This window comes from Balaenoptera physalus (genome assembly GCF_965194825.1).
Source record: "Balaenoptera physalus genome assembly, chromosome: 7".
NCBI classification, from domain to species: Eukaryota; Metazoa; Chordata; class Mammalia; order Artiodactyla; family Balaenopteridae; genus Balaenoptera; species Balaenoptera physalus.
Genome location: NC_138886.1, coordinates 100,056,497 through 100,344,854, shown reverse-complemented (window position 1 = coordinate 100,344,854; position 288,358 = coordinate 100,056,497). Strand labels below are relative to the sequence as shown.

Here is a 288,358-nt window from a genome sequence, read left to right as displayed (position 1 = left end):
AAAAGGTACACATTTCCAGTTATAAAATAAATATGCCATGGGGATATAATGTACAGCACGATAGCTATAGTTTAAAATATTGTAAAAAGAAGGCATAATCTTCTCAGCAGAAATATTTACTTCATAACTGAACAAAAAAGGGGATAAATCTCAAAGCAGTGTCCACATTTCTTCTAGCTCATATCATGATACCCAAACTCCTCCTCCCACCAAGTGCTGTAAATCCTTTAAAGTGAAAAACAGAGAGGAGCTGGCATTAAAAGAACAGACCCGTTAGAAAAAGGAAGGTGCAAGTGAGAACAGAAAGACAGAAACATGAAATTCCCCGTGTTCTTCTTCTTCTAAAGATCATGGCCAGTTCTCCCCAAAAGCATCTGTCCTTGGTGCTGCCCAACAGGTGAGTCCAGCCCAAAGGCCTGTCCTCACCCGTCCTGACAGGATTAGACACAAGGGCAGGAACCAGTCAGTTTCCCTGGATGAGCCTATTGTTGACCATTTTACTATCTGCTCCCACAAGTTTACTCTGAGCCAAAAGATCAAAGACAGCAAATAATCATGTTACCAGGCACAATTTTTTATAATAACAAATAAAATACTTCCCCAGTGAAAAATTTGATCATACCAAGTAAGATTCAGTGCCTACTTAAAATGACCAACCTTGGACTCTGTTTAACCTCGCTCTGCCTCACGGTCCTCATTTATAAAATAGGAAATAATAATAATAATAGCTTACCTCATAGAATTGTTACATAAGGTAAGCAAATTGAAATACCTTATATGTTTAGAACAATACCTGGGATATTTTAAGCAACATATCAGGATTCGTTTTTATATATGCAATTATATCTGCCCCCAAATTAGAAGGCCCTCATGTTGGCCTTCGCATTTCTCTTACATGCTTACAGAAATCTAGAGAGTCTATTTGTTCATTGATTCATGCATTTGCATTTATACAGGCTGATATAAGACACAGTTCCAGGGAACTGAAACCCTCATTCTGATGAAAAAGAAGAAGAACTTATAAGGATGGTTTTATAAAGCACAGGACTGAAGGCTTAGGGAAGGCTGCTCTGAGATTTGACTACTAAGCCCATATCTGAGGGATAAGGAGGCTTTAATCAACACAGAGGAGTGGATGGATGGCAATCGGTAGAGAATTTTAAACAGAAAAGTCAGCAGAGCATAGTCCTTGTACAGGAAGGGGCAGGGAGTGACTGACGACTGGAAGGTGGCCCATAAGACTGATACCAGCTGAGGAATCTGGAGAGGCACAAAATCTGGCCCCAGAGCACAATGAAACTGGTGGCCCATTGGCCACAAACAGCTCGCGGAGGTGCCTCTGAGTTAGGGCATGTATACATATTCCTAACAGGTAAGAGCTTAGCTAAACTGGGTGTTGGCTGTAAGATTTGATGAAAGAGAAAATCTGAGAAAGTAAGGGCTTTGCTAAATAGAAAAAAGAAATTGTGTATCTATTCCAAATCCTGCCCATCAGGCACCAGGCAGCAAGCCAGCATTCTTATATCTGTTTGTACAGTGCACATGTTATCATTACACTGGTAAATTAAGTGATATGTTTGCCTTATTTCAAATCACTAAGTTTTATATTAGAGTGATATATTCATACCGCTTTGCTTATCAAACCAGAAAATTCATCACGCAAAGTCCATTTTTTCACAGCACATCTAAATCCTTTTCTCTAGGCAACAAGCCTGGTCCATGTTAATGCAATTCCTTTAGACATCAGTGCCAAGCCAGAAAATCAGAGCATGCCTTCAGGGGACACCGAGAACATGATGGTAATGGCTTTCTAAGATTACTTGTTTTTCACAAAATTGAAAAACTTGATACAAAAATGTGTGTTATAGGACACTAAAGATGTTTATCTAAAATTGAGCACAATAGTAGCCTATTTATCCTGTATGAAAGCCCAGGTTCTTTCCTTAAACAACTCTTGAATAAAAAGAAAATGAGGGTTTAAATTTAATATCAGATCCTAACATTAAATGTATTATAAGTGTTGACACAGAGAATTGACTCTATTCCACAACTGTCTCCAGGTACAGGAATATAAATTCAAGGCAACATGCATTGGTAAGTTGGCATTTGATGTTTCTGAATTTTCCATATTTTCATTTTTCTTGAACTAATTTTCCAATATATCAAATTATTCTTTTAATTAAAATATATAACCTAGATTAGAAATAATTGCTTATGAGTTATGATTTTATCTTCAGAATAAGTCAACCCAGAACCCAATAGAAAAAATGCTTTTATCCAAAACAGTTCTTTATTTTTTGCTTATTCACTAAAAAAAATTAATTAGGTATTAATTCTCATGGAGCTTTCATTAGAGTGAGAAACATACCTAAAACATTAGTACAAAAAAAAAAATCCTAAACATTAGTAAGCAGTCATCTTCCCCAGTATATTTCTTTTGTCAGTGTGAATGAGATAAGAGTCCTAGGCAGGAAAGCAAGGAGAATGTTTTGTGTAAATTTAAATGCTGATATAGTTTTAAATGGTACAAATGTCTTCAGAAACACATGAAAAATTGAAGGGCAGGGCGACACAAGACATGTAAATTTCATTATATGCCTTATATTTATATCAAGGGGTTGATAGAAATATATTTAGAGTTTGGGCTTTTGATTATTTGGATTTTGAGAGATTAGGAAGGAACACAAAGGAATAAAGAAATGTTCTTTTTTTTTCTGTGATCCTCATGAAGTTTCTTAATATGGAATCATTGAAATGTCTGCAGTTTCTATTAAATAGATAACAGAGAAAGAGAAGGAGAGCGAGAATGATGTTAGATAGGTAGATAGATAGATACATAGATACATAGATGATGGACACATAGAGATTCCCTTTGGATATACATAGTCATCTCCTTTGGAGATACAAAAGGAAAATCCCTGGGCCAATGCCACCTTGAGCCAAGGTCAACATTCTGTTGGCCTTTGTCATTCTCCTACCAATAGACTGACCAACACAAGGCAATGCAAAAGGGGCAAGGGGGTCATCTCTGGTGTCCCTGAGAAGCTGTTCACAGCAAAGCCTCTAATTACCATGACTCACAGATGGAAGAAGTTTACACTGACCCTCCAAGTTTTCTTACTGGTGTGTTGCTATAGTTTTGTCTTCTTTCGGGTGACCTAATTCCCTTTTTTCTCAGCCAGTGGTTCCCGCCCCCCCCCACTTAAAGGGAATGCAGCAGTGACAGGTATCCTCTATATCCCTGGATCCTCCCTGGACCTCACAGCCCAGAGGTCCAGTGGGTGGGGAGGTGGCCTCAGTCCTAGTCCACAAGCATCTTCTCCAGTGATGCAGGCAGTCATGGACCACAGCATCGCCTTTCTCCAGGCTCGCCATGACCCGGCCTCCAGGAAGCCAGAGTCCCCTTGCAACCAATGCCATCAACTGCTTAGGTCATGACATTGTCTACCTTTCTGGTAGAGGAGGCGATCTCCCCCGGGCCTGGGAACCAATCATCCGAGCTTCTGTACTGGTCAGGGGCCAACAGGTGCCTCTGTGCCACCTTACCAAAGCATTTTCTTTCTCCTAACACGTCCCTACTCTTGTGCTTATTTAGATGTGAATTTACTTTTGAAGAGTATATTGTTCTGTGCATGTTTTTGGAAAAGCACCGTGCTATACATAAACCTCATTAAAAAAATATTTTTAGGGCTTCCCTGGTGGCACAGTGGTTGAGAATCTGCCTGCCAATGCAGGGAACACGGGTTCGAGCCCTGGTATGGGAAGATCCCACATGCCGCGGAGCAACTGGGCCCGTGAGCCACAACTACTGAGCCTGCGCGTCTGGAGCCTGTGCTCCGCAACAAGAGAGGCCACGATAGTGAGAGGCCCGCGCACCGCGATGAAGGGTGGCCCCCACTTGCAGCAACTAGAGAAAGCCCTCGCACAGAAATGAAGACCCAACACAGCCAAAAATAAATAAATAAATAAATAAAATTTAAAAAAAAAATTTTTTTAGGTTGTGTTTTTAGGATTAATTCGCATCTTATTTCATACTCTTAGTTATTCCTTCAGCGTTGCTCATCAGTGCCAAGCCAGAGTGCACGGTGCCCACCTGGGCTTCCCTTCTGGCCAGTTCAATGGCTGTGACTATTCTCTTAACTTCTCTGTACCTCTTGTGTCTTTCCCTATATGGGAAGATTTGTAATATATTGCTTTTAATGAGCTAAAACATATATGAATGTATTATATATATCATAATACATATACGTATTATAATATTACATATGTGAAGATACACATATATATACTAATAATATACATATTATAAATACATGTATTAGAACAGTGCCCAGTATATATTAAGCACTGTGTACTTACTAGCTATTATCATTTCTTCTTTATTCTCTACAGACCCTATTTTACTTACTTATTCTACTATTGAAAAATCCTAAGTTGGCCCAAGTCTTCCCTACAAAAGAAAATAGTGTGTTGAAAATCTTTGCCAGGTCTTCTGTGGGCCCTGGGCCATAACAGCTGCACCTCTATGCTTAGTTGTGAGATTTTTGGGTAGTGGGGTTGATAAATACACATATATCCTGACCAGGTGTAACAACTTCCTGTCCAGGGAGGCTGGACCAGTTAGCAATTTCACGAGTCATGTGTGACTGCCCTTATTGCCCCACATTCTTACCGATATTTAACATGATTTGACATTACACTTTTATTTCCATTAGGATGGAGAGAATTATTTGTAAGTTAGATCATTTTTATATGCTTATTTTTCTCTTGAGTGTCCCCATCTATAATATGCCTATTTGTATATTTTCTTAATTTTTCTATTGGATTTTCTGGCTGATTTGTAGGAATTCTTTGTATTAACCACTTACTAGTTTTAGTTACTGAGCAAGTCCTCTCGACCTGACACCTTTGAGTTTATCGTGCCTTTCACTAAATAGGAGCTACAGTTCTAATATAGTCAAATCTAATTATATTTTTTATTCTGGTTTGTGCTTCGGGGTCTTGATTAGTGAATCTTTCCCCACACAATATCACAAAGTTATTTTACCACATTTTTCTTTACTTTTTGTTCAGTTTTATGTTTACATTAAAGGTTGCAATTAATTTAAAATTTATATTTGTACATGGCTTGAGATTGAAATCTATTGAAAGCTTCTACCAACTAGTAACATTGTTTCTCTCTAAAATATTTTCTTTTAAAATTTTTTCTAGGGAATTACCTGACGGTCCAGTGTTTAAGACTCCATGCTCTCACTGCCAAGGGCCCAGGTTCAATCCCTGGTCAAGGAACTAAAATCCCACAAGCTGCGCAGCACGGCCAAAGAGAAAAGAAAAAAATTTTTTTTCTAAAGAGTTAATTTTGCATGTGTGGAAATTTAATCCTATTATTATTGCTTTACTTTACTAAAAATGAACATGCTTTACTTCCCTGCTGAAAACTCTTCAATTGCTAACAGTATTAGTTACGATTAAAATCCATACCATCTACATTGAACTTCAAGGTCCGCATGATATAACTTGTGAGTCACTCTCTGGTCTTGTCTTCTACCATGTTTCTTATTGACATGATATTCAAGTCTGATATCTGGTAAATATTTAATAAACACCTCATTTAAAGATAAATAAAGGTGATGCTAAGCTTTTCCTGCAGATTCAATCATTTTTGATCTCATGGACGTGTCAGTTGAAAATAAAAAGTGTGTCCTGATGTCCATGTACTAGTGTTGGACTTATTTTGGTTTAGCTCAAAATGTACATCTGGTCTGACACTTTAGTCTTGGTGCCTCCAGTGCACAATCATGTTAAGGAACAGAGATCCCAGGAAAGTGTACCTCTTGCATAATAAGGATCGTGATCATCTAGGTCAGACACCATCTCTCCAGGACAGGCATACTTTCACACTTTTAATCTAACCTTGTCCTGTCTGTTCCAAATGACCTAGTGACTTAAGCTTTTGTATACATCAACTAACATTGCTTGATGGCATCTGCCTCTGCAATCACCCCACCACCTCTCCTTGCTCCCCTCCCCAAGGTTTTCATGATGATAATGTGACTTTGGGTACCACTGCCTACATGGAGAGAAAATTTCTGATAAGAGAATATTAATATACTGTCTACCTGATGGTTTGCTTTTTTGATGTAAATTATGAAATTGGTATTATGGTCGCTACCCTGCTCTCTTTAGTTCCATTCACATTCAACTGTGAAAATTTGATAAATTCTGGGTATAATGAAAAAAATAAATGTCCTGACCAATAAACCAGTGTGCTTGGTGAGGAGTGCCCTCCATACCACCCACAGGAGCCTTCCTTGAAGAAACACATTTTTTTCTCCTTGATATTTCTGCTTTATCTTTTCTCTTGGTCACTTGCTGGAATGATCCTTCCTTGCAGTCCTGATATCCTCCTCTGTCTGAACTTATGTTTCCTGGGCTTAAACCCAATGGTTTTCCTTCAAGATCAGAAACATTTGAATGAACATTCAAAGCACGTATTATTTTTGTTATAGTTTAAATTTTATATGATGCATTGTCTTGGTTACTTCAGGATGTAATTGTTTGAGTAGTTCAAAAGGGGTTTCTGTTGGTGACACACATTAACATGTCATAGGAATGACTAAAATGTCTACATTATGAATAGGAGGAAATTCAAATAGATGAAAATGGATAACATAATGTTTACATCTCGAGAGAAAGTTATAGTAAGTATGCATATCAAAAAAATAATATCTTTGAAAATATTCAAGTCAAGGCTCACCAGATACATAAAACTTTCCAATTTTTGTAGGTGATAGAGTTGAACATACCTAGATTTGCAAGTTTAGAAACCAAGGTTTGTGATGTCAATTTTTAACAATTATCATCTTTTCACTGTATGAGTGTGTGAATTTCACCCAAATAGGTCTAGAGTCTCTGTTTTCTTGGGATGGGAAGAACATCAAGAATGTCACAAGAGAAAGAGAAGAGAAACATTGGGAAACATCCAGCTCTTACTCTATGGAACACAGAGGAAGAGTCCAGAGAGAATTCCCTGGTTCTTCCTTCCCAGGCAACACGAAGCTCAGCTCAGCAATAGAGTCTTATAGGCCCTTCATCAAATGAGCACCATCCCAACTTCACTAAGTTCTTTTCACTTTAGTTTTAGTTAGCCAGTTTTCATTTTTCCTTCCTAACAGCATTTTACAGAACACTTGATTTGTCACTGCCTCCTTGATCTTGATTCTGGAGACTTTGGAATAGAAAGAGAGCTAGAGAATGGAAATATATTCATAAGATTACTGAATAAGATGAAAGGTTAAGACTATCTTTTTATTAATATATTCTTATTCATCAGAATGCATTCATATAATATTCTTTCTATTGAAGAACATACTCAAGGATACATATATATATATGCAAAAGAATATGTTCTTTAAGAATATATTCCTAATGTATACATTATTTGTGAATAGACTTATAATAAGCATTCAGCAGTGAGAAGAATATATTCATAGGAAAACTCTATTAAGAAGAAATGATCTATTTCACCAGCACATTCATATGGACAGACTTTTCTTATGTCCCATCAGCTTGCCTCTCTCTTTTTTAGCTTCCAGCTACAATCACAGCGAGCTGGTGCAAATAAACTAGACATTCTTTAACATGTTCATATGAAGAAAATATGAAAATGAGTGAAAAGAAACACATTCTGCAAATGAGTCATTCAACAGATTGACCATTCAATGGACTGGCTTTGCCTTTTAGCCCAGGTATGAGCATGTGAGACCTGCTTCTGCAGGACGTGCCATGGCAGGGACAGATAACCCCAGAGCAGAAACTGGGGACAGTTGGCCAGATGGGGAAATGGCAAAGTCTCAGTGGTCTGAACTCAGCAAGAGGGAAAGGCAAGCTGAGTCAGTAGGGAACTGTGGTTGGCACCATCCAGAAATATTCCCAAACCCAAGAACAAGCAACAAAATATGGTGAAGCCCTGGATGCTGGAAGCTACCAGGGCACCCAGTGACTAGGATATGTCCCAGGGGACATCCCAGGACATAGTGACACTGGAGGCCCCTCCTCATGTCCACAACCCTGGTAACATATGGAAGATTCATATTCCTGCTTTAAATACACACATGAGTGTGGGGGGAAGGGAAACTGCCTTGAGTCTGAACATTACCTCACTGCCTAGAGCACTTTGTAATCAGAGCAGACCAGAGATGGATTGGATTGTCCATTTAGTTACTAACTTTGATTGGACTGTCCAAAGTTACTAACTTTGGGTTTTCTGCTTACCTAATGCATGGAGGCTAAGATGACAAATCAATATTTGACAAATAAAGCAATATGAGTTCTTTTAGTGACCCCACTACACAAGCTCATCTGTATACCTTTCTGATGCCACTAAGATGCCACATATTCCTCTAAACATGAGAAAAGATTCTTAAAGTAGAGCCTGAATTACTGTTTTCCATGGAGGTTCATTGTTTAACTTTATAATTGCCCTGTTTCCTTCCAAGTCCAGGCTAAATCAATTTGAGATGATTTAATTATATTAAATGGTTTCCATTCATATTATCTGCTGAGCTGGAAGTAAATAAGTCTTTTCTATCCCACAGGTAGTCATAAAAAAGCAGAAACATTTTTTAAAAATTATTGACCTTGATATTTTCTTTTTTGTTTGTTTGCTTTGCCAGGATGCTTCCTGGAATTTGAAAAGAAAGTTTTCAAGAAGTGTCATTTATCTTTATGGTAATATAATTAAACTGTGAAGATGTTTTGAAAAAACATATAAAAACATGCAAAAATAATTAAGTAGATATCATGTACTCCCATGCTACACTTTCCTACAACTATCAACATGTCAGCTCTTTGAGGAAATGTGCACATTATCACGCAACTGTTAAGCAATTTGTGGTTCAACCTAAGATCAATGCTTTATTGAAAAATATAATTGTACATCAACATTATCATTTTCACTACAAATTGGTTCCATGCTTGTAAAGTATGGTTGATATATGACAGTAATAAAAGTGATCAGTAATATATGGTGACAAGACTGATTCTGTGTGTATCTGTCCCTTGTCAAATCAACCAATAGTAACTCTTTACTACTTTTTTGCACCCCCTATTCTTTTTTGTTCAAGTGTATAACCAACCACATCCTACTTAAATCTGAATTCCTAAATATATTCACTTTAACTTACACTGAGTTAGATTTGTTTGAAATTTATTCTTATGTATGTTCACGTTTTATAATTGCCATGTTATTTTTAACAAATATAAATCATCAGACTTGTTATGCAGCATGAAATAGTCTACATAAAAAAATATCTTAACCCCAGGAATATTTACTTTTACATCACCCATAGAAATGGTTACTAAGTTTCTGATCAAAAATCTAAAACTATCATCTTCCTCATTATTCCATAATTTAGAATATGCATCAATATTTATACCAGCTGCATAAAGCAATGTATAGTCACACGCACTTAACATCTGTTTAAAACAAGCCATTTCAATTGAAAATAAAAATTCATCTAGGTATATGGGTGGCACTAATAAAAGAACAAAATTTATTTTCCTTGCCTTGAATTTCTAAAAAAATATATTAAAAGCTTAAAGCATATCCTGAAGTTTAATTGGAACTTCTTTAGATGAAACAACTGTGCTACAAACAGAAAGTGTATACTGCTGTTCAGATCTCAAAAGGCATCTGTGTGTAGATTTTCTCTTGGCCATTTCAATATTTATACACCACATATGCTGCATTGATGTGAAAGGAATGCTCCTTATCTTCTTGCCTGAAACACTTAAACACATCTGTTGGGTTCTTCACAAGTATATTTTTACTCATTGATTGATGAATATAGCCATTTTCATTTACCTGTAACTGTCAAGACTCACAACCAGTGTTTATATCAAGAGAATGCACCAACTTAGAAAGTAATTCTATCTAAAAAGAAGTACTTTATCTCTGTATTTATGAAATTCCCTTTGTTACAGGTTTTTTTTTTTTTTTTTTTTATGGTTGTGTTGGGTCTTCGTTTCTGTGCGAGGGCTTTCTCTAGTTGCTGCAAGCGGGGGCCACCCTTCATCGCGGTGCGCGGGCCTCTCACTATCGCGGCCTCTTTTGTTGCGGACCACAGGCTCCAGATGCGCAGGCTCAGTAATTGTGGCTCACGGGCCCAGTTGCTCCGCGGCATGTGGGATCTTCCCAGACCAGGGCTCGAACCCGCGTCCCCTGCATTGGCAGGCAGATTCTCAACCACTGTGCCACCAGGGAAGCCCCAGGATTTTTTTTAAAAGGTAAAATTATTTTTCTCATAGGAATACAAAGTGAACACGTGGTAGAGATTTATTTAGCTCATTAATTAATAAGGGAGCCAGCAAAATGTAATAAGCAATTTGAAAAAGAATCCAAAGAGCGGACAATATAAAGAATATTAAGAATGCTAAAAGGAATTTGCTTAATAGATGTAAAACTGGCTGAGGAAAATCAATTGCATTTCCACTGGACAATTCATTTGTGTGTCTATGAACAAGAATCATTTGCATTGCTATAAGTTATCTACAGCCCACAGAATGCATAATAGCTCAAAAGAATGAAAGAAGGCAGAAACTCCAATGGAGGTGCCGTCAGGACAGCCAATTCAAAGCCATTTACAATTTTCCTGACACCTTGCTCTTGTAACTATTAATCATCATGTTAGCGTAAACAAATTACATTGTTTGGCTGCTTAAAGAGCTGATTCAATTCCTAAGAAAAATATCACTCAAATAAATATGTCTTTTAAACAGCCCTGTCAGAAATTCAAATATAAATTTCTTTTAAAGAAATGCACATTCACTCATACAGCTCAATAGCAAAAATTCTCAAACAGTCTTATTAAAAAATGGGCAGATGACCTGAATAGAAAATTTTCCAAAGGAGACATATAAATGGTCAATGGGTACATGAAAAGAGCTCAATATGATGGGACATCAGGGAAATGCAAATCAAAACCACAGTGAGATGTAACCTCACACCTGTTAGAATGGCTGTTATCAAAAAGACGAGATAATAAGTATTGGTGAGGATGTGGAGAAAAGAGAACCCTTGTGCACTGTTGGCGGGAATGTCAATAGGTACCAGCAACTATGGAAAATAGTTTGGAGGTTTCTCAAAGATTAAAAATAGAACTACCATTTGATCTAGCAATTCTACTTCTGGGTACTTGTTCAAAAAGAAAAAAAATGAAAACACTAACTCAAAAAGATATTGGCACCCCTGTGTTAATTGCAGTTTTATTCACAATAGCCAAGTAACCTAAGTGTTCATCAATGGATGAATGGACAAAGGAAATATCTTATAAATCTATTAAATGGAACATTATTCAGCCTTAAAAAAAAGTGAAATCTTGCTATGTGTGACAGCATGAATAGACCTTGAATGCATTATGCTAAGTGAAGTAAGTCTGCATTATGCTAAGTGAAGTAAGAAAAAGTCAAATGCTCTCACTTATATTTGGAATCTAAAAAAAAAAAAGAGAGAGAGAGAAAGAGCTCAAAGATAGAGGACAGATTTGGCAGTTGCCACAGGTATTCTGATTTCAGCAGCTTTTTGTCCATCAATGCCACAAAGGAACTTTCCTCCGTGTAGCATCCAACACTGGAGGGAAAGTGCACAGGTTGGAAATATATTGGGGTTACATTAGAGTAACAAGGAGGGGTAGAAGAAAAAACTCTCAGGTACTTATTTTCTAAAGTCCGTTTGTTATCAAGATCATAGACATTGGAGATCATCTAAATTACATCATGTCATCATCAGTGATTTGGCAGACTAACTTCCAACAGACCTGGTCCGGATATCTTGGGAAATCTGTCTCATCAGATGGCATCTGCTTCAATTCTGAGAAATCTTTATTTTCAGGTCACCAGGTGATGTACAGTCAGAGATTGGTGCTTTCTTTAGTTGTGTCATGTGAATCCAAGAGTTTGTTCCCTGGAGTTTGGCAGCAAAAGGGTTGGTTAGCAGTACCTGATAGGGGCCTTTCCAGCAAGAGGTTGAAGAGAGTCCTTCTGGAGGTCTCTTTTTCAACGGACAAAATCACCAGGTACAAGGTATGATGCTTAAGTACTTCATCTTCCGAAAGCACACAGTGAAAAGATTGTTCTACCAAAGCATGGTTATTTTTAGTAGAAGCAATTAGGCCTTTACAATACTGGAGTATCTCTTCTTTTATCGACTATGGGTCAAAAGAAGCAGGAGCCAAGTGCATCAAGTGCCCTGTGACTATGTCAAAGGGTAAGAGTTTATGAGTTCCAAAATGGGTAGATCAGGTAGATCTGAGATTTAGAAGGCCCAACAACATTGCTTTTGGCCAAGGTATTTGGAAGGCCTTCACAATTTTGCCAGTTGAGTCTTAATAATGCCACTAGTGTGTTCAACTAAACCAGAGGATTGAGGATGGTAAGCACAGGGAAAGTGTTGTAAAACGAGCCAAACAGCACAGACTTGTTGAAGCAACTGGCCAGTGAAATGAGTTCCTTGACTACTATGACGTTTGAGAGGAGTTTCCCAGGCAGGGATAATCTTTTCCAAAAGGACTTTGGCCACAGAAGATGCAGTGGCCTGTCTGCAACGGAAGGTTGCAATTTAGTGTGAAAACTTACAGACATGGATATGTATATCCATGAGAGAGAAGAAATTGTATGAAATCCATTTGCCAGATTCCTAGTGGTCTAACGGTCCATTAGGCAGTTTAAAATATCTGGGAGCAGTATGAACAGGTTTCCCTGGTTTGAATTTCAGACAAATGGGACAACTGAGATAGGCACTGGTTAATGTTTCCCCACCAATATTGATTCATGAATGCTATCATTTTGTCAGTAGACCAATGGTTTAATGTATGTACAGTGGTGAGGAATGGGAATATTAAATTCTCTGGTAGGACTAGCTTGTTATTTGGTCAGAACCAGAGCTTTCTTTTTTTATCAAACAGTTGTTGAATTTCCAATATTGCTTTTCCTTTTCTGAGGCCAACTAGGCTTCTATAGCCAGTTTTTTTAAGTTATCATTTGGGGAAATATCCCTTTGGACCATGACAGAGCTTTGGCTGCTGTCAGTTCCTTTAAGGGCAGAAATCCTTGCAGAAATGTCAGCAAGGTGATTTTCCTTAGCTTCCAGAGAGTCAAGTTTAGAATGCTCCAGAATCTTAATAGTAGCTAAAATGGCAGGTAAAAATATTACATCCAATAATTCCTGAACATAAGGACCATTTTAAATTTAATTTCCACTATAAATAAGGAAGCCACGTTGCTTCCACAACATTCCAAAATCATGAGCTATTCCAAAAGCATATATACTAAACTATCAGTATAAATATTGGCAGTTTTGCCCTTGGCTAAAGTGCAGGCCCATAGAAGTGTATAATTCAGCCTGTTGGACTGAAGGCGTTGTAGGTAAATATGCTGCCTCAACAACCTTAAAAGAAGTTGCAGTAGCATACCCAGCTCATTTGCCATTGTCACATTTTAAATAAGAACCATCAGTGAACTATGAGAAGTCAGCATTACTGAAAAGAATTTCCTGCAGATCCTGATGAGTCAGGTGGTGATCCACCAGGATTATGCAGTGGTGCAGGATGCAGGGGAGATTAGTAGTGTTATGGTTATTACAACATAAAAGAGTTAATGAGGAACAGTTAACAAGAGGAATTCATAGGAGGTGAGGTACCTGACTGAGAAATGTTGAGTGTGCTAAGAATTCAGGAAGGCTTCTGCCTGAGGTACAAACGTGGTTGAAAGGGATCCCACAATGATTTTCTCAGTGGCCTTGACCAAAAGGGCAGCGACAGTAATGACTCTAAGGCAAGGGGTATCCCCATGTACAAGTCCAGTTGCTGGCTATAATATCCTGGGGGTTGATGGCGGCCCGCATGTTTTTGGGTGAGTATCCCAAGGACATTTCCTTCTTTTTCATACACACAAAGGAAAAGGAAATGTGATAATTGGAATGCCCAAGGGCACGTGGGTTCATCAAACTCTCCTTTGAGGCCTTAAAGTCAATGTCATCTGATTTTTCCAGATAAAATTGGGCCAGGGTTGTTATTCTTTAGCAAAATATACAGAGATTTGGCCATAAGAGAGAATTTGGAATCCAATTTCAGCAAGCATCACCTAACCTGAGAAAACCGCATGTTTGGGTTTTAGGAAACTTAGGACACAGTGAAGCCTATCTGGATCTAGGTGTAGCCCTTGTTCTGATATCAGATGCCCTAAATATCAAAACTGGATTTGGGCAAACTGTAATTTTTCCTTGGTGACGTTATGTCCCTTTAAGGCTAAACATTTTTAGCAAGTGGATACTGTCTTCCTGTGAGGAGACTTGAGAAGGAGAGCAAAGAAGCAAATCATCCTATGTTGCAACAAAGTAGAATCTCTAGGGAACTTTGTATCATCCAGATCAGCCTTCAGGGCTTGTGAGAAATAAGGACTCTCAGTAAAACCCTGAGGCATTAATGTCCAGGAAAATTGTTTTTCTTCCCGGAGTGAAGGCAGAAAGGTATTGGCTAGCTTCATCAACTGGAATACTAAAGAATAAAATGCCTAAATCAGTTACAGTAAAGAACTGGCTTCCAGTGGGAATAGATGTTAGTAGCAGATGAAAGTTAGGAGCAGCAGGGTGTCATGGGACAACAATGTTGTTTATTGTGCAGAGGTCCTGGACAAACCTCTACCCTTGGCACTTAGGTTTTCTCACCAGTAAAATGGGAGTGTCACAGGGACTAGTACAAAGTAAAATGAGACCTTAAGCCTTGTAATCTTCTATTATTAGCTTCCTCCCTTGAAGGACTTCTTTACTTAAGAGTATTGATTAATTCTAGGAAGAAATTTTTAAGGGGTCTATTTAAATTTGGATGGGAGGTGCACTGGGGAATTTGCCAACCTCAATTGGAGATTTTCATTCTAAGGAAAATGGTAGCTGATTCAATAGGGACAAATGATCAGTGTTTCCAGAATCAGCTCTAGTACCATCAGAGACAGAAAAAATAAAAGATGTCAAAGGATCATTTAAGTCACCTGGTTGGTTACTTAGATGACTACTATCAATTTCTAGAATTATTTACCCCCTTTGGGAGAAAGAAATTTTGGCATGATACTTCTCTAAGAAGTGTCAGCCTAATAAATAAGTACAGGCAGAGGAACAAAGGAGAAAAGGGCATGTATCTCTCAAAGGGCCTAAACAAAAGGCAATAGGTTCAGAGACAGGAACCTCTTGAGGTTCATTAGAGATCCCCACCATTTGAACTGTTTTAGTACTCTGAGTCAGGGGCTGTTTTAGAGTACAGGGGTTGAGCCCCGAGACTGTGGCTCCAATGTCAATTAGAACTGGAAGAGATTCATCCGAATCTGGAGAAATATTTCTCCAAACTGATTAAGAGGAAGGATTGGAAGAGACTCTATAGTTCCTTGGAGCCCCTCCATTGAGAATTGGGAGTACATTGGAAAGGCTCGTTAGAGGGCCGAAGGCACATAAAGCACTTGAATTTGTGACAATCTCTTTACCAATGTCCTTTGCAACAATAACAGAAACTGGGAGGGTTTTGATTTGTTTAGGAGCCTTCATTTGCTAGAATTGAAGATTAAGAATCTTAGCAGTGTTTTTTTTGTTGTTGTGTTTGTTTTTAGGTGACTCATCTAGACTGTGAAAACTGATTTGCCAGATTAACTAAATCTTCAGTGGATATGGTTTCCCATTCCATCATGGTCCTTTTTACAAGAAGGGGGAGGTCCAAGTTCAGCTCATTAATAAACATAGAGTTAAAAGCTACCTGGCTGGAATCAATGTCTGAAGGAAGACCAGAATTTTCCTTAAAAACAATCTGAAGTCAATTATAATGGTCATGAACAGGTTCATCAGATTTTTGTGTGCGAGCCTGAATTTTGTTCTAGCTATCAGGCTTTGGAAAAACCCTGGGAATTTCCTGATGAAACTGCCTGGCACTGCCCAAGCCTGATCATGTAACCAGGCTGGTCTCCCGATTGTAAATAATTCTAGAGACCTTTCAGAATGTTCCCAGTGATCAGTTTCACTGAATACTGGGCCTGACCTTCACTGACAAGCATATGAACCAGCTGATATAAGTCAGAGAAACCAGGTCAATAAGTGTGAATGACTATATTAAATTCCTCAGCAAGTCTGCGAGGATCTTTGGTTACTTTGGGAAAATCTTTGACTCTGGCTCACAGTTCAGCTTTTTACTCCAGGAAATATAAGAAACGAAGGGTTTAGCCTCTGGGTCCTCAGAAGGCTTTATGTTAAAGGGAGAGGTTCTGATAAGTTCAGAGGAAAAGGGAGTGGGGAGAGTTTCAGAGAAAAAGGGAAGTTTGATAAAAGAATTAGTATGAGGGAACTGAGTGTGTAGATGAGGTGGCAGCAGCATAGAAGGATTAAAGTAAGTTTAGGGATTTCAAAAGTCCCTCATAATGGCCACTGATATTCTAAATTGCCTTTGGTCAGGTCAGTCCATTTAGTAAGAAATGAACATGAAGAAGGACAATGGTTTTCAAACACAGAAACTGGTCATGGTCCCTGAAGGGGGGCGGGCACCCTCAAAATATTTATATAACTAGAATCCAGCTTCTCAGAAGTCTTTCTCTACAGTAAGAGAATAATTTTTAAATAGCCTATACAGCTCAAATAGGCCAAATAGCCTTGAGGCCTAAAACCAGTTAGTTTTCAGGGAACAGTCTGATCCCAGAGGAGCCAGGCTGAAACTGCTCAGCACGGTTCTAATAAAACAGCCCTTATTCCAAAGGGAATTTGGCCTAAGGCTGAAAGGGCACAGTTCAATGAAATAGCCCCTGTTCCCAAAGGAATGGGTTGAAGACAAGCCAGCTCCCAGAGGAAAAGCCCCTGTTCCAAAAGGAATGCGCCAAAGGCTAGCAAGGTCCAATTGGAACAATCTGATTTCAAAATCAGGTCAAAGTGTCAAATGAATACTCACATATAGAACAAAGCCTTAACCAGAGAGGAAAAAACTTTAAAATACATCCCGAATAAAACCTGAAAAGCTTCAAGATGCAATGAGGGCCAAAGCTTGGATCCGGGAGAAAGATTTACCTTCAAACCCCAGGGTTGGCAAGAAAAACAGTGAGCAACAAAGGGCTCAATGTGGGTACTGCACCTGTTTGCTCACCAGCCTTGGAGAGTTTGGGGGTCTTCTCTGTATTCCTGTATGGGCCACGAAAATGTTGACCTACAGATGTCCAGTTATTTTTCCAGAAAAAAATTAGGTTTACTCGGGATCAACAAAGAATTGCAATTTAGGATTAGTAACCATGGCAAGCCATGTGAAAGTCTCCCAGCAAAAATGAAGAGGAGAACTCTTTTATAGAGGGGAAAAGGAAGTTGGGAGGGCCGTAGTAAACAGAGTGCATTGGAGGAATTGAGAGTTGAATGTATGGTTGCTTTTCATTGGCTGAGTTATGACAGTCTCTCATTGGCTGAGCTCTTGCAGGGCAAAAAGAGGAAGTATTTCTTCTTCCTCTTGGGCTCTGCTATCCTTGTAGGGTGTGAGAGCTCCCCTTTCTGGTCTCCGACTCTATTTTAATTGAGGTTTCTGTTTATTAACTTTTTACAACATTTTACCTGGAAATTTTGATTTTTCCCACTCTCAAGAGTCTCCATTCTTCTGTCTGACTTTGAGTCTGTGCCAAATGCAAGTGATGGCGGCTGACCTCCTTGCTCTAGCAAGCACTGAATAAATAGCCTTTGGTTGTTCTCATTGGGATGATGGATCTTAGAGGAGTTTAGGACCTGTTTGTGTGTCTGTTTCTCTTTACCAGATGGCTTGCTCCTTTGCTGTCTGGGGACATGTCTAATTTACCTTGGCATTGTTAATGCTCAGCACATGCCAAAGCAGTGAGAAATAAATTTTGCTGAGCAATTGAATACACACATTACTGAGAATCCAGAACTCTGCATTCTTAAGTCTTTCGATTCCTAAGAGTAAAGAAACAATTGCCGTTGGCCTGTTTTACCTAACTGAGGTAAAGCAGGTAAAAAGAAGAAGGAAGTAGAGAAGTAAAACATTTGTTCTGGGGATGGATTTGAAGCCAAATCCAGCCTCTGTACCCCGACACTGAATTAATTCTCGGGGACAGAGTTTTGGGTGAAGTAAAAAAGAATAGCTTTATTGCTTTGCCAGGCAAAGGGGGCCGCAGCAGGTTACTGCCCCCAAAACTGTGTGTCCCAACCTGCAGGGGGTAGTGAGGAGTTTTATGGTAATGGCTCAAAGAGGGTGTGATCAGCTTGTGGATATTCCTCTGACTGGTTGGTGGTGAGGTAAATGGGAGTCAGCGTTATCAACCTGGTTCCAACCTGTCTGGGGTCTACATGCTTGTGGGCAGCAAACTGTTAACTTCTCCCACCTGGTGTGGGTTTCAGTATCTGCAAAACAGCCCAAAGATACTGTTATGTATATCCCTAGGGGGAACCAGGACCCTGCCCTAAGACTGCACTATTGTTTCTCTTGACTGTTCCTCCCTGGTCTCTGCATCCCCCACTACCCCCGCACCTTCCCTAATTAGTAATTGTTTGAATCTGCTCCTTGGAACTCAGGGAAGGTCATGGAGGCTGAATGAAGCCTATTTCCTGTAATCAAGAAATGGGGGACATAGAAAGGCTTTTGTGCCCAGGAGCCCTACAGGGTCCTGCTCAGTATCAGAATGGATAGGAGGGGGCGATTAATGCAACTGTGAATTTTGCTAGTTGGACTATGGATGTAGCAGGTCCAGGTTTTATAAACCCGTTTGGGGTTCTCTGTGAAGCAGGCAATAGAGATTTGTATACAGGCCTTGGAACAGGCTGGCACACTTGGGAGCCTCAAGCTTAAGCTTCCTTAGCCTCCAGGTGAACCTGTCTCTGCACCTGTTGATGGCAAAGGTGAGTTGTAAAACTGTAGCATGTCCCTCACAGCCGACAGCTTCAGTGTTAGGAGCTGTTAAAACTTTTCACTTGAGTTAAACTTAGTTTAACTCAACTGAGGCATATTAAAACTGTTAAGACTTTATTTCAGCAAAAATCAATTTGAATCCAGCAGCATCCAGTCTAGCAGATAGAAAGGAGCTCCTAGGAGCTGTACAAAGTGAAAGACTTTTCTAGGCAGAAGGAAGTGGAAACAAGGAAGTTATAATAGGCAAAAAAAAAAAAAAAAAAAATCAGGTTTGTTATAGTAAAGTGTAAGGGGATGGCAGAGGGTCATCAGGCAGATTACCCCTAGTGCTGACTAGGCAGTTCCTGACTGACTGGTTTAAGATTCCATTTCTGGGAGAGTTGAAACTGTAATTAAGTTAAGTCTTGGTTTGGTGAGATGGGGCTTAGCACAAACGACTCCATTTTGAGTCTGTTGTGTTTTTTTTTTTTTTTTTTTAATTTATTTATTTATTTTTATTTTTTTATGGCTGTGTTGGGTCTTCGTTTCTGTGCGAGGGCTTTCTCTAGTTGCGGCAAGTGGGGGCCACTCTTCATCGCGGTGCGCGGGCCTCTCACTGTCACGGCCTCTCTTGTCGCGGAGCGCAGGCTCCAGACGCTCAGGCTCAGTAATTGTGGCTCACAGGCCTAGTTGCTCCGCAGCATATGGGATCTTCCCAGACCAGGGCTCGAACCCGTGTCCCCTGCATTGGCAGGCAGATTCTCAACCATTGCGCCACCAGGGAAGCCCGAGTCTGTTGTGTTTTTAACAGAACACTGAGCAGCAATCCGGGATCCTGCTTGAAAAAATCTCTTAGGGGACAAGAGGTGCAGCCATACCATGAGCAGATGGCATTAAACAATTTGTTGAGCTCACTGGATTCCATTTCCAATGCTATATTTAAAGTCCCAGAGCTCTTTTTATTTTTCATTTTTATTTTTTATAATCTGGAAGGCTCATTATACTTTACAAAATGTCTTGCCAGGCAACATTCAGAACTGTCCTTGTGTTATCTCAAATACAGACTATTCTCCTGTGGTCTGGAGAGGAATATTAGAATAGAAAAAGGCATTAGGGAAATTAAATTAAGCTCCTGTAAATCTCAATTCCTAACTTATAATTTTTCTAGCCACTCTTTTCATTGCTTCTTCACTGTTTATAATGACAATTCCAGAGCTCAGCTGCAAGGTTGTCACTGCTTTGGGAGAGTTTTGATTTTTTTTCTTTGCATCAACTGGGTTGTTTAATTACATAGGTAAAGCTCACAAACACAATTCTTATGATAAAGACATGCACATGAAGCAAGGACATATAAGAAAGATTTTTGGGCTTCCCTGGAGGCACGGTGGTTGAGAATCTGCCTGCTAATGCAGGGGACACGGGTTCGAGCCCTGGTCTGGGAAGATCCCACATGCCGCGGAGCAGCTGGGCCCGTGAGCCACAGCTACTGAGCCTGCGCGTCTGGAGCCTGTGCTCCGCAACAAGGGAGGCCGCGATAATGAGAGGCCCACGCACTGCGATGAAGAGTGGCCCCCGCTTGCCACAACTAGAGAAAGCCCTCGCACAGAAACGAAGACCCAACACAGCCATAAATAAATAAATAAATACTTAAAAAAAAATTAAAAGAAAGAGAGATTTTTAAATACCTTGTTTTGCTTAGGGTTTACCTCTATCCATAATTGCTCAAGGAATAGTTATGAAAAATACAGTCTAGGGAGCTTGTAGAAATTAAGTTTACCTGTTTCTGCACTTAACTTCTTAGCTGCAAAGTCTGAGATAAGGTTTCCTTTATTTCATATTTTTTGCATTAGGCTTTTCACATGAAATTTTTTCACAATGACATGTAAAAAAAAAATAAATTAGAACTGCTATGCTTATAATGAAGAGAAATCCCCCAAGCTCATAAATTTCTACTCTCAGTTCTTCCAGCCAGATGTACCCATTATGGTAAAAATTTGTGCTTCATTGGAAAATTAGGTGTTGTTTAGAGTACATTCTTCCAGGTTATGCGACTAATTCTGTGCTTGCTCTGATCCTTTTATAGCCTCTCAACTACTTAACATTTGGGAAAGTTTTTAATAGCAATGTTAAATTATTTTCGTCTATAGACATGCAAATAAACTTTTTAAGGTGGGCATTCAATTGACCGACCCACTGTGGTGAAGGGGAACAAAATATACCACCCAAAACATACCTCTTTGGCATAAGGTTTATCTTGAGCTCATGTTTGTTTGTTTTTTTTAAACTGCAGACACCGGAAAAGCTCTGAAAACTGGTAAAAGTTACCCTTTTGTAAGAGACATTTACATTTACAAGGGAAATCTCCATTTGTAAGGGAAGAGGAGGATGACTAAATCTCTAGAAACTCTTATCACTGAAGAAGGCTAGGACTTAAATCTGCATAACAGGACTTCGCTGGTGGCGCAGTGGTTAAGAATCCACCTGCCAATGCAGGGGACAGGGGTTCGAGCCCTGGTTTGGGAAGATCCCACATGCCACGGAGCAACTAAGCCCGTGCTCCACAACTACTGAGCCTGCGCTCTAGAGCCTGCAAGCCACAACTACTAAGCCTGCCTGCCACAACTACTGAAGCCTGCGTGCCTAGAGCCCGTGCTCCGCAACAAGAGAAGCCACCACAATGAGAAGTCCGTGCATCGCAACCAAGAGTAGCCCTCGCTCGCCGCAACTAGAGAAAAGCCCACACGCGGCAACGAATACTCAATGCAGTCCAAAATAAAAATTAATTAATTTAAAACAAACAAAAAAATCTGCATAACAACCATGCCCTCATTTACTGTGCCTTGCCTGATAACCTCCCATAACTGGCCTCCCCCGCCCTCCAACGTCTTTCTTTCTTTTTTCTTTAGCTGAAGATGGTATTTTAGGAGGTAACTTGGGCCATTTGGGGGAGTTACTGTTTTTCTGAGTATGAAAGGAGGTATAGAGGAGGTATACATGTCATTAAACTTCTGTTTGTTTTTCTCCTGTTAATCTGTCTTTTTTTTTGTCGGTGGGGAGTTTAGTTAAGAACCTAGAAGGGTAGAGGGAAAATTATTTTTCTCCCCTAAAGTGAAAAAGCCAGTTTTACCTCCAGTAAAAAATTTATTTCAATATTCCTGATGTATGAATATGTCTATTTTGGGATTCTCCTTTGAACCAGTTGTAACATTTTCCTACTTTACTCATTAATACTAAGTTAAATAAAATATTTAACACATATTTATGTTATATCTTCACTAGATATATGATTTTATCTTTTCACCTTGTTTTGAAAATCGTCTTTAAACCCATTTTATAACATATATAGCTTAGGTCTTCTAGTGATTACAAATGCAGCTTAAAATAATTTGGTTCTTTTACTATTTCTTAATTTTTTTTTCGTTAGACAACTTTGAAACTTCTCTCCTAAAATTTGAGACTTATTTTCTCTTTAGTTATTACTCAGAATTAGCCAAACTCAAGGACACAATCTTCATGTCTGCCAAGTCTGTCTGTTGCCCTTCCAGGGCCCAAGAGTGGGCTTGTCTAACACTCGAAAATGAATTGTCTGAGGAGACACACATGCTGACAAAGCAAGAGACTTTATTGGGAAGGGGTGCCCGGGTGGAGAGCAGCAGGATAAGGGAACCCAGGAGAACTGCTGTGCCACATGGCTTGCAGTCTCGGATTTTATGGTAATGGGGTTAGATTCTGGGTTGTCTCTGGCCAATTCTGATTCAGGGTCTTTCCTGGTGGTGCATGCATCACTCAGCCAAGATGGATTCCAGTGAGGAGGATTCTGGCAGGTTGGTAGGACATATGGACTAGAGTCTCCGCTCTCCTTTTGACCTTTCCCGAATTCTTCTGGCTGGTGGTAGCTTGTTAGTTCCACATTCCTTACCAGGACCTCCTGTTGTAAGATAACTCATGCAAGTGGTTACTATCTTGCCTGGCCAGGGGGGGCAGTTTTGGTCAGTGCTTCCCCTAACATATCCAAGGCTTTAGACACCCTCACTTCAGAGCAAGCCCAGGACCACCCTCACTTTGTTACCAAATGCAAGTTCGTGTGCCTGATGCACAGTGAGGCCAAACAAATGGAAATGTCAGAGTTTGGAGCAGAGAAAGGTTATTGCAGGACCAAGCAAGGAGAACGGGTGGCTCATGCTCAAAAACACTAAACTCCTCAATGGTTTTCAGGGGGAAGTTTTTATAGGTGAAATTTGGGGTAAGAACTGCAAGGTGTGTGTGACTTTCTTCTGATTGGTTGGTGGTGAGTAAAGAGGCTGGTGGTCTAGGATCTTCTGTTGAGCCTGAAATTGCCATCCTCCACCTGCTCAGTTTCAACTTCAGACCAGCTTGTTACAAATTTGGGGGTCCCCATGATCACCTTCTGGTTTGAAAACTCACTAGCATGATTCACAGAACTTAGAAAAGCTCTATACTAATGAATAAAGTTTTAAGCATAGTAGAAAATAGAAATTAAAATCAGCCAAGGGAAGAGCTATGCACAGGGCAGCAATCTGAGAGGTGTCCAAATGCAGAGCTTTCCAGAATGCCATGACTCCATAACTCCCATGAAGTCATGGATGACAACACTCCCTCCCAGCCACAATGGTGACAATACACACAGACTATCGCCAACCAGGGAAGTTCTCCCAATCTTTGAGTCCAGAGTTTCTATTGAGGCTTCATTACATAGGCATAATTGATTTATTCATTGCCCATCTTGTTGAACTAAATCTTCACCCCCTTTCCCCTCCCTGGAGGTCATGCTTTATCACAGGGCCCAAGGGACCCACCCTAAATCACCTTGTTAGGAAAAACCATCAAGTGTAGCTCAGGAGGCCACCATGAATAACAAAAATGCTCCCATCACTCAGTGAATTATTAGAGTAGAAGTTAGTTGAGAACAAAGGCCATACCTCTCTTTGAGAAAAGCCATATTCCTTATTACACATTTATACTGTTTATTTTTATAATTTTAAGTAATAAACGTATCTGTTTTTCTCATCTCTAGACCTCTGAAATCCCAGAAGGTGAGATGAGAAAGAACACAAGTGCCCTTATAATCCCTTCTTCCTCTTTCCCCCCGCCACACATTTCAACTTCTTTCAACTATATCTTAGACTTTACTTAAAGTCTTTAAAATCTATTTTATTATATAAGAATAGGGTAATTATTTTTTTCTGATCCAAACCAAGTTATTAGTGTTACAACTGCATGTAAACATTCTCTGCTATAGAGCCTCATCAAATACTCCTATGTTAATCTAAGGTCATGATTCCTGGCTACTCAGAGAAAAATGGTTCTAGCACCAAGGTAAATTAGATTTTCTCATTTTCTACTACTTACTCAAAATTACACTTCATTTTAATTTGCATCACATTTGCACCACTGTTTTCTTTTTCAGATTTTTTTTCTCTAGAGTTTCTAATTATTATTCTTTTTCTCTTTTTGACAAAGATTACTATGACTTCAACACATCATCAAAATTATTCTGCCTCTCAATCCCATTTTTTATTATATATCATCCACTTAATTTTTAAAGATGCTTTTTCCAGGGAGGGCCCATCTAATCTTCACGTATCTTTGTTGTTTTGAAATTTTATGAGGATGTTGAGATTTCAAAAACCACAACAATAAGATGTGGGAAATTTTTCATTCATTCTTCTGAGAGGAGATAGGGAAGGGTAGGGTGTTATTTGTAGTTAGTCATTTCTCAGTACGCAAAAAGAGTGGGAATTCCTCAACTATAACTGGTATCTAGAGTACCAGTCTTAGATAGGTTCAACACTGTCACCTCTGTTGACTGAAACAAAAACACACAACATGAGAGCTGTGAGTTTCAGTTTTACTTGGGAACTTACTGAAGACTACAGCCTTGGGGGACAGCCTCTCATATAGCTCTGAGGAACTGCTCCAAAAAGGTAGAGGGAGAAATCAGCATACACGTGATTTTGGAGAAGGGGTATGTGCAATCAAGCACACATCTCTGTAGAAGGATGCTGCTAGTCACAAGGCACAGGTATCTTAGTTAATGATTTTAGTGTTTTCCTAAGTATGGGAAGGTGCAAGAAATTGGGTTCATAAAATTTTCTCCTGAAAATATCTAACTATCTGAAGACCTGTTCTGCCAGTTTTCCTAGAACAGTGTGCCTCATTCCTGATCTTCACCCTGAACTCCTTTTAGGGTGTGTTGAAGGTCAGCAACTCCAGTAATGACTCAATCCTTGTTGAGCTGGATGGTGAGTATCACTCCTTAGTTGGTACCTCTTAAATCGATATCAAATTTTCCAGATTTGGCCTTTTATTGTTTTTGTTGACAGTGAGAGAACCTGGGCAATTGACTCAACTTTATCCTCCAGCTCAACTAGTAAATTCATGTTTAAAAATATTTTCCAAGTGCAATTTTAATTTCTAACTATTTTCATTTTCTTAATATCTTGTTTGGGAAAGTATTTTATATATGCAATATTTCTTTGAATCGCTTTGAAAATACTAATTCGAATTTTTAATAACACAATTCTTTCTGTTTCCTGAATTATTGATCTTTCCTTAGGGAATTAGTTTTTTATTTTCCCTACCTTTGTATTTCTCTTTCATCTTTTCTGCATATATCTAGTAATCTCTGGTTGTACCATTATTTATTTATTAATTTATCTTTAAAATATTTTGCTGCAGTGTTTTTCTTTTTTATAAATTTATTTATTTTATTTATTTTATTTTTGGCTGCATTGGGTCTTCATTGCTACGCACAGGCTCTCTCAAGTTGCGGTAAGTGGGGGCTACTCTTCGTTGTGGTGTGCGGGCTTCTCATTGCGGTGGCTTCTCTTGTTGCAGAGCACAGGCTCTAGGTGCACAGTCTTCAGTAGTTGTGGCTCTCAGGCTCTAGAGCGCAGGCTCAGTAGTTGTGGCACACGGGCTTAGTTGCTCCGCGGCATGTGGGATCTTCCAAGGGCAGGGCTCGAACCTATGTCCCCTGCATTGGCAGGCAGATTCTTAATCACTGCACCACCAGGGAAGCCCTATTTATTTTTAATCAAGGATTAGAAATCAAACTGAGAAGAGAAGAAATGAAGTTACATTTGCCCAGCACATCACAAGATTGATATGCAGAACAGGGCTTATGCAGATAATGGGGAGACATGGTCCCCAAGTCCCCCACGAGAGTTGCCACTGAATAATTATAAGTGAGGTGGCACAGGTTTCCTTTGCTGTTCTGAAGGGAGAATTTTTCCCAAGAATCTTTTATCCAAGTTATAAGTCTTCCTGGAAACCCTGTTGATAGAGGCTGGACATAGCAATAATAAGGCTTGCCTTAACTTCTCTAACTGAGGTACCAACTCTTTGGAAATACTACACCTGAAAACCAAGACTATTTACCCAGCCCATCTTACTGTCTACATTAATGTGCCTTCATTATTCCACTGTCTTCATCAACGTAGTTCCAAGAAACCCTTGACCAGGATGATAAACGTTGCAATGAATTTTATGTTGAATTCTAAGAACTTCTTGAATGACTCACTGATCCACTACAGCCATCCTGCAAATTCTGGATGGATATATCCCACTAGGTCACCTCCATCACCATGTTGCTCTTTTTTTTTTTTTTTTTAATGGGAATTATGTATTTATTTATTTATTTATTTATGGCTGTGTTGGGTCTTCGTTTCTGTGCGAGAGCTTTTCTCTAGTTGCGGCAAGTGGGGGCCACTCTTCATCGCGGTGCACAGGCCTCTCACTATCGCGGCCTCTCTTGTTGCGGAGCACAGGCTCCAGACGCGCAGGCTCAGTAGTTGTGGCTCACGGGCCTAGTTGCTCCGTGGCATGTGGGATCTTCCCAGACCAGGGCTCGAACCCGCGTCCCCTGCATTGGCAGGCAGATTCTCAACCACTGCGCCACCAGGGAAGCCCCTTCACCATGTTGCTCTTTATGCTGCAGAAACTCAACTGCTGAGCCCCAATTACACGATCACCACTGTAAAAGGTAAACTCCTCTTTGAATACATTTTCACAGAAATATGTTCATGGTAGAATGAGAAGACATACATAGGTGTTCATTCTAGCATTTTCCACCATATTATTCAGTGATGGGCCCAGAGTTTGTGAATTTGCCATAAGTTAAATTTTACTTGGATTTTAAAAAGATAAACTTATGTTTAAAGATACCAACTAGTATTTTTCTAAACATAAATTTCCAAGTTTACAATTTCCAAACCCTAGATATTAAAAAGTGAGCCCACAACTTTTACGCAGTTCCATCTCATTGATTCATCCTGGAGGCTCTTGGACTTATAGGTACCTTCTCTACTTTTCTGCACCTTGCCCTCTGCTTGAGAATAACCAGTGTGGATGACAGCAATGAGTTTCTGTGCCCTCTGGCCAGTGGGGAGCTCTGTCAGGAGAATAAAGAGAGGTGGAGAGAGGTCTAGGTGTCATTTTCCTAGTTCTCTCTCTGTGTGGTTGTCTCAGGCTGTGTCCCAAGATAGAAGGTCACTGTTGTTCTCAGGTCGCCTGTTCTATGCACTCTTCCTCTTTCCAGATTCTGATAATCTCTCCCCATGTGCCTTCTGACTAGGGGTCATGGCAGCTTTACTGCTTCCAGCCTTGGGTCCCTGTACTGTCCTCAGTGGCTTCCCTGAAGCCTGCCCACACTTTGTAATTAGATTCTTTGTAAATAAACACTCCTTGAAGAATCTTCCTGGTGTGTGTCATCTGTTTCCTGTTGCACACCTGACTAATACAGGAGCTTAGTTTGAAATAAAAAATATTGTTTATCTGCACTGCGAGAAAGTCATGCCACTGGGACTAGCTGGGTAATGTTTATAATTTATTTATTAAATAATTATGATGTTTTTACTCTACATAATGTTAAATAATATCTATATTTTTATGTTTATTCAACTTTGGTGTATGTATCAATGCTAGACTAATGAATTTATTATTACATGATAAAATGATGATTCCCTAAGTATCTTAATATTGAAACAAAGGTCTAATCACTTGTACTATGCCTGCTGAATCACAGAATGAATTGTTGCCTTTTTGTGATTTTATTCACCTCACTGTCATAAAATTTCCATACTTAGGATCTGGGATTCTGAACTGCCTAACAAATGTAAGATCAAAGCTAATTCTTACGGTGCTCCTTACCATCATATGATGCTCTACAGGGATCAGATCTCTGCTGACCACCCCAAATTGAACGACAAACCTCAGTTCGCATCCCAGGACACTCTGTCCAGCCCTTACTTTATCCTGCTTAATTTTTCCTCAAAGCATTTATAGCTATCTGACATGTTATACATTTGTTTATTTAAATTTATATCATTCCCCTTACTGCAATATAAGCCTCATAAGGTGAGAGGTTTTGTTTTGTTCCTAGCTCTATCCCCAATGCTCACTACAGTTCCTATTGGTTACTGCTTCGAAAGTACCTGTTCAATAAACGAATAATGGATGTGGCTTTGGTGCTAAGGAATGAGATCTGGAGAGATACATAGATAGATAGATAGATAGATAGATAGATAGATAGATAGATAATTTTATTGTTATCAGCAAAGAAATGGTGATTGAAAGTTCAGCTATAAATCTGGTGACTCAAAGTATCTGTGAAGGCTGAAGACAGAAAACAGAGGAGAAAGAAGGCTGTAGGTGTCCTGAAAAAGGGAGACCAGAAAAGAAGAGGAAATCTGGAGAGAGTGCTGTCAAAGAAAATGATGTCATGAAATGAAAATTTTGAGAAGGATGAAATTGACATCTAATTATTAAATGCAGCAGAAACACCACGTAAAGTCAAAGAAACATCCATTGGATGTGGCACTGCCACAGTGAATGTTGACTTAGCACAGTTCCAGGGGAGTTGCAAGATTCTTACACTTTATCTCAAATTCCCCTCCCTTACCACTGCATAGGGTAAGAGTTGTTGTGTGAATGGGGAAGGGCTGATCTAGATCTACCTCCTGTTCCATGTGTGGGCAAACAAGAAGGTGTTCCAAGTCTGTGCACAGGTGAACAGGCAATAAGCTGGGTCACTTTGAATTCTTCCCATGCCATGGCTGGTGGTTTTGAGTACCAGTGGGACCTGGAGGCAGGAGAATGAGTGAGTCAGAGGAAAAGCACATGTGAAGGGCAGACCCACAGCCACTGGCAAAGAGATAGCAAGAAATAAACGTTTATTGTTGTAAGCCCTGAGGTTTGTGAGTGGTTTATTGTGACAGCAAAGCTGATTAGTACACCTTAATATGCCATATTCTCTTACTTTAATAACTATTCAAAAGCAGAAAAGAAAGCACCTAGCCAAGTAAAAGCCAGGTTAATAGGGTTCATTGCTAAGGTCCTAATGGTCAGCAGGAACCCTGATATGATACCTTATCAATTACTATTGAATATTCTATGATCTATATATTATAGTCTATAATAGGATTTATGGAAGACCCAGCACTCTGCAGAGGTATGATTTTAAATTATTGAAAATATAGACTTCCACTCAATTACAATAAGACTGACTGGTTAACAGTAAAATCAGCAAAGGGCAGGCTTGCTCCTCACCCCTCATTCTTCCTTCAAACTCACTCTGCAAGTTCCTATCAAAATGAACTTAGCCAACTATCTCATGCCAGCTCCAAGTAGCTGATTTTTACTGGATAAAATTAGAAAAGCTGAGTGACATCACTGTAATTAATTCACAACCATCTTAAATGAGCACTCAGAAGTGCCCAGCAATCCTACTACATTGCTCTAGTAAGCTCTGTCTCTTATTAATATAGAATACACTTTGATATATTGTCTAATTTTTTCAACTATCCCAACCTAAAGTCACTTTTACCTACATGAGCTGTCCTTGGTTCACACTTCACTGAGAAAAGACTTTGTCATATTTTCAGTAGCACAATAACACATCTATGTGTGCCTTTACCTTCCTCTCCCTTTTTCCAACTTTTATAAAAAGAAACATTTCATCTCAGTCAAAGGACAGTCCTAACATGTCCCACCATGGAGTGCAGGACCCTCATCTCTCCTGCCTTTTCAGGGAATATGTCCCATTGAATGCTTCAGTGACAGAGGGGCGAGCACCTCCTATGTGCCATGCACATTCTAGGACCTCAAAGCAACAGTAAGCCAGACACTTGAGGCCAAAGAAGAATGATGTGAGTCTTGGACTGGAGTAACTCAGTAGATAGCAGTGGTGTTGACTGGTGTAGAAAATATTGAGGAAGTCAGGACAGGGGAAAGAGGAAGCCAAGAGTTCCATTTGGATGTTTTTATATTTTAAGTTATCTTTTTGACTTACAAGTGAACACACTTGTCTGGAGAAGTTCAAACTGAATTTATTGAGAGGCAGTGGAATTACCCACGGAGAGAGTATAGCTACATGAGAAGATTCACAAGTGGCACTGAGGGCCTCTGACACTCAGCAGTTACATGAAGGGGACTCAGCAAAGAAAACTTAGAAGGAGCAGCAAGACTCTAATATGAAAACCAGAATCTGGTGAGCAAGTTATTCTGGACTTGCTGAATCCAGATGATGTGAGTATTATCACTTAGAGTTTAGCATCTCTGTTGGCCTAACCCAGATTTCAGATGACTGGTAATAATATTATTCAAGTGTTTCCTAAAATCTCATCAATCCAGATTGCATCCAACAGGCATACTATAAATAATTTATAAGAATTGCTGGGCTTGCCTGGTGGTGCAGTGGTTGAAAATCTGCCTGCCAATGCAGGGGACACGGGTTCAAGCCCTGGTCTGGGAAGATCCCACATGCCACGGAGCAACTAGGCCCGTGAGCCACAACTACTGAGCCTGCGCGTCTGGAGCCTGTGCTCCGCAACAAGAGAGGCCGCGATAGTGAGAGGCCCGTGCACCGCGATGAAGAGTGGCCCCCGCTTGCCGCAACTAGAGAAAACCCTCGCACAAAAACAAAGACTCAACACAACCAAAATAAAAAATAAAAAATATAAAAATAAATAAATTAATTTAAAAAAAAAAAGAAGAATTGCTAATATTTGAGAGCTTAATTAGAAATTACAGTCCTTTGTAACTCACATTCCAGGAGCAGAGAAAGTATTTAAGATGTTGGAATACAAATCATTCATTAAAAAGTAAAGTAAGCCAAACTGTAATTAACACAACCAATTGAATGCATTCCATGACTCATGACCCAGTCCAATAGCTAACCGGGGCAGTTATGCTATTTAGAAATGTATATGTTATCTCTACTTCTAAATCTGAGTTTATTGTTTAGATACTGCTTTCCCTGACCCAAATAATGCAAATTTTATAGTGTCCTGTAAGTAGAGAATAGCACTAAATAGAAACTATAAATAATCTGCTTATTAATTAATAAATTCCAAAAAATTCTGAAGCCTGACTAATAAGGAAATACTTTAAATTTTATTATATGTCCATAGAAAATGAGTATATCAACAATGAAAAATGTATTTTATTTATTGCATCAAAGAAGTTATTGCAGAAGGAGAGGAAAGGCCAAAATGACATAGCAGGAAGACTGTGAGCTTATCTCCTCCCATAGACACATCAAAACTACAACTACTTACAGAGAAACTATCAATGAGAACAACCTGAAGACTAGCAGAAAGAAATGATATAAAGAAGAAACTACAATGAAATAGGTAAGAGGGGAAAGCACTCAAGCTGAACAGAAAAAAGAATTTTTAAAAACATTATGACAGGCTAAGAGACTTCTGAGACAACACTGAGTATACTAATAGTCACATTACAGGGGTCCCAGAAGGAGAAAAGAGAGAGAAAGGGGCAGAGAATATTTTTGAAGACATATTAGCTGAAAACATCACTAACTAAACCAACATCCGGGTCCAGTAAGCACAGAGAATCTGAAACATGATCAACCGAAAGAGGACCACACCAAGACACATTTTAATTAAAATGGCAAAAATTAAAGACAGAGACTATTAAAAGCAGTGATGGAACACAACACTGTAAATCAACTATACTTCAATAAAAATATTTTAAAAATTAAAAAAAAAAAGCGGTATGGGAAAAGCAACTAGCTACATACAAGGGAACTCCCATAAGACTATCAGCTGACTTTTTAGCAAAAACTCTGCAGGCCAGAAGGGAGCAGCCCAATATATTTAAAGTGATGAAAGGAAAAAACCTACAACTAAGAATACTCTATCTGGAAAGGTTATCATTCAGATTTGAGGGAGAGATCAAGAGTTTTACCACCAAGCAAAAACTAAAAAGCACCATGAAACCAGATTTACAAGAAATGTTAAAGGGACTTCTCTAAATGGAAAAGAAAAGGCCACAACTAGAAATATGAAAGTTACAAAGGAAAAATCTAATTGATAAAGGCAATTATACAGTAAAGGTAGTAGATTAGCCACTTATAAAGCTAAAAAGACAAAAGTAGTAAAATCATCTATATCCACAATAAATATTTCAGGGATGCACAAAACAAAAAGATGTCAAATATGATGTCAAATACATTAAATGTTGGGAGGGAGGGGTAGTAAAAATGCAGGGCTGTTAAAATGAATTCCAACTTAAGAGATCAGTAGATTAAAATAATCACATGTGTACATATGTAGATTGCTATATATAAACCTCATGGTAATGACACACTAAAAATCTATAATAGATACATACACAAAAATGAGACAGGAATCAAACATAATACTAAGGATAGTCATCAAATCACAAGGGAGGAGAGCAAAAGAAGAAGAAAAGAACAAAAAAGACTACAAAACAATCCCAAAATAGTTATTAAAATGGCAGTAAGTACATACCTCTCAATAATTACTTTAAATGTAAATAGACTACGTGCTCCAGTCAAAAGACATTGTGGCTGAATGGCTACAAAAACAAGACCCATATATATGCTGCCTACAAGAGACTAAATTCAGCCCTAAAGACACACACAGACACACACAGACTGAAAGTGAAAGGATGGAAAAAGGTATTCTACACAAAAAGAAAAAAGAAAGCCAGGGTAGCAATACTTATATCAGACAAAATAGACTTTAAAACAAAGACTGTAGCAAGACACAAAGAAGGAATAAAGGGATCAATCCAAGAAGATACAACAATTGAAAAAATATATACACCCAACATAAGAGCACCTAAATACATAAAGCAAATAAATAACATACAAAAAGGTAGAAAGTGACAGTAACACGATAATAATAAGGACTTTAACACCCCACTTACATCAATGGATAGATTGGCCAGACAGAAAATCAATAAGGAAGCATTGGCCTCAAATGATGTGTTAGACCAAATGGACTTAATAGATAGAAGTAGAACTTCCATAGAAAAGCAGCAGAATATACACATTCTTTTCAAGTACACGTGGAACATTCTCCAGGATAGGTCACATGCTAGGTCACAAAACAAGTCTCAGTAAATTTAACAAGACTGAAATCATATCAAACATGTTTTCGGACCACAAAGCTATGAGTCTAGAAATCAATTATGAGAAAAAAGAAAGCTGTTAAAAAAAACACAAACACGTGGAGGCTAAACAATATGTTGCTAAACAACCACTGGGTCACTGAAGAAATAAAAGAAAAAAGCAGCAAATACCTGGAGGAAGATGAAAACAAAAACAGGACAGTCCAAAACCTATGGGACACAGCAAAAGGAGTTGTAAGAAGAAAGTTTATAGTGATACCAGCCCACCTCAGGAAATGAGAAAAATCTCAAATAAACAGCCTAACCTTACTCATGAAGGAACTAGAAAAGGAAGAAACAAAACCCATAATTAGTAGAAGGAAAGAAATAATAAATATCAGAGCGTAATAGACTAAAAAAAATAGAAGATAATGCAACTAAGATCTGAAAAGATAAACAAAATTGATAAACCTTTAGCCAGACTCATCAAAAAAAAAAAAGGATAAACCCTAATAAGTAAAATCAGTGGGAGAAGCAGCTCTAAAGCTGGTAAAGCTTTTTGTTGTCTTACCTCAAGCCAATCCATGCCCCAAGTTCCTTGATGGAACGGGGCCACTGGCTTTGGTCTGCCCATTATCAGCTCTGCCTGCATGTCTCTGGGTTTGAGTGTTGCTGGCTTACACAGCTTTCAGGTGTTCTCACCTGCCTTTCTGATCAGGTGGGTCCAGGAGACACTCTCCACAGCAAGTGGGGCTGTATAAGTTATACTTATACTGTGAGTATAAGTATACTCACAGTATAAGTATATATATGGCTGTATAAGTTCCCTTCCCTGGGCAGGATGGAAAAAGGCCACTCCAGGCCTCTCCCATTTGGGGGAGCCAAGAGCTACCCTCAGCCTTGACTATAAATTAATCTCCCTTCTGGTTATAGCCATGGAACCCTCCACGCCTAGTACTGGCTTTATTCTGGGACTGATCAACACGGCCTGCCCACTTCTTGGCTTTTGCATTGCTGGTTACACAGCTTCCAGAGGCTTTCACCAGCCCTCTGGCCAGATGGGGCCAGGAGACACTCTCCCTAGTGGATGGGGCTATGACTCAACTCCTTGCTGGGTGATGGGCAAACCAGGCTCCAGGGCTGGCAAAATTCTTCCTTCGAGGACCTGAAGCAGGCAGTTCTGCACCCCAATGAGTTCTCTGGTCAGAGTCTGCCACCAAGTTGGTTCTGCAGATTAGCAAAGCCACTTGTTGGGATTATTACTTAGGCACTGCAGGTATGGACTCAGTCGGCCAAGACCCACGTGCTGGTTGTTGTAAGCCCCTGCCCCCTTTCTCTGATCATAGCCAGATTCCCAGTGGTTGAGCTCTGCAAATCCCCTACAATCCCCATGGGGGTGAGACCACAGTAGGGACTCCCACAAAGCAACCCACAGTGCTGGGTGTGCTGGTTGACCCCCCCTGGACTCTTTTGCCACTAGAGGAACAATAGGCTCAGGGTAGACCTCTCTGTGTGAGGCTGCCCTGTCCTGTGGGAGGGGCAATGCAGTCAGTGTTCCTCTTAACTTTCTAACACAGTCGGTCTTGGTCTCTGTGGTACAGGGGGTGCTTCAGCCTCATTCCAGTGTTCTAGGATTCTCTCAGTCATATCTTGTTCATGAATAGTTGTTAGTTGTTCTTCTTGCAAAGGGGAGTGAAGTCAGAAAGAACCTATATCTCCCTCTTGGTGACGTCACTCCTGGCAGTTATTAAAGATAATTTGCGGAAAGGAGAAAACCATGACTCTCATAAACATATAAAATAAACATACATTAAAGATTTTGTTTAAATACCGTATGCTAAAGTACATATATGGAATCTAAAAACACGGTACTGATGAAGCTAGTGGCAGGGCAGGAATAAAGATGCAGATATAGAGAATGGACTTGAAGACAGCAGGGGAAGGGGAAGCTGGAACGAAGTGAGAGAGTAGCATTGACATATATACACTACCAAATGTCAAATGGATGGCTAGTGGGAAGCAGCTGCATAGCACAGGGAGATCAGCTCGATGCTTTGTGATGACCTAGAGGGATGGGATAGGGAGGGTGGGAGGGAGGCTAGAGGGAGGGGATACGGGGATATATGTATACATATAGCTGATTCACTTTGTTGTACAGCAGAAACTAACACAACATTGTAAAGCAATTATACTCCAATGAAGATATTTTTTAAAAAAGATTTTGTTTAACTTATTAATTAAATGAAAGAACCAAGCAGAATGCACAAATGGAGGCAAAACAGTTTTTTCATAGGAGGGCTGTCCTTCCAGACATTTCATTTGCATGTCTATAGGCAAGAATTATTCTACATTGGTGACAGTTACCTACAACTTGCAGAGCTGTACAATAGCTCCTGCAGAGTCAGCATCAGATTACCCAGAAAGTTGTCCTATGCAGGCAATGCACACTTTTCCACCGAGGCACACACTTTCCCTACACAGCCCACATCTCAGAAATGCTCACGAGTGAACCTAATTAGGATGTCATGTGGAATCTGCTGCCCTCTGTACTGCCTCTCCTCCTGTATCCCTTGTCTGAGGTATCAGCAGGTGGCCAGTGCAGCAGTGAACAGGTGTGATACTGAGTGGGTCTTGTCTGCCTGCCCGCCAGGCTTTAAAGATGACAGGCTGGTGCCTTCAGGGTATGAAGTCTTCCACAGAGACCCTCCAAAATCTGTGAGAAGCTCCTGGGGTCCCTTCAGATGACAGATGTTTGAACAATTCCAGATGGCACATCAGAAGCGCTTCTGCTTTTAGTTCTGGTCACTGTTATGGAAGGAAATTCTAATTCCTGTAGATATCAGTCTCTCGAAGGAAGGCTCCATGCAGTTTCTCCCAGCATAACATCCTCATGGTGAATAAAGAAAACTACAGACTGGACTTCAGTGTGCAGAGAGTATTAGCAGCAATGCACCAGTACATATGCATAGCACAGCTATAAAATGCAGATGATGATGTATGAAATAGTCACATGCATGCAGACCATATGAGGCCCTCACAATGAGCTCTTTCATTCCCCAGGGTTTTATCACAGATGTCTAGGTCATGTGTTCAGAAGACATACTATAGGATTTTTAAAAAAATCAGAATAATTAACACATATGTTCTGGGGGTGAAGGGGGGGGCACTAGTGTTAAAATTGTGCTTTACTTAGTCTCTTCAGTACTGAGTTGCTAATCATTCTGCAGATGTGAAAACCAAGAAGTAGAGGAGATGCATGAGAGCATGCCTTTGTCTGGATACCTACAGTTTTTCTGGAAGAAAATAAAATTATATGTTCGACTGATGACTAGGAAAGTATCAGAAAGCCTTCCAACAGAAAAGTTTTATTCTAAATAAGCAGTGCTTTATGACCAGGAAGTTGATCACACAAAACCTATGTTTAAATGATTTTAAACTCATTATATAAATAAGCCCAAGTCAATAATAATATTGAGGTCTAGAAATGTAAAGTGACCATTCCTTTCCTTTGTGACCATTCAGGGTCACAGCCACATGGACACAATTCGGTTTGCAAGAGAAAATGCTTATTATGAACCATATGTTACAGACCAAATTTAAAATGTAAATTCCCTACCAGTAATTGTGAGACACGGAGTTGGAGGGAAGGGAAACAAAGCAGCTTCCACCTGTTTATGAGAAAAAAAGAACGAATTGTCACAATTTGGAAAACAAAGAGCAGGAAATATGTTTATACCGTGGATGGTCAGCTTTGCATTACCAAGCACCTGCCCTGCTCTGCCTCTCCTTCTCTGGCTTGGACAACCAATGGTCTATCAGAAAAGATGCAGATAAACCTCAGCTCCAGAAGGGGGACCTCTTTCTCTCTTTCACGGGGGCATGAACTTTCCAAATCATCAGCAGCATAAAGATTCTGAAAAATCTTTGCAGAACAGATGACAGTAAGAAAAAAATGCCAGGTATTTTGAAAAATTGGATGAACAAAGATGGAAATAATCATTGGAGGTTCTCAGGCTTCTTGGTCTGCTTTCTGGTTCTCTTCCCGCATTTCTGTCCATACTGCTGTGCTACATTTACCATCATTTCAAGTGGTTTCCATGTCTCTTTAGTGACATTATTGTCACGTGGGTTCTCAGTAGCTTGGTGAACAAAAGGATCCCTCCAAATCATGCTCTGGAATCCCCACATTGGACACCCCAGGAGTCTTCCAACTTCCTGGAATCTTTACAGCCAAAGACCTGGACTAATATGTTTATGAATGCACACAATTATTATTATTTTTTAAAACCACACTTCCTGTGATGCCTTGAATTCAAGCTATGCCTCACTGTATTTTGTCTGCATACTTCTCTCAGCCAGAAAGTGTCGATTCATTCTACTTCCTACAATGAATTATAATTGCCTCTTTCTGTTTCTATGTATAGTTCTTTACGAATTGAACTTCCACTAAATACAAATTATTAAGATATATGCTCGAGGGTATAAAATAATGAGTCGTATTGCAGGCCCTGCTCACCCACCTCTAAAAATATTCTTGAAGAGTACATGCATCGTTGATAGAGTAAACCAGGAGTAACTCTAATATATCATTTGTGCTAGATCAGATGTCAGCTGATATTAAATAATAAGGTGATGTTAAATGCCAAAAGTATAACAAAATTAAACCTAACAGAGGAAATGTATTTTTCCTATGAATTAGGAAAATATCACTTTTTTCAATGTTAGTAGCAGAGCACTTTTGTCACAATCACAAACTGTCAGAAACCAGGAGAACCAGAGCAGCTTGTGGGAACACTGCAGGAGGACCACTGACCTAGTCCAACCACAAAACACACTGGAATGCATGTTTTCTAAATGACAGAGTGAGGACTTTGGCAAACTGCTCTCCCATGAAAAAACAACAAAATGACAGTGAGACATTTAAATTTAACTATTTTTGAGATCTGAAAATTAACCAAGCCACAGAACAAACTGAAAACCACCTGTCCAAAAGAAACTACTGAACCTTGGTATGATAATGGTATTCGGAGTGTTTTAATTCCCATCCTCCCCCCAACCCACCCCCAGCTCAGTGGCATGATAGTCACTGACAGTCTCACAGCCAATGGAGAGGATTGACCTATTTTGGAACTTCATTTAAAACATCCCCAATGGCACAGTCAAAATCTTTCCTAAATGTCCAGCTTTCTGGAAAATCTCTAGTTCCAGGCTTTTGTGACTATTTGATTAAACTCAGAGCTCAGATCAAAAGGGAGAGGGAAGCAAGGAAGGATATGCCCTATCCCCAGTGTATTTCTGAAACCATAACAATCTTTTGGGGACATTGCAGCTGTTTAAGTCTATTATTTCAGTTGAGGCAAACAAGAGCTTAGCTGGCATTTTTAAAGGAATTTCTGGAAAAGAAGATAACCGTAAGAACTATTAAAATCTTCATATATTCCTGAGTATCTAAAAAGCTGGGTACAGGTGCAATAATTTGTGCATGCCCAATAAAGACCTGGGAAAGGAGAAGAAACCAGTCACTCAACCTTGAGGCCCTGCACAAGCAGGAAGTGAAAGCTAAGGCTGCCTTATAAACTGCTTGAAGTTTGAAGGCAAGCCTTCTCACATACAGTCCCTTGTCAAAGAGTGGAAGACATACAAATGAGGAGTTTGAGGAAATCTTGTAGATCTTTGGCTGACCAATAAATTATACTAACCAGCAGTGGCCCCTAGGAATATTGGCCTAAAAGTAAAAACAAAAGTTTAAAAAAAGTGAGACGAGAACTCAGTGGCCACACACTGCAGGGAGTATAGAATCTGTATAATTAGTCCAGAAAAGTACCTAGATAAATAAGCATCAGTGAGAGAAACAACAACAATAACAACAGAAACCTTGCAATAATAAGAAATTCAGGGAAGAGTAAAGAATTTGATACCAGATTTGTTACAATATAGTATCTGTAAGGTTCAGTTTTCAATAAAAGATTATGAGACATGCAAAGAAACTGGAAAATAATCAACCACAGAAAATCTCCTGATATGACCTAGTTGTTGGAATTAGTAGACAAAAATATTCAGTCAGCTATTATAAATACATGCAAAGAATGTAAACCAAGCAAACCACATCTAAAGAATTGAAGGAAAGTATGATAATAGTGTCTCACCAAACTGAGAAATCAATAAGGACATAGAAATTATAAATAAGAACTAATAGAAATTCTCACTACAATTAAAAACTCACCAAAAAAATTTAATAATGGATTTGAACTGGAAGAAGAAAGAATAATTAAATTTGAAGATAAGTGAGATTATCCAATCTAAGGAGCTGAAAGAAGAAAAAATGAATAAAAATAAACAGAGCCTCAGAGAGATGTGGGATACTGTTAAGTATACCAACATATGCATAATAAGAATTCCAGCAAGAGAAAAGAAAGAAAAAGGTACAGAAAAAAATTTATTGAAGATATATTGGCTAAAAACTCATCAAATTTTATTAAAACAATCAAAATCTACACATCCAAAAAGCTTAACAAACTCCAAGTATAATAACCTCAAAAAGATTTACACATCTACATAGAATAGTCAAATTTATTTGCTCATAATTGCTTATTGAAGCTTTTTTATGATAGCTGACTTAATGTCTTTGTCAGATAATTCTAACATGTCTGCCACCTTGGTCTTGGGATCCATTGATTGTTTTCTCTCATTCAGTTTGGGATCTTCTTTCATTCTTGATAGGATGAATGATTTTCTACTGAAACTGAATATTTGGGGTATAAATATAATACCTCATAAATATAATGAGAATGTGCATCTTCTTTAAACCTCCTATTTTAGCTAGCTTATTTTCACACTGGTCATATAGAGGAAGTGGGGAATACCAGCTTAGTTCTGGCAGGTGGGGTACAAGTGCTTCCACTCAGCCTCCTTTGATCTCCCATGAGGGGTTCTTTTTACTCCTAGGCAGGGGTGGGGTTTTGACTCCACACTAGGGTCTCTACGATACCTCCCTGGCTGGGACAGGTAGAAGTATCTTGTGATTTCTCTCTCTATGGCCTCCAACAACACTGCTGGGAGTGGGGAGTGGTCTTGTTTTCACAGGCAGGTAGGGAAAGTCCTGACTATCCACCAGACCTCTTTTGCCATCACCCCTGTAGGGGCACCATACTACTACTGGGTAGGGGTGAAAATCCAGCCTCCCATGTGCTTTCCATGATACCAACAGGTGGGGATGAATGTCGGGACTGCTTAATGAACCTTCTCTGACACTACACTGGTGGGGAGCATGGATTGGGGTAATTCATTATAGCTTTGTGAGGGTAGAAGTCTAGGATCCCCATGTGATATTTTGTAGCATGTTTGAGGATGGGACTACAGATTTTTCTGTGGTGTTGTCTGGAGTAGAGCAGTTCTTGTCTAAAAGCTTTCTGTCTTGTAGGCTGCCCATCCTGTGTCCTTTGGCTAGAGAGAATAGGCTTTCACTGGGATGTGTGTGTTTTAATTATCGTAAAAAAAAAGCACAACATAAAATTTCCTATCATAACCATTTTTAAGTGTAGCATTCAGATTGAGTAGTATTAAGTATACTCACCTTGCTGTGAAACGGATCTCCAGAACTTTTATATCTTATAAAACTGAAACTCTATACCCATCAAAAAACTCCCTATTTCCCCCTTTCCCCAGCCCATGGTAATCACCATTATAATTTCTGTTTCTATGAATTTAAATAATTTTGACACTTCATATACACAGAAGCATACAGCTGTCATCTTTTTGTGATTGGTTTATATCACTTAGCATAATGTTTTCAAGATTCATCCATGCTGTAACACATGACAAAAATTTTCAATGATACTGAGTTTTTGAAAAGATCAACAAGTTTTTAGCTACATTATGTAAGAAAAAAATAGAGAAGACTCAAATAAATACAATCAGAAATTAAAAAGGGAACATTACAACAAATGCCACAGAAATAAAAAGAAATGTAAGAGAATATTATGAAAAGTTGTATGCTAACAAATTGGATAACCAAGAAGCAATGGAAAAATTCCTAGAAACTCACAATTTATCAAGACTGAATCATGAAGTACTAGAAATTCTACACAAATCAACAACTAGTAAGGAGATTAAATCAGTAATCAAAGACCTCTTAACAAAGAAAAGCTAAGGACCAGATGGCTTCACTGGAGAATTCCACCAAACAATTAAAGAAGAATTACCACTAATCCTCTTGAAACTCTTTCAAATAAATTGAACGGGAGGGAGCACTTCCAAGCTCAATCCATGAGGCCAGTATTACCATGATACCAAAGCCAGATAAAGAAACTACAAGAAAAGAACATTACAGACCAATAGCCCTGATGAATTTTGATGCAAAAACCCTCAACAAAATACTAGCAACCTGAATTCAACAGTAGGTTCAAAGGATATACACCTTGACCAGGGAAGGTTTATTCCTGGAATACGAGGATGATTCAACATATGAAAATCAATCAGTATAATATACCACGTTATCAGAATGAAGGACAAAAACCACATGATCATCTCAGTTGTTGCAGAAAAAGCATTGACAAGATTCAACATTCTTTCCTTGGGTACAGCCTTCAACAAGCCATCACCTAAACCTGTCTTTTATATTTTCTTTGTCTGGCTTTGCTATCACAAATGTGCTTCTTTATCCTGAAATATTTTGTGTTACATTGGAGGAATTGTTCCTTGAGTAAGTGAAGAACTTGAGTCCACCAGGACTTAGACATTTTGTGAAAAGATTTTTGACTGCTGATGTCTGGCATCCTCTTCCTGCCTGGGACACTTTATCTAAGAGGAAAGGACCACACAGCTCCAAACACTCTGTAACACCCCACTGCTCAGGTGGGAAGGAAGAATCAGATACAAAGGATAGCTTTTGTATAAATGTCTCATGTGTCTCTGCTCCCTGAACCCTTTAATCCCTTTGAAAAAGGGTTGCTGGATAGTTGGAGATGCCAGTGGCCAGCAGTCTGCCCCTAAATACAAAGGGCTCAATCCAGAATACTAAGATAATTTTCTCCCACCCATGCTCCTTTGGCTCTTTAGTGGTCTTCTAAAGCAGAGTGTCTCTTTTTTAACCATGCCCTTACCCTCTTCCCTAACAATGTAAGAACCTAGAACAAACTAAGTTGAACGGTATGCAATTACCATGTTATTAATATTAAGTTTATCTGAATATTAATAGATTCACCATCTTATTGACGTTATTCATTCTTTTTAAAAGTTCTACAAGAACATTATTATTATTGTTATTATTATTTTGTATATTCAGTTCTTATTCTGATTTATTCACATATTTAACTCTGTGCACCTCATTCCTTCTTGCATCTCAGACCCTACAGTTCCTAGGAACGCTTTCTTTGTGCTTGTTTTACATCTTTTGGTGCCATCCAGTATGGTAACCATTAGCTGCATGTGGTTAGTTAAATTTAAAGTAATTAACATTAAACAAAATTAAAATTTACTTCCTAAGTCAGAGTGTTATTGAATGAATCGGGTCCTGCGGCTCGCTGCTTACAAAATCAAACTCAAAAACGTTGGTAGAAAGGAAAGTTGTCTTTAATCAGAATGCCGGCAATCTGGGGAGACGGCAGACTCTGTCTCCAAAAAACCACCTCCGAAGAGTCTGCTCAGCCATGAAAGTTTTAACGGAGAGAAGGGAAGTAATCTCAATTAATTACTTAGATAGAGGGTCAGAGCCCTAGCCATCCCCCACTGCATGCAGGCTCGTGGACTTCTTGTGATCTTCCTCTAGATGCTACCTTGTTCACACAGTTTGGTCACACAGTCTGTTCCTGAGATTACTGAAGGGGAACCTAGGGAAGAGATGTGGTCATCTGTTAATTACTTATTCGTCCTTCCTACTTCTTTTGATCTACAGAAAGAACCAACAAGATAGGCAAGGTCTTGTGTGATTAAAAGATTTGAAAGGAGTGCTCCTGCGGGAGAAAAGTAGAGCGTGGGGGTGACTGGTTAAAAGTTAGTTACAATATAGCTTTGCTAAAGTGGCAAGGAAAGGGGCTCCCTGCTGAGGGCGGTTTCCAGTGAAGAGCTGCTTACAAGAGTAGCGGTATTTCACATGCTCAGTGTGGCTGGTAACTACTTCTCTATCCTCGTAGAAATTTCTACTGAGCAGCACAATTAATTAAAATTTCATTAATGAGGCTCTTAATGGGACAGACTTGCTCATTTTTTGTTTATCCAAAATATCTTGACTTTGCCCTCCTTTTTCAAAATCTTCTGAGTATAGAATTCTAGGTTGAATGCCTGCATTTGCATACAAGAGAAAGGTTGGTACTTTAGTAATCATGCAGCTTAAACTCTGATCCTGGTGTGCAGGCCCCAAATGTGGGGGGCAATCAGGGCCTGGCCCTCAGGTGTCCCTGCTCCTGTAACTGTGAGTTTCTCCTGATGTGGAGGACCACATCACTCTCTCTTTTTTTTTTTTTAATTGGGGTAGAGTTGCTTTACAATGTTGTGTTAGTTTCTGTTGTACAATGAAGTGAATCAGCTGTATGTATACATATATCCCCTCCCTCTTGGACCTCCCTCCCACTCTCCCCCCATCCCATCCATCTAGGTCAGCACAGAGCACTGAGCTGAGCTCCCTGTGCTATACAGCAGGTTCCCACTAGCTATCTGTTTTATACATGGCAGTGCACATATGCTAATCCCAATCTCCCAATTCATCCCACCCCCCTCACCGTGTCCACAGGTTCATTCCCTACATCTGTGTCTTTATTCCTGTCCTGCAACTAGGTTCATCTGTACCATTTTTCTAGATTCCACATACATGCATTCATATATATTTATTTTTCTCTTTCTGACTTACTTCACTCTGTATGACAGACTCTAGGACCATCCACGTCTCTACAAATGACCCAATTTTGTTCCTCTTTATGGCTGAGTAATAGTGCATTGTATTACTTCTATTACTTCTCTATGCTCATAGGGATAATGGCCCAAATGTTTCCAGCATGGAGATAAAATTGCAATTAACTAGTTACTTTCTTTTTTTCAATGAATGTGTATTTTTTATAATTAATTAATTAATTAATTTTTGGCTGCGTTGGGTCTTCATTGCTGTGTGTGGGCTTTCTCTAGTTTCAGCGAGCAGGGGCTACTCTTTGTTGCGGTGGCTTCCCTTTGTTGCAGAGCATGGGCTCTAGGTGCGCGGGCTTTAGTAGCTGTGGCATGCGGGCTCAGTTGTTGTGGCTCGTGGGCTCTAGAGCGCAGTCTCAGTAGTTGTGGCGCACAGGCTTAGTGGCTCCATGGCATGTGGGATCTTCCTGGACCAGGGATTGAAGCCATGTCCCCTGCACTGGTGGATTCTTAACCACTGCACCACCAGGGAAGTCCCACTAGTTACTTTCAGTGGATGCAGTTTCCCCATGGGGCTTAAAATATTTGAATCCACGGCTCATATTGAAAAAATAGCCAAATAATCATTTTAAATTCCATTTCAGCTTACTTGATATATATGAGATCCCCAAAGTATCAATTGACTCAACCAAAGCAGTAAATTATAATAGCATATACTATGGGTGAGGGGCTGTGCTAAGCCCTTCATATAGGTTGGTTAATTTAACTTTTTGTTAGAAAAATCTATGTGCATCATTAACTTTAAACTGGGAATATCACTTTGAATAGATTACCTTAAAATATTCTTTCCACCCTTGTCTTTAAAGTGACTTAGCAATCCTACCTTTCAGCAGTACGCATGAGAAACATTCTCATATTGTTTCTATTTCAGTTTCTAATACTTTACTAAATGAAAAGATAACTCCTTGAGGGTAGTTAATTTCTTGTCTTAGGACAGAGTAAAGCAAGATGTTATGGAACAGCATGTTGTGAACAGAAAGCAAGGATCCTTTAAAAAAAAAAAAAGTCTGGAAGAATTCTGGAAGAATGATGGAGTCAGGTGACTCCATTTGACTCAATTTGATGAGACAAGAGAGAATACCAATTATCATACTAATTATAGATCTTTGAACAAGTTGAGACTGTAAAGATCCATTTAATGAAAACTTGATATGATGGAGATAAAATATAGTTGTTATTAAAAATTATTGTAGAAATAATTCTAATTAGAATTAGATTACCAATCAGTGAATTTTCTGCTTAATTTAGTTTATCTCTGTATTTAAGGAATTGTTATAGGCTTATGTATAGAAGTAGGAAAGGCTGAATAAATGAAATTATGATGAGTTTTTTAAAAAAGTAATTTATTACCCCCAAACAGAGGTTCTGAAAATCACATAAAATAACCAAATAGCTATCAGGTCAAACAGCATGGCAAAATAATGAATTCACAGTCTATTCATAAGACACTGGAAGATACAGCCAGTACACGTCCTGGCCAAGAATCCTTGGCTGGCAGCTGAAACCTTGCACCCTGGCTGGTCTGAGAGATGTATTTTTATTCTAGGTGAAGCAAATTGTTAAATCCCCTAGAAGGTATGAGCATAAATATTGCTATAACCTCAGCAAAGTAGAAACACTGAAAACAATACAAATGAATATAAACCACATTGCCAATGGTTTTGTAATAGGTTGGGCATAAGTGTTACAAAAATTTTTGTAATCACATTCATAATTTGAGTGTTCTTTTTTCTGATTTTAAAGTTAATTTAAAAATTTAGGAGAAACTGACATATTAAACATTCTAAGTAATAAAATGTTTAAGGTAATTTGATGATGGTTTTAGTCAGCCTGATTTTATTTATAAAGCTAATTTTTTAAAGTAATTTTGTTTATAAAGCTAATATTTATAAGCTAATTTGTATATTGTGGAAGTATATAAAATGTTCAGAAAAATTCTATTTGGTAGATTCATATGTGCTTAAAATTTTGAGCAGTAAAGAAAACATGGGTATTTCTCTATACACATTAAACATTCTAGGAAACATTCAAAGAATAAATCTGGCACCGGTAGGTAGAAAGTCTTGCGTGTGTGTGTGTGTGTGTGTGTGTGTTTGTGTGTCAGTGTGAGTGTGTTCCTAGGCAGAACAGTTTGAATTTCATATTTTTAAACATATAAATCATATCTTCAAAGATTGAAACAAAAGATAAATCTAGCCACGGTTTATATTTACTTGCTGCAGAAAATGGGAGCAAGTCAACTGTTGGAAATGTCAGGACCTGCATTCCACTGTGTCTATCAGGAATTAATTATCTGTGTGACACTCATCTAAGCAATGAAAGCCCTTGTGCTGCAGGTGTCTGATCTGTAAAGAGGCGATAATTATAAACATTTTACCTCATTGGTTGCTTTTAAGAATTAAAGTCAAAGATTAGTTATGCAAAGTGCTACATTCAGTTATAGATGTTCTATGTTAAGAAATTTCTTAAATGTTAGGTAGTTTATAAAATTTCATTTTTCAAATCTAAAGGGCAAGTTTAGACCTGAGAGCATGTGTATTTACAAAGTCAGTGATAAACTCTGGATCCAGCATCTCATCCTTTTGTAATAGAGAAGAACAAATCGGACTCCATATTATATCTGTTCCTTTTACTTTAACCTATGTGCCCTGTTGCCTGTGCTTAGTCATGTTGGCTCTGCACATTTTGTAAAAGAATGTTGCCTATAGCGTGAAATATACAGGATAGCCTGTATTCTCAAGGCTTTGACCTTTAAAAGTATAACACTTCTCCATTTATATAGAGATAAAAAGTTGCAGAAGAGAGGATAACATTTGTCTTGTTAGCTGTTTATAGGAACATCATGACCTGACCTACATGCACAGCTGCAGGAACAAAGGATTCCAACACCAAGAAGTCTGCAACAACTAACCATGCCCCTCCCTCACCTTGTCTTTAAAAATGCTTTGCTGAAACCCTTCAGGGAGTTGTGGGTTTTGGGGCACCAGCCACCCATCTCCTTGCATGACCCTGCAATAAACGGTTATCTACTCCAAAACTTCAGTTTGTTTGGCCTCACTGTGCATCGGGCACACAAACTTGCATTTGGTAACACTTTTAACACAGACAATAATACAATAAAGTGAATATACGTCATTTTTCAGTCATAATCAAAGGATGGCAAATGTATTGCATTACTAGTAATTCTGAAACAGAGGTTTCATAGGAAGTAGCAGCTTATTTTCCCAGCAATGTGATTGATCTATATATGATAAATTCAGCCACACATCTTAGGCACACACACCTATCTTCCTAAAACACCACCCATACTTGTACTAAACTTACACCACATATTAGTGGCTGATGTTCTGATGAAACTTTCAGCAGTAACTAGCAAGAGCTGCACCTGTGAGAACATGTAGAGCAAAACAAGGCTCAGGTAACCGAACTTAACTACTGATAAATGGTTGTTACCCTGGACGAAGCAACTTAGACTGGCTTAGAAGGCCTGTGAAGGGAGAGGAAAGGATTGGATGGCAGGATATTTAATGCTCCTGCCAACAGACAATCTCTGTGATTCTGAGAATATATGAATTGTTTTTTGTTTTTGATAAAAATTTGATTTTTTTTCTGAACTTAAATTTGCTAAACCATTGTTTATGAATACTTTCATCCTTTCAAAAAGTGATAATAGTCATATGTAGGTTTAGGTTGTTCATAGATCTATCATTAATAATATTTTTTTTCAGCTGAAGTAGTAAGTTATTTTCAATGTGCACAAAATCTGTTAATATCCCCCAACCTATAAATGTGCCCATGGGCACCTGTGAGGCTGTGGGTATACATAAACACCAAATCCATTTCCCCCACCACTTTGTGTGCAGACCATTTTATGTCTATCACTTTCTTTTTCATTCTTTCTTCCATGTTGCCACTCACCATAAGACACACTTAAAAAGGGAAAGAGACAGCCAGGATCTATTGAAGGTACAGAGGGACTCAAACATTTTTGTACGTGGATTGCAAAACAGTAGATTAAGTAACCCAATAAACATGCTTTTATTTAACATATGTCCATTTCATCTCCTTTGTTTAAAGAATGGCTTGATAATGCAACTGCATAGTCAGACTTAACACTAGATGGAAAGTGCTTCAATCATATTTGTCTTCTTTCAAGGCAAGGACCATGAGCATCATATTTTATTTTAAAAAATCCATTGAAAGCTATTATCCATCAAATGTTGTACAAGAAAGAAACTGAAAAACAATTCCAGAAGCAGTGTTTATTTAGACAAACAATAGAAATTCCCCAATGTTTTTCTACATTACTAAATAATACTGGGGAGGTAGTGGGGGGAAGGGTTCACTTCATAAGGAAGTAAACAGAAATTCCTAAATTCTAGCCCCAATAATGAGTGTTAATTATATGCTATTTTCCTTTTCTATTTGAAAATAAAACTTGAGGAATTATTATGTTTGAACTTTTATTTCATAGAAGGATGCTATTTGCTGGAATCTGTATATATAATTAGTGCTCTAGAAACCCAACTGTCTGGGGAAAATCATGTTTAACTAGTTATGAGTATATAGTAAACATTCAACAAATAACTTAGTGATTGTTAAATTATTGTTCTCTGGCAAAGGTTTAAATATCTATATTGATAGGTATTTTAAGCTGTAGTAGTAGTCAGTAAATATCCATTACTTTGTGTTTCACTTTTCGTATGATAAGTTAAATACCACCATAAATAATATTAACAGATCACGGTATTCCCTATATATACAGTAGAGATAAAGTAATATACACACCACTACAGAATGTATACATTTGCACATTTTTTAATATTTTAAGGGAGAAACAATATAATTTCATAATTCAAATTTCATTCAACTTTTCTTAAAATATTTTCCTAATTTAATTCAAAAATGTTATTTTATTAATAAATAAGCAGGAAAAATTTACAAATCAGTCAGGGAAAGTGGATGATGCATCACTGAAGTTTGGTAAAAATATTGTAAAGTTTTCCCTTTAGAAAAGAGAGCATGGTGCAGTGGATTTCACTATCTATAAATCTGTAAAATTTCAGGTACCAAAGTGGTGCATTCTTTTGGAACATAAGGTGATCACTTGTTAAAGCTGCAGTGATTTAATGATGTTTACACTCAGCTATGCGTTTAATGGAGCCTATAATTTTTGTGTTGAATCCTTCCCCAAACTGCACATTCCTTTGGGAAAAAAACTACATATATGTAGTTTTTCATTTACCAAGGTAGGTCCTTTATATATTGCTATAGTGACATCCTAAACTTTTTTCATCATTTATTTAAAGAAACCTGAATATAGATACAATATTATCTACCATGGATTATACCATCCATGGTAGATGGACTTTAAAGGGGTCCCCATGATCTCAGCCTGCTGGTTCAGGTCCTTATATAATCCCTCCCCTTGAGTATGGGTGAGACCTGTGACTTGCTTTTAACCAACAGAATATGGCACATGGTATGGGATGTCATTCCCACGATCACATTACATTACACAAGACTCCCTCTTGCTAGCAGACTTGCTCTAGAGTCCCTCTCTCTCCTCTGTTAGCTTTGAAGAAGCAAGCTTCCATCAATCCTCCAGCAGTAAGGAATGGAATGCTATCAGTAATCATGGGAGCAAGAAGGCAAATCCCTCCCTAGCTGAGTTTCCAAGTGAAAACAGCCCTGGCAGACACTTGATTGCAACCTTGCAGAAGTCTCAGTGAACCCATGCCCAGATCTTGACACACAGAAACTGTGAGATAATAAATGTGTGCAGTGTTAAGTCAGTAAATTTGTGGTAGTTTGTTACACTGTGTAGAAAATTAATACAAAACCATAAGAAAATTTTTTTTGAGAAAAGACAATATAAAGGATCTCTTTTCCCATTCTTTAAAAAGAACACAGAAAAGTAGGTATACACTCAAATGTAATAGCAAGGCAAAATGCATATAAATCCAGATAGTCTTATTGTGGTCAAAGTACCTGGCAGCCACGTGGCAGGTGGGATATAGAGAAGGCAGTGCATTTTTAATATAACTGGCTTTTCAGCACAAATGGTGACTCCATGCAATTATCTAATGACCACTGCCACAAAAGTAGTTATTGGATCAATCCCCAGAGTTAATATGAATTTTTTGCTCTCCTAGTATTCAAATATACCCTACTTAAAATGAACTAGTTGATTTTAGGTGCTCTGTTGGAAACGTATCTCAAGATCCTAGAATCTTGACTGGAATGACAAATTTAGTTCAAATCATATAACCTGTATCTTCCCTTAACATAAGCATCCTTCTGCTGATATTCCAAGTAGTAACAAGGTGAGAGGATAACTCAGGGAATGTTTTGCCTAGATCGGCTCAAAATTTAGAAAGGAAAATGAAGATATTTGGTTCAAAATGTGACTTCTTCCCTAATAAATGGCCAGAGAGTCACAGGAAATCAAAGGGTTGCTCACATAACCTTCAGAAAAAAACATCACAGGACTACAAAGAAAAGTGAAGTGACTTAATCACCTCATATATAAAGGAAATAAATTTAGGATTATATTTCATTCAGATGTGGATGGAGGATACATTTCCAATGTTAAACATGGAGTTTATATATGGGCACAAGTTTAGTTAGAAAATATACATTTTTTGTGAGCTCATTAGGTGATCGTTATTACAATTTACAAAGAGTATAATGACAAATTACAAAGAAAGATAAGCAAATTATCACAGATTGAAATCATTTACACATTTTTCTACCTATGAATTCTCTGTTCCGTATCTGAACTTACTAGCAGAATTTCATAGCTGACATTCAACACTCATTTCATCACTAAAATGCATCAAAACTGATTTAAAAGAGACAAATAGTAAAAACAATCAGCCAAAAAAATGTTTTTCAGGTTTCTAATGCATTTTTGGCCACTGGGCTCTGGTTCACAGGAATATGGGAATGCAGCTGAAGGCCATCCGAGAAGCACTTCCTGGTTTATAAATGTCAGTAGGTGATTGGTAAAGGAAGCATAATGTAGGTTTCCATGTAACACAAAACATCAGAGTCCAACTTTGACTTTCATAAACCTCCGTGTTGAATTTTTAAGAGTAGGGCCACAGCTCAAATTCTTACTCTCACTTAAAACCCAAAGTAATTATGCAAAATTCATTTCAATTTTAGAGATAAAGTCAGAACAGTCAGAAACTGCCATACAGTGATTAATGAGCACACCTAAGTCACTGTTACGTAAGTAGATCAAGAAGGAGCACTGAGCAGGGCCTCCAGGGACCATGCGTGAGCAAGTTGATGGCGCTGCACACCTACCGTCTGTCCCAGGAGGCCAAGAGGGGGGCTTCATCCACTGCGAGCCTGTGGCTTAACAAGACGGTCACACCATCATAGTAATAAGTAAACGACCACTGCTGATCAGAAGAAATACTCTTTCTGGCTTTCACTGACTGTACTTTGCATGTTGAGCTCACTTTTCAGAGCAGTCTCAGCATTGTCTCCAGTTTTTGGAATATTCGACTCATTTTTTTCATATAGCCATCTCTGTTGATAAATGCGTACAGCAATGGCAGTGATGCAGAGCAAGATAAATATCACAACTGCTATCACACCTAGAGAGAAAGGAAAACACAAAGTCAAATTATAAACTGTAAATGTCAGCCTAGCTAGAATCTACCCTAGCATCATTTATCATCAGAAAATTTGAAACCAAGTGGTATTATAACATTAAGTGTACTTCTAAGTCCATGCAAACTTTAGACACAGAGGTTTTATGCCTTCATCCTAAAGACATATCATGATTGGATTTCAATTAATGCTTTCACACTAAAATGCAGAAACACAATGAGGTCTCTTAGATTATGCTTACACTTCATGCTAATTGAGCAAGCAGGTTTTTATTATTTTAAAAGTATAGAGTGAGTAGCCCCACCACAGAGTGATTAAATGCTTATGTGTATTTTAATGAAAATTCGATTAAATTTTAATGCTGATACACTTGAACTACAGTAATGTGGTGTGTATCCCATCTATCTCTATGAGACCAACAGAGTCTTAAGTGATTGCTGCCTCTGGGGGGTCCACACCCTTGTGTGATGCCCCTGTGACCTGCTTCTAACCGAAACAATACGACAAAGGTGATGGGCTGTACCTGATTATTTGTACATGATTACATGATTATGTTATATAAGCTTGTAGCATCTGTCTTGCTAGAGTCTCTTTCTTCCTGCTGGCTATGAGGTGGCAAGAGCCATGGTGGGAAACCCCACATGACAAGGAACTGCAGATGGCTTCCAAGTGCTAAGGAAAGACTCTGTCCAGGAGCCAGCAAAAATTCAGAAGCTCTCAGTCTTACCTCTGCAAGACACTGAATGTAGCCAACAACCATGCAACTGAGGAAGTGGCTCCTTCCCCAGTGAAACCTTCAGATGAGACCCCAGCCCAAGACCCCAGATGAGACACCTTGATTTTCAGCATTGTGAGACCCTAAGCAGAGGACCTAGTTGAGATGTGCCCAAACTCCTGACTCACAGAAACTGAAGGATAATACATGTGGATTGTGTTAAGCTGCTAAATAGGTGGTAATTTGTCATGCAGCAACAGATAACTAATATACCATTTTATAAGAAATTGTAGACATATTAATAACATTCAGTTATCTGGAAAGTAAAAGGAAAACATTTCTCTTATTGGAAATGTACTGAAGACATTAGGTTTGCCAGCGGTTCTCAACCTTGGCTGCATAGCAGACAATAACTCAGAATCTTTTGGTGGGAGGCCTAGGTATCAGCATTATTTTAAAAGCTCCTCAGATTATTTTAATGCACCATCAGGGTTGAGACTGTCAAGCTAAGCCATAGGAATGTTTACTCAAGCCATATCACATTAGTGAAGAAGGAATCCATTCTGAAACAAATAGATAAACAGAAGCATTCACTAGTGAATATAGTTTTAAGATGATGGACACAGGCATTAAATAATATCTCCATTTAACAAATGTAAGCCAACATATGTTACTGCTTAGTTGTATAAATCAAAATTTGTATTGCAAAATGAGGGTTCTTCATTATACTCTGGGACAGACATAAGCAAGTGTAACAGAGCCCAACAAACTCAAAGCTTGGTTGGGTATAACTGGCCACAGAGATTCCTGGGCACATGATATCAGGAACCCAGACCCCTTCTTACCTCTTTTTGGAAAAGTACACTGAAGATCTATATACTCAGTAACTGACAAACCACCCAGCAACCAGCCACCACACAGATGGAAGGCAGGTTCAAGTGAATTGTGTGCCTAGTAAAATGAGCCATTCTGTTCCTAAGACCTTCTGTGCCCTCATTCTCCATCCCATGTATCAGGAACCAAGTAGGATTTCTCAGGAGAATGACACTACATCTTGCCAACGATATTCAGCAAGAGCAAAAAAACCCTAAGGACCACATCTTTGTTCTATCATCAATTTGACTATTATCTCTGGTCTTGCTAATAAAAGGGAACAAACTATGATAATTTGTGAAAGTTTGAACTTGGATTCCTACTTTGTAAATGTTAATCACATTTAAGTTGATTTATTTTCACTTAGCTTTGGCATTATAGTGAAGTCTTCTCATTAAAAATAAATTAGAATGATTTAGGATTAAGGTTTAATTTAAATTTTAACACAAAAGTTATTCCTTTTAGATATGCATTCTAAATAACATTTATGGTTCTTATTTGTTCTTGGAGTTATAAAATGGAGGTCATATTCCTCACTCATTACAAAAATAAAAGTAGTTGAGACAAAACTGGAAATGTTAAAATTCTTACATAGATTTGGTCAGCACTTTAAAATGTCTGAATACTTTCCTAATTATCTGGAGAATACTGGTGTCTGGATGGATACAGACAAAATGAACAGATCCAATCCGAGCAGGTGTGTAGCCGGCCTGAACAGTGGACCCCCAGTCCTATCACCCAGATCTAGCAGTAATTACCTCACTTTGAGGTAGCAAGGAATGGAGAGCAGTTTACTTCTACTCACCAAGCAGAGTTTGCAACTTACTCACATTTCAATAACCTAATTAAACAAATTAAAACGTTCTTTGAATGATAAGGAGGGAGAATTGAATATTAATTTTTTTAGTCAGACCTGGATAAATTTTGCTTCAAAGGATATATTAGAAGATATTTAAGATGCGATTACTTTTACTTCTTCAAATATATATATATATATATACACATATATACATATAGATGAATGGATTTATTTGATGGATATCTCTATCTATCTAATCTATCTCTCCATCCTAAGATAAGCTTGATGCCAGACACAGTTTTATATCTTTATGTTCAGGAAAATGACAATTTGCATAGTTTAGGTGCTTCTCCCAATATATGTTTTATTTTTAATCTTATTTTTAAATGTTTTGGGCTAAGGGACTGAGAGGTCCATGGCTATTTTAAATCAAAGAAGTAAAAGTAAATGCACCTTAAATATGTATATATCCTGAGAGATACTAATGACTATATTCAAACGAAAATTCTCTTATTATTCTGTAGTTTGGCAACCATCCTTTAAAAAGTGTTTCAGTGGAGCGATCGATTCCTTCTCCTAAGTATCTCCAAAGGAGCTGAATTCGGTACAATCACGTCAAGAACATGAGCAATTGTATGTGGCCTGCCACTGCCATTGACCTCACAATCAGCACGGATTCTCACGGATATTTTTTGGACTTTGCTAACAGTGACAACAACGCCAAGGACGAGGTCATTCGCGGCCTCGTTACCTCCGATGACCGCGGAGTCACTTCTGTCCGCATTAACTAAGGGCTCTCCCTCATCTGTTGCTCCAGAACGACCTACAGTAGAAAAAGGAAGAATGACAGAGGAGAGTGGAAAGGAGAACTTTTGAGAAATCCACATTTGAAAGAAGAGCAGACAACGCAGTGACAGAAATGAACTTGAAACGAAGAACCGAGAATGGAAAGACCAGGGAATGGGAAGGTGTACGAACAGAGGACTTTTGGAAACCTCTGGAATGAAGACTGGGTGGAAGACCGCGGGCGCAGAGTGACCGCGGGCGGAGGGCCACGCACCTGCGCCGCCTGCGAGCGGTCGGGTCGCCTCCCGCGCTGGAGCTCCGGGCCCCGCCCCCTCCGCGCAGCGGGACGCGGCGGCCACGTGTCCGCGGACAGTGACCCGGGCGGGCCCGCCCGGGCGCAGCGCCGCCTTCAGCGGGGCGGCGGGACCGAAGCGCACTGCCGAGAGGCAGCCGGTGAAGCCGTGCGCGCCAGCCCGCAGCGTGTCGCGGTCCGCGCCGGGAGGCCCTGCGGGCAAAGAAGTAGGACACACCGTTAGGGCTCAGGAGCGACTGGCGGGGACGCAGGAATAGCCTGCATCTGCGCAGCAGTGATGAACTGAACTTCCCTCCGAGCCCTTCGTTTTTAGGAAAGAGCCAGAGTCGGTACCTGCCGCCTTGGTTGATGCCCTGCGGGTGCGCACTCCCCGTGAGAGTCACGTGAAGCTCCTTCGGATGCAGTCACGGGGCACTGACGAATGAAATCCTCCGCCAATGCATTTTTCAAAATAGTTTTAACAGGATTTGTGGCCGGTAATCTAGGTCTCCTGGGTTGGGGGACAGCAGCGTTCTGGGAATCCCTTCTGCAGTTCCCTCACAATTAACACTTTATTCAGGCTGACTGTTCTGACCCCCACAGAGAGGGCCTCTCCGTAACTGCACGTGCTGCCCTGGGAACGCCGCCCCACACTTCCTTTCCCCTTCTTCACAAAGGTGGTCTCTGTCCCGGGTCCATAAATCAAGGCTTCTGCCCCCATCAACCCCCTCCTGATCCCCGCCCTCATCCCCAACTGACAGAAGTTGGTTAAAGACCGAAGAAGAGCAGCGACTGACCCAGGAGAGAACATCAATCCGTTCATTTCAGTTATGATTACATCCTGCAGTGCGCTTGCTCTGTGGGCACGAAATCTGACCAAAGGCCCTTAGCTGTAGACTTCAAGTTTAAATGTGTCAGTCTGGGAAGCTTCCATGTCCCCCAGAGAGGCAACCACATCAGTATGAGGCAACTTTGGCATCTGCTGTCAAACTCCCTCTCACTTCACCTTGTGTAGAAAGGCTCGTTGCCTCTTCTTTTTCAAACAATCATAAACAGCTGCCAAGAATTTACCAAATGATTCCCATAGGCTGGGCATTGTGCTAAGCGATTTATAGACTTTTGAATAGTGGCATTTGAACTCTGAAGCCAGGGGTGTGTAACCACACTTCCAGCTAGCCTTGCCTGGTGCATCAGTTGCAGAAGGTCACTCTCCTTGGATCATCCCTCTCTCATGCAACATGTGGAAAGCCCTTGGTGGGCAGTGTGTTTTATTCTTGCCTTCCCCTGCACTTAGCTTACTGTCTGTTACATAGGATGCATGCAATATATATTTTACAATCAAAGAATAAATTTAGTCCCATTACCACCCTTCTGTGGACAGTTTGGGTACTGGAATTTTTAAAAATGTGTCACTCTCAAGGTGTGACCTGAGAAATTCAGAGGACCGACCTTGTGATAAAAGATTACTTGCACTGGCTCCAGCTAAAAATGTACGTCCATAGTTGGCTGCCATCTTATGCCACTGAGTTTTACAGAATGTCATGGTAACTAAACACATCCTCATTGTCGCTAAAGTTAAACAACATACCCTGAAGCTTCTATTCGAAGGGTAGCAGAATATGCCACCCCTAAATATGCCATTTTGGCATAAGGATTATTTTCTTGAAAAACAGCAGGTACAAGGACACTGACATCCGCTTTCTGTTCCTGAAAGCAGGAGATAAAACTGTTATGCGAAAGCTGCCCTTTTTGTACCAGGAGGAAAAATACATTTTTATGACCAGAGATGAGGAGACCAGCCCAGAGAAATCTGTACATACAAACCTTGTTAAAATAACCCCTATCTTCCTTTCATCTCCTCATACATTTTAGTTACTTTTTCACAATCACCACTCTCTGTTCAACCTCATATATAAACACTTGGGCCTATCCGCTTTTTGGGTCTTCATTTTCCTGTAGGGACTCCCATGTACATTTAAAAATCTGTATGCTTTTCCCCTGTTAATCTGTCTTATGTCAATTTAATTCTCAGGTCCAGCCATAGACCCTAAGAGAGGAGAGGTCAAGTGTTGCCTCCTATACAAACTCATGGGGTAGATTTCCTGACTCTTATTACAGGTCTCACCGTTTTTCCTATTAAACTTCATCTCACTATTTCAGTCTATAATTCTGGAAAACCAAATATTCTGTATCCTTATTTCTTCTGGCTTGGAAAAGAGCTGTACCTTCAAGAAAAATGGCCTAACTTTGAGATTTTCAGCAAATGTATTGGGAGTTACTTGGGCTTACAAAATTCTGTTCATGATTTTAAAGTTGCAAAAGTAAATGTTTGCTATGGAAAAGACCTCTAAGAACAACTAAAATTGGGGGCATGCATTTGCATTGTTATAATCATAATAGACATCTGTCTGACACATATAGCTACCTTGGCCAAGTTGATTATACGAGACATCAAAGAGCTTTATGCACGTGGAATTTCAGGTAGCTCCTTAAGTACACTGAAGTAAAATGAGCTAGGCACAACCCAACTAAAGGATTATCAATTAAAAGGGTACTTTAAAGATGACTTTACTTTTTAAATTTTGCATTCAGATATTATCTATTTCTTAAAGAAAGGCACCCTTGCTTATGTATACTTGAGACAATGTCAAGAAGAAATAAAATGGGAGACACTGCAATAGTAACACAGGACTTTTGCAAGGCTAACATCTGAAAAAAAAATTACAGGTAAAATAAAAGTTTTAGCTGTTGGACAAACACTAGCTTTCCTGTTCCTGGTCAAAGTCTGACCTGAGCACTACTAGGCAAGGGTAACAGAAGGAATCTCAGGCAGACATTTATCATAATGAATTAGGCCAATTTTGTGGAATTTATTTTTTAAAGATAACCTAACTTCATGTCTTTAGTGTTGTTACTAAGGAAAGAAACATCAGTAGCATATCATATCACATTATATTTTCCTGTATTTCAAGACTCTGTACTTAATATTTATACATATATGTGGATTTGTGAGTGTGAATGTGTATGGGTGGATTTATACGTACCTGGATAGCCTATCATTAATCATGTAGCTGTAACTATGTTATGCATGTACATGTGGGTATAAATATATGTAAAGGTTTGGTGCTTATAGTTTCCTGTCAATTTTCCATCCTGAGGTCATGGTTTTGGTTCATTTTTTGATTGGAGTAATTCTCTAGTATTTTCTTAAGATGGGAAGCTTGATTAGTATTTAATCTCAATCTTTCCTTGTTATGCAAAATATCTTTTTTTAACCTTGTCAGATAAGTTATATATTAGATGCGTGAGTTGCAACCATTCTTCTTAGCAGTATAACTATATCATTCTCTCATTTTTATTCTATTGCTGCAAATGAGAAGTTGGATGCTGATGTCAATATCATTATTTTCCATTGTAGTAACTTCTGTCTACAAAGTCTGGAAGATTTTTCTCTATGGTTTTGTAATTCACGGATTTTCCCAGAATTTCCCCAGATGTGTGTCTTTTCTCATCAGAATCAATGAGTCCTTTCTATCTGCAACTCAGGTTGTCCTTTAGCTCAGAGAAATTTTTTTAATACATAAGTATTGTCTTTGCTTCTAGTTCTCTTTCTGGATCTCTATTTATTCATATTAGGTTTTCTAGATCTAACTTCCAAATCTGTTTTATTTTTCCCTCCTAATTTCTACGTCTTAATCATTTTGCTCTGTGGCTTGAGACATTTCATCTACATGATACTCCGTGCCACTATTTAAGGATAACCAGTGATGATTCTCTCCTTTAGATCACCCAGTGAAATTTTGAAAAATCATATTTATTTTAATTCCCAGAGTTGGTGCTTGTGTCTGTGTGTGTGCCTTTATTAAAATCTCTTTGAGTGCCAAGTTTCATCCTAGTTGTCTTCTGTCTTCTTCAATAGCTCTATTTTGATGCAAGAAATTTTATTTGTTGCTTTTTCTTCTTTCTCTACCCTTACTCTTGCTTTTAGATTCCCTTAGTGGTGGCATCATTATTTCCTTATTTATTTATTGGGACTGCTTATTGGGACTCCATGGTTAAGGATGTTATACGATACACAGTCCTGACAACTGTGGACAGTGCAGCTTCTCTGCCCTATAGTCAGCAGCAGACCTGCATTCAGACTATCTGACTTCTTATAAAGCATAGGAAGAGGTCTCTCACCCTCAGCCTCCCCATGGTAGGAAGGATGTGGCCCGATAATCCATCCCTTTCTCAGCTCCAGGAGGAGCAGAGAGGATGGGGACGGTAATGTGGAGCAATGTTGACCTTCCCTTTGGAAGTCTTGAGTTCTCTGCAAGGCAAACTTTCCCCAGGATCCACGGTCTTCGCACACCACCCTAAGACTCTGCTCTGTACTCCTCCTCCAGTCCAGAGGGCAAACTCCTACCCCAGCTCTCTCATTCACACTTTCCTGCCTCCTCTTGCCTGCTGGGCTGGCCCTATAGTTCCTAGGTTCAGGGGCACAAACAAGTTGCATTGGGAGTAGAGGCAAGTCTTATGGTCCAAGCTGCATTTCCCAGAAACAGGTCCACACAAAGCCAGCATCCGAATTAACAGAACTGTGCTTAGAAAGACAATGAGTGCAAATCTATCTTCCCTGTTAGCTGACTCCTGAAATTCCATCATTAAGTTCCTTCCTTTTGGCTCAAAAATTTTCTTCCCTTTAAAGTGTAAAGAGAAAAAAAAGGTGGGGGAAGAACCTTAGGAGAATACTTAGTGCATTATTAGAAATTTACACGTCAGGATGAAAATGTCTGATAAACCTCTAGCTTGAGAACACAGGCATCAACAGAAAGTAAGGGGAAATCAGGTGCAGTTTCATGCTAGGAAAGAAGGGGAAGGGAAAGTGGTTTGAGCGTGAATGTGAAGAAAAGTCATGTTTAGGAAAAAGTGAGCTAAGGGCTGAGGATAAAGTTCACTTCTACTGTAATTTCGAGTAGAACCCCTTAAATCACTTTGGATAAAAACAGATTTAATATATTTTTTCTCTTAAAAAATGTCTATGGTATGAAATCTTGAGAGCACCATCAAATTTCCAACAATTCAGGACATAGACATTCTCAACTGTCTCAGGTATTGGGTAGTGTTGCCTTTAAAATATATTGCCAAGGCCATGCATTCCAACACACGAGATGATTTCTGGTTTTGTGAGGAACAAGCATGTTAACAAAAGGTTCACAAGGAAAAGGAAGGAACAAAGAATTAAAATGTGTGTGAAGAGCTTTCTGCTACCCACGATGAGCAGTGTTTCTGAAAGGCACCGGCGGTAAACAGTGGAACAGCAAAAGGAGCATTTCCAAGATTCCCTGAGGCTCTCATCCGCAAACAAGAATCAGGAAACAAAGTGAATTGTCCATGGAATTGCAGGAAGCAATGAAGAGCATCAGAAAGGGTAAATACGTAGATAACTGAAGTGAATATCGACTGTTTAAAACAACAGCAATAATAATGTCTTGTGGAAAAAATAATATGTAAAATACATGACAACAATGGCAAAAGGGGTGGAAGAGGAAGTAAAATGGAAAAAAAATAAGGTTTTTCCATAGTTTGGGAAGTGTACATTCAAAGTAGTATATAATAAATCAAGGATGAATAATTAATCTTAAGAGTAACTGATAAAAAAATACAAAGAGGTACAACTATAAAGCTAATACAGGAGATTAACAGTCCCAAACTGGAAGCAATCCAGCTGCCCATCAACATAAGAATAAACAAACTGTGGTATACTCATGCAATAAAAGACTATCCAGCAAAGAGAGCAAGTGAACTACTATTACATGCAACAACACGGATGAATGTTAAAAACATTTTAGTGAATGAAATTGGCTAGACTGAATATAAATATCAACCTGCTATTTATTTTGGAGTTGATGAAACCAGAGTGAACTTCCTTTATGCTAGCTAAATAAATGACCTAATTAGAAAATCATGCTAGACAGAATTTTTCAGTCTTGTCTTTCCAACAATTCAGGGTTGGAGGGACCTGATTTTCAGAGTCAGAAAGAAGTGAATTATTCCCCCTTCCCTGCACCCCACCCCACCCCACCAAACTATCCCTGGCACTTGCAACCAATACCTGGGAAGAAATCAGGGGTGATTTGGGACCCTAAGCACTTTAACAAGCACTCCCAGCAGGTATTTACTGGAAGAACATTCTTTAGTAAATCATATCAACTCTTCCTATAATGACATTTCAATAGTCTCTGCCACCCTTTCACATGACAAGGAAATAATGTCAGAATCTACATGTTTGCTGCTTTTAGCTCATCAGCTCTTTTTAAAATTGTGACTAGGCTTGTCCAGCCTTCTCTTGATGTGCCCTCAATCCATCTCAGAGGTCCTTAACCCTGGGCCTTTCCAGTTCTCCCCCTCTATTTCCCATCAAACCCTGTTCTTGAATAAACTCATTCACACTAGAGAATAAATGTCCAGTTATGACTCAGTGTTCTAACTCTCCCAGGTACATGTGCAGAAAAGGCATTAGCAAAAGAAATAAATCTCTAATGGATTTTTTTCCTTATTTTTGAGATTCATTTCAGATGCCATAAAATTCACCCTTTTAAAGTGTACAATTCAGTGGGTTTTTTTTACAGAGTTGTAAAACCTTTCCCAGCATGTAATTGCTGAATCTATCACCCCAAAAGAAACCCCGTATACATTAGTGGTCACTCCCCACTCCAACCTCCCTCCCAGTCCCTGGAAAACCTAAACTACTTTCTGTTTCTATGAATTTGCCTATTCTGGACATTCATATAAAAGAAATCATACATTATGTGGTCTTTTGTGTTTATCTTCTTTCATTTAGCATAATGTTTTCAAGGTTCATCCACGTGGTCCCATGTATGAGTACTTCATTACTTTTTATGGCTAATATTTCATTGTACACCACTTGTGTTTACCTAATCCTTAGTTGACAGACACTGGGGTTGTTCCCAATTTTTGGTTATTATTAATAATACTGCTCTGAAAATTTGTGTACACCTTTTGTGTATGGATATATATTTTCAATTCTCTTGGGTATATACCTAGGAGTGGAATTTCTGGGTCACCTGGTAACTATGTTTAACGTTTTAAGGAACTGCCAAACTGTTTTTCCACAGCAGCTGCACAATTTTACATTCTCACCAGCAATGGACAAGAGTTCCAATTTCTCCATATCCTCTATGACACTTGTTACTGTCTGTCTTTTTGATCATAGCCATCCTATTGGTTGTGAAATGGTATCTTGTGGTTTTGATTTGCATTTCCCTGGTGACAAATGATTTTGAACATCTTTTCATGTTCGTATTTGTATATCTTCTTTGAAGGATGTCTAGTCAGATCCTTTGGCCATTTTTAAATTGGGTTATGTCTTTTTACTGTTTAGTTATAAGAATTCTTTATGTATTCTGTTTATCAGATACAGGACTGGCAAATATTTTTCCTCATTTTTGTGGGTTGTCTTTTCACTTTCTTGAGAGTGTCCTTTGAATTACAAAAGTTTTTAATTTTGATGAGATCCAGTATATTTTTCTTTGCTGCTTGCGCTTTTGAGAATCCATGATCTAACCCAAGGCTTTTAAGAAAACTTCTCTAAAAAAACCGTTGCCTAATCCAAGGTATATGATGTTAGGTAGGGGTCCAACCTGATTTTTTAAACTTGTGGATATCCAATTGGGCCAGCACCATTTGTTGAAGAGATTATTTTTTCTCCATTGAATGGTCCTGGCACCAATGTTAAAAGTCAACTGACCATGAATATATAGTTTTACTTCTTGACTCTCAATCTAGCCCACTGACCAATATGTCTATCTTATGCCAATACCACACAGTCTTTACTACTGTAGCTTTGTACTAATTTTTGAAATCATGAAGGGTGAGACCTCCAACTTTATTCTTCTTTTCAAGATTGTCTTGCATGTCCATATGAATTTTGGGTTCAACTTGTCAATTTTTGCAAAAAAAAGGCCATTTGGATTTTGATAGAAATTGTGTTGATTCTGTAGAAAAACTTGGGTATCACTGCCATCTTAGCAATGTTGAGTCTTTCAGTCCATGAACACAGATACCTTTCCATTTACGTAAGTCTTACATAATTCCTTCCAACAATGTTTTGTTGTTTTCGGCGTACATGTCTTGCACTTCTTTTGTTAAAGTTATTCCAAAGCATTTGATTCTTTTTGATACTATTGTAAATAGAATATTTATTCTATTATTTCATTCTTCATTTTATTCTTGTATTGTTCGTTGCTAGTATATAGAAATATAGTAAATTTTTGTGTGTTGGTCTTGTATCTTTGCCAAAACTGTTTATTAACTCTAATAGCTTTTTTCATGGATTCCCTATGAGATCGTGTCCTTGACCAATAGAGATAATTTTACTTCTTCCTTTTTTATCTGGATACTTTTTACTCTTTTCCTTGCCTAACAGCCCTCCTTCAAACCTGCACTACAGTCTTAAACAAAAGTGGTAAGAGTGGACGTCGTCATCTCATTACTGATCTTAGGGGAAGACTTCCATTATTTCACCATTAAGTGTGATAATAGCTGTGGGGTTTTTGCAGATGCCCTTTTCCATGTGAGGAAGTTCCTTTCATTCCTAATTTGTTCAATGTTTTCATTATGAAAGCATGCTGGATTTTTTTCAAATGCTTTTTCTGGGTCTATTGAGGTGATCATGTGGTTTTTGTCCTTTAGTCTATTAATATGGTGCATTACATTGATTTTTATCTGTTGAGCCAACCTTAAATTCCTGGGATAAATCTTACTTGGTCATGGCATATAATAATTTTTATACATTACTGCATTAGATTTGCTAATATTTTGTTGAGGAGTTTTGCATTTACATTCATATTCCTGAAATTTTATAAACTCCTTGTGTCTTTCTATGTGAATTTCTTCTAAATGAGATAAATTCTTAGGCAGAGCATAGGAAAGACTAATATATGTCACTTAAGTCAATGGAGTTTTTAATATCTAAACTCTAGTCTCTCTATGCAGATCTCAGCAGGTAATTTCCATGAATGATTTATTACCCAATTATCATATATGGAGCTCTTTTTCAACATACAATCCTTCAGTGGATTTTCTTTCCCCCACAGATAATTGGCCTACTAAGGTTTACTCACATGACTATATTGATGTGAATTGTATTCTCCCCCAGGAAGAGATAGGAAGACATATCTTTAGTCTGTACACTTCAAAAACAGATTTTTGTTTTGCTTTGATATTTTGGGTTTGTTATTTTTGTTGTTTTTTTCTAAATGCACAAAAAACAAAATGAATAGAATATCAAATATACAAAGGTCTTTAGAGAAACAAAATTTAGCAAAAATGCTAGGGCGCCTTACTTGGTATTTTAAAGCTCTCATACTTTGGGAGTATAAATCCTATCAGAGTTAAAACTACATAGAACACTAGAAATCTAAAGATTTACATTAAAGTAGGATTATACTAAAATTATTTTATAGTAATTGGGAAAACTTAACCTGATTGGTCATCACTAATAAGATCATTGAAGAATGGAAAGAACAAGAGCATGTTAATTAGAAGATGATGCTGAACCATTTTTCCATAGCACACTAGGGTAAATAATAATAATGACTAACTAGATTAGTTAATCATTAGAACACTGTTTTATTGTCTATATCTTGTATTATTCCACAAGTGCTTTGAGGGCAGGTACAGTAGTATATTTTGCTATGATGCATTTGAAATGTCCAATGAAATATAAGTGCGTATTAGGGACCACCAAACATTTCTGAATGAATGGATAAGTCAATGAGTCAAAATAGCTAACAAGAAATAAGTACTTGATGACTTGTCATAGTTTGGGACTACTTTATTTGGGAAATTAATAGCTCCTTATTAGCCAATCTGTTGGTCTACTTTACTATAAGTTAGTGAAAGGCAGTTCTGCTTACACTCGCCAAATCTGAACGCAAAACTGTAGTCCTCTTATACTCAGTAACTGATTTGAGAGTGGCAGCAGAACAGAAGCCATCCTAAAATAAAGTTGTCCAAAACATTAAACTTTTTATTAGCCTTTGATCAAGATATATACCTCTAGTTACAGATGAAATGAATATTTATAATTTTATTAGATTCAATTGCTTCAGGCTATAAACTTCATTGCTGAGTTTCAACTTTAATTTTTGTGGCCTGAGAGAGATGTTTTTGAATATATCATCCTTGAATAAAAACATTAACACCTTCAGTCCCATGCTACTGTCCTCTATATATTAACTTATAGGAAAATAAAAATTTATATAACAAAATTTATTATTCTACTTTTTTATTAAAACAATCTCCTTCATATAATGCAGTTCAGTGATTAAGTCGATTTCTGTAATCTATTGCCTATTTCTTTATAGATCATACGTTTGAAGCCAAATTGTTCTTAAAAATATTCCTTTGTCAGTTTCACACTTACTGATGGCAACTTTCTATTCATACTTTGGGTGACAGACATTTCTGAATATGCCTCATCTCTCCTGTCAGATGCTGGAGTCACTGAGGGCATGAAGTTGTGTGTGGTCTGTGTTTGTTTTGTTTATTGACCATATCTGTCCTCTGGGCTGGGAAAAGGAGAACACACGGACTTCTGTCTGGCAGTGGAGGAGGGATCAGATCTGAGGGCACACAGAACCAGAATTCCACACACAGCTGCACCCACTCGACAAAAATTCAGCTCTGCAGCTTGCACACCCCTTGGGCGATCAATTACTCACTGCTCAGACCAAGGATCCGTCGGGCCAGAGAGTAGAGCTCAATATCAGATAAAAAAGAGAGCAAATTCTTCTCCGTTTGGATATTAAAAACAATTATAACTATTGGGCTGACAGCCAAGGATAGGGTTCTATCTCACTGTTCTCTAAAGCTCAGCGTGGTCTTTGAACTTTTAGGAATTTCATAATCTCTATTTAAACATATACTGTTATTCTCAGGGACAAAAGTTGAAGGAGCAGTATTCCTTTGAATTGTTTTTCCAATTCGTTTTTGTTTTTTGGGGGGTTTGTTTTTTTGTTTGTTTGTTTTTCCAATTCTTTTAAGATTATGCCACAATTTTAAATAGAATAAAAAAATCTACTAATATCATGAAAACAGGGATGTCAGAAATGCCTGAGAAACATCGAGACCACCCATTGGAGACTGGAATACTCACCTTTACAATGGGCTGTGGTAGGTATAAACATCTCCCAGCACTCAGTGGGAAACAAATGTTCTCATTGTTATTTCTGTGGTAACCGTACCATTACTATCCCACATGTGGGAAGCGCGACTAGAACAATGAACCACAGGAAAGGACCTTCAGCACAAGCTACCACTCTGTCAATACATCGTCAAGGCCAGATTCTCTATCTACCTTTAAGGCATGATTACAATGCAGGACCACCACCGCTTCAGCCTGAAGTTGTTATTCACCGTACCATGCTAAAACTATATTCTTACCAGTGAAGGGGCACGGGCTTAATGTGCCTTTTTAACAGTTGGGCTGCTTTAACAGTTAGGCTGCAGCGTCTAAATGTTACACTTTTGTTATTACCATTTACAAGAGCACCTTTGGAGAGCACTGGCATTCATAACATTTCCTCTGTCTGAAAAATAAGAAGTCATCATTTCATTGCCCATCATCTGTTTGAAAGACGTGATAGCTTTACTAGTTACTGTGATTCTCGACATATTTTGAACATCCATTCATGTGCCTTTTCTAACATTCTCAAGTTGGTGATGTAATATATATCTGTGGGGTAGAAGAAATGACCGAAAGAATCAATGTATAAATGGCTGAACACCTAATAAGTTTCCATCGATTATTTAGGACAAAGCATAGCCATATGAGTATCAAGTACCAGAGGAGGAATAATAAACATGCCACAAGAGGATTTCCCCTAGATATCATTTAAATAGCAATAAAACATACAGTTTATATATAATCAAAAATAAAAGAAATGACTTTCAATATCTGTTTTTATTTCAATGTAATTCTTGGTGACAAGGGGAAAAAAAAGGCGTCAAGAGTTTGCTGTCTAATAACTGGCAGCCATAAAGGATGTCTGTAGGATATTTAGGCTGTGATTTTCCAAGAGTAGCTGGGAGCAATGAACACATTTCACCTCAGCCCACAGGCAAGGCAGGGCCCAGACCACAGCCCAAAGCTTGTTTGCTAACAGAAAATAAGCAGCCTTTTCTCTTCCTTCTTAAACATAAATCTAGATTTATCATTAAAATGATTTCTGCATTTGACCCCTGATTACTACAGAATTTGTGTACTTATATCTGCTTTGATTTTTTTCTTTCCTGAATTGTTAGAAAAATGCAGTTTCATTATGCTTGATTGCCAAGTGAGAGGGTAAGTGTGGAGGCATTTTTCAAGGAACGCCCTTGTTCAACTCGCAAGCAGCACTTACTCGTGATTATATGCGCACTCAGACAAGAGTACAAGCTTCTACCTTGACTGTCACTCACTGGGAAATCATGCATATATCAAGGAGCTTCTTTCAGCATGATGCATGCTTCCCGTGTTTGCAAACTAACACTTCCAATCCCAGGCACTGGGCGGTGGGGGGAGGGGGCTCTCTTTCTTCCACTTACCTAAAATTGTCCCCAACGTGAGGGATTTGACAGCATTGAATTGTGTCCCTGAAGACAGGATGACTTGTCTCCTTGCATTCTGGTTAACCTATTAAATGTTCCACATGATATAAACATCAAAATGTCAAGCAATTTTGATGATAAGAGGATGGGAATCAAAGGAAGACCAAGAAAAATGATAAAAAAAATAAGCTATATGTTCCTGCTATCACAAAGGTTAAAGGAGAAAAGTGTATTATAAACAATTCTTGTAACACCTCAAATTCAACTCCACCTCATTGCCCATCCCGTTCCCCTACATTTGTCTTTATGATTTAAGTATCTATAATTGGTACAATCCACAAAGAAATGCAAGAGCTACTTTGAACCTCAAAGTTTTTACTTATTTAGAGGAAATTTGTAACATGAGCAGAAAAATGTATTATTCATACAGATTCAGTATAAAAGATTATTCTTCAAAACCCAGTGACAATGTGTGACTTAAAGACTCCGATGTTTTTCTAAATATATTCCCACTTTAAGCAAGATCTTGCTTTTTCCCTTGTGTTTAAATTTCTGTAGCATTTGTTCTTTTGTAACCCAATGGGAATAGGTTCCCACTGAAATACCTCCAGTAGTCACTATGATAAACTAGGCAATATTTCCCAACCAAATAAAGTAAAACCAATGAGGACAGTTTGGCATTTTAAATGGTCAAATATTAATAATAATTTTGACAGTCTCTTGCTAAACAAACAGACATTGCAAAACAAAACAAAACACCTTGACCTAGCAAGACTTATGGAAGAAGAGTGCCAGGTGTGCATTTCTTTTACTAGGATTTATTATCAAATTTTTGCTTTAGGTCATACATTCTGAGCATCACAATTTTGATTACTGTTGCTGTTGTTGAATTTACAACCTTACCTCGACAAAGACCACTGCTGCTTCTCTGTTAATCTTCACCTGGTGAAGCTGTCCATCAGCCAGGTTTTTAAAACCAAAGTTAAAAACATCAGGTTCTCGGTGTCTGTTTAGCTTATAGCTGATTTGCAAACTTCCTAAAGAAGAGAAAAATGACATTTTAAACTGAAATAGAATTTTATAAAAACCGCCAATGCAGGTTCTAAGGCACATTTAAAAAAAAATTAATATAACTTGAATCTATGGAGCATTTACTTGAGTGCACAATAGTCACCTTTCCTGGACTAGTAATCATTTATGTGATGTTCTGGGGCCAAATTCAGAATTCAATTACACAGTCCTAAAAGTCAAGACCAAATGGTCTTTTTCCAAGTTCTTCCATTTTCCTTAACCAGAGGAAAAAGTCTAAGTTAAGCATATGAAAATGCCAAGCTAGGCTTGAAGTTAATTATTCATGTGGTATTCATATTATTAAATGGTAAAACCTCAAGCAAGATTATATTAACATTCAGTTTCTATATGCATAACTTCTTTTAATGTGACTTATGTTAATGCATTTTAATGTATCACTGACATTCACATATATATACATATTTTTTTGCACAACCAGAAATGTTTTCTAAGGTTTCTGCCATAATCAAGAAGCAGCAAAAAGACAGAAGTGAGTGATTTGCTACAATATCCAAATCTTCCAATCCACACACTGCTCTCCTTCATAGATGCACCCTCTACCTGGTAACTCTGGTACCACCTGTAATGGATCCTATCAGTTAGCGATCATAGAAATCTTTTCCAGAAGTTTTCTCCCTTTATTCTCCATGAGAAAAGGTTAAAGCTTGGTTTTGCTCTCTAACTTGGAAAGTCTTGGTTCTGTTCTCTTACTGGTGACCATGGGTTAGGTAACTCTCTTCCCACTTTTCTTTGTATGCAGATAGGGCATAACTGACTTCCCAAACACTGATGGGTAAAGAACAATCATATTTATCTGATGCTCATGGAAATTGGCTTTTATATGGTTTAATGCACTTCTTTACTTCCCTTCCAAGAAGGAGGAAATATTTTCCATGCATAAAATACCTTCTTTCAAAATGAACTGTGACACTAATTTATTCACATGCAGAAGGAAAGACTCCCTACCAATAACAAGAAGCACAGTTGAACATCAGATACATGAAATGATCAGACATTTATAGAAGAAAGCCATCTTAATTTAATCACTGAAATGGTAACGCTAGTGAGAAACATTTGGGGTTATCATGGAAACAAATCAACCCTAATAACATGGGTGTCACAGGGATGCACTTGTGTTTTCTTCTTTGTAGTTTAGCACCCCCCTCCTTATGGTCCTGATTTCTCCTAAGTCGGTCTTCTTGTTCGTCTGGTAAAGATACTCACCATTCGGGGCAAGGATAACTGAAAGGTATTCCTCATAGAAGGAGCTCACATAGAGCAGTAAGCTGGGCATCTCTGTGGTCCGGAAGCTCAGTGTGGCCATTTCTCCCATCAATGTCAGATCCTCATGAAATAAAGCCACAAAGGAGCTAGAGTTCTTACTGAAGGTGTCATTGTAATGTTGAAAATCGTAAATCACTGAGGAGCCAGCTCCAAAATAGGCAGAAATTTCTGGAATGACATGCATTTTTGGTTATATTAGCAATATGTAAGTGCACGTGTCTTGTTTTATGTATATTTCTGTATATTTAAAGAATATCTCTAATCCTTATATATCTCAAAAGAGAAAATAATAATGGTATGCTTTGCTGTTTTTTAATTTAAAAATTTAAGATGAAAAACAATAAAGTATAAATAAAAAGCTAATCTCTCCATATTCCCGTAACCCAAAACTGAGTAACAATATTTTATTATTACCTCCAAAAGTCTTCATCGTAGGTTTACAGAAAAGTAAATGTCCAGTGTAAACATATAGTTAAAAGGTTATTGCTCTCCTCAAAGTGTTGCATTGATGACCCTCTGAGAAACCCAGAGGGGATGACATCAGATCTAACAGAAGCAGTCAACGGCCTTCACAAGAATAGAATCATACCTCCTGCCAAGTGAAATGGAGGCATTTGGGACAGAAACAATTCTATTTCAGCTAATTACAGAGAACTGCCTTATCTTTTCTTTACAGTGTCAAATGCCAGAAACGTCTTCATAGAGTTCAAATGTTCCATCCTTTCCCACACTCACCATTCTCACAGAATGGCCCATCATACGCAGAGAAGGTGCAGTCACACTCGATCCCTCTGCGTTTTTCTCTACACCTCCCTCCATTGCGACACAGGTGTCCGTAGCTACTACAGTGTCCCAGACACCCTGGCTCCACTCCTGGCGTCACTGTGGCTCTTTCTTCCAGATCCAGGGCCAGCGCGTTCAACCTCAGAGACCGAATGCATCCCAGGAAGCCTCTCTGTCTGCTTGCTGTTCCACCTACAAGGGAAACACTGCAAATGCAAACACGTTCCTGGGTGTCTTCTTCGGGATTTCATCTCCACTTTGAACTGAGGCCATACAACGAAAATTCATCTGTCCAAGGTTTTATGAACAAATATAATTCTGCAAACGTTGGCTGTGGTCAAAAGTTAAGAATCATCAAATGGCACTGAATAAACCATTAATGAAAATATTTTTTAAGTTGAACTTGGTAAATATTTGTTCTAAAAATACTTCTTCAAGTTATATTTAGAAAGACTTTTTTTACATTTGTTTCTTTCTTAAAGAACAAAATAAACACCATTGATGCTTTTTAAAGTTTAACTTTACAAACAATGACATGCATAATAAAGGTTACATAGTTGAAAATCTGCGATGTAATATATATTATAAATTTGTAATACATAAATTTGTGTATGTATTTAATATAATATATATTACAAATTTGTATATATATTTGTATAGTATATGTATTACACATATATAAAATACTAATTCTTACTTAGAAGAGCTCTCACTAATAAAGTTGTGAAAAGGAATTGAGGCGAGAACAAAGAAAAAGAAGGCAGAAGGGGTAAAACCAAAATTTAGGACCTCAGGCCTTTCATACTCCATCCTGGCGGCTCTGAGGTCAGGTGGTATAACATTAACCAAATAATATATATCTCCCTATATTTCTATCATTTCTCATGTGAGCATAATAAATATGGGAGCACAGGAGTCACTTGGAGTGTTTGCTAAAAACAGATTTTGGATTTATTCCAAAAGATTCTGATTCAGTGGGCTTGGGGAAGGTACCCTAAATCTGAATTTTCAACTAACTCCTCAGGCTTTAGAAACATTACCATAGTGGAAACACTAGTTCTAGGTAGATTTCCATCCAACCTTTGTTCCTAGAAATTCCGCTAATTAATCCTCGGGATTATAAATCAGAAAATAGAGTTGTTTAATTTGATTTGCAGTTTGATAATTTAAAATGAAGCCTCAACTCAGTAAGAACTAACTGTGCTTGAAGCTGTTTTATGGTGCCATGGGCTGTATACACACACACACACACACACACACACACACACACACAGACACACACACACACACACACACTTAAATTCACTGAATAGCATTAGTTCCTGGACACGGCAGAAGGTATCACCTGGCAAAGCAGACTGTGTGCTAATTTGTGATTTATATCAATGTTTAATTGGACTGTGTCCTTATTTACTTTAAAATATGTGAGAAAAGACCAAGTGAGAGCTACTTCATTAATCTGCTTAGTTTCCAAATTAGAATAGAGTTATCTAAAAAGTAATGTAGCAAAACTCATTTCTCCCTTTGGGAAAAACAAACAATAATAAAGAATAAGCAGGTAAGTTAGATGGAAGACTCCCACTGCCCAGAGCTTTAATCTTTAAAGAATGGACAGCAGAATAATGAGCCAGCTCTGGGTCTAAACAAGGCATTTGCAATAAGAGAGCAGCAGAGGGGGTGCAGGACTGAGAGGAACCAGGTGCTGGGCTGGGGAAAGCCCTGCTGTGCCCAGTCACAGGAGGCGGCCTCAGCCTACCTGGGCTCCTATGGCCTGTTTCTGAGGGGACTCTGGAGGATTTTGTCCCAATTACAGGGCTGGTTCTCTAACTATACTGAGAAGTGAAGTGAGAGAAATGGATAAAAATGGCTAATTGTTTTATAAATAGTATGGATAAGAAGTAATTGAAACAAACATGAATCGTCTATGATATTGAGTGCAAGCTTGGGAATCAGTCCAACATGAGTTTGGATTTTCCTTCCAGTTGGGTTTCTATGGTTAAAAGTCCCTTGATGTCTCTGAGCCTCCATGATCTCATCTGCAAATTGGGTACAATAATCTATAGCAGAGATATTTATATTACATGAGCTCTTGGTGCATAGTGTCTGTGTGGCTGAACCACACTGACTCCCTTTTGTCAGCTCCATTTGAGGCCCGCAGTCCCACCCCCTCCTCTTTCTGGGTGACTGAGCTTTAGCTTACTCACAAGGAATGCATCCCAGCCAGATAAGTTCCTTATCAACCTTTACCCTTGCCTTCACCTGATAGGAAAACTGGAAGAGTGCCTTTTGCTGATGCAGGTGGTCATGAGACCCCCTTGGGGAGAAAAAAAATCCCGATTCCTGACCATGGTGCTTCTCACTCGGTAGTCAGATTCTATTTTTAGTTTTGGCCCCTTTAAATCCCCCAGGAGCCTTTTCCATGGCACGAAGTGCAGCTGTGAATGTCTCTGGCTCATCGGCCCCTGGATGTAAGTTACCCACAATAAACTTCCTAATTGCACTTTATGGAGTTGCCTGCTTCGATTTTCAGTCCCAAAGTTCCTTCTCAGTTCAGAGGATTTTATTCAATATCTCTGCCTCCCACCAGGGCTGATAGTAGTCGTTGTGGCAATTGCTATTATCACTACTGTTGTAGCTGTGATTTTCTCTCGGTCCACCTCTGCACTCAACAGCACAGCTCAGTTACAAGCCGCTAGCAGCACTCACCCACGAAGAGCTGGCTGTTGAGCTGCAAGCGGGCGTGCCCATCAGCTGGGGCAGTTTGGGTCTCCCTAGGGAGCTGATCCACTTGAAGGGATGCTTCTTTAACGTTCCGTTCTGCCCTCACATGGTGCCATCTATTGTCGTTAAAGGGAGTGGGGGACTGCACCGTGACCTCACAAGGCCCATTCCCCACATCAAAGGAAAAGGTCACTTCTGCAGGGGCTGGAAATAAAGATATGAGAGTTGGTCAAGTTCATTCACAGGGGAGAAAATTTGGTCTTGAGTAGACATGACATCCTCCTTATGAAAGAAGACCATGATATTGATGCAGACAAATGTCACTCTGAGTTGGTAAAAAAAAAGCAAAAGCAAAAGGCAAAGCTGACTTTAACATATTTCTTCTTAGAGTTTACGATTCATCTTTTTCTTTTTTTTTTAGAGAATTTTTTTTTTTAATTTCAGCTATACTGAGGTGTAATTAACATATAAAATTGTAAGTTATTTAAAGTGTACATCATCGTGATTTGTTATATGTATACACTGTGAAAGGATTCCCCCATATAGTAAATGCATCCATCACCTCACATATTTATCTTTTTTTTTTTAGCATCTTTATTGGAGTATAATTACTTTACAATGCTGTGTTAGTTTCTGCTTTATAACAAAGTGAATCAGTTATACATATACATATGTTCCCATATCTCTTCCCTCTTGCGTCTCCCTCCCTCCCACCCTCCCTATCCCAACCCTCTAGGTGGTCACAAAGCACCGAGCTGATCTCCCTGTGCTATGCGGCTGCTTCCCACTAGCTATCTATTTTACATTTGGTAGTGTATATATGTCCATGCCACTCTCTCACCCTGTCACATCTTACCCCTCCCCCTCCCCATATCCTCAAGTCCATTCTCTAGTAGATCTGTGTCTTTATTCCCGTCTTGCCACTAGGTTCTTCATGACTTTTTTTTTTTTCCTTAGATTCCATATATATGTGTTAGTATACTGTATTTGTTTTTCCTCTTTCTGACTTACTTCACTCTGTATGACAGACTCTAACTCCATCCACCTACTATTCATCTTGCTAAGCCCTAAGCAATAGAGATATTTACCTATAGAAATAAAACTAACATTTTATCTGACTTCATAGGTATAAGTGAGTTTATTTAAAGGTGGTTTAAATCTTAATATAGTTTTAAAAGCACTATGTGAAATTCACATAGTAAGAAATTAAGCTTTGCCTGCATACATAAACAATATGACTAGTCAATTAAATCACATAATTTTGTGATTTAGTCAGCAGTTATTTGACCAGTTTGGTTTAATATCCTGATTGCACATAGAATTAAGACAACAAGGAATTGTATAGACTGTTGTATGTTTCGTGAATCACTGTTTTACTTTCTATTAAAAATAATTATTTAAAATCATAGAATTTTAGCATTTAATCAAGAAATACAACTGACAAAGGAAGCATGGCAATACATCAGAAATTACGTTACTAACGAGGTTATTGTTAATAACTGAGTACCCCATGGCTTTGCCCAGGGTGGGCAACTCACCTCGCAGCTCTAGCCTGATGAAGTCTGTGATCCCCAGGTTCTCTACAAACACCCCCGAAAAAGCTGTGGTCTTAAAAAAGAAAGACACATCACCGCTAAGCTCTCCTCGGAACGTAGGGAAATGAAGGTATGAAGTCTCAGTATTGAAGGAAGCTGAATTCCAAAATGAATCTGTTTACAAAAAGAAAAAAAAAAGACAGTGAAAATAACAATGAAACAAAACAAACAACAATTACTTTTTATATTTCTAGGATTTTTACCATTCAGTGCATTATTTATCTTTAAAAGCCTTCATTTTGTGGTTCTTCTGAACATGTAGCCATGACATGAATGTCCAAACAGTGATTCTTTTGAGGATTAAGAACCTGGACGTGGTTGCAACTGAGTGGAGGGACAATCACTTTGGAAATGACCCGTGTGTTTTTAAAAACAATATTATTTTTTGAATTATCATCAAGTAAAATTGACTTTTTAGGGACATACAGTTATATAACTTTTAATACATTCATGGATTTGTATAGCCATCATTAAAATCAGAATAAAAGACAGTTCCATCACCCTAAAAACCTCCCTCTTGCTATTTCCTTATAGTCACAACCTCCAACCACCCTTAAGCCCTGGCAATCATGAACTAGTCTCTGTCCCTATAGCTTTGCCTTTTCCAAATAGCATATAAATAGAGTCATGCAGTATGCAACCCTTTGAGATCGGCTTCTTTCATTCAACATAAAGCCTTTGAGATTCATTCGAGCTGTTGCATGTCAATATCTATTCCTTTCTACTGCTCTGTAATATTCCATCATATGGATCTGCCACAGTTTATTTGTCCACACTCAAGAACACTAGGGTTCTTTCCAGATTTGGTCAGTTACACATAGAACTGCTATAAACATTTGTGTAAAGGTTTTTGTGTGGACATATGTTTTCATTTTTCTAGGGTAAATTCCCAGGGGTATAATCCCTGGATCATATGGTAAATATATGTTTAATTTTACAAAATACTGCCAAACTGTTTTCCAGAGTGGCTGTACCATTTTTAATTCCCATTAACAATGTATAAGAGATACAGTTGTTTCATATCTTCACCAGCATTTGATATTGTGAGTATATATTTCTTTTATTTTAGCAATTCAAATTGGTGTGTAGTAGTATCTCGTTGTGGTTTTAATTTGCCCTCCCTAATAGGTAATGATGTTGAACATCTTTTCATGTGCTTATTTGCCACTCTTATATACTCTTTGGTGAAGTGTGTTTTCAACTTGGGGAGAACTGACATCTTTCCTATATTGAGTCTTGCAATCCATGAACACAGTATATCTCTCCTTTTAGTTAGATTCTTTGATTCCTTTATTCAGTATTTAGTCATTTTTTGATGAGTTACAGATCTTATACATGTTTTTGTTACCTAAGTATTACATTCTTTCGAGCTATTGAAAATGACTTTGTCTTGTAAATTTTGGTTTCCATTTATACATTGCTAGCATATATGACTGATTTGTCTGCTGTTGACCTTGTATCCTGTGATCTTGTTGAGCTCACTTATAAGACCTAGTAGGGTTTTTGTTTTTGTTTTTGTTGGGGGGGGAGGGGGTACATTCCTTGAGATTTTCTATGTAGGCAATTGTATGTATATACGTGTGAATAGAGTTTTCTTTCTTGCTTTCCAGCCTGTATGCACTTTTCTTTCTTACATTATTGCCATGGCTAGGACTTCCCATATGATCAAAGTTGTTGAATAGACATAGTGAGATTGGATATCCTTATTTTGTTCCCATCCTTAGGGGGAAAGCATTCAGTTTTTCACCAATTATTATGATGTTAGCTGTTTTGTATAGATACTGTCCTATTAAACTTAAGAATTTTCCTTTTATACCTAGTTTGCTAAGAATTTTATTATAAATGCTATTATGATGTAAATTATCATGTTGAATTTGTAATCATAATAATTCAAATTATAATGTTCATATTAATTGATACAGAAAAAGCATCTGGAGTGATTTTTCTTCCTTAAACTGTTAATGTGGTAGATCACACTGATCATCTTCCAAATACTGAATCAGCCTTGCATCATGGGATAAACTGCAGTTGGTGGTGTGCATTTTTAAAAATATTCCTGGATTATTTGTTAATGTTTTGTTGAGGATTTTTGCATCTATGTTGGTAATAACATTATCAGCAGTTATCATTTTTTTGCACTTTCTTTGTCTAGCTTGGATATCAAAGCAATGCTCTCCTTAAAATGTTGGAAAGAATTTCCTCTTTTATTTTCTTTTTTTAAAAATAAATTTATTTATTTATTTTTGGCTGTGTTGGGTCTTCGTTTCTGTGCGAGGGCTTTCTCTAGTTGCGGCAAGCAGGGGCCACTCTTCATTGCGGTGCACAGGCCTCTCACTGTCGTGGCCTCTCTTGTTGCGCAGCACAGGCTCCAGACACGCAGGCTCAGTAGTTGTGGCTCACGGGCCTAGTTGCTCCACGGCATGTGGGATCTTCCCAAACCAGGGCTCGAACCCGTGTCTCCTGCATTGGCAGGCAGATTCTCAACCACTGCGCCACCAGGGAAGCCCCTCCTCTTTTATTTTCTGAAAGAGATTGTGTAGATATGGTATTATTTCTTTCGTAGAATTCATCAGTGAAACAATCTTGGTCTGGATTTCTTTTTCAGAAGGTTTTTAACTACAAATTCAATTCCATTAATACTATTAAGTCTATCCCAGTTGTCTGGTTTATCTTAAGAAAGTTTTGGCTGTTAGCAGTTTTTAAGGAATTGGTCCACTTCATCTATGTTGTAGAATTAATACACGTAGAGTTGTTTGTAGTGTAGTTTTACTATACTGTTGATGTCTGTGGGGTCTGTAGTGTTATCCCAACTCTCATTTCTCATATAGATAATTTTTATCTTCTCTTTTCTTTGGATAGTTTTGTTAGAGGTTTATCAATTTTACTAATATTTTAAAAGAATCATTTTTTTTTGGTTTCTATAGATCTCTATATACTCTGATTTTAATTTAATTGATTTCTATTCTGTATTATTTCCTTCTTTCTGCTTGCTTTAGGTTTATTTTTCTCTTCTGTTTCCAGTTGTTTTTTTTTTTTGGTGAAGCCTTACATTATTGAATTGAGATCTTTTTTCTTTCATAATATAAGCATTTATTGCTATCAATATCCCTCTAAGCACTGTTATAACTGCATACTACCAATTTTGATATGCTGTATTTTAATTTTCATTCAGTTCAATATATTTTATCATATCTATTGAGACCTTGTCCTTGACTCAGGTATTATTTGACAGTTTGGTGTTTAATTTCTAAGTGTTTCGAGACTTTCTCACTATCTTTTTTATTTATTTCTAATTTAATTCAATTATGTCAAATCTTGCATTTTTTAAGATTTAAATTGTTTAATATTGGCTAAAGTTTGTTTTATGACACAAAATATGCTGTATCTGGGTTAAAGATTCATGTGCATGTGAAAAGAATGTGTATTCTACTGTTGGTAGAGTATTCTATAAATGTCAATTAGATTCATTTGTTTTCTGGTGACATTCAGGTCTTCTATATCCTTGCTGATTTTCCCTCTATTAGTTCCATAAGTTAATGAGAGAGCAGTATTGGACTTTTTAATGATAATTATGAATTTCTCTATTTCACCTTTCCACCCTGTCAGTTTTTGCTTTATGTATTTTGAAGTTCAGTTATTAGCATACACATTTAAGATTCTTCGGTTTTCTTGGTCCTTTTTTATATGTATTAATTTTCTTTGCTTGCAAGCAAAAATTTTAATATAGAAACTCCAGATTTCTTTAAATTCGTGTTTGTGTAGTATATCTTTCTCCATCATATTCTTTTATTATGTCATTATATTTGAATTGAATTTCTTATAGACAGCCTTTAGTTGAGTCATAACAATCTGTCTTTTAATTGGTTTACTTAGACCACTTACATTAAATACAAATGTTGATATGTTAGTTCTATCATTTTATTATTTTTTCCTATTTGTTCTATTTTTTTGTTCTTCTGTTTTCCTTTTTCTGTCTCCTTTTGGGTTATTTAAACATCTTTCAGTATTCTATTTGTATAGCAGTTTCTTAATTGGTTCTTTTAAGGATTACAATATATATACTTACCTTTCTTAGTATGCTTAGAATCTATGTTTTAACCACTTCAAGTGATTTGTAAAAACCTTGACAACAATTTTGTCCTTTTACCTACTCCTGTTTATGTTGTTGTTGCCATGTGTATTATATCTACATAAAATTAAAACCCTGTGACCCTGTGAAATAATGTTGTATTTTTTGCTTTCAATGCTCAGATATATTTAAAATAACTCAATAGGAGAATGATCTATTAAATTTACCCAGTTATTTACCATTTCTAATGTCGAGTTTTTTATTCCCAAAGTTCAAAATTTCCTTCTGATATCATTTCCTTTCTATCTAAAAAAAACTTCCTTTAGAAATTCTTTTAAAGGATGTCTTCAGGCGATGAATGCTTTCAGTTTTCTTTCATTTGAAATTTTTTAAAATTTTACCTTCATTCCTGAAGTATATTTTTGCTTAACATAGAATTCTGGACTGACAATTCTTTACTTTCAGCACTTGAGAAATGTTTTGCCACTTCCTTCTGACCTCTATATTTCTGATGAGAAACTTACTGTCATTTGAATTGGTGTTTCGCTATAGGCAATGCATCATTATTCTCTCTAGCTGATTTCAAAAAATTTCTCATTGTCTTTAGTTTTCACAGCAGTTTGTTTATATGTCTAGATGTGAATTTCTTTGAGTTTATACTGTTTCAGGTTCATTCAACTTCTCAAGTCTCTCTTTTGCCAAACTTAAAAAGTTTTCAGCCATTATTTTTTCAAATATTTTTTCAGCACCAGCACTCTTTCCTCTCTTCTTCTGGAAATTCAATTACATGAATGTTATATATTTTATTATTAACCCACAGGTCCCTGAGGCCCTGTTCATTTTTTTTTTCAACCTTTTTTCTTTCTCTTGTTCAGATTGGATACTTTCTATTTATCTATCCTCAGTGTCATTGACTGTTTCATCTCAAATCTGCTATTTAACCCATCCAGTGCATCTTTCATTTCCATCACCGTACTTCTTATTTCTAAAGTTTCCATTTAGCTCTCCTCTATATATCCTATTTCTTTGCTGAAACTTTCTCTTTTTCTATTTGTTTCAAAAGCATTTATTATTACTTGTTAGAGTTTTTGTGTAATAGCTGTTTTAGTTTCTTTATCATATAATTCTAACCTCTGTGTCACTGGTATCTGTTGATTACCTTTGCTTATGCAAACTTGGATTTTTCTGGTTCTTTGTATGCTAAGTAATTTTGGACTATTTCCTAGATCTTTAAAATATTATGTTAACAAACTCTGGACTTTGCTTAAATTCAAAGTGCATGTTGATATTTTTCTTATCTTGCAGGCAGCTGTCCTGGTTAGGATCTGGCCACACATTCCAACCTGCCCTCCGTGCATGGTCCATGGCTCCTATGGCTGTCCAGTTTTCAAAGCTTTTGCAGTACTATTCAGCTCTGCCTCACTTTTGCACCACTCAGTGGCCAGTCTGAGCCCTGGATGGTAGCCTCTTCAGTTCTCAACTTTGGTCTATAATTAGGACCAGATCCAGGCACGTGTAGCTCTGAGGTGAACCCAGGACTTCATAGACAACTTGTGGCATCACTCTCTGGAACTCTTCCCTCTCTGTGCTCTTCCAGATACTTTCCAGTTCCCTGCAGCTCCCTTTTCAATCATACAACCAGAAAACTAGGGCTCTATTCAGCCTGCTTTATTGTGCTTTCCTATTCATTCCTGCACCTGTACATATGTCCATTGCCTAGTGATGGGTGAACAGAGAAAGAAAACAAAAGTAACATGAGTCTGCCACTGTTGTAGAGTCAGGGCTCTCCTGTCCAGAGCAGAAGATGCCTTTCCTCGGAGTTCTGGCTCTTGTGCGTTTCTGAGGCAGCTTCTACCACTATTGCCATGGGGCTGCCTGGGAACTGGAACCTCAGAAAACAGAGAGAAGGGGAGAAATGAGACTACTGTGCTCTCTCACAGTTAGGAGTTCCCTGTCCCCTCCTCCAACCAGGACTAGAGGATTTCTCCTGGGACTCTCTCCATCTGGGACCCAGCGGCTGAGAGATACTGGAGGAAAAAATAAATGGTGAATTTTGCTTTCTCTTCCCTGCTGCTATTTGCTTTCCAGAGTCCTGAGATAACTGCTTCATGCATTCTGTCCAGGTTTTATGGGTGAGTTCAGTGAGAGAGATGGGGTGGGTTGTACTTGCTTCACCTTCCCCAGAAAGAGAACTGTGGTTTGCATATTTATGTTATGAGTGAGAAAAATAACTATACTATCATTGAGTCAAGGCACGTTCATATGCTGTCTACATTTGGACTATCTGCATCTCAGTATTTTTATTATCTGAAATAGGACCCTCTTTTTTTTCCAATAGCAAGGTTCAGAAATGCCAGGGTTCCCTCACATGGCAACACCTCCTATGGGGCCCCAGGGAGGGTTGTGGTTCCACAGGCCCCACTGTGGTCCTGCCTGGCTCAGAGGGCAACATGGCCACTGTGGCCTTTGTGGACATTGTACTTTGGCCTCTCCTCTGAGATGAGTGCCAGTACAGAGTTTGGGGCAGAGGGCTGACATGACCTGATTTTATTCCCTCTGGGTCTTGTATGGAGTATCAGCTAAGTGGGCAGAGACAGTAGCAGGTAGGCCAGTTATGGGGCCACAGCAACAATCCAGGTACAGGTGGTAATGGAGATAAATTCTGGATCCATTTTTGCAGTTAGAACCAATAAGATTTGCTGATGAATTAGATGTGGGTTATGATAGAAAAGAGAAGTTATGAGTGACTGTAATGTTTTCAGTCTAAGAAGCAACAGGAAGAACAGAGTTGCTATGCATTGATTTGAGGAAGGTTGGTGTGGAAATGCTTTCTTTTTCTTTTCTCATTTTTTTGACAAGTTGGGTTTGAAATGCCAATTGGAATGAAGAAGTACGGAATAGCCAGTTGGATGCAGGAGTCGGGAGTTCAGGAAGACTGGGTATAGGTATAGGCGTGGAGGTCATTGATGCCCATGCCATATTTAAAGCCATGAGATGATGGGAGAAGATCACCAATGGACAGCAGAGAGGAGAGAGGGTGGAGGATAGAGCCCTGGGGAACCCCAACGTTATCCCGCTGGCGAGGTGAGGGAAGGTTGGGGAGAGGAGGGTAGGAAAATTTTGTGGTATGCTGGCCACCACGTAAAGAAAGTGAATTAAAGAAGTTTGAATCATGGGAGGAATCCAAAGTTGCTGACAGGTCAACTCAGATGATATCAGAGAACAAGAATTGGATTTAGAAATGTTGAGTTCTCATTGGTGACCTGGAAAAAGCAGTTTCTGGGGAGCAATGGACGAGATGGAGGAGAAGACCTGATATTCAAGAGAGAGTAGAAGGATGAAAATTAAAGATAGAACTCACATATTTTATTTCAGTTATTTTGGGGGCATGAAGGATACGCAAGAAATCCAGATGCAGTTGGAGGGGTAAGTGGAGTTAGGAGCATCGAGGCTTCCTGTGTAAAAATTCAGAATTGCCAGAAGGCATTAATGACTAGATACACTTGATGGGTTCTGTCCTCTCATTTTCTCATTATCTTACCAATTTCAGGCATCTCAGCATACAGCAAAGTGCCTTATACTTAGTAGGTACATATTAGATGTTTGCTGAACAAGTGATATGATATTTCAGATGATTCCATGAATCTTTGCAGCACAGTCTCATGTAAATGTCATATAAAAGATACCTCTACATAATCCAGAGGTAATATGTTTTTTCTCAATTACATTAACAATATACACTTATTTTATAAAGTTAATACATTCCTAATGAAGTACAGATTATCAGTATAGACAGTGTTTTTATGAACCCAGGCAGTTCGATTTCTCTTAAAACATTGAAATGTATTAGCAGGGATGAAGACAGTTCCCCTTGCTACTACTTACTGTCTCCCGAGCAGAGCAGAGGCCCCAATGTATAAGCCACTTCAGAATGTGGTCGCCCTGTGTCTCTCATCACAACCTGAGTGACCGGCAAGTGCTTCTTATGGGAAAGGACTACTGTGTTGCTGGTCCTAGAAAACAAATACAACCACCTTAACATTATTCTGAATAATGTACAGAAAAGTAATAGTCTTTGATTGCAGTTCAAGGGGTATTAAGCTAAATTTGTAAATACCTAACAGTAGGGAAATCAAACATCTCATCTGAACACTTACAAACATACTAATATATTGAATGAGGTCTTCTGAGGACCAGAGACTTTTGTTCATCTACGTGACCATAGAGAAGAAAGCAGGCAGGTCCAAAATTATGGTCATGGATACAGGCATGAGATTACATTTCAGTGCGATTAGCAGCTCATTGCTCTTTCCAATTCAGCCACTGTGTAATAATTAAATGCAGAATTTACAGAAGCAAGAGCAATCTTCCTTCATTAAAAGAAAAAAAAAAAAAGACAAAAAACAAAACCACCTGACTGACAAGACTTAGGTTTTCAATTCTTGGACTATTGTTTTTGCTAAAGTTTCAGAAATTCCTACTGTGGTTATGAGGCATTTCCTTATTTGTTGAAGCCGTAAATTTAAAAACAAAATCAAAACAAAATACTGATTCAAAACCATGATGAAGATATGATACAATATATTCTTAAAATTAATAAATGGGCTAATGCATGGGAAAGTGCTTTGCCAAAGATTGTCACCATCCATTCATTCGACAAACACTTATTATGCATCTTCTATTTGCCAGGCCCTGTGTGTTGGGGATGTGAACATAAAACCCACCATCAATGCCCCCCAGTGGATGTTATAAATAATAACAATAACAATACTAATAATATCATCATGTAAGTGACTATTTGGGGACATATTAATATCTATGGTTTAATACAATAGGACTGGAACAGGAGCCAGAGAACCTGGCTGGTAAGTTGGCTGTACCACCACCATCCTCTCTGGACAAAGTAGGAAGATTTTTCTATACCTTGGAAGCTGTTCATATTTTTCATTGTACACGTCAATTACATACATGCTTCTGATTTATGAACAAATACTAGTTTGTCTAATTTATTGTTCTGTGTAGAACCTAGTAAGTTTTAATTCCAAATAATTACAAAGCCACCACTCACTCCTGTATGTACAAGTTGAAACATTTGAAACTGCCACTTTTGCAGGTCAAAAAATCAGCTGTTTCACACGGTTCAACCTGACAGCTTTCCTGCAAAAAAATCTTCCTAACTTAATAGTTAATCATTCCAATTCTGCTAGGCATCAAAATATTCTTTTAAGTTAGAAAATGTAAAATTATTAAGATTTTTATTTTGTTTAAAAATTTGAACAAAGTGACTGGCAGTGCATATGGTAAGATATGAAAAATATGAAATAAAGCCCTAACATTTAAGAAACAATTTTTAAAAATCAGATTGTGTCAAAAAATCAGACTGAATTAAACAACATGGCTTTATCTGGTGAAGCCCCTGCAACTCCTGCTGTTAGAAGTACACAGGTTTCATCCCAAGCACATAACACCTGACTTTGTTGGGAACAGTATTCACAAGCTAGAAGGTGCCACTGGATTATGGGGAGGGGGTCAGTCTGGAAACTTATTTTGTTATAAACACAGGGAGAGCACACCAAATCAATTCCTGGTATTAAATATCAGTAAACATTACGAATAGTATTTTAATTCCCGTGATTGCTATTTTGGTAGAACATCTTAGAGGAAAAATGCAAGTGCGTAAGTTCTTCATTGAGGATCTCTGAATTTTAAGGAACCTTTCAAAAGCTACACTTTCTATATCGCAAAAAGCTACATTTTAATTCTGTTTTTAACATTGACAATGCATTCACAGCCCTGAAAAAAACTTTAAAAAAATCATAATGCATGTAGTGTGCATTAAGGCAGATAGCATCATAAAGTCTTTTTGTCCTTTTGTTGTTTGCAAAGTACCTTCCTGAATCTGAGAAAATTTTAAACTCTTCTTATTTAAAAATTCTTTATTAGTACAGGTCATTCCCACTGTCCATGCTTTATGCAAGATATTATATGCCATGTTCACCAGACTCATTCAAAACTGCCTAATTTTTAGTTATATCTGTTTTCTTCTTGCTTCTCAATTTTTTCCAAAATTTGTAAAGATTGCATGAATATCTAGGTATGAAAATTTCTCACAAACAGTTTTAAACATTCAGTAACAGAACTTCCAAATCCACCTTTTTTGGTTTTAGTTTCTAATGCTCTAGAAATTCTTCTGGGTTTTTTTGTTTGTTTGTTTGTTTTTCAGTAGACTTTTTTGAGATATAATGGAGCTTCGACTACTTTGAGTTGTTGGGAAAGGCACAGGGGAGAAGCACTGGGTCAACTTTAAGTTTTATAATTGCTGGGGAGAAAAAGGGACTGGTGACAGCATAATTTTCATCACCCAGAATTACACATTTTGAAAGCTCCCAGGCTCTCTTTTGGGGTTAGCTGTTCTACTGGCTCATCCCTTTGGCAAACTCTAATTACTGCGGCATCATAAGACTTATTCACGTCTTGTAGGGCTGGTCTCCCCACATTGTTTCCATTTTCAGAATCGTCTTAGCTATTCATGTACCATTCTTTTCCAAATAAATTTTAGAACCAGTTTGTCACTACCCCCAAAATAAACAAATGTTTAGCATTTGTTTGGAATTAAATGGAATCAAGAAAATTATTTGGAGGAGAGATGCTTAGTTTTCCTATTCATGGCAGTGGTGTGATGTCTCCACTTATTTAGGTCTTCTTGTATTTTCATAATAAAGTTTTATGATGTCTTTTTTATAAAAGTCTTGCATATTCCAAGGTACTATACCCTTTTGTTCCTTTTGCTAGTGGTTTTTATATTTTCTTATAGTAACACATTTTTGATAAGAATCCAGTTATTCTAAGGTTCAGTAAGTAGCCTTACCAAACTCTCATTAATTTCAATAATATTTCTGTATGTTCTTAGGTTTTCTTTGTTGACAACCATATTTTCTATGAGTAATGTATCTTTATTTCCTTGTTTCCAGTCTTTCCAATTGTGGTTTTGAATTGCCTCATGTATATTTTTTTATCTTTCTATTATTCATTTCTCACCTAATTGCATTGTAATCAGAGAAACTGCCCATAGGATAACAACTACTGTAAAATTTTTTGAGTTTTGCTTTATGGAATATTGGGAAAATCAGTTTGCAAAAACGCAGTACACGTGCTTGAGAAAATTATGTATTCTACAATTTTATGTTCCCAACAAATCAAGTTGTTAATTTCATTTGAAAATATTCTATCTTACTAATTTTTGTTCATTTGATTACCAATTACAAACAGATGTACATTTAAACTTCTTCTTATCATGGTTGATTTGTAAATTTCTTCATTCAGTTTTGTCAATTTTCTTCTGTATACATTCTGAGTCATTTTTATTAGAAACATACAAGTTTATTAGCATTGTTGGTTTTTTATAGTGAAATTAAGCAATATCTTATAGTAATAGTGACCTTTGTCCACATTAAACCTTAAAACTTTACTTATTTTTTCGTATATTTGCCTGGTAATTTTTTTTTTTTTTGGCATTTTGCTTTCAATATGCCTAGGTTTACAAACAAGATATATTTGTTTTCAATTCAATATGACATCTGGATTTAAATGGTTATTTTTGTCACATTTATTGTGCATGATTACTCACACAGTTTTTATCTTGTACTTGTTGCTTTCTCTTTTTTTAAAGTCTCACTTTCTATCTTCTTTTGTATTAACTAAGTTTTTAAAATCCCATTTTTTCTTTCTTCCCTCTACTGATTGGAATATTACATGCTTTGTTTCTATTCTTTAGAGGCTACACAAATTTTAAGACATAAACTTTAAGCAATTTAATTCTAATAAATATTTACAAAACAAGTTTTAAATTTCAATAATATTTTTATTTCTAAACATTCTTTTAGTTCTTTTGTAAACCACAATCATCTCTGTTAACAGGATCTGACTGCTTTCTCGTGTTTCAAATTCATACATATAGTTACATGTTATCAGTGTCTAGTATTTTCTTCTTTTAGTTTTTAACCTCTGAGTTTACAATTTTTTTTCCTTAATATTTCCTCCTGCCTCTGGGACCTTCCTTATAAGATCACTTTCTTTCATTCTGAAAACCATTCTTAAAAATCCCTCTTGTGGAGTCTGCTAGTGGTAAATTTCTTCAGTGTCTGTTTGTCTGGATTTTAATTTTATTCCACTTTTTAAAATATCAGCTGGGTAAACACTGGGAGTTTGACAGTTATTTCACTTCCGCCCTGTGAGGGGTGTGCCCCACCCTCTGTGGGCTGGGTCCTGGGCTGCTCAGGGGAGGTCTGCTGGCTGGGTGTCCTTCCTTTAAGAGTCTTGCTTTCATCTCTGCTCCTTTTAACATTCTCTTTGGTGTTCTTTGATTTCACCATGGTGTGTCTAGATATGGATCTACTTTTATTTATCCTGCTTGGTATTCTAATGTTTTCTCAAATCTGGACATTTTTCTGCTCTTTGAATATTGCCTCTTCTTAATTATCTCAAATCTTCTCTTCTGAAACTTTAATCAGACACATTTTCAATCTTCTCCACATGACTCCTCCATGTCACTGCTTTTCTCGATCCCATTTTGCTTCTCTCTGTTCTATCTGTTCTGTGTCATTTATTTACACATATTTTCCATTTCACCAATTTTCTGATCACTTGTGTCTAATATCTGATCCAACAAATCTTAAATTGGGTAAATATTATCATTGGCTAATATTCTTTTGCAAATCACAATCATCTTTGTTAATAGGATCTGATCACTTTCTCATGTTTCAATTCCAGTTTTGATTTTTCAAGCAGCTCCCATATTTATTTTATCTTATGTTTTGAATGCATCCATGATCTGAGACTTTTAGGCATCTCATCTACACTTTGCAGTTTCTTCTGCCTCCCACATCTGTCCTCTGGTGTTGTATAACCCTGGATTGTGAGCTCATGTTTGGTGGCATTTTATCTGTGGGAATCCTTTGAGGTCTGTGTGAAGGGGGAGGGCAGGCCTCCAGTGAGAATCTCATGTAATCCTATGATGAGCCAGTGGTGCTGCCAACCTGTGGCTGTGTTAACTTAATTTGAGGACCATCCAAGTTATATAAATTTGGGCTCCAAATCTGTGTGAGGGCAAGTCTGTAGACATGAGTTTTCAGGGAGCTAGTTTTTTCTACCCAGAGTGCCTACTGGAAGATTTGTCCTTGTCTACCTTTTCTTTGGGTTTGCAGCCTTCTGAGACCTCCAGTTGCATGGAGAGTTTTGTATTCTGTATATCCCCTTTCATGGACTCAAGGCCTTGTCTGGTTTCCCCTGTGTGGCCATTTAAGAAAACGAAACTGGAAATTAGGAAGGTCAGCAAACAGCCCTGGGTCAGCCAAGGGGTGGTCATCTTATTAACTGGTTTAACTTAACTTTAAGAAGTCAGATATTTCACTTTCAGTGAATGGGAAACATTAATTCCTATTTTGTCTTACTAGAAAAATAAAATGGACATGATTAGTTACTCACAAGTAAACAAAAATAGCTACCTAATATTTTAGGCTTCAGATTAATGATATCATACACATCAAAGCTTATACTTTTAACTTGCTAGGGAATACTTTAATTTTTTTCTCTTTATTATGCTGTTGTGTCCAATGTCTGCCTAAGGTACATAGTTTAAGCAATAAAAAAATTACAGTTTGCACAGGGAAATTATATGGAAATCACCATTCATTCCGGTCAGCATCACAGTTGCAGTAATATTGAGAATCAATGCAGTTCCCCTCTAATCCACAAGTACATTTTTGAGCATCAGGCAGAGAACCTCCCCAGTAAGTGTGTGTTTCATTGGTTCTTCCAACCCACCAGCTCACTGGGGTTCCATCTGAAAGACAAGTATGAGAAAGGTGACACCTACTTTGCCCCCCACTACCTGCCTCCCCAATATAGTTCCTTTACTTCCCTCTATTTAAAACATAGAGAGACTATTTTAGAAGTAAGCATATTTTAGCTCTGCAATAGGATCATTTTTAAGAGGACTCCCAACTGTTTAAAAAAATATATTTTAATGCCAAAACTTACGTTGTCACCAAATTTTTTTCTTTTATCAGAAAATGAGCACGTAGTCCCTAACTCATTCAGGCACGATATTTACAAACTTCTCTTGAGGACTCCACTTACATAATTTCTTTGGAAATAACATTCAAGAAAGAATTGTCATCAAAATAAAAACCACAGTAATTTACACACTGAATCTAAAATCTGAGATCCTAAAATGCCATTAAAACGTTTACTGTTATTATGCAAAATATGGATTTCTTTCACTTTATTTATTAGCTAAAAACACTGGCATGTGTTTAAGACATGTACTTCCTAGCATGTCCTAAAAGTTTCTTGGAGACGTGCTTCTTCTTACACTGAATGGGTTGCTCTGTGTTTGGAAACTAAAGAAATGGCACTGATAAGCCTTCTTCATGCCTGAGGTGTCTTCGGCTTGAGCAAGTCCGAGACAACTACACCCAGTTCTTCAGCACATTCCCCTCCTCAGTGCAACGTATAATTAAGTGACAGGGCCAGAGGCTGCCTCCGCTCTGCAGGACTGCTCATTTACGCTAAAGATGCTGCTGAAGCCCCAGTGTGGGATTACAGTACACCTGGGGCAGGATGATCAGGAAAGAGGGCGCACACGGGAGGGTGGAGGGGAAAGAGTCCCTAGTAAACAGAGAATCAGGGCAGGAGGGGAAACGGAAGTGACATCAATTCTGCAAAGATGCCCTTCCATTTTCATGTGCTCTTTCAATCTCTTAAATTGTCCCCATCACGCCCCCACTAAGAATCTGAAACAACTTCTCCCTAACTTACAATCACCACTGCTCATTACGGCTCCCGGTTCAATGAGACTTCTGCTTCTGCTGACAACCTCTCAGCTGGTAAACACATGGACTGCATTCATTACCACGCACTGCAGGCCCAGTGGGTGCCATGTGTGCCAAGAAATCAATATCAACCATCTTTTTTTTTTAATGTGTTGAAAACTTATCTTTAGGGGGTGGAATATCTTTTTAGTGTATTATTTAATAGGTACGTAATAGATATTTTTCAAAATTCCATCTTAAAAATGTAATTATTCAACATCCTCTTTCATCAATTTGAAGAGCAGAGAAATCATTATATGCCAATGTGTTACTGTGTGTTTAGATTTTTCTCTCTAAAGTGAAAACCATTAAGTGTTTTTAAAGGTACAAAATGCATGTGGCTCCATTCAAGATTCCTTTGAGTAACTTAAAGAATTTGCATAAGAAATAATTAGGCATAATATGAAGAAGAATTAGAGGCTGAAATGAAAAGGAATAGGAGAGATATCAATGACCAGGGTGCACGGCTCCACTTCCTCAATTATTTTAGCCCATAGTTCACTATCCTTCTCTCCAGCCACAGCTACAATCCTCAATGGCCTTAAGCATTCATAGTATGGTAACCAAATGGTTTCCTAGAGTCAACACTTACTGTCATACAACTTCCTCTTTAGCCACCTGTAATCATATCCCCTGAAACTACATGTAACACAGAGACCTTAAAGATGCTGAAGGAAAAATGTTTCAGAACCCTAGCAAGATCCTAGGCCCTCTGCCCCTCCCTGGCCCTGTTGGAAAACAAAACCTACACAAGAGCTGCTGCACTGAGGCCCCAGACTTGCTATATCTCCTCTCAAGATTACCACCACCTCAGTCTCCTGATAACTTCTGAGAATTCGAACAGTGGAAAATTCTTGAGAGAAAACTGAATTTTGACTGACATTCCCCAACCTACCCTAGAAAATTCCTGAGCTACTTGTTCCCCACACTGCAGTCCCCTTGTACTGTTTTCACACTGCAACCTTCTAATGAGGGACCCAGGCTTTGCTGTTTTCACTCCTTCCGCACAAGAGTAGAATCAAAGCTCTGCACACCCATTTGTGTCTATTGATAATACCGAGCAAATTAGTGCAACAATTTTAAGGTGTATTGGGCTACACTATTTGCCTGCCTCAACTCAACCTTAATTAAGCACCTCTGGAAATATATAGGTCTGTAGTGAATTTGTTTAAATTAAGTTTGTACTAACAATCCTCCAGTAGCAGCATATAAGAAATACAAATAACTTGAGCATGTATAGTTAATGAAGTTCCTTATTTTGTTTTTTTTAGCAGGTGTTTATTAAGTTTATAAGTCTTTTCTCTTTCCATCTTTCCCCCCAGCCCCAATTAAATACTTGTTGAAATATTTGTTTTTGTTGCTGCTGTTGCTGTTTTATATATTTATTAACATATCGAAGGGCTAACAATTGAACAACCACATGCAAATCAATAGGCAGACACTGGCCCTCCAGGCGGGAATCCTTTGCTGATCTGGGTCGTGTCCAGGTTCTGGAATAGACCATCTGCTAGTTTGTATGAGTTTGCTCCATGACTCACTGGGTGGTTTTGTTTTATGACTTTGTTAGTGGTTGGTTCCAACACTACTCTGTCTTTGCCTTGTTTTCCCTGGTTAGACAACCCATAACAATAATTTACTCTCCTGGAGGCAGCTTTCTCATTCTTCTGGGGACATACAATTTTAGCTCGGTGATCTATTTGGCATCAATCAACTAACAGTAAGTACTAAACCCACTAGCACTAACTAAAAATTCAATAAACTGGAGAGATGCAAATAAGTAGCATTTACTTCATGCCATTTATAGACGTGGTGCAATTAAGTTCTGGCAAGGTCATTTCTTAGCTCTGAAGACTCAAAAAAGAGAAAATGATTTCCTGAGTCCCATAGCTGCTGAGTGGCAGGGACTTGTCTAAGTCCTAAGAGCTTGAACTCAGAGGACCTGCCTACTGCCCCCTACTCATTCCACTCCCCAGATGCCTAACCAGAGAAGGGGCAGGTCAGCCTCCAGAAAACCGAGCAGTTTCATGAAGGCAGTGAGGTTGCACATTCCAACAAAATGGGATTTTTCAAAGGAAGAAAATATAAAACTAAAAATAAGAATTTTCAAAAGACGAAAAGATATGAGAAATAAACTATTAGCACTTAACGTTGTGTGAAAGAGCCGTTGATACCAACATTGTTCCCTAATTAACAATTAGCCCAGACACTAATTGCATTGTCTATGAAAAAGAATATCATGGGATAATCACCTCCAGATAACTAAGCCATGTTGTTGTTAGCGATCCTTCCCAAGATAAAACAGAATTAAGACGTCCCTGCCCTTCGTGGCAGATGAGCACCGAGCATTCCAGGGGCCTCCGTAGGAGGCTTTGACTGCTCAGTTGCCCAGTTGAGTCCAGGGAGAAACTTCAGATCATTCCTGGCTTTGAGCAAAGACCTTGGTCTTTGCTCCAAAGAAGAGTATCCCTGTCACTTCAGATGTGATCCGGGCACTATGGGCACAGATTCTCATGCATCTCTGGCAGGCCATTGTGACCTGTGGGGACAACAGCCCACAATGTCTGATTACTCTGATTACTCACCATGGGGAGTTGAAAGCCTTGACTTCTTGCAGTGGAAAGTCAGCTTCTGTTGGCAGTGGTCCGCATCGTCAATTACGGCCTGGAGCTGGTCCATGCTGGCTGTGTACTTGAAAAACACAGGATGGGGGCTTTCTCCATTCGAGCTTTTGACACTAACCAAGTGGGAGCCATTGTGCTGCACTGAGGTCCATGCAGTGTCTGGTGGGCAGAAGAGAGGTTGGGAGGGAGAAAGGAGACTGTGATGAGAATGGAATCATTAAACATAAATATGGAAATCAGAAGCATCTTTTATCTGAATTAAGGTTTTTATTTTTGGAGCAATCAGGTCTCTTTGACATCGGAATCAGCGAGTGGAATTCTTAAAATGTTAACAGTAGGGATTCTCTTTATTGAAATCTGCATTACCATTACTATAGTCAACATTGTCAGGGGGTCAATTTTTTAAATTCTGTATTATAACACTCAAAGTTATAAACAGAACTTTTTGGCTTTTATTTTTGTCTTTCCATTACTGTAAGAGGAAAGCGAAAGATTATCGCGTATATACTTACGTTTTTAACAAGCATATTCCTCATCTCACTGAGCATCTTTTCCTCTGATAATCAAAGAAATGTGTAAAAGACACATTTGAGGAACAAGCAGCCCACAAAACCATTATTTTGATCATGCAAAATAATGGAAAATAAGTATTTTTGACAAAAATTGACTAATAGTGTGTCAGCAACTTGTTCAATGGCCAGCACTAAAAGACACAGTGCCTTGGGGTATCTAATATAACAATTCCTAGCAGTAACCATAGCTACATGAATGCCTGCTGGAAAATTCTGGCATATTTCTGTTACATTGATTACCTATATTTTTCAAAGAGATTTAGAAAACAATGCACACTCCACAATATTTATAACAGAAGAAAAACACCTTGACTTCTTTTATCTTCCCCAAAATAACCTCCCACCATGAATGTATAGAAGCTCCCACAGTATAAAAGGCCCATGGCTCAGTGGCTAAAAGGCTGAGTTCAAGCTGCCTTAATTCAACCATATTTATAATGTCATGTCATATAACTTCCTCTGTAATATGTATTTGATAAAATGATCAGTATCCATACAAACTTGCCATATTACAAGGGCAGGAAACAGTCTTGTGGAGTTTATTTTTTATTAGTTTTTAATAGCTAATACATGAGCAAGGTTCAAAAATCAAAACAATGCTGAATGGAACTCAGTGAGGGGTCCCCTGCTCCTTTCCTGCCCTGAGAGTTTGGGTCTGGGAAAAACCTACAGCCATGCTGGTGTTTGCAAACCCTTAACACATCAAATACATCCAGAGATCCAGGGAAAAGAACGCTAAGGGCCATGGAAAAACCTCCAATTCAAAGCCTATGGAAAAGAACATCACAAAATATGCAAAAACTAGCAAGAAAAGGAACAAACTGTGAGTCAGCATGACTAATGCAGTTTTATATTCAATTAGGAAAAAAGACTTAACAGATCACCTGCCTCTCTGCTCACTAAAGGGCGCTGTGAGTGTTCCTATGGCAACTTGAAATCCATAGATTATGTTTCTCCCTTAATCATGTTTTCACTAGACATTTTATATTTCAACATTTTCCTGGAAAATTACTTAAATGCGTCTGGCATTATTTTTGGTAATTACCTACTCCCATTCACCCTCAGGGTTTCTTCCATCAAATGAAATGAGGGTACAGGGAGCCATGCAGAAGACTGTGTTAGGCTTAGGAGTTCATCAGTTCCCATGCCACTGTGTCATTTATTTTCATGGCTTAGGGCACAAAGAAAAATGATGTGCCTGAATAGTTCATACAGGCTAGTGGTCAGTATGATAAATTTATGGTCTTGCATGGCTAAGGTGTAATAATAGAAATCTTTTGAAGTGGAGAGAAGGGAAAGGTTGAAAAGAACCTCAAAACTGCCCTTCTGAAAAAATACTTTAAATGGTTGCCCTTTCTAGAAATATTATTTAAAAGACCCCAACAAAGACACATTGTTTCCCTAATATTCCACAACATATTATTTCAAAACTATGAGTAGAAAGGAACCTTTTGACATGACACGTAATCTTAGCCTTTAAGCACGAGGAGACAGACTAAGGAATTTAAGTGACCAGCATGATGGAAAAATACTTAGCTGTTATTCACGGTAGTCTGAAGCATAATTTTGGATCTGAGGTAATTAATTTTAATAGTGGTCAAATTTAAACAGGAATTTTGAACTATTGTTGAATTAGACCCTATCAGAACGTGTTCATCCAACTCACTGGAGCCTTTCCTCTGCACAGGAGCAGGGTGACCACTGGTGGCACCTGGTTGACCGTTTGCTCGGACAAATGAACCTGCAGCCAAGTTAACTTGATGGTTTGGTTTTGTAAGCAGGATATAAATAATGACATTGACTTACCATATCATATGACATCCTCCTCCTTCTGTTTGTTTTGCCAACTTAGATCCACTTTGCAACTGGCAACACTTCCTACACTTTATAATAGACCTCTGAACTATACAAGGAGTCTTTCATAGCAAAACAAGTGGTTGGATGGAAAAAGAACCAGATCTTTATTCCACAGATTCAGGTAAACACACATTGAAAGCATATCTGCTATGCTTATTTCAATATCTCCCTGAGAAAAAAAGACTTCACGAAAAATATGATGCCTTTATACTTTGTGGGACCATCGCTCATGATCTGGAAATTGACCTCGAGGAAAGTAAAGGCAAAAATCCCTTCTCCCACAGATGCCTGAAATGAAGTCCAATTTGTGTCCGAACACCACCTCTTTGGAAATGAAGCCAGCTGCCTCTGTTTCTTCTGATGGGAAGAGGGTACACATTCTGAGAAGACTGGGAAGGCAGTATGCCAAATGATTAACTTGTCACATCTATCTCCAGATAAAGCTGGTCAAGAAGATGCACTCAGGATGATAAATAAGGACAGACTGATGTAAACACTAGCAGCCATTCCTGGATCCACAAAAATAATCTGAATATTACAATAGAGACCCACAACAGCCTTCTCAGAATTTCTCCCCCTGTGTTACTATCCAGAGAGAAACACTGTTATAACCTTTTATCCAGCCCAACCCTCTGGCCACACAGATAAGGGAAATGGAAGTCTAGAAAAATTCACTTGCCCAACTTCACAAAACTATGTAACTTTGCCACACATTTCTAAGCAACCCAACGTGAGTCGCTGAGCTTTCTGAGTAGGTAAAGTTTTCAAAGAGTGCTGAGATCTGTAACCTTCCCAGAGTGCCTTACCCATCTGAGCCCTCTACTATATTTCCAATGAAAAAACTCCAGAAGAAAATAGAACTGGATCCTGGGCATTTATGTGCCCATAGTGCTGGGAATGGCCAACTGCGCTGCTCTGAATGTCCAATGGGTGCCCTGAGGAAGACAATGGTCAGCTCTCACCTGGCCCTGCCCTAGATCTCAGAGGCCCTGGGCCCTGCCATGTCATCTGTTTGTCAAAGCCAAGGATGACTGGTGTGTGTGTTTTATTGAAGGGGAGAGACGACAGCTCTAAGCAGACAGTCTCCAGGCCCTGGGAGGGTCCGGAGGTGGCACTCATCCCAGCCCCACACCTGTGGGCCCTCTTGATCACTATTTGTATGAAGACCCTCATAAGGGCTGCCACAGATCTGGGGCCTTGAGGCTTTTCATGATTTATTTTAATATTCTGAACACAAGAAAATGCTATAAGATACAACTGGATATCCTCAAGGGAATGCAGCTACTTCACAGCCTTCTCCCCTAGGATTTCAGAGGATGATCTTTTCATTTACTAGGTCACACTGAATACAATTTTGTGTGTCTGCTCATTCATAAGGGTAGGCATCTGCTATTTAACATGAACTGACACTTACTCAACACGACATATATTGTCCTGAGGCAACATGTATGTGTGCTTGGCCCCGTGCCTGAAACCTCCCAAGAGCTCAGTTACTGGGAGATATTATTAGTGCTTTCCCTTGTTTATCAGCCTACCACACAGCACAAGAGCAAAGAAATTTCCTCAGAGAGTACATTATATATGCACTTATAAAATTAGATATGGACAGAGTACAGGGTCATGGTCAATAAGAGATATGGGTTACAATCGATGGTCTTGGAAAAGTCAAAAAAATCCTCTGAGCCTCCAATTCCATATTTGGTAAATGGGGAAAGTGGACCAGGCAGCATCTAAAGACTGAACGCTATTGTCTAGCCGCCTTTGGATGCTAAGGCAATGAACCAAGCATGCTGCTGGCCTAACTGCTCTCTGAACATCTATATGTTTATTGTTCATCAAGACCATTCACTTTGTTCACCCATAAGGCCAGGGCAGACTGTGTGGCTGACAGAAAAGCAGGAAAATAAACTTTCCTGAAGCATTTGTCCTTTTTCCCTTCGGGCACAGTGACAGGACCTGCTCTAGAAACTCTGCATTGCCAACCACGCTAGACTGCCTGTTTTAGGAACTACCTTTACAAGCTGCAGGAGGCCGGCCAGAAAATGTACCCCCAGTGGGGGCAGGAAGGGTTCTTTCTAGGCAAAAGCCAGGATAAAAGAGATGCAGGTTCATGGTGTATGAATCAATACCCATTCTATAGAGGGCTTTTAAAAAAATGACATGAGTTATGTGTAAAGCAGTTGGGCTGACTGCCCTTTGCTAAACCACAGTGCTGGAGGCCTGACACAATTTTTGACACAGGGAAAAGGATGTTTAAGGAACACAATTGTGTATATTTTAACCCCAAACTCCTGATTTATCCCCTCCTCTTCCCCTTTGGTAACCATAAGTTTGTTTTCTATGTCTGCGGGTCTATTTCTGTTTTGTACATAAGTTCATTTGTATCATTTTTTTTAGATTCAACATTTACGCTCTACTATATATAAAATAGATAACCAACAAGGACCTACTATATAGTACAGGGAACTATACTCAATATTTTGTAATAACCTATAAGGGAAAAAAAATCTGAAAAAATAGATACATATGTATGTATTACTAAATCACTTTGCTGTACACCTGAAACTAACACAACATTGTAAATCAACTATGCCTCAATTAAAAAAAAAAGAAAAGAAACACAATTGCTTGGTTTGCATAAAGGCAAGTGACTCAGCAATAATAATGAGTAAAAAAATCTGGATTATTAACTTGTTGAGTCAATAAATCAAGATCCGAAGGCGCAATGGGCAGGGATGCCATAGACCCAGTCCTCAGCTTGTTCATCAAGCCTCCAGGTGATTTTTATGGACTGGACGTTGAATCACTGCTCTGACTGCAACCTATCTTCTTTCTGTGATGATCATTCTCACAATGCAAGGTCTGAGAAGCAGTTTCTGAACCTCACAACTATGAAAATAGCAAACAACTACCCTGGGTTTAGGGTGGGCACAAACAGTTCTATCTCTCTCAGTGAGCAGAGCCATTGGCCTTCCTCATCTTGCCATCAAAGAAGTTATGTTTTGTTTCTTCTGTTTAGAAAGGGAATAGGTCCGTCAACAAATTGCACAAGCAGTCCATTCAAAATAGCTTACTATTTTGTCTTGTTTTGGTTGTCTCTGTACTAAAGGTACTAAAAAATACATGCAGAGTGTGTCCTAGTACTACATTTTTGAAGGCTGTTACCAAGGATATAATTTTTTTTTTTCATTCTGAAATCTGATTTTTTTTTTTAGGCAAGTTTAAGTTTATTTATTTATTTATTTAACATCTTTATTGGAGTATAATTGCTTTACAATGGTGTGTTAGTTTCTGCTGTATAACAAAGTGAATCAGGAATACATATACATATGTCCCCATATCTCTTCCCTCTTGCATCTCCCTCCCACCCTTCCTATCCCACCCCTCTAGGTGGTCACAAAGCACCGAGCTGATCTCCCTGTGCTGTGCGGCTGCTTCCCACTAGCTATCTATTTTACATTTGGTAGTGTATATATGTTCATGCCAATTTCTCACTTCGTCCCAGCTTCCCCTTCCCCCTCCCTGTGTCCTCAAGTCCATGCTCTACATCTGCATCTTTATTCCAAGGATATAATTTTAACCATTGGTTTACAATTCTGTTTTTTGTATATTTTTCCAAGTGTTAGTACTTGTTTTTTAATAATTAGAGGGTGTTTAATTGTCCACAGGCATCACAGCATCATGGAGAAGGCAAATTTTTCATAGTGGACATATTTCCAGGTTGGAAGAACAGAATCAGGACCCTAAGATCTTCCTCTACCAATAAGCAGATTTGTCAGGGGGCACCTCATATGACCCCTGGGCAGTAAGGACCATTTAGATGTAACTTTGGTTCATTCCTTGGATTTTCCCCAGGAAAAATCTGGCTTTAAAAAAATTTTCATTAAATATTTTGTTGTCTAGCTGCTGGAGGTAGTCACTGGTCTTTGGACTGGCCTGTGTGTTTCTCTGTCTTCAGCACATTGCTTTCCTTACGGTGTTGAGTTTAATAAAAATCCTTGGTATTTCATCGTATTTGGAAATTGTCACTGAAGTAGTTAACTCCTGCTCTCCATCTTGGGTATGTGTGTGTGTTAATGATCCACTTGATGTTCCATCTCAGTCATAGTTATGGAACCCTTACGACATTGATCTTTTCACATAGAACAAGAATATACTAATTTCAGGAGTTTTACATGAGAGCTAGGCAACTATAAACTTCTCTAAAAACCTTTAATTACTCAAAATGCATTGTGATACAATAATCTCTATGTAATGTTTGTTCATTTGCAATGTAATATGAAGATATATAGTTATTAAGTATGCTTTAATAATAGACATTTACACATCAATATAAATCCTTAAATGATTAGCAATAATTTTCATGAATCCCTACACAAACACATACACACACATACACACCTTACAGCTCTTAAAACTTTCCAAGATTACGTTAGAGAGTTTAGAAGATATTTAATTTAGAGAATTAATGTCTCATACTTTATCTTAATAGATGTGAACCATTCCTGTTGCATTTGTGGATGCATCAGAGCCACAGGGATTCAGTGATGGATCATTAAACCTCACCCACAGCAACCTACATAAATAGGAACAACAGGCTAATTGCTTGGACCGTGAAATGAGTAGCGGCACCAAAATTTTACATCTGCATCGGTTTTATTTCTCCATTCTGTGATGCCCTTTGTTCCCTTTCCATTTTAATTTTTTGGACGATAGAGTAGCCTGTGCCTGCTAAAACCAAAGATCCTCAGCTACACGACAGTGCTTTCTAAACCCGTGTGCACATAAGCATCTCTAGAGAAGCTTAATAATAATACAGCCTCTCCTGGGATACTGCCCCGCAGAATCTGGCTGTGGAAAGCAGAGCTTCCCCTTGGGGAACAAACACGTAGGGACCTGGAGAAGCTCCATCCTGCTGGATAGTGACAGTAAAGCAAACAGAAGCCCTCTGGTCAGGTTAAATTAATTTGTAAAGTCACACTCCAAATTATATTTTTAAAAGGTTGTATTGCCAAGGATGTTATAACCACCCAGTAGGCTTTAAGAAGATACATTACACTTGTTTTATAACCAACAGATCTCCACTATCTAACTAAATGACCAATAGGCAACCCAAACCTCACCTATTCACAACTGGAATCCTGGTCTTCCCTTACAAACATGGTCCTTCCCAAGAATTCTCCGTCTCTGTGAATAATACCTGCACCTTCTTTCCAGGGCTCGGATCCAAATACAGGAGCCCTGCTTGATGCCTCTCTTTCTCTCCATCGGTTAGTCCACGGGCTCTAACTCAACATGTCTCTCCTCCTCCTCCTCTGCTCCCAGCCTGCTACCCACCACCACCATCCTGGCTCAATTACTAGAGCAACGTCCTAACTAGTCTCCTTGCTTCCTCTTGGTGCACCGTGATGGTTAAAGGCCCAAACAGCACAGCTGGTGTGAATCCTGGACCAGCCCCTTTCCAGCCACGTGACTTGAGGAAAGGCCACCTCCTAGTCCTTCCACCTGAGTCTGTCCCACATGCCAGCTCCCCAAGGCTGCAGGCCTCCGGCACTTGCCTCCTCCCTCCCCTTGAAAGCTCCACCTCAGGTTTTCTCAGGGTCGCTTCTTTGATGTGGTTGGCACAAATGTCACTTTCCAACTGAGTCCTTTCTTGATCCCTCTATTTAAAACTGTAACCCATCCTTCTACAGTCTGTGACCCTGTTCCCTGCTTTGTTCTTCTTCACAACACCTGCTACCTTCCAACATGCCAAGTATTTGATTCCCTTCTGTCAATGATCTGGCTCCCCACCCCAGAAAGCACCCCCCACCAGGGGAGGGAAGTGTTCAGATCCATTCCCTGCTGTGGCCACAGCCGTGCCTGACTCGGGGTAGGCGCTGAGTACACATGTGTTCGATGTTGTCAGAAGCTTTTTTGCAACTCTTCAGTTTTGTGCCTTTACTTGGACGTTTCTTCAGGTCACCCGGGGAAGGAAATGATTCACATCCTCAGCAGACAGTTTTCAAGGCCATCGTGTGTCTAAACCGACCAGGAGGGTTAATCAGTAGATTTCGCCTTTTCCCTCCCTTATTTAGAGGTTCTTTCTCATCTCTAATGTAAGAAAAACCTGCTTGTATATCATCAGGTATTATTCTAAGTTACCTGAAATCAAAAGCTGGGCATCTGTTTTTACTGGCTCTTTGCATTTTGATGGTAACTACTCTTGTCTCTGGTGGTAGGGGCCAAGGTTCGCTCTGAAAAGGTAACAGCAATTGCAGGGAATCAAAATACATCAGCTATGGTATCAAATTAGCATTAAAACAAAACACCTTTGAGATAGTTACACATTCCAAAGGGGCTTTATAAATATGCACAACTAAAGCTTCATGGGGAAGCCTAGACCGTGTGTTCACTAGCATGACTAAAATATCTTTCTTTTATTACAACCATAAACTGCAGAAGATCGGGCCCTCATCTCTCGGTTATTCCTCTTCGCAGCAAATACCTTTCCTTATAAACTTGACCTCAGCCTGCCAATAGTTAACTATTAACAAAATAGCTTCAGTCATTGAAACTTCATTCATTTTGGAATGTGCCAGTTGGGATTATTTCCACCTTTCTAGAATCTTGGAATTTTTCAGTGTGTATGGAACTCTGCTCATAGAATTAACCCAAGATAAAATGTATGAAAATCTTTAACATGCCCTAGACTATTCTGTGATAATTAAGAACTTAATTGATAAAGGGAAATGTTTTATTGGGATGCTAGCAACTTTATTTAGCTTTCTTTGTTCTTGGCATTCGCTTGAGCCATGGTAATGAAAGAAAATCAAAGCAGGAATTGAAATCACTTGAAGGCCTGTTATAAACCACTGGAGTGCAGTATATCTAGAATGATCCCCTGGGCTGTTTCCTAACATATTTCACTGATCACACATTTTTCAGTAAAGGTAAGCCAATGTATTTAACTCTGTCATCACACTGCAATATTTTGGTCAGTATTTATGATAAAATGTTTACCCCAAAGCCCAAAAGAGCCATACTCACACCTAGTGCAATGCCCTGCAAGTTCTTGCATTTTCTGTACCAACTTTGGGGGTAGTTTTGGGACTGGAAGATATATTTGACTGAATTCAGATCTAATCATATGATTAATCACTGCCAAAATGCTCAGATTTTGTTTCATGTATGAAATGGTAGGTAAAAAAACCACACCAGGATTGTAAGCTACTCACAAAGCATCATCATAAATTTACCCATAAATAATTCCCTCCTTGTGAGAATTGCAACCCTGTAAGGGTGACATGTAGCCATAATAACAGAAGAACAAAATTATAACTAAGTTATAGTTGCCTTAGAACCATCTATAGTTGATTTTTTTCTGATCATTAGCTCAGAATTTGCAGAGTCAAATTCTGTGGTTGTTGAAGTACCTGTTAGGTCTACACTGCTAGAGTAACAGAAAGTTTTCTTGGAGGTTTGTCCTCTTTTTATTGGTAAAATGTTATGCGAGCATGGAGGAAAAGTTATGGGTACAGACACACATAGATACAGGTACAGAAGAGGTATAAAGAATTTGTATCAATTCCATCAGGGCAGCTGTCATTCATTAAAGTGGATGCTTTGGTCCTTTGTGGTCCTATGCTTTAGGCGGAGATGTTAAATTAAAAAGTTTCAAAGAATTAAAGGCATCATAAACAATATGTCATAAACAAGTCCTTTAACATATAATTAGGTTTCTAAGGAAAATAAAATATTATTTATACAGTTGCACAAGAATAATATTATTACTTGAAGTATATACAGTTTAGAAACATTTATTATCTCCTAGATAAACTCATGTGATTACAGATTCAAAAGAATACAAATGGATGTTTTCATAAATTTGAAAAGTGAATATTCTCCTAAGTCTTTGGCATTTATTGACATGAACTAAGAAATAAAGTTTATCCTTTTTTGTTTCAGATTAATAAGCAAAGAGTTATTGTTAATTTTGCACAAAGAAAGAACATAACGTTTAATTGCCACCTCTTAACTATTTTAGAACATTATGTTTAATACTTCTGAGCAATCATATTACAATTACAGTCAAAATGCACATCTACATAAAGCTGCCAGTAGGTAAACTCTACTTTCCCCATCTGGGTTTTTCATGCACAGCAAGTATTTACATGAGTTTAACTGTCATAAAAAAGGCTTATTAGCATACCTGTCATGTTGCAATATACAAGGGATGGTCCCAGCGGGCCACTTCCGTCTGAGTCGATATAGTAGAGCCCTGAAGAGCTTCCTCTGTGCCTGTGGGCTTCACATGACTGCTCGTAGAGAGCTGCAAAGAACACGGGTCTCAGACAGGAGCTACAGTGGGATGGATCCCTCCATGTTGTGAATTAAGTGATACTTTCCCCAGTGACACTCATTCTGCATTGCTCTCAGGGACGTTTTCTTTAGAGGAGTGTTTCCCTGTTTCAGTCAGATAGAGTGAAGATTCTGCAGCACGGAGTGAAAGATTTTAGGAGGTATCACTGTGGGACATGTGGATCTGAATCCTGTATGTTCTAGAAACACAGGATTCTTTTCAAAATTGTGGTAACTGGATTTACTGTTGTCTAATTCTTTTTTGTTTCATAATACCTAAGCACCTGAAGTGCATTGGCTTAATCTCCCTAAATCATCCGCTTTTATCTAAATAATCATGTTATTTTATAAATTACTCTAATTATACCCTTTGTTTACTTAAAACAATTTACATGTGAAATGCATTTTTTTCAATGAGATGAATTTCACAAATCAGCAACTCTTCTTCATTCAGTTTTTAAAGTTTGCTTTAAAAAGAAACATCCTTAAATGCTTTGCAAATAATTCAAGAAAATTGAAATTCAAAGAAATATATATAATATCTATGAAATATCTCTTTATAGTTTTAATTTATCTTAATTCATAATTGAATTTTCTACATGTACAATAAATGTTTCGCTGTGTACAAGGCAAGTGATTAGCATCTGCAAATGATGGACTCAGTTAATACTCAGAAGACATTTAAATGAGTGATCAACCAAGTAACATCTCCAGTGTGCATCACTCGCTGCCTTGACAGGAAAAACCCTTTGAAAACCCGAAAAGCCGCTAATGGCTGCTGGGACAGAAGTGCAGCACTGATTCTGGCAGAGTGATGGATTGGATCTTTAAGCCAGCTCTAACGATCAGATTTGGCATCCACACAGACAGACTCAGGTGGTGGTTAGGCAAGATCCACAAAATGGAGCGATCCGAGTAGGATATGGCTTTATGCCATGCTACAATGACTGGATTATCTACACTTCTAACTTTGCCTATTTCAAATAATCAACAAAAACCCAGGGAGAGATCGAGGGGTTGTTTTTCTCTCATCTCAAAGAAAAAGAACATGAAGGGAATGCTTTTTGTCCAGAGGTTTTACAAAGGTAAACATCCTTTTGTTAAACATGGCCAAGTGTCAAATGTATCAGATTGTCCCAAATCAATGTCACGGCTACTACCATCTACACTGATGGACACAGAGACAATATGGATTGCTTTTCCACCATGCATGCATTTTGGCTGCTCATGTTTACATTTCTATAAATACATATGCTCATGACCACCTAGAAAAGTGTCCAGAGGGATACACGAAAATTGATAGCAGTGTTTGTGTTTGGGTTGGGGCTGGAATTGCCTAGGAAACAAGAGTAGAGGAGGAATGCCTAGGAGAAAGCTTGCTTTAAACACGAATGTACACATGTATTAATTGTGCACTTAGACCCAAAAATAATGGTCTCGTGATCATTTGTTTTGATTTGGCAATATCTCATCTTCATGTAGCTTACCAGTTAGATGATCCCAATAAAGTCAATTCAGTTATTAGACCAAATCATGGGGCACAAATGAAACACCCTACATATATATAACAGATATATATATATATGTTAGTTTTAAAATCAGTGTTGTTTAGAACGATGTTTAGATCACAGTTACTGATAGCATTTTAGCCATATTTCTTACTCATTAATATTCAGCAGATATCTGCTTCATAGAAGACACCTTGCTAAGTGTGATGGAGGACACTCTAAGGAAGAGATCGCCCCATTCCTAACTGTGACTTGGCCAAGTCACTTAGCCTCAAGTTTCCCAGATGTCCAGCTCTTTTCAAATGAAGAGTTACCCTGGGAAATTCTCACCTGGCACTAGTACAGTAAATAGAGTTGCAGGTGGAATTGCTCTGGTTGAACTTATGGGATGTTTAGGGCATAAGTCACCTCCCTTTGTCTTCTAAGATGCTTTGAGCTCCTCTGTGGAACCTTCAGGGCTGAGGACCCAGGGCTCTCATCCCAACACCGATGCCTGCCTCGCTGGGATTCACTTGCCATAAAGACAAATTTATGCCAGTCCAAACTCTTGCTTTTCTCCCATATGTGGAAATAAAATTAAATAATTCACAGGGAAGAGTTTTTAAAAGTGCAATGTATTCTCCCAGTAGGAGGGACTGAACATGGTGAGATCTGTGAATTTTCATATCATGCTCTCTCTCTCTAAAGACCCAGAGAGAGGGGTGCTACCAGAGAAGGGATTCAGAAATATCAGCAGTGACACACAAATAGGGAAAAACTAAAAGAAAAACATATACAAGAGCCAATAATTAGAAGACCAAGGGCATTTCAGAGGCTCTGTCATAAGCTAATAGATTAGCGGTCAATAAAGTTTTGTTAGCTTTAAAGTTGAAAGAATAATTCTTCAGAAAAGAGACTGGTGTTCTAGACAGAAGAAACAACACTGAGAGGAGATGGAGAATGTGACCTTGGGTAAACAACCTAGCCTCTCTCGTTCCTCAGGTGTAAAATGTAGATAAAAATACATTTACCTCCTAGAGTTGTTTTGAGGATTAAAGGAGTTGAAACATGCAGAGAACTAGAATCGTGCAAGTACATGGTAAGTTCCAGTAAGTTCCATCATCATCATCATCACCACCACCATCATCATCAGAGAACATCAAGATTGCAACGGACCTGAGCATTTGCCTGGCTTGTCACTGATGCCTAGAAGCCCTACCGTGTTAGCTCCCATCCTGCACTTCTTCTGAGACTTTTCTTGTTAAATTTTATAAATATCGAGAATCTACTAACTCATGCTTTTTACTTAGGTAGACAGGGCTTGAGAACTAAAATTGGATTCTGCTCGAGGAAGAGAACAAGATATAATATCATGAGATCTAGATTTAACTTATCCTTTGACTATATTTTATTTTCCTATACTTATTTTCCTTTGCCTACTATTTTTTTCTATCCTATGATATATGTATTTCTGTTAGCTGCCTTATCATCAATAGGAAATAAATTTGATTAAAAATAAACCAGACAGGGCTTCCCTGGTGGTGCAGTGGTTGAGAATCTGCCTGCCAACGCAGGGGACACGGGTTCGAGCCCTGGTCTGGGAAGATCCCACATGCCGCGAAGCAGCTGGGCCCGTGAGCCACAACTACTGAGCCTGCGCGTCTGGAGCCTGTGCTCTGAAACAAGAGAGGCCGCGATAGTGAGAGGCCCCCGCACTGCGATGAAGAGTGGCCCCCGCTTGCCACAACTAGAGAAAGCCCTCGCACAGAAACGAAGACCCAACACAGCCATAAATAAATAAATAAATAAATACTTTAAAAAAATAAAAATAAAAAAATAAACCAGACAAAAATTAGTGTCTAAAATAATTATTTTTTGTTGTTGCTTTCTAGCACATGGTTACACACACACACATATACACAAAATAATGGAAAGAAAAATAGAACTACATGGCAATCAGAACAGAAAGGAGAATGAATGAAGTGTGAGGCTTACAGGAATGGCAGGTTGCACCGGTGTAACCAGTGTGTGCGCAGTTGCAGGAGAAGGTGTCCCAGGACTGGGAACATTCACCCCCATGTTCACAATAGCTGGGCAAACACCTAGAAGAAGACAGACACAGCACTATTTCCCACACTTGGTCATGATAAATGTGTATCTTAATATTAATATGTTGTAATGAAAGACAGATAAAAACAGTGACTTGACCAGAAAAATTTCAACATGAACAAAAATTGTTGTGTCTGTCATCAAGGTTTCCAAATGTAATATCAATCATAGACTAAAAAATCCATTAGATGCTACCAACTGTCATGTATTTGTGACAGACAAATTTTCTACACATCTCATTACATCAGAAAATGTGTTTGCTTTTTCAAAAATAAGGCAAGATTAATTTCATACATGACAGGGATATAAATTGCTTGCAATGGCCATAGACAGCACATTTCCCATCCCTGCTTCCATGTCCTTGCAGTGTGACCTATAGATACTTCCATCAAAAAGTGTAGCTTACTTCACCTTGAATCTGGGTTGGGCATATGACCTGCTTGGATCAATGAGGCATTAGCAAACTAACACAGCAGAGGCTAGAAAAGTGCTTGGGCAGTGGGCTTGCTCTTTTACTGAGTTTTGAACCCTGAAAGCACAACCACATGAAGAAACCTGGGCTTTTTCAGGTTGTCTAGTCACCCCTGTAGGTTCAAACCACAGGACAAGTGACTGAGGGGATTATAAGTCAACCAGCTGCCAGCTGATCCCCCAGGCAACCACAGATGCATGAGAGAGAGCCCAGCAGCAAATACAGAATTGTGAGATAAACAAACAGTTGTTGTTTTCAGCTAGTAAGTTTTAAAGATAATTTATTGCACAGCCAAAGCTAACTGATATATGTATACCACATTGTAATATGTTACCATGTTGACTTAGTACATAAGGAAACATTTTAAAGAGAAGGAAGGAAGTCAGGAAAAAGAAGAAACTCTTTATCCATATAGCATCACAGTGCCAGGGGTTCTGAATGTCATGTACTTTAGATCAGACTGATGATGCCTCTAGGAATTAGATTTAGAGATCACTTAAGACTAAGGGATTTATTGTTATTTTTTCCCCCACTTAATTGAATAAACCACAAAATCACTCAGGTAAACCAAATAACCACTTATATCTCATGGACATTGTTACATCTCACTTTTTGAAACTGAAAGTGAGAGTTTAATGTTTGTTTATAAGATTAAAATTTTTAATTGCAAGAATGTTACTTAATTTTTTCATTATCAAAAATAAGTGCTATTCTCAACAAAATAATAGCAAATTGAATCTAAAAATGTATAAAAAATATACACAACATAACTGGGTGGAATTTATTCCAGGTATGCAAATCTGCTCCAAAATTTGAAAAAAATAATTTGAAAATTATTATAACCTATCACATAAACAGGCTAAAGAAGAAAAACCATTTGGTCACCTAAATAGATGCAGAAGAAGTATTTGACAAAATCTAACACTGATTCACGATAAAATAAAAATAAAACCAACCAAACAAAAAACCTTGGCAAACTAGTAATAGAGAGGAACTTCCTCAACTTGATTAAACAAACAAACAAACAAACAAAACCTCCAAAACCCTACAGCAACATTATATTTAATGGTGAGAAACTAGATGCTTTCCTCTAAGTATGGGAACAAAGCAAAGATTTGCCCTCACCACTCTTATTCAAACATCATACTGGAAGTCTTAGCTAATGCAATAAGACAAGAAAAGGAATAAAAGGTACAAAGATTGGGAAAGAAGAAATAAAACCATCTTTGTTCACAGATGACATGACTGTCTATGTGGAAAATCTCAAATAATCAACAAAAAACTTCTGAAACTAATAAGTGATGATAGCAAAGCTGCAGGATTCTTTCTTATAAATGAACAATGAACAATTGAAATTTAAAATGAAAAACACAACACATTAGCATTATGCAAAAAAATAGAATACTTAGACATAAATCTAACAAAACATATACAAGATCTATATGAGAAAAGTTACAAAATTCTGATGAAGTATAACAAAGAAAATCTAAATAAGTGGAGATATTCCATGTTCATGGATAGTAAGACTCAAAATTGGCAAGATTTCAGTTATTCCCAATTTGATCTATAGATTCAAGGGAATCTCAGTCAAAATCCCTGCAGGTAATTTTGTGGATATCAACAAACTGATCCTAAAGTTTATATGAAAAGGCAAAACACCCAACAAAATACTGAAGAAGAAAAAAGTCAAAGGACTAATAACACTACCCAACTTCAAGACTTACAAAGCTACAGAAATCAAGACAGTGCAGCACTGGCAAAAGAACAAATAGATTAATGGCACAGACTAGAAAGCCCAGAAACAGATTCACACAAAAATAATCAACTCATCTTTAACAAAGAAGCAAAGGCAACTCCCTGGAGAAAGGACAGTCTTTTCAACAAATAACTGCTGGAACAACTGGGTCTCCACATGCACAAAAAATAATAATAAAAACACAGACTTTACATCTTTCTCAAAAATGAACTCAAACTAGATCTTAGAATTTTAAAATGTAAAATGCAAAGCAGTTAAACTCTCAGAATATAACATAGGAGAAGATCTAGGTGACCTTGGTTTGGCAATGACTTTTCAGATACAGTCCACAAAAGAAAAAAATGATAATTTGGACTTCAGTAAAATTAAAAACTTCTTTTCTATGAATGACACTAAGAGAATGAAAAGATTAGCTATAGACTAATGGGTAACTTTTGCAAAACACGTATCTAACAAAGGATTGGTATCTAAAATATAGGAAGAACTCTTAAATTCAACAATAAGGACATAACCAATTAAAACCCAGGGCAAAAGATCTGAACAGACACCTGGCCAAAGAAGGTATCAAGATTGCAAATAAAAATATAAAAAGCTTCCCAGCATCATATGTCAGTAGAGAAATGCAAATTAAAGCAATGAGATAACACTATAGACCTATTAGGATAGCAAACATCCAAAACACTGACAACACCAAATACTGGCAGGGATGAGGAACAACAGAAACTCTCATTGATTGTTGATGGGAATGCAAAATGGAAGACAGTTTGGCAGTATCTCACAAAACTAAACATCTTCTTACTAAATGATCCAGCAATTGTACTCCTTGGTATTTACTCCGATGAGTTGAAAACTTACTTCCACACAAAAATCTGCACGTAAATGTTTACAGCAGCTTTGTTAATTGCCAAAACCTGGAAGTAACCAAGATGTCCTTCAGTAGGTGAATGGATGAACTTGTGGTACAGAATATTATTTAGCACTAAAAACAAATGAGCCACAAAGGACATGGAAGAACCTTAAATGCATATTACAAAATGAAAGGCTACGTAGAGCACGATTCCAACTATATGACATCCTGGAAATGGCAAAACTACGAAGAGAGTAAAAAGATCAGTGATTTCCAGGCCAGGGGTTGGGGGAAGGGAGGGGGATTGAGTAGGTGAAGCATGGGAGATTTTTAGGGCTGTGAAACTATTCTGTACGATACTGTAATGGTGAAGACATAACATTATGCATTTGTAAAACCCCATAGAACTGTTTAACACAAAGAGTGAACTTGTAAACTATGGACTTTGGTTAATAAGAATGTATCAATATCGGTTCATCAATTGTAATAAATGTACAACACTTATGCAAGATGTTAATACAGAAACTGTGTGAGAGGAGACTGGGAAGAGAGGAGATAAAGGGGAACTCTCTATACTTTCTGCAAACCTAAAACTGCTCTAAAAAATAAAGAGTGTATTGGGCTTTCCTGGTGGCGCAGTGGTTGAGAATCTGCCTGCCAATGCAGGCGACACGGGTTCGAGCCCTGGTCTGGGAAGATCCCACGTGCCGCGGAGCAGCTGGGCCCGTGAGCCACAATTACTGAGCCTGCGCGTCTGGAGCTTGCGCTCTGCAACAAGAGAGGCCGCAACAGTGAGAGGCCCGCGCACCGCGATGAAGAGTGGCCCCCGCTCGCCGCAACTAGAGAAAGCCCTCGCACAGAAACGAAGACCCAACACAGTCATAAATAAATAAATAAACAAATACTTAAAAAAAAAAAAACCCCACCAGTTCCCAAAATATTAAAAAAAAAATAAAGTGTATTAATTAAAAAATGTTCATTGTGAGGGACTTAATACAGGCAAGTATATAAAACTAAAATGTATTCAAAATCTCACCTTAGAGAAAGAAAATATGTGTGTGTGTATAGATTTATAAATTTATACATAATTTTATATAAATGTTATATTATTTTTCTATTATTGCCATAACAAACTACCACAAAGTGTATTAAGAAAAAGAGAGATTCACACCAATGAAAAGATCTCTGCTTAGAAAACAGGACAGAATGAACATGTAGAAATACCCAGAGAGCAACAAACACCCCTATTTCATCCCAGTCGGCTCCCCAACAGCCACTTATCTGCAAATCAGATAAGGTAAAACAAACATCGTTAAAAGGAAAGTAGGAAAAACAAAAGATGAAAGGGAGCATCTGGCTATTTTATGATATTTTTTTCTACTCTACTACTGCACAAATTACACTCGCAGACACTGAAATTCCAGTAGATCTAACCAAAGAACTATTTTGGTTTTCTTTGGAAAAATATGGAAAAATTTCAACTGTCAGTAAGAACTGGAAATAGGCAAACTCACTTTTACTTTAAAAAGAAATAAAATGATACATAATAGATTTTTTGAAATTTTTCCTGGATCTGCTTATTTTTAATTTCTGACAAATTTCAGAACAGTTTGTCAACCTTAAGACTGTGAATTTCAAAATCAGCTTGGGCCAGTTGGGATTCACGTGTGGAATAAATGGTGCCCGACTTATTTATCTTTCTGGAGAGGTTTACGATGGGGCATCCAAACCTTGCCAGTCAGCAAATTACTACAACAGTCAAAGAACAGGACAGTCTATAGCAGAGTCACAGACTATTAGGAGTGGTGGCATTTCAGATCATGTTACCGAAGAACCCCATTGGACTGAAAGGGTGGCTTGACCCGAGCAGGGCCCATCCCCTTTACCCCTCGTTTGAACAAAGTAACTTCATGCCTTTCATTTTGACACGTTGGAACTCTCTAAAATCATACTAGAATAGATTCCATACTTTTTAACGCAGTGAAAATGACTGCTCTGTGATAAAGAATATCATAGTTTACCTAGAAATGTTTTGGGATAAGATTTTTTTTTCATAAATAAGAACTTAAAGTTTGTGGTAATTAATTTTCTTCTAAATGCGTTATTTTCTATTAAAAAGAACCCCAAGATGTATGATGCACAGTGTCATATTTAGCATCTAGAAGATTAATGTTGGGCCAAAGGCAGTGGAAGTGAGAAAAGTGACCCCATCATCACCATCCATGGCTGGGGGTGCTCTAGACAGCAAACACCTGAGCCTAAAAGGAACCTGAAAAGAGCTATGTAGCCTGAGTTACAGGACATGAAATCCTAATGTCCAAAACCCAAAGGGTGTAAGACAGGATCCCTCCTCACTGCTCTCCCCTCCCCATAGCCTTGTCCCAAAGGACTGCGCTGCCTTCCCTATAAAGTGTCATCTGAGCCACAGGAAGGCAGAGCGTCATGCACAAGTCCTTATATGGCTCAGAAAAGTTTCCTAAGAAGTACCGCTAGGATTTCAAACATCTTTTCAGCATTTGCAGTGTGAGGAACGCTGCTATGTATCATGAATTATTAATTCCTGTGCCCGATGGATAGAAGTTATAAAGCTAGCTGCATTTTAATAATAAATCTCAGATTCACTTGAGCACATTAGGACTTGCTCTGGGCAGGCAGAGTGGTGGGCTGGGTGGTTGGCTGTTTACAGTGCCCAGCGCCCGAAGGCAGCCCAGGTGTAAGTGTCTGCTTTGCTGCACTTTTAAGTGAATCTATTTCATGGTGCATTGGACATGCAGTTAGTAGGTATGGACTAAAGGGTTGAGAAAAAATGAATATTTTTAGTATTAAGAAGAATGGAGAGTAAGGATATGTCTTTAGATGTTGAACCATAAAAAATTACAAGTAGTGACTATATAGGCCATCCAAAGTGCCAATAGCTATGTTTATAACCACTTACAAAGTTGCCATGAGCCTCAATTTTATAGAAGATAACTTAATACCACAGATGTCTCCATAGACTGGCACAGATACCTGAAAATCTTTTAAAAATGTGATGTGGAAATTTATTTTATTTTTCTATTTTGGTCACACACACACACACAGAGATACGTTGGTTTTTTGTTCTGTTTTTGAAATAAAGACCTTTATGCACAAAGGGGCAACCTTTATGTGAGATAAATATTGTGATTACACATGTGTTGTGATGGAATTCTGCAAGCACTAATATAACTTTCTGTGAGCTTCGCGACCGAAGTGACAACCAGGCTACTGGCAGTGAGCTGTGACCTCCCACCCTCCTGACCCACTAAAAGCCATTCCCATGGGTGAGAGGATGTGCTCTACTTCCAAGAGAGCATCTCTAACCCTCTCCCAATACCAAGATTCAGGATGCCAGAGCTGGCTGCAATTATAACTTGCAGATGATGTTATACTTTCCATGCCAAAAAAAATTTTTATAATCTGAAAATTAGGGTAGAGAGTTTTTTCTAAATTCTTTAAATCATTTTTTTTCCTCTACAAATGAATAGAATGTGAACATATGGCCATGGACATTTGCATTAAAGAACTCAAATTCTTGTGAGTCAATATTTTACATACTGGGAATTTATGATCTTCTCATACACTGCTAGATTGCACTGTAACTTGTAGTTAATTGGACATGACAGGGAATTTCAATTAGTGTTAAATTTAGATTAGATTTACTCCACAAAGGACTCTGTGCAGTGTGAACTTTGGAAAGGTGCCCGTGTATGGATGTGTGAGGATGTCTGGAGTGTGTATATTTATTCAACACGAACTTAATGCACTCCTACTGCAGAGAAGTCAGACATACCAGTCACAGAAAAAAACTTGAATGTGTGATGGTTAAGCCATCCCTTTTAGCCAAAATTACTTAAAAGTCAGACATGACTAACAAATAACTGCAGTAAAGTTGCAATGCTTAGCAATTTTAATATGCTATTGTTTTAAAGCTTTGCCTTTCTTGTCTTCTTCAGTGAAGTGGTACCATGCTCAGTATGTGGTAACTGAATTCTCTCCATTCTTTACTGTGTTTACAACATCACTAGAAATCCCCAAAGCTTCAACCTTTCTCAAAGGAAGAGTTACTTTTCACTTTTCCTGTAGAAGAGGGAGTGTAAGGTGAATGCAGCTGACCACATAGAATTTTTATTTCCGGGTCCTCAATGATCTCTTTAGAATATTCTAATCTGTTTTGTGCAATGTTCGAATTTTTTAAAGTATGTACTAATCAATAATTATAACAGCATCAATAGTATTCTGTGTGAATTAAGGAGCTTGGAGGCATACACAAGGAAAATTCATTAGAGTGTGTCTTCTAAGAAAATATCATTGGAAAGAAGCAATTATTTAAAATTTGTCATTTTTGTTTTCAATGTAAATATAATTTTTCCTTATGGAATGGATATCAGTAATGGAGAAGGGGCAAGAATATGCTCTTTTCCAGCGGTTCATTTGTTTGTAATCTACTATCAAAAAATTGAAAACAGGCATGCTGACATGAGATTGCCTACCTGTCTGTGAGGCCACAGGTGTCTATCTGGAGGTCACGGTAACTCCCCAGCTTCCCCTGCTGTATGGAGATGGGATCCACCGCTTTGTCACCAATGGAGATGAGCCTCAGGCAGCCCTGAAATCCATCCAGGGGACTTGCACATCCAGGGTCAGAGCTGTTGTCGGGACAGCCTGAATGAACATGGAGACACACACAGGAGAAAATAGTTATGAAAAAATATTGTACGGTATTTCTCATATGCAAAAATTGCTACCTCCCCCTGTTTGCAGACACCTGAAGATTAGGCTTCCTACACCATCTGGGAAGGTCACATTACCCATGGATAGGGTGGTGAAGAGCTGACAAGAACAAAATTTGTTGGTATTGGTAACATGTAAAAATAATAACTAAAGCCAGGCTTATGGAGAGATGAAAGGAAGGGAAGATGTGAAATCTGACAAATAGAATTACTGTACATTTAATTTAAGCAGGTTGATTTCTTTTTTGAAAGCATACTCAAGAAATCACTCCTTTTAGCATGATGTTAAATTATTAGATGAACTAAGGGCATGTGATAGTAGAATCAGAAAAAAAGTTACAGGCATAATAGGACTTGCTAAATTTAAAATGCTTGAAAAATAATTTTAAATTGAGAATTGACCTGGACATCCTCCATTCATCTAAAAACTGTTAAATATCCACTCTGTATGTGCATGCGTGTGCATGCACAGGCATATTTTAAAACACTTTTGATAATAACTGGTCTAAGAAATCTAATAGCAATTTATATTTATTTTTCTTTTTTTAATTAGGCACTTTAGTCAAATATCTTTCAACATTAACACGTAGACAAATTAACAATATCTCATAATGATATGGCATTGCAAATAATGGAGAAAAATAAGCAACACAGAATATTCTATGAAAAAAAAAGAAATGAGTTTTGATTAATTTCAATAATAAGAGTTAAATTTTACAAGTTCTGCTAGAGCCATTAATTGGTTTGCTGTAACTCACCCACCACAATTCTCATAGAGTGGTTTTGTTTTATCCTCCTAGGTTTCCCAAGAGACAATGCTCTTATAATGATTATGAGCAAGCACACGGCTTTGAAATCAAAATCAAAGTAAGATGGGGTCTAGAACCACCTTCTCCACATGGGGGCCCAGCAGGGTTTTGAGCGCCCTCCTACCCTCCACTTAGTTGTCCCCTAAAGGAATCACAGGTTCTTAAATTTGCCTACAGCAAGATTGGCAATGTAAGAGAGGAAGGGGAAAGTTAGGGTAAGAGCATAATATGGGACACTTTACAACACACTTGGCTCAGGCTTTTCAAAGTCAGTATCAGAGGGAAGAGGTGGAAATGGGAGACTTTTCTAGATTAAAATAAACTAAAAAGACATAGCTGTTTGCATTGCATGAAGCTTGATTGGATCTTGATTCAAGTGTTTAAAACAACCATAAAAACATCTTGGGGACAATTGGGATGATTATAGATTTGGTATTAGATTATTTTGGGAAACTACTGTCAAGTTTGTTAAGAGCAAAAATGATACTATGTAGGAGAATATCCATATTTTAGGAGATGTATGTTGAAATATCTCAAAGTGTAGTGTCATGATGTATGTAGCTTATATTCAATGGTTCAGGGGAAAATGCAAATATAGCAAAATGTTAATTATTGAAACTCAGTGGTATGCGTATGGGTGTTCATTGTACTTTGCTTTCCACTTTTCTGTGTGCTTGAAACTTTTCATAATAGAAAGTGGTGGAGGGGCTTAGGTGATCCTCAAAAAATTAAATAATTAAATGAACCCCCCCTCCCCATTTCCCACTCCTTTTTGGATTAAAGAAAACAATTTATAAAGAAAAAAAAAAAGAAAGTTAGGGTAAGAGAATGCTGTCATTGTGAAACGTTTCTGTAAAAGGCAACAATTTAGGGAAATCTGCTGTACAGAGCCCAGATTCCATTATTCCCCCCTATTCAAGACTGAGGTTCTCCCCAGGATCTGCCAGGCTGAAGGGAGCTGACTCTCATAAGGCTGTGCCCCTCCCCAGGGACAACAGTGCCCAAGAATACAATGGAGTGATGCAATGCAGTGGCAGAGGCCCATTTTCTCAACTGGGACCTCCCTGAAGGGCATCCCTGCTTCAGACTCCCCCTTGGGGTATTCAGAGACTTCTGTTGCAACTGCACTGCAGTTCAACTTGTCTCTCTGCCCACCTCAGCTGCTCTTTCAACCTTCCAGGTGTTGTTCCCAAGAATTACCCCCACTCAACCACCCACACACAAATCTCCCATGCAGAGGCAGCTTCCTAGGGAACACACCAACAGCCCTACATAGGACAAAAGGTCAAAGCATTTACTGAACTGAATACTTCATTTTCATGTGCAAATATGAAAGAAGCACAACATTTTTAATAATTAACATTGTTTTAATTCCCAAAAATTGTCAAGTAAATTTTGTTTCACACGAAATTTACCTATTTTATTTATGCTTTGCTTTATAAAATTATGTTTCATTTATATCATTTCCAGAACTGTTTTAACTTTTTAGATACAGTGTCATAATTATTTGTCTTTTTGCTTTGTATTTTCCAATAATTTAACTATTCAGGAATACTTATGTTAATATTTACAGCCTGGGGTTTGAGGTTATTTTATCAGATTCTTATTTTTAAAATCAAATGGAATAAGTAATTTTATAAAGTAAAGATTTTGCTCATTGTACTTATGTGTTTTTCATTCATCTCTCTTTGTACTTCTGTCTTGAAATCACTGGTGTACTTTCAAAGAACAAAAACTAAAGATAGAGCCTCTTCTTGTTCCTGCATAATAGATACTAGCTTTCTACCTAAGAATTTTCATAAAATACACACAGTTTATCTTTACTTTTCTTTCAGTGACTGAGGCTTTAATGTTTTGTATTTCTGACAAATAGAATTCAAAACAAGCCAAGGCCTGTATCAGGTTGAAACCATTAAAGGCACAATGAAACCTCATAAATTAACCTCAATGGGATTTTGACATTTCAAATTTAATGTTATGTCATAAAGAACTGTTTAACTCTACAGCTTTCCTTTACCATTTTCTTGTCTTATGAGAAAATGCACACATTTAATTTGTAAGAAAATTACTGAAGGGTTGGATGTATCTGGAAAAACTTGATATATCTTTTTTTTTTAACATTTTTATTGGAGTATAATTGCTTTAAAATGGTGTGTTAGTTTCTGCTGTATAACAAAGTGAATCAGCTATACATTTACATATATCCCCATATCTCTTCCCTCTTGCGTCTCCCTCCCACCCTCCCTATCCCACCCCTCTAGGTGGATACAAAGCACCGAGCTGATCTCCCTGTGCTATGCGGCTGCTTCCCACTAGCTATCTGTTTTACATTTGGTAGTGTATATATGTCCATGCCACTCTCTCACTTCGTCCCAGCTTCCCCTCCCCCCCCAACCCCCCCCCATGTCCTCAAGTCCATTCTCTATGTCTGCGACTTTATTCCGGTCCAGCTCCTAGGTTCATCAGAACCATTTTTTTTTTTTAGATTCCATATATATGTTTTAGCATACGGCATTTGTTTTTCTCCTTCTGACTCACTTCACTCTGTATGACAGACTCTAGGTCTATCCACCTCACTACAAATAACTCAATTTCGTTTCGTTTTATGGCTGAGTAATATTCCATTGTATATATGTGCCACATCTTTATCCATTCACCTGTCGATGGACAGTTAGGTTGCTTCCATGTCCTGGCTATTGTAAATAGAGCTGCAATGAACATTGTGGTACATGACTCTTGTTGAATTATGGTTTTCTCAGGGTATATGCACAGTAGTGGGATTGCTGGGTCATATGGTAGCTCTATTTTTAGTTTTTTAAGGAACCTCCATACTGTTCTCCATAGTGGCTGTATCAATTTACATTCCCACCAACAGTGCAAGAGGGTTCCCTTATCTCCACACCCTCTCCAGCATTTATTGTTTCTAGATTTTTTGATGATGGCCATTCTGACTGGTGTGAGGTGATACCTCATTGTAGTTTTGACTTGCATTTCTCTAATGATTAGTGATGTTGAGCATCCTTTCATGTGTTTGTTGGCAATCTGTATATCTTCTTTGGAGAAATGTCAGTTTAGGTCTTCTACCCATTTTTGGATTGGGTTGTTTGTTTTTTACTATTGAGCTGCATGAGTTGTTTATACATTTTGGAGATTAATCTTTTGTCCGTTGATTCATTTGCAAATATTTTCTCCCATTCTGAGGGTTGTCTTTTCGTCTTGTTTATGGTTTCCTTTGCTGTGCAAAAGCTTTTAAGTTTCATTAGGTCCCATTTGTTTATTTTTGTTTTTATTTCCATTTCTCTAGGAGGTGGGTCAAAAAAGATCTTGCTGTGATTTACATCATAGAGTGTTCTGCCTATGTTTCCCTCTAAGAGTTTTATAGTGTCTGGCCTTACATTCAGGTCTTTAATCCATTTTGAGTTTATTTTTGTGTATGGTGTTAGGGAGTGTTCTAATTTCATTCTTTTACATGTAGCTGTCCAGTTTTCCCAGCACCACTTACTGAAGAGGCTGTCATTTCTTCATTGTATATTCTTGCCTCCTTTATCAAAGATAAGGTGACCATATGTGCATGGGTTTATCTCTGGGCTTTCTATCCTGTTCCATTGATCTATATTTCTGTTTTTGTGCCAGTACCATACTGTCTTGATTACTGTAGCTTTGTAGTATAGTCTGAAGTCAAGGAGCCTGATTCCTCCTGTTCCATTTTTCTTTCTCAAGATTGCTTAGGCTATTCGGGGTCTTTTGTGTTTCCATACAAACTGTGACATTTTTTGTTCTAGTTCTGTGAAAAATGCCATTGGTAGTTTGATATGGATTGCATTGAATCTGTAGATTGCTTTGGGTAGTATCGTCATTTTCACAATGTTGATTCTTCCAATCCAAGAACATGGTATATCTCTCCATCTGTTGGTATCATCTTTAATTTCTTTCATCAGTGTCTTATAGTTTTCTGCATAGAGGTCTTTTGTCTCCCTAGGTAGGTTTATTCCTAGGTATTTTATTCTTTCTGTTGCAGTGGTAAATGGGAGTGTTTCCTTAATTTCTCTATCAGATTTTTCATCATTAGTGTGTAGGAATGCAAGAGATTCTGCGCCTTAATTTTGTATCCTGCTATTTTACCAGATTCACTGATTAGCTCTAGTTGTTTTCTGGTAGCATCTTTAGGATTCTCTATGTATAGTATCATGTCATCTGCAAACTGTTACAGATTTATTTCTTCTTTTCCGATTTGGATTCCTTTTATTTCTTTTTCTTCTCTGATTGCTGTGGCTAAAACTTCCAAAACTATGTTGAATAATAGTGGTGAGAGTGGGCAACCTTGTCTTGTTCCTGATCTTAGTGGAAATGGAGAAACTTGGTATATCTTTATATCTTATAGGTGACTTGTACTTACCACACTTAGTAACTAAGAATGTTAGGATAAAACATAGGAAACTTAAGTCAATAAATAGTTTTGTGGAATCACTGTTATTCCTTTTCTGTTTTCTTCCTTTTCTCCATATCACCAGCCTCAAACTCATCCAAAATACAATGTAGTATCTAACTATATCTGTTAGGAGAAAACAAAACCATATCCAGTTGTCACGAGGAAAGCTTTCTGAAAGCGAAACTTTAAAGAAGGCAAGTTTGAGCCCTGAGTGCTCAATTCTCAGTTATGACATAAAGGTCAGGAAGTAGGGTATCACAGCCCAAGAGAAGCTCAGGGCAGGAGACACTCATTTTTCCATACAGATGGCTGCCCTGAAGCCCTAGTGGTAAAATGGCAGAGGGCCATTCATCAATGACCTGATTTGGGATGGAGAGTGAAATGGACATTGAATAGTTATTGCTAAATTAATGAAAGATATCCATCATGACTGAGGGACTCAGAAGTTTAAGTACCTCTGAGGACGACAGTTAAATTGTCACTATGTCACTGCACCAGAATGGGTCCTCAGATGAGACTTCATTAGACTTGTCATAGGCTTGTTGGCCTGCTGATGTTTCACAGAAGGACACTCGGGGGATTTTGAACATAGCTTAATATTCCCTGACTCCGTAGTTCAAGTATGCTATTGAGTAGTACAAAGATTCCATAAAAGGGAATTTATTAAGAGCTTAACTTTCCACCACCCTTAATAGCAGGCACCAAAAATCTGTGTACAGTATACTATAGTGAAACTGCTGTTGAAAGACAAATTACAAAAAAAGCAGAGATTAAGAAAAGGCAGAAAAGGAAAATGAGATATCTAGATCACAGATCTCTCATGGGACGTTTAAGAAATGCTGCTATTAGTATATAGATGACCCTTCTCACGGTAAGAAAGCTGTGCTCTGAGACTGCCAGGCCAAAATAGAGACTTCCAGGTAGCCACAGAGCCCTGGTTTATGCTTCTGTCCTGCAATAATCACTGAGATCATCTCCTTCATTTGCTAAAGTGTCCTGAAATTATACGGTCACCCTAACTAACAGCAAGCCGTAGTCATCTGCTTTTACAGTGAAGCATTGCAACGAAATTTGACTGATCATATAATGATAATTGGAAACTTGCAGTTGACTATCCATCAAGAAAACCAGTAATGGGAAGGAAACCTGGTCAAGGAGTATTTCAGAACACGGGGTATTGTTTTCCGTGAAAAATCAGATATCATTAACTGGCTTTCACCTAGTTGACCCAGGAACACTGGCTTTATTAGTCCAAATATTGCTAGAAAGCATGGATTGGATGAAGTTCACTTCCATGTCAACATCACACATATTCTGGTACTGACAGACACTAATCAAAAAGATAAGTAAACAGATACTGACATAAGGTACTCTTTGGATTGAATAAATTACCCAGACATTGGAGTTTTCAGGGTAGAGCTTCCACTCAAGCTGTAGCTGACCTGTCCTACTTTACCCAGAACAGGGCTGGAACATCCAATGAATTATGCAGACAAAGGGGCCCTGAGCAAGGGTTCTACATGTGCATAAAACTTGTGAATATAATAAAGTCTATTGAGAATCAGAACTCCATGCCTGTTGGTCCTAGACCTGCCTCTCCTGGTTTTCCTTGAGTAAAAATAGTATCCACATTTTTATTTAACATTAGTAAATTAGTGTGTTTTGGTTTTGTTTGTTTTAGTTTGGCAAAGGCATTACTTGAATTTTTAAAATAGTATATATTCTTTCTCTAGGAAAAAAAGATGTTGCTGTGTCGATATAAAATGTACAGTTGACTAAGTTCGTTTGACTCAGTGGCTGAAACTGTTCTGTAGGAATCAACTGGATATTTAGAGCCATGCATACAGAGGTCACTCTAAATTTATACATTGGTTAGGAAGAAAGTGCTGTGACTGCAAGTTCTGTTTTTGCCACTCAGTGCCAACACAGAATTACATCAGAAAAATAGGAAAGTTGTAACGAAGAAAAGTCATTATACTGTCTCATGGAATGTTTAAACTTTGTAATTCCACTCATCTTAGGGACACTTTCTTCTTGGAAACTATATTAACAAGACAGCCTGCACATCAGCACAATTTTATGAAAATACACAAGAAAGGCTCTTTATACATTTTCAACACATTTCCTCTAGAGCTCTAGGGTCCTTTCATAGATATTAGTGGAGCCAATGGCTGGGTCTATGTGCACAACCAATGTGACAACTGTGGGTTCTTGAGCATTCATTCATCTTAACCATTGGAGCGTGCCACTAAAACCATGATACTGACTGTTGTTTCACTGAATTGACTGTACTTATTAGGAAAGTCAGATAGTTTGTGCATAAGGAAAATTTAAAAATCACTGGTAAGATGGTTCTTAGCAGCTGTACCAATATTTATACATTTTTATAATAAAAAATGGGTACAATCAAAATGTCTATCAACATAAAATGGTGAAATAGATGTGTAAAACATGGTATAATATGCATCAAAAAGCATACAGCCATGAAAATTGATTAGCTATTCATATCTACATCGCTGGACCTCAAAAACTAATGTAGAACAAAAAAAATGCAAGTCACAGAAGAATGAATGCAGGATTATCCTATTCATAAAGTTAAAAGCAAGGCAACACAAGACAATTTATTGTTTAAAGTTACCTACATACATGATAGATTACAAAGAAAAGCAATACAAAGATTGGTTTAATAAAAGCAGGGTAATACTTAACGAGGGGAATGAAAGTCTGGAGGAGCAAGGGAAGATTCAAATGTGTTGTAGTGGTTAATTCTGTAGATGAGGGGATGCACCCACATATATTCTTTTAGGAAACAATAGTAGTCTTCTTAAAATGTGTGCATATGATCTATTTCATAGTAACGACTGACTCATGTCACATCAGTATGTAAATATTTATGGCAAGTACCTACTCTCATGTAGCTGTGCATTCCACATTCTGAGTATGTAGAATGTTCAACATGAAAGATGATTAGAAAAGTACTTTTTTTTTTACTTTTCAATACAAAATGTTAAAGGTATTTTATTTTGTGTCATTAAACACTAGAGCACAGATTGTTCTTTCTATATCTTTAAGTACTTCAAAATCTTTTAACTTCTAAATTATAGCTCTTGGATAAATTCTTTATTTAGTTTTGAAGGAATCTGTTTCTCTCCAGAGCTACAAAATCCATCAGAAGTGTAAAATTTTAAAAGAGTATCTGGGTCAGAAATGCGTCACATTTAACAAGCAAGGAAAGAAAGCAATCTGATCTTTGAAAGCTGCTGGCACAATTCCACCTTTCACAGTAAAGGTTGCTTTAGGGGACTTGAAAGATTAAAGAACCTGATTCATGGTTGATGTGCTTGTTGTCAGTTCTTAAGGGAGAATTTTATACTTTCTTGTTGGGCTATCAAGCTATCTCCACCATGATTCCAAACTTATTTTAGAAAAAAACAAGTATAAAGTGCAAAACAGCAATAACGTCAGAGAGGACTTCAAGCCAAGATTAAAAAATAAATCTTACAGGTGACAGTTCTAAGCTTCCAATGGCTCAGAATTTTTCACTTGAATGCCCCAGGGATGGAGATATATTACCTTCAGAAGCTCCCCCTCCCTGGTGGAAAAGATCCTGGATGGACTCAATCAAGGTCCACTAAGCAAGCAAACACCCATGCACTACAGTCCCGGGGAGATGGCCTGGTGCGGTCTTGGTAAAGTCCATCACTAAGCAGTGAGTGACATATTAATAGCCATTAAATTAATTTCTTCCTCTGTTGTATATAATGATGCCCTTTGTACAGGCAGTGGGAATAGAATGTTTCTTAAATTTAAAGTGCAACAGACCACCTGGGGATCTTGGTGAAATGCAGATTCTGGTCAGGAGTCAGGGACGGTGCATCTGCATTTCTAAGAGGCTTCTAGGTAATGTTGATGCTGCTGGTCCATGGACCACACTTTGAGTAGCCAGGCTCCAGGCAGAAGAGAAGCCAACAGACAGAAGAAGAACACCCACATGCAGCAATAAACTTGGCACATAAAATCTGAAGGAAAGGTTACAAGGGTCACTTGGCATTAAGAAAATTCCCTATGGCAAGGTATTAAGGGTGAGAGAGAGAGAGCAATGACCCGCAATATTGTCTGCACATAGAATCACCCAGAGAGCATCAGGAAACCTGTTGTCCAGGTCTCGGGACCAATTAAATCAGGATTTCTGGGGATGCAGCCAGGCATCAGAATTTTGAAGCTTTCCGGGTGATTGCAATGTGCAGCCATAGTTGAAAACAAGTGCCGAATTTAAAACCAATCTTATTACGTGCACTTTTAAACAAAGCCAACTAGTAGACTTTCATTTTAGACCATAATTTATCATCTTTGTCCACTCAGCATTCCCAATGACTATAACTGAAAGAGAAAAATCATTCTTCGGTAATAATTTTCATTTAACAACATGGGTTAGAAGGCAGGAGCTAGAAAGATAAAGATGGTTTGATTGCCAGTGTAGCTCAGTTCCTTTCACTTACCCCCCAAATAATAGGTGTCACCTGAATCAACCTGCCCACGCAGGGAATGAGCCATGGAGGCGGCCTCACCATCCACCATCACACTCAGGTGATTCCCTTTTGCAGATAAGGACACGGAATGCCACTGCCCATCATTCAATCCAGCACCTGGAAGTAAACAAAATGGGTTAAAAGAGATTCCTATAAACCCTACAGATGCCTGTAAACAGAGCAAGTACTTGAAAACAATATGATACCTACCTTGGACCACCTGCCACAGACCACCAAGAACTCACCTGAAGCCCACCCAGGTCATTTGGCTGGCTGGGCAATGGAGAATGCACCACGGAAGACACAGAGAGACAGAGAGAGGTGTAGGGTAGATGTGGGCTTGGCTAGGGGGCTCTAAGTAGGTAATTAGGTGATGTGGTATGCTGGTCACTCTAATCTAGAGGAAAGTGCTACCCATGTCAGTAGGAAGAGGGGCTTGTTGAATAAATTTTGTAATTGCAGAGGGTCCTTGCATCTTATCCACCACAGTCACGGACTGGCCTGTCTGGTACTTGTTTATGTAATGACAAAAATTATTATGTTCAGTTAGGAATATTATGGCCTATATGCACACTGCCAGGGGTGTTTTTCACTTTCTCACCACTCAATTTAGTCAGAAATGTGCAAATAGAAAAGAAAAGAAAGAAATCAGAATGAAAGGGGTAAAGAGGAAACAAGAGTGGATCGCCCAAACATTCTGCCTTGGAAAGTGCAGCATTGGTTTCTTCAAGTCTTAGGGCCTTAATTGAATACAATTTCCATGAATGACCCTGAACAATCATGAAATGATAAAATATTTCCAATTGCATGGCATCGGACGTATTTCAGTCTCACCTAGTCCATCTCATTTGAGATGTCGAGAAGTACAGGTATTTTCCAAAAATGTAAGTGATAAAAATAAAAACTTTTTCTTACTTTCATATATTGTCATTATCTATAATCATCTGGGTAGACTATTTAGAAAAAAATATACTGGCAGTCTTTAAAAATAATAATTTAAGTATTAATAAAACATGAAAATTCATAGAATATAAAGTTATAAAAGCATTACATTAAAGTATGTGTATGGGTACATATTCAAGCATTACATAAACATGGAAAAGAGTGGCAAGAAATATTCTTAAATATTAACCTTCATTTTTGGATGAGGGAATTGTGTTTTTCATTTTATGTCATTTTTACATTTTCTATTCTTTTTCCAAATTTGATACAGTATATCAAGCTATTATTACATTATTATTTAAAAAAAAAAAAAGATTATCAGTCCTTTAAAAGCAGCACTGTCTCTTGAATCCGTGAGAAGAAATATCTATATTTTCTTCAAGTGGTGGAGTTGAGAATGGTCAGTTAGTTGAATTGTTGACCAGCTACCAACTGTGCATGACTCTCCTACAGACTTACCTTCTGGGTCTTCTATTGAATGAAAAACCGATGCTGTGTCATGCAGATAAATCAATAAGCAGTATGTGTCCCAGTACACACACCCAGACAATTTGTGTTAGTTTCTACTAGGTTATTTTGTGGACACAAACAACCACCAAGTTTCAATGAGTAACAACTAGGGTTTGTTTCTTGCTCTGGCTCTAGGCCAGCTGGGTCTCTGTCCTCTGTGTTCCAGGTGTTTATTCATGCAGGACCAAGGCTAATGCACAGCCCCCATCCCTGTCTCACGACTTAGAGAAAATGGCACTTGGGAGAATCTTGCTATGGCGTTGGCAGCTTCTACTCAGATGTGGCCCAGGCTCCTTCTGCTCACGTGCCATTGGCCAAAATGAGTCACTTGGCCAAGGGCAAGGGATTCCTCCCCTTACAGGAAGCCACTGCAACTCCCACAGCAGTCCCAAGAGATGCATGTTTCAATTAAGGGGGCAGGGGGGCAGGGAATAATTGGAATCTTTAGAAATTATGTTGGTCAACAGGGAAGGCGGTCATAAAGAAATACTTTCACTCACTGAAAAACAACAGTGGGATGACTGCTTGATTTTTTGATGCCATGCGTGAGCATGCTAGTGAGATGGCATGACTCTAATCTGAGCATCTTCGGGAATGTCCCAATATATTTAACTAATATATTTTATGAATGATAAAGGTACAGACTGTTTACAGCTCTATAAGTTTAAAAGTCAACCTGTGGGAATTTATGTTAGAGTCCAATGGGGATGTTAGCGCCCCCACCCCCAAAATATGGTGATATTTCTGGTAGAAAGTTAACCCATCCTATCTAATTTAATATCATATTTTGGTATGTATAGTCCAATTGACCGTGCGAATCCACGTCCCTCAAATGCTCTTCAAACCAGCTTTTTTTTTTCTGCTTGATCTCTCATTAATGACTTTGACGTGGACTCAAGATCCACCTGAATGGGTAATTTTCTAACATGACCCAGAAGGTCAAAGATCCTGTTGTGAAAACAGCTATAACTTTGTTTTTCTCAGAAATATTAGTTATGATACTTCCCAACACTTTCTCACTTTCAGGGAGGGGACAGTTTTAAAGTCACCAGTTACTTCTACCACGTGCACATGTACACACAATACAAATGCTAGACTCTTGCTTTTTGTTTTATATTTGTGAAGCCAGAAACATTTTCAAAGACTCAACACTGGTTCATGAAAGATCATGAGAAAAGCCGAGAACTAGAATATGGAGGATTTAGGTTAGACACTTAAAACATATATTATGAAATTGAAATAAAGTTTTGAAAGAAGTTCTGTAATCCTAGATCTAAAGAGAATGAACAACAACAACAACAAAAATCTCTAAATGTTCCTTCCAATCTTATCATTTGCTGTTTCTCTTAAAGGCTACATAGTACACCTGTCAGTATGATAACTATGTCCACTTAAAATCTGTCATTAAAACCCAGTATTTAGTTTGATTTTGCGAACTAGTTCCTCTCTTTCTCTCTCTCCCCCTCTCTCCCCTTCTCGCGCCTCCTTTGTTTCCCTCTCTCCCTCTCTACCTATCTAGCATACAGAGTTATTTCATGGGAGAACTTGCAGAAAGCCCTCAGAATATCTCCTTGAATTTATAATAGATGCCATTCGCCTATATAATACAAGACTGTTCTTAGAAAAAGTGGTCATTCTAATTTAAAAATAAAATGCAGGCACTTAGATTCATTTTCTCCATCTATCCATTATAATTCTCATCCTTTGTTTTTCTTTAGTGTGGTTTCAACTCGGCCCACTTCTGATGAAAGGACAGCCTGTTTCCCAAGCAACACTATTGTCAAAGGTTGGATGGAGACCAGAGAGTAGATTTTGTATTTTTGATTTGTGCTACTATGAAGATGATGCTAATTCTATCACAATCCTCCAGCCCCTCGAAAGGTTTCAATCTGGGGGGATGCCATGGTTGTGGGACTAATGTTGAGATACTAATAACCAGAAGTTGTTAATAAACAGTGCTGTGCTAAGGGTTTGTATATGTTATATCCCTGGATTCTCACCATAAATCATATTAGTGTCATTTTAAAGATGAAGACACTGAGTCTTCAGGAGAAGAAGTGGGCTACATATCAAAGGAGCAGAGGCAGACTTAGAAACATGCGTGGGACGGGAGTCCTCACATACACCCCGCTCACTTGCTTAAGTCACGTAATTTCTTCTGATAAAAGGAGATAACGACCACGGCAGTAGAGACAATTTAGCAAAGGGTGGAATTGTGTGTTTTCTTACATAAAGGGAACTCCATCGGTGAACACGCACACTCATTTTCTCCCTCTTCCTCTGTTGCTCCCACTTTTCCTCTATTTCCACGACCCTCCCCCACCTGGGCCCAGCCATATGAACACACATGCACCAGATTATCCACTCCTGGTACATTTCTCAATCTCTTCAGAACTATCTTGAGATAACTATTGGGAAAAATTATCTAAAACCTGGAAATACGCTAAAAGATGTCTTTTCAATGTCATTGAATGAAATTTAAGTTTCAATCTGATACATGGGTTGGGTACTTGATACAAGATTTAAAGTGAAATAAACTGCAGCCTGTTTTATTTTTCAACTATTTCAAATGCATAAAAGATTCCCCTTTAAATGCTACTTAAGCAAGCAGCAAGCATCATGAGAAATTTCTCTTTGGTTTGCTTCTGAAAAATAGCACATTACACTGTAAAACCTTAAAAATTGGTGCAATAAAATATTTATGTAATGTGTCAGTGCCAGCTTACAAAAAATTCAATAACTAATATATATGTGTGTTGGGAGGAAGGGTGGTGTGTACCCACGTGAAACAACACTAAAAAGCTATCTCTTTTAGCTCATATTACATATAAATTATAAATCTACACAAACCAAGATTTAGGCAATTTACTGAATCTGAGTTGACACTATCAACTCAGTTCATTTGCATGCTGACCATCATATATTTTTTATTTATAAAAAGAAGGGAAAATTTAATTTTCATTCCCAGCTTTTCAGTCCAAAACTGATAACCATACGTCAGGCAAGATATTCCTTTCACATTCAACATTCATGGAATGACATGTCATGGTCCTGGTTGGGTTTAAATTTTACCAGTTTTAAATGCAAAGCAGTCCCCAAAGTTCAAAAATAACATGACTTAGAAGTGAGTCTAGAAATAAACAGGTTCTTCTCAGAAAACTACAGAACATTCACTCAGTTAGTAGAAGCCTTATCAAAAACAAGTAGGTACAAAGGAAGCAGTGGCTCTGATGTAAGAGGGAAAAATAACTTACATTATTTTGAAAATCAATGTGTATATAGGTTTAAAAGGCAGTTCAAAGAAATCTATTTTCTCAAGACTACTTGGGATTAGGCTAATGTCTTCTAGTATTTCAAGTTTACTGCTAGTTACTGACCACAAACTTATAAATGAATTTTTTTCTTTTTTTTAATTTTATTTTTTTATTGAAGTATAGTTGATTTACAATGTTGTGTTAGTTTCAGGTGTACAGTAAAGTGATTCAGCCATATATAAATACATATATTCATTTTCAGATTCTTTTCCCTTACAGGTTATTACAAAATATTGAGTATAGTTCCCTGTGCTATACAGTAGGTCCTTGTTGGTTATCCATTTTATATATAGCAGTGCATATCTGTTAATCCCAAACTCCTAATTTATCCCTCCCTCTCCTTCCCCTTTGGTAACCATAAGTTGATAATCATTTATTTTTAAACTTTTTGATAATTATGCTTTGATGTAGGTAAACTTCTGTCACATTGACTGACACACCAACAGCCTAGAGTTACCTATTTCAAAGGAAAAAAGAATTTAGTTCCCTCTAGTAGGATTATGAATATCTCATGGATTCAGTCATTCATTTATTTTAGAGATCACCAATCTTAGGTTTACATGTAAGAAGGTACAGTCATGGCAAATACCTATACACCATCTCAGAGAAGACGTTTATTACCTGCTGTGACGTCCCTTACTGGATGTCCAGGCTGGGAGAGACTCAGCTTGAGTTTTCCATCATTAAGAACAAGGATGAAAGCTCCTGACCTGTGTTGAAACTGACTGGTCAGCAACAGCCCTGCTCTGTTCCACGTTCGAAATTGGAAGATGGCAGACACTTTGTCCTCTCCGGGGGTGCCTGGCAAAGCCAAGTAACTCCTGGAGCTCAGAAAAGTCATGGGGACAGTTTGAGGGTGTGAGCAGGAGAAGGACACATTTCCCTGTGAATACAGTGAAAGAGGCTTTAGGAAGGCATAGGAGGGATGTTTCCATTTCATTGACAACAGATTTTCCAAAATTTACAGAATTTCTTATCAATGATCCAGCAATCTAGGCCTTTAAAAATTAGGCTTCCCCATGAAACTTAAATCCAGATTTACCTTATAGGTCCCTCTAAGCACTGTTCAGCTGGGCAAACCTATTTCTGAGTCTCTTAGAAATTGTCCATCTTCTCCATTTCTCAGCATTTGCAAAGGAATCCCAAGCCACATCTCTCCCAGGCCTAATGCTGGGTGTGGGATACAAGAGTAGAAGAGACAGTTTTCTTCCCTTGAGGTGATAGATGTCTTTATCCAATGTGAAGGCTAGCACCAAGCATAACTTACACCACGAACTTTCTTGTACTTGCCTTGGTTATGTAAATGAGATTATAAGTGTGTCACTCAGGTAACAGATACATCTTACTCTAGGTAGGAGATGCGCTTTTGTGCGTCTGAAGAAAAGGATATGGCCAGGCTGGTCCTGCCATAGGCAGGCTGGTTTTGTCTCCGAAGCTCTCACAAACCAAGTCACCCAGGGCGATCAGTCAGCCTAAGATCTGACCTGCCTAGCAGGTTGTTTTTATTTTTTATATAACTCTGTTTTTAAAGAGACTTTTAATCCCTAGGATACCTCTATTGCTCCAAGAACAAACTATTTTTAATTATAGTGTCTGGATGGGAAGGACTTAATGTAACTCCAACTAAGCTCTCTACAAAAATTTTCCCTGGGATTAAAAAAAATTTCATAAATTTCAGATAGAAGAATAAATGCTCAAACATTGCCCTTTCTCTCCAAAAAATACAATGCAAAGAAAAACAGTGAGGCAGAACTTAACTTACCAGATAGCAAAGCATACTATGAAGTCACTGTAATCAAGTCACTGTGTTATTACTACAGGAATAGACATAGCAGTGGAACAGAATAAGGGACCCACAAAAAGATCTGAGAATATATGTAAAGTAAGTATGTAATGAAATTCAACTATGTGGGCTAAAGTTTGGGTTAGTTACTAAATAGTGTAGGAACAAATGGATATCAATAAGGCAGCATATAAAAATTAAACTTTATCATATATCACATAAAGAATAAATTTCAGACAAAGACTTAATTTTTAAAAAATTAAAAATAAATAGATAAATAAAACCAATTAAAAATTCTTACAAGAAAATCCATGAGACCATGTATAGGTTATAGGATTTTAGAGACATTCCAAAGCTATAAAGAAATACACAGACCTACTGACCACATACAAAGAAAAATATTTATATACTTAACATATCATATAATGTTTAATATAAAATTGATAAATCTGAAAAAATATATGGACTATGAATGACAAAGGACTATCTATCAAATATAAAACTCTTTTATAAATTAACAAAAAGTTAAAAAAATAATAAAATAAAAAATAGGGAAAAGAGTAAGACTGAACAATGATCAGAAAAGCAAATCCAAATGGACAAGAAACAGGTGAAAAGATTATTTAATTCACCAGTAGTCACATAAACATGAAGTAACAATGAGATATTAGTTCATGTTCCTTGAGCTGGCAAGAGTCTAACAGATGTGGAACATGTGGCTGCCTGAGATGTAATGGAAGGGCTCTATCATACGTTGCTGGTGGGGAGTGTCATGTTATAGCTTTTTGGAAGGCAATCCAAACATTTATTAAAATTTAAAACTGTTTCAAACTTTCAACCAAGAAATTCTACTTTTGGAACTTTGTCCCATCAAAATGAAAGCCCCCAGTATCTGAAAACACATGTGCAATTGTGAGCTTATAGTTGTGAAAAAGTAGAGCTAAAGCAGATGCCTTGGGTAGGAAATGACTAGATAAATAATGGTACACTTTCATAATGGAAAGTGACGTAGAAATTCTAACGTGGAACTATTCCTGATAACTGAAAAGAATTCCTACAAGGTATAGTTGAATCAGAAAATCAAGATGGAGAAAAGCTTATATAAAATGATTTTTTTTAAACAATGCCAAATGTGGAGGCATATAAATTCATAAATACATGTGTGAGTATGAGCTTACCTATCTATAGAGGATTCCTTTATAGATTGGTATAATATTATGGACCAAAGAAGGAAGGACAAATGCTAGCTTAGTAACATCTCAGCTTGATGGAGGGACTAGCCATGTGGAAAGAAGGGAGAAAGAAGGAAGAGGAAACCAATCAAAGAGAAAGACATGGACTTCCCTGGTGGTGCAGTGGTTAAGAATCCGCCTGCCAATGCAGGGGACACGGGTTTGATCCCTGGTCCGGGAAGATCCCACATGCCGTGGAGCAACTAAGCCCGTGCACCACAACTACTGAGCCTGCGCTCTAGAGCCCGAAAGCCACAACTACTGAGCTCACGTGCCACAACTACTGAAGCCCATGTGCTCCGCAACAAGAGAAGCCACTGCAATGAGAAGCCCATGCACCGCAATGAAGAGTAGCCCCCGCTCTCGGCAACTAGAGAAAGTCTGCATGTAGCAACAAAGACCCAATGCAGCCAAAAGTAAATACATAAATTAATTAATTAAAAAAAAAAAGACATGGGCTTCCTTGGTGGAGCAGTGGTTAAGAATCCGCCTGCCAATGCAGGGGACACGGGTTCGAGCCCTGGTCCGGGAGGATCCCACATGCTGTGGAGCAACTAAGCCTGTGGACCACAACTACTGAGCTTGCGCTCTAGAGCCCGTGAGCCACAGCTACTGAAGCCCGCGTGCCTAGAGCCCGTGCTCCACAACAAGAGAAGCCACCGCAATGAGAAGCCCGTGCACCGCAACGGAGAGCAGCCCCCGCTTGCCGCAACTAGAGAAAGCCCGCGCCCAGCAACGAAGGCCCAACACAGCCAAAAAAAAAAAAAAAAAAAAAAAAAGACACTGCATTAAAAAGCTTTATATGATTGTACTTTAACATCTTTGTGAAAGTATTCATCTGTTTCCATACCTATATAAAAATTAAACCAAACATGAACGAAAAAGTACAGTAGGCTCTCTTTATGCCGGGTTCTGCATCCTCGTATTCAACCAACCAGGAAAATATTTAGAGAAAATATTCCAGAAAGGTCCAAAAGGCAAAACTTGAGTTTGCCCTGCACCAGCAACTATTCACATATCATTTGCATTGTATTACAACCATTGTATTACAATGGTTGTATTAGTTACTGTACATTGTACATTGTACAATTAGTTACTGTAAGTAATCTAGAGTCAATTTAAAGTATGTGGGAGGATGTGCCTAGGTTATATGCAAATGCTGTGCTATTTTATACAAGGGACTTGAGCATTCTTGGATTGCTCCAATAGGGGCGTCCTGGAACCAATCCCCCAAGGATACCTGTACATATGATTTGTACCTTCCCTGCCTTCAGAAGAGGTATATTTTAAAGCTGAATCAATCAAAAAACTTACAGCTCCCTTTTCTCTTGAACTTGCATATAGACTTTCTTACCATGATGAGGACCTGTGGTTTGTGTTTCTTGGACAAATCAATGATATCCACCCCATTATAACAGAGATTTTCAAAGCAGCCATGAAAGTTTTTATGTGGGAACGCCACTGATTTTCTATGTCGAGGAATACCTCCGAAGCTGATCTTAGAAAGAAAAAAATGACATAAATAATATTGTTTAATGATTTTCTGAGTATCTGCCTAAACATGTATGATTAGCAGGTATAGTGACAATTGTCTCAAATCTATTTGGCCTTATTTTACATTATCATGTTAATTTCAAATGAAGCTTCATATGCAGATTTCCCAATGTTTTATTTGTTACATTTAGATAAATAAGTTAAATATCCTTCTTACAATTTGCTGCTCATATGGCTCTGTCATTTTTGTTGATGAAGAATGCTGCATCCTTATGTCCATGGTAAATCTTGATTTGTGTGACAATGCAGCCTACTGTGATGATATTCTACTTTATAAACCAGCCTGTAGGATCCTGGTCTTTGCCATAACTCTGATAGGTTAGAATAATAAAGCCATTGATAATATCATTCAAGACCAGAATCTCCAGCTGGTCTTTGCTGCTGAGGACACTCATACCAAATGAATGTTGAAATCTGGCTTGCTGAGAGATGCACTGAGCAGAACTGGCCGAACAAATGCTGCATTTCAGTGTAGGTTAGACACACATAGGCAACATGCTGCAAATATTGTTAGGCCTTTAAAAATCCCAAGAAACAGTATTCTGAGTTGTGTGCATTTGGTTTTCTTGTTACTTAAAAAATCAGGTTGGAATATACGGTGATTACTTCTCCAAGTTATCCTAGGTAGCTATTCCTGTTTAGGATTGCCCTAAAACACAGAAATCTCCAAGGTAATATTCACAGCCAAACACCAGATGGAATACAGAAGAACTGTGCAAACAATTGCATTTAAAGACGTTCCTTGTTTTATTGGTAGCTCTTCAGGTATAGATTTCCTAAACTTAATGACTATTTACTCTCATGTGAAGACTAACATCTGTAAGGGATAAAATGTCTCAATAGCTCAAGCACGCATCTCCCACTGTGCAATTATCACCCATAGGGAATATTTTACCAGAATTCTGAATTACTAGGAAAGGAAATTTCTCTATGTAGTAGTATTTTCTCTAGAAGGTTACTTCGCATTTAAATGATAAAATCTGTAATATTTAAAAAGTCATTTTCACACCTTATAATCAAGATCCACATAGCTGGACTCTCCCTTTGCCCGAAAATGATGAGTGTGCGTGTCCACGGTGAAGTTGACATCTGTATCGAGGAGCTCAATGAGGACAGAATGCCAGTGCTGGTCGTCCAGCAGGCTGCCCAGCATGAGGGCATCAGGGGAGGGCAGGTTAGCATCGCCTGAAAAGAGAGGAAGGGTAAAGGCCCTGTTCCATCCAGTTCAATACCAAGATTTCTACAATATTTTGAAGTTCAGCACTTCTCACAACAATTACACTTTCCTGACATCCTTTTATCCCATGAACTGGTCAGCTACTTTTATCTTAGTCTTAAATACAATCTTCTTTTGATCTTGAGTAACATATTCCATCTTACTTGTTTTATTATTATTATGCACTGAATTTTCATTTTTCTTGAAAATATTTTCTTTCTAGGACGTCATTCACAAGACTACTTCAAAAATTTACGATAAGCCACTCTTGTCTTTATGATATTATCAGGTTATTTATTGAGCATCTGCTACTGATCTTATACAATTATCAAGCTATAAAACTTTTTACGTAAAGGCGTACTCAAGATACACACATGTTGTTCTTAGTATAGCTCACTTGTAGGTGACCATGTTTCCATCTGCCTGGACAGTTCCGGTCTTCAGAGTAATTATTTATAGGGTCTGCTTTCTTTCTTAAAAGTTTTTTTTTTTTTTTTTAATTTAAAGAAAAGCAGACTGCCACATGCAGTGCCTCATTTGGATGTGTCTGGAGTCTTGGAAGCTTGACTACCCTATGTTCTCCTACAAATGGACCTGGAGAGCTTGTTTGGAGGTTCTAGCAGGGGAGCACAGCTACTCGTATAGCCTTGACTGAAGAACGGTCCTTCTCTATCGGGGAAGGTCGTTCTTTTCGACCGAGCCCGCAGCTTCGGGAGGGACACACATGGAGCAGTGAGGGAGGAAGGGGACACCTGCCTGGACAGCCAGATCAGCCAAATCAACCCTGGCGATCAATGGGGTGACAGATGTCACAGCCAGATCGCCCTCACATCCAAAAGTATTCTGGTTTTAAATTAACTACTTAACTGTGAAAGAATTCATCATAAAAAGATACTTTCGTCTAAATAGTATTTCCAAAAACACCACCTTGTAATTTTTTACCTGAATTAAGGAATAAGATGAGTTTTCCTTTAACTAACTCCAGGGTGATATGTTTACCATTTGGTCCTTCTCTGTGGAGTAGAATCCCATTGTTCTCTCTGGTTTTAAATTTCAAAGAAATAACTTCTTTTGTTGGATTCATGGATTTCTGATTAAATGTGTACAGCAAGGAACTTTTCCCATCAAAATGAACCATCTCAGATCCTACAGTGGAAGACATTAAAAAGTGGTCTAAGTATAATATATTCTTATTAGTGCATTGAAATGTGTAAGTCAACATACACATACACATACATAGCATATCTCTGGTTTGTTTAATGCAGGGGGAAAAAACTCTACTGCCAATTTTCTCTTGACACTGGTAGTTGATATATCTAAACTCCACTCTTAATCTTTTCTGACATTGTCCCCAAAATGTATCATCTAGAAATACTTTCGTTGAATAATTCTAATTGCTCCTGTCTTTTATTGGCCTATTTTTATCCTGTAAATATTAAAGATCATGAAAAAAGCTGAAGTCAATCTCCCTTGAATAAAGTCTCCTTGCATGTTTAACAATCATTCAACATTTCTGTTTTTCTGAAGTTATAATAGTTCTCACACACTGGTAAGAGGTAAAATACCAGTGTCACTCAATGTAAATGGCTTAATTGTTTCTGAACAAGCAGCTTTGACTTTTAACAATTTCCACATAAGCAGTCACTTTGATATACTTTTGTCTGTCCATAAAAGACACACATAAAGACTCCAGACATACTAAATACTACTCTAAACTCATATTAAAATGTCTTCAGTTAACAGGATGTATTTTTCTCCCAACATTTTGGCCCAGTGACAGCACAAAAGGGCACACCTATTTTGTGTTGTACCTTAAGCATACTATGAAAATTCTTCTGGTGCAGCAGGCCATTGCTACACTGCTGCCATGTTCTCTCGACTTTCTGACAGTGTCTTATCTTTCCAACTATCAAGGTCACTTGCACTCAGTTTATATTAAGTAGTTATATTTTATCATTAGTATAAAAAAGACAGTGAAACCAACTGAAGACAGAACAAGATGCACACAAAGTCATTTTTATTACCCAGAAAAATCTCATATTTTTCCTATTTCACAAGTAAAAAGAAAAGACATAATTGTCCTTTAATTAATAATACATTTGTGTCATAAATAAAGGTCTAAGAGAAAGCCAATAAAATATGAAGTTGATGTCTTTCAAGCCAATGATAGGATGTTGTTTATTTAATTTCACAAAAAGTTGTGACTAATGTATACTTGGACCTGCATTTTATTGAGATTAACTAAAATATTTCCAGAAAACCCTTTATGTTCACAACTTAGAAGAATCATCCATTTTATGCAGCTACCTTTTGAAAATTCAGAAGTTTGATTCACATACATAGTGTAAAATATATAAACACTGCACTCTGTCTATAAGTTGTGTAAGCAAATAATTATTCTTCATTGCATAATAAACATGCCTGATAAAAACATAACTCTGTCAAATTCAAATGATGTCCCTTAGAGTATTAGATGACAAACTAATGAAAACTTGATAATAAAGAGTTTAAATGCTTTCACATTCTTGCAGTACAGTTTATGTGTCACTGAAAGGCAATGATAATAATTAAGGCTTATTACTGCAGTTAGCTAATAAATTTTTTTCCGTAAATGATTTTGCCAGGGTTATTTTGATCGAATAATTTTTGTCCTCATCTTCCCTGTTGCTCTTTTGCTTTGTAATAGTAATATTGATCTTCTTGGGATCAGAATCTCCTGGAGTGTTTGTTAAACACAGATTGCTGGGCACCATCTCAGAGTCTCTGTCTAACCAGGTTTGGGGTGGGACCTGAGAATTTGCATTTCTAACAAGTCCCCTAGTGATGTTGATACTGCCTGTCTGTGACTATATTTTGAGAACCACTGTTCTAAAGCACCTAAATTATATTCCCTGGAATATTCCCCTCAAGCAAAATGGAGTAGTGAAACATTTATTAGGTGATAGAAACGCAAAAGAATGGCCTTAAAAAACCTCTTTTGTCCTAATGTTTTGACTTTCCTTCTAATGTGATCACTAACACTTGTACCTAGAACAATTAACCACATGTGAGTCATCAAATTATATCTTATGAGGCAGGTTCAACATGTATTTTGACAGATTTTTTAAGCCTAAAGTGACTAAATTATAATATAGATAGGTAGCCAAATGAGTAAAGCAAAACCACTTAAAAATAATGTACTTTGTAACAGTCCTGAGATTTTAACTAAAATCTTAAATGAGAATAAACTTAAGCTCAATTCAAGAGGTTTAATAGAGATAGATAAAATTCAGGAATTGCTTTTAGAAGTCCGGAATGTTAAGCTTCCCATATCCCTCTGCAGCCTGTTATTGTACAGTCCCATAAGCTAATTTTTAAAGATTTGTTGAAAAACGAGCTTAAAAACCAAGAGTAGGTGGCAGAGAGCACATGTGCCTGCAAAGCCTAAAATATTTGCTGGCCAGTCCTTTACAGAAGAAGTTTGCCATCCCCCAATCTGCAGAACCATCCAGTGATGGTTGATGTGCTTGGTTTTTGATTGTTAAGCAGTAAGAATGAGCTCACAACCAGACATTTTGCAATCTTTCTATGATTGAAAAATCGAAAACCCTATTTTATATAGGAAATCACAAATTTCATTATTGTTTTTGACCTTCGTGTTGCATAATTCAATACACCTTGTGGCTATTCTTGAATATATATTTTATAAGGTAAAGAATAGGTCAATACTTCAGATCCTGGCTACATATTTTTTGTATAATATTAAAGATTGGTTTCTATATAGACAGTCTTCCATAGCTTCAAATTCTACTTTGGCAAGCATTTTGCTTTGGCGTAATATAGTTTTGTTATTAAAAGACCATTTTCTTTCCATCCTCCCTCTCCCCCAACCCCAACCCAATTTCCATCCATTCCACAAGTACAGTTTTATTTTCAGTTGATATTGATGTAGCACCTTCTAAGTATCACAAACTCTGCTGGATGCTGGGATAAAACATGGCCAGACATGGCCCAGCCTTCCTGGAGCTGATGGTTCTTCCCTCACTTTCTCACTTCTACTGTCGTGAAAATACATATTGCACCTGTGATATCCTAGTGTCTTATTGTGGGTTGCTAGGAAACTACAGTGACAAGGAAATAGCTTACAGCCTAGGATGGAAGTAGGAGAAAGAAAGGCTCTTCTCTAGTGAAAATGTTTGAAAAGAATGCAAAATATCAAGGTAATCTAGGTATCGTATCATCACACAATACCCTTCACATAAAATTTACACAGTCATCGGAAAGTAGCCAACAATGCTTCAAAAAATGGGCTACACTGTTAATCAAGAAGCTCTCCAGTTAAGCCCACACAATAAATAAGAATATGCATTATCATAAGATGATTTCTAACAGGAATGTTTAGATTGGAAAGTCAATTATAGGCCTCATCATAGAGAATCCATTTTATAAAATGTCATTTACTTACAAATGTTCATAAAGTAACCCGAATACTTGAAAACAAATTGGCAAGTCAATAAATACAATTAAAAAAAAATTAGCGCTATTTACTCAAACATGATTTGTAAAAGCAATAGATTAAAAAATGTAAATTAAAAAAATATACTCATATTTTGGGATAGAGAGTATTTTGCTCAGTAGGTTATCAGCAGTGAGCTCTCCAACTGTGGATGGCGGAGAGCCCCAGGTGGCCCCCTTTGAGTTTAATCTCCACTAAGTAGAGGCTTCCTTGACCCTCATATCATTGACCATGGAGTGACCTAGAGAAGCCAACTTTCAAGTCTCAGAGGTCACTGGTAATGAATGCTAAGGTGACCTTTTTTCTATCGGTCCACTAGCATGAGATATTTGCTATTGGACTGTTGTAAGAACAAATAAAATTTTATATGTCCATAATTAATACAAATAATCCATCATATTTATTTGAATGCAACCACCAAAATAATGCATTAAACTACCACTTAGCAACATACTTAACTTTTATAAGAAACCCGCATGAAAAATGTTCTTGTATGTAATTCAACTATTTAAATAATTGGGGTACTTGACACAGAAGTCACTTATTATGCACTGAAATAGGAAGCGATAGTTTCCCCTATTGTAAGAGTACAGAACCTACATTCTAAAAAGAGTAGCAGGAAATGTGATACTTAGTTGAAAGTAGAAAGTGTTTTTCCAATTTTATGTGATTTTAATTTATAATCATTAGTTTTATTAACTGAGGTTATATTTTGATAACTGCATCACTAACAATATTATTAAAGTAAACCCCACACATACTTGTCAGTTAGGGAAGGAAATCTATTTTACCAGTAGTGAGACTAAATTTGTGCTGATATATTTACAGCCTCTGGATCTGTTCCCACAAATAGCCCTGCATAACACAGAGTAGTAGCTCAGAGAAAGGACTATGGAGTTGTCCTATAAGGGTTTGAATACTGGTTCTATAGTGGAAAACTTACTTAACCTCTCTGTGTCTCAGTTTCCTCAGCTGTAAAAGGATAAAGAAGTCTCTCCCACATAACACTAATATGATTATTAAACAACTTAATATCTATACAGTGTGTAGAGCAGTGCCTGAAACATGGCAAGTCCACAATGGACATTAGCTACATGATTATTGTTAGAGCAGTAGGCAAAGAAAAGGAGGTGCAACAACAGTTAAAACTGCATTTATGACTTCTGCTTCTGACCAAGATGGAGTAACAGGGGCCAGATTTACTCTCTCACTTGAAGCAACCAAAAAAAAAAAAAAAAAAAAGGAAATAACATAAAACAATAGTTTTCAAGATATTTGACTTCAAGCAATAAAGGAGAGTGATGTTGCAGAGAAGAGAGACAGACAAGATAAGCCCTACAACTCCTTGGGGCACTGCATTAGAGAGTTTCCATCTCACAGAGCAGGAAGGAGAAACTGGGGCAAAGCCCAGCAGATTCCCTGAGTAGAGGAGACAGAGTCAAAAGCCTGGTAAGAACAAAGCATGTGAAGTCCATAGGCAGAGGTTGGAGAGGAAAAAATGAACACTGGTGATCTGCAATACACCCCTCTTGAGCTTTCAGCAAAGCACTGATCAGTGTATGCAAGTAAGGAAACTCATCAATGCTGGGAAAAGAACCATCTGAAAGGATTAATTGGGAAATAGTGCTAACATGCACATGGGGTTGGGAATAGTGCCCATTCATATCATCCAGACTGGAAACCTCATAGTTCACTGTCCTTGGTTAGAGTACTCAGAAGGGTCTTACCTCAGTAGTGAGCCCTAGACTAAACACTGCTCTAGTGTGAGCTAACGAATTTTAAAAGCAAGACCTAAAAGGATCAAATCCCCTTCAATTCAATGTTTCCTGAACAAAGCTCAAGCATATAAGAATACAAAAATATACAATAAGCTAAAAATCAAAATGTCTGGCATTTAATTGAAAATGTCCAGGCATACAAAAAAGTATGACTCATATTGAGGAAAAAAAATCAATTGAAACTTACACAGAATTGACACAGATTATTATTAGCAAAGAAAGACAATAAGGTAGTTATTATAACATCCATCCATATGTTCAACAAGTCAAATGGATACACAAAAGATACTAAAATTTGAAAATTTCCATGTCTGAGGTGAAAAAATACACTGTATGGGATTACTGGCAGGTTAAACACTGCAGAAGAAGAAATTAGTGAACTTGAAGCCAGCAATAGAAATATTCTGAAAGGAAATAAAAGGGAAAAATGATAATTTAAGAAAATAAATAAAACATCAGTGAGGTGTGTGACAAAACAAAATCAAGCAACCTAATATGTGCTTTAACTCATATATGTGGTAACTGAGTCCCTTAAGAAGAAGAGACCGGGGACGTTAGAAAAAATATTTGAAGAAAAAATGACTGAAACTTCCCAAATCTGATGAAAACTATACAACCACCAATCCAAATAGCCTAATGAACTCCAAACATGAGAAACAGAATAAAACAAAATGAAAGACCATCAGAAACAAATTGCTCAAAACCTTAAAAGCAGCTAGAGAAAAAAAGATATGTCACACTCGTAGAAACATAGACACAGATGGCTGCAAATTTCTCACCAGAAGAAAAGCAAGTGAAAAAACAGCAGAGCAATATTTTGAAAGTACTAAATGAAAAAATGTCACCCTAGAATTCTATATTGTGTGAAAACAATTTACAAAAATGAAGGTGAAATAACAACTTTTTTCAGACATACAAAATTTGAAAGAATTTCTCACCAGCAGATCCACACTACAAGCAAAATTAAAGGAAGTCTTTGAGGCAGAAGGAAAAGGATACATGGAAATATGGATTAATACAAAGGAATGAAGAATACCAGAATTTACAAGGAAATTATCATGTAGATTTTAAATGTCTTTTAAAAATAATTGAAAGGGTGAGCCTTCTAAAATGGCTGAGTGAGAAGCCCGGCAAATCCTACCTCTCAAAAGCAATGATAAAACTTGAAAAAAAAATGTTAAGGATAACAACTGAAGGACACTGGAAACTGACCACAGACATACAACAGATCTAGAAGCATACATTCAAGAAAATCTACTGAACCTCAATAAGGACAGTGGGAATCTGTGTTCTTTCAGCTAGAGGCTGCTCCACCCCCAGCCCCTCGGCACTGAACTTCTACCAGGGCTGCGTAGCCAAGCACATGGAAGATTCCTTCCCAAGGGACACTGCCAACAACAGCTATCTCAGTGACAAGCAATAAGGGAAGGCCAACATTGCAGCCAGCCTGAGAGTTCAATGCTGTTGGGGGTAAAGCACTGACAGGCTGACCAGCCAGACACTTAACAAATTTAGAGGAATTTGGAGGAACCAAATTTGTACTAGCGGTCAGGGACTACATCTCTGAGGAAGAGATATTTAAGTGGAGACCTGAATGATGAGATGTGGACAGACAGGTGAAAAACTTGGGAAGAAGCATTTCAAGCCAAGTAAACCACTTACGCAAAGAAAAGAGTTTGTTGGCAAGTCTTGAGTTGCATTATGTGAGTGAGTTGAGTTGGAGAGATTTGAGATTACTTAGGGTATAATTTGGAGAGAGCATATTCAGAATTTGATATTCTTTAGATGTGTAGGGACACATGTGTCAAAGGTGACTCCCATGTCTCTAGTGTAAGTTCCCGTGAATGATGGAATCATTAGCCAAGACCAGGAAAACTAGAAGAAGAATAGGTTAAGGGGTGGGGTGAATCAGGTCAAGAAAGCAATTTGAAACTCACTAAGTTTTATGTACTTGTGAAAGAACAATGTTCCTGATAAGAGATTGATTCCGTTTTCTTAATAATTGGTCCTATTGTCCAACTCTGAGGTTTTTCAAACATCACAGGTCATTTCAGGATTAAAATTCTGGTAACAAATTATAACATTTTAAATGCCTAGAAGTTATTCCTTTAGACTAATTTAGTTACTATAACCCACTTTGTTCTGCTGCACTTTATTAGGTGTGTATTGGTATGTCTTTCAATATTTACTTTCAGCAAAAGCCTTACATGTATTCCTTTAGAGGCAATAATTTGGGAGGTGATTTAAAATAAATCAGTGAGTAATTGTGTAATAACTTTAATTGAAATTAAATAAATTAAAATAGCACTAAACAAATGTCTATTATATACAAAAATATGAGAGGCTGTTCTGTTTCATATGATTTTAGGGTTAATATTATTTTAACTTTAATATTTTTCTACTTAATATCAGATAAAACCATAAGGCTATATTATGAAAGTTTAGCAAAATTTATCGTTTTTACCCTTAGATAAAAATCTATCTTCTATTTATACTTGAACATAAATTGAGAATGAGAAACCTATGCCCAAGTTTAGCTGGTCTACAAAATATCCACATTTCCCCTCACCTGCACTGGCTCCTTAGCACCTGGAGGACAGAAATTGTGCCTTACTCTTTTATTCAGTGGGGGGCCTTGAATGGGGTTAAAGTTCTGTAAACACGTACTGAATTGAACTGACACTTTTTCTAATTGAGTTTGAGTATTTTCTACTGTTGCCATAATTGGAATGGATAATACAGATCAGTGTTCTCTCATATGACTAAAGACCATTATTAACTTCCAGAGTTTTTCTTTGTCATGGTGACTATTTCTCCTTTCATCCTATGTTCTTCTGTCCCTATTAATGCATTTTCAAAACTGAAATCTACTTAGAGCAGAACCAGTACTGAACAGAAGGAAGTTCCATATGCAGACTTTTCTCTTGATATTCTCCCTAAATATTTCAAAATACACATTATTCTTATAGAATGTTAACAACAGATTTATAAATATTGACACATGTTGATGTTGTTATATAAAACCTACATTTTTTTCACTGCAACAGTCTATGTATTCTTTTTTTTTTTTTAATTGGAGTATAATTGCTTTACAAAGTTGTGTTAGTTTCTGCTATACAATGAAGTGAATCAGCTATATGTATACATATATCCCCTCCCTCTTGGACCTCCCTCCCCACTGCCATCCCATCCATCTAGGTCATCACAGAGCACCGAGCTGAGCTCCCTGTGCTATATAGCAGGCTTCCACTAGCTATCTATTTTACACATGGTAGTGTATTTATGTCAAACCTAATCTCCCAGTTCATCCCACCCTCTCTTTCCCTCCCTGTGTCCACGTGTCTGTTCTCCACGTCTGTGTGTCTATTCTTGCTCTGCAAACAGGTTCATCTGTACCACTTTTCTAGATTCCACATATATGCGTTAATATGCGATATTTGTTTTTCTCTTTCTTACTTACTTCACTCTGTATGACAGACTCTAGGTCCATCCACATCTCTACAAATGACCCAATTTCATTCCTTTTTATGACTGAGTAATATTCCATTGTATATATGTACCACATCTTCTTTATCCATTCATCCGTCAGTGGACATTTAGGTTGTTTCCATGTCCTGGCTATTGTAAATAGTGCGGCAATGAACACTGGGGTACGTGTGACTTTTTGAATTATGGTTTTCTCAGGGTGTATGCCCAGTAGTGGGATTGCTGGTTCATATGGCAGTTCTATTTTTAGTTTTTTAAGGAACCTCCATACTGTTCTCCACAGTGGCTGTATCAATTTACATTCCCACCAACAGTACAAGAGGGTTCCCGTCTCTCCACACTGTCTCCAGCATTTGTTGTTTGTAGATTTTTTGATGATGGCCATTCTGACCAGTGTGATGTGATACCTTATTGTAGTTTTGATTTGCATTTCTCTAACAATTAGTGATGTTGAGCATCTTTTCATGTGCCTCTTGGCCATCTGTAAGTCTTCCTTGGAGAAATGTCGAGTTCTTCCGCCCATTTTTGGATTAGGTTGTTTGTTTTTTTGATATTGAGCTGCCTGAGCTGTTTGTATATTTTGCAGTTTAATCCTTTGTCTGTTACTTCGTTTGCAAATATTTTCTCCCATTCTGAGGGTTGTCTTTTCATCTTGTTTATGGTTTCATTTGCTGTGCAAAAGCTTTTAAGTTTAATTCGGCCCCATTTGCTTATTTTTGTTTTTATTTTCATTACTCTAGGACGTGGGTCAAAAAAGATCTTGCGGTGATTTATGTATTCTTTTAAATAAACACAAGATTTTAAAACAGGCAATTATATGTTCTATTCCTTTCTTCTATTCCCTCTTAACCAATTTGATTTTCAATGCCTGATTTGACACAGGACTAGAGTGCCACATGGATGACTGGTAGACCCCCACGGGGCTTACCATTCTGTGCCTATCTAGTCCACGTTTCTAACAATTTATGCACTCTTTCTCTCCTTTCTTCCCTACTCCTTTCCTGTCTTCCTTCCTTCCCTCTCTTATTCAAACTATAAACACAGTGATAAACATAAAATTACATTACAGTAGTGGGGCTAATACAACACAATATGACAAAGGAACACTTGAGAATGACACGGAGCACGAACATGGGGAGACAAAGTAGATGGCAGAAAAGAAGGGACAGAAGAGACCCAAAAGATGACTAACAACCTCGTTAAAGAAATGAGGGTGGAACTGGGGATAATTATCCAGATGTGCGGGGCTTCAGATACCTGTGTCAAGGATGTCAACTTGGAATTGGTCACAGTATGTAAATGTTGTTGAAAACTTAAGAAAGTGGATTAAAACTCAAACAGAAACCCTTTTAGAGTGGAATACAAAGCCTAGAACAAGTACATAGGGAATGTTGACATTGGATGGAGGGGACTGCTAGAGAGGGGCAGGGCGAGGGAAAGTGAGGAACCCCATGCCAGACACTAGCCTTGGTATGCAGGTCAGCAGGGGCTCTAAGAAGACCCCATGCACTCCATTTCTACTCTAGAAATGGGGGAAGGGCTTTTCAGTTAGTGAAAATATATATGCCAAGCCAAGAAGACATGAAAATCTGCAATTTTTACAGGAATAGTAAATATCATTGTAAATGGAATGTAAAGAGATGAAACTGGAAAGAGAAGTCGCATATAAGAGACATTAAATGCCAAGATAAGCAATTTGGACATTCTCTCACTATCAACAGAGCAGTGGAAATACACATCAAAAAAGATAATAATTATCACTTTTTGAGCTGTAAACTATATCACACTAAATTACTGCCAAAAATAAAAATGCAAAGTGCTGCACTTGAATAATTATTAATAATAAGAATGAAGACAAAACAGAGCCACTACTATTGAGGAATGTATTTTGTGCTGCTTTACAAATAGTGGTGATTATTTTCCGTTTGCATTTTTATGCTAGGAGTCCCTTATGCCCAACAGCTCGTGTTTGCTCAATTTAGGATGCACGCAGGTTCCATGACAGCTGTACAGCCAACTGGCCCTTCAGGGGATCAGACACGCAGCTTTGATCTTCCTGGTACCGACCTCTAATCCAAGAAACTAGAGTAATATCTCCTCACGAAGAATGTCAAGCTAATGGCAAATCCCCATCAAACAGCACGTTCTGCTTTGAATTCAGTAAACCTCAAGTTATTTCCAGAGTAATGGGAAAAGGAGACACTAATTTCATGGGATCAAAGAGAAACACTAAATATCAGGTGTCCTAGCCATTGCAGCAGTGAGCACACCAAAAGATCCCAGAAACAAAAGAATGAAAGTTAATGATCAATGGAAAGAGGGAAAATAGATTCATAGCAATGCAACACGATCTATGCTAAATGTTCCATGGACTCATAAATACTAGAGAGCAGAGGCGGGGTTAGGAAGCAGAGCCAAAGTGGGATAGGTCATTAGGAAGGGGTATGAAACAGAGGCTGAAGGTGACCCTTGAATATGGGATGGGTGGCTTGGTGAGACTCACCTCCAGAACCACCCATTGTCTGTTGGGTTACCAAAGTGGACATGATACCATTGCTATTCAACAACTCATGTCCACCCCTATCCCTGTACCACGAGAACACTAAATTCCTGCTCCCACAATTTATATATGCTATTTCTTCCTACAAGCACCATCCCTGCCTCCTGTCTCACTGCCCATGCCCTCTACTTTGAAAACCGACTGCTGGAAAGGTTCCTTTTCTCACCCAACTGACTGAATACTCTATTCCCCATGCCCCATGTTCATGTTACAGCATTTTATATTTGTTTTGTACAATTTTATGACTTCTCATAAAATCCTGACAAAGAAATAAATAATTTTAGAAGCATCCCCCACATCCAATACAGTTCTCTGCAAAAAAATAAATTCATATATGACAAGTGAGGGAATAAAGAAATCAATGTCTGAAGAGTATGGTAGTTATGAAAACAAAATTAGGAAAAAAGACAGATAGTTTTAAATCTTAGATTCAATATGTAATAGCTCCAGAAACTTCTTAATTTCTCCAAGGTTCAGTTTCTTCTTTCTCTGAAGCAGTGAGATTACTACTATACTGAATTCATTTGGTTGGTGTGGGAGTTGAATGAGAAAATGTCTGTAGGAGGTAGGATCTGACACATTAAATATCCTGTATACGGTAGATCTTATGGTTACACTTTTCTGCAAAGTTAATGGTCTGATCAGGTACAGAATGAGGTGTGACCAAAAACCCAAGATGTTCCCATCCAACTTATTCTTTGGGTTATTCTCCAGTTTTCTAGAATATTGTTTTTTATATTAATTTTTTCATTTTGTGTTAATTTAAGAAATACCAGTATATTCTGGACCTTCAAAATGGCAGCTGTAGAGTTGATCCCCTATATATGTCACTGAATGCTTTTATGGTCACGTTTATGCTCACATTGGCTGCCAGCTCTTTTACTTTTATCATCAGTGGGGAAAAGAGGGAAGACATAATACATAAATGATGTTCAAAAGAAGGTTCCACAGCGATGCAAGTAAAGTAGAGGGAAAAGTGAGTCATCATGGGGAACAGGGAACACGCACTCACCTGTGTTCCCACAGGAGGATCATCCCAGTGTCAGAAGACGGCACCATCAATCACAATATATAACTGTTCTTGATTTGAACTTTGTTCATTTTATGAACTGCCTGCTATGAAACAGATATTCTGCTAAGCTCTGCGAATCTAAGATTCTAGGGCTCATTTCAGGTCCTCCTCTGAATTCAACCTTAAAATAACTATAATATTATCAAGACTTTCCATAAACCCAGTTCTACATGCACAGGTATTTAAAAGGTTGAAGAAGTCAAGTTCAGTTTTCAATTTGGTGTTTAGAACACATCACTCCGTCATCGATTTCCATCGGGGAATAAACACCACTTACTGTATGCACATCCATACACTTCAATCCTCATCCCAATCCTGCCCTTGGGATTCCAGGTTAAGGGGAGGAAGCGCAGGAATCTGGCTTCGAAGGGAGGCTGGAGTCTGTAGTGCACCACGCTGTCTGCATTTGTGTTTCCTGGGAAACCCTGGGAGAAAATGGAGAAGGCGTCAGTGTGTCTGCAGAATATCGTCTTCCTATTGTCACCTCACATGCTAATGAGCGATCAATGCTTCATTTTGTTAATATGCAAATGGATGTTTGCTTTCGAGAAACTCTGCTAACATTTAAGAGGGATGTGACAACCTCTCTTCAATGCCTGGATTAGTGACCATCATCTAAATTTTCCTTATTTGCAGGGTAGTTTAAGTTTCAATGGCAAAATTAAACCAGCTATAAACCTGCTACTTTTGAAGGCTTGCTTTTAGAAAGTTACTCATCCCTTAAATCATTTCCTAACCTCCAAGCAATCAAGACACTCACAAGCAACCTCACATCCAGGACAATCAAGCACAATGGTAACCTGCAGGTTTTGCAATAAGAATCCTAGATACAAAAATTTGAGATCTAGGGGGGAACCTGAGCAGTGTTCTAGTTCAAAACCTGTAACTTATAAATGCAAAACTCAAGCCTGAGAAAATGAAAAGATTCTGTGGAGGCAGGACAGCTATTATCCAGCATGGCCAGGACAAGATCCTGGGGCTTCGGATTTCAATCCCTGTGTTCATTGTGTGTTGTCAGGCTGCCCCAAGTCATCAGCATTTAGGGGGTGCTTGGGAGAAACACATCAATGCCACCTGCTACAAGACAGAGGTGTGCTTTCTTAGCCGTAGTCATCTGGCTTCATGCTAGAAGGGGTCAGCATGAGAGCAAAGGAACTTGTTATAAGGAGTGTGACTTCTTTTTCATGGTGTTCTTTTTAATGTAAATATCAGCAAGAAGGGAAAACAAAGAATGCATGATGTTGTTGTACATATAGCATCTTAACAGAAAACGTTGCCCCATCCAAGACCGGACCGGTTTAAGCTCTGAAAACAGAGTAAGGGCTCTCAGGTATGGGTCTCTTCTGAAATCTACTGTCAAATGTAAAAACTATCTAAATTTCACCAATTTTTGGAACCCACAGTGAAAACATAAAATGTAGTATATTTTGGGATGGGTCACCTTCAAGTTCTGCACTCTTTGATTTCACAAATTTTATTATCCAGAAGTCAAAGGTGTTCACATAATAGTTCTCCATTTAATAGTAATAAAATTAGGGAACAAAAGGGGTCGATGCTTTCTCACGCTCACTTGCACTAGGGGGACAAACCCACCTACCTGCCATGCAGTTAATACAAACAGCCAGATACAATTACGCAGCCCAGGAGCAAGACTCTTTAGTTCTACAAGAAATGATGCTTGCCTAGTTATTTAGCTTTGTGAAATGCTGAGCCAGGTTTAACAACCAAACCAAACAAAACCAGTAATCAAGTTTGTGAATCATGACCACCAGGGAGATTTCCTTGGTATAAATAGATGCAACTAAAAAAACCCAGAAAACTCAAATGTAATGAGAGCGCGTGTCCCAGACGTTATAAAGAAAATGGTTAGATTATAAGCCTATAAAGTTCCTTGCACTGACTCATCAAAATTCCAAGATAGAGAGTCTTGTTCCTACTTTACACATGAAAATGCTGACTTCCCCAAGGTCACAGAGGTAACGAGATGGAGAAGGATTTTGTGGAAGCTGGTTGCCACAGGTTAGCTCTGTATGGGACGGCCTAGTCCACTGTTGAAACTCTGAACCTAGAGTAGGGCTGCTGAGGAAGCACTGGTGGCTCTTCGCTTCCATGCAGGACTTTTCTTCCTGTTCCTACGAGCTTCATTTTTTCACATGTTAGAACAAACTTCTTGGTTAATGAATGAAACACCACCATGGAGGCACTCAATCATTTCTCTTGTTCAATGAAAGTGAAATCTTTGACCTACATCATCTTTTCTTTCAAGTGTTAACAACCGTTGTGCCAATATCAAGTAAGCTCTTTTCACTGCCTCTATGCTCCAAAGAAGAACTCAAGAATGTCCACTCCCTGTCTTTACACTGGACCCCAGGCTGATGTGGGTAGAAGCAGCGTTTTCCCAGCTCCACCGCTGCCTAAGGCGTGGCCTTAAGCCGGTAATATCTGCTGTAAGTCACAGTTCCCTCGTCTACAAAACCAGTTTGGTAAAACCTACTTTAAATATTTGAGTACGAATTAAGTGAGATAATGTCTGAAATGTAACCCACCCACTCCCCACCTGGAGGTAAATGCTCCAGGAGTGGTGGATGCCCTGCTTGTGGCCGTGGCTGGTGTTTTGGTTATTACTGGTGCATTTGGTAGAGAGAGCTCATCTGTCAGACTCTGCATCCCGTCTTTACATTTAATCTCAGGTTCAATGTCCAAGACCTCCAGATAAACAGTCAGGAGAGGAACATTGCCTCTTACATCTGCTGCAATTCTAAGGTTATAATTCAAGGTAAGAAGTAAAATTGATATTTATTTTAGTAGCTGACAAAACTTGTAAACCTCAGCATGAACTACATAATGAAATTATTTCCTAGGAATGCTACTTAAATTGTTTTATTTTCCTTATATAATATTACTTCTTTCTGAAGTATTTTGTTTATTGAATACAAACTCTGAAAACTGTACCTCAGCTTGGTGTGATGACAATGCCCTACAGCAAAAGGAGTTTCTCTTTTTGTTTTAATGATATTTAAGACAGAATACTCTTTTTTTTTGAGACAGAGTACGCTTCAAGAAATATTTCAGGTGAGACTAATCGATGTTAATAGTATATGAATAGAGGAGATGAAGAACACACTCTACAACTTCTGAGATCTGCACACAAAACATTCATTATATGTGATTTTAATCACAATCAAATATTTGAAATGTATGTACCTATGTATACATATATGTATACCTATATGATTATCTTAATTAATTCTAATTTCAAGAAATTACATTATTTTTGTCCTATACAGAACTATCAATAGTTCCTTTGAATATAAATAAATGATACATTTCTTTAAAGATACAGAAATTTAAATGAAATGAGTTTGGAGTAGAAAGGATCTCTACTAGCATGCCACTCACACATTTGGGGCTTATTACTGAAATAATCTCATATTTTTTACTAAGCTAATGTTTATCTTTTAAAAATGTGGCATAATCTATTATTTGGATTATATAATTTTGCTTTGGTGTTTCTAGAACAGACATAAATGTACAGGCTGAGCATAGAATGTCGGGAACAAAGGCCCACTCTTGCTTTGTTCTAACAAGTGAAATAATGAAGCTCGTAGGAATAGGAAGAAAAGTCCTCCATGGACGCGAAGAGCCACCAATGGTTCCTCAGCAGCCCTACTCTAGGTTCAGAGTTTCAACAGTGGACTAGGCAGTCCTATGCAGAGCTAACCTGTGGCAACCAGCTTCCACAAAATCCTTCTCCATCTCGTTACCTCTGTGACCTTGGGGAAGTCAGCATTTTCATGTGTAAAGTAGGAACAAGACTCTTCTATCCTGGAATTTTGATGAGTTAGTGTAAGGAATTTTATAGGCTTACAATCTAACCATTTCCTTTATAGCATTCCTCTATTAGCTATTACAGAATTAAAAAAACAAAGCAACAAAACTCTTCGCACTATTGATCACCAGAACCACTTCAGTTTGATGTAGACTCAATAGTCAATAGCTTAAGGACATCACAATTGAACATTTTATCCACTATCAAGAACAAATATTGTTTGATAGAGTTTTCAGTTTCTACAAGCATGTTTTTTAGCTACGTGCGAAAGTGACTAGAGTCTGTGGCGTGTGGTCCACTCACATGCTATAAATGTATTTCCAAAATAATTTATTTAGAAATTGATGATGCTTCTGAAAAGCTGCCAAGTCCTCATTTAGCTTGTTTAGCAATCACATCAGTGGCATCTAAACAATCATGAGAAAGGATCGGTATGAGGCCATGGTTTCTGGTGTAATGTTGAGTCATCACAATGCTGTATTGAACGACCTTCAAGATGCCTATAATGCATTTATCAGTTTAAGTTTGAAGTATCTGTGACTTAAGAAAGACTTTTACATCAATTCTTTACTTCAAAATGTGAGAGGCACTGCTTATAGCAATAGGTCTCAGTGCATTAAAAATTAATGAAGATTGTCTCTACTCTCTGTCACTAGGAAATCAGGGATTCATAATTCAAGCACACTGTTAAGAGTATTTTACCACCTCTGAGGTAAGGGGTAGGATGTTGTTGGGATTAAAAGGGCACACAGAAATCCCCATGTTCTAATTCTGGCCTTTTTAATTGCTGGACCGTGAAGATCTTAGACAAAACATTTTATCTTCCCAACTCTAAGCTTCTTCATGAGTAATGTGGGAACAATAATATGTATTATTGTTAAAAATAATAATACTCTGTTCCTGTTATTTCCAGAGGTTCACAGACCATGAAAAAGTATACTAAAATTACTTCCTATAATTAGACAATGAAAAAGTTGTACTAAATTGCTTTAAAGCAAATGGTCTTGTTAATTATTTTTAATATTTTCTTGAACTGCAAAATACTACAACATTGATACATGAATAAACTTGAGGAAAGTATCCTTTCACTTTAGTTTTATCAAGTGAACTAAAAATTCAGTAATACAGTTTATGATGCCAAATATGTGACCTGGAGGGAGTCACTCACTCTTTGAGACCTTGTTACAGGGAAGAACCAAATCTGACTACATGTTGAATCTGTTTCTTTTACTTTAACCTTTGCCTTCCGCTGCTTTTGTTCACTAAAAGGATACTGTCTGTACATAATGGCCTGCCTCGGGGAACCCTGCCCCTCTGCCTGAATGTTAAACCAAAGTGCCTTTGTTCAGGAAAACATACGGACTCTGTCCACCTGTGGATGGCTGCAATTAAGAAGAAATTAACACATCCCCTCCCTGAGGCTGGCCATTCCAGGGGATATTCGCAAAACTTATGGCCCTTTTACTTTACCTCCTCATCTCCTCCCCATCTCTGTGCTATAAAAGAAACTGGCATCCAAACCCCGATAAGATGGTTATTTTGAGACTTTAGTCTGCCATCTTCTCGGTCTGCTGGCTTTCCGAATAAAGTCGTATTCTTTCCCTCAATGCGTCATCTCTGATTTATTGGCCTGTTGTGCGGTGAACAGAACGAGCTTGGACTCGGTAACACCCTCAGTTTATCCAGATGAGTGTGCTTTGTACCAGGTGAACTCTAAAGTTTTCCCTTCTGTAGATAAGTTTACCTCAACACGTTCCAGAAGGTAAAAGAATAATCTCTCCTTCTGCTTGATTAAAGTAAGCAAACATCTACCTAAAGTGCACTTAAAATATTTGCTTTCCAGACATTTATGTAATATATTCCGCCATGAAAATCTCAAGTTGTGGTCAATGTGTTGGAAAAAGTATGCACTTAATCAGTATTTCCAGTTTGGGTTTATGGCCTCTTGGTGGAAGCAAGTCAGGAGAGTCAAAAGCAGAGAGAGATAACCATCTCCGTGTGTCCCACCACCTTCTCCTACAGCAAGAGAGAACCCACCTGTCCCATGGCTGAGCACAACTACACCACACAGGAACTCACAGCGCCTGGCCCTGAAATAATCCGAAACCCAGGGCCAATGCAGATCTGTGAAACTGGGTCCTAAATGCTGCTTTTAATTGACATGCTTTTGTTATCTGTATTGTTTAGACAGCGGCAACGTAAGCATGATAGAAATATTATTGAAATCAAGTATTTTTCAAACACATTGCTAAAGTTATAGGCTTTTACTTTATTTTTTCCCTCCTGCTTGAAATATTATTAATCTAGGATGGAACACAGCTCACCCTTCCTGTGCAGCAAAAGTACAGCTCAAGTTTCTCAATACTCTTTCTTTCCCAATCTTTCTAAATGATCAGGAAGAAAACATTTTAGAAGACATCTGGGAACATATCTTTTGCTGGCAAAGATGTTGAAAACAGAGAAAAAGTCAGAAAAAAATTACTTCCAATGACATCAAGACCATATTTTGAAATTGTTACCGACCAGGTTTCTTGGCGTCCTTAAACAATAAAAATTGATCAAAGGCCAGACAAGAAATTCAGTCAAGGCTTTATTGGGGCCCCTGCTGCAGCAGAGCGAGAACAAACAACAGGGAGCGAGAACAAACAACAGGTTCCTTTGCTTGCGTGCTCCCTAAGCGGGGGCGAGCTTGCTGCTTATATGGCAGTGGTCCCCACACCTTTTTGGCACCAGGGACCGGTTTCATGGAAGACCATTTTTCCATGGGCCGGCAGGGGGTGGGGTGGGGGGATGTTTCAGGCAGTAATGTGAGCGATGGGGAGCAGGAGATGAAGCTTTACTCGCTCCCCTGCCACTCACCTCCTGCTGTGCAGCCTGATTCCTACCAGGCTGCGGCCTGGGGTTTGGGGACCCCTGTTACATGGCGTGAGGGCAGGGGTGTGTCCAGGGGTCGGGCCAGAAGGGTGGCTTAGGTGGTTTGCCCACCGCTTAGGTGGTGTTGTGTGCAGGGGGCACGTGCAGTACCCTGCTTTTGCTCTGGGATCTTCAAAAGTGGCAGTTGGGTTTTTTGGTCTCTTTGTATCTTTTGTCCAGAATTTGCCCCAACTGGGCGTGCACGTCGTTATTTTTAGTCCCATACAGTTTCTTTGTTATTTTGTTGCTCGAGGAGAGGTGTGTCGAGGTGCAAGCACTGCAACACTGCAGCAAAGGGCCCCAGGTCCCAGCAAAGGGTCCCGGGTCCCAGCCTGTCTCAAAATCAATATATGGCTGTTGAAAACAATACTAGAACACTGCAAATAAAAGTATGTTATTTGATACATGGCACAAATTTAGTTCTGACAAATGAATTGGCTTCTAAACTTCAAGAGTAACACAAAAGAAGAAAATGAAGTATGGTTAGTGTTATTAAGGAATGCCTCAAAGGAGTGCTGGGTAGTGGGCATATTCTATTAGCAGCTTCAAGGAATTAAATAAATTCATGAAATTAAAGGAATTAAAGTATTTAACTGTGAGTCTAGACTGTTTTAGGACTACTGGGAGAATAGCACTAACCCAGTGGCCTCCTGTATATGTTGAAAATAGTAATATGCAAATTGGGTCATTTGTACAAAATTTAGGAAGATTTCTCATTAAGTTCCATTGACTTAAAGTGATACCAATATGTGTTTAGTTCAACATTAAACTACTTCAAATGGTAGGGAATTCCTTTAACCTGCTGTTATGTTGAAGCCCTAACCCCCAGTACCTCAGAATGTGACTGTATTTGGAGAAAGGGTCTTTAAAGAGGTGATTAAGGTAAAAGGAGGCCATTAGGGTGGGTCCTAATCCAATCTGACTGGTGTCCTTACTAGAAGAGGAAATCTGGACACAGAGAAGCACCAGGGAAGTGTGCACACGGAGGAAAGACCATGTGAGGACACAGCAAGAAGACAGTCATCTGTCAGCCAGGGAGAGAGGCCTCAGAAGAAACCAACCCTGCCAACACCTCGATCTGGGACTTCTAGCTACCAGAACTGTGAGAAAAGAAATTTCTGTTGTTTAACCGTCTGAATGTGGCATTTTGTTACTGCAGCCCGAGGAAAATAATACTCTTAGCTTCTGGATTGGCCTGTGGTGGCCTTGCTGAGTGACTTGGATCAGTGAGTCCCTTACGGCTCAGCCACAATCCATTATACTCATGACCCTCAGGGTCTCACAAGGTTTGTATGCTAGGTGGGTGCCATGTTCGCTACCACTCTCTAAGTCTGCCTTATTTCCAAAGTAGTTTAAGTTTCTCCTCAGACCATCACTGACCAGTCTAGTTCTGGCAAGCAGAAGGCACTCGGTGGCATTGTTGAAATTCAGGAAGTTTTCAAGTTTAATTGTGTCTGCCAGTTGAATTCCCGGAAGAGTATGTGTCTGAGAAGGACCACGATGGTACCTCCTAGCTAACTCAGACCATCCTTAACCACATTCCACACCGTCCGTGCCTAACAGACACTTGTTCACTGACTCAATTTTCAGGGCCAATTGGTCATTTCTAGGCCTTTCCATTCTTTCTAGCGCAGGCTCCTTGTTCTCTCCTATAGAGAGGGCCAGTCCAGAGGTGTCCTCTATGAGCCATCGCTCTTAAGGACTCAGGGAAATCACCCTGAGTCCTGATTTTTGAAATGTGGCATCACTTATTTTTGAAATGTGACAGATTAAGCGCCTTACTAGGGAATGACCATTTCTTAGGTAATGAATGAAGGGCCTTGGTCGTGCCCTCCTCGGGAGCAGAGCCTCCAGAGCTTCAGAAGGACTTGGTGTGTTCTGTCCACCTTAGCGCAGGACCATGCTGGTATTTTCATGTAAGAAACTAAGGGTGTTAAATCAGATCATCTTATTAAAATAATAGAATATAAGATTGAAGGTAAGAAAGACTGAAGGAAAGGAAGAAAAAAAATCAGAACCAAAAGAGATAACAGTGATAACATCGCAGGCCTGAGTCACCATCCTGAGAAAGGCTTGCTGGTGTCTAGGCACCTGAATTTTGGGAGGGCTTTCACCACTCGCAGAATTGATAAGAGTGGCTCACTGCTGCCTAAGATGTTTATGCAAACAATGTGGTTGGTGCTGAACACTTGCTTTCCTTCTGGAATCTGGGATTTTGATATGTACCAGGGAGAGGGTGCCTACATGACCATCCCCCATAAAAGCCTGGGCTCCTAGGCTGAGGCTAAGCTCCCCTGGTTGGCAACATTTCACACATGTTGTCCTCATGGCTGGAGGACTTAAGCGTGTCCTGTGTGCTTCCACTGGCAGAGGACTTGAGGGAGCTTGCCTCTGGTTTCCTCCAGACTTTGGTCCACTTGCCTTTTCCTTTGTTGACTGTACTTTGTGTCCTGCTGCTGTAATAAATCACAGCTGTGAATATAACCCTAGGCTGATTCCTATGAGTCCTTCCAGTGAATCATGGAGCCTGGGAGTGGCGTGGGGGACCCCAATACAGGAGTGATCACGGAGAACTGCCAGAGGCAAAGAACCCAGAGTGGAATGCAGCCTGGAGACATTCCCTATAGGACACAAGTCACCTCCATGAGAACTGCACAGAACAAGCTCTTAACATAGCGTCCTCCTTTCCACCTGTCACAGATGGGCCTTTCATAATAACAGGAGATCTTTTCTGCATTTCCACACTTTCAAGTAACAATCACAGGTCACAGGAAGACGCGTGACACAACATACTTATATATTCCAAGCGCTTTATCTAGTAACAGGGCAACTCTACGAGGCTTTCTCAAGACTTGGCTCTTTCGGTGATTTCATTGCTTCTGAGAATGAGATTATTATCTTGTGCTCAATAAAACATACAAACAGATAAATGTGTTAATGTCTTTACTAACTGTTAGATTTGGGTAGACTAGTATAGGCTATGTGTGGTAGGATTAATTCTTAGATTTGCCAAAGTCCAAAAGAAGAGAACCAGGTAAGCATCAAACTTCACACTTGTCCTCACAAGAAAAAGAATGTGTAACAATGTGAAGTGATGTTTGTTAACTAAACTTATTGTGGTAATCATTTCACAATATATACATACATCAGATCATTATGTTGTACACTTTAAACTTACACAATGTCATGTGTCAATTACGTCTCAATAAAACTGGAAAATAAATTTCACGCTAATGGTAGACATCTTGAACAAAAATTCCATTTTTAAATAATTTGTGAGGAAGAGTGAAAGCCACTGAACAACTAAACCCTTCTGAGACATTCCGTATGGATTTTTAACCTCTTTCAAGAGGCTAACTGTCCATTTTAATATTAGGGAAAAGTAGACAATCCTGCAATAGTGGAATGAAAAATTCCTCCATTCAAAATTTTCTTCTCAAATCAGAATATTTAGATTTATCCTACACTATGTTTGTAAGGGAAACATACTTACTACCACAAGATTTTGCTCTCATTTATGCAAAAAATAGTAGCTCTCTTACAGTGTTTGTCACAATTCCGATTTCAGAGGAAGTGTTAACTTAAATAGGATTTAGCCAAATATGTTTAAAAATATGTCAAGATCGGGACTTCCCCGGTGGTCCAGTGATTAAGACTTTGCCTTCCAATGAAGGGGGTGCAGGTTCAATCCCTGGTCAGGGAGCTAAGATCCCACATGCCTCAGGGCCAGAAAAGCAAAACATAAAACAGAAGCAATATTGTAACAAGTTCAATAAAGACTTTAAAAATGGTCCACATCAAAAAGCTCTTTAAAAAAAATATGTCAAGATCAAACAGCTGTTTTTAAACTAATTGTGTATTTAAAGCTGTTTTGGTAGTTTTAGTGACAAAATAGAGATGCTTTTTTCTCAGCATTTTAAATTTGAGTTAGCAATACTGTTAAACCAAAATGATTAGGGTCATACGGTTCACACTGTAATTTCAAAATTAACTCTTACACAAGAGAAGTTAATCTTAGAATAGGACAAAAAAATATATATTTGAAAACTAAGTTTAAGTAAATGTGAAATAAGTCCTTTGCAACATATAATTGCCATTTCATAAGAAAAGTAAAAGGCTGTGTGTTAGTCAGAGCAGAGGTAAGACAATTCTCCATGGGTTTCTCACATTTCTGCACATCTTACAAACAGAAGCACCGACAGCCCTTTATTCTCAGCTATCTTTCCAAGGATGTTTAGATAGAAAACAGCCTTGTAAGATAATGTCTTCTTCCAGAGGTAAGGGCAAGCATGCTTACCTCCCAAAAGACTCTGATTCCCTGAACTCTTGTATTATAACCCACTGTGTGTGCAGGCATCCATCTGGGCCTATCCACACAGCCCCTGTGTGACTCAGGGTCAAGGAGAACCAAGGCAAATATTCGGATGCCCATGCTGGCTGCAGTGGTTTATGAGTAACCAAGTAAGTAATAGAGTCCTTTGTTTCTGACCCATAAGTCTTCTGTCTTCTACCTGCATCCATGGAAAACGGCAGCTTAACTTGTTGCAAATAGGGCAAAATCTCAGATACTCCAAAGTTCTGGATGGAAAGATTAAAGTTCATCTCTCAGAAGACTTACTATAGAATGCATATGAAAAGGTCTATGACTAAATAATCTATTTATTTCAGGTCACTATGCAAACATTTATATATTTTAACATATTGATCTGCTCAATATGTTCAAATATATATGTATGTTTGTGCTCTTTTGTTTTTTATTGATGCATGATTAGAAATTCTTCGTTTCCTTTTTAAAAATGGTATGTATTGCATTGTTTTTTGATAGAAAATAACAATGAAAAAAAATGTAGTCTGTGGTCTCACTAGTCAGAAAATCCCTGGTGACATAAAAAATAAATAATAGACATAGGCACACTTGGCTAGAAAATTCAAATAGTACAGAAAAGCTTAAAGAACACAGAAGCCACTCTTTCCAACCCAGCACCAACTTAACCATTTTTATGGTTTATTAAAATTGTCTGGGCTTCCCTGGTGGCGCAGTGGTTGAGAGTCTGCCTGCCGATGCAGGGGACACGGGTTCCAGCCCTGGTCTGGGAAGATCCCACATGCCGCGGAGCAACTAGGCCCGTGAGCCACAACTACTGAGCCTGCGCGTCTGGAGCCTGTGCTCCGCAACAAGAGAGGCCGCGATAGTGAGAGGCCCGCGCACCGCGATGAAGAGTGGCCCCCGCTAGCCGCAACTGGAGAAAGCCCTCGCACAGAAGCGAAGACCCAACACAGCCAAAAATAAATAAATAATTAAATAATTAAATAATTAAAAATGAATATCTGCTTAAAAAAAATTGTCTTTTACTTCTGCATTTACTGCTTCCCATAAATCCTTTCTTTTCAGATTTTCTGGTAGGAAACTCCACAATCTAAGACAGGGAAGGCATCAGGTTCCTGGTTTAGGCACGGCGGCCACCATCCCTCTGCCATGAGATCCTTCTCATCATTAACAATGTTCTAGGGAAGCTGCAGCTTAGGTTCCAGGCACTGGGGGAAATGTAAGCAAATACTTCCTCCATCCTCTTCCCAACAGGGAAGTGTGCTGGGCCCACAAGACTCCAGTCCCTGTCACCTGGGGACACCCTCCCCTTTTCTCTTCCAAAAGGGAAAGAGAAAAAGATCTACCATGGCCATAGTTAATCTTCTGAAGAGCAGATCAGGAGCTTATTTTTGCTTTAACCATTTAGAAGCAGGATCAACTGAAGTCACTATTGTGAACTGATTACCATTCATTTTTAATTAAAATGTGACATAATAAAAAGCATGCATCTCGTTAACTATATGTCACATTTGCTCAGCTCTAAATTTTGCTACACCATATTCTATTCATGTAATTTCAGTCTTTGAGTTTGTTTCTGCAGTAAAATTTCCACCTACATAAAATTTTACAGAATTGAAGAAACATGTTATGTGTACAGCCAGATCTTTATCATTTCGAAATGTTTATATCCATACTTCAGTATGCTTTGATGATCTTATTTTTAACCTCAGAGTACAGGTTGGACTCTTTAGATATGCAGATTAATCTATGATCTTGTGATTTCAGAGTCACAGGCAATGATGGTATCATTCACCAACCAATTGCTAGTGTCAGGAAGCAGACTTTTCTTCTGCCCTATTAGGTTTAGTAATTAGGGGCCTGCAAATTAAAATGACAAAAGATAGTTTAACAGGAGAAGAAGTTTATTCACATATATGGGAGCTAACAAGAGAAGTAACTATCTCACTAAATGTTTAAAGTTAGAGGTTTATATATCTAACTTAGCAGAGAAAAGGAAAGTGGAAGAAAGGACTTCTATTCTTTTAGAAGAATAAATGAAAGATAAGTAATTTTGTGATTATTTTGTGTCTGCTCGTTCAAGGGGTCTTTCCTTCTTCTATGCGAATCTCCCCAGAGAGGGGATTTGTGGTAGGTTTACTCTTGAGTTCTCTCCTGGGAGTAGACCTGTCTTGAAGAGGGAATCATAGAAGCCTCATTTCTCAGAAATGTCTGCTTTTAGTCAAATAAGGAAAGCTCTTTCTGCATCTGTTGATTCCCAAATGTTTTGAGCTTAAAATAATCTCCATACCAACTCTGAGGGTCCAACTGGGTCTCTAGGCATTCCTCCCTATATGTCCTCACTTGTAATGCTGTGAGGCAGTGCCTACTCTACCTTGTACAGATAAGGAAACTGGCTCAGAAGGACTCAGTTACCTGCCTCTGGTGAACAACTAGCCAGTTGCAGAGCTGGATTATTACAAGGGACATCTGAATCCATAGCCCAGCCTCTTAGCCCTTTGAGACATGATCACTCAAGAAATCTTAGAGGGCTTCCCTGGTGGTGCAGTGGTTAAGAATCCACCTGTCAAGGCAGGGGACATGGGTTCGAGCCCTGGTCCGGGAAGATCCCACATGCCGCAGAGCAACTAAGCCCGTGGGCCACAGCTACTGAGCCTGTGGGCCACAACTACTGAAACCCACATGACTAGAGCCCGTGCTCCGCAACAAGAGAAGCCACTGCAATGAGAAGCCCGTGCATTGCAACGAGTAGTCCCTGCTGGGTGCAACTAAAGAAAGCCCATGAGTGGCAACAAAGACCCAACACAGCCAAAAATAAAATAGAACAACAGCAACAAACGTTTTAAAAAAATAAGAGAGATCTTAGAGCTCATGTGATCCAACCCTCTTTATGCTATTGAATAAATTTGTTTACCTCACTGTCAATCACTAAATGGGGTGTCTTGGACAATTTTCTCAGCCCATTTGTGTCCCGGTTTTTCCATCTGTAAAATGATTACAGTATTCACTTCAGAAGCATGATTTGAGGAACAGTGCCAGGCACATAGTAAGTGCTAAGTATCTGCTCTTATTATTATTTACTTTATAGACATCAACACATTCTTATAAAATATTCCAAGACTAAGTGTACAGAGTAAAACATGTAAATCATCTCTTACCCACCTGCCCACCCTCTTCCCAGGGGTCACCATCAGTGGATGTGTTTCTAGTCCTTTACCATCATAGTCATACATATTTTTAATCTGTGCACTCATGAGCTGTCTTCATGCATTTTAACAGAAATGGAATCATATTTTGCAAATTATTCTCCAACCTCCTGTTTCCATTTAAACCACTCAAGTCTTATAGATCTTTCCATGTCAGAACATCTCAGTGTTGCTCATTCTTTTTTAACAGCTGCATGGTGTTATACTGAATGGACTTAAAATGATGTACCCTTCTGATACTGATAAGCTTCTAGGCAGTTGTGGGGATTTTGGTTTTGTTTTTCTCATGTAGCTAGACAAGCTCTTAGTGATTAGACATGTGGAAAAGCTAAAGAGAGCATGTTGTTCCAGAAAAGTTCACATTAGTATACAGCAGAGACTCTTCTCTCATGATCGGCTTCATGTCTCTCCAGCTCTGATAGATAGTATCATCTAAACAAACATTTGGGGTTTTTTTTTTACCCATTTCTAGTGGGGCTGCACTTTTGGTTCCCTAACAACTTGCAGCTTCTGATCTGGGCAGAGTGAAGAACAAAAATAAAGGTGATGGTGGAGCTTGTGCCTAGGATGACACCCACTGGACTGAGATAATGAAACAGCCACTGAATGAGGCACGTTTGACCCTGGGGATGTCAGAGGTTTCTAAGGGAGCTTTTAATGGGCTAGTATCACAGGGTCACTTTTTAAAAACAGGTTCTACTTAAGTTGGACTGCATCTTTCTGCATGTTTCTTTCTACCATCCTAGTTTCCTTCCAAACCAACGGGATGACAGACCATGCTACAATAACATGAACATGTCGGTTTACATGAGGGAGTAGGGAGCTTACCCTTATCTGGGGAATTCTGAAATAGAGACTCCTGGAGGCACTATTTCTACCTGAATGTTTTGCACACTGCTAACTAATCACTTCTTAACTGCATGAGAGAGGAGTTTTTCTATGTACCATTTCAAATCAGAATCCGATGGTATTTTACCATTAGGCAACAAAAGATCATCAGTTTCCAAAATTTAGTGAAATTTACAATAATTGAAAAAAAATTCTGTGCTAGCAAAAGTATCCAAGAGAGAAGAATCCAAGCCAGGAGCAAATATATTATCAAATTATTCATGAAATAATAATGATAATGATGTTGTGTGTTTGTGGAGAGCTTCCCATAAATGACGCCCTGAGCCAAGCACTTGGCTTAGATCACCTCACTTAATTGTCTCGACAGCGTAATCACTCTCACCTAAATATGAATTCAATCAGTCTGACTGGTTGAAATGCAAGGAAGAGTTCACTGATGTTCCCTGGTTTATAAAGAAAACTGCTTGTTATTACTTCTCTTCTGGATTATTTCACAGACATTAGATCGAAGTTTTAGAAGAAAATTCCCCATTTTAGTTTAGCAGATCTTCCCATGTTTTTATCATGTCTTAGCTATAAAAATTTCAGAAATGCAAATATATAATGTAATATAATATACTCTTTACAAATAAGTAAAAGCAAAGATTTATCTCATTCACAAAAATGCTAAAAAAGCAAGATAGCAGAATTAATGCTTTAAACTTAACACCTGACTACTACAGGCTACTACAGATGAATAAACGTCTATAGAAGACAAACTACAGGGACTCCCCTGGTGGCGCAGTGGTTAGGAGTCTGCCTGCCAATGCAGGGGACACGGGTTTGAGCCCTGATCCACGAAGATCCCATGTGCTGCAGAGCAACTAAGCCTGTCCGCCACAACTACTGAGCCTGTGCTCTAGAGCCCGCAAGCTCTGCAACATGAGAAAGCCACCGCAATGAGAAGCCCGCGCACTGCAACGAAGAGTAGCCCCCGCTCGCCTCACTATAAAGAAGGACTATATGATGAACAGCATCAAATTTATAATCACTGGGCAAACCATGAGGTACGATTTGAAATATACTAGAAATGGTCAGTGTCTTTCAAAATATCCCTTCTAGTCTTCCCCATAGTGTCTAAGGGGCCACCATGGCATTGAAATATTGATTTACTGTGAATCTCAAAGACTTTTCAATCTTAAGAAGTGTCTTTCTGAAATGGAACTACCCTTTGTGGCATTCTTTTTTTAAAATAATTAATTAATTAATTATTTTTTAAAATAAATCTTTATTGGAGTATAATTGCTTCACAATACTGTGTTAGTTTCTGTTGTACAACAAAGTGACTCTTTTAAGTCAGGGTCTCTCATCCGTTTATTCATCCAACAATATTACTTGAACCACAATTGCCAGCAGGCGCCGTGTAAGGCTCTGAAGAGGATGGGAGACAGAGGCAGAGCTTTCCTAGGAAAGCTCACATTTTCACCTCCTTTATTCTCACCTGAGAGCAGCTGACACAGAAAGAGCAGGAGAAAATGTTGATGTCTGAGTAGGTAAGAGAGAAAGGACAGAACACTCTCTTTGACCGCCTTACTATGAGCTGCCATGGGCTGGCTCTGTGGACAGAACATAAAACATGTGGCAAGATTGTGCTGGGGTAAGTGGTTTCTACATGGACTATTTCTAAGACAGTGTTACGCTCTTACAATTTCTCACTTTCATTGTATAACTGTCTCTGCTCTGAGTACATTTCAGAGAAAAATCTTAGGTGAGCATTCAAGTAAAGCAATGAAAATGTACTGCAGTGTGATCAAGCGGGTATTTTAGCGATTTATAATTATGCCTCTAACATATAAAATGCTCTACACTTCACAAGTTGGACTTGTTAGGAGGCAGATAAATTCATGAATGTGTGCAGTCTCTATTATATTTCTATCCTGGACTATTTTTCTTAAAGATTTTTATAGCTGCATAGGAGGTGATTTTAAGAAAAATACTTTGACTACTTTTTTCATGTTAAATACTCACTACAAATATTGTAGGAATATTCAAAGATAGAATTCTCCTGTTCACCTCCTGTCTTGAAGAAGCTTTTACTTTGTGTTTTTGAGTGACATAAAGTCTCTTTGACTTTGTGTTTGAAAGTGACATAAGTGTGGTAGGTGTCCTGATACAAGGATGGCATTTTCGGTTCCGTGCCTGTCTCTCAAAGGTTCAATGAAGCACAGAGGAGCAGGTGACTTCCTTACTGTTTCTGTGTGGGCTCTGCCTGTCCCATCACTGAGTCTGCCTGTCATCCTCGTGCAGATGGGCAGGCAGTTTACAGGCCCCATGGGGTCTGTGTCCTGGCTTCAATGTTGGACCCATTAGGAGAGCCCTGGGGGACCATATGAGTTGCCCGCAGGGTCCTACCTGAGCTCAGGGGAGCAAAGGGGGAGATTGAGGGCAGTGAGAGCTCTCAGCACTGCTGCCCCTGGGCTCCGTCCCTGGAGGTAGTGATGAATGCCCAGACCTAAGAGCCTTCTGTCCATGTTTGCTGCACATATAAACTTAGTGAGGCAGTGATGAATTTGTGGAGAAAACAATATTTTTTTAAGTCCAAAGAACTAAATTAGAGTTCCTGACCTCTTGTGATTCCAACTTTGTATACATCTCTTAATCTCCATGAACCTCCATTTTTCTGTGCAAAAGAGAGGTAACAGTGATTGCCCTGACTACCTCCACGATGGAAGATGTATTGGTGTTTTTCGTACAATGAAAAACTATACAGGAGTTCCATGGCCGATGGTTTGTAGAATGAGGCAAGGTAGAATAAAAACAGTGACAGAAGGAACAAAAACAGAAAGACGGGGTGTTCTTTTCTTTTAAACAATAATGAATTCACTGAGGAGTCTGAAAAGTTCCAGGAGCTGGGTGCTGCAGAGCCCAGGGGACACCATGGAAACCTCAGCAGGATGTCCAGTGTTTCAATGTTGCATCACCGTTAACTAATAGGAAGCCAGTTTCCTCTCCCTAACTTGCGGAGAACGAAGGATTGTATATTTTGGAAAATAAGGTTGAAAATTAGAATAAAGAGTGAAGATGATTGGATTGTAAATTTTTTTTTAAATTTCCTATTTTCCTGCTGCCTCAACACCCAGGGGACCAGGTGCATGGGTGTGCCCAGGCTGGTTCCTGCCGCAAGATTCCCTTTTTGCCCTCCCCGACTGTGACTTAGACATTCCAAGAAACAATGAAATCTCCTCAAGCCTTGTTTCTGCTCCACCCAGACTTGCCCAAGGTCCTCACTCTCTCTCGACTCCCCACCTGCTAGGTGGCTGCTGAATGGTGAGGTGCGCCCTGTCTTCTCCTCTAGGACCTGTGAGTATAATAAACCCTGTAATTTCTTCTGCAGAAATATTGCAGTGGCCCTTAAAGACCCTACAAGGGGGACTTACTCCCCCATTTACAATGATACTGGCAGCAAATGGAATTTTAATTCCAAATGTATGTAGTTTGGGAAAGTTTCCTATACAGACTATCTAGAAGGTTCTGTTGGCTCCTAGACACCCAATAAGCTATTAGAGAGTCTGCTTCCCGGACCTTGGCTCACAATAGCTCAGTGTCTCAGGCCCCATCTTTATTTTCATTCTCCCCATTTACACTGGCGCTTATGACTGTCAGCCATGGTTTATGACTAATAAAACCCTATTGTGTAAAATGCACTAGAGTGAGGACCTTGCACAACAGGTGATTTAGGCATAAGAAGCTATCCTTCTGCTATATTCTTTTAAAATACTGAATCATTTTTTAAAACATGAATTACAAGCTGTCAGGCATGTCAGTCATGTACACGCAGATATGCAACTAAAACTGTGCAGGTGTATCCCTCAGATTGTTTAGTGCTTACAATTTATTTTTGAAAGACATTTTGTGCTAAGTGAATGTAATCTAACATATAATTTTGGTATGTTTTACGAAAGGGACAATCATACTTCTCACTATTATCATTTAATTAATACGAAAAGAGTTAGTTTGGCTTTTGCTCAATTTTGAATGTGATTTTTAAATCTCATTTTATTAATTTAGATGAACTATAGAACTGTGGTATATCATAGTATCAGCAATTCAGAAATCCTCAATGCAGTTTAACTTTCAACCTGTTCCAAGAGGATTTAAGGGCATCATAATGTCCCAGGGCTGTAAAAATTTGCTTGTGGATGTATTAACCATACGCTTATCTCACATACAACTTTTCAGTCTTAGAATTAATGGTTTTTGTGAATTAAAAATTATTCTGCAAAAATTAGCATAACTGTCTTTGCCTTTAAGCATCACTCTGGTGAGCTGGTATTAGGAATAATGAGAAAAAACTTGTATCAACCCTGCCCCCCACCACTGGTTAAACTACAATATGCTCTATACACCGTGAATCACTTCTTTTAAGAAAGTTATCTTATGAGATGGCAGCTGCTTATACCTGGAAATGTAGAAAATACTTCACTCACAACGTTTACGGAGACTAACTGATGAGGAAACACCCAAGGCAGAGACAAATGAGACGGAGCTGTGCGCTCAGGGATGCACGGGCTGGGATGCAGGAACCAAAACTAGCACCAAGTGGCCCCTGACCTGACGTGATTCTGCAGGGAATTGCAGCAGATACGTTTGCTGGGAAATCAGGCAATGCTCAAGGAGGAGGAGGCTGCAGATTTGTAATTTAATAATGAGGAATTTAAACTGTTGCCACAAGAGGAGGGGCATTTCTGGTAGAGCAAACCACCATGCAGAGGCCTGGACTTGGAAGAAGGTGGTACACTCTCCGGACAAGCAGGATGCTGGGCGGAACTTGGCTGAAGTTTAGGAAACAGGATGGTGAGAAGAGTCTGGGGAGTCAGGTCAGGGCCACTCTGTGAGGGGCCCTGAGTGTGAGAGTAAGGAAGGGAGACCGCAGTCCCCAGGCAAGGGGGTGCCCAGGGAGGCACGGGGGAGAGGGGGGAATATGCCCACCTTCTCTGGGGGAAGATGCCTCCCCCCTCCCCAGGCCCCACAGGGGTGGGAGGCGAGGCTGGGGGATTTGCTTCAGAACACAGACAGGAATCTATTGTTATAGACTGTATCTGAAATGAAGAAAATTAGTAATCAGTAATGAGTTAAAATAGAGATCATTTCATTTGGAATTAGACAAATCCTTAAAAGGTGCTACATACACATGGAAGTTCATTTATCTTCTGGTGCAGAGTCAGGTTTTGGTTTTAGTTTTGTTTGTTTTCCCTTTTTTCTAACCATCCACAATGAAATCAGGGCTGGGGTAGAGTTCTCAGTAGCAGTGACTGCATTCCGGAGGGAGGGGCAGTGAGCAGGGTCTCACCTCCTCGCCTGGATGCAGCTCACGGAGCTCTCAGGGAGGAGGGCGAGCTCCCTGCCGTCTTCCGCGGTCCCGAGCCCTCATCCTTCTCCAGCCCGAGGTCAGAGAGGTGAGCGGTCCCTCCTTCCTCAACGGCACAGCCCTGCCTTCCCCTCCTCAGGAGTGTCTCCTGGGATGAGCCCTGGGTGTGGGGCCCTGAGAGGCTGCCCCCGGCAGCTCCCTGCAGTACTGAGGGCTCCTCCCAGCGTTTGCCAGCAGCTTCCGTGCTGGTGCTTGTTAGGGCCGCTGGGCTGGGAGGACGTGACCCACAGGAATGTGTCATTTAGTGAATCCACAAAGTGGCATCACTCAGCCCGGGTTGTTAGGATCACATCCAGATGGCCCTCAGGAAACATCTGATAGAAATTGGTAAGTGTAGGTCACCTGAAATGCACCTAGAGAGAGGAGATCCTGGGGCAGGGAAGGGCTTAGGGGACCGGCAGAGCCAATGATAGCCAGACACAGGATAAGATAAGGCCTGGGTGGGTCAACAGGGAGACATTAGATGAAGTCATTAAAGGAGCTCAGGGTCAGGTCTGGTTTCTAACTGTGATACTAATTTTTTATCAAATCAAATCCTGGCCATGTACTTCCTATGTGGAGTGAAGGCTGCCTTAGAAACTGGCATGTTTTTATATCTACAGTACTTCTCTCACTTCCTGAACAAGTATTGGTCTGGGAGCACGTCAGTACCCTTTATTTTTGTGGGGTGTCCAGGCATGCAGTGTTCCATTTCCAGCAGCATCAGGAGAGACTGACACCACCCTCAGCAGAGGGAGCAGAGCTGTGTTTGAGGGGAAGCATCTCCAGTTATACAAGGTCAATTGGTTCTCTGTAAAAAGTGACAGTGTCCACGTGCAGTCCTAAGGGCCCTTTTATCCATCACACGTGACAGGTTGGCAGAGTAAAGACTCTTTTCTTCCAGCAGTGACGAGAATATGTTCCTGTTTTGATTTAAGTACATAACCAGAAACAGACTAAAAAGGCATTATAGAAACTATAGAAATGAGTCAAAGATCTACAACAACCAAGCGAACACACCATCAAAAAAATGTCACATTTAAAAGGGTAGGAAACCTGTGGCATTTTTTAGTCACTTTTTAGTGCAGCTTGAGGAAAGTGGCAGCCAGATCCCCAGCCCCCTTTTGCAAACCTGAGAGAGAGCAGACTGATCTGCAATGTTCTAACCTGTCTGTGGGCTGCCTAAGGATTGGTCTTTTGACACCTAACTCAGAGTTCAGACAAACAAAAATGGCTCAGATCTCAGAATAAGGGAGCCATGGGAAGCAGCGGGTATGATTTGTAAAAACGGTTGCAAAGGTAACTATAGACCCACAGACACCAAGGACAAGAGATTACTGATTGAGGAGTACAATAGGACAGCTAAGGCCCCAAGAGTAAGCAAGAGTGAGACTCTTAGAAAAGCAAGACATTTAAAAGCAGATGTATAAATAGGAGAACTGGGGGAAAAAAAACACACACACTGGTCCAGAGACAACACAGGCCTGAAAAGACCCTAAGACATCACATTAGGCTGATTACAAAGGTCTTCCCCTGTGTAGAGCAAGTATAAGAAGACTGGGAGAGGTGGCTGTTTTTTAAAATGCCCAGTTTTCAACAAAAGATCACCAGGCATACAAAGAAACAGTAAAACTAGGCTCATTCAAAGGAACAAAATAAATATCCAGACACCATACCTCAAGAAACAGGTTTTGGACTTACTGGAAAAAGATTTTAGAGTAACTATCTTATGTATGCTCAAAACGTTAAAGGAATACACCAACAAAGAACTAAAGGAAATCAAGAAAACAATGAAATGAAAATGAAAATGAAAGCACAACTTACCAAAACTCATGGGATGCAGGGAAAGCAGTACTTAGAGGAAAATATAATGTAAAAGCTTACATTGAAAAAGAAGAAACATATCACAATCAGCCACCTAACCTTACACCTTAAGGGACTAGAAAAAGAAGAACAAATTAAATTGAAAGCTCAAAGAAGGAAGGAAATAATAAAGATTAGAGCAGAGATAAACAAAGAGAGACTAGAAAAACAATAGAAAAAATCCATGAAACCAAGAGTCGGTTCGCTGAAAATCAACAAAATTGACAAATCTTTAGCTAGATTGACTAAGGAAAATAAAAAAAAGAAGACTCAAATAATTGAAATCAGAAATAAAGACAAAGACATGGCTACATATTTAACAGAAATAAAAGGATTATAAGAGATTACTATGAACTGTACACTAAAAAACTGGATAATCCAGGTGAAATGGATGAATTCCTAGAAACACATAACTTACCAAAACTAAATCAAAAAGAAACAGAAAATTTGAATAGACCTAGTAAGGAGATTTAATTGGTAACCAAAAGTTTCCTGGCAAAGAAAAGCCTTGGACCAGATGACTTCATGGATGAATTCTACCAAATATTTAGAAGAACTAAGAAGAACCAACACCAATCCTCTCAAACTCTTACAAAACTTAAAGGAGAAGGAACACTCTCTAACTCATTCTGAGGCCAGCATTTCTCTGATACCTAAGCCACATAGACACTACAAGAAAAGACAACTGTAGATCAACATGCCTTATAAACAATGATGCAAAAATCCTCAACAAAATACTGGTAAATCAAATTTAGCAGCATATTAAAAGGATTATGCACCATGACCAAGTGGGATTTATTTCTGGAATGCAAGGGTGGTTCAATGTATAGAAAACAAGCAATGTCATATACAGTATTAATGAAATGAAGGGGAAAAGCACAGGATCATCTCAACTGATACAGAAAGAGCACTTGACAAAAGTCAGCACACTTACATGATAAAAGCACTCAAGAGACTAAGAATATAAGAAACTACCTCCACATAATAAAAAGCCATATATGAAAAACCCACGCTGAACATGATAATTTTTGGTGAAGGTTGAAAGCTTTTCCTCTAAGATCAGGAACAAGAAAAGAATGCTAGATTTTGTCACTTCTGTTCAACATAATACTGGAAGTCCTAGCCAGAGAAATTAGGCATGAAAGACATCCAAATTGTAAAGTAAGAAGTAAAATTATCTCTGCAGACAACATGATTTTATATGTAGAAAACCCTAAAGATCCACCCCCCCCCCCCAAAATTGTTAGAACTGATCAGGGAACAATGTTTCGGGATACAAAATCAATACACAAAAATCAGCTGCAATTCAATACACTAGTAAGGAACGATCCAAACATAAAATTAAGAAAGCAATTCCATTTACAACATTATCAAAAAGAATAAAATACTTTGGAATAAGCTTAGTCAAGGAGGCAAAAGACTTGTACTCTGAAAACTACAAAACATTGCTAAAAGAAATTAAGGACACAAATAAATGGAAAACCATTCTGTGTTCATGGATTAGAAAACTTAATATTTTTAAGATGTCAATGTTTCACAAAGTGATCTACAAATCATTTTCAACAAGGGTACCATGTATTCAGAAAGGACAGTCTTTTCAACAATTGGTGCTGGGAAAATTGGATATTCACATGTAAAGGAATAAAATTGGACCCTTACCTTACACCATATACAAAAATTAACTCAAAATGGATCAAAGTCCTAAACATAAGACCTAAAACGATAAAACACTTAGAAGAAAACATAGTATAAAAATTTCATCACATTGGATTTGGCAATGATTTCTTGGATATGAAACCAAAAGTACAGACAACATAAGCCAAAATAGATAACAATGTAACATATAGCTATAAATGCTTACATTGAAAAAGAAGAAATATCAAAACATAACAACAGAATTTGAAACTTGGATACATCAAAGAACATTATCAACAGAGTGAAAAAGGCAACCAATGGAACAACAGAAAATATTTGCAAATCATATATATGATAAGGGGTTCATATCCAGAATATATAAAGAACTTTGTACATCTCAACAACAAAAAAATCAATGTGATTTTAAAATGCACAAAGTACTGCAATAAACATTTATCTAAAGAAGATACACAAATGCCCAATAAGCATAGAAAAAGATGTTTGTTAGGGAAATACAAATCAAAACCATAGTAAGATACTACTTCACTCCCTTTAGATTGGCTATTTTTTTTTTTTTAATGGAAAATAAGATGTGTCGGCAAGGATATATAGGAAACTTCGTGCACTGCTGGTAGGAATGTAAAACAGTGCAGCCACTTGCAAGACCGTTATGGCAGTTCTTCAAAAAATTAAAAATAGAATTACCATATGATCCAGCAATTTCACTTCTGGGTATATATCCAAAAAAGTTGAAAGAAGGGTCTCAAGGAGATATCTGTACACTCATGTTCACAGCAACATTATCCACCATAGCCAAAAGGTGGAAACAATCCAAATATCTACCAACAGATGAATGGATTAAAAAAATCTGGGATATACATACAGTGGAATATTATTCAGCCTTAAAATGAAGGAAATTCTGACACAGGCCACAGAATGGATGACCCTTGAAAACATTAAGTGAAATAAGCTAGTTACAAAAGAACAAAAATTATATGATTCCACTTATATGAGGTATCTATTCAAATTTCTAAAGCCAGTAAAATGGTGATTGCCAGCGCCTGGAGAAAGAAAGGAAATGGGGAGTTAGTTTTTAATGGGTAGCAAGTTTCAGTTTGGGATGATGAAAGAAGTTCTGATGGATGCACTTGGAGGGCATTGTGCTGAATGAAAGAAGTCAGACAGAGAAAGACAAACACTGTATGATATTACTTACACGTGGAATCTAAAACCTATAACAAACTAGTGAATATAACAAAAAAGAAGCAGACTCACAGATATAGAGAACAAACTAGTGGTTACCGGGGGGAGGGGGGCAAAAAAAGGGTGGGGAGTGGGAGGTACAAGCTATTGGGTGTAAGAGAGGCTACAAGGTAGCATTGTACGACACGAAGAATAGAGCCAATATTTTGTAATAACTGAAAATGGAGTGTAACCTTTAAAAATTGTACAAAAAATATACACAGTAAATATTAGTTGTTTTACCTCTCAAAAAAATTCTGAAGGTGAATAGTGGGGTGATAGTGACACAACAATGTGAGTGTACTTAATGCCACTTAAAATACTTAAAAGGGTAAATTATATGTTATGTATATTTTACCACAAGAAAAATTTAAACAAAGTAAAAGTGCATTTTCATTTAGGTGAAATGTTAGCAATGAGACCCAGACTGATACAATGAGAAACAGAAAGTTTCCTGCCTATGAACTCCCTGTGGTAATGGGAAACTCTACTCGTCCCAGCCACTGCTGCAGATTTCCTGGGCACTCTGGGTGGGTGCCACCACGCCCACCCTCAATTTCATGTCAGTGACACAAAGCCCATTGCGACTGTACCTTGTTTGGTGTCACGTGGTGGCAGGACAGGACAGAATTTCTCAGTTCTTACCAGGGAATATAGTCATCATCAACTTCACACAGTGAGAGTCTCAAATTGCCCACAATCTTATCTAGCTCTTGCCAGCAGGAACACCTTTTTTATCTTAAGGTAATGAACTCTGAATCATGAATACAAATCAAGAGCTGAACGACGGAAAGTTACACACCCATGATTCAATCAAGATAAACGCCGAGAGGCCACGTGCTCCCACCCCCTGTGACTTGGATGCTTATATTACCCAGCTATGATGAGCGAGCCAGTTCTGACTGAAACTGCTTCCCACTGAAAACGGGTAGCGGAAAGTCTCCCAGGAGATTGTCTGTTAGGCAACTTCCCCACTGTTTCTTGGGGAACACAGTGCAGTAAACAGATCATCTCAGGGGGCTGTCAAATAGACAGAACAGGAGTGAAGGTAACAAAATCAGCCCTTAGCAAACAACGTAAACTGGCATTAAGAAGAAGAAAATGGTGATTGAAAGAAAAGTGTTACTTGAAAGTAATAAAGCCAAAATCAGGAGAAAAAAGCAGAAAGCAAAACCAAAGTAAGTGTAAATGAGAAAATAAATTAAAATGAAATTTGAAAATGACCTAACAACTTTCTAATAGAGAGAACTGAATCCAGTCAAGCTCTTCAGGCTCCAATCTGGAGGCAGGTAAAGTGAGGTGTGAACAATCAAGGCCACTTGCTTCTGTTCTGCAGGTGACAGCTGAGCTAGGACCCTTACCTGTGCACCTCTCCCCTGCATCCTCCTTTCATCCTTCCTCCCCTTCCCTGGTTGATTCTTGGCCTAAGGTAGTTCTTGAGGACCAGGCATTGGGTTGAGATTGATTTAGGGAATATACATCTTGATGCATCTTGAGGGCTTCCTATGACTGAGGAAAGGACCAGTAAAGGACAAAGACTCAGGAAAAACTGATGCTCAGAGAGCTTGTGTACAGATAAGAGGGCAGAAAAGCAAAGCCTGGCCTGGAACTGCTCTGCCTCTCATTTCCCTGAACCAAGACGCCCCAGGTCCTGAGCTGAGGAAGTCCACACCCCTTTATGAAGCAGGGAATGCGTTTTGTCCAACGCTGAACTCCTCATCGCTGGCTTCCAAACCTGGCAGGAACATCTGTGTCTATTCTACATCTCACTCCCAGTAGGGAGACAGAATTCACAAAGGCACCAAACAATCCAGCATCTTTGTTTCTATGTGGAACCTTGAGCAAAGATGGCAGATCCCTAAGAACAGAGCCACAGCCTGGGCTGGGACAACGGCAAAACCACAGCACATAGGTGTCCATTCAGGATCCTGAGGTCAGCAGTTCTCCAGGTCTTTTCTGACCACTGCCCTTGGGTGCACCCTCACCTCCTAAACCCAGCCCTAAGGTGACCCAGACTTGCCTCTGCCCCACCAAGAACACGATTGCGTTGTAAAGTCTTCCTCCCTCTCATCCTCTCTTTCTTCTGTGTGTTCTGGGAATCTATCTCACTGCACATAATTAATAATAATAATAAACAGGAAAATAAAGGGCTACTTCAATCATACCTTAGAATATTCCAGAGTAACACAGAAATTGACCATTGTGTAACTCTGAGCCTCAGTTTCTTCGTCTGTAAAATGAAGACACTCATGGAGAAAGATTAAATGATATGATGCACCTGAAATGCTTAAAACCATGCCTGGCTCACAATAAACACCCAGTAAATGTCAGACACCAACCACGGTTCTTCACCTTGACACAAACTCCAGCCTCCCTTTCTAGATGCCACTCCTTGTAGTACTCAGGGGTGTTGTTTGCTCATTTTCTCACATTCCATTTGCCATGGTGTCCAGAGCATTTCTTATCAATTTCTCATCAATTCCAGATTAATCTTCTTCTTCCCTTACAAAAAGTGGGCACAACAAACAAAATGAGAAAGTGCCTCTTTTCCTTTACGATAAGCATCGTTTGACTATAGCCACCTCTGTCCTTCCAGGCCACTGTCATGTTCACGTTGAGATATATTGGAGTTCTTACTCCGGAACCTGTGAATGTGAACTTATTTGGAAATCTGGTCTTTGCAGAAGTCATCAAGTAAAGATGAGGTCATGACAGTGGACCCTAATCCAATATGACCTGGGTCCTTACAAGAAGAGAAGAGACATGCACAGAGGGAAGATGAAATAAAGACACAGAGGAAGAACACCCCATGACAGTGGAGGCAGAGATTGGAGTGATGATCTACAAGCCAAAGAACTCCAAGAATTACTGACAACATCATAAACTAAGAGAATGACCTGGAAGAGATTCTCCCGAGACCCTTGCCCTGCCCATGCCCTGCCAAGACACTGATTTTGGACTTCCAGCCTCCAGAATTATGAGAGAATAAATTTCTGTTGTTTTAAGCCCCTCAATTTCCAGTACTTTGTTACAGCAGCCCTAGGAAACTAATACAGGGAGAGATTTAATTCCTTTCAGTTTAAAGGTGCCCTGTACTGTTTGACAGGGGAGGGTTTTCAAAAGACCCTAGATATCACAGTCAGGTTCCTTTAATAAGTGATTCATGTATTTATTGTTTATTTAATCTAAGGATAGAAAACTTATTGGCAATGTAATTCACTGACCATTTCACTTATTATTACTTGGGTATATATGGATGAAAAAGTGTTGCCACAGTAATTTTGCATTCCATTCTGACGATATTTTTTGGTAACTCTCAAATTTTCTTCCAATATGTAGGAGCTTTTCCTATGTCTGAATTTTCCATCAGTGGGAACTTTAGCTAATAAAGCATTTGCTGCAGCATACACAAGAGCTCCCCAGGGATCTCTTTCCACTGCTCAAGTGATTTTTCTCTTCTCTCTCTTCTAAAAAAGAAGGATACTGAATCATTAAAATGTTCAAAGCTCTGAGAGAAAGATAAGCCATTCAGGTTGAATGATTAAGAACATTAAAAAACACAAAAGAGAAGACAGGAGTTCAAATCCAAATAAACTTCATTTGTCTAATGCACATCAAACATTATTTATTTTGAACTTCTCTCCCTTGGCCATAGCTGTAGTGTGAGGCTAAGTTCTGGTATTTCCACCACCTGCCCTTCTTCTTTCTTATGCACAGCTCCTTCTAGAAAAGTGTCCTGACCTTCGACTCTTCTTCAAAACTGCTCTTCCTTAGCTCTTAACTGATCCCTCCTCAAGGACAAAGTGAAAGGTAGAGTATGCCAATAAAATAAGCAGAGGTTTTCAAGCATACCACAGGGTAATTGGGAAAATGACTGGAAGATGAGTCATGTGCTTCAGGTCCGGAGCTCACCCTATAGGTATTTAGGGTGCATGGCAGACAGATGCACTCCTGTCCATGCATCCAAACCAATGTAATATCATCTCAGAGACAGCTTATCCTTTTTTTTTTTTTTTATTTTTTTTTTTTTAAATTGAACTGATTGATTTTATCCTTTTTTTTTAAAATAAATTTATTTATTTATTTTTGGCTGTGTTGGGTCTTCGTTTCTGTGCGAGGGCTCTCTCCAGTTGCGGTGAGCTGGGGCCACTCTTCATCGCGGTGCGTGGGCCTCTCACCATCGCGGAGCACAGGCTCCAGACGCACAGGCTCAGTAGTTGTGGCTCACGGGCCCAGTTGCTCCGCAGCATGTGGGATCCTCCCAGACCAGGGCTCGAACCCGTGTCCCCTGCATTGGCAGGCAGATTCTCAACCACTGCGCCACCAGGGAAGCCCTAGCTTACCCTTATATATGCCAGAAGAAAGCCACCTCACCATAAAACTCTTAGAAGAGAACATAGGCAAAACATTCTCTGACGTAAATAGTACCAATGTTTTCTTAGGTCAGTGTCCCAAGGCAATAGAAATAAAAGCAAAAATAAACAAATGGGACCTAATCAAACATACAAGCTTTTGTACAGTAAAGGAAACTATAAACAAAATGAAAAGACAACATATGGACTGGGACAAAATATTTGCAAATGATGCAACCAACAAGGGCTTGATTTCCAAAATATACAAACAGCTCATACAACTCAATAACAACAACAACAACAAAACCCAATTGAAAAATGGGCAGAAAATCTAAATAGACATTTTTCCAAAGAAGACAAACAAATGGCCAACATGCACATGAAAAGATGTTCAACACTGCTAATTGTTAGAGAAATGCAAATCAAAACTACAATGAGGTACCACCTCACACCAGTCAGAATGGCCATCATTAAAAAGTCTACAAATAACAAATTCTGGAGAGGGTATGGAGAAAAGGGAACCCTCCTACACTGTTGCTGGGAATGTAAACTGGTGCAGCCACTGTGGAAAACAGTATGGAGGTTCCTCAAAAAACTAAAAATAGAGTTGCCATATGATCCTGCAATCCCCCTCCTGGGCATATATCAAGAGAAAACTATAATTAGAAAAGATACATGCACCCCAATGTTCATTACAGCACTATTTACAATAGTCAAGACATGGAAACAACCTAAATGTCTATCGACAGATGAATGGATAAAGAAGACGTGGTACACATATGCAGTGGAATACTACTCAGCCATAAAAAGCATGAAATAATGCCATTTGCAGCAACACAGATGGCCCTAGAGATTATCATATTAAGTGAAGTAAGTCAGATAGAGAAAAAGAAATATCAGATGCTATCACTTCTATGTGGAATCTAAAATACAACACAAATGAATTTATCTAGGAAACAGAAACAGACTCACAGACATAGAGAACAGACTTGAAGTTGCCAAGAGTGAGGAGGGCTGGGGGAGAGATGGATTGGGAGTTTGGGATTAGCAGATGCAAACTGTTATATATAGAATGGATAGAGAACAAGGTCCTACTGTATAGCACAGGGAACTATATTCAATATCCTGTGATAAAACATAATGGAAAAGAATATGAAAAAGAATGTGTATATATACATAACTGAATCACTTTGCTGCATGGCAGAAATGAACACAACATTGTAAATCAACTCTATTTCAATAAAATTAATTTTTAAAAAAGAAGAAAGTCACCCAAAAAGGTTTTTCTTAACTTGAAATAGTACTTACTCTTATCTATATCATCTAAAAGCCTGTATTAGGAATATATTCACTGTGGAAATGACTTAGAATCTACTTACATGAAGGAAACTTAAGTCTAAATCCCAATTTGAGCTGAAAATCTCAAGTAAGTAATGAGCATATTTTTATATATTTTATGTTTAATAAAAAGGCCATATAAATGGTTTGACTTCTAACAGTTAGTACACAGATCTTATATTTGACATAATTTAGGTCGAGTGTATAATTTGGGAAACAAGATCAGCACAAAAGCACCATGAAAGAGAAAAGACGATAACTGAAAGCATTCCAAACACCAGCACAGAGAGACTGAGCGTCGTATAGTTCATGGTCATCCAGAAAGACATCTGAGAAATGGCACCATTTTGGAAGCTGTTCACGTGGCAGAGACACGGCTTAGTGAATACTGCCTCGGTTTCCCATGAACCTCCCTATGTGCTGCAGGTAATGCAAAGGGTCCAGGACGGATGATGCTGCAGGCAGTGGGCTGCCTTAGAGGATCAAGCACCACGCTCGGGGGATTCACTGCTCGTGTAATGAGAAGATGCAGACCTGCTCCTTGCCTGGGGGAGGCTGGCCTCTCATCTCTCAGGACTGCTGTTTCTCTAGCACACCCTGAGAATGGCCTGGATAAAATGCAGCTAGAGCCTTCACTCTTAGCCTATCTAGAAAGCGCACACAAGCACTCAGGGCCCATGTGGATTGCATCTCCCCACATATCTTGAGGCTATTTCAGTGGGTAAGGGAACCAAATAAAAACACTATTTAGGGGAGGATGCAGAGAAATTGGAACCCTTGTGGAAATGCAAAATGGTGCAGCCACTATAAAAAACAATATGAAGGTTCCTCAAAAAAAGTAAAAATAGAATTAGCATAATAAGCTCCAGCAATTCCTCTGCCGGGTATATGTCCAAAACAACTGAAATCTGGATCTTGAAGGGATATTTGTATACCCATGTTTATCACAGCATTATTCACAATAGCCAACAGGTGCAAACAACCCAACTGCCCGTAGATGGATGAATAGATCTCTTAGTCCATTCAAGTTGATATAACAAAATACCACAGACTGGGTGGTTTACAAACAATAGAAATTTATTGCTCACAGTTCTAGAGGCTGACAGTCTGAGGTCAGGGTGCCAGTAAGTTTGGGTGAGGGCCCTCTTCTGGGTCTCAGACTTTTTTTTTTTTTTAACTTCTTTTTTTAAATTTAATTATATTTATTTATTTATTTATGGCTGTGTTCGGTCTTCGTTTCTGTGCAAGGGCTTTCTCTAGTTGCGGCAATTGGGGCCACTCTTCATCACGGTGCGCAGGCCTCTCACTATCGCGGCCTCTTCCGTTGCGGAGCACAGGCTCCAGACGCGCAGGCTCAGCGACTGTGGCTCACGGGCCTAGTCGCTCCGCGGCATGTGGGATCTTCCCAGACCAGGGCTCGAATCCGTGTCTCCTGCATTGGCAGGCAGACTCTCATCCACTGCGCCACCAGGGAAGCCCTGGGTCTCAGACTTTTGTTGCATTCTCTCATGTTGGAATCAGGTAGGGATCTCTCTGGAGCCTCTTTATGAGTCACTAAGCCCTTTCTTAGTGGAAGACTTAGTCACTTCCCAAAACCCCCTACCTACTAATACTATCACCTTAGGGGGTTATGATTTCAACGTATGAATTCTGGTGGGATACAAACATTCAGACCATAGCAACTGATAAACAAAATCTGGGATATACATACAATAGAATATTATGCAGCCCTAAAAAGAAGGAAATTCTGTCATGTGCTATAATATGGATACTCAAGGACATTATGCTACTTGAAATAAACCATCACGAAAGGACAAATACTGTATGATTTCACTAATATGAAGTATCTAAGGTAGTCAAAATCATTGAAACAGATAGTAGAGAGATGGTTGCCAAGGGCTGAGGGGATGGGGAGGGAAATTTGTGTTTAGTGGGTTTAAGTTTGCTTTACAAGATGAGAAAGATCTAGAGATCTATTCCACAACAATGTGAATATACTTAACACCACTGAACCGTACACTTAAAAATGGTAAGGATGGTAAATTTAATGTTATGTTTTTTTACCACAATTAAAAAACTATTTTGTATTTCCTTTGCTTTTTTTCCTCTAATCCTTTCAAAACCTGGTATTGAATTGAACAGCAATATACGCATGTAGTTTAAAAATACCATTCATCGCGTACTCATGGCATATCTTTACCCAGAATGAGAAATGCTATTAATAATTTATCTTGTATGCTTCCAGAAATAGTCTAATTATATTTACATGCACATATACGTATATGTTCATCTTGGAAATTTCTAATGGAAGCACAATAAATACATCCCTTTTCCTAGCTGTAAAAAAAAAAATGTTTCTTAAATCTCATTATGAATAAATGCATTTGATAATCTTGTACACATGAAACTTATATAATGTTTTAAACCAACGTTACCTCAAATAAATAAACAGATCAATTAATTAAATAACCTCATTGTTTTCAAAGGAATGAATTCCATATAATACTATACTATTCCATAAAATGGAGTATCGTAATTTCTTTGTGTTCACCTATTGACAGAAAACTGGATCTTGACTGTAAACAATGCACTTAGTTTTCTTACAGGCACTTTCTGTGCACCTCTGAGTGTTCCTGTGGGACTAACTCCTAGAAGTGGAATTGTTACTTGGTGTAGACAGTATATTGACAGGACTTAAAAGCATTACTCCTTTTGGGCTGTCATCTTCAGCGCTCTAAATAGCGGGTGCTTTTGAACACTTAAGTTTATAGAAATTGTCCTCCAAGGACGTGCATAATGCTGTGATGAACATGGGTGTACAAACATCTCTTCAAGATCCCGCTTTGGGTATATGCTTTGGGCATATCCCCATCTTATGCCATTTTATGCTCCTACCAGCACTGTCTGAGAGTGCTTGCTTCCCACGCCCTGAGGAAGAGGATCCCCATCCTGTATCATCACTTTATTCACCTCCAACATGAAGCCTCTGTACTGTGCTAAGGTGGTTTGAGTGTGGGCCCTGCAGCCAGACAGCTAGGGTTCAAATCCTTGTTACATCACTAACTAGTTCTCTGATTTGAGGATAGTGAACTTGAACTTTTCATGCCTCAGTGTCCTTTTCTGTAAACTGGGCATAAGAGGGCTGTTGTGAGGATGTGTTTAATAAATATGTATAAAGCGCATGAAGCAGTGTCAGGCACTCACTAAGTACTCAGTATAACACTTCTTATTGGTTTAATAGTTTTCTTTAAATTGATTCTCTTTTTAACCTTAGTTTTATGCTAAATGCTATGTAATAATATCATAGATCAGATGTATACTATTTATATCCTATTCTGAAAGACATCAAATTACATGCATACATTTAAAATGAAAAGGAAGTTTTTCTAGGACACAGTTTGAAAAGGACTGTCCTAAGCAAGAGTATTAGCAAAGGTTTTGTGGAGTTCAAGTGGGAGAGGTTACATTGTGTCACACTGATGTTGTAATTTTCATTTCTTCATTCTGAATCCGTACATCATACCTTAAATAGATACAAAGTGGACTAGACCAGGGGTAAGCAATCTAAACCCAGAACCAGCTGGCTGTGTGGCTTTTTAAATAAAGTTTTATTGGAACACTGCCACACTCGTTCATTTACATATTGCTTCTGGCTACTTTCACACAACAGCAGAATTGAGCAGTCACAACAGAGACTGCATGGTCTACAAAACCAAAAATATTTATTATCTGTCCCTTTATAGAGAAAGTTGGCTGGCCCCTGGTCTAAACCAATATTTCTCTCTGTCTGAGACCCTTAAACATGCTTGAACAGCATCCAGCTTCTCAACTGCTGCCCTAATCTTAGCCACTCTGAAAGTTTGAGGTTTGCTGATCAGAAATTCCCAACATCTCAGAGTTTTGAGACTGTGATATTAATATTAAAAAAAGTACTCAAAGCCTGTCTTCCTGTTTTGCAAAATTTTAAAATTTCATCATTGCTTTTGTCTATACAAATATATAAAATGTGGTCTGCATCAAAGGCAGAAAATTGTTCTAACTGTTAAGTGGCAAAGGACTGCAGAGTGCAGAAACCATAGGAGTTATGAAGGGCTGTGAACACAGCAGTGCTCTAAACACTCCACCTCTGCTGTGGGCCATTTTCGCAAGATCCCAATTAGTGTGGTACCAAACCACTTGAGTCTTTTATGTCAAAACAACAGACCCAGGAAATCACCCATGAATAGCCTGAAGTACATAGCATATCTGTGCCTTCTGTACATTTACATTATGTGTGCAAATTGTAGAATTTGTAGACTTTGACTGTCGTTCCCTATGAGACCCACAATTAGTACAACATCCTATGAAGCTAAGCTGCCAGAACTGAGTCACGAGGAAGAATTTCCATGAAACCCTGGTGAGATGCTCCCTGGGCTGTCCTGCCTTCCACCTTCCCAAAACTTGGCTCTGCAGCACTTCCTTTCAATGAGTCTGCTGCCGGAGCACCTTTTTTTGTAAAAATTCACTTTTTCCATCATTTACTTTTCTTGATCAAAAACAATATTTTTGCCATCTCCCAAATGAATAAAAAAGTCTACTTATAAAGCTATTTCCCCCACAACTCTGCCATGCTCTGTTCATATTACTGTTTAAGATTTACCTTTTTCATAAAATATATCCTAATTTCCATATATCTCTAATAACACCACTTCTGGAACTACTTCATTCCAGGAAAAGTAAAACTGTAATTTGTAAGATGTCTCAAGAGTTGCTATTTATCCTGCTGCATATTTAAAATTCTACTCACCACCACACCCCTCCCTCCCAACCTGATAACACCTGGCAATTCAAATGAGCAAAATCGTTACTTTTGCAAAGCAATAAAGTAGGTACAAAGGATGTCGGGATAAACAAGCTGTAGTCCCTGATGCCAGAATTGATGTGAAATAAGCACGAGGTGAATAAATATGGCAAAAGAAAAGTAATACTTGAGAAATAAAAATGAAAAATCCTAGGAGTAGAAAAAGAAGGGCGTGTCTACACAATTTTAGTACAGAGTAGAAGGGATTTGAGTGAAGGTTTTCAAGTTGGGAAGGAGTGTAATCGACAAATGGAAGGAAGGACGCTCCACACCCACCGAATGCAGCTGGCCCTGGCAAGAGGCAGTTGTTACTGGATCCTGGCTTTCCAGGGACCCATCGGCTACTTTGTGGAAGCAGCTCAGGTGTCTCATTCACTTCTCTGCCTCAACCTTTTCAGCTGCTCTGAGAGTTTTCGACAGACCAAATCCAGCTTTTATCTCTATTGTCACTGAGACCTGCAATGAAGGGCAAATGGAACCACCTCTCTCTCAGGTTCAGTAGGGCATCGTCCTTGTACAACTTTGTGGGGAAGAAGTGTTAAGCCTCTTGTTACACTTAGGCTTGGCACCAAAAGCCTCCCATCACACAAGCAGCATCACACAGTTGGCTAAGTTTTAACTTAACTAACCATCTGGGTTGAGGTCTGTTTGAGAACAGCAACTTTTCCTTAACTCAATCTAACAACTCCTTATTGAGAATCTGTAATAGGCCTGGCCCTCTAAGGAGATTAACCCCTGACCTAACAGCTCTCAGAGCCCAGGAGGGGGAGACATGTACAGAAAATTCGACTGTGGTCCACAATGGTAAGTGCAATCAACAAGACTGTCCATGGTACAAAGTCACTGCCTCGGGGATCAATGCGCTTGACGTAATGAGGTGAATGGTTAGGAAGGAGAGGGCCGTGTCCCTGACAAGGCCAAGTACATGGAAGAGATCGATACAGAATCATTGAAATGCTGCTCCTATTCTGCCCAAAACCACCCAGTCTCAGAGCCAAACTTGAAATCGGCAAGCCTGGAGCTGGCACAAGCCTCAGACAGCCAAGGCACACTCTGCAGACCCTTCTTTGCAACCTCCTACCTGATGTGGGGCTTGGCTCTGTTGAGTCATCAACTCATTAGCAATAAATGTATTAACCTAGACCTGAAATAAACCAACATATATTTAAATGACTGAATTAGCAGGAATCTCTGTCAAGAGAATTTCCGCTCCTTCTGCCAATAGAGCTTCACACTTAGCAGAGTGTCTGCTTCCTTACATACAAACCCTCCTTATCTCTGAGTCCAGTTTTTCTTATTATGATTTGACACTGTTCTTATCCCTCTTTATTCTGAAACTACACAGTCATATGATCTTTCTATTTATACCAAGTAAACGTCATTCTTTTAAACCTGAATCCAATATTCTTTATTAATTTGATTATGCAATATTTCAAACATCCCCCCAAAACAGATATGCATGTACTGATAATCTAGATTTATTTTAACAAGGTAAATATTTTGCCATATGTGCATCAGCTCTTTCTCTTAAATAAATGAAGTGGTGCAGGTATAACAAACAGTCCCCTTCCCAACCCCCATGCTTCCAGTATTTCCGTGTCTTTTTTCTGCCCTGCAAATTTGGGGTCACCTTTGTTGCTCTCTTAGAGCACTGTGAGACTGTTGTGAATCTTTCAATACAATATTAATTAGCCTTATTAATTAGTCTACTTGGTGTTCTAGGTTGGAAATGATCTAAAGAAGAACAAAGGTTCAAACGATTTGCTATGTCTATTTTATATTCATTTAAGGACCTACTGCTACCTATTTTTTCAAGGCGAAAGAAATCTATTAAATAGAATTATTTATACTAGAACTTATGTTTATTTCAAGTAATTTCTTTTCTTATTTTTCTCAAATATATTTTGCCAGTCCTTTCCTAGAAGAATGACTTTTTCACACAAAGGGCCTGCATAGGAAGAAAAATGCACTTAAATTCTAAGTTTAATTCAATGCATTTTGAATAACAATTTCCATCTTAAATTCATAAAGGGTATAACTTCTGAATTAGAGTTCTGATGAGTTTTTAATACGAAGAATAAACTCCTAATGAATGCAGAGTATAGCGATTCAGGAAATATTATAGTTCTCAAAGATAGGACTAACTTTAACCACTTGATTGTTATTCACTGATAACAATGAGAAAATACCTGGGCTCCGCCCCCCTAGGTTGGTGACTATCAGGGAGAAAGAGGGTGTCTTGCAGTCAGAGGGCACTGGAGCAAGCTTCCTGAGGCCCTGTTACAGAGAGCATCACCTGTTCAGGCTAACACGTGCGTGGGATAAGCTGCATCCTAGAGCAGGCGGCACAGTCTCCTCTGATCCAGGGAGCTGGAGGATAGTTAAGGGGCAAAACAATTTCTTCCACAGATGGGACTTGGTTCATCCCAGTCAGTGCTTCTCACAATCTAGCTTGTACTGGAATCCCCTGCTCATCTTGTTAAAATGCAGATTCTATTCAATAGGTTGGGGTGGGGGCTGAGATTCCATATTTGTATCAAGATCCCGGGTGATGCTGCTGGTCCGTAGGTTACATGTTGAGTAGCAGGACTCATAGCAATCTAGGTCCTTTAATTCATAGAGAAAAAGGGAAGGCGAGGAGTAGAAAGACAAGATGTATAAGAAGAGGAAAGCAGAGAAATAGAAAAGAAAGCAAAAGGTCATGGAGAGAGAGTGAAAGAGAGAGAGAGAGAGACAAAGAACAGGAAATTTGATAATATGGCCCTACCAGCATCCCTCCCTTCTAAGTGCCCCCATTAGGGTGGACATCAAGTCTTTACATGGCCCCACCCCCCAATCCAGGGGCTTCGGTGCTAAGTGTAGGGTGGCCTGGGAGCCGTCCTGATCAGATCGGCTCTTCACAGGTGGTGAGATCTGAGACTCCCCTCAGCCAGAGCCAAGTAAGTCCGAGCATTTCCTCAGATTTTTGAACCAATATAGGAAAATGAATGCCAGAAGCTAATCCACAGAAGGCACAGGGCAGGACTGCCTCTTAGTTACAGCCATTCCAGAGACCCAGCTAAATCCTCCCCTTCTCCGTGTGGTCGGATTCCCAAATTACCTAGACTGATTCAAGTTGATTTTCTAGAATTTGTAACAATACAGATAGAAGAGGGATATAGGGAAAAATGGAGAGAGAAGAGAGAAATAAGGAGAAAAGTATTTAATGATAGGTGAAAAAAATACATAAGGAAAGAATAGAAGGATAGAGGAGAAGAGGGAGAAATAGTAAGGAGATGAGAATGAAGACAAAGTATTGATAAAATAGAAGAAAAAACACCCAGGAATTGCAGGAGGAAAGGTCCCCATGGCCAATAGGGACACAGTGGTCCCTGGGCCAGATAAGCCTCAACAGAGGACACCATTGCAGTGGACACCATTAGGCACGGTCTCCTGAGAGGAGAGGTGGGTATTGGCCTGGCTCTCACTGAGTCAGCCCATTGATCCCAAACAACTGGAATGGGGAGGGAGAAGAGAGAGTCAGGGCAGGCAGGTGGTCTGGGAAGGACAAGGCTTGCTATAGGGTCCCAAGAAGACCAAATAGGTGCCCAGGAGGGTGGTGATGGAGCTGCCCCAACACCCCTCTAGAATACTGCCAGCGCTCTAGGCTGCCCACTCACAGACCTCTCCTGCCCACCAGGGATGCTCACAGACCCAGACTCAGAGCAGGACAGTGGTTGGCGCCCACACCTCTCCCCAGCCTGGTCCAGAGGCCCCCAGGGAGCTCAGAGCTCACATTAGCTTGCAGGTAAGAATCCTGGTTCGCAAGGGCTGCCCCACAAAATTCTTGTAATGAATCTAAGAGTCACAGTAGATTGATGTAAGTGTTGGCTGACATATTCTCAGGGAAACAGTAGAAAATAAACATTAGTGAGCTTTGTCAGTGATCACTGATCTGCTGCACTGCTCACTGCAATGCTGTTCTATGATCCTCAGCGTCCTAAGACTCTGGCCACTTCCTGATTTAGTTGGGCTGAAGTTGCAAACTCATCTTCTAAGTCCTATGGACGTTTAGCACCAAGCTTGGTCAAGCCATCTGGTTTACTAAATGACCGATATAAACCATGATTGTTCACATCGTATAGGAAATGCACCCCTTCTAAACTTGTTCAAACAGTGATACTTCTTCCACTACATTTCAAGTGAGGACATTTACTCTGCACATCAAAAGAGTTTGTATGTCCTGAGATGTAGTGCATCCCTTGGTGAGAGATGGTGATGCCTTTTCTGTCATGTAAGACACATGCCTATATTTCCATTTAAATAAAACCCTTTTGGAATGTATTTCACAGATCTGAGTATTTGTTTAATTTTTTTGGTTATTTTCACATAGAAATCCAGTTCAGCCATGGAAGCAGTCACTCATTAAGAAAAAATATTAAAGTGGAACATATCACCAGTGAAGAACATAATTTCTTTTTTTAAGAAAGTCAATTTGGATAACTAGCCTTCAGTAACTGGACCTGCAGTCCTCAAATCCTTTAGTCAAAGACTTTGTGGCCAGCCATGTCTCAATTTTATAATTTTGAGAATTTAGAGAGGTATACATTGCATTTCACATATTAATTAATATTCCATGGCAGACATGTGGCAAAGCATATGGACAACTTGCCCAAAGTAACATAAGTAAAGACCTTTTGTCTTATTATCTTCTCATGTCCATTTCCAGTAAGCAGTTAGGATAGACCTTTTTCTCAGAGTTTTTGGAATTTGGAAAGAGTTAACATGTATTAGTGGACAAAGTTAGCACAGACAGCAGATAGACCCAGAAGAACAAGAAAAGTCACTTAAAATAATTATGACAGGGAGAACATCCACAAAACTTTTAAGGCCAGAGAAGGAGTGCTTGATTTGGACTTTCTTATAAAAGTAGAAGGAGGCTTCCTGAGAAGAAAGCCAATACACAGTCTTTCTTGCTGGGGGTCAAGGTTACATCAGCGAGGCCACGAGCTGGGGACACTGCTGTGGGTGAGAGCTACACTAGTGATGGCGGGGCAGCAGCCTCTCAGGGGGGACACCTGTGACACACCAACTGCGAGCAGGTGCTCAGATACCCCTGCAACATGACTTCATATGACTCTGGAAAACATCTTCAGATCCAATGAGAAATGTGTTTGCTAGGAAAGGATACCAAATGCAGAAAGAAAAAAACATCAGAGATGTATAAATACAGTGGGGTGGGCAGAAAGGCCTCAAAGATGTCCAGGCCCTAAAGAAAGGAACTGTGAATATGTTACTTTGCATGGCAAAAGGGACTCTGCAGATGGGATTATGGTTAGGAAGACTGTCCTGGATTACCCAAGTCGATCCAGTCTAACCACATGAGCCCTTAAAGTAGAGGACTTTCTCCAGCTAGAAGAAGAGGAAATCAGAGAGGTGCAGCAGAAGGAGAACAAGAACAAAGAGCAATTTAAAGATGAAAGGGACTTGACCCCCTGCTGCAAGAACAGGCCACACAGAAAGCATAAGGGATGTGGGAAACCTTTAGGAGCAAAGACCAGCCCCCAGCTGGCAACCTACAGGAGATCAGTGTCTCAGTCCTACACCCACAAGGAAGTGAGTGAGTGTGTATGCAGAAGCATCAGGAGGGCAGTCCTGACTGCTGCCCTCTGAAAGGCCTGCTTGCAAGGCTGGCCCATTCCCAAGACTCTAATGATAAAGGTGGCTTACTGTGCCTAATGTTTGTTCAAACACTGTGGTTCATACTCAATACCTGCCTTCCTTCTGGGAGTCTGGGATTTTGTTACATGCAAGGCAGAGGGTGCCTACATGACCAGCCCCCAGTACATGAGCTCAGCTGGTTGGTAATATTCCATGTGGGTTTCTGTAACTCACTGCTGGGGGATTAAGCTAGTCCCGTATGACTTCCCTGGGAGAGGACTGTAGAAACCTGGGCCTGATTTCCTCTGGGCTTCACCCCAAGCACCCTCTTCCTTTGCTCATTTTGCTCTGTGTCCTTTCACTGTGCTAAATCATAGCTGTATGACTACACACTGGTCCTGTGAATCCTCCCAGCAAATCATGGAACCTGGGGAAGGTTCTGGGAATCTCCAGACACCTTGAAGGACAAGTCTTCCCCAGAGCCTCCAGGAAAAATGCCTTAAGCAGAGAACCCAGCCAGGTCTACTGTACTTTAGACCTACAGAACTATGACATAATAACTCTGTCTTGTATTAGGTCACTAAATCCATGAAAATGTGTTAAAGCAGTGATAGGAAATTAAGTAAATGGCACCATGAATAAACATATTACTTTCACTAATGAAGAGTATAATATCTCAAGGACATTTTTTAAAATTTAAATTCATTCTCAAGTTAACATCAGCAATTCATATCTAAAACAACCACGTGAAGAAGGGGTAGAACCTCTGGTAAAGTGTATGGTTGATTTTTAAGAGCAGCTGACATTTTGTGAGAGGTCTGGAAAGCAGCCAAACCAGCCCAATTTTTAAAGAAACTGTGAGTATAATGTCAGAATCATCAACTAGTGTGATTTACTGCTGTCAATGCCAGTTGTGTATAGTTGGGCCCAGATTAGGAGATGAATTCACTTAACCCACGGTGGTGCACGCAGAAGATGTGAGGATGAGCCCTTTTCCTAAAGGAGCTCAAAATGTAAGAGAGGAGAAACACCTCCACTGGAGCTTCAAGGATCACTAAGTTGAGACCAAGGGCTACAGAAAAGCACAGAGCAGGGAGCTAAGGAAGGCATCCTGCCAGAACGTAGATTCCACTCATTCGTTTTAATTCAGCAAACATTTACCAACGTGCTCGGCCCCAGGCACCATGAAGTGCTGGGGACACAGGGAGGGATGCAAGCTCAGCAGGAGTGTAAGGCAGGCCACTTTACCCATGTTTATTGTGTGATAGGATGGATAGGATTGAGGGGTCCACTTCTGTCCTCACCTGCATGATCTAGGGTTAATAATGCCACTATATTCTTGACCCTACTTCCCCAAGGGTGCCTGACCTTTAAAGAAATCAGCAGAGGGTGATGCTTACATATGATTCCTCTCCAACCTGCTTAACTAAAAACAAGAATTGTTAGAGTTGCTCAATCAAATGGGATTGGAGCGGGGCGAAAATATGAACCTTAATTAATACAATGAGGAATAAGTAGGCATTAACTATTAGTTAACTAATTTTGAAAAATAATATTTAATTTTGAACAAAAGTTCTCTATGTAAGTAGATGTTTCATTAAGCTTTAACTTACTTAAGCAATATTGACCTTAACCCTGCTTTGGACTTGGTGTTCTTAGAATAAGCACAACATTAATATCTGCTTCGGATCATACACATGGCAATTACTTGTTTGGAAACCTTAGGTCAGCCAGCCCTAAAAACACTCACATAGCCCTTCCCACTTTGTTCCTTTATCTAGTATTAGACAACTAACTAGTTTTTCTTGATTCAATTTGCATCAACATTTATTGACTAACTAATAAAAGCTCCAGGGATAAGAAATTAAGTAGACCACAATCTATTAAGTTATAATTAGTTACAGAGTTCTAAGGAAATTCAAATGAGGGCAGTTTGTTACACAACGAATAGTATCATTTTGTTGCCTGTTACTTTTATAGATAAGCTATGTGCTAAGACATAACGGCTTTTTAGCTGACAATTTTCTTCTTACCCTGAGAATTAAGAAAAAATTTTTTTTAAGTTATACAACATTCTTAGCCTAAATTAAATGGAAGATACACTGTGTATTTTTTATTGTGGTAAGATATACATGACAAAAAGTTTAGCATTTTAGCCACTTTTAAGTGTACAGTTCTGGACATTAACATTCACATTGTTGTGCAAACACCACCACCTTCCATCTCAAGAACTTTTTCATCTTCTCAAACTGAAACTTTGTCTCCATTAAAACACTTACAGTCCATTACTCCCTTCCCCTGGCTCTTGGCAACCATCTAAATTATATTTTTAATAAGAAGAAAAAAGTAATTTCTTCTCCACCTGATGAATCTTCTTCAGGCCACACCCCATCAGCCAATTGCAAACCTGCTGCAGACCTTTACAACACTCTACTTTTAGAGCTTCTCATTCAGAGCAGACTGTGATTTAAAGATATGAAATGCTTAATAAAGAATAAATTACATCAATTTTAATATTCAAAAAGTTAAGCAAACAAAATTTAATTCTTCTAAAAGAAGCATGGATATGTAATCAGAAGTAGGAACTATGTCACTGATGTAAAATAGTTATGATTCCAAAGAATCCTAGGGATCTATTGTCCATAAATTACAAGGGGCCACATGGTGCCCAAGTTCCTGTTGGAGCAGGAACTCAACATATCCCTCAACAAGTCCTCCACAGAGAGACTCTCCATTACATCTATTTTTACATGTTCAGGGTCTTTCAGAAATTTCAGTTTATCAGAGGGCACAGAGAAAATGAATTTGCTTTATTTAAAAATGCTGAGGCAATATAAACTATTGTGTTTGTTATAAAACAAAAATAAAATCAGTCGTATGTGACTTATTTATTCCTTAGACTTCACACTATTTAAAGGAATAATGGGAAGACATTTTCAATATTTCGCTACATTATAAAATTGTTTTACTTATTTCATAAATTAGCCACGGACGGTGTATTCTGGAACGTCACATGTGGCTTACATTCAGTGGAAACATTTTCAAGTAACTTAGGAGGCTCTGGTTCTATACTTGATCTGACAGCCGGGCAGCAACATGCAGTAACTGGCATAATTCATACTCCGACAGACTGCTTTTCAATAAAGCACATACCCAGATGCTTTCCTCTCGTCGATATTGCTTCCAGTTCCTCCCGCCATCGCTGAACATCAGGAGGTAGCTGGTCACCCAGTCGGAGCTCCCGTATCCTCCTTGGGTGGCCACAGCTGTGACCTCCATTCTTTCTCCAAGGTCAATCTGCAGCCACTGGTATTTATTTGACACAAGGGGAGACCAGCCACCAGCTCCTTTTTGTGGGAATAAAAATAAGAAAACCGGTAAAGACAGAGAAATCTTTGAAATCTATATTAACCTGTAAGAATGGGGTCATAAATAAGATTTATGAAAATCATAGTTTCAAATTCTGCATTATGTAATGCCTCAGAATTATACAAACACGCTCACATACACACACACAAACACAAAATAAAAACACAGGTTAAATGTAAATGGATGAAGCCTATATTAATTGTTTTGTTTCTTAGTTCATAACCCCTGACTCTCTGGTATTGGGGTGTCCCGCTAAGTGAAATTGCTTAATGTAATAGGTGGACAACAAAACACCATGCCATTACATCAGTGCTTGGAACTAGTGTCGTTACTGGCTTCAATGCATGACTTGCCCTTTGTTGGACATAAACAAAGGGCAAACTTTCCTTGCTGGAAAATAACAAACTTTCCTTTGTTGGAAAATAAAGCTAGAAAACCTTAATTGTGGATTCCCAGCATGAGAAAGTACAATGTTGAATGTTGGGATAACAAAGATGGCTATGGCATAGCCCTACACTCAAGGTGCTTACAGACTCATAGGAGAAGCAGACATTTCGAAGAACAATTTGAAATGCAATATGGGAGGGGTGGAGGTGAAAGTGATTTCTGTGCAGGGAGGGAGAGTTCTAAAAAGGCAGCAAGGAGGGTGAGCGAGAACCCAGAGGAAGTGAATGAGGAGGAGTTTCTCAGGTATTCAAGACAATAGGCACAGAGTGGAAATTACTGTGCTTTGTTTTCTCCAGTGCCTGTGAGACACCGAAGAATTAGGGATACCTGTGAATGTATTATTGATATATTTTGTTCTTCTAGTTTAACAGAAACATGAGTTTTGAATTTGGATTCAGATGTCATATTAAATTTTCTGAATTTAAATTATTATGCAATAGAAAAATTGGGAAACAGGTCTGAAATGCATTCTGGAACTGATATTTTGCTAATTATCCATGTCTAGAAAACACAGTGTCATGTAAACAGTCCTTAACACAAAAAAACTAGCTTTAAAAAAAATTTTCCCCATTGTTCTGACATCTAATTTGAGGCCCTCATAATAAGGTCTGACACTTTAGACAACATTTATTATCTTTTTTATTAGGGGCTATTATTAACATCCATGTCCTGTTTACAAAAGCTGTTACGACCAAGTACATGTCAGGAGGTGTGTGACATGGTTACAAGACAGCTCAAGGGAAAATGGAAGTGGAGCGCTTACATCAGGGTGTGGAGGTGAAACTAGCAAGTGGGCACATCTGTTGCTTCACTATGTCCTCCGCTAATGGCACTACGTGTATAACCCTTAGCAAAATTTAAAGCTTACAAATTCTTTAAAACTCAAATTCTTTCTAAGATTTCCTCATTTCCTGCAATCTTTATTCCAAAATTTCCTCTCAACCACAAGCACAATGTCTTTTCCTTTGATCCACATCTTAAACATGCCACAACTCTGGCTGTTCTGTAATGCATTATTAAACTTTTTATTTTGAAATAATTTCAGATTTACAAACGAGTTGCAAAGATGGGATAGGGAGTTCCTGTCTACTTTTTACTCAGTGTGTCCTAATGTTAATATCTGACATCACCATGGTATTTTGATCAAAACTAAGCTATTAACACTGGTACAATGGTAACAAAACGACAAACTTTCTTTTGATGTCTCCAGTTTTTCCACTAACTAACTCCCTTTTTCTGTTCCAGAACCCCACATTGCATTTAGTCACCTTGTCTCCTTAGTGTCTTCCAACCTGTGATAGTTTTCAGTCTTTCTTTGTCTTTAATAACAAGATTGATCACCACCCAACACCTCCCTGCTACTTCTACTGATTTGTGCAGAGGTCCCATCTAATGTTTGATGAATGCTAAGTCCTTCTGGGTTCTAGCTGAGGGTTAACTAACAGTCCCAAGTAACATTACTCTGCAACCGCCTGTAATTTTATAATAATTGCCAAAAGAAGTCAGAAATTAGGTGTTGGCTTTTAGCTGATCATTTTCACTTAAAGGTTCTACATTTGAAGTTTTATATGAATCAGTTTCAATCTCTGCGAAACTGCTAAATGTCCTGTATTCTTAGTATCAAGGTTGTAAAGAATGTACTGAAGATACTTCTTCTTTTTGCATTTCACAATCTTTCTCTGTCATCTTTAATCTCTCTTGAAGCGGGAAGTATCATCAACACGGGCACCACATGTACAGAAACACAACAGAGTAAAAAGCGTCAGCATGCTTCCAGCATCTTCCCTGGGACCAGCCTCTCCCACAGATGCAGCCACGTCTCTGTCAACCACTCTTCACCATCTGCAGGTAATCAACCTTGAACATTTCATATTCCTTACCTGTGGTGAGAAGGTGCTACTGGTATGCAAATTAAGCTATCTGATTAAGTAGGTACTCTGATAAAGTAATGAAACTACAGAATTCCCTGTGCTGCAAAGCAATTCATTTCAGCTGGGTAACACAGCCACGGCGTAATCCCCAGACCCCTGTAGGGTGATGATGTTGAATTACTGTGCATTTGCCCATGCACGCAGTCCACCGGGGTAGATGCCCTTTTTTCTAATGACTGGAAAAAGTGGGAAATGCACAAATGTAACCTGAGGACTTTTAGGGAGCCTCGAACAGTTTTACTGACGGGTAAGGGAGATTCTGTTCTGTAATGGAAAACAAAACAAAATACACTGAAACAACATTAAAGTGGGTACGCTTGAGCACAGCCGCCCCACCAGCTCTTAGCTGCAGAGCAGTGGTTCTGAAACTGATCAGCCTGCATTATTCAATGTTGCAAATCTTCAGTAAATTCCCCCTGGGAACCAACACCCCCTGAAACAGAGCCCAGGGATTTGCAATTACTGTTTTGGAGTCACCAGTGCTGAACCCACAAGAAAGGCACTTGCCCTCCCACCCAGCTCTTCCCCTGACCACACCACAGACTGTCTTTTTCCATTGTCACCGTCCTGTCTCCTGCCTCAGCCCCTTAGTTGAATAAAGTGTCACAATTCATACAAAGGAAAACATGTCCAGAGGGTCTGACTTGCACAGAACAAGGTTCCACAGCTTAGGACACTGAACACAAAACATCCCTCCCAGCAAAGTGTGATAGGTATGCTTTAGGGCTGCAATGAGAATTCAACAAGAAGCTGTGTTAGAGCATCTAGCACAATACTTTCTCTCCCACACACGATCGCAAGACGGGAGACAGTCATGGTGAAAGAGGGGTGACATCCAGAGTGTGGGGCATTGCAGTCTTTTCATTACTGAATGGCCCGTTACCTGCCACTTTATACTAGATAAAGGAGAGAAAATGAGGAAAGCCAAAACTTGTCACAAGCATGTGATGTGTTCAGGACCCTCCCAGATGCTCTAAGTGCTACCTCACAACTCCTCCATGCACCCGGCAAGTGGGACGGGTGTTACAGTCTCTGCTTTGCAGACAAGCAAAAAACAATCATTTTAGGTTCGGGTGAGGGTATTTTATAAAAGCTTAGCTCCCTTTTCATTCTCTACCCCTTCTAAGAACATATCCCTGCGATTTGTCAGTTATTCAGTATTGTTTGCTTATCAATACCAGACTGTCTTTTATATTGATATACTGGCAGATATATTGGAAGGTTTCTGTCTCCAGTTATCCCTGTGTGATTTTTTCCCCCACCTTTCGTTGGCTCAGACACAGGCAGTGACTTGTGTCTTTGGGGAGAGGAAAGGCTGAACAGGAAACTCTCAGCTAGGGCCTTAATTATTCTGGTCACTGATCAAGATGAAAATGACCCCTGCCCCTGGTGGCCACGGGGCATGCACTGTCATAATGAGTGTCAGCTTTGTGCAGAGGGGGAAATTACCCAGAGGTAGAAATTACCCAGAGTTGAAAAGGAGAATAGCTCATGCCTTCTTCAAGTTGGAACAAGGTCCAGAGCAGAAAGATGCCAAAGGAAGCAAAGTCAAGTGGGATAATTTGAAGTGAACAGACTAACCTATCTCCAGGGCATCTAAATGTCAAGCAAGTAAATGGCTAAATTGAAATTGTAACTAAGGGAAGTTTCCCTCCAAGATTTTCATTACATTGTCTCAAATGGGAGCTCATCAAGCTCTGTGTATATCTTTCCTCACTTAAATGCATCTTAATTCACAGAAAACTCATTCCAGATTCCAGGCGGGGCTGGGTGAGTGGGGAGAGGGTGAGATAAGCAGGAGTAACAGATGTTCCCAGGAAAAAGGGGCCATAGGGCGGCAGGCCCTGGGGATGCTCCCTGACCATCCCACTCAGAGATCTCTGGGATTTATATATTGGTGTTTTTGTCACAACCCTGCCTACATTGCTGAGGGAAATTTAAGCATTTGCTCCAGCTCTGATTTCTTAAGGAGCAATTCCAACTATCTACATATACCATTTCTGGCTATCAGGATGTAAAAAAATGCAGAAATCCTCCCTCTGGACCTGTCTAGGTAACCTCTGACTCCCTTTCTGCTGTGCTTCCTGCAGTCTGCTAGCAGCCTGAGCAGGAGATAACAGGTAGTTTTCCAAAAAGTGCATCCATGATGAAAAAATCACACAGAGCTGCCTAATTGTAAAACAGATTCCTGTACTAAATGCAGACATACCCTATAATGGTTTTGTAAACAGACAATTTAAACTTAAATAAAAAATAAGTGTATACTTGTTAATTTGTGATTCAAATTAAATGCCAGTGATATTAAAGAAAAAAAGTACAGTGTGACTGTTCACACGTGACTCCCTTAAGTTCTGTGTGCAGTGTCCCGAGGGACAACTTTCAATGCCCTTGGCAATTAACATTCATCGCTGCAGCTCTTTCTGCATAAAATAAACAAAAATCCATTGCTACTGTGTGTTTTGTTTTGCTTCTCTCATAGACACTCCTGACCAAGTTTTAAAGAAACACACAGTAGAGAGGCATTCAGATCTGAGTTGATCTCAGGCTTTGCAGTTCTTATGTGTTTGAAGTTCTGTATTGACAAGACTATAAGATGATTTTGCTAATTTCTCACCTTAGAAATAAAATACGAATTGCCCAGCAAGCCTATAAACCATCCGAACATGTACTAAATACCTCATGCATGACTGAATAAAATGTATGACCAAGTTTATTCGTGCATCGCCCGTGAAATCTTCATGTTTATGAGAGATGCAGCTCTGAGATCTGGTCTAATTCTATAAAAGCATCATTGTGCATCTTTCAGAGGCCCCCTGAGTTATTCAGAACAGATATGATTCCAGATCATTCTTGAGGCCACTCAGAATAGCTGCATCTCCCTCTGATATGTAGAGAACAGTGGGGAATCCAGGATGCCCAGAAGGGCAGGAGGCCAGGCGTTCTGCTCCAAGGCCCCCACCACTTCCCAGGGACACACCGTTACTCTTCTTAAGGCAATAGCTCCTTTTTCTTTTTAATTAAATTCAGTGTAGGATCATGTCAGGAAATGCAAGGGTGAGATGCTCAGAAATAAAACCATGAGTACTAAATTATCCATCCATACTTGACTGCTCAGTTAGCCAGAAGCCTTTGGAAAAAAAGTCCATTGATGGTAAAACTTACATTTTCTTTAGTGATGTTATGTAGCTGAATTCATTACAATTTGTAAGCACACTGTGGAAGCCTTGGATAAAAAGAGATATGTACAGATGAGCTGCTATACAAAATAGAGTAGTAAAATGAGAATGCAAAAAGGATGAGGTCTAAGCATCACAAAATGTAAATACTACTGACAAAGGTGCATTTTTTTGGGGTGTAGGCATTCATCCCCAGCAAAGTATGGCATTATTTTGTGTCGGAGAAAAGCCTGCTCCACTGGATTTCCTTGGAGGAAACATGGCAACAAGGGAAGAGTCTACTGCAAGGATCACAGGACACAGAGAACAGAGAACCCCTGAAATACCATCTTCCAGTCAGCCCCTAGTCCAGAAGCTCCTCATTAATGTTCAGAGCAAAGGTGGGAGTAGCTGACCACAGGGTCCACTGAGATATTCCATTAGCCTATGTCACTGGCTGTGGTCTTCCTAGACCAGTCTCTGTGCCACAAGTTAAACCAGAAGTTCAAGACTCCTGTGTGCTTTGATTTCACATAGGATCCATGTATCATCAGTGATCCCAGATGCCTCATGAAAGGTTGCTAATTGAACCTCACCCCTTTGGCAGGATTGAAGGTCACCTCACTTGGTACGTCTTTCATCAGTGACTCCAAACAAAAAAAAGGGAATATCCCTACAAGAGGTAATGCAATTGCATTGGATGAGTAAAGCAATATGTGATGGGACAAAATATATCTCCATAGGGATGCCAATAATATTTATTAAAAGTGGAGTAAACAAAGACATCATGGTGTATGTCAAGGATACATACTGTTAAATAAATAACTTTCATGAACATTTCTGTATATTATACATGATATAAAAGTGATTACTTTGGAAAAGAACAGAGTAGAATTTGCTAGACAACTATTTTTGAATTTGGATAGTGCTTAGAAGGGCTTCCACATACCTTTTGGGAAGTTGTCAAGTACATCATAGGCAGTACTTACTCTTGGAAAAATACTATGGCAAAACTGTGGCCACCATAAGATACTTACTGGGCAGATTATAAACACAGACATAATTTTGCAAGGATAAACTGTTGTGTTTTTCATTCCTCTCTGGTAAATCCTGTTAGCCAGTGATCATTATCCCATGAAGCCCTAGAGAAGCCAGGGAGGGCAAAGACCAACTAAGAAAATAGGAAACAGGACGTGTGATGTCTCCCTCTTTGGCAGGAAGAAGAGATGGGAACCCAGACGATCGTGGGAAAGAGAGGAAATGGAGGAAGGGTAAAAGGTGGTGGGAGGGTGATTCAGACACCTTGCTCAGGAACAAAGTCCCAGGGGGATCAGAAAAGTGAGAGGAATAAGCAAGCTGTGGAAAGGCTTTGTCTTGGCTTCCATTTGGAATTTTGGGAGATCACCTTGTAAGGGGCTGTGTAGTCATTACTAATGGTTGCCAACTATTTCCCTTCTTCTACCTTCCAGGCACTTGGAGGATTGCGATTTCCACGCTCCCTGGTGGTTGGGTGGGGCTATGTGACCAGCTCTGGCCAACAAGCTCTGAGTGGAAGTGATAGGTTACTTCTGGACTAAACTGCCAGGACAAAACCATTTGACGATCTTTTTCCCCTTGGTATGGTGAACCAGACTGCCCACAGGCCATCAAAAGGGGGCACAGAAGTGAGATGAGAGTCTGACTGGATCTGAACAGAAGGTCAACTTGGCAAAGGCAGATTAAACCTGTAACCAAGGCTGCTCAGGCTGGAAACCAAATGAGACTCATGGTCAGGCTTCAGGGAGGCAAGAAGTGACATCGCAAAGATCCCGGAGGGGACAATGACCTGTTCCCTGGGAACACGGTCTTACCAAGAGGTAAATCCGCCACAGGCTTCAGGAGCAGGTGCCAAGTAACCCTCAGCGTTAAAAGCAGACAAACTCCCTTCAGCAGATAGCAAGGAGCTGAGCCCCAACGTGAGAAGCCCCACCATCCAGCTGCATGAGGGCACCAGCCCTCCTGTAAACCCAAACACTGTCTTGGAAAGAAGCAGGAACAAAGAAATCTGAGCATCCCTGGAAGATGCTCACCCATTCAAAAGAGTCCACTGAATCCAAAAGAGACTGAGGATTGCCTTATTCTGGAGGTAGTGCTATAATTTGGGCTACTTGGTAGAGAGAAATGACAACATTGCCTCCCTGAAGGTTGTTGACAACGCTGAAAAACATGTTTGGTTTGTTCTGGTTTGTCTCATCTAGCATCTTAGGTTCTATGGAGGTAACCTGGAGACTCCAGACCTTGAAAAGGACCATGGGAAAACCTGAGCAGATGAGTTCTGTGTGACAACTGTACGGCAGGGTCTGCACGAACCCTGGGATTTGGGGGCTTCTCCTCTCACATGCTACCATCATGCCGTGATTTAATAAAGTTGCATGGTCACCAAGACAGTGCTCTGTGCTTTAGAACATGGGTGTATTTTACATGGATGCTATTACATTTGGCCTGTCCACTGCACTCAATACCCACAGTTGCATCTGCAGGATCATTTGTTAAGAAAAATTGGAAAAAGAATGTGTCTTGGCCCTAATAGGTCTAAAAACTTTTAGGAAGCACAGATAAACAGAATGAAAAATCTGACATCCAGAGGCAAAAATTCCCCAGTACATTCATATGCCTTTATAAAAATCTGGTTTGCAAGCCCTTTTATTGCCATCTGAATTGCTCAGACTAGTATTTGGGAATACTGACCAGTTCTACCAGGCACCTAGCCTGTGAATAAAAGATAGAAATACTGGAGAACTACGATTTTATGAAAAAATATGAGGGACAAGTTTATTATTATGAGATTTGCATCAAACATTTTTGATGTATTCAGTAATATTCTGATTTATATCAGGAGTTGATATACGTCTAGATATTTTAAATTATTATTCACTCTTTCCATTTTCTAACATTTCTTTGTAAAAAACAGTGAATTTTACATCACAGCTTATTTGGGATATTGCAGAGTCCAAATAATCAGATGTTCCAGGTTATAAGAAAATATTTAGTGTCTGATGCCCAGGCCTAAGCATTTTCTCCTAATCTAATCATGTGTATTTATTTCCTGCTAAAACCTGGAGTATTAACTTGTACTAGTAAATGTACTTCTTAAAGTGAGAAATAAATATCTTAACGCTGAGAATTGTTGCTAATATGCTCAGCCATCAATTGTATTGGGAGCATTAGACAAAATCTTTCCTGGCTCCACCAACACATAAGTCTCTTGTGAGGAAATATGATCAATGTCTCGGTACGGGAAAGGTGAAGAATTACAAAGAGAAAAGAAAACATCCAGTCAGTTCAGCTTGTCTCCATCTACTTTCTGTTTGCAATACACAATATAGTAATCTGATATGCCATTTTTGATCAAGTTAAATTTAAAGCAGTCTCATTTGCACTGTCAGTGATGAGTGGCTTGCCGCATTAGAGGGTGTGATTTTCAGCATCTGGGCCATGAATGGAGTTGTCCCTCTTTCTGGGGATGATTGTTTATGCAAGCACTTTGGGGGAACAAAAAAGGAGAACAAAATGTGTGTACACTTCCTCCTAATCCATCTCAATCAGCTCTGGCCAGACCACTCATCTCACCACCATGCCTGCGGTGACTAAAGAGGACACGTCACGTGGCTAAAAAGAACATGTTATCCGGAGTTGGAAAGCAGCATCTGAAATGCTAAAGCCAGTTTCATGAAGGGTCACCTACAGTAACAATAATTGTAAAAACAAAAGGTTATTTTCACATGCAAGATCTAGAATGAAAGTCCAGCGTGGTTTACTCTAAGGTAGTTTTTTTACCTTTGGTTTTGGTTTTTTAACTTTTGTTTTGAATAAACTTGGATAAACTGCATAAAGTTCCTTTAGGAGATTTTTGAGAAGAAAAAAATGAAGTCAATATTATAGCATGTTCTTATTTAGAATACACAGATTTCAGCAATCTTGATTTTATATGAGAAATATTAGGTCACTTGTAATTCTAGGAAATATCAATTTAATATTGATGGAAACAAATTCAGCTAACATGAATAGTCAAACCCAATTTGACTGTAAAGATGTAAAGCTTCAAGAACTTTACATTTTTATCTAATGGCATCAATTTTCTTGAATAGGTATATGAATACATGTACGTGTCTGTGTTTTACCCCTTAAAAAAAAATCCATCAGTTCTGAAAAATTATACATTCAGGCATTTCCAGTAATTTGTGTTTCTCTGTATAAAAAGATAAGGTGTATGACCTCAGAGGGGATACTTTGTTAAATGTATTATCTGGAACCCAATCCCAGACTTCAACAAAATGGGAATGCTAGAGGAACCAGACTAGAAATTTCAAAAGTAAACTCCAGGAGCACTCAGTCCAATGTTGAGTGATGATACTAGCCCATTACTATCTCTACAATAACCAACACTTCCATTAGGGAGCTCACAGAAAACACTGGCAAACAGGTGGTAACATGCTCAGGAATCATGGTTTTCAAAGATGCAAGGTCTGCATCTCTCTGCTTTGGCCCACCTGTCCCTAGAAACGCCTGGATCCCTCCTAACTCCTCTGCTCATTCCTCTTAATATCCTTCATAGACTTCTTTCTTCTGTTTATTGCAAAGTCTTTCCTAAGAAATATTTTACTACTTTTCATAAATTAATAGAAAACAAAATAAATACATAAACTGCATAAGTAAAAAATATGTAAAAGAGAAAACATGAAATGTGCAATAAGTTCTAGTCAATTAATTAACATTTGTTATGTGTTGAATCAGTGAAGTACTTTAAAATCATAAAGTGCCTTAAAGTTTGAATTATTTGGCTTTGGGGGGTTATACAGTGGGTCAAATTTATATATATGCACACACATACAATCAAAAATTATGTATAGGCTATTCTCTTACTACCTTTATGTATCAGGTAGATGAATTGATCAGCTGCTATGTATAAAGTTCTTGGTGGAAGCTGTGATATTTGAGACATTTCTAATTCTTAATGAACATTCTAGAAGCGCAATGACTTATGGGCAAAATAAGAAACTAGGGGTGTAAGACAGACCACCTTCTTTAAAACTTCCAAATACCACAACACAGACCAAGGAAATTTTAACCATACAATCAGGGAGTCTAACATGATTTTCCTCACTAGATCATACACAAAATATTCAAAAAAGCTAAAACTACTATATATGAAGAATCATCGCCCTCATTATATTCATCCACATTTCATACTATCCACATTTTACATCATAATAATCTAAACTAAAGTGAACTAATATGTTCTCCAGCATTTACCAAGGCAAAGGAAATGTCAATAAAGACTCTGGGATGCTGGCTTTTAACAGAAAACACATATAGATAATCCTTCAGAAGGAATATTGATAAATTGTGCTGTCTAAAGCATGCTTTAGAAATGGGTCTGAAATCAGGTGGTAATATCTAGGGATATTTAGTGAAATGTACACTATATGCAATCAGAGTAGCAACAACCATGAAAAAAAAACCCTCATCAGTTGATTGCCACTCTTAAAATAATTAATTTAAATTTGCAAAGAGAGTAGTTTAAATATAAAAGATAAGCTTTGTACTTACCATTTTATAATGATGGCTTATAATATTCTGAGTTATTAGTTTTTTAATTAAATATAATGGAAATAAGTTCATCTTAAGCTTCAGGATTTTTCCTTCTAATGTTTATAAACTTCCCAGTGCCACCATATTGATAGCACTGGAGGCCTGAATCATAAAGATACTCTACACATGCAAATTAGAAACACAACACACAAGCCCCTCGGGCCTCTTTAAACTAATTAAATATGGCTTATTTAGTTTTTACAATTTTAGGGAAACCACTGGAAAGTTTAGATGTTAAGCTGATATTAGAATAACCACCAGACCGAAAATGGGTAATTTGATAACTGATCTCATTGAAATCTGGTTTCAATGAGAATATATTTTTACTGGGGTGCTAAAAATGATTATGAATGATGCTTTGAGGAGTAAATATCTGGCCACAAAATGCTTTTTCCTGGGAAAAGACCATGAAGGTGGACAATTAATGGACATGCCTTCCCATACTGAGCTCATTGAATTTCTTCACCTGTGTTCTTACTCTTCCCTGCCAATCTATTTGATCACTTACTAGGTTCTCAAATTTGATCCTTAAGGACACAGTAAAGTTCAAGCTGGACTTTAACTCTGATCTTAGAAATGTCAAAGAAAGGGAGGAAAACACTCAATTCCTTAGTAGTATCTCCAGAATTTACAGCAGTGCGTTTACATGGGACACAGTTAATTTTCACTTTTACTTTCTGAATTAATCTTTCATTTAAAAAATCTATCCCTTAAAACAGTAGCAAAACAAAAGCAGAAATAGAGACACAGACGTAGAGAACAAATGTATGGATACCAAGGGGGAAAGGGGTGGGGTGGGAGGAATTAGGAGACTGGGATTGACATATATACATTATTGATACTATGTATAAAATAGACAACTGATGGGAACATACTGTATAGCACAGGGAGCTCTACCTAATGCACTGTGGTGACCGAAGTGGGAGGGAAGTCCAGAAGGGAGGGGCTATCTGTACGGGTGTGGCTGATTCATTTTGTTGTGCAGCGGAGGCTAACACAACATTGTCAAGCAACCGTACTCCAATAAAAGTTAATCAAAAAAAGTAGCAAAGCATTTGAATTTGAAGTGTATGTATTCACTTATTTAATCCACTGAATTAGTATTTGTGCAATAGAAGAGGTAATTCACTCGACAACATTCAAGTAGCAAAAATGGACCTTTCCAAAAAGTAAGTCATTCACTCCCTTCCCACTAATAGGAAGGGAATCTTTATTTTCAGTAGCAGCCTTCACCTGGTCTCCTCCCAGGCCAAGTCCTGGGAATGGAGTCATTTTCCCATGACATCCTTTGGCAGCTTCACATCTTGCAAACATCAGGCTTCCCCAGTGGCTGCAGCACTGGCTCCTTCTTGTGTTGTTGTAGTTATTCATGACCAGCGCACTTGACTAGTCACCCTTCTGTCGCCGGTCCTAAAACTAAAAAGGGATGATAACCCTGGAAAAAATCTAGACTCCAATCATTCCCTTCTCATAAATCTTATTGATGATCATTTGCTGGCAATCAATAGGGAAGGAAGATATCAAAACAAACCAAAAAATGGATCATAAGCAAGAAGAAAGCTAGCAGAGGAATACTAGCAGATATGATGAACCTGCTGCTTTCTTCAGTTTCATTAAACTCAATATAATTAAGTTTTGAGCTATAAGAAGGAATATGAACTAAAAATGAAAATAATTCTCTCTGGGAAAGAATCAGGGTGGATTGACAAGAAGACAGCTGCAGACTCACCGTCTCTGCGATTAAGACTTGCAAAGCCAGGGCCGTGGCTGCTGGACCGCTCTGAGGAGCTGCTGAAGGAAGCCCGGGGCAGGGCAGACGCCAGAGGAGCGTCACAGCTATCTGGGGGGAAACACCATGTGCGGGTTAATACACTGATTAAAGCTTTCCTGTCCTCTCTTCCTCTCTTCTTCCTTCCCTTCTACTTTCCTTTCCTTCCTATTTCCCTGCCACCCTCCCTTCTCTTCTTCCTTAATTTCCTTTCTTTTTAGTTAACAGGCTAGGAAAATGCTAGAGCCTGTGGCAAACATGGTACTCGTACCATGGCCAATTCAAAGCTATCAACGTGATGTCACTGACCAGGAAGTTGGAAAAAGAATCATTATATAGTATTTTCACCACGCAGACACAAGGTATGTAAATAACCTCAAGAGCACTGATAACAGCAAGATGACATAAAATAAAGTAGCAAGTGGTGCGTTTTCAGAATGTATTACTTTTGTTCTAATATGATTTAATTAATTATGTTTATATAATTTAATTTTTAGTAATGATTGTATTTTCATGCAAAATTCATGAAAAGTTAATGATTGGCTCTTGCTAGCTGCTAAAAATTGGTTCCAGCACATCACTCCTAAATGGGAAAATATTAAAAGTATTTCCTGGAAAATCAGAAAGAACACTTTCACAGACACCACTGTTTCTACTGAACATTGCACTGAAAGTCCTATCAGTACGTAAGAGAAAATTTAAAAATTAAAAGCACAAAATTGGATAAAAAAGAGCAACCGTTATCGTTTCCAGATGATATGATTATGGAGGTAGAAATTCTGAAAGTCATTGGCTAGCTTAACAATTCATTATACAAAAGCTGATAGTATTTCTAAACTTATCCATAGTTAGAAATTAAATTAAATAGAATAGCAAATACTAACAAAACATATAAAGTATCTAAGAATGAATCTTACAGAATTTGCAGGACATTTATGGAGATTATTATAAAAATTGTATTGAAAGACATTAAAGAAAAACTACATAAATTCAGACTACAATGATTGCAAATAGGAAGACTACTTTTAAGGTACTGGTTTTCCCTAGCTTGATCTAAAGATTCATTAGAAGTTCAATCAAAGCTCAGGAGGGTTTTTCACAGAACTTGAAGCAGTGAACCACACAGCTCAGGGGTTCTTAACATGTGGTACAAATATGATATAGGGGGTCTGTTGAGATGAATAGAAAAAAATTACATCTTTATTTTCACTAACCTCTAGCTAAAATTTAGCATATTCTTCAGTCACAAATGTAGACAAACCAGACTATATTCACCAGTGCCCGTGCATATGTTACCAACATAAGTTACAGATATTTTAATAGCAATCGTTGTCACAGACATCTAGAAATATTGTTTATGGTCCCCTTTACTTCAGAATAACAGTATTTATTAAAGTCACCACTAGATCTTGTTTTTTAATGCGCTAATAACTAAGAAGACACTATGTTACAATTTCTAGTACATTGATATCAGCATTTCAATATAACTATTTACTTTGTAACCCTATGTATACATTTTATGCATTTACAAGCATTGCTGTGAGAAGGGGTCAGGCTTCAGCAAAGTGCCCGAAGGGTGCTTGGCACAAGGAAGAGCAAAGAAACACCCGTTGTGAGTGTGTGCACTGCAAGTACAAAGCTGTTGAGACATTACTGGGGCATTATTAGCCATTCAGAAAATTCCAGAAGATTGGGATCATCCACAATCCACAGTCAGCTGTGCTAACTCGAATGTTAACGTGACAATTTCTCAGGGGACAATTTCTCTGCCTGTTGAGCAGACCAGGCCTGCATCATTCCCCCTTTAGGTAAAGGGGTCCCAGGGATCTAAGTAACCTGCTCAAAGTCACAGAGCTGGTTGAGGGTAAGTGAAGATTATCTCCATCAACTGTTTAGCTTGGGAAGCCTGCTCCTTTCCCAGCCTCCCCCCCCGCCCCAGCACGGCTTCCTTTCTGAGTCTCCCCAGACGCTCCCCACTCAGTCCCCTCTGCTCACATCTTTCTCATCTCACCGTATTGGGGTCTCTTCTTTCTGGGTTGGAAACAGTGAGGACCAAGTGTAGATTCTGGAGCCAGACAGGGTGTGGGCATGACATTTACCAAGCTGCCTACTCTTGGGAAATCACTGGCCCTCCCTAAGCCTCAGTTACCTCATCTGTACAATGAGGATGTCACACAACTGAATCACACACCTGGACAAAGGGGAATCACACAATTCATAGGGTTTCTATGAGGATTAATAGTGTTTGCTTTTATTATTTTCAGTATGGTAAGACAAGTCATCACATAAGCTTCTTCAAAATATTCTATAAGGACGTTTTCCCTATAGAGAGATATAGAAGGCAGCATTCAACGTTCCAAGCCATATTCTCATTTTTTTATTCTTTCCTCAAAAGAAGGCATATGAAAAAGAAAAAAAAAAAAGAGAAGGCATATGAATCTTAGTCTTTAAAAAAAAAAAAAGAGTAAGATGTACTCGCTCTTATGAAGTCATCTTTGTCTTTGAGAAACAATTTTAAAAGTGATCATTTTTTTTACAACCCTAATTGGTTGTTCCAATTCACTTCCACACAGTCAAATTTGAGAATGCACGTGATCAAAAAACGTGACCATGTCCAATAAGGTACTTGGAAAAGAGCAGCCCTGTGTTTGGACAGTGTTTTCTGTACATTCACTGTGTTTTTAACTAAATTACATTCAAGTAAGGTGAAGTCTCAGATGCCACCCAAAAATCTCCTTAACCATTGTTTTCAATCTGAAATGTCTATATTTTATACTACGATTCCTGGAGCCAAAATTGTGAAGACACAATTTAATTTCCTTTTTCTGGAATCATTAAAAAATATTTGATTTCCACTGAATATTATTCTTATCAATAGTCTGATACATACTATTTCTATCCAAAAAAAAAGATGAATCCTGAAATGCTTCAAAGCTACAACAATTATTCATAAATAATTGTTTTTAACAAACGAGATGGCGAAACAACTGAAAAGTACAACTATTTACCACTTAGGGGGAATATGAGGTGAGTACAAGTAATACTCTTGTAAGAATTAACAAATGAAAATAGACAGATAATATTACAGTTAAATAGGCTAAAGCAAGTTCATTTCTCTTCATAATAACACTCATATTAATAAGAAATTATTCTATGAAATAATCTCAGTTTTGAAATGCACTTATTCCTTCAAAAGTTCAAATGTACTCAGAAGCTCAAATGTTCTCAGAAAAGCTTGGGAACTCTAAAGGGAAACTGATGAGCCAGTGTAACGTGTCTTGTAGAAAATACAGACACACCGTAATTGTTCATGATTTATGTGTGATTCAGATCAGAGTGCTCGGAACAGCCTTGTGTGCATGCTTCTAGAATAAGTTCTTATGTATTAAATGAGCAAACATTGTCTCAGTAGTTGTACCTATTGTAACATCATTTTAATCAATAGCCTATTGTTTGTCCTGCTTTATACTGAAATTATTAAACAATATTTCAGCTTCTGTTTTTAAAAATTATATATATATATTCTTTTCTCCAGGTAAAATCTTAGAAATTTGGAACTTCCCATAGCTGGGGAATACATAATTGCCTTAATCCTCTCAATCTAAGTGACACTATCTGAGTGTTTTCCAGACCCTTGACCTCCTCCTAAAACTACTTAAATCTACCCCCTCCATAAATAAAAAACAGTCCCAGACAAACCTCTGGATTACTACAGCTCCTTGGTGATGCATGCTCTTAGTTTCTTCAGAACTTTCAAATCCAGTTTATACACAACTGTATATAAATGGCATCTTTTCAATATGCATTATGTTCTAAAGTAGACTAAAAATTCCTCAGCAAAGAAAATGTCACTTTACTGAATTCATTGATGAGCTCTAGTAGTTATCTGGTAGCACCTTTAGGATTTTCTATGTCTAATATCATATCATCTGCAAACAGTGACAGTTTTACTTCTTTCTTTTCCAATTTAGATTCCTTTTCTTTTTCTTCTCTGTTTGCCACAGCTAGGACTTCCAAAACTATGTTGAATAAAAGTGGTGAGAGTGGACATCCTTGTCTTGCTCCTGATCTTAGAAGACATGCTTTTAGATTTTCACTGTTGAGTATGATGTTAGCTGTAGGTTAGTTGTATATGGTCTATATTATTTTGAAATATGTTCCCTCTAGGACCCTTTCTGGAGAGCCTTTAATCATAAATAGGTGTTGAATTTTGTCAAAAGCTTTTTCTGCATCTATTGAGATGATCATATGGTTTTTATTCTTTAACTTGTGGTGGTGTATCACAGCCATTGATTGCAGATACTGAAAAATCCTTGCATCCCTAGGATAAATCCCACTTGATCATAGTGTATGATCCTTTTAATGTATTGTTGGATTTGAATTGCTAGTATTTTGTTGAGGACAGATGAATGGATAAAGAAGATGTGCTACATATATACAATGGGATATTACTCAGCCATTAAAAAGAATGAAATAATGCCATTTGCAGCAACATGGATGGACCTGGAGATTATCATACTAAGTGAAATAAGTCAGACAGAGAAAGACAAATATCTATTAAGAAATTTGAAACAATAATTCAAATAATTATTTTAATAATATAATAATAACCTTCCAAAACAGAAAGCACAAAGTCCAGAGGGCTTCCCTGGTGAATTCTGCCAAACATTTAAGGAAGAAATCATGCCATGTCTCCATAATCCCTTTTAGAAGATAGAAACAGAGGAATACTTTTTAACTTATTCTATGAGGCTAATAGTACCATAATACCAAAACCAATCACAGATATTACAAGAAAAGAAACCTACAGACCAATATTTCTCACGAACACAGATGCAAAATCCTCAACAAAATATCAGCGATCAAATCCAACAATGTATAAGAAGAATTACAGGGAATTCCCTGGCAGTCCAGTGGTTAGGACTCCATGCTTCCACTGCAGGGGGCCCGGGTTCAATCCCTGGTGAGGGAACTAGGATCTCACAAGCCACACGGTGTGGCCAAAAACAAAATAATAAAGTAAAATAAAATAAAAATTTTAACAGATTCTTAAAAAATAGAAAAAGAATTACATACTGAAACAAGTGGAATTTGTCCCAGGTATTCAGGGCTGGTTCAACATTCAAAAATCAGTTTATGTAATCCATCACATCCACAAGCTAACAAAGAAAAATCACATGGTACTATCGATAGATGAAGAAAAGCATCTGACAAAATCCAACACCCATCCATGGTAAAAACTCTTGGTAAACTAGGAATAGAGTTGAACTTTCACAAATTGATAAAGAATATCTACCGAAAACTTACAGCTAACACCACACTTAATGGTGAGAAATTTGAAACTTTCCCCACTAAGAACAAGACTAGGCAAAGATTTTCGCTCTCACCACTCCTTTTCCACATCCTACTAGAAGTCTTAGTTTATGCAATTAGACAAGAAAAGGAAATAGAAGGGATACAGATTAGGAAAGAAATGTCTTTGTTATGGATGACAAGATCATCTATGCAAAAACTCCTGGAACTAATAAGTGGTTATAGCAAGGTCACAGGATACAAGGTTAAAATACAAAAGTCAATTGTTTTCCTATATACCAGCAATGACCAAGTGGAATTAGGAATCTGAAACACTATGCTATTTACATTAGCACCTAAAAAATATAAAATACTTAGGTATAAATCTAACAAAATATGCATGAGATCTATATGAGCAAAACTCTGAGGAATTAATCGAGGAAGAACTAAATAAATGGAGAGATACTCCATGTTCATGGACAATACTCAATATTGATTGTCAAGATTTCAGTTTTTCCCAATTGATCTATAGATTCAAGGCAATCTCAATCAAAATTCAAGCAAGTTATTTTGTGGATATCAACAAACTGATTCTAAAGTTTATGTGGTGAAGCAAAAGACCCAGAATGGCCAAAACAATATTGAAGAAGAACAGAGTGGTAGGAATGACACTACCTGATTTCAAGACTTACCATAAAGGTACAGTAATTAAGACAGTGTATTGGCAAAAGAAAGAAAAGAACTGATAAGATGGACTTTATTAAAATTAAAAATTTCTGCCCTGCAAAAGACAGTCAAGAGAATGAAAACACAAGCCATAGGATGGGAGAAAATATTTGCAAAATACACATCGAACAAATGATTTTTATCCAAAATATGCAAAGAACTCAAACTTACCAATAAGAAAACAAACAACTCCAATTAAAAAATGGTCCTAAGCTGACTTTAACAGACACTTCACTGAAGAAGATATACAGATGAGAAAGAAGCATATGAAAAGATGCTCCACATCATATGTCTTCAGAGAAATGCACATTAAAACAACGAGATACCACTACACTCCTATGAAAATGGTCAAAATCTGGAACACTAATGACACCAAATGCTGGCAAGGATGTAGAGCAACAGGAACTCTCATTGGTGGTGGGAATGCAAAATGGTGCAGCCTTTTTGGAAGACTGTTTGGCCGGTTCTTACAAAACTAAACATATTCCTACATGCAATCCAAAGTCTGTTCCTTGGTATTTACCCAAAGGGGTTGAAAACTTATGTCTACACAAAAACAGGCACAAAAATGTTTATAGCAGCTTTAGTCATTAAACGCCAACACTTGGAAGCAACCAAGACACCTTTAGTAGGGAATGGATAAACAAACTGTGGTACATCCGTATAGTGGAACATTAGTAATAAAAAGAAATGATCCATCAAGCCATGAAAAGACACAGAAGAAACCCAGATGCATATTACTAAGTGAAAGAAGCCAGTCTTTAAAGGCTACATACCATACGATTCTAGCTATATGATATTCTGGAAAAAACAGAAGTGTGAAGCCAGTAAAATGATCAGTGGTTGCGTGTTTAGATGGGAGAGAGGAATGAATAAGAGGAACACAAGGGATTTTAAGAGCAGTGAAACTATTCTGTACAATAATATAATGCTGGATACATGTCATTATACATTTGTCCAAACCCACAGAATGTACAACAGTGAGAGTGAAACATCAACTATGGACTTGGGGTGACTATCATGTGTCAGCACAGGTTCACCAATTGTAAAATAAAAAAAGTATCAACACCACTCTGGAGAAGGATGCTGGTAATGGCAGAGGCTAAGCATGTGTGAGGGAAGGGGGTATATGGGAAATCCCTGTACTTTCTGCTCAATTTTACATAAACCTAAAACTGCTCAAAAAATAAAGTTTATTTTTAAAAAAGGGCAGGGGGGCTTTCTCTTTATCAACTACCCTGAGTATTCACTTAAAAATAAGTGCTATGATTTAAATAACTTACTGAGAAAGAAGAGAAACTTTCAGGGTTTTTTTTTCCCCAGTTATACATCCTGGAGCCCATTTATAAAACTTAGTTCTATCCCTTCATGGTTTTAAAATTGTGCAAGGGTGTGTGACTCTACCAGCCTTCAGAGGAATCAAATATCTGGAGGGGGAATGGCTGTAGTTTTTCATGGATTGTCCTGCTTCAGCACCCTAAGCAGACAAGGATTTAGATCTGTTTTAAAGGTCAATTTTAATTATCCCAATTATTATTCACTCATGACTGCTGAAAAATTATATTCGACAAAAGGAACTGATTCCCAGTGGTGGGAGTGTTTCTAAAATTATAACTTGTGCCAGTTTAATGAATCATACCGCTTCTCATACAGGAACAGCACTTTTTTTTTTTTTAAAGAACCACTATTTATCTTTATTTCTTCAGCTTCTATCACAGTGCCTGTCACATGGTAAGCATTTGATAAATGTTTGCTGAATTAAATTGATCACAAGTCCGAGAGCAACTTTCTTAAATCTCCATATCTAAGTTCTATTTCAACCCTGACATATATTGAGCTTAAAACATTGAAACAGCCAAGTTCATCCTAACAGAAAAATCATGCGGTCTTAATTTCCAGGCTGGGTGTGGGGTAGGTATGTGATAGTGGGACCCAGGAAAATATAGATAGAGAAGAGGGGTTCTCACTAATAGGAAGGGACTGCCAATGAAGTATTCACTTCAGAAGGCATTCTCATTCCTGCTTAAACAGGGCATGTCAGTAAAATTCAGCAATCCAACACACTCAGATATTTTTCAAAAATAATTCACAAATGGAAAGATGAGAACATGTCTGTGTTAGAAGTAACATCTCTAGATTTATCAAGATTGTATAATTTTGTGCAATGAAATTCAGGGGAGAAATAGACACAGCAGTTTTTCAGACACTGATACCCAAGGGGCAATTCCCCATCCCTGCCCCTGAAATTCTGATTTAGTGAGAGGATTTATTTGTGTACTTAAGGCAGACACATTCTGTTCTTCAGAGAAGGAAATGTACAGCACTCGGGACAGGAGCTGAGAGATCTCTGCAGTGGATGAAAACCTCAGCTGTGCCAGGAGAGACCCTCAACGTGGCCACCAGGAGTGTGCACTAAATTGCAGTTTTCATATGAGTAGCCCTGGTATCTGTATTATGTTCTGTGGTTATTAAACCAGAATTGGAGAGTTGGGCAGTGTAAAAGACATACTTTCAAAAATCGGAAGCCCTATCATGCTAGTGCCCAGAAAGATGCACTTGGGAAACTCAGCTGTTGACTCATATTAGTATTGATATTACTTTAAATATTTAGTTTAAAAAGGCTTTCACTATCTATAGCTCATTAACTGGAAAACTTCCTTGCTTGTATATAAATCTGAAATACCCATTTAAGGGGCAAAGTCTAATATTCCACACAACTTACTCAAATTGTTGAAATAGTCACAGAGCAATGAAATATGCAGTTTTGGGGTGACGTCAGTATCATGATAGTGTGAATCGTTCCTTTTTTCTCGCTCTCCTTTGATTTACAACTATTAGGACGTCCATAACCAGAAAAAAAAAAAAAAGCACCTATCCACAGCATACAACGACATCCAAGAGATCCATCCACCTGTGCATCCAAAGTGGGTGGATTGGACCATGGAGTAGGTAGCAGGGATTGAGGTAAGTGGCTGCAGAGCTGGTGGCAGGAGGCTGTGACAGCACAGAAGGCGGCTGCTGTTCTGGCAGTGAGCCAGCACCACCTTTCTGGCAGAGGAGCTGGAGGATGAAGGCAGTGACTGGAAGTCTGCCCAGCCACGTGTGTTACAGCTGGCGGGACCAGTTGCTCTCTCTGAGGAGAGACTGCAGTGAATGGGCAGAGGGAAAGGAAAGGTAAGTAGACAGACAAAGAGAACTGAAGTCAAATGTCTCCTGCTGTCTGCCCCTGGAGGCAAGGGGACCGACCACCCAAGGACCCCTGGGACACCACCCCCATCCCAACTTGAGGATACCTCTACCAGGCCATGGACACCCACAAAGCCCCAAGTGCTAAGTACACACACCTCCCCCCTGTGCCCACATTCTGCCACCACGCGTTGTTTTTGTTGTTGTTGTTTTTGTTGTTGTTGTTTTTGTTTTGTTTTGTTTTAACTGTGTGGGTTCCCAATCTCAGAAGCCACTAGTTAACGCTGGTAAGAGAAACCAAAAACTTGTGCCATAGCGCCACCTTCTGGAAAGGAAGGCTCCTAACTGCCAACCTGTTGCATTCTTAGGATCAAAGTAAACAAAGTCTTACCTAAATAAAAATGGTGTTCCATTTTTTATTTAGGGAATCATGGTAATACGGTATCGCAAAAAAAAGAAAGACAATTTTCCAGTAGCCAAACCCAAAGGTATGGAATATTGTGATCTAACTGATAAAGACTTTTAAATAGCTGTTACGAAGAAACTGAATAGAAAACTCATAAAGGCAATGCAATGATATTAGGAATGAAAATAACAAGCAGAAGGAATACTTTACCAAAGAGATTAAAATTCTAAAAAAGAATCAGATTTCTGGAGCTGAAGAACTCAATAAATGAGATAAAGAATGCATTACAATGCACTGGAAATAGAGCAAATCAGGTAGAAGAGGAATTAGCAAGCTCAAGGATAGAAATATAGAAATAATTCAGGTGGAAGAAAAGAGAGAGCTAAGATTTTTAAAAAGTGAAGCCTATGAGAAATATCTGATTCTATTGGAAAGGGAAACGTAAGAATAATGGGCATCCCAGAAGAAGAGAGTGGGAAGGGGACAGAGTTTATTTAAAGAAATAATAGCTGAGAAATTCCCAAATCTGGGGAAGGGATGAATATACAGATCCACGAAGCTAACAGAATATCTTGTTATCTCATCACAGAAAGACCTCCAAAACACATTTTAATGAAGCTGTCAAAATTCAATTATAAAGAAGCAATTTTAAAGGCAGCCAGGGGGAAAAAAAAAAAAAAAAGACAGCAACCTACAGAGGTACCCCCATTAGGCTACAGTAGATTTCTCAGCAGAAACTTTGAAGGTCAGGAGATAGATAGTGGAATGACATATTCAAAATATTGAAAGATAAAAATTTCTATCTAAGAATATGTGGCAGTTATCCTTCAGATATAAAGGAGAATTAAAGCCTTTCCCAGACAAACTAAAGCTGAGGGAGTTTACCACCACTAGACCTGCCTTATGAGAAATGTTGAAAGGAGCTCTTCAAGCTGAAACAAAAAGACAAAAGTACACAAAACTCTGATTAAGATGATAAATACTCATAATTAGAATACTGTAAATCTTTTCTAGAACAGTATATTAAATTCTTAACTATAATATAATGGTTAAAGGAAAAGAGCATTAAAAATAGCTATAGATACTACAACTTGTTAATGAAATCACAGCATAGAGATAATTTCTAACATTAAAAATATAAAAGGGGAAGAGTAAGCAGATGAAACCTTTATAGGTGAATGAAGATAAACTGGCATCAGCAGGAAAGGGGCTATTTTACCTGTAGGATGTTTTATGTAAACTTCATGGTAACCACAAGCAAAAATCTAGAGCAGAAACATAAACATAAAAAAGGGGAGAGTGAGCAAATCACCATGGAAAACCACCAACTTATAAGGGCAGACAGAAAGAGAAGAAAAAAGGAACAACAGAGAGACAAAATAAGCAGAAGGCAAAAGATAAAATGGCAATAGTAAATTCTTACATATCAATAATCACCCCTAAATGTAAGCAGATTGAACTCACTGATCAAAAGGCACATAGTGGGTGGATGGCTGAAAAAACAAGGTCCAGCTCTATGCTCTCTACAGAAGACTCATTTCAGCTCTAAAGGCACATAGGCTCAAAGTGAAAGGATGGAAGATGATATTCCAAGCAAATAGAAATGAAAAGAAGGTGGGTATAGCCATCCTTGTATCAGACAAAACACACTTCAAGCCAAAAAAGGTAAGAAGAGACAAAGAAGGTCAGTAAAGGGGTCACTACATCAAGAAGATATAACAATAATAAATATGTACGTTCCCAAAACCTGATCACTGAAATATACAAGTTTGTAATAATAGATATTAAGGAACAAATAGACAACAATGCAGTAATTGCAGGAATTTCAATACCCCACTATCAGCAATGGATAGATTGTCTTGACAGAAAATCAACAAAGAAACGGTGGACTTGAACCACACCTTAGAACAAATGGATTTAATAGACACATATAGAATATTCCATCCAACAGTAGCAGAACACACATTCTTCTCAAGTGCACATAGAACATTCAGGCTGGATCATATGATAGGTCACAAAACAAATCTTAGCAAACTTAAGAAGACTGAAATCATATCAGCTATCTTCTGTGACCACAATTGGTATGAAACTAGAAGTCCACAACAAGAGGAAGATGAGAAGATCTACAAACATGTGGAAAGTAAACCCACGTCTAAACGACCATTGTGTCAAAGAAGAAATCAAAAAGGAAAGAAAAAATATCTCAAAACAAATGAAAATGAAAACACAACATATCAAATATCATGGCATGCAGCAAAAGCAGATCTGGGTAGAAAGTTTATAGCAGTAAATACATTAAGATGTTAGAAAAATCTCAAGTAAACAACCTAACTTTATACCTCAAGGAACTAGAAAAAGAAGAAAAAATTAAGCCCAAAGTTAGCAGAACTAAGGAAATAGTAAGTATCAGAATGCAAATAAATGAAATAGAAACCAGAAAAACAATAGAAAGGATCAAGGAAACTACAAAATGTTTCTTCAAAAAGATAAACAACATTGACAAACCTTTAGTTAGACTCAGGAAAAAAAAGAAGAGTCAAATAAATAAAATTAGAAATGAAAAGAGAAGACATTACAACTGATACTACACAAATACATAGAATCATAAGAGACTACTATGAACAATTATATGCCAATGGATTATACAACCTAAAAGAAATGGATACATTTCTAGAAACACACAACCTACCATGACTGAATCAGGAAGAAATAGAAAGTAGGAACAGACCAATAATGAGTAAAGACACTGTATCAGTAATTTAAAAATTCCCAACACAGAAAACTCCAGGACCAGAAAACTCCCCTGGATAATTCTATCAAACATTTAAAGAAGTAATACCAATCCTCCTCAAACTCTTTCAAAATATTGAGGGGGAGAAAACACTTCCAAACTTGTTCTATGAGGCCAGCATTACCTTGATACCAAAGCCAGGTAAGGATACCACAAGAAAAGCAAACTATAGACCAATATCCCTGATATTGGTCTATATATTTTTGCACCTATGAACATAGGTGCAAAAATTCTCAACAAAATATTAGCAAACCAAATTCAAGAACACATTAATAGAAGTATATACGATGACCAAGCAGAATTTATTCCTAGGATGAAAGGATGGGTCAACATATGCAAATCAATAAATCCAACACATCACATCAATAAAAGAAAAAATAAAAATCACATGATCTTTTCAATAGAGAAAGAAAAAGCATTTGACATAAAACAACATCCTTTCATAATAAAAACCCTTAACAGACTGGGTATAGAAGGAACATACTTCAACATAAAGGCCATGTATAACAAACACAAGGGTAACATTATACCTGATGGAGAGAAATGGAAAGTGTTTCCTCTGAGACCAGGAACAAGGCAAGGATGCCCAGTCTCACTATTCTTATTCAATATAGTACTGGAAGTCCTAGCTAGAGCAATTATGCAAGACAAAGAAATAAAATATATCCAAATCAGAAATGAAAAAGTAAAACTGTCATTATTTGCTGATGATATGATTGAATATATAGAAAATCCCAAAGAATCAGCCAAAAAACTATTGAAATTAATCAACAATTTCAGTAAATTGGCAGGATACAAAGTCAACGTACAGAACTCAATTTCATTCCTCTACACTAATGATAAAGCATCTGAGAAAGAAATAAAGAAAACCATCCCTTTCACAATAGCATCAAAAACAATAAAATACTTAGGAATAAATTTAACCAAGGAAGTGGAAGATCTGTACAATTAGAACTGCAAAACTGCTGAAAGAAATCAAGGACACAAACAAATGGAAAGACACAAACAAAATCAAAGAAATTGAAGACACAAACAAATGTTCATGGATCCAAAGAGTTAATATTGTTAAAATATCAATAGTTCTAAAGCCATCAACAAATTGAACATAGTCCTCACCAAAATACCAAAGGCATTCTTCACAGAAATAGAAGAAACAATCCTAAAATGTGTGTGGAACCACAAAAGACCTCAAACAGCCAAAGCAATCTTGAGAGAAAAGAGCAAAGCCAGAGATACCACACTTCTGGATTTCAAGCTATACCACAAAACCATAGTAGAAAAACAGTATTGTACTTGGGGGGAAAAAAGACAAATTGACCAACGGAACAGAATAGAGAGCCCAGAATTAAACCCTGGCATATACGGTCAACTAGTATTCAACAAGGAAGCCAAGAATACCCGGTGGAGAAAGGATAGCCTCTTCAACAAATGGTGCTGGAAAAATTGGAGAAACATATGCAGAACACTGAAAGTAGACCCCCTATCTCACACCACTCACAATAATTAACTCAAAATGGCTCAAAGACTTAAACATAAGACCTGATGCCATAAGAATCCTAAAAGAAAATGTTAGGGGAGAAGTTTATTGATATTGGTCTTGGCAATCATTTGGTGGGCATGATGCCAAAAGAACAAACAATAAAAGAAAATAATCAAAACATGGGACTACATCAAACTCAAGAGCTTCTGCACATCAAAAGAATAAATTAATTAACAAAATGAAAAGACACCCTACAGAATGGGAGAAAAATTTTGCAAACCATTTATCGAATAAGTGATTAATATCCAAAATAGATAAGGAACTCAGTCAACTCAATAACAGAAAACAAACAATCTGGTTAAAAGATGGGAAGAAGAAGTAAATAGTCATTTCTCCGAAAAGGACATCAAAATGGCCAAGAGACACATGAAAAGATGCTCAACATCACTAATCATAAGTGGACTGCAAATCAAAATCACAGTGAAACATTACCTCACACCTGTGAGAATGGCTATCATCAAGAAGACAAGGACCAAGAGATGCTGGTGAGGATGTGGGAATGTAAATTAGTCTAACAACTATAGAAGCAAGATGGAAGCGCCTCAAAAAATTAAAAGTAGATCTATCATATACTCCAGGTATTCCACTTCTGGGTATACAACCAAAGAAAATGAAAATAGGATTTTAACAAGATATACGCACTCCCATGTTTATCACAGCATTACTCACAATAGCCAAGATACGGAAACAACCCAAAAGACCATCAGTGGATGAATGGGTAAAAAAATATGTGGTATACATACACCGTGGAATGTTATTCAGCCATGAGAAAGGAAGAGATCCTCCCATTTGCTACAACATTATGCTAAGAGAGTAAGTCAGATAGAGAAAGACAAGTACTGTATGATGTCACATGTGAAATCTAAAAGTTAAACCTGTGAAAACCAGAATAAAACGGTGGTTACCAGGGACAGGGACAAGAGGGATGGTCTTTAAGGGTACAAACTTGTAAGAATTGGTAAATGAGCCATGAAGATCTAATGAACAGTATAATAAATAGACAGTAATACTGTACTATAATTATATAATGTGATCATGTGTATTATAATTATATAATGTGATATTACTTCAGCAATCACATTAACAATATACAAATGTATCAAAGTAACATACTGTATACCTTAAACATATGCAATGTTACAAGTCAAACTTACTCAATAAAAAAGTGTGCAATTTTATATTTTTCTGTTCATACATTGTTCACGTGAATTACCAAATTACTGTAATTGCCAAAATCACATAATTTTCTTCTACAAATGTTGCTGCTATATAAGTTGCTTCATGGAGCAAGGACCTAATAAATTTTTTTTTTTTTTTAATTTATTTTTGGCTGTGTTGGGTCTTCGTTTCCATGCGAGGGCTTTCTCTAGTTGCGGCAAGCAGGGTCCGCTCTTCATCGCGGTGCACAGGCCTCTCACTATCGTGGCCTCTCTTGTTGCGGAGCACAGGCTCCAGACGCGCAGGCTCAGTAGTTGTGGCTCACAGGCTTTGTTGCTCCGCGGCATGTGGGATCCTCCCAGACCAGGGCTCGAACCCGTGTCCCCTGCATTGGCAGGCAGATTCTCAACCACTACGCCACCAGGGAAGCCCCCTAATGAATATTTTTTGAGTGAATAATTTATTTTGAAACTTTAGAGATTTTTTTTATCCTTCAATTTTCTCCACTAAAAATTGGAGACAAAATTATGTATTTCTTTCTGTATTATATGATTGTAGAAGAGTTAAAAACTGCTGCACACAATTTTTTTAAAAACCTGTGATGAACATGAAAGGGTTAGATGTTCCTTTATATTTACAGGAGTGCTTCTTCTAAAAGTCCATGTAACTTTAAAAACTTACAAAATTTAACAAAAAAATAGCACCTATACTATAATATTTGATCCATAAATACTATAACAATTGTTAAAATTTTAGGACAAGATTTAAGTTACACAAGAAATTTTTACACTATGTTTGGTAATTTGGGCATTTTCATTGGAAAAAATTGAAAATAAAATAACCAACATATTCCAAAGCTAAAGATTCACTGCTTTGTGGTAGAATGACAAAAGAGAATACACATCATTGCAAAGAAATGTGTATTTGGTGCTTTAAATAATCAACTGGGAGTTTCAAAAAGCTTGTCTAACTAGGATAAAACTCCATTCATACGCTGTCTTGCAATTTGGAAATACTTTCCTTTTGTCCATCCATCTCTCCTCCTCCCACCCTCTCCTTCTTCCTCGTCTTCCTCCTTTCCTCTCTTCCTTCTTTTCTCCAAGATATTCAACAGGGGACAGTTGTCAAAAAGATGTTCATAGCTAAAGGCAGCAAGTACAATCAATCCATTCAAAGCACAAGTACCTGTTAATGATCCCTCCATAAAATACCGCTTTTCTCATTTTGCCAGAGGGGAAAAAAAACAAGACAGTAACTTCTTTGTAGAGTTCCACGAATATACACAAAATATATAGGGGAAAAAGGAAAATTTTATATTTTAGAATTTGGATCCAAATGACACCTAAAGTTTTAAAACAATTAATTCCTGGTAAATATTTTCAGGTTTAATCTACTGAGGTACACTATTATAATATAGCATTGCTGTTTAATGTAATGTTTACCTAAAAATTATTTAATTATTAACAGCAACAGTTCACTGAAAACTTGGGTCTCTGACCAAAAAGTTTCCATAAAACAATCATTATGTTTAATTGTTCATGTTTATTCAAAAATACAGGCCACTGCTGTTACAAGAGTAGAAAACCCAATCATTTTAGGAAGTGTGTGTGTGTGTGTGTGTGTGTGCGCGCATGCACACGCATGCGTGCACGCACATATTTAACAAGTAAATAAAAAATTAGATTACTATTGAATAAAGCAGTGCATTCTCAGGTATCTCATTAGATACATATATAAAGATAAAATAAATACTTGGACGTGAAAACAAAGATTATTACAAGAGACAAAGAAGGACACTACATAATGATCAAGGAATCAATCCAAGAAGAAGATATAAAAATTGTAAATATTTATGCACCCAACATAGGAGCACCTCAATACATAAGGCAAATGCTAACAGCCATAAAAGGGGAAATCAACAGTAACACAATCATAGCAGGGGACTTTAACACCCCTCTTTCACCAACGGACAGACCATCCAAAATGAAAATAAATAAGGAAACACAAGCTTTAAATGATACACTAAACAAGATGGACTTAATTGATATTTATAGGACATTCCATCCAAAAACAACAGAATACACTTTCTTCTCAAGTGCTCATGGAACATTCTCCAGGATAGATCATATCTTGGGTCACAAATCAAGCCTCAGTAAATTTAGAGAAAACTGAAATCATATCAAGTATCTCTTCCGACCACAACGCTATGAGACTAGATATCAATTACAGGAAAAAATCTGTAAGAAATACAAACACATGGAAGCTAAACAATACACTACTTAATAACCAAGAGATCACTGAAGAAATCAAGGAAGAAATCAAAAAATACCTAGAAACAAATGACAATGAAAACACGATCACCAAAAACCTATGGGATGCAGCAAAAGCAGTCCTAGAGGGAAGTTTATAGCAATACAATGCTACCTCAAGAAACAAGAAACATCTCAAATAAAAAACCTAACCTTACACCTAAAGCAATTACAGAAAGAAAAACAAAAAAAAAACCCAAAGTTAGCAGAAGGAAAGAAATCATAAAGATCAGATCAGAAATAAATGAAAAAGAAATGAAGGAAACAATAGCAAAGATCAATAAAACTAAAAGCTGGCTCTTTGAGAAGATAAACAAAATTGATAAACCATTAGCCAGACTCATCAAGAAAAAAAGGGAGAAGACTCAAACCAACAGAATTAGAAATGAAAAAGGAGAAGTAACAACTGACAATGCGGAAATACAAAGGATCATGAGAGATTACTGCAAGCAACTCTATGCCAATAAAATGGACAACCTGGAAGAAATGGACAAACTCTTATTAAAGCACAACCTTCCAAGGCTGAACCAGGAAGAAATAGAAAATATAAACAAACCAAACACAAGCATTGAAATTGACACTGTGATTAAAAATCTTCCAACAAACAAAAGCCCAGGACCAGATGGCTTCACAGGGGAATTCCATCAAACATTTAGAGAAGAGCTAACACCTATCCTTCTCAAATTCTTCCAAAATATAGCAGAGGGAGGAACACTCCCAAACTCATTCTACGAGGCCACCATCATCCTGACACCAAAACCAGACAAAGATGTCACAAAGAAAGAAAACTACAGGCCAATATCACTGATGAACATAGATGCAAAAATCCTCAACAAAATACTAGCAAACAGAATCCAACAGCACATTAAAAGGATCATAAACCACGATCAAGTGGGGTTAATCCCAGGAATGAAAGGATTCTTCAATATACGCAAATCAATCAATGTGATATACCATACTAACAAATTGAAGGATAAAAACCATATAATCATCTCAATAGATGCAGAAAAAGCTTTCAACAAAATTCAACACCCATTTATGATAAAAACCCTCCAGAAAGTAGGCATAGAGGGAACCTACCTCAACATAATAAAGGTCATATATGATAAACCCACAGCCAACATCTTTCTCAATGATGAAAAACTGAAACCATTCCCTCTAAGATCAGGAACAAGACAAGGGTGCCCACTCTCACCACTATTATTCAACATAGCTTTGGAAGTTACAGCCACAGCAATCAGAGAAGAAAAAGAAATAAAACAAATCCGAATCAGAAAAGAATAAGTAAAGCTGTCCCTGTTTGCAGGTAACATGATACTATACATAGAGAATCCTAAAGATGCTCCCAGAAAACTACTAGAGCTATTCAATGAATTTGGTAAAGTAGCGCAATACAAAATTAATGCACAGAAATCTCTTGCATTCCTATACACTAATGAGGAAAAATCTGAAAGAGAAATTAAAGAAACACTCCCATTTACCATTGCAACAAAAAGAATAAAATACCTAGCAATAAACCTACCTAGGGAGACAAAAGACCTATATGCAGAAAACTATAAGACACTGTTGAAAGAAATTAAAGATGATACAAATAGATGGAGAGATATACTATGTTCTTGGATTGGAAGAATCAACATTGTGAAAATGACTATACTACCCAAAGCAGTCTACAGATTCAATGCAATCCCTATCAAACTACCACTGGCATTTTTCACAGATGTAGAACAAAAAATTTCACAATTTGTATGGAAACACAAAAGACCCCAAATAGCCAAAGCAATCTTGAGAAAGAAAAACGGAGGTGGAGGAATCAGGCTCCCTGACTTCAGACTATACTACAAAGCTACAGTAATCAAGACAGTATGGTACTGGCACAAAAACAGAAATATAGCTCAATGGAACAGGATAGAAAGCCTAGAGATAAACCCAAGCACATACGGTCACCTTATTTTTGATAAAGGTGGCAAGAATATACAATGGAGAAAAGACAGCCTCTTCAATAAGTGGTGCTGATAAATAACTGAAACATTTTCCTGTAAGTGATTAAAATATTTGTCGATTTCTCAGATTTTTAAATAGAAAAGAATGAAATTAGAACACTCCCTAACACCATACACAAAAATAAACTCAAAATGGATTAAAGACCTAAATGTAAGGCCAGACACTATAAAACTCTTAGAGGAAAACATAGGCAGAACACTCTATGGCATAAATCACAGCAAGATCCTTTTTGACCCACCTCCTAGAGAAATGGAAATAAAACAAAAATAAACAAGTGGGACCTAATGAAACATAAAAGCTCTTGCACAGCAAAGGAAACCATAAGCAAGACGAAAACACAACCCTCAGAATGGGAGAAAGTATTTGCAAATGAAGCAACTGACAAAGGATTACTCTCCACAATTTACAAGCAGCTCATGCAGCTCAATAACAAAAAAACGAACAACCCAATCCAAAAATGGGCCGAAGACCTAAATAGACATTTCTCCAAAGAAGATATACAGATGGCCTACAGACACATGAAAGAATGCTCAACATCATTAATCATTAGAGAAATGCAAATCAAAACTACAATGAGATATCATCTCACACCGGTCAGAATGGCCATCATCAAAAAATCTAGAAACAATAAATGCTGGAGAGGGTGTGGAGGAAAGGGAACACTCTTTCACTGTTGGTGGGAATGTAAATTGATACAGCCACTATGGAGAACAGTATGGAGGTTCCTTAAAAAACTACAAATAGAACTACCATACGACCCAGCAATCCCACTACTGGGCATATACCCTGAGAAAACCATAGGTCAAAAAGAGTCATGTACCAAAATGTTCATTGCAGCTCTATTTACAATAGCCAGGACATGGAAGCAATCTAAATGTCCATCGACAGATGAATGGATAAAGAAGATGTGGCACATATATACAATGGAATATTACTCAGCCATAAAAAGAAATGAAATGGAGGTGTTTGTAATGAGGTGGATGGAGTTAGAGTCTGTCATACAGAGTGAAGGAAGTCAGAAAGAGAAAAACAAATACAGTATGCTAACACATATATACGGAATCTAAGGGGAAAAAAAAAAAAAGGCCATGAAGAACCTAGTGGCAAGACGGGAATAAAGACACAGACCTACTAGAGAATGGACTTGAGGATATGGGGAGGGGGTGGGGTGAGATGTGACAGGGTAAGAGAGTGTCATGGACATATATACGCTACCAAATGTAAAATAGATAACTAGTGGGAAGCAGCCGCATAGCACAGGGAGATCAGCTCGGTGCTTTGTGACCACCTAGAAGGATGGGATGGGGAGGGTGGGAGGGAGGGAGATGCAAGAGGGAAGAGAAATGGGAACATATTGTATATGTATAACTGATTCACTTTGTTATAAAGCAGAAGCTAACACACCATTGTAAGGCAATTATACTTCAATAAAGATGTTAAAAAAAAAAAAATAATAATAATAATAATAAAGCATGTCATCAGCAAAAAAAAAAAAAAAAAAAAAAAGTCATAAGAAAATGAGTAGGTCAGCCATAGTGTAGGAGAAAACATTCCCAACTCATATCCTTTGTCCATGGATATATATCCAGAATATATAAAGAATTTCCACAAGTCAATAATAAAAAAGATAAACAACCCAATGTTTGAAAATAAGGTACAGACTTGAACAGATATGTCAATGGCCAATTATCACATGAAAAAGTCCCCAACGTCATTAGTCATCAGGAAAATGCAAACTAAAACTACAATGAAATAACACTACATATACATCAGAATAGCTAAGCTAAAAAGGACTGATAATACCAAATGTTGATGAGGACATGGAGTAACTGGAAGTCTCATAAATTGCTGGTGGGAATGTAAAATGATACAACCACTTTTGAAATCTGGCAGTTTCTCAAAAAGTTAAACATACACTTAATGTATGTCCAGAAATTTCACTAGGTATTTACTAGCCATTTGTCTTAAGTATTTACCCAAAAGAAATGAAAGCATAATGTCCACACAAAAACTTATACATGAATGTTCATAGCAGCTTTACTCATAATAGCCAAAAACTGGAATCAAATAACCACCAAACTGTGGTATAGTCATAAAATGGAATATTCTACAGCAATAAAAAGGAACAATAAAAAGGAAAGAGCTGTTACTGCAAAAACATGGATGAATCGCAAATGAAACAAAAGAAGCCAGACACAAAAAAGCTATCTAAGGGCTTCCCTGGTGGCGCAGTGGTTGAGAATCTGCCTGCCAATGCAGGGGACATGGGTTCGAGCCCTGGTCTGGGAAGATCCCACATGCCGTGGAGCAACTGGGCCCGTGAGCCACAATTACTGAGCCTGCGCGTCTGGAGCCTGTGCTCCGCACCAAGAGAGGCCGCGATAGTGAGAGGCCCACGTGCCGCGATGAAGAGTGGCCCCCGCTTGCCACAACTAGAGAAAGCCCTCACACAGAAACGAAGACCCAACACAGCCATAAATAAATAAATAAATAATTAAAAAAAAAAAAAAAAAAAAACTACAATGAGATATCATCTCACACCGGTCAGAATGGCCATCATCAAAAAATCTAGAAACAATAAATGCTGGAGAGGGTGTGGAGGAAAGGGAACCCTCTTGCACTGTTGGTGGGAATGTAAATTGATACAGCCACTATGGAGAACAGTATGGAGGTTCCTTAAAAAACTACAAATAGAACTACCATACGACCCAGCAATCCCACTACTGGGCATATACCCTGAGAAAACCATAGGTCAAAAAGAGTCATGTACCAAAATGTTCATTGCAGCTCTATTTACAATAGCCAGGACATGGAAGCAATCTAAATGTCCATCGACAGATGAATGGATAAAGAAGATGTGGCACATATATACAATGGAATATTACTCAGCCATAAAAAGAAATGAAATGGAGGTATTTGTAATGAGGTGGATGGAGTTAGAGTCTGTCATACAGAGTGAAGTAAGTCAGAAAGAGAAAAACAAATACAGTATGCTAACACATATATACGGAATCTAAGGGAAAAAAAAAAAAAAAGGCCATGAAGAACCTAGTGGCAAGACGGGAATAAAGACACAGACCTACTAGAGAATGGACTTGAGGATATGGGGAGGGGGTGGGGTGAGATGTGACAGGGTAAGAGAGTGTCATGGACATATATACACTACCAAATGTAAAATAGATAACTAGTGGGAAGCAGCCGCATAGCACAGGGAGATCAGCTCGGTGCTTTGTGACCACCTAGAGGGATGGGATGGGGAGGGTGGGAGGGAGGGAGATGCAAGAGGGAAGAGAAATGGGAACATATTGTATATGTATAACTGATTCACTTTGTTATAAAGCAGAAGCTAACACACCATTGTAAGGCAATTATACTTTAATAAAGATGTTAAAAAAAAAAAAAAAACCCAATCCAAAAATCGGCAGAAGACCTAAACAGACATTTCTCCAAAGAAGATATACAGATGGCCAACAAACACATGAAAGAATGCTCAACATCATTAATCATTAGAGAAATGCAAATCAAAACTACAATGAGATATCATCTCACACCAGTCAGAATGGCCATCATAAAAAAATCTACAAACAATAAATTCTGGAGAGGGTGTGGAGAAAAGGGAACACTCTTGCAATGTAAATTGATACAGCCACTATGGAGAACAGTATGGAGGTCCTTAAAAAACTAAAAACAGATCTACCATATGACCCAGCAATCCCACTACTGGACATATACCCTGAGAAAACCATAATTCAAAAATAGTCATGTACCACAATGTTCATTGCAGCTCTATTTACAATAGCCAGGACATGGAAGCAACCAAAGTGTCCATCGACAGATGAATGGATAAAGAAGATGTGGCACATATATACAATGGAATATTATTCAGCCTAAAAAAGAAACGAAATTGAGGTATTTGTAGTGAGGTGGATGGACCTAGAGTCTGTCATACAGAGTGAGGTAAGTCAGAAAAAGAAAAACAAATACCGTATGCTAACACATTTATATGGAATATATATAAAAAAAAAGAATGGTCATGAAGAACCTAGGGGCAAGATGGGAAAAAAGATGCAGACCTACTAGAGAATGGACTTGAGGATATGGGGAGGGGGAAGGGTAAGCTGGGACAATGTGAGAGAGTGGCGTGGACATATATACACTACCAAATGTAAAACCGATAGCTGGTGGGAAGCAGCAGCATAGCACAGGGAGATCAGCTCAGTGCTTTGTGACCACCTAGAGGAGTAGGATAGGGAGGGTGGGAGGGAGGGAGACGCAAGAGGGAAGAGATATGGGGGATATGGGGATATATGTATACATATAGCTGATTCACTTTGTTATAAAGCAGAAGCTAACACACCATTGTAAAGCAATTATACTCCAAAAAAGATGATAAAAAAAATGTCCATATTTGCAAAAAAAAAAAAAAAAAAAAAAAGATAAAATAGCTCTTTGGTATTAGTTTCACAAAGTACAACTAAACATTTCTTTAAAAATTTTTCTGAAGAGGGTGTTTTTTTCTCTTTCTGTACAAAACTTCCAAACTGTGCTGGTGTACAGCACTCATGTCAAATAGAAGGTGAAACATTTTAATTCTGCAGCAAGTGGAAATTAAAAATTCACAAAATTTGTTGAATTATACCAGGTATGGAAATGGCCTTCTCTTTCGTAAACCTGACTATATGTATATTATACATAAGACTACATATAAGCATGATATAAGATTATAGAACTTAAAATTAGTTTATAAAAGATACAAATCTGTTAACCTAAAAGGAACTCCAGATTTTTATAGAAAATTCATGATAAGATCCAATTTCATTCTATTTAAAAATCTGAGAAATCGACAAATATTTTAATCACTTACAGGAAAATGTTTCAGCTATTTATCAGCAACAATAATTGGTGAAAGTTTCTATGTATAATAATAGTAAGATGTTAAGGACATGAATTATATTGTGTCACCCAAATCCACTGAGTGGTGCTACTCATCATCCTTAACAGTTTTCACAGGTCTGCTTCCGCAAGCCAACAGTAGTCTATAAAAAAAATAGATTGGGTAAAAAAATCCACATGCTTAAACAGCCTCATACACCTATTCTAAAGTACAAACAAACTTTCACTGTTTAACCAAGAATATTCTCACTATCAGATGAAAGAACAATGAATGAAAAAACATGCAATCATATTAAAACATGAAACAGAAAACAGGACTTTTTCTGAGGAGGAAAATCAGTTTCATGATTTTGAAAAGCACACAAAATATCACATTTAATTTATTTTTCTACTGATCATCCTTCTATTTATAACGCAATACTTTATCTCAATTTTTAAACAATGTCCATGGTTAAATTCTACTTATGTCTCAAAGAACATTAGCAAGATTTTAGTCTCCCTCTTCATCCTCTCCACTCATGTTTTACGATGGTTTAAATAATAGTTTCTAGTAAAAAAGTTATTTTCCTTCAGAACTTATACTTGTTTCTATATTTCTTTTTGCTTCTTGTATTACAGCTCTGCTGAAGTTAAACTAGCTCTCATTCCATTATAGCAAATAAGTTTATATCATTATTTTTGGTGGTTTAAAATGTGACCATTGTTCTAGGTATTTTTTTTTTTAATTATTGTTTTCCATTCATCTAACTCAGCACAATGTGAGCTTTTATAAGTGAGATACATTATTGCTTTTCAGTTTTAAGAAATTTTATTTTTATGTTACTAATTCTTTTAAATTTATTGAAACTGGTTTTATGGTTAAGTAAAAATGTAAATATTCCACATGTAATTGAAAAGCCTGCATAATATTTTCTAACTGTTATATATATATCCTTAAAATCAAAGTTGGAAATAATTTATTCAAATCTCTATATCCTTATCACTTCATTTTATTTTATTTTATGCTTATTTGTCTATTTTTCTCAGTTATTTTCTCCTCCCCTCTCTTCTTGCTTTCTGTTGAACAGACTGAAATCTACCCCCATCCTATTCCATTTTTCCTACTGGTTTGAAATGTATATGTCTTATTACTCTTCTTTAAGTGGTCATCCTTAAAATTTTACACTGCATTCTGCTTAACAATTTAACAAAGCCTAAAATTAAACAAAATAATGCAGGGACCTTAGAATGCTTTAAGTCTGGTAAGCCTTTTCCAACTATATTTTCAATTGTTCACTTAGATTTATCTTGTCTTCTTCCTTTGAATTCCATCAACTTCATCAAGATGTTGTTGTACAAACAGCTTTATTACTGTTCAAATATGTGATTATACCTGAGGACCTGCCATTTGTTTCTAGCTACTAGATTATAAGTACTCATAACTGCTCTCTGTAATAATTCTCTTTCTTGCTAAGTATATCCATTAACACTTCTTTAGTGAAGGTTAATTGGCCTTAAATGCTCTTTGATTTTATATTTCTGTGAATGGTTTATCTTACCTTCATTCTTCAAAGAGAAAGAAAGAGAAAGTCAATGAGTCTACAATCCTTGGTTGGTAATTATTCCCTCTCAGAACTTTAACAGTTCTTGTCTCTGATTTTGTTTGTTTATTTGTTATACTTATCTTTTATCTGCTTTTAACATCTCTTGATTCTGGTGTTCTACAGTTCCAATATAAAGTGTTGTTTTGGGTGGGAATTTATTTTCCTTTGTATCACTAGGGATTTGAGAGGTTTCCTGAATCTAAACATTGGTGACTCTCTTCAATTTTGGGCAATTCCCATAGATTATCTCTTAAGTATTTCTTTTTCCCACATGCTCTTCCTTCTAGAACTCAGATCAGATACAAAAATCAATCGCTTTACCCTGTCCCCTAACCTAGCTTTCATATTTTCCATCTCTTCATCTCTCTGTGGTGCATGCTGGTTATTTATTTCAAACGTGTCTTCTAATTTGCTGAGTCTCTCTTCACCTGTGTCTAATCTGCTGTTTCAGCATTCACTAAATTCTTTATTTCAGTGATTACATTTTTCATTTCTCAATACTACTCTTTTTCAATTCTACTTGATCATTTTGATAGTCTCTTATTCTTTCCATTCTTCTACTCTTTTATTTCTTTATACATATAAAACAAATTTTATATCTTAAATCTATTTCAATATATACATTTATTTTGGTCTAATTCTGTAGTTTATTATTTCTGATGATTCTTCCTCTTGCATTTTATGTTTTTATTTTTATTGTGAGCATATGTTTCCTGGAAATGGATCTGTAAGAGCCTAGATGACTATATTCAACAGGAAGACAAGACGTGGAGAGAAAGTGCCAGAAGTAGAGGGAGGGGTAACTGAAAGTCCTGATGGAAGAATGCCAGTGTAGCTAGGTGGTGGTTGTAGTTTTGGGTCAGTTAAAGGAGGGACTAGGAACAGTAAGTGAAGGGAAGGGACCTTTCAAGGAATAAATGTGTGTGTGTGTGTGTGTGTGTGTGTGTGTGTGATGTGAGGGAAGATTCGAAAATCTTTACCCAGAAAAGCAAGATCATCAGGTAAGTGGTCTTTAGAAAGATTATTCTGGCAGCAGGATAGCAAATGGATCAGAAGGAGGTGAGGTAGAGACAGGAAAATAATGAAGACAACAATAGTAAATGCCAGAGATTTAGAGGGTTTGAATAAGTCAGTGATGGGATGACTGAAGAAAAGCAGACATGAGAAAATTCAAGAGATGGGGCTAAACCTAACCTTTCACAATCAAGCAGTAATGCTCTCTTTCCAAGGATCCACACCAAAGTTTTCATACCCATTCTAAGTGAGATGACATTCCAAAGCATACAAAATATGTTTGACTTGGACACTAACACTCATTTCACTATCATAAATGTCAAACAACCCATATTGATGGTCAGATACTATATGTCTTAGAAGACTTCATAAAAAACAGCCAGATAACAAGCAGTATATGTTTCAGCAGCATATTGTCTTGATCTGGGGAGTCCTTTTCAGCTAATGGAAAAATATATAAAACCGAAAGAAGTCAAAGTTGCTAGTGACAATTTAATCCAAATAGCTTAATCTGAAAAGCTTTATTGCTTAGAGAGATATAATATTACAGAAAGCTGAAACATATCAATGTACTGTTAGAGTTTCTAATTCTATGACATAAACTTATTTTTAAATATTCTTCTTTTGTAATATTGTCTTAATCTTGCAGTATTAGTGATAAGACTTTGAATAATGGAAATACCCAGTATAAATGCCTTTCCCTAAAATTCCTTATCTGATTATTCTACCCAAAGTCATGGACCAAAGTCACATTTCTGATTTTACACTTGAGATCAACAGGAGCAATAGTAATGGCTAAAATTCACTGAGGACTTACTATGTTCCAGGCATTATTTATATATATTAATTAATTTAATCTTCATAACAAGTCTATGAGATGGGTTATAATTATTACTTATATTTTTGGAGACAAGGAAGCTGAGACACAGAAAGGATAAGCACATTACCCAGGGTCACACGGCTGGCATTAATCAGTGGAAGCAGAAACCTAATCCAAACATTCCTTTCATAACCACTCCACTCCACTGCCTATCTGAAAGTGTGACTCATTATGTTAGTACATCTTGTTGAATTTTATAGTTTTATGCTGTTTGAAGGAGTGCTGCTGGAATCATCTTCATTTCTATACCTCCACTGGGCCCTTCTATGTAATTCTGAAAATACGAACGATCTTTGTTTGAAAATAGAGGTAGTCTTTAAGTGATAGCATGTGCATTTTGTCATGCCTTTGAGCTAGCTAGTCATAAAACTTCTCAAAGATAGTAACAGGTTTTGTTGACAATAATGGCCAGCCATAAACTGACTCAGAAATGCCTCATCCTAGACCAGGGGGTCAAGTCTGCAAGCACAATGGGAGCTTCCACTTGATGTTGCAGGTTACTGGACACAGAGTCCATGGTTCTCACTCCCAGAGGCAGCTGTGACCCAAATGAATTTAGCCTCACGGGTGTCAAGGAGACAACTGGACACCTACACTGAAGTGCAATGGCCACCTGTGCACCTGCAAGCCCTCTGCCCTGATGTGCAGTGAGCCTTTCCCACCTGGATTAGATGCTGCTTCAAGTATCAGGTAGACACTATGAACCAGGCTTGTGGAGAATGCCAATTACACACTGCCCCCAGGCACCTCTGTTTCAGGCTCCTCCTGAATATGGAGCCTTGCTGAGATCAGACTTGATCAAGATCTCCCTAGATAACAGTCATCTTGCCTAATAATACCTGCCAGAAGGCCTCCTCTTTGCTGCTTGTTGGTCTTTGGTAGTTCCCCTGACACCTGGCCTTTTCAAGCTCTCCCTCAGGGCTTCCCAGCAACTTTTAGAACAGGCACCATGCTTTTTATCAAAGCCTTGGGTCAGAAGTTATGTCAGGCATTTTCCTACTGGAAGAAAACAAAACACTCAAAATCAGCCAATGGATCCTTCCATGAACAAATCAGTTGGCTAGTAGAGAGCTCAGGGATAGTCACATAAAAATTCATTTTGATTAGGCCACCTAAAAATTGATTATAAAATACACAGGGGGATTCTGCAGATATTCTATATACTTTCAAGGTAGCATATTTAAAATATATTAATTTCTCCATTTATTTGGTACTTACTGAGTACCATCAGCAAAGCACTGCAGGAACAAAGAAGCGTGATTCTGTTTTCAGGAAGTTTAAAATCTGATTAAGGAGGGAGACATGTAACCAAGCATCTGTTCTATGAAGCCAGTAAGAGCCTGAAAGCTAGTGCTTTTCATAATAGATGCTAAACTAATTACCTAAACGGATTGTGCATTTTGCTTTCTTGTCAAAGCGATGCAGTCAAAGCACCTGGTCAAGGATCAAGTTGCAATCACTTCCTGGCTCCACCACTGGTCATGAGGGCCAACCTTTCCTGTCACAGTAGCTGGATAAGAGCAGTCACAACACAGACAAAACAGTGGAAGTCAGATCTGGGGATCTTGCTGGATGTTTGGGGAAAGAGAATCATTCACCTTTTTACTTATCCAACAAATATGTATTGAGAACCCACTGTCTTCCAGGACCATCCCTGTGCTCTGGGGATTAGGAAGTAGGAATAACAACAAAAAAGAAAGAGGAAGTGTCTGCTTTCCTGGAGCTTGAGTTGAGGGAATAAACAAATAAATACATGCTTAGTGCTTCAGGGTAATAAGGACCAAAGTCCAAATAGAGGAAAGCATTCTCTCTACCACTGTGATCAGGAAGGTCGACCTTGGACATGGAGCTACCAAGCAGATTCCTGCCTGAGCATCAAGCTGACACTGGGAAGACAGAGCGGAAACATGAAGAGAGGCTGATCCTGATGGCACAGCCTCATCTGGATCTAACCTTGCCTGAAATGAAATGATGTGAACCAACAATTCCCCGTTTTGTTGAAGTCACTTGCCAATACCCCAGTCCTTCACACTCCCATTTCTTATTACTCCACATAGAATCAAACAACCATTAAGTCCTGAAAGTGTTCTTTGTGTGCAGTGTCACTTTTTCATTCTCACCGCCATCTTCCCACTTCAGTCCCTCTTACACCTGGGAAATGGAATAACAGTGGAAGACCTCAGGGGGATGGATCCCACAGGAAGTAGTGAAGGAGGAAGGACACCTCTTTGGCTGGCCAAATCCACGCAAGTCAACCCAGGAAGTCATTCGGCATCACCTCCATCTAAGAAAATGGAAGAAGATGCTCATGAAGGCTCTGGGCATGTTGATGCTGGGGGTTGGGAAGGAGGCCTTGGGAGGGTGGGTAAGCCAGTCTCATCCCTAGGGAACTGGGATGGTGATTAAGATACAACATATGTCCTTTTCATGCTCAAATGCGCAATAGCCTGCAGGATGTATCTCCCCACTCCTGCTTCACCTTGCAGCAATATTCATGAGGAAAAGGAACTTTCCCTAGGCAAACATGCAGCCTATCTTCCAACAAATGAATCCTATCACTTAGAAGAAGAACAAGTGAAATCAGTCAATAGCGATGCAAATCTCCCAAAGATCAGGTTTTCAGGTTTCTTAAAATAGATCAGTAGTTCATCATGACAAAAGAATAGTAAATAATTATGATCCAAAATTTATTCTTATAATCTGGAAAATCAATATTATGTTTGTTAACCTTGTACGATAGTTCAAAATAGATCATTTGACTTACCTCTAATAGGTAATTGACTCTGAGATCTGTCAATTCTACTGTGTTCTATGCCAGAAAAAATATTTTTCAGAAATGTTCCTTGTCACTTTAAGAAAGCAAAGAGTAATTTGGCGTTTGCTCCCTTAAACTCTCTTATACATACCTTAACTAAACTCTAGTCAACATATCCTCTTGCAGTCCCCCAATTTTTTTAACCCCTCGCAATGACGGCATGGTTCACACCATAGAAAAGGATGTGCTCTGAAATGTCAAGGCTCACAGGTTTTCTTATCAGAACTTCCATGAATCGAGACTTCCCTGGTGGAGTAGTGGTTAAGAGTCCGCCTGCCAATACAGGGAACACGGGTTCGATCCCTAGTCCAGGAAGATCCCACATGCCGCGGAGCAACTAAGCCCACGCACCAAAACTACTGAAGCCCTTGCGCCTAGAGCCCATGCTCCGAAACAAGAGAAGGCACCTCAATGAGAAGCCCGCGCACCACAACAAAGAGTAACCCACACTGGTCGCAACTAGAGAAAGCCCGTAGCCTCAGTGCCGCAATGAAGACCCAACACAGCCAAAAATTAATTAATTAATTAATTAATTAAAAGAAGAAAACTTCCATGAATTAACACAACGTTGCAGAGAAGCCTAAGAATCACAGACACACAGCAGCTAGCCAGCTTGATGACATTACACAGCTATATTTTTCTTTTTATGTTATATTATTATACTTTTAGTGTACAGCAATGTCCTTATTCTCAAGTTTCTAATCATCAAAGACACAGCAAACGTAAAGCTATATGACAAATCCTTAATTTTGATAATCTCCAAACATTTGAACAGATGTCTATAGAAACATATTATTTTTCTTACATCAGCCAAATCTGAGACATTAAAATAGTTAACAGTTCTTAAAATATTTTCTTCCATAATAGAAGTTTATATTAAAATTACTTTCTTTGACCTGAATCAAATTACTGAATTATTTTCGCATGCTAATCAGATTCCCTTTATTATATCTACTCGCCTTTAAATCAAAATCCTACCAGCCATTCCTTAGAACTGTATTAACAGGAACCAGGACCTGGGAAGGCCTCAGAGGCAGGTTAAGTGCTGCTGGTTCTAACGGTGGCTGCATAGCAATATCCTAGAACACAAAACACCTCCGACACGTGAAGGCAATAGTTTCAACTGGGGCTCAACTGGGTCAGGGCAGATGTCTTTGTATTTCCTGATTGCTCACATGCTCAGAAATCCAAAGTGGAGAATATCCGTTCTGCATGGTAACAAGTAAGAAATAGCTCAATCCCACGTAACTGGATCGTCACCTAATCCAATCTGAGCCTCTCTTACAACTATTGACAGCGGTTTTTAATTCCTTCAGCAGGTCTCTCTACCCAACCAGCCTCCCTTAAGACACACAAACATACGTACACACACATGGTTCATTCTGCCACTTCTCCCACCAATTCACCACTCCGAGGAAGAGTGTATTTAGCTTAACTTTATCAAGCTCTTTGGCTGCCTGAGGATTTATAAATGTTAAAATAAAAACTAATTACAACCTTGAGAACTGCAGGTGGCACCTGGTCTTATGTCTCAAGGCAGCAGGTCGCTCCTGCATCATCCAAGCAGCAATGTCACTGCTTGCTCCTAAGCTCCAGAGAAACCCTCTGTTGGGTCTCGAACACCCCAAGTAATGAGATGCTACTGAAACGATCATGTGGGGACCCTAGGTCTATGCCACAGCATTCAGTGGCTTCTGAGGTTATCGAAACTGCCACTGATTCCAAACAAGGTTCACCATCCCCTTCCTCCCACAGTGGTCCAGTGAACACGTGGCATAAAAATTCCTTCTCCACAGGTGACAGCCACTAAGGCCAGAGATGGAACCACTGGTGATACAACTTAGGAACACATAAATTTAAATATCTGATACACCATTTACCATATCCCTAAAATGACTCATCCAAAAGTATCATATTTGCCAGTTTAAAAAACAAACTTTTTTCAAATTTCTCTCCATGAGTTAGCTATAACTAGCACATCCTCCATGAGTATCTTTTCCTGATGTACTACCGAGTAAAAACTTAATAAAAGCCATAGCCTAGATAAAATATATCATTTTTTCATTTGTGATTAACAGCCTTGGAGGGAGGTTTTTTTTTAAACTGGTCCATTAAACGGGCATATATTTAAATAAAAATTATATAGTTTCTAACTTTAAACTACTCAAAATTTCAAGTACTTTATGTTTCAATTCTATTTCAAATCAGTACACTGAAAATACCCATTACCTGGAAACTAAGGAGAATATTTTTATTTTTTATGGTGAGCCAGACTCCCTATATTATTATTGAAAAGTAAAGTTTCTAATGAACCAGAAAGGAAATTTATTGTAAAGCAACACTCAAACTAAGCACATGTATTATCACACAAGGTTATGTGTACACCTACCAGACATGCGCAATCTCTATGTCAAAGCATTATTTTCAAAAAGTTAAAAACACAACACATACAAATATAGAACAAATGCATGCCAAAGAATCATAAACTCATTAATGACTAATCCAGTAAAAGAGCATTTTGAGAAACTAGGAATTTACAGGCATTTATAGAAGAACATTAGAATGAGATTGCTAGGTTACAAAAAAACTGATCAATGTCCTACAGGGCAATAAAACCTTTGTAGTTACCATATGTACCTGAAAAAAAAAAAAAGAAATCATCAATTTCAGCGTCTAAACTCCAATCAAATGGTAAATGACCAAGTCAGACATGGGTGCATTCTTCTAGGTAATTAAACAATCATGTGGGCCTATTAAACAATGTTCCTGCATAATGTCAAAAGGTCACTCTATCATACCCTCTCTTTTTTTAACTTTTTATTTTACATTGGAGTATAGTTGATTTACAATGTTGTGTTAGTTTTTACAGTATTTACAAGTTGTGTATAACTTTAATTAGCACACAGATTTTAACCTTATGCCATAGAACTCAAACTGGAAAAAACAAGTATGATATTTTGAAGGAACGTATTACATATGGTTTCCTGCCTCTCAGAAATAGGTAGACATAAATAATTCAGTTTTTAAAAGTTATTCAATATGATGCAACAGAGCCTATAGCAATCAGCACCGCAACGGGCCCCAGGTAGGCAGATTGAGTGGGGACACTTTGGAAGTTACTCTGAAGAACTTTGTATGTTGAAGCCAAGCCTTTAAAGGCTCTGAAAAGTTAAGTGGGGAGAAGATCCAGAGGTTAATTTCATATTTGTTTGTCAGGATTAGAATTAGAATTGCAGGTCAACCCTGGATCTATTCATTCCAAATTGTTTGAACTCTTTTATACTTTTATAAGTATACTTTTATATTCAACTTCTGATTTTGATTTAAAGGGAAAAATTCAAATTCAAATTTGCTCAGTTAATTGAGATTTTTGTCAGTGAATATGTCCTTTATTTAGTACTCTTGAATGATTTGGGGTTTTTTTTCCAAATCAACTCAAAGGAGCAGACATTCTTGCGCTCCAGTCTTCTCCCCAGAACAGGCTTTCAGGCGTGGGAGGGTCACTGATAATGTGTCTTTAGGGTCATTTTGTTTGTTTGTTTGCTTAAAGAGTCTCCCCCAGTTGCATAAGCTTCAGGACCCTCACAGCTCTAGCATTGCCTGTCACTCTGTGTTGATAGTCACATGGACTTTGTAAGTTTTTTTGGAGAAAAAAATGCTGTTGTTTTCCCGAAGTTTTCAAAAATATTCTGACCTCAGTATTTCTGGGAAGTTTATTCAAATATGATTTTTTTAAAAAAACGGTCCGTTTACCAGTTTGTTGAAGACTCTTTCCAACAAGTCCAAGCTCCAGTGCTTACTAAATACCTCTCTCCATATTCTATGCTCATTTTCCCCAACATGTTTCACTGAATCACGAATGGATTCCCCATTCACCTGCTCCAGGGGCACATCTTCTGACAGGCTCCCTCCCTAAACCAAGGAACATATTACATATGGTCTTTTGCCTTTCAGAAATAGGTAGACATAAGTAATTCAATCTAAATATCAACCAAAATACTGACATTTTCTTATTCAGATTATATCTCTTCTTCCTCCCCAAAGATCTGAAAATTCATAAAGAAACAGTAGATTCACAGGGATAATCCTGATTAACTTGGAGGATTCGACTCACTCTAGAAAACCACTAAGCACACTATTGAGACAAAAAGAAGCCTGCACCAATTAAAACAGTAGCAGGATTTTAGTCCATATTACCCAAGGTGAAAACTTCTTTATGGACTGTATTGTCTTAGCACACATGGCATTACTTGAGAGTGACTGTGCTCACATAGCAATAGAATATGTTGATGACACTTAGCAAATAATTACAAAGAATCTGTGCCCATTGAAATGACAGGAGTTCTGACAAACAATACCCTTGAGAAGAGACATTTGATAAACACACTATTAGACATTCACTTAAATCAATTCTCACGATTTTATACTTCTTAGCAGTTGTAGCATTATGTTCAGTTCCTCCATTCTGCAATTCCTGTATTTTTATACCAAATTCTTAAGGTTAATCATGTTATTGGGTTAGGATAATTTATACAACAAGTGTCTCACTATTATACTGTGTTATGTTATTTTTCTTTTAAAAGAATAATATTGTGTGATAATATCTATTAGAGGATCATATTAATAAACTTTCATTAAAGATGATACAGTAACACTTTAGCACATAAGGAGCCATTGCTCCAGTGAAGAAAGGATTCAAATCTGATACAAATCTTCAAATTGAGGTGCTAATATATTTGCCTAGATCAAGCACTAGGTATTACATGAAGAGCACATGTTTGTCTCCCATGCTGGCCAACAAAATGGGCTTGATCTGCTCCCCCAACCAAGGGCAGAGACCTCTCATACATATGCAGGACATAACAGGGAGGAGACATTGTTGGATAAAAACAAATCCTGATTACCACTCCTAGAACAGTGATTCAAGTTGTGTGCCCCACCTGTAGTGGGCCAGAAATACATCTTTTATTCTCACAACAAGAAGGGCACTTTTGACAGGGGAAGGAAACAAAAGAAGACTTCTAGAGAAAATTACAAGTACTGAGATTTAACAAGGTGCGGATGAGTGTGTAACACTCACTAAAATGAACCCCTGGGTCTATAAATATCATCATTTACGTCAAATAATCACCATCAACAGCGGCTGAAATGTCTAACACTGGCTTCAGTCCTTTTCAGAGACTTCAGTCCTTTTTCTTTTCACTGGGGAGTAGAGTTAGGGAGGACAGCAGCTACTAGCTATAGCTGGTACTTTACTTATACGGGGAAAATAATTCAGCTGTAAATTAACTTCCAATTGTGTTGTTCCTTAATCGGGAAAGAGTGGACATTACTCCTCAAAGTGACATGCGATCCAGGAGACAGATTTACAATACTAAATATGCAATCAAAATACTGACATTTTCTTATTCAGATTATATCTCTTCTTCCTCCCCCCCCCAAAAAGATCTGAAAGTTCATAGGCAAATAGTAGATTCACAGGGATAATCCTAAAACAGAGAGCTACTGCCCTCTTCCACTTGTGGCTCATGGTAGGAAGTGAGCAAACCAACCACTGTCTGCACAACAACTTCTGGAAAACAGGGCTCTAACTTGGAATCTATATTCTAACTTTCCTCTTGCATTCTATTTAAGAGGATAACTCCATTAGAATAACACTTTCATCTTGACTAAATACAAAGAGTTCTAGAAGGCAGACCAAGTAGAGATGCACAATTTTTAAATATCAGGTCCTAGAGGATGCTGTCCATTCAACTTGTTTTATCTCCAAAAAGACAGAGAATAAGAGAAAAAAAAAAAAAAGCCCATGTTTTTGGCTATTTAGAAACATTACTCTCGCCCTGTGTAGACTCCTCCTGACTTAAAATTTCCCATTAATTATAAAGATTCATGTCAAAACATGGATAATTTCTGAGATGTCAAATGTTTCAACCAAGTCCTGAATGAGAGTATGTCTTATGCCAGAACCTCACCCAGGTTGACCCCCCCCCACCCCCCCCACCCCCCCCCCCCCGTCTGACTAATTTACTACTGAGAACCAGTTGTAAATAGAGGAAAAATGTCACTGTATACTTTTGGGGAGAAGATCTTTACCTTTTTAAAAATTTACATACAGTTCTCATTATTTTATCAGGGCTTAAGAATATTTCATTTTTGTTAGTTTTAAAGTCTTGTCTGAAAAGATTACTTGAGTTCTTAAAACACTTCTTAGGAATAAAAGGTTAGCGATCAAAAGACTTGAGCAAATGCTGGTGTTCGTGATTTCTTGTTGGTAGCCTAAATCCCATCCTGCTGGCAAACTCCTCTTTAGAATTTCTCAAATGATGGGACAGGACTAAAAGAACCCTCTACCTTGATTTATGTAGTAACAAATTTCAAATATGGGTTTGAAATACCTTGCTTCTATATACATCTACACATACAAACAAACACCTCCCAAATATTCGAGAGTTAAGGAAAAATCCAATTGGTCAAATTAGCTAATCTAGACTATAATAAGATTCATTCACCATTACTTCTACTGCTACAAAGGATACTGTCAAATGAGATTAGCAAGCAATTATCAAACACAGTCTGTGTACCCTCTATGAATCTTTAAGTCTGCAAAGACATTTAAATATATACTTGACACTTGAACAACTATAGTAGCCATCTTTGCGGTGACCAAGGACACTATAGTATCTAAAATGTTCTTAGCCATGCAAATTTACATAGGTACTTTTAACTTACTGAACTTTTAATCAGAGTACTAAGCACATCTAAATAAAACAGAGGCTGAAAAGTGAAAACTAGCATTGACATTTGAAGAGTCAGCCAGAGACCCAGACGAACTGAGCTTAGAGATATATTCAATTCAGAAAAGGATATCTGCCTGGATATTCAGACATGGAGCACCTCAGAGCATGTGACTCTTAAAAAAGATGCTCAGTATGAAGAACATGATACCTCTGTGGATTTCAGGGAATAAAATACAAACAGAAAATAAAGAAATATCAAAATAACTGATCTTGCAATATCCTGTAATCACAACTAAGGAGACAAGAAAGGCAGCACAGCACTCTGCTTCTCTTATAAGGGAAGGATTTTTGAAGCCATGTTTCCTTTAAGTAAGAGTGACCTCTGGTGACTTTTTAATTGCACCTCAGTGTACTATGTTAAATTATTCTATAATTCTTTTATACTAGCAAATCATTTAGTACTACATTTTTAATTTCTTAGCAAAGTGATAAATGCTTTACTGCAGGACCTAAGGATTTCATGTAAATGCCTCCATTTTAATTAATTCATGGAAATTGTGCCCAAAGCTAAATTAAAATTCTGTCTGAAACACGGGGCAGTATTTTCTTAAAGGAGACTAAGGCTCATTTTCAGGAGTGACTCATATAATATGGCATTAAATCAGCTGATACTAAATGATGACAACACAAACTTATCACAGCCTCGGGGCATATATGGATGAATGCTGGAAGGGTAACTATTTGTACAAAATGCTTTTCACTTTAGCACAAACTTCCTGGTAAGGGCAGAGTTCCCCAGCCCACCCCACCCCCAGATAAAACTGGATACCCAGCAGCAAGGTCGGTTTCTAACATGCCTACTAGCACTTTCTTGAAATGCATAATAGCTTGCCTTACTCCCTACAACCTGATTTTAAAAAATTCTTGAGGGGGATGGGGCCTGGATGTAGGACTAAGGGGGCTTTCTTCAAATCCCTCAAGGAAAGAAAAGCCCTATGATGGAGATTTCAATCTGAATAACACTTCGAAAACTTTTTCCGATTTCCAGATTAAAATGCCTTGAGGTCGGCTGAATCAATTTGGCTAGCATCTTTAGATCAGACTCACATTGCCAGTCCAGAACTGAGAGGTTAATACATCTTCACTGAACCAACAAAATGAGAAACACAGCACATCACAATATACAAGCATGTGCACTTGCAAATGAACCTGAATGGCAGGTTATGTTTTTCCTTGAAGCAAAAGCCTTCTAATTCTGAGGGGTCTATCCTTCTCGTAATTCTGGGGACTAGCCAGGTTTGCCGCCTGGGCTCTGCTGCGGAGCCTGCCCGCCGCTGCAGCGCCCGAGTTCTTGGTACCCGATTCCGCAGGGCGCCAACTGCAAACATCTACGCTAATGCAGGACCCGGCCAGGTCGGCCAACGATTTCCTTTCTGACATAAATCCTGCAAAATGTATTCATAGTAAAAAGAAATAAATGACATATTGGCATGCTCTTCTCTCCTCATCTCCTGCTATTCTCTCTCTCTGGTCTCTCTCCGCCTCAATATTCTCATGCTAATTTTAGGTTTTACTAGAACTTGAGCTTTCTCAATGAATATTCAAAACAACAGCACACAGACAAAATTCAGCTCACAGACAAGTCAAAACAGGCTTTGTGTATTACAGACTTGACAAGTGGAAAAACCATTGTAAACCACCCTATCCAAGCGTTGGGACTTTGCGATGTTTTTTAAATGCCTCATTTTCAGAAGCAGACCAGTGATTCCATTTGTAAAATTCAATTATTTTTTTTAAAAAACACGAATTCGCAGTTAACAGTATAAGTTTTAAAAGATTTGCTGTACTCACAAGTATTCCCTGATGCTAATGTACTCCAGGGCTGGGCAGACAAAAGAAAGAGCATCCTGAGACAGGCTCCCGCGGCGGAGTCCATGTTCACAGTCGCCGGGGCTCCCCACCCCAAAACCCAAGGTGTCCAGACAGCTGCTCTGAGCCGGAGTCTGCAAGCTCCCTCCCGCTCGGGGTAGCTAGCGCTCCCTCCTCCGGGCTCGGCGAACCCGCGCAGCCGGCGGGGCGGGAGCCCCAACCTGCAGCCACACCCCCACCGCACCCCCACCCCCACCCGCTCCTGCCGCGCTGCGAGCTCCACGCGTCCCGGGCGCTCCTGGCGGTGGCGGGAGGAAGTGCGAGTCAAGTCGGTGAAGGTCTTCAACCTGCGCTCGCTCCGAATCCGAATCCGAATCCGCGGTCCTACCTCCTTCACCGGCAGGTTTCCCACTCTGAACAGCTGAGCAGTTCAGTGGACTTCAGTCTGAGACCGAGCTTCACCACGCTGATGATGCTTGAGCATTAACACCGATGCTAGGAAAAATGTGAGTTTTTTTTTGGTTGAAAAGAAGTTAGGACAAGTAACTAACCCGGTTTGAAGAAAATATTTACATGTACTGAGAACTGTTGTAAAAAAGACTGCTTTTGTTTTCCCAACTCATTTAATGATTCATATTTAAAAATAAAAACCTAAAGAACCTTATTATGGTAATCATTTCGAAATATATACGGTTATATATACAGTGTTATGTGTCAAAATACATCTCAATAAAGCTGGAAAAAATTAAAATTAAAAAATAATTAATTAAAACACCGACCCGACTTCTACTATAATGTCAGCATTTTATTATGTATATTCCTACTTGGAGATTTGAGAATTGTGGTCAGCAGATATATAAAACTAAAAACTGGCATCCTGGGAGAAGGAATCTTACTCCAAATATCATCAGGGAAGTGACCTTATGTAGGTAAACTGAATACACTTAATTGAAGAATGAAGAGTTTTGAATCAACTTCTATATACTGTATGTGTATTCTTTTCCATTCAAATTCTTTAATACAATTACCCAAAAGTTCATATTGAAAAATGATGGAATAGAAAAGGCATCTTAAATAAATAAATAAATGGATAGATAAATAAATGGATAGATAGATAAGCAGATAAATAAATTGTTTCAGAGTATACAGATAGAGGCCTGATGGCCCATGGAGGAAGAAGGATTTCAAGATCCATGACCTTGAGGTAAGTCACATGGCCTCCTCTACTTCCTAAAGAGGCTGCCAGCAGATGTAAATGAAGGAGGTATGAGCATGGCATCACTAGGATCAATACTCTCCTAAAACTGTGACCAGACTCATGACAAATGTGCTGAGACTTAGGAACAGTGTCCAGGCATTCTTGCACCATCCAAAGTGATCAGAATATGAAAGTAACTTTAACCCTGAGTAGGGCATTATATGCCTGAGAACAAAGCAGAAAAGCTGTTTTTATTATTTCTATTCTGCAACCTGGGTAAAAAACAAAAACAGGAATAGAAAATGTAAATAGCTTGGCAAGGCCACAGAATTTACAAGTAGAATTTGACCCAAATATGTAGATTCTGATCCCAACTTTCCAGCTTTCTCCACTCCTACTCAGGGCCCCTGGGAATCAGGAACTCTTCCCACCCACCCTATCAATCAGCAGTCCCGGGAAACACTGAGCAAAGCTTGCTCGGAGGGTGCATTTAGAACCTTGAAAAAAGCCACAAGCGGTAGAGTGACCTTCATTTATTAGTCAGACATTTTCCTAGTGCCTAATACATGTCCCAGAACCTGAATATGGTATTTCTAATTTTTAAAGCAAATATAAATTAATGATTTACATTAAGTGTCTAATATTTTTTAAAGCCTATACAACAGACAGTCTGTGTGTGTGTGTCTGTGTGTGTGTGTGTAATCTAAATAAATGGTCACAGCATTCCTTTGAAGTAAACGTTACTATGCCCATTTAATGGATAGACAGACTAACCTCAGAGAGTTTAATGGATGTGTCACAAAGCAAGCCAGACTTGGACCAGGTCAGCTGAGCTCTGAAACCCCTTCTCACTGGCCCTCAGGTCTCTGAAACAGAAAAGTTGTCACCTGTGAAAACTCTATTCAGTTGTTCATGGGAAATCCATTTAGAATGGGTTAGAAGGCGCCTCAATAATTGATGTCAATTAAAACCAAAAAGGACAATGCTGGTAAATTACTTGAGCAGACATTCAGGATGGATTTTCCAAGTCAGAGATGAAACAGCCCACGAGGGATTGAGATTTGCAGGCAGATGTCCTTGTGCAGTGCACAGCATTGACCACTGGACAGCACTGGGGCTGTTACATGATCTTCCAAGACAAGGGCAGCCCCAGGTGAGGAGGCTTGAAGAGACCAGGCAAAGCAGGGCCCAAAGCAGGGACTTGCTAGCAGACAGCTGATGCGACGCCTAGTTTTACCCCTTTCCAGCTGCCTTCTTTCGCTGGAGACTTCGTGGCTTTGTGCCTCACTTTTCTTGTTTGTAGAATGGTGATGATAGCCAGTCATAGAGCCATTATGAAATTACAGGTCTGAAACCCCCACAAAGGGATGGAAACTGCTGAGCATTCCACATACCAGCCCCAGAGCTGCCCTGGGAGTTGGTACCCACCCGTGAGACCCCCGGCAGCTGTTCAGCATCTGTGATCCTTAGCTTCGTTGTCTGTTTCATAAGATAATAGAAGTCTTACCAGCAGAGAACTGATCCAAGGGTTACAGGAGAAAATGAATGTCAAGTACATAACACCATGCTCATCCACAGGGCGCTGGATCAGGTAGGCTGATGCTAGAGCTCCAGGCTCAGAGGAGAAAGGATGCCTAACGGGACCACCAAGGCCTCCAAGCTAAATCCCTGCAGGTCAGGGGCAGTCCGCTGCATTCTGTGACCTGTTTCCACAGCCCTTTGCTCTTTTATATAAGAAAGATGACAGATAATCAACAAGGACCTACTGTATAGCACAGGGAACTCTACTCAACATTCTGTCATAATCTATATGGGAAAAGAATCTGTAAAAGAATGGATACATGTATATGTATAACTGAATCACTTTGCTGTACAACTGAAACTAACACAATATTGTAAATCAGCTATACTCCAATATAAAATTAAATTAAATTTTAAAAAATCAAAACAAAGGAAAGGTGAAAAAAATGTGTAGATCTAATCTTGCACATTTCTATAAGTGATGATTCAAACCCCACAAATCACGCACGCGCATATATGTATGTGTCTGCAGAGTTCACACCAAACACAAAAGAGAACTTGAAATCAGCACACGTCACAAATAAAAGACAAGAAATCAACTTCCGATGTTCAGAAGTGTGTGGACCCTCATATGTGTAAGTGCAGACAGGCTGCCTAGGAAAGTAGATTCTAAGTGAAACTACACCCTTGGCAGTTCCTGACCAAAGTCTTCTGTTTTCCTGCTCACCTGGGAGAAGTCTGTGCACTCAGGATTCCCTACCGAGAAGAGGAAGGATCAACTCACCCCACCCGAATGAAATCCTTTCTCAATGCTCTCCATAGATCAAAACATGACTCCATTCATTTTTCTTCTTTATTCAGCAGTTTTCTCCCTGTAAATTATTTCTGCGTGTTTTATCTAAATCTGGGAATACATTGAACTTTACTCTTGTAATGGGAACAGATTTATCATTAAATCCTCTGAAAGAATACTGTGAATAAAATATCATAGTATTTCTATTAGGAGTCATTTTTCCCATAAGCCCCCAGGCAACAAATCCTGAAGAACAATTATGGAGAGACAGACTGCAGGGAGAAAAACTGTCACATGTGTGATAAAAAACACACTGCACGGTGTCTTTGCAGGTTATCTCTGATGAGCTATGTTCCCTATAACTAGCCCTTGGAAGCCCTGGTTTTAACAACCAAAGGATTATGCATCTAATTACATAAAATCTCAGCTAGAGAATGGTCAGCCTCATATTGTTACCCGAAAAACTAGGTTCGCCTCTTGGTGGGTGTCGAGCCAAAAGACACAACCAAGACAAAGAGTGAGAGAAGGAAGGATTTGTTACTTGCAGCAAGTAAGTAGAACACCAGGGATCTTTCCCAAAGCAGTGTCTCCCCAAACAGCAAAACTGGGGAAGTTTTAAGCTAAGGGTACATGTATATTCATGAAAGGACTTGGGAGGTAGGCAGAGCCCAGGCTTTAGTTGATTGAAATCCGGAGGATCAGAAAAGGTCAACGCCATCATCCCTTAGGTTCCTTTTGACCTGGTGGTTGAGTGCTTCAGGCTAATCTTTACCATGGAAACAGAACTGGAAGTCTTTACAATTGATACATTATTACTATTGCTACTTCTCTTGTCTGATAACAGTCAGCATTCTTGTTTTCCCTTAAGATCCTTAATTACTGAGACCTGTTCAAGGGCAAGCACTCTGGCCAGGCTTAGATCACAAAATGTCTTGTACTAAATTAATAGGTGTTCTCTTATGTCCAGAAAGCCATGCCTGGTTTTCTTTCTCCATAGACCCCCTACCTTATCTGCTTATAATATTTCTTTCCAATTCAGCCCATTTCAACCCAGGAGGACTTTTGGGGACTAACAAACACTGGTATCTAAGATAGAACAAACCACAACTAAGAACTTGAAGTATAAAAGCAATACTGCATGGTATTTCCAAAAGTACTTAATAAACATTTCACAGGATTGTGCATAAACAACACACTTTTCCTGACATTCTGGCACAAGTAGAATCAGAGAGGCTTAACGTTAAAATGAAGTGCAGAGTCAGCTGTCCAGCATTCTACCCAATTCAAGCACCACAGTCTCCAATATCATCTTGCACACATGTCCACTGATGGCAGCAGCTGAGGTGCATACATATAGAGAAAAGGGAGATTCTAGAACTTCCTTCTATCATATCACAAAGAAGGATAAATTCACAGAATCAACTACATGAGTGTCCAGGAAAAAAAATTCTTTTTTTTTTTAAACTTTTTAAATTGAGATATATTATACCCTTTAAACAAAATTTCTAATTTTATGAAAGGCATAAAAGGTCACAATTTTTCTTTACTTCTTTGGGGTAGGAAGAGGGAGGCAGAGTTGAGTGTATCCTTAAAAGTCCTTTTCTAATTTAAAATTAAAATCAACATCTGATCTTGACCTAAGAATTTTTCTATTGAGGTATAATTGACATAGAACACTATATTAGTTTCAGGTGTACAATTCAATGATTTGACATTTGTGTGTATTGCAAAATGAACATCACAGTAAGTCTGGTTACCATCAATCACCATACACAGTCACAGATTTTTTTCTTTCTTCTTGTGATGAGAACTTTTAAGATTTACTTGCAGCAACTTGTAAATATGCAATACAGTATTAATAACTATATTCACCATGTTATACATTACATCCCTGTGGCTTATTTATTTTATAACTGGAAATTTGTACCTTTTGAACCCCCTTCACTCATGTCACCTACTTCCCACCCCCATCCCCATCCCCCCAGTCTGGCAACCAACTATCTGTTCTCTGTATTTATGAGCTCCTTTTTTTTCTTTTTAAGATTACTCATATAAGTGAGACCATAGGTTATCTTTCTCTAACTTATTTCACTTAGCATAGTGCTCTCGAAGTCCCTCCATGTTGTCACAAATGGCAAAATTTCCTTTTTCTTAATGGCTCAATAGTATTCCAGTGTGTGTATCACATTTTTTTAATCCATTCACCCATCAATGAACACTGAAGTTGTTCCCATGTCTCAACTATTGTAAATAATTCTGTAATAAACATGGGTGTGCATATATCTTTTGGAGTTAGTGTTTTCATTTTCATTGTACAAATACACAGAAGTGAAATTGCTGGATCATATGGTAGTCCCAGTTTTGATCTTTTGAGGAAACTCCATGCTATTTTCCATACTGTCTGTACCAATTTACATTCCCACCAAGAGTGCACAAGTGTCTCCTTCTCTCCACATCCTTGCCAACACTTGTTATTTCTTATCTTTTGATGCTAATCATACAAACAGGTGTGAAGTGATATCTCATTGTGGTTTCGATTTGCATTTCCCTGATGATTAGTGACGTTGAGCATCTTTTCCTATACCTGTTGGTCAACTGTATGTGTTCTTTGGAAAAATGTCTATTCAGATCCTTTGCCCATTTTTAATTAGATTGTTTGTTTGCTATTGAGTTGTGCAAGATCTTTATATATATTAGATATTAGCCCATTATCAGATACATGATTTGCAAATATTTCTCCCATTCAATTGGTTGCCTTTCATTTTGTTGATGGTTTCCTTTACTGTACAAAAGCTTTTTAGTTTGATGTAGTCTCACTTGTTTATTTTTACTTTTATTGCCTTTGCTTTTGGTGTCATACCCAAAAAATCATGGCCATGACCAATGTCTAGGAGCTTACCGTATATGTTTCCTTCTAGGAGTTTTATGATTTCAGGTCTTAAATTCAAGTCTTTATCCGTTTTGAGTTAATTTTTGTATGGTGTAAGGTAGTAGTCTAGTTTTATTCTTTTGCATGTGGCTGTCCAGTTTTGCCAACACCATTTGTTGAACAGACTGTCCTTTCCCCATTGTATATTCTTGGCTCCTTTGTGATAAATTAAGTGACCATATATGTGTGCGTTTATTTCTGAGCTCTCTATTCTGCTCCATTCAGCAATGTGCCTGTTTTTGTACCAATGCCATACCATAGTTTTGTAATATAACTTAAAATCAGGAAGCATGATGCTTCCAGCTTTGTTCTCTCTTAAGATTGCTTTGGTTATTCAGGGTGTTTTGTGGTTCCTTACACATTTTAGGATTTTTTTGCTCTGTTTCTGTGTAAAATGCCATTGGAATTTTGATAGGGATTGAATTGAATCTGTAGATTGCTTCTGGTAGTATGGACAGTTTAACAATATTAATTCTTCTAATCTATGAGCCACAGAATATCTTTCCATTTATTTGTGTCTTCTTCAGTTACTTTCATCAGTGTCTTATAGTTTTCAATGTACAGGTCTTTCACCTCCATGGTTAAATTTATTCATAGGTATTTTATTCTTTTGATGCAATTGTAAGTGGTATTGTTTTATTACTAGCATATAGAAATGCAACCAATTTTTGTATATTGATTTTGTATTCTGCAACAGTACTAAAGTTGTTTATTAGTTCTAACAGTGTTTTCTTGGTGGAGTCTTTAGGGTTTTCTATATATAATATCATGTCATCTGCAAATATTGACAATTTTACTTCTTCCTTTCCAGCTGGATGCTGCTGATTTCCTTTTTTTTTTTTTACCTAACTACTCTGACTAGGACTTCTAATACTATGTTGAATAAAAGTGGCGAGAGTGGGCATCTTTCTCTTATTCTTGATCTTAGAGGAAAAGCACAGAGTATGACATCAGCTATGGGCTTCTCATATACGGCCTTTATTGTGTTATAACCAATTTGATTTTATTGCACAGAATTGAATCTAAATTCAACCATAAGCATTTTAATGATTATAATTAAAAGTCTTTTTAAATTTAAAACAAGACTGAGAACTCGTAATAGTGCTGGTTAATTAAAAAAATACACCCTTAAGTATTAAGTTTATTCCATAATTCCAGTGATACTTTTTAGGCTGAAGTACTGATGAATGAAGTACTCCAATGTAGAGGAATCTTGAAAATACTCTGAGTGAAATTAGTCAGTCATAAGGAACCATATATTATATGAGCCCATTGATATGAAATGTCAGAAAGGGCAAACCTATAGAGACAGAAAGTAGATGAGTGTTTGCTTGGGGCTGTGGGAGATGGGAGACTTGTAGGCTAGAAAAAGAAAGATTTCTTGTTTTGGAAATTGATAAAATTTCCAAAATTTTTTTTATCAATAAAATTGATAAAATAGATTGTGGAGATGAATGCACAACTCTGTGAATATACAAAAAAACAATTGAATTGGACACTTTAAGTAGGTGAATTGTACAGTAGGTGAATTATATCTCAAAGCTGTTTTTAAAAAGGAATACAGAAACTCTAGAAAAACATTGAATCCATTGACATCTACTTTACCACACTATTCCAAATAGAAATGTAACTGAAAAATGGGAGTTCAAAAACATAAGCAGCAATATCCGTTATTTACTGCCATAATAATGTTGTGAATCAACCAGAAACCTCAGTGGCAGACACCACTTTACTGAGCTCAGGGGTCTCAAGACCACTCTTGGCTCAGCAGGTGTTCTGGTCTCCTGCGCACCTGCCTTGGGGAGGCTGTTGTCCGCTGATGGAGAATGGCCCCATCTGAGATGACTGGACTTGTGTATCATTGCACAGCAAACAAACCCAGGCACCTCTCACTGCGGTGGCACAGAACTAAGAGAAGAAGCAGAAAAATACAAGTCTGTTCTGATCTTCGTGTGTCACATCAGCTGGCACTCCATTGACAGAAGTAAATCTCATAACCTAACTCGGGATCAAGGGTCGGGAGAACAGATTCTGCCTCTTCAGTAAAAGGAGCTGAAAAGCCATGTGTCAAAGAGGGTGAATCCAGGAGCGTGAAGAATGAGGACCATTTAGACCTCAGTCTCTGCCCAGCACAGGGTATTTGTGATGGAAGAAAACTGAGCAGAAATTAAATATTTGCCATCTGGCAGCTTCACTTTCTGACCATTTTCACTTAAAATTGTATCAGAGGGCTTCCCTGGTGGCGCAGTGGTTGAGAATCTGCCTGCTAATGCAGGGGACACGGGTTCGAGCCCTGGTCTGGGAAGATCCCACATGCTGCCCAGCAACTAGGCCCATGAGCCACAACTACTGAACCTGCGCGTCTGGAGCCTGTGCTCCACAACGAGAGAGGCCACGATAGTGAGAGGCCCGCACACCGCGATGAAGAGTGGCCCCCGCTTGCCGCAACTAGAGAAAGCCCGTGCACAGAAACGAAGACCCAACATAGCAATCAATCAATCAATTAAAAAAAAAAAGACTCCTCATTTCCTCCTCTTCCCCTTTAAAAAAAAAAAAAAATTGTATCAGAAACTTTGAAATATCTTTCTGTTTCATCTTGATTTAGATAATAGAAACATTTAACATTTTTGTAATTTAGCTCAAATAATGGCTGCATAATTCAAGTAGATTCAAAAGCAAATAGAATCTAACTTATAATAGCAAGTTTTGATATAAATGCCACTGGATGATACTGTGAGTATGTGACATGAGCTGGATGACTTGCTTTTTAATTATAGGAACTTTTAGCTTTTGCAAAGATAACTACTTTTTAAAATGCTTTTCTAGATGTTCTTGTCTTATCACAGAAATACATTCTTATATGTACATGTATAATTCGCATAGAGAAGTGTTACTAACAACTCCCTACACACACACACACACACACACACACACTTCCATTGCTCTACTGTTATGTCATTGACATAACTGATGAAAACTAGTTTCCTTCATGTCCATACACACATTTATAGGATTAGGTTCATTTTCCTTGTATTGTAATTACAATATGATGTTATTCCTCAGCTTGAACTAGATTAAAATTTTGCATTTGTATTTTTCATTTCCATGTGGAAAATGAAATCTTATTTTTGCCTGTCAGTCTAAAACCACTTTGAATCGTAAATTGGTCTCCTATGGTAAACCTTTAAGACCTCTTTTTTTTGTTGCTGTAACCTTTTCTACATGGTGGACTTTATTAGTTACATTAATTAAATAACAAATGCCCACCTTATTGAGCTGGGTATGCTTTAATCCACAGGCACAAATCAAAAGAAAGAAATGATTATAACATTAGAGTTAAAAAACAAAAAGCTTTGGTTGATTTTTTTGTAAAGAATGGTTGAAAAGGAATCTAAAGTCGTTCCTTTATTTGAAGGCTTAAGTAATTGTACCTGCCAGGTAATAGATGAGAGGGAGGCCTCTCACTTACCACCCCCTTTTGTGTGTTTCAATTACTGGGAAGGTTAATGGTGCTGAACAGCTGAGGTATGAAGGCACCTTTCATTATCTTCCCCATCAGAAGTCCCCAGAGCCCGTTCACCTTCCCTCTTGTTTATGGGAAAAGACACAGTGTTCTCTCACAGCCCAGAGTACATGAGAACCAACTTCTCACAGCCTAGCAGATCTTTGCCAACACTTTCTGGAAAATAATTCTGCCCCTTTCAGAGCCAGCGTGCAATGTAATTTGAACTCAAATACCAACATCATTTAGAATGACTGAAATAATACCTTGATCTTGTGATTTGTATAGTCTCATTCTTCTAAATTTTAACTTTAATGATGCTTATTTATTAAGCAAGTACAGAGTATATGGGCAGAATTTTTCTTTGAATATTTTATATTGAATGAATTGAAATAATTGGGATGTTAAAGGACTAGGGAATGATAATGAACATGTATGCACTGAAGCATTTACTCTGTACTAGGTAGGTTCTCTTCTGTATCATATCCCTTTAAGACCCCTCTTCTCTGAATATCGTCCTCCATGTTGACTCCATCAGGATTCACTTACCTAGAAACAATAGGTAACCTGTGACCAGGGCAGATGTTCAGGGAATGGAAAGGAAATTACGGCTCCACCAAACCTCTCTTGCACAAGTACAGATGTGTTTGTATTTAGCCTGAGACAAAAACTTTGTTCCTTTTCCTTCATTATTGTTCCTAACATGCAACAAAGGCAATTGTAGGAAAGGCAGTGTGGCCCTAAATTCCCCCTCAGCTGATCTTTAAGAACTTCAGACATTTTCCAAAGAAGATTTTGATCTAGGGAAGGACATCAAGCTCCAAATTAAGGTGGAATATGTGGGAAAAAGGTCACTGGGATAGGGTTGCCAGGTAAAATACACCATGCCCAGATAAATTTGAATTTCATATAAATATATAGTTTGGGAGACATACTTACAATCAACAAAGATAAATCTGGCAACCTAACATTGCACTGCACGGTATAGATGGCAGATGATTTTAAAAAGGAGGGTCATGGGGATATAAAAAAAGAATGTGAAACTCAGAGTTTTTTCTAGGGTAAGGGTCAACAAACTGGCATGAGGTCCAAATCTGCTTTGTTCCTGTCTAAACAATGTTTCATTGAAACACTGCCACACCCATTCATTAAGTACAGTCCAAGGCTGCTTTCACTCTGCAGTGGCAGCGTTCAGTAGTTGCAGGCCCACAGAGCCTAAATATTTACTATCTGGCCCTTTAACCAAATAATGAAAAATAAAAAGTCCCAGTTAAACTGCTAAAATTACAATTGTCATTCTAAATGCTCACTATTTCCCCTCTCTGATGAAAGGCTTCTTTCCATAGGCATGCCTGATATTATAAAGCTGAAAATATGTAGGCTTTTAAATAAGTAATATTATTCTACTCAATGGATTTAAACATAAGGCAATATTGTCACTTCAAGAAAAATAAAAAGAGCTTTGAGAATTTTTTCCATATGTCCACATTTGTGTTTCACAACTCCAGACCACCTAATGCAAACTTTCATTTCTCAGCAAAATGAAGCAGAGAATATTACAAAAGACTCAGCGATGTCAAATCCAGCCACCAGTTAGATCTTCCAATTTTCAGTACAACATTTCCTGCCAGATGTGGCTCAATGTGGCTTAAAGAAGCAATTGTTTAATTCTCATGTGGAGAACTATTGTTCTGGAAGAATGAGGGCATTATAGGATTAATCTCCAAGTAGTAAGAAGAAAAGCTAGGTTTACAAACTCTGTATGACTCTGTATGTGCCAGTGAGTAGCTGGAAGTAAGCGTTCTATTGGAAGATAGGATTTTGTTCCTCAGGAAACCAGCACACTCCTGGGACCCTGGGTTGAAGCCATTTGATAGGTGGATAGCATGAGAAAGGTCTGGCAACCAAAGTCACCCCATGCTGCTGATGCAGACAGCTGGCAGAGACAAGATAAAGTTCACACAGTCACTTGAGGCTTTAAAACCTAGTCTGCAAACGAAAAGTAGAGAAGAAAATTCTATTTCTAATCTACCAGTGAAAGATGTGCATTTCATTTTCAGATTATGAAAGTATCGAAGGAGAAAGGCTGTGCTGTCATGAGTGACAGTGCCTCGGCCGCCAGGACTCCAATCAGAGGCTCAGTGATAAGTGAGAGTGAGCCCAGACTACTGCCAACGCCATGGCCAGAGACCGAAGAACACACGGGGAGGGGTTTCCTACTTGTGTATGGTAAATAACCCTGCATACAAATCCTCCAAGCCACGATCTGGGTAGTGTATTAGAGCAAAGAAGTAACAAAGAAAACAGGCAGGTTGGCATTGAGCAGAGAGGACCAAATCAGTTTCAATAGACTTGAGGCTCTGTGGACCTAGGGAAGGAGAGGGTACAGAGCCCAACAGGATAGGAGACGAGGAAGGCGTTGGAGCTCTGCTCCTCACCAGAGCTCTCTAAATCTCAGTATCCACATTTAAAAAAAAATGTATTTATGTTTATTTATTTTATTTTTGGTTGCCTTGGGCTCGTGGGCTTTCTCTAGCTGCGACAAGCGGGAGCTACTCTTTCTTGCGATGCGCAGGCTTCTCATTGCGGTGGCTTCTCTTGTTGCAGAGCACGGGATCTAGGCGTGTGCTTCAGTAGTTGTAGCTTGCAGGCTTAGCTGCTCCGCAGCATGTGAGATCTTCCCAGAGCAGGGCTCGAACCCGTGTCCCCTGCATTGGCAAGCGGATTCTTAACCACTGCGCCACCAGGGAAGCCCTCAGTATCCACATTTTTAATATGAGAATAAAATCACGTGTATTTTATAAAAACACTTCCTGGAAAATGGTCATGGCTAGAAATATCATGAGACTTCAATAAATGGCTTATATTTATAATTACTAACAGAAATAAATACAAGAATCTAATAAGAATATGTTTTATAACCTAATGCATTTTGGATCACTCATTTCTATCCCAAAGATTTAATCTATACCATCGTGGTCTCTAAGCTGTAGTTTATATTATGTTTGCCACGAGTTGCTGTGACCAAATGTTACTGTTTTTAGTCCTATAGTTCCTGTAGTTTCTTGTTGCAGTGTTACAAACTAATGTTTCCCAAAAGTAATTTTTGTATGAATAAACAAATAAAAGTGAGAAGCACTCCTATGAAGCCCTTATTAAATATTAAAGGATAAACAGTTCTAATTTAAAAATAAAAGAATTATAATTTTAAGTGCAAATTTGACTAATTGTGCTTTTCAAAAGCTACTGTCAAATATTTTTCACAACAGTAAATCTTAAGTTATGATAAAAAAATTTCTTGTGAAATCACACCTGACAAAATGAACCCTAATTATGTATAATATCTCCTATCTAAACACATTCTTAAATAATTATTTCAATTTAAAATAGAGAAATTATCAGATTGGGTTGGAATTTGTCAGTTGGTTATCTCTCCATGAAGCACCGCTAAGTTTTTTAAACCTCCATCAGCGAGTGAGAACACCACCTTGGCAGAATCTTAGCAGTTATCAGAAGCAGGAGTTGTGGGAACATATTTACAAGATTAGGGGTCTGAACTCCAATGGTTTAAGGTGGATTTTCAAGATGGGAATCTGACTGGGTTTGGGCAAAACTCATGACATAATAGTTTTGATTTTGTGCTACAGAGGCAACTCAGTAGAGAAAAGATCGTCTGTTCAACAAATAGTCCTGGAGCAATTTGATCCTTGTGTAAACAAAAAATAAATTTTCATTCATATCTCACACTTTATACAAAAGTTAGCTCAAAATGGATTGTAGACCTAATTGTAAAACCTAAAATTATACAACTTTTACAAGAAAACATAGGAGAAAATCTTTGTGAACTTGGGTTAGGCAAATATTTCTTTGATATGACACTAAAATCACAATACATAAAAGAAAAAATCAATCAACTGGACTTCATCATGATAAAAATGTCTGCTCTTTGAAAAAAGCATTCACAGTTAAGAAAATCGAAATAGGAGCCATGGACTGGAGAAAATACTTGTAAGTAACATATTTGATAAAGAACTTGTATCTATAAAGAACATATAAAGAACTCTTAAAACCCAATAATAAGATTTGAACAAACCAAGAAGAGATTGAATTAGTGATCAAAAATATCCCAACAAAAAAGTCCAGAACCAGATGACTTCACTGGTAAATTCTACCAAACATTCAAAGAAGAATTAATACCAATCCTTTTCAAAATTTTCCAAAAAATAGAAGTGGAAACACTTTGAAACTCATTTTAGGCGGCCAGCATTACCCTGATACCAAAACCAGAAAAGGATGCCAAAAAAATAAAATCAATAAATGGCTCATATAATTACTAATAAAAATAAATACAAGAATCTAATAAGAACATGTTTTATAACCTAATCATTTTGGATCACCCATTTCTTTCCCAAAGATTTAATCCCTGATGAACAGTAAACATAGATGCAAAAATCCTCAACAAGACATTAGCAAACAAGATTCTACAGTAATTAATAGAATCACATACCTAAGCAACTGGAATTTATTCTAGGGATGCAAGGATTGTTCAATATCCACAAATCAATCAATGTGACACACTGCATTAACAAAATGAAGGATAAAAATCATATGACCATCTCAATAGATGCAGAAAAAAAGCACTTGACAAAATTCAACATTCATTTAAGAAAAACTCTCAACAAAATGGGTATAGAGGGACTATACCTCAACATAATAAAGGGCTTATATAACAAGTCCACAGCTAACATCATACACCATGGTGGAAAGCTGAAAGATTTTCCTTTGAGATCAGGATCAAGACAAGGATACCCACACTTTTATTAACCAAGGAGGTGAAAGACCTGTACACTGAAAACTATGACATTAATGAAAGAAGTTGAAGAGGAAACAAAGAAAAAGATATTTTGTGCTCATGGGTTGGGAAAATTAATACTGTTAAAATGTCCATACTACTCAAAGCAATCTACAGGTTCAGTGCAATCCTCATCAAAATTTCAATGGTATTTTTCACATACATAGAACAAAAAATTCTAAAATTTGTATGCAATCACAAAAGACCCCAAATAGCCAAACCAGTCTTGAGATAGAAGAACAAAGCTGGAGGCATCATGCTCCCTGATCTCAAATTATATTCCAAAGCTATAGTAATCAAAACTATGATATATATTGGTATAAAAAAAAGATACATTGATTAATGGAACAAAATAGAGAGACCAGGAATAAACCCACATGTATATGGTAAATTAATTTGTAACAAAGGAGCCAAGAATATACAATGGGGAAAGGACAGTCTTTTTAATAAATGGTGCTGGGGAAACTGGACAACCACACGTAAAAGAATAAAACAAGACCAGTGTCTTCTGCCATACACAGAAATTAACACGAAATAGATTAAAGACTTGAATGTAAGCTCTGAAACCAGGCTTACATAAAACTCCCAGATGAAAACATAAAAAAATCCTTCTTCACAAGGATCTTGGCAATGATTTTTTGGATATGACACCTAAAGCACAAGCAACAAAATAAAAAACAAACAAGTGAGTCTATATCAAATTAAAAAGCTTCTGAGCACCAAAGGAAATAATAAACAAAATGAAAAGGCAACCTATGGAATGGGAAAAATTATTTGTGAACCACACATTTGATTAGGAGTTAATATCCAAAATATGTAAGGAATTCATGCAACTGAATAGCAGAAAAGTCAAATAATCCAATTAAAAAATGAACAAAGAATCTGAAAAGACATTTTTCCAAAGAAGGTATTCAAATGACCAACAGGTAGCACATAAAAGATGTTCAATATCACTAATTACTGGGAAATGGGAATCAAAACCACAAGGAGATATCACTTTACACCTGTTAGTATGGCTATCACCAAAAGCATAAGAGATAAGCATTGGCAAGAATGTGGAATAAAGGGAACCCCTCTGCACTCTTGGTGGGAAAGTAAATTGGTATAGCCATTGTGAAAAGCAGTATGAGGTTACTCAAAAAATTAAAACTGGAACTCCCATGGGATCCAGCAATTCCACTTCTGGGTTTTTAGACAAAGAAAATAAAAACAATAACTCGCAAAGATATATGCACCCCCATGTTCATTGCAGCATTATTTACTATAGCCAAGATATGGAAACAAAGTGTCCACTGATGAATGAATGTATAAAAAAAATGTGTATATACACAATGAAATATTATTCAGTCATAAAAAAAGAAAGAAATCTTGACATTTGAGATAACATGGATGGACCTTGAGGGCATTATGCTAAGCAAAATATGTCAGATAGAGAAAGACAAATACCGTATGATCTTACCTATATGTGGAATCTAAGGAAAACAGAAACAAACAAATAAACAAAACAAGGTTATAGATTTAGAGAACAAATTAATGGTTGCCAGAGGTGGGGGATGGTGGTATGCATGAAATAGGTAAAGGGGATCAAAAGGTACAAACTTGCAGTTACAAAATAAATAAGTCATTAGAATGTAAACTACAGCACTGAGACTATAGTTAATAATACTGTATACCATATTTGAAAGTTGCTAAGAGTGTAAATCTTAAAAGTTGTCAATACAAGAAAAAACAATTTTGTAACTATGTATGGTGACGGATGTTAACTAGAATTATTGCAATGATCATTTTGCAATATATACAAATTTTGAATCATTATGTGTACACCTGAGACTAATATAATGTTGTGTGTCATTATACTTTAATTTTTTTAAATAATAATACAAATTAAAAAACCCACCTTTTGAAAAAGTGGCCAAAAATTTTGAATAGACACTTTACCAAAGATATATGTAACGCAATTTAGCACATAAAAAGCTATTCTATATGATAGTCATTAGGGAAATGCAAACAAAAGTCACAATGGTATTCTTCTACACACCTATTAGATGGCTAAAATTAAAAAGATTAATGATAGCAAAAGTTTTATTTATAATGCCTAACCTGGAAACAACACAAATATTTATCAGTAAGTGAAAGGATAAACAAATTGTGGTAAATCCATATAGTAGAATAGTCGATAATAAAAATAAATACATTATAGATAAGTGCAAGAATGTGGATTAATTACATGATAATTATGCAGTGGAAGAAACCAGGCAAAAAACAATATATACTGTATGACTCTAGTTATATAAAATTCTATATGCAAATTAACCTGACGTCTAATGGCATCATGTCTAATGGTCAGTTGATGGGAAGAGCAAAGAGGGGTGGGAGGGCAAGTTTATAAAGGAACAATAAAAATCTTTGGGGAGGGCTTCCCTGGTGGTGCAGTGGTTGAGTATCTGCCTGTCAATGCAGGGAACACGGGTTCGAGCCCTGACCTGGGAAGATCCCACATGCCGCGGAGCAACTGGGCCCGTGAGCCACAACTACTGAGCCTGCGCGTCTGGAGCCTGTGCTCCGCAACAAGAGAGGCCACGATAATAAGAGGCCCGCGCACCGCGATGAAGAGTGGCCCCCACTTGCCGCAGCTGGAGAAAGCCCTCGCCCAGAAACGAAGACCCAACACAGCCAAAAATAAATAAATTTAAAAAAAAATGCCACTTTGGCATAAATATGGTTTTGAGCTGAAAGCAATTGAAAATCAGCAGATGCAGGAAGAAATCTTCCCTCCCCTTTTCTCCCTAAAAGCAGGGCATGAATTTTCCCTGAGACCGGGGCCCCCTCTCCCGAACCAGGAAGAAGAGAGTGACTCTTGTCACCAAAGGTGGAGAATGGGCACTGAGATGAGTCTACATAAACAAACCTTATGAAAATAGCGCTTATCTCCCATCAGGTTCCCCATATATTTCCTACTCACTTTCCTCCAAACCCCCTTTCCTTTCTTAAAAATGGAATATAAGCCCCCAAGTCTAACTACTTCTTTGAGTTTCACTTCCTTCCTGTTGGAGTCGTTCACACAGAAAATATTAATTAAAATAATTTATGTTTTTTCTTCCATTATTCTGTCATTTGTCAGTTTACTTTGCAGGCCCCTAAGAATAAACCTAAGAGGGTAGAGGAAAGAAATTTCCTCTCAGACATTAGCAATGAAGGGGAAAAAATGTTTTAGTGGTGACATGGGAATGAACTTTGGAGTTGGCCAAATCATCACAATGGTCACATCAGTCATCTATGCTGAGCAGCCCTCCCTTGGTATTCTTGTCCTGCCTCTATTTCTCATGATATCTGGTAGCACTGCAGTGCCCAGGAATGTAATGAGCTCTCTCCAAGGTGAGGCCTATATGCAGATATTATTTTATAAACTATTTCCAGAATCTTGTTCAAGGTAAAACCATAAAATTCATGTTCTAAGTTCGAAGGCAGCTCAGCTCACAGAGAAGACCTTTGAGAAAGCACAACATGCTTACGGGTCTCTGGCATGGTATCAATGTCAGCCTCTAGACTGTGTCAAAAGCAATTCTGCACTCCCTCGTATTGACCAAACATGGGTAAAATACCTCTTCTGGTGCTTCCTTCTCTCTGATGATGTAGCTACCTGGGAGCCTGTAAGAACTCACTAATACTATGCTTTCTAAGAGCAGTTTCTGCTCTCACTCAAAATTGTCCCCCACATGGTATAGGTTTTCTTTAATCATGTGGATAGCTTCAAGATTCGTTTTTTGGTTTTTGGTATTTTTTACAATGGGATAACTTGATAATATATCTGAGAATACCCTTCCCAGTAATTCTAGTCTCCTTGACATCAGTAAGATACGGAAGAGAAAAACCTTTGTAAAATGGTGTTAAGGAAAATTATCCAAAAGCCTGAAAAAAACTAAAGGGACTTTTGCCTGTTCTTTCTTAGTTATGCTAGGGTTTGATTATCAGGCCTGCCTGCGGATTATCTGAATCTCTAGGCATGTACCTTTGCATCTTTGTTTAACTCGTTATTTACTATTGATAAAGGTATGGTGTAATTCTGAAGGGGTTGATGTTAACTGGTACCTTGATTTCTGTCAGATAGCAATACAAATAATGTCTGTTCAGTAGGGATGCAAATGATTCCTCTCTGATGGAAAATACAATTTCCAAAATTCAGAATGTTAGCTGATTTTCCCTACAGAACATTAGCTATTTTTTATCTAAAATCAGTAATCCTATTTAAGAATTCTTCCAGCTACTATAAAAGCTTCTACCCCATTTAGTTCTTTTGAATCAGCACTACCATCATGCCAGTTCTCTTATTAATGGGTTCATTAAATCTGTGCCATATACTCATTTTACATTTGCATGAGAGACATGAGTTTATGAAAATGACACTTTGACAAGGAGCAATTGTGAGTAGCACAATGTGCACCAGTCAACAAACCATGGGCACACAAAGTAAGGGCTACCTGCATGGACATACACACCAAAAAACCAGTCACTTTCAAACAGTATCTCTGCTATCTTTTCCCTGCTTTTATTTGGGTTCATAAGAGCTCAGATTTCCCAATATCTAGTAGATATGTTAAGTTTCTCTGTTAAAAATATGTAGGCTTATATTTGTTTTAAGCTCATATATTATTTTTAATCAAAATTTTGGACTCTGCCCTTTTCCACAGGATAGTTAGTGCCTAGTGATTTGAGGGTGGGTCTGATAACAGGCTCCTATCCAAAGCTGAGATTTATTCTGGAAAGTTTAAGCCTGCAGCTCCATACTGTAGGTGTCCTTACACCTACAACACTGAGGTGTCCTTACTCACCACCACCTCCCTGCCCTGCTTGTTCCCACTGTCTGCCTGGAGAGAACCCTGCGGAGAACCTCCACCACTGCCCCACTCTTCCTTCTTTTTGGTCTTCCCCCTTACTTGGGGAGATTGCTTGTACACTTCTGCTTTTCCTTCTCCCTTCCCTTTGCCCCTCTTTTACCAAGTCTAATCATACTCCTTTGATGGGACTCTTTCCCTTGCAATCAACTTCATTGCAGTTGTTTTGATTAGTGGTTACTGGCACCATTCCCCTATCAAAAAGAACTAATCAAACACCTGACCTGGTGGGTGGGGATCAATTCCACTATGATGAGCAAAGGAGAGCTGAGAGGACACTGATTTCATAAATGGACTCGTGAATGTTTTAGTTATAAAGAGTTTTGTGTCCCTATACCATTTAGTAATTGTAGGCCTGTGAAACTGAATTTTAAATTAACAAAAACTCTGCATTGTTCAATTCAAAGGATATATGCTACTTACTATTTTGTACCAGAACAAATGTTGAACTGGCACCAAAGATGAATGACACATCCTACCAGCCCTCAACGAGGTCACAGTCCAATGGACTTGATAGGCATGTACATATAACATGCAAGATTTCTTTTATAAATATTGCAGAGGTATAAACCAGGGGAAATTAAGGCATAATTAGGGAGAAACACATGATTTAAGAATCTAAAAAGGCTTACTGGGGGCATTACATTTTATTTTATTATTATTTTATTTTAATGAAGTCCTGTTGCATTTTATATTGAGTTCTATGATCCATTTTGAGATCCATTTAATGTATATGAAAAGTGTAAGGTCTTTGTCTAGATTCATTTTTTTTTAAACATCTTTTAAACATCTTTATTGAAGTATAATTGCTTTACAATGGTGTGTTAGTTTCTGCTTTATAACAAAGTGAATCAGTTATACATATACATATGTTCCCATATCTCTTCCCTCTTGCATCTCCCTGCCTCCCACCCTCCCTATCCCACCCCTCTAGGTGGTCACAAAACACCGAGCTGATCTCCCTGTGCTATGCGGCTGCTTCCTACTAGCTATCTATTTTACATTTGGTAGTGTATATATGTCCATGACACTCTCTCACCCTGTCACATCTCACCCCACCCCCTCCCCATATCCTCAAGTCCATTCTCTAGTAGGTCTGTGTCTTTATTCCCGTCTTGCCACTAGGTTCTTCATGGCCTTTTTTTTTTTTTTCCTTAGATTCCGTATATATGTGTTAGCATACTGTATTTGTTTTTCTCTTTCTGACTTACTTCACTCTGTATGACAGACTCTAACTCCATCCACCTCATTACAAATACCTCCATTTCATTTCTTTTTATGGCTGAGTAATATTCCATTGTATATATGTGCCACATCTTCTTTATCTTTTTTTTTTTTTTCCATGTAGCTGTCCAGTTGTTCCAGCACCAAAATTACACACGGAGAAACAGACAATCTCAATAGGCCTATATCTGTTAAAGGATTTGAAACTATAATTAATAACCTGCCAAAAAGAAAGCACTAGGGCCAGATTGGTTCACTGGTGAATTTTAACAAATATTTTAGGGAAAATGTATGCTTATTCTCTAAAAATAGAACTAGAATGAATACTTTCTAACTCATTCTAGGAAACCAGCATTATCCTAACACCAAAAGCATACAAAGCATTACAAAAAAAAAGGAAAAATTCAGACAAATGAATATAGTTGCAAAAATCCTGAACAAAATATTAGTCAATCAAATCCAACTATGTATGAACAGAATTATACACCATGGGCAAGTGGGATTTATTCCAGGTATACAAGGCTGGTTTAACATAAGAAAACCAACTAGTGTAATTCATCATATAAACAGGTTAAAGAAGAAAAACTATATGGTCCTATTAATAGATCCAGAAAAAGCATTTGACAAATCCAGCATTCATTCATGACAAAAACGTTCAGTAAACTAGAAATAGAAGGGAACTATTGCAACTTAATAATGAGAATTTACAAAACACCTACAGCTAATATATTTATTAGTGAGAAAATAGATGCTTTCTCACTAAGATTAAGAACAAGGCAAGGGGGCTTCCCTGGTGGCGCAGTGGTTGAGAATCTGCCTGCTAATGCAGGGGACACGGGTTCGAGACCTGGTCTGGGAAGATCCCACATGCCGCGGAGCAGCTAGGCCCGTGAGCCACAACTACTGAGCCTGCGCGCCTGGAGCCTGTGCTCCGCAACAAGAGAGGCAACGATAGTGAGGGGCCCACGCACCGCGATGAAGAGTGGCCCCCGCTTGCCTCAACTAGAGAAAGCCCTCACAGAAACGAAGACCCAACACAGCCATAAATAAATAAATAAATAAATAAATAAGAACAAGGCAAGGATATCGCCTCAACACATTTTTTCAACATTGTCCTAGAATTCACAGCTAATATAATTAGACAAAAAAAGGAAATTAAAAGTATATAAATTGGAAAGGAAGAAATAAAACTGTTTTTGTAGATGACATGATCATCTATGTAGGAAATCTCACAGAATCAACAAAAAACTTTGAGAACTAATAAGCAATTATAGCAAGGTTGCAGGATACATTTTTCACATATACAAATTAATTGCTTCCCTGTACACCAGCAATGTACAACTGGGTTTTGAAATTAAAAACACAATATCATTTACATTAACACCCAAAAATGAAATACTTAGGTATAAGTCTAAGAAAATATGTGTAATATCTATATGAGGAAAAACTACAAACCTGTGATGAAAGAAATCAAATAATTTAAACAAATGGAGAGATACTACATGGTCATGTATAGGATCATCAAAATTGTTAAGATGTCAGTTCTTCCCAACTTGATCTACAGATTTAATTAATCCCAATCAAAATCCCAAGTGATCTTGTGGATATTGACAAACTGATTCTAAAGTTTATAATAACCCAGAATGGCTGACACAGTATTGAAGGGAGAGAACAAAGTTGGAGGATTAACATTACCCAAAATCAAGACTTACTATAAAGTTAACAGTAATCAAGACAGTGTGGTATGGGCAAAAGAATAGACAGATAGATCAATGGAACTGAATAGAAAGCCCAGAAACAGACCAAGACAAATACAGTCAACTGATTTTGACAAAAGAACAGAGGCAATATGATGAACAAAGGTAGTCTTTCCAACAAACAATGTTGGAATAACTAGACATCCACATGCAAAAAAAAAAAAAAAAAAGTGAATTTAGAAACAAACCTTACACCTTTCACGAACATTAAGTTAAAATAGAGCACAGACCTAAATATAAAACACAAAGCTATAAAACTTCTGGAAGATAACATGGAAGAAAATCTTCCAACTCTACAACACTCTGGAAAAGGCAAAATTATGGAGACACTAAAAAGATTAGGGGTTGCCAGGAATTAGGGACAAGAGAGGAATGATGAACAGGTAGATTACAAGAATTTTTAGGGCAGTGAAACTATTATGTATGAGATTGTAATGGTCAATACATGTCATTATACATTTATCCAAACCTACAGAACGTACAACACAAATAGTGAACTCTAATGTAAAACTTAATTAACAACAATATATCAGTATTGGTTCATCAATTGTAAAAATGTACCACTAATGCAAGATGTTAATAATTGGGGAAAAGGGAATGGGACGTTGGCAGGAGAATAGAATAAATGGAATCTCTATATCTGCTTAATATTTCTGTAAACCTAACACTGCTCAAAAAAATAAAGTTTCTAATTAAAGAAATAGTGGCAGAGAGAGTTGTAGATTTGTAGCAAAGTGCTGATTCATGAAGGTTTTAGAGATTTAACAAAAATGCAGTAAGTGATTGCTTAGGGCTAGGAGGCTTGTGGGGATAGTAGGGTGATAGGTATGGGATTTCTTCTTGAGGTGACAAAAATGTTTTAAAATTAACCGTCGTGATCACTGCACATATCTGTGAATATACTAAAAACGACTGAATTTTACACTCTAAATGGATGAGTTATAATCATATGTGAATTATATCTTAATAAATCTGGCTAAAAAATTAAATGGCCTAGATCTGTGTTATTAAATTAAATAAACAGCACTTAATAGTTTTTCTATAGCTGAAGTGTATGCTGTAAGGTTCTAACATATGACTTCTTCCCAGGAAGTCAATAATGTTTAAAAGTATAAAATTTCAGAGTTAATATCAGTTTTTTACAGATTTCAATGACAAGAGAATCACAGATGCAAGGGCCAAGAGCCATTAAAATAGTTTCCTTCCAGATCACAGACTAATGAATAAGATTTCCAAATGTCAATATTGATGACACGGAAAAGTATACACTATTAATTTGGAGTGAAGCTGTCAGCATTTCTTTCTGAATGAAAACAATTACAAAACCCTCTTCCCCAAACACACACGTACAAATGCCAAAGAGTGCATCCTCCTTCGTGAAGCTACCAACTCAGCAGCCTTCAATGAAGGGCATACAAAAGATGGAGCGCACTACAAATATCCATTGTTGCCACCACCTCAGTAACAGAGGAGTGGCTTTATCATCGGAAGTAATCGAAAGAAAGAAAGAACAGATGGACGTCTGGTTTATGGGGACTCACACAGTAAGCGTCACCCGAGGTGGAGGGCTTGCCACGGATAGAAATTAGGTGTTAGAAAGAGGGAACATGAGCGCAACAGAGAGGAAGACGGTTTGGAGAAGGGATGCTCCATTATTTTATTCGGTTGTTTTCTTTTGTGATATATGTCTGACAAACTGATTGCACAGAATCGCATTCTCTTACTGAGTGAAACTAATTAGTGTAATTATTTTAAATTGAGGCTATCTTATAAAAAAGCTGAAGAACTCGGGGGCTTCCCTGGTGGCACAGTGGTTTACATCCTGCCTGCTAATGCAGGGAACATGGGTTCGAGCCCTGGTCTGGGAAGATCCCACATGCCGCGGAGCAACTAGGCCCATGAGCCACAATTAGTGAGCCTGCGCGTCTAGGAGCCTGTGCTCCGCAACAAGAGAGGCCACGATAATGAGAGGCCCGCGCACCGCGATGAAGAGGGGCCCCGGCTCGCCGCAACTAGAGTAAGCCCTCGCACAGAAACGAAGACCCAACACAGCCAAAAATAAATTAATTAATTAATTAATTTAAAAAAAAAAGAAAACCCCAAACATGATAAATATCAATACAAAGAAAACCAAGCCTGGGCACATCATACTCAGATTACTGATGAGTAAAGATAAGGAGAAAATCTTTAAAATATCCAGAAAATAAAAGACACAACACATACAGAGGAACAAAAAAAAAAAAAAAAAAAATAATGCTGAAGAACTAAAACCAAAAAAAATGATTTCTTTTGATTCTTTTAAAATATCCTATGAAAAGCTAGCTTTTAATAGTGACTTTAGATCGCTGTTATTTGGGGTATTTTGTACACTCTCTTCTATAGTTTCTAATTCACCTGTGTTTCATCAAGTGAAAAATCACATTTCATTGTACTTGTGCTCCATTTGTTCTCCATATAACATCTCCCCACCCTTGTTTTAGTATTATCTAAGATCTTGGGAGATTTAAATCAAAAACATGTGGATGATTTTGGACTCTAAGCTTGGAGCATCAACCAATTATGTTTGAATTCACGAGACTGAAATAGCTATTGGCAATAGTGTAACCAAGAGAGGAGATCCCTTCTTACACCTCACACATGTACATTTCACATGAGTGCCTTTACTGTAGCTTTATGACAAAGATGTTTAACCACCTGGCAATTAAAACAAAAAACAAAACACTTTGGTGCTCTAAATTCTTGTCATATTCTTCAAACTTATTGTCCTAAAAATATTTGTATAAACAACTGAATTTCAAAGGCATATTTTTAAAAGCTTTCTTATTATATATGCATATAGATCAACTTCTTAAACACTGTAAGCTGTAAGATGGAAGAATTTCTGCATCTAAGTGCATGCTTCTTTTCTTAGACATATTTGCACAATCATTGCAGGCTAAAATTGATGGTGCTCCTGAATGCAAGTTCCCTATAAGGTAAAATTCAGTTTCCTGTACTTCATTCCTATAATCTATAAATATTGAAATGAGGTCACTAGAAGGTAAGTTCATTTAAAAATTTAACTAAATTATTTTTGTAGCACATTGAATATTGTTTATTAGCATATATATTTTAAGGCACTGACTTACATAGGAATGATTCCCAGGGTGAAAACATGTATGTGATGTTTTAGAGAATAAAACAAAATTATTTTTATAACATATGTATATATATAAATGCATATATTAGCCAATATCCATTTGGAAACCTTTATTCTATTCAAACTTAATACTCCACTTCCAAAAAGATATGTCCATGTAAAGTTGATAAAGTTCACCTCTTAAAATATGTCTATGTTTAAAAGAAGTAAAGGTGCACTATACACCAAATTCTGTTATTTAAATTTGTATTTCATATATAAATTGGACTACACTGCATTATGTAATACTCCATAGGTACTGAATAAGTAATAAAAACTAAAAATAGTATTTATCTAGATGATATGATTGACCAGAAGGTATGTCCTGGATTATTATAAATATTTCAAGAGGAGGAGGATTATCTATAAAACATTTTTCATCTGAAGTCCTGGGTCTTATGATATAGATAGAACTTTATCTAAACATGTAGAGTTTCCTGATTTCCTTTGAAGAAATCAGTAAGAAGCTCTTTGAAAAGAAGGAAAAAACAAAACAAAACAACAAAAGCAAGGGGCAAGTTAAAACAGTTTATGTTGCTCTTTGTTTTACTAGATCTTATTTAATTTAAAATCAATTTGAAATCTCTAGTAATATGTAATGTTTACTTAAGTAGAAGCAATTAGACAAATAGTGTTTTAAGTACAGATGTGCCCAGCCACTCTGATAATTCATTTTAAAGACACCTTAAGATAATAGGCTGAGATTTCCAAATAGATTTAGTTACAGGAGGGCTGGCTAACGAAGTCAGTTCTAAAAGTTTGTGCCCTGATATTACAAACACCAATATAAAATATTGCCTATTATCTTTAGATCTCAATTTTGCATTAAGTTTTGGATGTATAACTGTAAAAAGCAACTTTATAATTCAGTGGTATTTGGGGGCAAACTTAATAATATTTTTTCCAGAAAAAAATATAATGGAAGCAAAAAATCTCTATTCAATTGGAATTTTTAAATTTTAGTCACAAAATTAATAGAGGCACATAGTTTAAAAAGTCAAATAGCACTAAAATGTTTACTTTGAAAATTAGCTTTTCACAGAAGCTGTGGAACTTGGTCAAGTCATTTACCTGTCTGTGCTTCAGCTTCCTCATCTGTAAAATGGAGATAATAATATGTCAGATTCACAGAGGTGCTGTGAGGATTAAATGAATTAACGCATGTGAAAGACTTGGTACAATGCCTGGCCATAGCAGGATCTTTATAGATTCAACTATTATTATTACTGTTGCCATCCTCAGAAGTAATCGTCTCGATTCCCATAAACAGTCTCTGTCTCTTTCAGAACAGAATTTTTCCTCCTACTCTCAATTAAATGTAAATCTGTTTGAGGGGAGGCACAGGATATGCATTCATATTTAGTTGAAGTTAAAATTTCAAAATTTGGAACACATCTACCTGATTCCTTTTTCTCATCCTTCTTGATAGAATATGGAATGTTTGTTTTCCTGTTTATCTAATCCAAAATATTCAAAACACTTTCAAGGTCTGTAGAGAACAGACTTGTGGTTGCCATGTGGGGGGGTGGGGGGAAGTACTGGGAGTTTGGGATTAGCAGATGCAAACTAGTACATATAGGATGGATAAACAACAAAGTGCTACCATATAGCACAGGGAACTATATTCAGTATCCTGTGATAAACTGTAATGGAAAAGAATATGAGAAAGAATGCATATATATATATATATATATATGTGTATATATATATATATATGTGTGTGTATATATATATACATATACGCATATATATGTGTGTGTGTATATATATATATATACACACATATATATGTGTGTATATATATATATACATAACTGGATTACTGTGCTGTATAGCAGAAATTAACACAACATTGTAAAGTCAACTATACTTCAAGAAAATAAATTAAAACAAAAAACTCTTTCAGGGTCTGAATAATAATCATCTTTCAGAATTGAGCCTGAATTTACAGCTGGACTTACACATATATCTTTCTATCTCAAAATATATTTTATAGAGGTAAGTCATTGTCTCAGTTTTTGTCATTACTTATAAGCTTATGTTTTGATAGAGTTTATATGGAAATACCATGTGGCATAACTGCCTATTTCACACCCTAGGAGGTGGGAAGGGTATAAGGACTCATCATCATCGACCCAGATTCTCATCTGATTCAACTAATTGGCATTTCAGTCTCACAAGCAACATTTGAAATTTTTATTGCAAGGAACTAATGGGATGAAGAACAACACAAGTAATCAAATCAAATAAAGGCATCTGCTGGAGTGGGATCCCAGGGTCCCACCCCACAGCTTTTTATGGAGAATTTTGTTTTCATGGAAAGGCCAGAATTCCCTAGGGGTGGAGTTTCATGATCAGAAAGTAAAGAAAAACCTCTATGTGTTATTAATATCAACACACAAAATAATACAACTGCATTACACATTTCTCAATTTAGAATAAGGATAGCATGTATGAACATGTTTTGGGAAGGTTATTGAAATTCTCTAAATCACTTTGATATCCTTAAGTTTCTTAAGGCATTTATCAAAACTCCACAAGAACAGAACTCTTCGTTGTTGTTTGAGTCAATAAAAATCTGACTCAACTTCTATTTTAGGTCACAGATTTTTAATGGAGTAAACCAGGATTTCCTTCGTAATGAAACTACAAGGCCTGCACTATACTGCAATTCAGTAAACTCTGAATTATAAATGCTAAAATTCCTTTTGACAGTAAGGAGTAGCATAATTCTTTGTTGGGAGCAACATTATTGGACAATTTTTCTTAAGAAACGGAGAATTTATTAAAGCATCTTATGGGCTCACAGAATCAATAAGAGGCTGAAGGACTGGGCTTGGGAAATAAGTAGAAACCAAATACCCCTGGATCAAGGGTGGGAGTGGGTGAGGGGGCAGGACCATATTTGCCTTTTGGCTGGACCCTGCTGCCCCCTTTATTTTTGCCTGTTCAGGACCAACCAAGAGCTAACAATCCTCTTATTTTTAGTTTTTTTTGAGGAACCTCCCCTACTTCTGGGTATATAGTTAATGGAATTGAAATCAGGATCTCATTAAGATTTCTGCACTCCTACATTCACTGCAACAATATTATTCACAATAGCCAAGATGTGGAAGCAACCTAAATGTCCATCAACAGACGAATGGATAAAAGATATGTGAGATGTATATAATGGACTATTATTCAGTGTTAAAAAAGAAGGAAATCCTGCCATTTGTGACAACATGAATGAATGTGGAAAAATTATGCTAAGTGAAATAAGTCAGACACAGAAGGGCAAATACTACATGATACCACTTACGTGAGGAATCTAAAATCGTCAAATCACAGAAGCACAGAGTAGAATGGTGGTTGGCAGGGGCTGAGGGGAGGGGGAAAAGAGAAGGTGTTAGTTAAAGGGAACAAAGTTCCAGTTATGCAAGATGAATAAGTCCTAGAGATCTTCTGTACAGAATAGTGCCTCTGGTTAGTAACACTGTACGTGCTCTTAAAAATTTGCTAAGGGGATAGATCTTATGTTGTGTTCTTATCCCAAAATAATAATAATAAGAAGAAGAAGAAGAAGAAGAAGGAGAAGAAAAAGGGTGGAAGAAAAAAACAACAACCTGCTTAACACAGAGTGCAGGTCACAGCCCCACTCTCATCTGCAGGTGAAGTGGTTTCCACAGTAGCAGGAAACACGCTGCCTCTCAATAGGAAATCACATCTGGGTTAATTCCGCAGAGTCAGGGGCGGGTGGGTACTGGACAGTCGAAAAATAACAAGCACAGTTTCCCAGATTTACATCTATTCATGTACATGAAACAGGCTGGGACCTGGGAGCCTTTGCTGCAGTGCTGCAGTGCTTGCACCTGGACAAATGTCTCTTAGAGCAACAAAATGCAAAGAAACTATAAGGGACTAAAAATAACTGCGTGCATGCACAGTTGGGGCAAATTCTGGACAAAAGATACAGAAAGACCAAAAAAGCCCAACTGCCACTTCTGAAGAGCTAGAAGCAAAAACGGGGGTCGGGAGCAAAGGCTGGGTTCTGTGCATGCCCCCTGCACTCAGCACCACCAAAGGGGTGGGCAGACCACCTAAGTCACCCCTCCGGCCCAACCCCGGGACACACCACTACCTCCCCCCCATATAAGGAACCAGCTGCCCCCACCCCCACCCCCAGGAAGCAAGCAAGGGAACCTGTTGCTTGTTCTCGCTCCCCCTGCTGCAGCAGGGGTCCCAATAAAGCTTTGCCTGAATTTCTTGTCTGGTCTCTGATCAATTTCTGTTGATAAAGGAGGCCAAGAACCCTGGTCAGTAACATACACACTTCAAATTCCAGAAATTGTAAGTCTTGCTGAACACAATTCTCTTTCAGATAAGGAAGGGTACCACCCACTCACCAAAGGCAGAAAACCTCAAGTCTCTGCATCCAGCCCCAATCCTAGGGTCTCTGGATGTTGTCTAATCCTCCTCTAAGACGGTCACAGGCACATCTACATCATCAGAAACCCACAGAGTAATGGTGAATGTAACCATCACTATAGTGGTCTATATAGAATGGTCTGACAAGGGAAAGGGATGGGGGAGGAAAATGAGTTATGGAGCATGGAAGGAAACATGTGTAGGCATGTGCTTCTGCATCATTCGTGATACTGTGACGTCCCTCAGCCACTCTCTGCTCCATGGTCACCTTGTTCTCAGCCAGCACCAGGCTCATTGGTGTCTTCACTTGGTGACATGATCCAGACCTTCATTTCTGAAGGAACTGAGACCTTCACAGCCCAGCCAATGTGGTGTTGTTGCCTCTTGAATTTTCATAAGCTATAGATGTAGGGAGGCAGGACACAAGATCCCTTTGATCATCAGAAAGGATTTCTCCCACCCATCTCATAACACTTTTTTCCCAGCTTGCCTAGTGATCAGCAGAGCCCAGGATGCCAGGGGCAGCATCAGCTTTAATTCAGTGGAGCCACTGTTGTGCCAGCTGGTGGACGCATCCCTCCTATGGGTCAGACCATCTCTAAGTAATCAGAGTTGCAACTTAGTGACAGGAAGAAAAGGGTTTGTAAGCAGGTCATTAAATGGTTCACAAGTGAAAGTGGAAGTGGTCACTAGTTCAGAAGAATAGTCAGGTCCTATAAAACAATGTGTCACAGAAATGGTCAAGATGTATATATACACACTACTATATATAAAATAGATAACCAATAAGAACTTACAGTATAGCACAGGGAACTCTACTCAATACTCTGTAATGACCTATATGGGAATAGAATCTAAAAAAGAGTGAATACATGTATATGTATGACTGATTCACTTTGCTGTACAGCAGAAAGTAACACAATGTTGTAAATCAATTATACTCCAATAAAAATTAATTAACAAAAATAAATGATACCAATCAAAAAAAAAAGAAAAAAGAAAGATGTGACCCAGGGTACTGCTTCTGCCACTGAAGAGCTCTAGCTCAGCTGCCCTGGACCCATCCATATAGCTGGACAGGCCATTGCTCCTGCCTGCTGTGGTGCCCCCCTCCCCCAAGAACTCCACAACTGCAATCACAACAATAAAATCCGACTGCTTCTTAATCTTTTCCCCACTTGTTTCACGACTCTCAGTCTTGGGTTGCAGGATCCCTATGGCTGAGCCCAAGGTTCAGGCCCTCACACTGGCTGCCAGAGGCACCAAGAAGGGGAATCTGCTCCCTTCATTCATTGTCATTCTGAATGAGTTGATACACCTAATTGTTGTATTTTCATGTCTTCCCAGAAGAAAGCTGTCAAGGAACAGCCTATTGTAAACAAACTCTATTTAGAGTATAAGTGAAGAACCAAATTAAAAAAAGAATCCTAAGCTTCAGTTAAATCAATAAATAATAAACACATACATACATATGTACATACATCAAAAGAAGAAGAGAACGTAACAGTTTATCCTCCAACTGACACATGAATACATTCCTTACTCTCAGCAGGTTCATAGAAGCAAACAGGGACCCCTGAGAGACTCAGGCCCTGTGCTCTCATTTTCCTTTTTAGTGCCAATGAAACAGCCTCCAAAGTGCTCACATGGTTAATTATTGGCAGAACTAGAGTGAAGATGCCACACTAAATATTGAGCTTCCTGGGAACACCATCCAAGCCTTACACATCCACCGCAAGTCACACGGTGCCTGTCACATAGTAAGCCCTAAATATTTTGTACTAAATGACCGAGTCCACACACTTTCCAATATATTAAGCTTTATGTACCTCCATTAATAAGCATTTCACAGTTAAGGATTGAATTTTAGACTTCCATTCCCCTCATCTCCTTAATTCCATGCTAACTGAAAGATAGCACCTTGAGAACACAGGAATTCTAGACATTCTGGTGATTCAAGTCATGTTGCAAAAGCAGAATTGTTGCAGGTTTTTTTCCTTCCTCAAATAATACTTGGCACAGAAAAAGCACACGGATGCAGCACACTGCATTTTCCCCTGCCAGCAGCTCGCTCATGGAGCATCTACTCATGAAAACACAATTTTTAAAATTTATTTATTTATTTTATTGAAGTATAGTTGATTTACAATGTTGTGTTAGTTTTAGGTGTACAGCAAAGTGATTCAGTTATACATACATATATATATATATATATATATATATATATATGCACATATACATATACATATTCTTTTGCAGATTTTTTCCCATATAGGTTATTACAAAATATTGAGTGTTTTCCCTGTGCTGTACAGCAAGTCCTTATGAAAACATTTTAATACCCAGATAGATAACCACTTACAGGTATTACAAGGATACCATTCAAAATAGGGAACAGTAAGTGACTCCTTCACATTAGGTCAGGCAGAGTTTTCTCATTTACTTTTTAAGTGGTTTTTATTGATTTTGTTTTGTTTTGTTCTGTTTTATTTTGCCTAAGAACTAGTGGGACAGAATCATTGAATGCGTAAGCTGAAAGGACTCTGGACCAGTCCTCTAATGGAACAGATGAAGAGAACTCACCCAGAGACCAAGGACCTGGCCAGCACTCCTATCCCAGGGCTTTATCACCACCACACATGGTCTCAGGGGCCACGTTCATTGAATGCCTACCACTTGGTCTGTATCATATTTGATTTTACAGAGAAATAAGTCACCTTTTCCTCCCTATTGCAGAAGGTATTCTTGTGACTTTGATAGTGAGAATGCATTTAAGAAATTTTTAAAGCACATCTTTCCAAATGCGAATATGAATATGTGGATGTTTTTGGTCTTGTACATTCAATAATATGAAACTACAGTGACTGAAAGAGTATAACTAAAGTAGGAAAGAACACTCTCTTTTCTCCCTAAAAATGTGTCAGAATCATTGCACTTATAAAAGCCTGGAATCACAAAAGTCATTGATGAAAAATATGATTGGGATAGCTCCAATTAGATACTTTCTACAATAGTTTTCTTTCCTCTTTCTCAAGTATTTTAAGCTACAGAGAAGCTCCTTAACTGTAATAGGGTTCATGGAAGACTGACTCTTCAGAGCTGAGCAGAGCCCAGGCTGCCCTCAAGCGCATGTGTGGGAGAGATGCTCTCAGTTCAAGGCAGGCTTTCTGTGCCCTGAAATCTGGCTAAAGCTGCACAGTGCTACAAAGACAACTTGTGAGGAAAGAGCGGGGAGTGTGCAGGAAAGCAACAGAACTTGGCTCTCACGGAAGATCACGGTACAGGGGCCAAATAGTCTGGGTTGGGCCTGGTCCCCAGTCCCCAGCAAACTTGGAAACACCACGAAATCACTTCAGAGTCTCTCAAACAATATGTCACTGTGAAGTCTTTAAATTCTATACCAGCTCTGTAACTCTTTATTTTCATCGCTTAATCCAGGGGTCCCCAACCCACTGTGCGAGGCCTGTTAGGAACCAGGGGGCACAGCAGGAGGTGAACAGTGGGGGTGAGAGAGAGAGAGAGAAGCTTCATCTGTTGCTCCACACTGCTTGCATCACCACCTGAATCACGCCCGCCACTGTAGCTCACATTACTGCCTAAACCATCCCCCCTGCTTCCGTGGAAAAAACTGTCTTCCACGAAACTGGTCCCTGGTGCCAAAAAAGTTGGGGACCGCTGGAATCGGTTTGCCACAATTTACCATGCAGCCTCTTGTAATTCTCATTAGGTTTCAGCAGCTTTGGACTTGTCACTTACCTTGACATCGGAGCTCTACAAAATTGTCTAAATTAATGAAAAATTCCATAGAGCATGATATCACGTATCTTAAGAGACTGCCTTTCTGTTCATGTTATTCATTGGTTACTAGACTTATCTACCTGTGGTTAACCTATCTCAAAATTTAGCAAACATTATTCAGCAGAAACGAATGTTTCTAATACAGTGTGTCAAAAATTACATTAAATTTTCCCCAAGATATAGTCCCTAAAACAATTTTTGCTTCTCTTATTATGTTACAAATGATAAAATGACTGCCTGAAAGTTGAAGTTGTCTTGAAGAGTTTAGCACCCTCAAAAAAACACTTCTATATAGACTTTTTCTTATTTGAACACATTACTTTTTTTAATGATTTCTTCTGAAATAATTATAAACTGACAGGAAGTTGCAAAAATAGGACAGTAAAGCCCCAAGTAATCTTCATCCGGTTTTCCTAATTGGTTACATTTTATGTAACAATAGGATACTATCAAAGCTGGGAAATTGACATTGCTACAAGGTATATGTGTGCCATATTATCACATGTGTTGCCACCACCAAGATCAAGATACATAACTGTTCCATCACCACAAAGATCTCCCTCCTGTTACCCCGATATATAGTCACATTTACCTTCCTCCCACCCTGGCCCCCATGCACCATCCCTAAAACTTGGCAACCACTTATCTGTCTCCTTCTTTGTCATCTTGAGAATGCTATATAAATGTATTCATATAATATGTGACCTTCAAACACCAACCTCAAATGTTGGCTTTTTTCACCCAGCATGTTTTTTGAGATCCATCCAAGTACTTGCATGTATCAGTAGTTAATCCTTTTTACTGTTAAGTAGTGTTTCATAGTATTAATGTACCACGGTTTGTTTAACCATTCACTTATTCTAGAACATTTTTATTGTTTCTAGTTTGGGACTATTACAAACAAAGCTGCTAGAAACAATCATGTAGAGATATTTGCATGGACATAAAATTTAATTTCTCTGGGATGAACGTATATGATACTTTTGAACATTTTTGGAAAACCAGTGTATATAATTATGTTGTTCTGTTGCTTCTTATGTCACTGAAAGAAAAGGATGAACTTGGTGATTTGAACTCCCAGCTCAAGTGCCACATAAATGACCATGTGCCCTGAAGGAGACCACTGTCTCCTGTAGCTACAGGGCTGGAAATCAAGCACAGAACCTCATCGTGCGACTGGTTGAATTACAATGCAAGTTGAACTCCCAGTTTTGAAGGGCATCTACTGTTGAATCAATGTGAGGGCATTGGTTGGGAAAGAACTGGATCTTATAAGTCGGGATGGGGACCCGTGGGAAGATCCTGATGAAGCTGGGGATACTGAGCCCCTAAACTGTGATGAATCTTTTATCACCAGTGGTCCTGGCCTCCCCGGCCCCAGCAGAGATGGCTTCCTCAACCCCAGTGGAAGCGGCCTCTCTACATACAGGGTATCAGCCTTTCCATCTCCTTCTGAGGGGATTAACCCTGCATTGCCTGAGGAAAGGGTCATAGCCTCCCCTGACGCAATTGTCATGTAACATAATTATTAGTCTCCTCAGGACCCACCCCTACCACCCCACCTTACTTCTGGACCTTTAACTAGACTCAAGCTCAGCAGGTCCCTAAAGGTGGGATACAATCTGTGACTCATGAGGAAGTGCATTACATTCCAAAATAATGACTTCCATTTTCTAAGTTACACAGACAAAATCTTGGGAAATGTGTGGGAATAAGTACTAAAGGGGTGGGAAAATGGAAGAAGGAATTCCTTATAAGGTTGAATGAGGCTGAATGTATGGGCTCACTAAATAGGGCTTCTGCATTTACTGTTGCAGCTTGAGGAATTACAAAGGGCTCTAGCAGTTTTGTTGGTTGGTTGGCTGAAACATAGGCCAAAAGGTGGCCCCCCATGAGTACCCTGGAAATGCTGGACTTGCCTCAGTTTAAGCTAGAGAAGAACTTCAGAGGCTTAGGGATAGAGGAATGTTAGAGTAGATTTGCCACTTAAAACCTGCTCACCTGACTGGGGGGTTCCAGAAGTTTTACCTTCCATTAATACTGTGAGGAATAAATCTATGAGAGGATCCCCAATATCCTTTGTGGACAAAGAATGTCACCTGCCATACCAGTAAACAAAGGATCTTGCAGCCACCAAGCCACCAGCCACTGCAGCCACCCCTGATAGTGCACCCTGAGGGGATTTAAGATGTAGAACAGGATACTGGCCCTAGATAGTTTAGGTGCATATCAAAGGAATAATTTTATTAAGCCCAGATTCTTACATCTTCCCATACATAGAAGAGTGTTAAAATCGTTAACTTGAGATGTCTGGTTTTCCTTTAATTAGCAGGAAAGTTTTGATGTTTGATTACTTGGGTTTTTTTTGCAAAACTCCTATATATCCTGTTTCTCTTTGGAACTGTCCCCAGAGCTATCTGAGAGGCTGTATCCCAGGCTTAAGTCCTCAGTTATGTTCCAAATGCAACATAATTTTCAACTTTTAAGTTGTGCATTTTTTTTCAGTTGACACCTTGAATACTCTATGGTTGCTTTCTCTGTAGATCAGACCTCACAGTGGGAAATGCAGTCACTGCATTGGGAAAGCTAAATGCAAAGAGGGTAATTGAATCCTGAGGTGGTAGGGGCCAAGTGACAATATTCAACCACTGAAGGCAAAGTGGACATGGTTACCTTAATGTACAGCAGAGTCAAAGCAGCAATCAGAATAGTCTGACTCATGCTGACTTATGGTGTTGATTAATTGCTCATGGTGTTCCTAGAAGTGAAATAGATAGGAAGCCTACTAAATTTGTACTTCTCTGTATAAGCAGAAAAGTTCTAGGTCAAGTGAATAAAAGTCGAACCTAAATCATAAAAACAGAGAGTCACATCCCTTCAATACATTCCTAGACATGAGCCAGTTTATGGATCCCGAACCCCTGGAATGAAGGAGAGGCTGGGCCCCATTGAGGAAGGACCCCAGTGCACTCTGAAAGTTTATACTGTCAATTCTTGCCCCAGCCTTCCCCAGAATGATGTTTGGCATTTTACCAGAGTAACTGTGCATTGGGGAAAAGGAAATTATTAGACCTTTTGGGGAACAACGGACTCTGGCTTTGAAATGATACTAATTCCAAGAGACCTAAAACATTGCAGGGGCCCAAAAGTCAGAGTAGAGGTTCTGGAAGTCAAGGGACTAATGGAGTTTTCGCTCAGTTCTGTCTCACCATGGGCCCAATGGTTCTCCAAACCAATCATGTGGTTATTTCTCCAGTTCTGGAATGTATACTTGGTATAGACATATTTAGCAGCTGGCAGATTCTCCACATTTGTTCCCTGACCTGTGGAGGGAGGGTTATTATGATGGGAAAGACGAAGTAAAAGCCAGGAGAACTGCCTCTACCTAGGAAAACAATAAATAAAATTTAATACCACATTCATGGAGGGACTGCAGAGTTTACGGCCAGCATCAAGGACTTGAAGGAGGCAGGGGTGGTGATTCCTACAACATCCTATCTGGCCTGTGCAGAAGAGAGATGGATCTTGAGAATGACAGTAGATTATCATAATCTTAACCAGGTGGTGACTCCAATTGTAGCTGTTGTTGCAGATGTGGTTTCATTGCTTGAGAAAGTTAACACTCACCCTGGTAAATGGTATGTAAGTATATGGATTTGGTCTGGAAAATGCCTTTTTATCCATCCCTGTCCATTAGGCCCACCAGAAGCAGATTGCTTTCAGCTGGCAAGGCCAGTAATACACCTTCACTGTCCTACCTCATGAGTATATCAACTTTCCAGCCTGATGCCATTATTTAGTTTGCTAGAAAATACACCTGACTCTCCCTTCCATAAGATATCACACTGGTCTATTACATTGCTGACACTATGCTGGTTGGATCTAGTGAACAAGCAGTAGCAACTACTCTAGATTTGTTGGTAAGGTATTTATGTGTCAGAGGACAGACAATAGATAAGACAAAATGCCATGGCCTCCTACATCAGTGAGATTTCTAGGGGCCCAGTGGTATGAGCCATGTCAAGATATCCCTTCTAAGGTGAAGGATAAGTTGTCGTCTCTGACACCTCCTACAACCAAAGCACAGGCACAGCTCCTAGTGATTTCTTTGGGTTTTGGAGGCAACATATTCCTCATCTGGATGTGCTACTCCAGACTTTTTAATGAAGTGACTCCAAAAGCTGCTAGTTTAGGATGGAACCCAGAACAAGAGAAGGCTGTGTAACAGGTCCAGGCTGCAGTGCAAGCTGCTTTGCCACTTGGGCCATAATATCCAGAAGACACAATGGTGTTGACATGTCTGTGGCAAATAAGGATGCTGTCTGGAGCCTTTTGAAGGCCCTCATAGGTGAATCAAAGCACAGGCCTTAAGAACTGTGGAGCAAGGCCCTTCCATCATTTTGGTAATTAGTCTCCTTTTGAGAAACAAGAGGTCTGCTACTGAACTTTGTAGAGACTGAACACTTAACCTTGGGCCATCAAGTTACCATGTGACCTGAGCTGCCCATCATGAACTAAGTGGTATCTTAACCACCAAGCCATAACAGAGGACATGCACTGCAGCACTCCATCGTCAAATGGATATGGTATATATGTGATCAGGCCAGAGCAGGTCTTGAAGGCACAAGTAAGTTCCATGCAGAAGTAGCTCAAAGGCCCACAGTCCTCACTTCTGCTACACTACCTTTTCTCTCCCAGCCTGCACCTATGACGTCAAGGGGACTTCCCTACTATTAATTGACGGAGGGAGACTCAGGCAGGCCTGGTTTACAAATGGTTCTGCACAATATGCAGGCACTACCCAAAAGTGGATAGCTACTGCCCTCAGCCCCTCTCTGAGACATCTCTGAAGGACAGTGGTGAAGAGAAATCCTCCCAGTGGGCAGAACTTGAGGCCATGCACCTGGCTGAGGGAGAAACACTTGGAAGGAGAAATGGTCAGACACGCTGGGTGGTCAGGAATTGAAAAAAGCATGACTGGAAAGTTGGTCATAAAGAAAATTGGGGAAGAGGTATGTGAACAGATTTCTCTGAATAGTTGAAAAACATGAAGATATTTGTGTCTCATGTGAATGCTCATCATCAAAGGGTGATCTCAGCAGAGGAGGATTTTAATTATCAAGTAGATAGGATGACCTGTTCTCTGGAGACCAGTCAGCCTCTTTCCCCAGCCACCCCTGTCATTGCCCAATGGGCTCATCAACAAAGTGGCCATGGTGACAGGGACGCAGGTTACGCATGGGCTCAGCAATATCGACTTCCACTCATCAAGGCTGACCTGGCTACAGCCACTACTGAATTCCCAATCAAAAAGAATCAACCAGCAGCAGAGACCAACAGTGGGCCCTCAATATGGTGTTATTCCCCGGGTGATCAGCCAGCTAGTCAGTGGCAGACTGATGACACTGGACAGCTTTCATTGTGCAAGGGGCAGTATTTTGTTCTTATTGGAATAGACATTTGCTCTGGGTACAGATTTGCCTTTCCTGCATACGTCACTTCTGCGTAACTACCATCCATGATCTTACAGAATGACTTATCATTGTCATGGGATTCTGCAAGCATTGCTCAAGATCAAGGAATACATTTCACAGCAGATGAAGTGAGGCAATGGGCCCTTGGAATTCACTAGTCTTACCTGAAGCAGCAGGCTTGATAGAATGGTGGAATGGCCTTCTGAAGACTCAGTTACAGGGCTGGCTATGTGACAATACCTCTGCTTGTCCCAGGGCAAGGTTCTCCAGAGGGTTGTATATGCTCTGAATTGGAGTCCAATATATGGTCCTCTTTCTTCCATAGCCAGGATTCTCGGGTCCAGGAATTTTAAGGGACAAAAATGAGAATAGTTATTTTCAACTCTTCAGTATTATCCCTAGTGACCCACTATCAAATTTTTGCTTTTTGTTCCTGTGACCTTATGCTCTGCTGGTCTGAGTTCCAAAGGGGAAAATGCTTCTACCAGGAGACACAGCAATGATTCCAAAGAACTGGGAGTTAAGACTAACACCCAGCTACCTTGGGCTCCTCATGCCTCTGAATCAACAGACAAAGAAGGAAAGTAAAGTGTTTGTTGATACAAGGATACTATTTGCGGACTACTCTTCCACACGGAAGTAAGGAAAAGTGTATCTGGATATAGTAGATCGCTTAAGGCATCCCTTAGTATTACCATGTCCTTTGATTAAGCTCAGTGGAAAACTACAACAACCCAGTCTAGGCAGGGCTACTAATGACCCAGACTATTCAAGAAGGAAGGATTTGGTCACCCACCAGGGAAGAACCACGATCTGCTGAGGTGCTTGCTGAAGATAGAAAGAATACAGAATGGGTATAAGAAAGTAGTTACAAAGACCAGCTATAACTGACCACTTACAGAAACGAGGACTGTAATTGTCATGAGTACACCATTTTTTTTTGCTATGAATATATTTGTGTTAAGTGTGTATTTGTTTTTTCTCTCTCATATTCCCTTATTATGTAACATGAGTTGTATTGATTTTATATCATAATATGGAAGTACTCTTAATTTTACATTATAGTACTTTAAGTTATATCACAAGGATTTACCTCCTCTTCTGGGGATAGGGTTAGTGTATTTTGATTGGACTCAGAATTGTTGTATCATATTAAGTGGAATTAAGACCTTGTTATTGTCTTATTTGGGGATTAAGTAAGATTTGAGGAGATGCATATGGGTGTCATGTTGACACAGGGTCGACTTGTGATGATTAGTTTCATGTGTCAACTTAACTGGCTATGGGGGACCCAGATTAAAAATTATTTCTGGGTATATTTTGTGAGGGAATTTCCAGGTGAAATTAGCATTGAAATTGGTGGACTCAGTAAAGTTGATTGCCCCCCCCCCCAGTGTGGGTGGACATCATCCAGTCTGTTGAGGGCTTGAATAGAACAAGAGCTGGGGGAAGGAAGAATTTGCCCCTTTTTCCTGCCTCATGGTGTGAGGTGAGATATTTCATCTTCTCCTGACCTCAGACTGGAATTTATATCACCACCTCCCCTGGTTCTCAGGCCATTGGACTAGGATTGAATTATATCACTAGCTTTCTGGGGTCTCCAGCTTACAGATGGCAGACTGTGGGATTTCTCAGCTTCCATTATCATAAGAGCTAATTCCCTGTTACAAACACATGCATGTATTCTATAGGTTCTGCTTCTTTGGAGAATTCTGACTAATACAACATGTATTCACCACTGTAATATCACACAGAATACTTTTACTGACCTAAGAATCCCCTGTGTTCCACCTATTCAACCTACTCTTCCCTTCCTCCTCCCAAACCCCCAACAACCACTGATCTTTTTATGGTCTCCATAGCTTTGCCTTCTAAAATATCATATAGTTAAGAATTATACAGTACGTAGCCCTTTCAGATTGGTTTATTTCACCTAGTAATATGCATTTAAGTTCCTCCATGTCTTTTCATGGGTAGTTTATTTCCTTTTATTGCTGAATAATATTCCATTGTATGAATGTGGAACAGGTTTTTGTTTGTTTGTTTGTTTGTTTTTAATCTATCCATCTATGGAAGGGCACCTTGGTTGCCTCTAATTTTTGGCAATTATGAATAAAGCTGCCACAATCATTCATGTGCAGGCTTTTGTATGGACGTAAATTTTCAGCTCTTTGGGGTATATACCAAAGAGCTTGATTGCTGCATTTTATGGTAAATGTATATTTACTCTTTTATTAAACTGCCAAAGTGTCTTCCAAAGAGTCTGTACCATTTTGCATTCCCTACAGCAATCATGAGAGTTCCTATTGCTCTGCATCCTCACCAGCATTTGGTGTTGTCAGTGTTCTGAATTTTTGTCCTCTTCATAGCTGCATAGTGGTTTCTCATTGTTGTTTTAATTTGCAGTTCTCCAAACACATAAGGTGTTGAGCATCTTTTCATATGCCTATTTGATATTTTATATCTTCTTTACTGAGGTGTCAGTTTAGATTTTTTGTCCACTTTTAATCAGGTTGTCCTCTTTTTTTAGTGGTAAGCAGTAAGTGTTCTTTGTATATTTTCATACCAATCCTTTATCTGATTTGTCTTTTACAAATTTTTTCTCCCCATCTATGACTTGACTTCCCATTCTCTTGATATTCATATCTTTTTAAAGTTTTTTTTCTTTTCTTTGTGTGTTTATTTTGAATAATGTATATTGCTTTTTGTTCAGTTAACTAATTCTTTTCTGCAATGTCTAATCTACTGTTAATTCTATCCAATGTACTTTTAATCTCAGCTATTTTAGTTTTAATCTCTAAAACGTTGATTTGCTTTTTTAAAAATACCTTCCTTTACGTGTCCAATCCCTCCTGTAGCTTCTTGAAAATATGAAATATAATTATAATATCTACTTTAGTTTTGTTGTCCACTAATGCTTTAATTTTTCTATTTCTGGGTCAGTTTTAATTAGGTTTTTTTTCCCCTTCATTGTGGTTCTATATTCCTGCTTCTTGATATACCTGGTAATTTTTTTATTGGATGACAGTCACTGTAGATTTTCCTTTTCTGGTGCTAAATATTTTAGTATTTCTGTACATATTCTTGAACTTTGTTCTGGGATGCAGTTAAATTACTTAA

At 38.4% G+C, this 288,358-nt stretch overlaps 1 protein-coding gene and 1 long non-coding RNA gene across 5 annotated transcripts; one reads left to right on the top strand and one right to left on the bottom strand.

The window, feature by feature from the left end:
* Nucleotides 1–48,208: 48,208 nt before the first annotated feature.
* Nucleotides 48,209–288,057, bottom strand: LOC309665098 (contactin-associated protein-like 3). Of its 4 annotated transcripts, XM_082471232.1 has the most exons (25): nt 285,403–288,057; nt 260,164–260,233; nt 206,475–206,585; nt 193,366–193,559; nt 149,070–149,217; nt 136,344–136,547; nt 135,195–135,370; nt 133,986–134,129; nt 130,238–130,499; nt 124,821–124,967; nt 114,844–115,015; nt 107,144–107,250; nt 103,513–103,632; nt 92,854–93,051; nt 89,085–89,241; nt 83,286–83,413; nt 75,275–75,445; nt 73,722–73,940; nt 70,968–71,207; nt 70,173–70,400; nt 68,781–68,914; nt 67,875–67,962; nt 55,263–55,493; nt 54,954–55,025; nt 48,209–51,799 (listed from the first exon to the last, which is right to left on the bottom strand). In XM_082471232.1, the coding sequence occupies exons 1-25, from the start codon at nt 285,559–285,561 to the stop codon at nt 51,606–51,608; spliced, it is 4,074 nt and encodes a 1,357-aa protein (XP_082327358.1). In that variant the 5' UTR covers nt 285,562–288,057; the 3' UTR covers nt 48,209–51,605. The 4 variants fall into 4 exon arrangements, with proteins under 4 accessions (XP_082327358.1, XP_082327359.1, XP_082327360.1 ...); XM_082471233.1 differs by lacking the exon at nt 54,954–55,025; XM_082471234.1 differs by lacking the exons at nt 260,164–260,233; nt 285,403–288,057 and adding an exon at nt 245,696–245,942.
* On the top strand, nt 273,302–278,694 carry LOC309665157. The gene is made up of 2 exons (XR_014266247.1): nt 273,302–273,557; nt 278,467–278,694. It is a non-coding gene; the product is annotated as an uncharacterized lncRNA (long non-coding RNA).
* Nucleotides 288,058–288,358: the final 301 nt, after the last annotated feature.

Bases quoted from the DNA above. Each gene is read 5' to 3' on its own strand.
- LOC309665098 (XM_082471232.1), bottom strand. From the start codon at position 285,561: ATGGAAGAAAGAGGACCATATATTGGACTCCAATTCAGAGCATATACA. The intron at 136,548-149,069 runs GTAAGTGGTGTT...CTTCCACTGTAG, and splicing joins AGTGTATGGATGTGCATACA to GATCTGAGATGGTTCATTTT. The intron at 124,968-130,237 runs GTAATAAACGTC...GTTTACTTCCAG, and splicing joins AGTAAGGGACGTCACAGCAG to GTGCTGGATTGAATGATGGG.